The sequence below is a fragment of the Salmo trutta genome, chromosome 12 (genome assembly GCF_901001165.1).
Source record: "Salmo trutta chromosome 12, fSalTru1.1, whole genome shotgun sequence".
In the NCBI taxonomy this organism is placed as follows: Eukaryota; Metazoa; Chordata; class Actinopteri; order Salmoniformes; family Salmonidae; genus Salmo; species Salmo trutta.
In genome coordinates, this window is record NC_042968.1 from 24508266 (window position 1) to 24796623 (window position 288358).

The following is a 288358-nucleotide window of genomic DNA, read 5'->3' on the forward strand; positions in this document are numbered from 1 at the left end:
TTTTTAAATCTTTGTTTCCATGTTCAGTATATTTTGAACAGTGCACATTCATGGGTAAGTAATTTGATCGTAATGAGTATAGGCTATAACCTCTCAGACACCAAGCGCATCCACAAGGGTTCCCAACCTTTGTCACAGTTGTTAATGCATCGGATGCAGCTGAGAAGAAGTTGGTGAATTTAGTGGAAACCTGCCCATTTGTAATGAGCATGGTAACAAGAATTTGTTGTTACACTGCTGTAATTACAGACTGCAATTACTACCATTTGCATGTTGTTATTATACTGTAACTATGAGTTGTTACCGTTAACTACAATACTTGTTACAGTGTAATTACACATGTAATTACACTGTAACAAGGACCCCTTAAACAGAAGTGTTACCAGATATCTTTATGATTCGTTTTATGAGAAGCCGTGATAATAAATATTGATTTAGTATGGCTGTATATGTTCACTTTAGTATCTCAAGGGCCCACTCAAATGGTGAAAGTGTGATTCAGCAGTAGCTGTTCAGGTGCGTCAAACGATAAACCAGTCTGTCATCAGAATGTCTTTCCAGCGGTACAGTAGGTTTCAGTGTAGTGTACCTTGACAATAGGTAGTGAAAGGGGTAATAAGTAGCGCCAGCATGCGGTATCCAAGGCTGAGTTCTGGGTTCCACCTTGGTGCCAGCTGCTGCGGCTGTAATAATAAAGCAGTGCAATACGTCCTGCCCGCTGCCCGCATGGGGAATCAGTAGCAGTGATTTGAAATAAAACTTAACAACCAATCAGAAATAGCAAACTCCCCAGGACAAGCTTTGCTGCGCTCCACTCACTGTCTTTGTTCATAGCTAATGAGCTATGAATGTTTAGAAACACAGGTTTTTTCCATAAGATTTAATGATTTCCTAATATAGTGACTTGCAGCATACTAGAGCATAACACAGTAGTTATATTCCTATAATGATGGCCATTATAGAGGACCTTTCTCTGGATATTGTATGATGTTGGCAAAGTCTAACACCAGGCTTGGTATGGCACAGACTCCCGTAATGAGGACACGGCAGCCATGTTGTAGTCCTGGTCCATCGACTACTGTTGCCTTGAAAATGTTGCAAGTTTATTTGGTAGATTTGCTACGGTTTGCTATGGTTTACAATGTGGACAGTCATCAGTCAGTACTCTTGCGTGTTAGACCATAAAGCACATATCTGATTAGTGAGATATCAGCCCAAAAGGTTCAACTTTACACACAATTTAAGGTGAATTACTAAATCGACAAGTTTGGATGAAGATAAACGCTTGGATGGAAGTTAATGTAATCTAATATTGGTCCGGAATTCCTCTCAGGGCCTCTGGGGTATGAAATATGATTATTGAAACACACCAAGATGTGAAAACGTTGGACATGTGAGAAGAGAATCCTAAAAATGAAAGCAAGAGAGGGGCTAAGTTGATTAGACGATTGGACAGGGGGTGTGTGGTGCGAGCGCTGGCAGTGCCCCGGTCCAGAAGGGCTGCTGGCCACGTGCCGATCAGGACTTGTGACTGAGGGGACTATCAAAGGTAAGGACCTCCGGCCAGGTCGGGATACAAAGAGGCCACTGAACAGTTGGCCTTTTCATTTCAAGTCTTACATCCATGCCCTTCTGCTGCTGATTCAATTACAACTAATTACTCAATTAAAATCACATGCAGGGGCAAGTAACCTTTTTTTTAAAGAGCCTCAGCTCCAAAATAACTATTTCTACATCCCCCAGAATGTCTGGTGAAGAGAATTCCTACATGACATGGCAGAACAGGCCCATTATTCAATTTTTAGCACTTTTATACAACCAGCCATTAAATTGGCCACTCATTAGTGAAAGACATTAATCTGAGGACATATTGTATATTTATTTATTTTATTTAACCTTTATTTAACTAGGCAAGTCAGTTAAGAACTAATTCTTAATTACAATGACCGCCTGCCCCGGCCAAACCAGGATGACGCTGTCCCTATTGTGCGCCGCCTTTCCTATGGGACTACCAATCACGGCCGGATGTGATGCGGCCTGGATTCAAACCAGGGTCTGCAGTGATGCTGAGATGCAGTGCCTTAGACCGCAGCCCCACTCGGGAGGTTCAGAGGTTCAGAGGTTCATTTAGGACAGTTTTTCTTTACAGCGGTTACAATTTTTGTAGTTTTCTCCATGCTACAATATATGGACACCAATATTAAAGTTATATAAATTCTTCTTAAAGTGATCCAATTATCATTCCCCTAAATGACATGTTTTAATGTCTACTTCTCTTTTGCATTCCTTAGGTTTATTTCCCAGGCTTTCTTAGAGCCAGGGATTCTCCCTCTCCGCTCTGCTCCCTACAGCACTAGCTGCACAGCTTTGGTGAGGCCTATAGCGCACAGAGAAGGGAGAGATTGCTTGTCGAGGAAGATGTGAGGAAGAGGAAATGGGGTCTGGCATGTTGACTCAGGAGTAGGCCCCTCTGGACCCCTCAACGGACAGCTATTAAAGTTTAATTGCTAGGCTCACCTATCATGGAAGTCCTCAGAGCTCTGTAGGGGTAAATTGCTGAGCTACTGGGGAAGGAAGGTCATTTGTTGAATAAGGCCCAGTCATGGTTTAGGTAGGAGATGTCTTCCCAGCTAACAACAAACATTCTCACAACTTTAGAGAACATTCCCTTAAGAGTGTCATTAGGCCATTACCTAACATTTTCATAAGAACGTTCCAGTGATGTGCAAGGACTGTTTTCAAGACCATTCTGTCACGTCCTGCCATAGTAAAGTGTGATTTTCTATGGTAGAGTTGGTCAGGGCGTGACAGGGGGGGTTTTGTGTTTTTCTATGTTTTCTATTTCTATGTTTAAGTTCTAGTTGTTCTATTTCTATGTTGGGGTTTTTGGGGTTGATCTCCAATTGGAGGCAGCTGGTCCTTGTTGCCTCTAATTGGAGATCATATTTAAGTAGGGGTTTTTCTTCCTGGGTTTTGTAGGTGATTATATTTTGAGTAGTGTTTGTTTCTCTCTGCGTCACGGTTTGTTGTTTTTGTCAATTCAGTTATTATTCTTTTACAAAGTTTCACGGATTTAATAAAATGTGGAACTACAACCACGCTGCACTTTGGTCCGCTCCTTTCGACAGCCGTGACACATTCACTTAACGTCAAACGGAACTTACCCAGAACGGGGTCACCATGTTTTCAGAATATTCAATATTAATATTAAGTTTCATCAGAACATTGCAAGAATAATACAATGTCCAGTTTTCTAAGGGTTTGGAGAATTTTCCATCCATGTCGAGCCAAACATTCAAAGAACATGGTTGCCATGTTTTCAGAACATAAGATAATGTTCTCTCTCCCTGTAATTGTTAGCTGGGTGGGTGTTCAGAGGATGCTGCTCACCTGACACTTGCGAGCCTGAGAACTCAGTGCTGCATCACTACTACATCTACAACATACCATGATGTTACTGTAGGTTACAGTGTATGGTAAAGTCACAAAAAACACAATGGATGTTAGGGAAAATTTGTGTCCAGCCCAATTTCCTCTTTCCCTCCCAGGAAAAATAAGGAGTATCTGAGCTTTGTTTCTGGGTTATTTGCATAATTCACTTTGATGGGTGAATACTTGTCTCCAACCCTTCGGTCTCTTTTGTATCTGAAGATTACAAAGGGACTGTTTCCAGCGCCACGCAGGCTACCAGGAGAAGACTATCAAAGGGAAGGACTGGGCTTTTAAGTCAGGACCCTTCGATTGTATTACAGATTGGTTCCAGGTGAGGCAGCTTTGGTAAGCTCAGCCAGAGGAAAATTGCCCTCCATGGAGTGCCGGCGAGAGGCAGGGAGGCTTCACGGTTGGCATGGCATTCCAAAACTACTCACGTTCAGCAGGATTTCGAAGGGATGAACACCGGACCTCAAAAATCTTGTTGTGGTTGATCGCAGTTACGTTAAAAGCTAAGCCAGAGAAAGGGGTACACAGGGTGTCTGTCTATTTCAAAAGATTATGTTGGAATAGCTGGATAGTACGGTCATGCACAGACTTCAACTGTCGCATAATGGTCAAATTATCCCTTTTATTCCCTCAGAAAATAAGTCCAGGATTTATCTTTCAAACTGAGATATTCTCCAGCTCCTCTTTGGTGTTAACATGATTTTGTAAATTAGAGGTTCATCTTCATTTCAATCTCATTCACACGTCATGACAGGAATCTCTATCTGCAGCACTCCTGACTGCTGAGAATCTTGCAGCTTTTACTAAAGAGAATACTAATCCTATTGACTAAGACTGACTTCCGGTTCTATCTTGGTTAATCTGATAACAGCTATTTTTGAGGATTGATATGAATGACACTGACAAATCACAAATGTGGCTATTGTTCTTGTTTTTCTTTATGCAGATTGAATTCATTGTGTTTTAACAGTGACAGAGAGGAAATTCCTTGGTACGTGGAATGGAAGCAGAAAAGGAAGGTTTGGTGCAGAACAGGTGCATACGGAACGTCGATCCTGTTGATAATAGAGCAGATCCTCACCTTGAGGGTAACCCAGCTAGCCTTAACTCCCTCCCTCACTGGTGTTGCTGTAACTCTGCTGTCTGTCATCTTCTTTCAATAGACCCATTCCCATTGCCCATGACGCCAGGTCTCAGAGCCAAGCCTGTCTGTTCAGTTAAACGCATCATAAACCAGTCCTCAGGGAAACACTAAACAGATCTTGGATTGTTGTACATGTATGTAGAGCTGGTTGTCCTGGACTCCCGCTGCACGCAGCAATGTCAGCTCTGATCTAAAGCTGGCTGCGTGTGGAAAGGCCAATTAGGCAGAGACTGTTCTGAGGACGACGTATGCGTGCCAGGCCTTGCCATTCTACATCACTCACCTGCCCCGACAGATTGTCCCAGACACTGCAACCTCCGCTCATGTTTTTGAACTGGGGGGATTTTAAAAAAAATCATCCTTAATTGGGTGTTCTGCTTTGTTGTCAAGGTTTTTTTGAAGCAGAGCACAAAAGAGTAATATATTTTGGTTTTGCAATACGCTGTACAACAAAGGTAAAAATCAAATGTCCCCTGCCAGCATCCTTCAAAGTGCCCCAGTCTGGATTTCCTCTGTGTTACTTCTGTCAGATCTTAATTAATCTAATTTTCCCTCTTTCGAAAAAACATACTGTATGTCCTAGCTGTGTCAATCATCAACGCTCTACTTCCAAATAGCATCAGATAGCAGAGTTAGTTAGGCAGTGGACCAGCTTGAGTGAAGAGGCCAGGTTATTGTCGTGGGAAAAATGTAATCTTGTAATGGTTCACCAATTCCCCACTGATTAAGTTTACACTGAGAGGAAAGATTGTTTCCACCTTTGCAGAGGGCCGAGCTCAACAACAAAGAGTCTTCGGTGGACCTCAGTGCATACTACAATCACTCCACCCTCCTCCTAGGCCACACAGAGCAAATAAGCTGTTATTCCACTGTTGTTTGGAAGGATTGCAGAGGGATTGGTCCTGTAATGAAAAGAAAATAGAGCCGATGTTCCCATGACGGATATGGTAAACCGAATCGAGACGGGGTGCACCGTTGGCTCTGAGTTCACACCTCTGGTCCCGGAGCACCCTCCCTTAACCCCCATCCCCCAACCCTCACTGACTCACCCTTTCCAAAGAACCTGATCCGGCCTGGAGGCCCATGAGGTCACGTCCTGGTGAGGATTTGTTTGATTTCTCTAATCACTGCTGAGGCTCTTCTTGTCTTTGTTTGCTTTGTAGAACAAGCAGTAAACACACATGCTTAAGATGGTTGTATGGCACACAGACAGAGAGAGCAGAGGACAACTGCTGGAGGACGCCGAGCTCTTGATTACATTGAAGGTCATGGTAATTACTTTGTCATGTGCTTGTCCTGAACTACTCTGACTGTGCCGATGGTTTGTCAAAATATGACGAGGGCATTGCAATTTATTCAAAACAAATTGACAAGAAAATATACTGGTCATATGTCATACGTCATACTGGTCATACGACATTCCTAAGTGAACAGCAGTGATTGCGTCGTCAAACAGAGTGCCACTCCATATGTTAACTTAGAGATCAGCTCAGCTAGGTGGATATCCAGATTCCTCTTGTAAACAGAGCTTTGTTTCTATTGGACCCTAACCCCCTCTCTGGTGGTAGGGGATCAGAGGGGTCACCTGTGATTGGACTAAACGCCAGGACCACTTGCCAAGCTGAAAGGCAATGTGGGAGCTTCAAGACCAAGTGGAACACTCTGGCCATGTCTCACAGGGGGAAGAGGTGGGTGGGTGGGGCTAGCTGGACCCCTGAGGAGAGAGACCCACAGGGTGGGAGGATGCTGCTGTGAATGAAAACCAGGAGAGGGAGGAAGTGCAGTGTTTATGCTGCTCATGGTCTCCTCTCTTCACTGTCAGGGGGAAACAAGCCCTGCTGGCGGTAGGTAGAGCCTGCCTGGCCTGGCCTTACTCCACTAACAGGAGAGCCTGCAGGACCAGAACCCTGCTGCCTGTTACTATGTTTAGGCTTTGCTCTCCCCCTCTCGTCAGGACCCCAGCTGTCTACCCTCAGAACTCCCTGCTGCTCCATGATTTGGTGGGAAAAGGAGATGATATGGGATTGATATGGACTTGTTTCTGACGACAGGGTCGTCCTGATTCATACGTCTAAAATTTAGCAGAGACATGTTGATTCTTCAATAAGAAAAAGTGACTGAGTATAGGATTTAGTGCCAAAAGGCGTTTTCTGCCTCGGCTGATCTGTAAACTAAGTGGTTGGAATTAGCACAACCAAATGTAATGCAACTCTCTGCAGAGGACACGCCATCATAACTTTGTCATAATAATCCACTGTCCAAAAATCTCTCCTGTAGAGTTCGGAGGCCGAGTTATAGTTGTTTATTGTTTGGTACTGTGTGTTGTCATGGTTAGATCATGACGTGAGCAGTAATTGTCTTTTCTTAAATCTCATTCGCTCCGTTTCCAGATAACCATCAGTTTTACCATATTTGAAAAACACATTTGTTTGTGTGGAGTAATAGTACTCTGGTCATTTCTTGAGTCTTTGGCTCTTAAAGGGAAATCTAATTTATGTTACAATGACACACTGTCCACTGTTGGTATTTTTTGTTTTGACTGGTTTAGGTCAGGTGATAATTACAGTGTTAAATTACATTATATTAGAGGGAAAAACAAGATACTGAATAAACTATGTGATTCATATAATATCACATAACATACCTATGCATACTGGTGGTCTGCAGTCACTGTCTTTTGGCATAAAAAATGTAGACTGGTCTTAGTCTAAAAACGATATGATCAATTTGAGCATTTCTGTGCAAGATAAACCAACAGGATTCAAAAGCTGCGGATGTGACCCTTGTGGGTGAAGTCAATTGAGAGGTACACAATTTACCTAACATGAGGCCATTCTCCCACAATGAATGCACAGTCACACCACCACCACCAGGTCTGGAACTGAACTATAACTACATAATGAACCATCTGGTCTCTGATGTTGGACTACAACATTGCACACAAACACAGACACACACGCAGCACACCGCAAGGGCCTGCACACTGTCTCCAATCACACATTTACACGCATATACAGGTACACACACTCTCTTACACTCCCTGACACGCAAACACACACATTCGCGCACACACACAGGCCTGTTGATGTGTGTGAAACACGTAGGTGGATCTCTGCAGTGCGTCTTTATGAGCTTTGAACTGCACATAGTGTGTTTTGAAGGCTCCTTTCAGGGTCTTGGATTGGACGCCACCCACCCATTGCCTGCCAGGAAGTGCATCTGATGTGGAGTCTGTATGCTCCGCAGACTTCCTGGTACTGACGCATGCCCATAGTGTAATGTCAAACCCTACCTTGTCTTAACAGCTCCTCAGCCTCAATCTAAACCCTGACCCCAGATCATCCACAGAGCCCCACCACGTCAGCCTTTCAACCCATCACCATGCCCATTCTGAGGCCTGCTGGGCCGATGGGGTCAGCCAGTGCCTCACGTCAGCCCTAAAGAAACAGGAAAGAGAGAGCGTGTTTTTCAGAATAGCAACCAAAGTTAATTAAATTAAGCCTGTCTCTGTTCCTGAAGTCTCCTTCTGAGGAAACGCTGACAGGTTCCAGAGCCCTGGTCCAGTCCAACCAGACTGCAGAGAGACACCGCAGAGGACTGGGGAGCTCTGGGACACACAGGAATCACAATAGACCCTTCTCCTCAAGGAAATACACCAGACATCAGCATGTGTGCTCAGCTGTAAGCATGCTAGTCAGAAATGGTCACACACACTGTTTGGTCCAAATCTGTGCACGCCGGCTCATGCACATGAAAGCATCCTGCCCTGCGCATTCTTTTTGGGGCGCAGTCATATAGCTAATTTTGTCTATGATCTGTAATTGCGTATCCTGTGATTCTCATAACCATTCCATTACCATAGGTTCAGTCATACTGTGTATTTCAGAGCAGGCCTTTCTCCTCCTCTGTCCCTATGATTTATGTGGAGCATATGTGTTTTATCTGTGATACAGTTCAATATAGGCTCTCTTTTTCAATCATTCTCTCCCAGTCCCTCTTTTTCTCTCTCACTTGCTATTTTTCACCTTCTGTATGCCAAGATGTTCCCTGGAGAAAGGAGTAGTTCTTGATCACATGAATATTACTTGTCTCCTCTCCTTCCTATCTTAGGCAGAGACAGTGTAAGAGTGTAATAATTTTAATGGTCTCTCATCCTAGTTAAAAATGAATGGTCAACCCTTTTCATTTTGCTGCATATTTATCCAGTGAGCTGCCCATCTACTCGAAGAGCTCTGCTACAGAGATTTCAATGAGCTCGTGGACTGATACCATCAACATGAATGAGGATACCTCCAAAAACATGTTTCTCGTTTGACTCGTTTGGATGAAATGTCCATTTCTGTTATCTGCAGATCAGTTTTGTTTTGTTTTTCTAAAGTGGATAGATTTCACCCGAGGTAACAGTGGAAGTCTAAAACCCTCCATAAAGCTAGAACACAAACACCGGCCTGAAGCGGAGGCTCTCCGGCTCCAAGTTTGGGTTTAGATTTCCATCTGAATTGATTAAAATCTGAATTTCAAGTAAACATGACAGATTCCATCTGCTTTAATGTAAAAACGAGAGCGTTTTGATGACAAGTTCAGAATATTTTAAAGAAATGCACAGCTAGGTATTTCAGGTCAACTCATCACTGTCTTTTCTCCTAACCTCCTGTTGTGATCTAGTTGAGACCCTCTTTGTGTGGCCCATGGGGGTTTTCATTGGCAGAGCACACAGAAATATCACAAAGTGCTTTGAAGCTGATTTCTAATGAGACCTAAAGTGAAGCAGACAAAACGTGTAGTCCAACATTGAGCGTGGCAGGTCACAGACTCCCATTCTACTATGTGACCCCTCCATGTGTGTCCAGGCTTGGATCTGAGATGGGAGAGCAGTGCAGTTGGATCACAGTGGTTGAGCTCAGATTTAGTAGGAGACAGAGTCACACCCCTGGATGGGGGAAAGTTTGAGATCCAGCACAGGGTGAGACCCAACCCGCCTCTCAACTCATAGGAGACGAGAGGAGGAGAGAACCAAAGATCCAGTATCAAATCAAATCAAATGTATTTATATAGCCCTTCTTACATCAGCTGATATCTCAAAGTGCTGTACAGAAACCCAGCCTAAAACCCCAAACAGCAAGAAATGCAGGTGTAGAAGCACAGTGGCTAGGAAAAACTCCCTAGAAAGGCCAAAACCTAGGAAGAAACCTAGAGAGGAACCAGGCTATGAGGGGTGGCCAGTCCTCTTCTGGCTGTGCCGGGGTGGAGATTATAACAGAACATGGCCAAGATGTTCAAATGTTCATAAATGACCAGCATGGTCAAATAATAATAATCATAGTAGTTGTCGAGGGTGCAACAAGTCAGCAACTCAAGAGTAAGTGTCAGTTGGCTTTTTCATAGCCGATCTTTGAGAGTATCTCTACCGCTCCTGCTGTCTCTAGAGAGTTGAAAACAGCAGGTCTGCGACAGGTAGCACGTCTGGTGAACAGGTCAGGGTTCCAGCAGGTCTGGGACAGCAGGTCTGGGACAGGTAGCACGTCCGGTGAACAGGTCAGGGTTCCATAGCCGCAGGCAGAACAGTTGAAACTGGAGCAGCAGCACGGCCAGGTGGACTGGGGACAGCAAGGAGTCATCATGCCAGGTAGTCCTGAGGCATGGTCCTAGGGCTCAGGTCCTCCGAGAGAGAGAAAGAAAGAAAGCGAGAAAGAGAGAATTATAGAGAGCATATTTAAATTCACACAGGACACCGGATAAGACAGGAGAAATACTCCAGACGTAACAGACTGACCCTAGCCCCCCGACACATAAACTACTGCAGCATAAATACTGGAGGCTGAGACAGGAGGGGTCAGGAGACACTGTGGCCCCATCCGATGATACCCCCGGACAGGGCCAAACAGGCAGGATATAACCCCACCCACTTTGCCAAAGCACAGCCCCCACACCACTGGAGGGATATCTCCAACCACCAACTTATCATCCTGAGACAAGGCCGAGTAAAGCCCACAAAGATCTCTGCCACGGCACAACCCAAAGGGGGGTGCCAACCCAGACAGGAAGACCACGTCAGTGACTCAACCCACTCAAGTGACGCACCCCTCCTAGGGACGGCATGGAAGAACACCAGTAAGCCAGTGACTCAGCCCCTGTAATAGGGTTAGAGGCAGAGAATCCCAATGGAGAGAGGGGAACCGGCCAGGCAGAGACAGCGAGGGCGGTTCGTTGCTCCAGCCTTTCCGTTCACCTTCACACTCCTGGGCCAGACTACACTTAATCATAGGACCTACTGAAGAGATGAGTCTTCAGTAAAAACTTAAAGGTTGAGACTGAGTCTGCGTCTCTCACATGGGTAGTCAGACCATTCCATAAAAATGGAGCTCTATAGGAGAAAGCCCTGCCTCCAGCTGTTTGCTTAGAAATTCTAGGGACAATTAGGAGGCCTGCGTCTTGTGACCATAGCGTACGTGTAGGTATGTACGGCAGGACCAAATCGGAAAGATAGGTAGGAGCAAGCCCATGTAATGCTTTGTAGGTTAGCAGTAAAACCTTGAAATCAGCCCTTGCCTTAACAGGAAGCCAGTGTAGGGAGGCTAGCACTGGAGTAATATGATAAATTTTTTTGGTTCTAGTTAGGATTCTAGCAGCTGTATTTAGCACTAACTGAAGTTTATTTAGTGCTTTATCCGGGTAGCCGGAAAGTAGAGCACTGCAGTAGTCCAACCTAGAAGTAACAAAAGCATGGATTAATTTTTCTGCATCATTTTTGGACAGAAAGTTTCTGATTTTTGCAATGTTACGTAGATGGAAAAAAGCTGTCCTTGAAACAGTCTGGATATGTTCTTCAAAAGAGAGATCAGGGTCCAGAGTAACGCCGAGGTCCTTCACAGTTTTATTTGAGACGACTGTACAACCATCCAGATTAATTGTCAGATTCAACAGAAGATCTCTTTGTTTCTTGGGACCTAGAACAAGCATCTCTGTTTTGTCCGAGTTTAAAAGTAGAAAGTTTGCAGCCATCCATTTCCTTATATCTGAAACACAGGCTTCTAGCGAGGGCAATTTAGGGGCTTCACCATGTTTCATTGAAATGTACAGCTGTGTGTCATCCGCATAGCAGTGAAATTTAACATTATGTTTTCGAATGACATCCCCAAGAGGTAAAATATATAGTGAAAACAATAGTGGTCCTAAAACGGAACCTTGAGGAACACCAAAATTTACAGTTGATTTGTCAGAGGACAAACCATTCACAGAGACAAACTGATATCTTTCCGACAGATAAGATCTAAACCAGGCCTGAACTTGTCCATGTAGACCAATTTGGGTTTCCAATCTCTCCAAAAGAATGTGGTGGAAGATGGTATCAAAAGCAGCACTAACGTCTAGGAGCACAAGGACAGATGCAGAGCCTCGGTCTGACGCCATTAAAAGGTCATTTACCACCTTCACAAGTGCAGTCTCAGTGCTATGATGGGGTCTAAAACCAGACTGAAACGTTTTGTATACATTGTTTGTCTTCAGGAAGGCAGTGAGTTGCTGCGCAACAGCTTTTTCAACATTTTTTGAGAGGAATGGAAGATTCGATATAGGCCGATAGTTTTTTATAATTTCTGGGTCAAGATTTGGCTTTTTCAAGAGAGGCTTTATTACTGCCCAGTACCCATTGGGACCCCTTTACTTTCTGCCCTGTAGGATTTAATCATTGATGATCCCTATTTTCTGCCTTGTAGTAGTAATAGGAGTATCATTTTATGTCATGTATGATTTCTTCAAGGGACACATGTTTGAAAGGCCATCTGAAAAGAACGCCCTCTCATAAAAAAGAATGGTAGGAGACAAGGGAGTGTGCCACACACCTCTTGTTTGTATTCAGGGAATGAAGAGGTTTGAGGGATTTCTTGCACAGTGACTGAACAGTACCAGAACCAGAAGTGCTCTAGTATAGAAAATATGGTGATGGTTAAATAGGAGATAGCGTTATGGCCTAAAACATAAAATACATAAACACATTACACAGACTATAATGGATTGGTGGGGAGGTGCATCATGGGATGGCTTTGTCTTTGTTGCCCAACTGTAACACAGACACACACATGTGCACACACACACAAACACAAACACACTGGTTAAATTTTGAATAACTCTAACTCTAGTTTCATGTCCACATCCCGGTTCAAACCTAACCCTATCCTCAACCACAACCCTAACCCTAGCTTCATGTCCACATCCCGGTTCAACCCTAACCCTAGCCCCAACCCCTACCCTAGTTTTATGTCCACATCCCGGTTCAACCATAATCCTAGCCTCAACTATAATCCTAACCCTAACCTTGGTTTATGATTATTTTGTTCTTCTTTGTACTCTCCTTTTGTCTTTGACCCAGGGTGCAGGAGCCCAGCTCCAGGTAGCTCCAGCTCAATTTAACCTCTGCCGCTACTGTACATACTGTACATGCACATTTGCGCTCACAGTATTGCGCTAACATACACAAACATTTCAGACCAAAACAACATCTCTATAAAAGGCTGCAGATAGCCTAGCAGTTAGAACGTTGGGCTAGTAACCGAAAGGTTGCTTGTTCAAATACCCAAGCTGACACAGTGAAAAATATGTTGATGTGCCCTTGTGCAAGGCACTTAAGCCTAATTTGCTCCAGGGGCTCTGTACTACTATGGCTGACCCTGTAAAATAACACATTTCACTGCATCTGTGTATCTGGTGTATGGAACAATAAAACCATGTTTTTTTGTGCATGTTTTACATTTCCATCCTTTAAAAGCTAATAGACAAATGTTAAAATATGACAAGAAAACGATTATGTAGTATAATTTTCAGTAGTTCTTTTGGGTATATGAGTTGTAGTATATTAAATGTTATCCCCTGGAAGTGTAACTGGACCTGGAGAGGGATTAATGATGAGTGACAGATGAGTTTCAAAGCCAGTCTCTGAGCCGGTCACATGACTGTGAACCTCAGTCAGGTTCCTGTCCTTGGGCAGGCATCCCAGTAGTTCCCATGATGCCCTCTGGGCCTGGCTCAGTTTGACGGCAGCGCCAGGCCTGCTCTGGTTTCACCTTGCCAGATAAGATCGGTGCGTGTGGATTCCTCAGCTCGCTGACCAACACAGGTTACAGTTGACCCCTTGGAGCAGTTGAAATATTGCCCCAGGTTGAGGGTTCAAGAGCCAAACTCAGTCACGCAACACTACAACAGGAAGCCAGGGAGAGAGAGAGAGAGAGAGAGAATATGGGCCCCACCAGTTCTGGGTCTCTCCTAGAGACTAGAGACTCTCTAGTCAAGAGTACACTAGGCCCCTCAGCTACTCAGCCTGGAGAGGCCTGCTGAGGAATAATGGAGTAGAAGAGGCGAGGATTAGAGGGGCATCTCACAGAGCTCTTTTCATCTTTTCATTATTCTATCAATTAGCTTGCTACTCCCTGCTGTCAGGGGAATATATGGTTCTTTACTGGGAGGGGGATTTGTGTGCGTGTGAACTACATATAAAAAACTAGGGATACCAACTCTGACACTCAGCATCAGAGAGTATTCGCATTAGGAACATGTTGAAAAGCTGTGTGCTAATTTGACCCGCAAAGAGTCATGTGCTGTGGATCAGAAAGGACCTCAGTTATCCATGTGCCTCATAATGAAACACTCTTCCTTTAATGTCACCCATCTCTCTTTTACTTTAGGGAGGGCATTCTCTGATTGTCTCTTGGGTGGCTCACTGGGTGCTGTGTTCATATCAGACATTACATTAAGCTAATTACGTAATTCCCATTCACATCTTCACAACTTTCACAACCTTAACCCAAGAGTAGCAGTTGAACTACAGTATACATGGCATGGTGAATAGAAGTTCAACATCTTATATCAACATATTTTAATCAAATGGTAAATAAATCAGCTGTGGCAGCAGAGGTTATTGAAGTCAGCGAGGCCACTCTGTGGGGTCTCCTTTAGGGTGATATTGAGGGACCCGCAATGCTGGGGAGAGAAAGTCAGCTAACCACACAAGCCAATGGTAAGCATACATACCCCCAAACTACAGAGAGGGACACCCCCTGCTTATAGGGAGTATAGGACATATCTCATATAAGGCAGCTGGTGAACAGACCCCCCCAAACCGCAGCCCCCCATTCCCCCCATCAATAGAGGAGGAGATCAGGCCTCCACTCTCACTTCCCTCCTGGGGAAAGGAATATTTATCTTTTTGTTTTCAATCTTGGCACCAAATGCTGCTCCTAGCTTCCTCCATTTGGGCAGCCAACCCTGGATCCTCATAAAGACAGACACACAGAGCGAGGGGGAGACAGAGATGAAGAGAGTGAAAGAGAGAGTTAGCTAGAGGGAGGGTCTGTGTGGAGGCTGAACACAGGCCCCTGTCCCAGCCTGCACATGGATGGATGTGTACCTTGATGGATGTCTGTGGTAATTACGAGCTGGGATTATTCTGCCCTCCCCCCCGGCAGGACGCCATGTCATCCCTGAATGGTGCACGTGGCAGAAAAGACCAGGGGACCACAGGCTCACTGAGCATCAGTCTGCTGCCTGGCTAGTAGTAAACACACTCCTATGAACTCACCATGTTGTGACTGGCCAGTGGTTTCAGCTGGCCGCTCTCTTTGGGATAAGAGGCTCTTATAGCCTCTTTGAAAACATCCAAATTACCAGAGCCTTTGCTCGTTTGGTCTTGTAACTTCTGCAATCCAGGACATGGTTGGTTTGGGTTTGAAATCTAAAGCTAGTGAATAAATTATATTCAGCTGAGATCCTAAAAACAGATTAAAGCATGGAATTGTAAGCAATTCTAAACCAGCCCCCAACCAAAACCTCACTGAATTTGCATGATGGTGCATAAAATGGGACTTGTGTAATAATGATAACGATGGGTAGTTACAACCGTGGACTTTGTTTTTCATCTCTCTCTCTCTGCCGCACATGGCTATGAATTAGTAATGTAGTTTGGCTAATTTAAGGGAGACTCTTGGTGGAGTGCACACATCCCCAAATGACTCGAGGAGTTGAAGATCCTGCCTTTACCTCCAAAGAGAGAAAGAGAGAGAGGTAGGGCAGGGGGGAAAAAGAGTGTATGAGAGAGATAAGGAATCCCTAGGTTTTAACAGTGTTTTAAATGAGCTAAAACCAAGGGATTCCTTATCTCTCTCTAACTTATGAGCCCTTACCAACAATGCAGAGTAAAAACAATTATTGTAACTCAAAAGGAATAAAATACACAAGAATTAAGCTATATACAGGGAGTACCAGTACCATATTACTGTGCAGCGGTACGAGCTATTTGAGGTAGATACAGTTGAAGTCGGAAGTTTAAATACACCTTAGCCAAATATATTTAAACTCAGTTTTTCACAATTCCTGACATTTAATCCTAGTAAAAATTCCCTGTCTTAGGTCAGTTAGGATCAACACTTTATTTTAAGAACATGAAATGTCAGAATAATATTAGAGAGAACGATTTATTTCAGTTTTTATTTCTTTCATCACATTCCCAGTGGGTTAGAAGTTTACATGCACTCAATTAGTATTTGGTAGCATTGCCTTTAAATTGTTTAACTTGGGTCAAACATTTTGAGTAGATTTCCACAAGTTTCCTACAATAAGTTGGGTGAATTTTGGCCAATTCCTCCTGACAGAGCTGGTGTAACGGAGTCAGGTTTGTAGGCCTTCTTGCTCGCACAAGCTTTTTCAGTTCTGCCCACAAATTTTCTATAGGATTGAGGTCAGGGCTTTGTGATGGCCACTCCAATACCTTGACTTTGTTGTCCTTAAGCCATTTTGCCACAACTTTGGAAGTATGCTTGGGGTCATTGTCCATTTGGAAGACCCATTTGCGACCAAGCTTCAACTTCCTGACTGATGTCTTGAGATGTTGCTTCAATATATCCACATAATGTTCCTTTCTCATGATGCCATCTATTTTGTGAAGTGCACCAGTCCCTCCTGCAGCAAAGCACCACCACAACATGATGCTGCCACCCCCGTGCTTCACGGCTGGGATGGTGTTCTTCGGCTTTCAAGCCTCCCCCTTTTTCCTCCAAACATAACGATGGTCATTATGGCCAAACAGTTCTATTTTTGTTTCATCAGACCAGAGGACATTTCTCCAAGAAGTACGATCTTTGTCCCCTTGTGCTGTTGCAAACCATAGTCGGGCTTTTTTATGGCGGTTTTGGAGCAGTGGCTTCTTCCTTGCTGAGCGGCCTTTCAGGTTATGTCGATATAGGACTCATTTTACTGTGGATATAGATACTTTTGTACCTGTTTCCTCCAGCATTTTCACAAGGTCCCATGCTGTTGTTCTGGGATTGATTTGCACTTTTCGCACCATAGTATGTTCATCTCTAGGAGACAGAACGCGTGTCCTTCCTGAGCGGTATGACGGCTGCGTGGTCCAATTGGTGTTTATACTTGCGTACTATTGTTTGTACAGGTGAACATGGTACCTTCAGGCATTTGGAAATTGCTCCCAAGGATGAACCAGACTTGTGGCGGTCTTCAATTTTTTTTCTGTGGTCTTGGCTGATTTAAAAAAAATAATTCCCATAATGTCAAGCAAAGAGGCACTGAGTTTGAAGGTAGGCCTTGAAATACATCCACAGGTACACCTCCAATTGACTCAAATGATGCCAATTAGCCTATCAGAAGCTTCTAAAGCCATGAAATCATTTTCTGGAATGTTCCAAGCTGTTTAAAGGAACAGTCAACTTAGTGTATGTGAATTTCTGACCCACTGGGATTGTGATACAGTGAATTATAAGTGAAATAATCTGTCTGTAAACAATTGTTGGAAAAATTACTTGTGTCAGGAACAAAGCAGATGTCCTAATCGACTTGCCAAAACTATAGTTTGTTAACAAGAAATTTGTGGAGTGGTTGAAAAACGAGTTTTAATGACTCCAACCTAAGTGTATGTAAACTTCCAACTTCAACTGTATGTACATAAAGGCAGGGTAAAGGTACTAGGCATCAGGATAGATAATAATACTATTAAATTAAAGAACAGAGTAGGGGCAGCATTTGGTGAGTGTGAAAGTGTGTGTGTGTGTGTGTGTGTGTGTGTGTGTGTGTGTGTGTGTGTGTGTGTGTGTGTGTGTGAGTGAGTGAGTCTATATATAGTCTTGTGAGTGTGCATAGAGTCAGTGCCAGATATGGTCAGTGCAGATAGTTCGGGTAACCATTTAAATAACTGTTTAGCAGTCTTACCGCTATTTAGCAGTCTTATGACTTGGGGGTGGAAGCTGTCTCGGTGCCTGTTGGTCGGATAGCTGATGTTTCGGTACCATTTGCCGGATGGTAGCAGATGAACAGTCTATGGCTCGGGTGGCAGAAGTCTTATGCAATTTTTCTGGCCTTCCTCTGACACCGCCTAATATAGAGGTCCTGGACAGCAGGGAGCTCGGCCCCAGTGATGTACTGGACTGTCCGCACCACCCTCTGTAGCGCTTTGCGGTCGAGGGTGGTGCATTTTCCATACCAAGCGGTGATGCAGTCAGTCAAGATGCTCTCGATGGTACAGCTGTAGAACTATGAGTGGAACCAGAGAGATTCATACGAGATGTAGGAAAGACAAAATAATATGAAGAGCTGATAATGGAGAGAACCTTGAAAAATGAAGGTGGAGAGTAAAGGAGAGGTGAGGAGAGACACAGAGACATATTGTGAAAGGGAGAGGAGAAGAGAGGAGTAACCGGCGAGGCAGCTGTTGAATTCCTGCACCCGTCTAGGCTGTACTGAGAGTGGAGCTGGGCTGAAGTGTTTGTGGGGCCCCTGTGGTTTTTCAGCTAATAAATCCTCTGCACGTATTTAATCCAGTCAGAATGTGCAGCAGGAGAGGAGCGCTCAAAGATGTACGGCCATTACTCAGCGGCCCACATCAGAGAGAGGAGCTGGGGATCCATAAACCCCCACCTCCCCTGCCCCTGTCCCCGGCAGCCCAGGAGAGGGCCAGACTCTGGGGAACACAGTTGAGGTGTGATGAGGTCTGGTGCTCTGGAGGCCTGAAAACTCCATGTATTCACAGGTCCTTCACTACAGGTCCTTTGCCATAAATATAAATAAGAATTTGTTCTTAACTGACTTGCCTAGTTAAATAAAGGTAAAATATATATATATATTTTAGTTCCCTTCATTCATTACTAAAAGTGAAAAGATTTGACAGAGAGCAATGCAAGTGCATCATAATATCCTCTAATGTGAAGAAGATGCTGTAAAGTGCATGTTGTTCTCTTCTTATAAACAAGTTCAACTCTGTCCCTATCGGTTCCTCTATTTCCCTCCTCCTGTGTCTCTCACAAACTGTGCAGTTTCACTTCTCTTCCCAATCTGTGATATTAGCGCCATCTTCTGTCTATAGGAGCTATCAACAGGCAAATCTCCAATAGGTCGGTTTGTGTCTGACTTCAGACAAACACGCTGGTCTAGTTCATCGTCTTTACCTCATTTTCCATGATGCTCATCCGTAGACTCTGTGTTCCACTCCTGTCCTGAATGGCTGCTGGATAGTGATGGAGTCGTGATGTAACAGACGTGACCTCTTAAATAAACGCTGCTCTGTGTCTCAACAGGGTTCAGTTTCTCTCAGGCTCAGCCCTCTCAGGCTCCGGGAAAGACCTGCGATTGGAACCAGACGCCCTTCATGTCGTTTATTAGAGGTTTACATTCTGTTTATACTCTGGATGCTATGATGAAAACAGAAGTCTCTTATGGCTTTCCATCTGAGACTCGATGAACTCCAGCGACAGAGGGTTTTATTTGGGGCAGACGTGTCAGGCCTGTGCACTTGTTCAATGGCCTGACTGAAGACAGGTGTCTCCAAGCACTTTCACCAGGACGGTAACACAGGGGTTCTGTGTTGCAGATTCATGGACATATCCAATCACAGCCGAGGGACTGGGTGGGTGTTGCCCCCTTAGGAGACGGCAAACTCTATGAGGGATAGGCTATATAGGCAGTCGTTATGCTCAGTAACCATTTGGTATGCTAGAATTTATAAATCAGACATGAGTTGCTCTGATGTGTATGCCAGGCCATGTACCCTCCTGGTGCATGCAGAGCCATCATCATATCTGGGCAGAGAGACAGAATTCTGGAACCGTTCATTTTGTGGATGGAGCCAGTTCACAACTCATTCTATTTTCATTCCTTCTTTCACTTCTTTCCTCCCTCATTGCACACAAAGAGGACATCATCCCTCTGTCATGTGGTCGTGATCCTTTCCCAAGCCAAACGCTAACCATTTATTTATGTCTGTTAGCGCTGTTTCTCCAACTCCCCCAATTACGACAGACTTAAACATTTTCAGAGACCTCACGTGCAAAACCGAAAACTTAGCAACAATGGATGCAATTATCTCTCTCAGCAGTGTTCCAGGAGAGCGAGAGACAGAGAGACAGAGAGAGAGACAGAGCGAGAGACAGAGAGACAGAGAGCTGTGATCGTTCACTCACTGGCTCAGAGAAAGAGAAGGATTACTAGAACTGGAGCCTGAGGAGGGGATGTCAGATGGGGGCGGGGCTCTTTAGGAGCTGTCAGTGACACAGGGGTAAGGCACTCAGATGGAGACGCTCCCATGACAGGCACAAGTAGGGGAAAGGTAATGGGGAATGATTTGAGCTTCAACTTAATTCCACATGAAAGCCTTTTTAACCACAAGACAGACTCGATTCTCTTTTCAGATGTATTCTCTTTTTTACGTTCATCCACAGCAGCCTCAATAAATAGCCTATCAAAGCATGGTGTGTCTTCAGGACTATTTTACATTTGAGTATGTTATTGCTCACTGTTCATGTGTTGTCCAAGGCATAGATCACTGCAGCACCCCGACCTGGACAGACAGGCGTCTCAGCAGCATTGCTGTGTATCAAACCATGATCCAAGATACAGAGATGGAGATAGAAAGAGACTGAAGGGAGAGATACTGAATGGCATCACAAACCACCCACTATTTCTGGCATAGGCACATCGAGAGCTGTTTAACAACATGTGGGCTGCATTATTTGACCAGAAAATGATATAAAACTGATTGAATAAGTGTTTAATAACATGCAAAGAAAATCAAAACAATCTATGAAAATGTAGCTAAGCATTTGTTACTCTATTGGAAATCAAGGGCCATCAATTTACAGTAAATCACCTCAATGTAATTTCTTTAGAATGCTAAATGTATTTCTTTATAGCCAGTGTTGAAATGGGTAAATCTAGAATTAGATCACGGTCCCAGGGCTCAATTACCAATTAGCCTGTCTGCCGTTTCAGACCTGAGCACTAGTACATCATTGTCTCACCCTGCTGTCATAATCGCTATGGTGCCAGAGCAGCCATCGGAGGGTAGGCTACAGTATGGCTGACCCATAAGGTAGACAGACGTGGCTTCTGGGGTGGCTGGTGATATTTCACAGCCTGAACCTCTCATGCTATGTAAGAGGGTTTTAAGACTACAGAAGCACACATGAAAGACTGCTGTCATCATCATGGAAACTTTTCAAAGGCATATGTACGTGTGTGTGTGTGCGTGCGTGCGTGTGTGCGTACGCTTGCAGATATAGACTATAGAGGCCTACCTCTTGTAACATGTATGCTAGGAGTCGGGAAGCAAGTACAGGGAGTGAATATTTAAAAAATAAACAAACATGGAACAAAACAAGAAACACGAGTAGTGTACAGACATTAAACACAGGAACAGAACCAATAACACCTAGGGAAAGAACCAAAGGGAGTGACAGTTATAGGGAAGGTATTCAGGAAGGTGATGGAGTCCAGGTGAGTCTGATGAGGAGCTGGTGCGTGTAACGATGGTGACAGGTGGGAGTAAAAATAAGCAGACTGGTAACCTCGAACACCGAGAGGGAGTTTACGTGATACCTCTCATATGGGTGAAGTGTGTATGGGAATGAGTGCCTGTGAGGCAATCTAGTAACATCTGTGTGCCTGTGTATTTGTGATTGTATGTGTGTGGTGGATTAGTTGCATGAGTGTGTATCACCATTGATGCTGTACTAGAAAGTACTTTGGTCATAAACATCACACTGCTTCTGACATTTAAAGAGTAATGCGGAATAATTTTCAGACAGCAGAGAACTTTTTAATTTTATTTCACCTTTATTTAACCAGGTAGGCTAGTTGAGGGCAAGTTCTCATTTACAACTGCGACCTGGCAAAGAGAAAGCAAAGCAGTGCGACACAAACAACAACACAGAGTTACACATGGAATAAAGAAACATACAGTCAATAACACAATAGAAAAGTCTATATACAGTGATATATATATATATATATATATATATGGCAACTTCCTCATGGCCCTGGGGCCCAAGCTCCCTGCCATCCAGGATGTCTATATCAGGCGGTGTCAGAAGTTGGCCCGAAAAATTGCCAAAGACCCCAGCCACCCAAGCAATAGACAGTTCACTCTGCTACCATCCCGTAAACAGGACCAGAGCATTGGCTTTCGGACCAACAGACTCCAAGACAGCTTCTACCTCCAAGCCATAAATAGTTAATTAATGGTTAACCGGACTATCTGCACTAACTCTATGCACACTCACAAGACTATTTGCTCTCAGAACAGCCTCAATTCGTCGGGGCATGGACTCTAAAAGGTGTCGAAAGCATTCCACAGAGATGCTGGCTTATGTTGACACCAATGCTTCCCACAGTTGTGTTAAGTTGGCTGGATGTCCTTTGTGTGGTGGACCATTTTGTTACGTTACAGTCTTATTCTAAAATGGATTACATTTTTCAATCTACACACAATATCCCATAATGACAAAGCGAAAACAGGTTTTTAGAAAAATAAAAAACAGAAATACCTTATTTCCATAAGTATTCAGACCCTTAGCTATGAGACTCAAAATTGAGCTCAGGTGCATCCTGTTTCCATTGATCATCCTTGAGACGTTTATACAACTTGATTGGAGTCACCTGTGGTAAATTCAATTGATTGGACATGATTTGGAAAGGCACACACCTGTCTATATAAGGTCCCATAGTTGACAGTGCATGTCAGAGCAAAAACCAAGCCATGAGGTTGAAGGAATTGTCCGTAGAGCGCCGAGACAGGATTGTGTTGAGGCACAGATCTGGGAAGGGTACCAAAAAATGTCTGTAGCATTGAAGGTCCCCAAGAACAAAGTGGGCTCCATCATTCTTAAATGGGAGAAGTTTGTAACCACCAAGACTCTTCCTAGAGCTGGCCGCCCGGACAAACTGAGCATTCGGGGGAGAAGGGCATTGGTCAGGGAGATGACCAAGAACCTGATGTTCACCCTGTCAGAGCTCCATAGTTCCTCTGTGGAGATGGGAGAACCTTCCACAAGGACAACCATTTTTGCAGCACTCCACCAATCAGGCCTGAAGGAAGCCACTCTTCAGTAAAAGGCACATGACAGCCTGCTTGGCAAACAATTTAATACATTTTAGAATCAGGCTGTCATTTAACAAAATGTGGAAAAAGTCAAGGGTTCTGAATAATTTCTGAATGCACTCTAGCTCCATTGTTGAGTAGTTACTCCTCGTGTCACCATTTCTATTTTATTTTTAAGTGCATCATTGGGAAGGACTCATAAGCAAGCACTTCACGGTTAAGTTTACCTGTTGTATTTGAAGCATGTGACAGATACAATTTGATTCGACAGGCACCTGTTGTTAATAAAATATATGTAGACTATTAGTGAACAATATTATCAAACACAGTACAGTATGAAAATAAGCTAACACTGCTTCTCAAATAGAAATCCCCGATCACATTTGTAGGCGATGTCATGGCGACGTCGGTTAGCTAAACTAATGCATATAAATACGTATCGGGTCTGTTGTATCGCACCACATTACGCATGTGCAGGCCCTCGAAAGCACTTTTTCGATATAAAGTTGTTTTTGACAAAAATGAAAACGTGTCAGTTTGTCACTTTCACGAGGATGGAGTAATAACATGTGCAACTATTTACGACATTGGCTCGAATCTAGGTTGTGCCTTTTAGATTTCGAGAAAATTAACAACTAAAGGAAGATTTTTTTTTTCACTTCAAATCATTCATTGACTTCTCAAACCCTGGCCTGGTCTGTTTGGCAAGTGTTCCCGGGAGTCTCACGAATTTGCGCCTCTGGGTTTAGAAACGTATATTATTTAGACGTAATCATTCGATAGATTTGCAAAGGATAATCTATTGTACCTTTCAATGCAGAGAAGAATGGTTTAAATAAATTTGGGATTCAGTTAATGGCTTGCAATACATTTGGGATTCAATACAAATTGACAACTTGCCTTGCATAAAAATGCTTACCTAAATCTGTCAAATACAGCTTCCATAAAAAATTAATTTGCAATTAAATTGCAATGTTGTTGAGGATAGATTCTAGTTAAATCTGTCAATCTATCAAGATGAGCTCAGGCAATTCTAGGACTACCAACGGGGCCTTGCAGCCATCCGACCCTGATCTCGTGTTTCGTTAGCATCTGTAGCCTGCCAGCAGTATAGTTCTCGGTGAGGCCGGGGAGGCGGAACACCATTGTCGATACAAAATAACATAAAAGCTACACGAAATATATAGAGCTAAAACTACAACGTCAGACGACGAACAAAGACCGATAGCCTAAAGGTAAGTGAATGTTGTCAGCATCAAATTCAGAAATAATTTTGCTAGCTATGTTAGCGAGCTAGGCTAGCCTCTGACTAAAGTCGTCTCTATCTAGCATTGTCCAGTCATCCAATTGATTAAACGGAATCCAAGTTCAGTGACCGCATTTATTCACATTAGCAAGGTACATTTCAACAAACTAGTGTGATGGCTATCGTTCATATACATGTATTTAATCGTATTTTTTTTCGAATCGCGTTAGCGGACTAGCTAGTTAATTAGTTAGCTATCTCGCATCTAAGTGAATCGCGTAGCCAGCTAGCTAACGCCGGTCTCGGTAATAATGCGAGAAGAAAAGGAAACTAGCTAAATGTAGCCAAGCTAGCCCTGTAGCCGGGTGTGGGTTGTTGTGGGATGGGGTTCAAGTTTAAGCCTAATTTGATGACCATCTGTTTTCAAATGGCATAAATGTTATACTTGTGACGATTATGTAGGTTACTGCGTAAATAATTGTTTTGTCGGAATTAGTTGTTCATTTGATGTTGATGAGTAGCGTAACGTTTATGCGGTTCAATGGACAATGCTCGGCTGACAGTCCCTCGGCTCACAAAGGACTTGCAATTTATCCCATTTTTCCCTAATGTGCCTCGTCGGCTTTAGTTTCTTAGCTGGCTAATGGGAACAAATCTGGAAATACTAACGTTAGTTAGCTAGGTACTAGCTATTGAATTATAACGCTAACGTTACTTGCCTTGAGCGTTAGCGAACGTTAGCGGTTGACAGAAATCATTCAGCAAACCGACATAATATCCAAATTGATTCATAGATCTTTCAGTTTTTCGTCAAGGAACATTAAGTAGTACCCCGTGCTTATTTTTTACAGTTATATTAAAATGTATGTCTGACCACTTGTGGTCAGCAATGTAATGCCATTGTTCAGGGCTTTGTTTACAGCACCATTGGGAAAACTGTTTTAATCAACATATTTTAACCTTTATTGTATTCAATTACAGCCTCGGTGTTATGCGGCCTTCACAAATAATGACTGCTACAAATAATTTTCTGTCTTATCAGATGCCTTCAGCAACAGTTGGCAACAATGCTGTTCAGTCCTCCAGCCCAGAGTTGGGTTCTGGGACCCAGTCTGAGGCCATGAAGCAGGTCCTGCAGGTGATAGACAAGAAGGTCCGCAACATGGAAAAGAAAAAGGTAACAATGTTTCCTGTTTTTCATCTAAGCATGCTTTCGGATACCTCCCAAAAAGCATAGGTTGTTTCATGCTTAGTCGTTGCTTGAGACCAACTGAGGAGCAATTCTGGATGTCTCGTCTGGTAAGATTGTCTGCCACGTGACCCTGCATTGACTTTGTCTCAAAGTTGGTAACTAAGATTAAGGCTGAGATTATGGCTACAGACAAATTTAGTTGGTGTAACCAATCATTAACCTATGACGTTATTTGGCATTAGAATCGCAGCACTTAATAGATGGTGTATTCCTGGGGAAACCTCAGTTGGTATATTTCTGCTGAAAGAATCTCAGCAGACCTTCTCGTAACCCTTATTAAATGTGCCATTTTTCTATAGGGCAAGCTGGATGACTACCAGGCCAAGAAGAATAAAGGAGAACGGTTGAACCAGGATCAGCTGGTACGTACAAGACACTGGTCTGGGTTGACATTAGCTCAGGGAACTTCAATTGTGAACTTGATTGTTTAACCTGTTCCATATGTACTATAATCTTTCATTCTTCAGCTTTCCATTGTTTTTATACTGTGGTGTTTGTCGTTTTGATCTATCTCACAGCTAACAAAACACTTCATGTTCATTCCCTCTTGTCTTGTCTGTAGGATGCCTTGACCAAGTTCCAGGAAGTAACCAACAACCTGGATTTTGCAAGGGAGTTGCAGAAGAGCTTCCTGTCTTTGGGGCAAGAGGTGAGTTCCGTCTCAAGGTTTCATTCTGGTCACTGTGACCACACTCACTGTATTTATTAGGTGCTATTTCTCAGTCACTGTGGCCATAGTGCAGTGACAACTTCTTCCCCATTTCCTTGCAGATCCAGAAGGCAGTGAAGAAGTCTGCCCGGAGGGAGCAGCTGCAGCGGGAGGAGATGGAGCAGAGGCGGCTGAAGACTGTTCTGGAGCTGCAGTTCTTGCTTGACCGGCTGGGGGATGAGCAGACGAGGCAGGACCTGAAACAGCCCGCTGCAGGCTCCCCCCTGCTCACCGATGCTGACCTCACCGCACTGGACAATTTCTACAAGCTGGTGGGCCCTGAACGGGACCATGACGTCAGGTACAAACCTTTGTTTTCTTTTCTTTTTTTGATGGAGGAGTGACATAATATGATGGTAGGCATGATGTAAATGTCCTTCCCTGTTCTCCAGGTTGACTGACCAGTATGAGGAGGCCTCCCTACACCTATGGGAACTGCTAGAGGGCAGAGACCAGGCTGTGGCAGGAACAACATGTATGTTTCTAACACTTTTGAAGTAGCTCTCATTTTATTTACTCTGTACATGTAGACTTTGGCTTGTTTAATTAGTTACCCACACCCCCAGCTGTATACTGAGTATCTTGGGGCTTATCTTAGATTTTGAATAAAAAGGAGCTTGAAAGGAAAGTTTGCTGAGCTGGCTCAACTGGGAGCAGTGTTATGACTAAAGCCCATCCAACCCCTTGAAGCACAAAGGGCATGCTGGACATACAGGCCATGTTAGCAGAACATGTATAAAGGGAAGCTCTTTTCTGTGGTTGGGGTGAACTGGGGTGAGGCCAGTGGGCTTTGAGGGGTAGTGCCCGCCAAGACACAGGACACCTGTCATTCCACAAACACTGAGCATCCATATTCCAGAGACAACTTTGCGGTGGATCATATGGCATTGTGGATTATAAATACTTGAGGGTTATTAAAGTGCTTCGAGCAGTGGATCTTGGCTAGGCCTAGTGCTGTGGAATGGGTCACAGCTGTGACTATACCAAGCATAGACCCAGCCTATTGATTAACTCACAAAAGTTTCTGTTACCGATTGGGACCACTAAACTGTGGTATATTTATGCGTTATCAAGACATTTCTAAAACGTTCTGAACATGATCTGCCCCTTTCCTATAGACAAGGCACTGAAGGAGACCCTGGACAAGGTGCTGCTGAGTGGCTATTTTGACAGAGCACAAATGCATCAGAACGGAGTGTGTGAAGAAGAGGAGCAAGAAGAAGAAGAAGAGGAGGAGGAGGAGGAGGAGGAGCAGCAGTCTGTGGTGCATGAGTCGTCTGGGAGCGGGGAGCAGCCTGCAGAACCAGGTAACCACCATAACCATTATTTCCCGTGGGCAGAATCTGTGTGTAGACCGAGAGAATCTTCTTGACTGAATGGGATGCATGAGATTCGAGCAGGATTAGTTCTGTTTTTTTTTTGTCACTGGCTATTTGGACGTATCAGGATTGGGCGAAGGCAATGCTTAAACTGCTTCACCTTGAGTGCTTTGGCTGAGTGTTTCCTCTTGTGAGGGTGGAGACTTTATATTGCTGTAACGCTCAATTTCTAATACGTATTAAGACGGACGTTAATCACACAGCTGAATAAATTACATGAGATTTTACTTCTGGGTTAGATTTTGATAACCTGAGGGGAACTCATGTTACGATTGGTCTGAGTGTGTGGACCTGCATGAGTGGATATTAATCAGTGTATTCCTTTTACAGAAGGAACAGTTACGGAAGAATACACAGAGGCCATTGAAGTAGAAGCCTCAGAGGTGAGTTCAATCTCTACCCTGACTCTTAACTGCTGTAAGGATCAGAATTCTCTGGTTTACCTTACCTATTGGAATCTAATCAAGTGGTCTTATGTTTATTTGTGTAGTTTGTAAACAGACAGTTCATTCCAGAAACCACATACAGCAGCACTGGCAAAGACCAGTTAGAAGAGTGGATAGCAGACGTCCAGGTATGCTGCATGTTCACCTCTCATATCATTTGTCATATCACAAAGTCACACACAGAATCTTTTAGGGTTCATTAAGTAACTCCATGGCCCAATGATGTCATCAGCTGGGTTTAAATCTGTCTCTGTGTCTTTAGGTGGTCAATTCCCTCCAGCACCAGTCTCCTCCCCAGATGACCCCTGAGCCCCACACTGTGAACCCAGTCTCCCACACGCCTGACCCCGTGGTCCGGAAGCAGGTTGTACAGGACCTCATGGCCCAGATGCAGGGGACCTATAACTTCATGCAGGTGATGATCCTTCCAACTGCCCCCTATGGTCCTGCCTTATCGGATCCTGTTTGGTCTCTTGTTCATGCTGACCCATGTGCTTCCTCCCACAGGACTCCATGTTGGAGTTTGATGGCCATGCCCTGGACCCAGCCATCGTGTTGGCCCAGCCCATGAAGTCTGCACAGAGCATGGACCTGCAGCAGATGGGTCAGTGTTAGTACATCACATTCTGTTTTAACTCCCCTCTAACCAACACCACTCCATGGCTGTCGTTCTCCTAGAGATGTTCGCTTCTACACTCACCAACAATTTATTAGGTACACCCATCTAGTACTGGATTGGATCCCCCTTGCTTCTAGAACAGCCTGAAATAATTTTGGGCGTGGATTCTACAAGGTGTCGGAGACGTTCGTTGCTCCATTGGTATCAAGGGACCTAACGTGTGCCAGGAAAACAGTCTCCACACCAGGTGGATGGGTCCATGGACTCATGCTACATACAGTTGAAGTCAGAAGTTTACATACATCTTAGCCAAATACATTTACACTCAGTTTTCATTTACACTCAATTCCTGACATTTAATCCTAGTAAAAATTCCCTGTCTTAGGTCAGTTAGGATCACCACTTTGTTTTAAGAATGTGAAATGTCAAAATAATAGTAGAGAGAAGGATTTATTTCAACTTTTGTTTCTTTCATCACATTCCCAGTGGGTCAGAAGTTTACAAACACTCATTTGGTAATATTGCCTTTAAATTGTTTAAGTTGGGTCAAATGTTTCGGGTAGCCTTCCACAAGCTTCCCACAATAAGTTGGGTGAATTTTAGCCCATTTCTCTTGACAGAGCTGGTGTAACAGAGTCAGGTTTGTAGGCCTCCTTGCTCGCACACGCCTTTTCAGTTCTGCCCACAAACGTTCTATAGGATTGAGGTCAGAGCTTTGTGATGGCCACTCCAATACCTTGACTTTGTTGTCCTTAAGCCACTATGCTTGGGGGTCATTGTCCATTTGGAAGACCCATTTGCGACCAAGCTTTAACTCTCTGACTGTTGTCTTGATGTTGCTTCAATATATCCACATAATTTTCCTTCCTCATGATGCCATCTATTTTGTGAAATGCACCAGTCCCTCCTGCAGCAAAGCACCCCCACAACATGATGCTGTCACCCCCATGCTTCACGGTTGGGATGATGTTCTTCGGCTTGCGAACGCTTTTTCCTCTAAACATAAGGATGGTCATTATTGCCAATCAGTTCTATTTTTGTTTCATCAGACTAGAGGACATTTCTCCAAAAAGTACAGTCTTTGTCCCCATGTGCAGTTGCAAACTGTAGTCTGGCTTTTTTATGGCGGTTTTCTCCAGCATCTTCACAAGTTCCTTTGCTGTTGTTCTGGGATTGATTTGCACTTTTCGCACCACGGTACGTTCATCTCTAGGACTCTCTTTCCTGAGCGGTATGACGGCTGCGTGGTCCCATGGTGTTTATACTTGCGTACTATTGTTTGTACAGATGAACGTGGTACCTTCAGGCGTTTGGAAATTGCTCCCAAGGATGAACCAGACTTGTAGAGGTCTACAATTATTTTCTTTGGTCTTGGCTGATTGCTTTTGATTTTCCCATGATGTCAAGCAAAGAGGCACTGAGTTTGAAGGTAGGCCTTGAAATACATCCACAGGTACACCTCCAATTGACTCAAATTATGTCAATTAGCCTATCAGAAGCTTCTAAAGTCATAACATCGTTTTCTGGGTTTTTCCAAGTTGTTTAAAGGCACAGTCAACTTAGTGTATGTAAACTTCTGACCCACTGGGATTGTGATACAGTGAAATAATCTGTAAACAATTGTTGGAAAAGTTACTTGTCATGCACAAAGTAGATGTCCTAACTGACTTGCCAAAACTATAGTTTGTTAACAAGAAATTTGTGGAGTTACTGAAACTAGTTTTAATGACTCCAACCTAAGTGTATGTAAACTTCCGACTTCAACTGTAAGCCAAATCATGACGCTATCATCAATATGATGCAACAAGAACCGGGATTCGTTGGACCAGGCGACGTATTTCCACTCCTTAATTGTTCAGTGTGATCGCGTGCCCACTGGACCCGCTTCTTCTTCTTTTTAGCCGATAGGAGTGGTCGTCTGCTGCAATAGCCCATCCGTGACCAGGACTGACGAGTTCATTCCGAGGTGCCGTTCTGCACAACACTGTTATACTGTAACGTTATTTTTCTGTTTGTGGTCTGCCCGCTAGCTTGTGTGATTCTTGCCATCCTCCTTTGACCTCTCATCAACGAGCTGTTTTCGCCCACAGGACTGCTGACTGACTGGATGGTTTTTGTTTGTCGCACCATTCTCGGTAAACCCTAGACACAGTCGTGCGTGAAAAGACCAGGAGGTCGGAAATTTCTGAGGTACTGGATCCGGCGCGCTTGGCATCGACGATCAAACCACGCTCAGACTCTTAGGTCACTTATTTTGGCCATTATAAAGTTAAATCGAACAGTACCTGGATGTCTGTTTGCCTGCTTTATATAGCAAGCCATGACCACGTGACACATTGTCTGTAGGAGCGATTCATTTTCGTGAACGGGGTGGTGTACCTAATAAACTGGCCAATTAGTGTAGTACTGCTTATACTCTTGAGTTTTCTGTTCATTTTAGTTGCTTTAAGCAGTTTGATCAACAAACCATTTTATATTTGTCTTGTGTACAGTTCATTCAGAATCCAGACTTTCTCAACCAAGCTCAGTTCCTGAATCTACACACGTAAGTAGTAATAATGATATTTGAACAGAATTCTGATAGTAGTGATCCCCAAGACTCTATACTGGAGCAGACTTATTTAAAGGGCAAGGGCACCATGTGAACCTTCCCTTATTCTCCCCCTTCCCTCCCCAGGTCCCCATGGTCTCCCCCACACCTGATGGCTACTCCTCCACAGCGCCCCTCTACCAGCCCTCCCACACAGCAGAGCCCCGGCCACAGACAGACGGCACCGACCACATCCAGGTAAACCCTCCCTCCCCAAGGTGCCCTCTGCTCCACTCTCCTCTACCCCCCTGGCTGTGTGGGTGGGTGGTGGAGCTTCTCTATGCTTGGCTGTTATTGGGCAGTGTGAGAGATGGTTAACACTCATCCTACCTGCCTGTCCTGAAGTGTCTGTGAAAACCATTGAAGTATGTGACGTCTCTGTCTCCCCGCCCCGCCCCCTCCCTAAACCAGGCCTCGATGTCCCTGTCGTCTGAGCAGTCCCCCGCCCCGTCCTCCTTGCCCTCTGCCTTCCCGCCCGTCTCCACCCCCCACAGCGGCGGCATCAATGTCAACGCAGCACCATTCCAGTCCATGCAAGCGGTAGGCTTTGTTAATGGAGGACTTATAACTGACATCGCTTCACTTGAACAAAACCGTCATATAACCAACCCACTTAACTCTAATCACTTACCACACGTTGATGGTACCACAAGTCTTATGACAGGGAGAATAGAAGTAGTACACACTGTTACACAACAGTAATACCACATTTACTTTGCAAGGATAATGAAAAAACTGATTGGGACATCAACTGAATTAATAAGTATAATTCCAGTGTTGGCCTACATTTCTCAAAACCAAGCTTCATCCCATACCCCCCCCCCCCCCCCCCCCCCCCCCCCGTCAGAGCAGAACAGAATGCTCTTGTCTGCCCCCATGTCTACATAAAGATTTATAATCAACTCTAAGCTGATTAACTTTATTTAGCGAACCTTGGACAGTATTTACAGTATGCTCAATAATCAGACTGGAGTCTGTTAGTGGTGATTTGCTGTTGTCTGCGAGTCCTGCGTGGGTGTCTGACACCTCTAAATGAAAGCTTTTCTCTGGTTGTATTGTGTCTCTAAGGTGTTCAACCTGAACGCCCCCGTGCCCCCCACTAACGAAGCAGACAGTCTGAAGCAGAACCAGTTCCCCGGCGGCTACGGCCAGGGCTTCAGCAGCCAGGCCGAGCACTCCGTGGAGGAGCCTGACATCCAGCAGGACACTCTACAGTCCGGTGAGAAAGGGACTGGGGTGGCTGTTGGGGCTGAGGATGTGACTTAGACAAGTGGAGTCTGAGGACCAATAGACCTTGGGTCTGAAGACTTGGGTCTAAGGGCATGATCAGAAAGGTCAAATGTTGTTAATGACTCTTATACTGTTGTCCTCAGCTGTAGGAGGCTTCCAAGACCAAGTGATGTCAGCGGCAGCGGGCCACCAGGTGCAGTCGCCCCAGGGGCCAGGCTTTGGGCGGCAAGGCCAGTCCTTCTATAACAGCAGGGGGGGCGTGCCTCGCGCAGGCCCCAGGAACCCTCGGGGCATGATCAATGGATACCGAGGATCCTCTAACGGCTTCAGAGGTATGAGATCCAGCTAATTTACTGTAAGGGACCTACTTTGATACAGGAGGATTTTTATTGTGGCATTAACCGGATAAATGGTGGTCTTCCTCAGGAGGATATGATGGCTATCGCCCTCCCTTCTCGAACGCTCCAAACAATGGTTATGGGCAACAGGCCCAGTTCAGCACGGCACCCCGGGAGTACCCCAACAGCACCCACCAGCGGGTAAGGAAGGACACAGCCAACCATTAGGTCCTAGTGACTAGAAGACACTTGACCGTTGCATTAGTTCCAATAAAAGGGATTCTATGAGTTGTCCCAGATGCTGTCATGAAGGTGCTGTATAAGTCTTTCTGAATGACCTGTTGTTTCTACAGGAGGGATATCAGCCAGGCTACAAGCGGGGCGCAGCCCAGGGACCTCGGGGTTGCTCTCGAGGTAATGCTCAAGTGATGCGATCCTAAAGCGCTTAAAGGATTGTCAACTTCCGCCACATTGAACATTCAGATATTATGAATGTGTTTGCCCCAGCTCACTTTTATAAATCTTTTTTGTTTTGTTTCTCATCTATCTTCGTGTTTCTCCTGGCCTATTTATCACAGTAAGCCTGCATTGGTTTGTCTAAGATACTTTTGTTTTAACACATGTAAAACTGAAATCCACAGCATTTAGATTTATCAGCAAGTCTGTGTTCGAAACAACAAATAGATATTCCTGTAAACTTGAAAGATTTCATTAATTTATTTTTTGTACAAAATAAATGCAAAAAAACCCTGCAACTGTCAGTCCAATCCATGAGAATCTTTTATATTTTCTGTCACTGCCCAGCCCTGTCAACCACTTTTCCCCTCTGCTTTTGGTTCTCGTTGCATTACATGTTTGTTTTTTTCCGTCTCTCACCATCTCTTTGTAAGCCGACGTTACTCCTTGGGAGACTGTTTCAATAAAGATGTGTTGTATAACCTGCTGTCTGCTGCTAGTTTGTTTTTGTTGGTCCCTGATCCCTGCTGCTCTGTGGTGCTCTCAGCCTTATCTGCCTCTGCTGACATCTCTTGGGGTTAAGAGTGGGTTGGAGGATTTTGGTTATGCTTTGCTGAAAGGACTTCACTCTGCTTCTGTCTCCCTCACCTGCTGTGCCCTGCCCTCTATTTTGTCATAGGAGCATACATATTGTTGGCTATTAACATGCTTAAACATTCATGAAACATGTCAAAGAGTTTCAAAGTAAACCTGTGGTGTTATTTGTAAATCCTAGAGCAACAGATATACCTCCCTTTTGGTTCCATCTGGCAAAATACATACTATTATTCTGTATGACCTGGATAAAAGCTTTCAAAGCTCAGATTTGCAGGGAATAATGCCACTGTGTATATAACTGAATTGACATGAAGGCAGCTTTTACCTTTTAACTTGTTTTCAGGATTCCATTTTGTAATGGGTGTATTAGCTTGCTTGTAACAGTCAATTTGTCTCCCTATTTGAGTTGATCTCTCTTCCTTGGCAGGTGCACACTAATAATTTATAGAATGTGGATGAGGGTTTTTAATTGTATTCCAAGCCTAGATTTAACCCAGAATAAGGGTGACAGGCTGGCCTCAGCTGACTGATTAATTTTGTGTCTGCTTGGCAGTTACAGGCCGGGGGGGACTGTTCAAGCCCAGCCGAGGGATTGTGACCCAAATGGCTGGACATCAAGCCAATTAGTCTTGGATACCAACAACTCTCTACCCTCCACCTAGGGCAACCTTAAACATCACCTCTACACTCCTGGACCATCCTTCCCCTGATCTGACTATTCCTCTCCATATCAACCTCTAGGTTGATTTGGTGAAGCCTGGGTCTGAAGCCATACGTACCACCCTTAGCTCTCCTACAATCATATGCTATTGCATAGCCTTAAACTGATCAAGCTGGAACGTGTGTGCCTTTGCTGTTGGACTGTTTATTTGGGTCATTGCTTAATAGGAAATCATTTACAAAACTGGCTGAAGCTAGTGACAGGCTTTGGAAGCATGACATGAAAGACCAAACAATATGTTGACTGCGGTCATACCACACAAGGAAATGTTTTGTCTCAATGTGAAGATTGTTTATACTGTACATTGTATTGCCATGGCATGTTTGGGAGTAAAGTCTGCACGTGTGTAGTCTAAGCAGGTTGTAGGTCTGACTGAATGACTGATTTACCCAAAATGAAGATTTCTTGTGCGTACATTTTGCTCTGGCCATATGGTAGCTGATAGAGTGATGCACTGAATAAATGCACTGCTCTGTAAATTTGCATTTGTTACTTCATATCTGTTCTGTCCAATAACATTATCATTGGTTTGAACTGATGTCAACACTGTAGGTGTGTAGAATGTAAGGATTGTGTCAACTTCACATTTAAAGAGGTTCACTCTCTGAATCATGAACACTAGCTGTAAAGAAAATCACTATATTGTCTACAGCAATATTGATGTTTTCCTGTGCAATTGGTCATCTGAAAATTAAACTAATCTTTTGTACAAATTAGTCACACCTCTGTATGGTGCAAGATAAAAGAGCATTTGCCCAAGCCAGCAGAATTTGGTAAAAGTAAAACAAAGGCCCAATTTAAGACAGACTCTGGGGGTGATGTGCTGAGTACAAAAGGTAGACCTCATTGCCTGGTAATGGGCCTGTTCAGTATCAATACATGTACTGGCCTTGGCCAAGACACCTACAGGTCATTAGGAACAGAAGCCTCATTCAAGCACAAACTTGAAAACAAGACGTGATTACCCATAATCCCTACAGAAATAACCAGATCATCAACTGACTCTTACATTTGCACATGAATTAAGATAATCCAAAGAGCTGGCTATAGTATAAGTACCACAAAATAAGACTGCAAACACTCAGGTTTCCCATGACTAGTGCCCATAATAGCCAACATTAGCATACATTGCTGTTATCAGACTTGTGGATATGAAATAAAGTGGTGGCCAAGCTAATGCCATGTAATACACAGGAATGAACCCATAAAAAAAGAAAGTATATTATATTCTGTTCCATGAGACAGTTGTCTTTACTGTTCATAATGCTCCCAATGCCATTTTCAGTGCTTTTTGAAATGGAGCCTTTTCAGGAATCCATACATTTCACAACATTATCATTATTCAGGTGGAGTGACCTGACAATTATTAGGCCTAATTGTCATGACATCACACAACACCAATTAAAAACGATGTTCCAAAATATATAGACATTGACACTACCAAAACCATTCCACCAAAGCTCTGCATTTTAAGTAATGATCAATTATGACCAATCCATACATCACATACCGCATATGCACTCTATAACACAAATTCCCTGACTGCAAACATATAAAACATTTCTAGGCCTTGGAGGCTCAAATTGAAATCCACAAGTTGGCAGAGATACTGTAAACACCTCCTGTGTTCTCCAGCTGGTTTTCAGTTAACTCTTTCAGGATAATGGAGTACACATGCCCATATGGAGGGACCTCTGCACACTGGACTGGAGGTATATAAGTACTGTAAAGGTCTGTGGGTGGGGGGCCATGGAGCCAGAGGTGTTGTCTTTAGAGTTTTATCTGGCAGCTGGGGTTGAGTGGGCTGGTTCTGATGGGGGACTTATGGTAAGTCATGTTGGCCCTATGGCACTGCCTGATGGCCTGGGGGCAGATCCTGGAGTCGTGGTTGGGACAAATCCTGGGTGTTGTGGGGTATTTGGTTCTGGAGGTGGTTGTCTTGCTTCATACCTGGGTGGTTTTGGGACATATCTTGGTGGCCCAGGGGCAAAGGATGGTACTCTCCTTGTGGCTCTGGGATAGCATTCCCTTCTACTGAAAAAGAGAGTAGTTCTGAATACAGTACATTTTTGTACATCTTTCTTAAAATTCTGTTTATTTTTACCCCTTTTTCATGATATCCAATTGGTAGTCACAGTCTTGTCCCATCGCTGAATTTTTCACATCTTGAGATCCATTTTCCATAGTCACCTCTACATTCTGAAAAATACATGACACACCAGTAAAGAGAAAATGGAATTGGGGTAAACTATCACTCACCATGAACCTCTGGAGGGGGCTCAACTTTCTGGGTTTTCAACCGTTCCATGTGTTCTACTGCCTGAAACACCACAGACAAACAGAGATAAGCAGATGGATGGTTGTAGGTAAGTATGTCAGCTCATGTCAAAAATAACAATACCACACAAAAGAAGTGCGTTACAGTAATAGAGAACCTATTGGTTGTGTCTGTTCTACCACTGCCCACTCTGTACCTGCTGAAGCTCTACTTTCTGTGAGTTGAGCTGTTCCTGCTGCCTCTCCAACTCATCCCTCTGTTTCTGGAGGTCTGATGCTTTCTGGTTGAGGTCCTCTTCCTGCTGGGCCAGGTGCTCCTCAAACTCCCTCATCTCCTCGTCCGTGTAGGCCTGGTTCTGCTCTAAGGTCTAACAAAGGAGGACGTGTCAGTTCATACCCTTATACCTCTCCTTATTGATTTGAAAAGCAACATAATTACAGTGTGGTTGAATGTAGGAGTGTTTAGAGATATGGTATGGTTTTTGTTACTCTTGCCGTTTCATAATAATGAGTTATAATGTTGAAGTATAAAAAGTAGGCCAGTATGAATGAGAGTTAAAATAGATATAGCTACCACACCTCCCAACTATCTGGTTCCAGGAATTCCTTTTTCTTTGTGGCAATCAGGAACTCTTCTAAGGAGACCAGTCTGTCTTTGTTGGTGTCCACCTGTAAGCAGTGAGAGATCAGTCACCATGTGAACTATTTATTTCATTATATCAACGAAACCAATCTCTAACTTTCAGTGATAGCAATCCATGGGAATATAGTATGCAAGGTTCACGGCCGGGACAACAGTATACCTCGTTCATGACGTGCTCTCTCATACGCAGGCGCTCTTCCTCCATCTCCACCATATCGTCCTCTTCATTGGTAGGATCATAGATCTTCTCCAGCTGAGCCCACAGAATATACCGTTATCTATACATGCACACGTTTCATTATCATTTCAGGTGAGACATTAAAAAAAGAGGACAAATCTTTACCTCCTTCGTAAACAATGCCTCCAATTCCTGCTCATCGAAGAAGCCATCTCCATTGGAATCTGAAAATTCAAAACGCGAGAATGTTGAGGAACTCTGAGATGGATGTCCCTGCCCCAGCCTGTGATGTCTATTGATGAGGACTCACCATGCAGCTTGAAAAAGGTCTTGGGGTCAAAATCTTCAGGGTCAAGACCATCTGCTTCCTCCCACACCTCTTTGAACTGATTCTGGCTGCCCTGCACAGCAAAAAATGTTAGTCCCCTGTTAGAAATAAATCTCTCACTTGAGCTAAATCATTAAGTATGGGGAAGGTCTAGAGCAGAAATGGGCAACTGGCGTTTGTAGGCCCGCAGATCAATTTCCGAAAACAAACAAATATATACAGTATAAGCATACTGAGTGTACAAAACATTAGGAACACCTAGGTCTTCCCTGTGGCTCAGTTGGTAGAGCATGGTGTTTGCACCGCCAGGGTTGTGGGTTCGATTCCCACGGGGGGGGGCCAGTACGGAGAAAAAAAAAAAAAAGATTTAAAAAAATGCATGAAATGCATTCACTACTGTAAGTCGCTCTGGGTAAGAGCGTCTGCTAAATGACTAAAATGTAAAATGTCTAATATGGAGTTCCACCCCCTTTTGCCCTTAGAACAGCCTCAATTTGTCAGGGCATGGACTACAAGGTGACGAAAGCGTTCCACAGGGATGCTGGCCCATGTTGACTCCAATGCTTCCCACAGTTGTGTCAAGTTGGCTGGATGTCCTTTGGTGGTGGACCATTTTTGATACACACAGGAAACTGTTGAGCGTGAAAAACCCAGCAGCGTTGCAGTTCTTGACACACTCAAACCGGTGTGCCTGGCATCTACTACCATACCTCGTTCAAAAGGCACTGAAATCTTTTTTCATGCCCATTCACCTTCTGAATGCACACATACACAATCCATGTCTCAATTGTCTCAAGGCTTAAAAATCATTCTTTAACCCGTCTCCTCCCCTTCATCTACACTGAAGTGGATTTAACAAGTGACATCAATAAGGGATCATAGCTTTCACCTGGTCAGTGTATGTCATGGAAAGAGCAGGTGTCATTAATGTTTTCTACAGTCAGTTGTTTAGGAACTCATCTGGGGTCTCAACTTACTGCTGGGAGTTAGCAATGTAGAATACACAAGATCCCATTTTGAAATGTGGTTGTGAATCAGCAGTTTTTCTCTTATGTCAGCTAAACATTTTTATATACAGACCCTCAAGCCACTGTGGCCCCTCATGAGTTCAGATTTTTTGTGGCCCCCACCACCCCCCATCAAAGTTGCCCATCCATGGTCTAGAGACTGGCTAGACCATATGTGAGCACAAACAAATTGAGCTCTGAAACACAAAGTTAACATAGCATCCAAGTGCAGTTGGACTTACTGGATGGTTGACTTTGGGATGGTCTGCATGTTTCTTCTTCATCTCCTCGTAATGTTCTTCCTCCTTCATCCTCCCTTCATCGTCTAGAGTCTTGAGGTGTTCCCTTCGCTCATGGTCTTTCGTCATCTCGTACTTCTTGAACTCCTCATGGCGCTCCTTGTCATAGTTCTCCAGATCGTTTGTGGCCTTGTGGTCAAATGACGGATGAGAGTTAAAATGTCTTGAAGGAGAAGAGGACTACAGGTACCTTATTAAGCTACTGTATGTATGTCCCATGTATTCTACATTATACTTACTGATTTGATGAGTCTGTCCAGATCCTCAACTTCAAAGGTGTGAGGATTCATGTGGTTCAGGTACTCAAACTGTTTCAGCAGAGCTTGGTGGTCTACTGCCATATCTGTGAGTGAGGTTTAACAGTCATAACACAATATGACATTTGATGACCTGACATTGGCACTATAATAGTTATCCAGTGCGGCAGGGTGTGTTGGTCAAAGCTCACCCTGTGTGCATCTATACTAGCCTGTAATCCTGCCAATTAGTGGTTTAAGTGAGACGTTACTGTTGTCTGTAATACTCTGCTATTACTATTGTGATTCGAAACAGAGATTTTCAGAAGCATGTTTCACAAGTAAGTAGGTGACTCAACACTGACGCTACAGTAACCACATCCTCTTGAGACCTTTGCCTCAAAAATGTACTTCTTGGTCATTTGTCCACACGCCCTAGTGTTTCTAGATGTTAACAGTATAGCACATGTTAACAGTATAGCACTTAAGGCATATTAATGGTCTTTCACTGGGCAGCATACCGTTCCCTCCTTCGATGTCTTGCTTGGCTTTGATCAGTGTCCGTAGCCGGCTAACCTCCTGCCTTTTTAGCTCATCCAGTTGTGTCCTTACATGGTGGCTGACAAAGTCCAGCTCTTTGGCCAGCTTCCCCATCTGTAGGGAACGTGATGTAATGATTATCATACTGCTGCTGTTTTGCATTTTTCATGACTAATGACTCAAGGAGAGAGTAAGAACAACAAGAATGATCAGGACACACTGTTAGAATACCTTGATGTCCTCCATATCTGTGTTATGGAGCTTCTCTCTGAAATGCTGGTCTTTTTCCAGAAAATCAATGACTTCCCTGAGATAACGGTCATAGTGGAGTCCAGTGTCCTGTTACATGAAACAAAGTAGTAAGTTGTAGTGCATAACATGCATACTAGCTCATGCATCATTCAGTAGACCTTCAGTTCAGTCTGTATACGTTACAATTCAATAAATTATGTTAGAGAACATAGCTGGTATAACTGGTCTGAGCTTGTACTGGTAGCACAAATGACTGCTTTTTTCATGGCTGTTAGGGCTGCTCTGCCTGTCATGTTTCTCTACTGTGCTTGCTTGGTATGTGATCCTTCACCAACTCTTACCACACTTGGTGGTGGCTCTGAGGCTTTGTCCTCCGGCTGGTTCACCTTGGTCTTGTCCAGACTGATGGGCACTGCCTCCAGATAGAGCAGATGTACCAGAAGCACAAGGCAGCTGGTGTGGAATACCTGGCTCCAAGACATCTGGAGACACAAGACGCACTTAGACACAACAACACATGACAAGCAACACTTCAATCAGAGATGATAGAAAACATCAGTCTCTGCCCCAAATAAAGTGGCTGTGCCCCAACCATAGAGAAAGACAGAGGACTCTTCATTGTATCTGTCCCATTGTGTCCTCTGAACACATGGGCTTGTCCATTTTGAAGTAGTCCATTTTCTTCTACTACTACTTCTATGAGTTGGTAAACAAACTGAAAGGGTGCATACTGCCACCTGGAGTATGTTCTTGGGAAAAAAGACAGTTCCGGTCTGCTTACTAGTTTATTTAGCAGACAAGATTTGCTTAGAATTCCATGGCATTATTTTATAGTATGAAGAATACATTTGAACAAAGCTGAATGCGCACATGCGGCTATTCTGTGTTAAGCGGTTAACAAAGAAATAGCTACTCCTGTATGCTTAATTTAGAGTTATTAATGTAACTTTAGTTGTTCTACAAACGTTGGGCTATATGTTTTTATTTTTAATACATGATGCGACTGATGATGATTTGAAAGAAGTCGCTTGAAAGGCATGAGCTCCGCTTTGTTTTTTTGCCCAGGCTTTACACACTACATCAGTCACTCATTCACAATTTGACAAGTACTTGATAATGCCTAGAATGTTATGGTGGCATCCCCTTTGCGGCCAGTGGCCGTTGTGCCCTACTACGTTGTGTGCTCCGAATCACCCCTCACTCACATGGCTCTCCATCATGTGATCAGGTCTTTCTCACAGGCTACAAGTGAAGACAGACACATCGGGGATGCAATGGTACGCGTCCTTATCCAATTCCGAGGTGCATATTGAAGATATTGGAAGAACTGTCCACATTTACTTTTCGTCAGCCAACAAGATGAGTAGGCTTAAAGAACAGCAAAAGTACTATCCCCCATAGTACAAAAGTCGACCTATTCTACTCTGTGCAAGAAATAAAAATTCCAAACATAGTCCGGGACAGTTGTGGGATGCGATAGATCCCAAATTAATACAACCAAAAACATTTTTTTTACACATTGTGGCTGACGCAACAGATCAGAACGTTTAGCTTAAAAATGGTGATAAACTATGAGGCTATTTGTTCCCGCAGCAATGTGCACATGGGTAGTAGGCTATAAACGCAAATGTTCCATTTACAGAAAACACCATTATCAAAAGTGACCGCAAATGCAATTATGCATGTAGTGCTTTTATTATAAAGGTGCATTTTTATGGTGAAAATTATCCTCCCCAAACTTGAAACTCACGTGCTGCTTATGTATGCCAGTTAAGCTCTACACCCCTTGTAAAGCAGATTGTGTTTAATTTTAAGATTTTTTTTGGACACATTAGTTGTGATACAAACCTTATAGGCCTATGGGCTAGGCTACATGAGGTGTGCAACTACGATTCGAAAAAGTCGCAAAAAAAGGCATTGTTTCCTATGCTGGGCATCATTCACAAGTGATAACATATAATTCACAAGTGATAGGCTAATATTGCCACCCAGCAGACTATCCTTGATTTAATATTGTCTTTACATATACTAAATAATATGTGTGTGAAATTTGTTTTGATTTAGAATGGACCATTATCATGCACCTGTATCAAAACAAAGCCAAGACAACGCAGGAGTGGCTTGGAGACAAGTCCCTGAATGTCCTTGAGTGGCCCAGCCAGAGCCCAGAACTGAACCTGATCAAACATCTCTGGAGAGACCTGAAAATAGCTGTGCAGCGACGCTCCCCATCCAACCTGACAGAGCTTGAGAGGATCTGCAGAGAAGAATTGGAGGAACTCCCCAAATATAGGTGTGCCAAGCTTGTAGCGTCATACCCAAGAAGACTTGAGGCTGTAATCGCTTCCAAAGGTGCTTCAACAAAGTACTGAGTAAAGGGTCTGATTACTTCTGTAAATGTGATATTTCAGTTTTTTATTTTCAATAATTTGCAATAACCTGTTTTTGCATCGTCATTATGGGGTGTCGATTGAGGGGGGGGGGCTATTTAATCAATTTTAGAATAAGGCTGTAACGTAACAAAGTGTGGAAAAAGTGAAGGGTTCTGAATACTTTCCGAATGCACTGTATTTATACTGTAGCTAAGAAAGTAATACTAAGTGTATGTTGTTTAGTAAGCTGTTAGTAGCCCATGTGCCTCGCACTAATAATTTGGTCCCTTTCCCCCTCATAACTTAGCCTACTGTTCTGACTTGGTGGTGCACATGTAGCGTATTGCCTGTTTTAGAGAAATGCAATCATAAAATATTTTACTGCTTATATGCCCATTTTATTTATCCTACAGTTCTGACTTGGTGTACAGGGAGAATACGGTAAGAACGGCCCATGTACAGTGACCGAATTCAGAACATTTACTACGTCCGTCCTAGCTCGCTAATTAATGTCTTAATCGAAATTACGGATTGCCTCTTATCCGCTCTTCGTTCCCTTATGCCATAGTTTGTACATCTCAATTGTCAGTAGAAACCACATTTGTGTAAGCAAGTCAGCTATACCAGCTATGTTTTTTTAAAGGCAGTAAATGAGGCTGAATGAACTGTTTCGCTGCCAGACAAGGCTCCGCTGATAGCCAGGTGTAGCGGTGGTAAGGATTCACTCCATGGTGCTGAAAAGAAAGCTCTGCTGTTGGGACAGCTTTATGTAGGCCCTAACAGTTAATGGGTACTGTTTGTCACCGTTATAGTGCAATTACTGTATTGTTTAGTGTTGTTGTAGTGGCTTTGCTGGCATACATCCCAAAAATGTTGGGGGAGTTTGCCCCACCAAGATTTAGATGCTAAAATCGCCACTGCTATTTCACCACCCCATTAACTCTTTTGCAGTAAAATCTCTGCAGCTGCCACCTACACTCATTAGAAACTCACTACCCCATTCCAGTACTTTAGACCCTATCTATTCCTGCACCATGCCAAGGACCTGGGAGGACAGGACACGGCCCCCTCAACACACCCTGTAACTCTTCTGAAGTCAAATCTCCTAAACCCAAATACTTCTCTGCAGCTGCCACAACAACATTTTCTGTGCTATGAACGCTAAGAAGCCAACCTTACTAAAGCATAACTCACTCCTTGCCCTATCCCTCTGTGGCACAAATCTACTACTCACTGGGACCCTCTCAGGATCCCTCAACCATCCAGCACTACACTGACCACTTCAACCTGCCTATTTCGCACCGGACACTTCCGGTCCCCGGCTACATGAGCACCCCTACAGTTGACAACTTTATCCACCGAAACTACACAGTCCTCTCTCCCATGCCCTCCTGCACACTTCCCACATCTTGGAATCTCCCTCCTACACACTGCTGCAACATGACCATAAACGTTGAACCTAAAACAGTTCAGTGGATTCTGCACAAAAGTTCTAACAGGATAAGGGATATATCGTAACATGACTTTGTCTTGTATAGGCTCTGACTCAAAATGACTTCTGTTTCCCCACAGGGTCGTCTGCTCTAGTTATCTCCATGGCCCCAACCTCATATGTTTCCTGTCCATTGCCGACGTGTCTCTCTGCCATCGATAGCTAACTAGCTACCTGCTAGCAGCTAACTAGCTACGCTATTAATAATATGTTAGCTAGGACGTGATACTTGTCATCTAACTAACTAGCGTGCTACAATTGAAATCATCAGCGGTTCAATAGCTAGTCGTCTAGCTAACGTTACACTTTACAGGCAGACTCACTGCGGCCAATACAATAGCATAGCTAGTAGTGATGATGCTGGCTGGCTAGCTAACAGTTAGCTGGTAGATGGCAAGCTAATCTAATGACAGCTAGCTTGAAGCTAATTATGAGGTTTTCATTTCCACCCCAAGCAAGCTACTTAGCTAAATAACAGTGATGCGGGGTCTTGTGTTGACCACATCGAGAAGTTGCGGTATCTGTCTTATTGGAGTCTGGTTACCTGTCTCATTAACAAAATAACAATAGCTTCAAAAGAATTCATGTCACAGCGGGACTTACTTTTGGATCGGAATCCCCGTCAAATGGTCGTTACTACACTCACAAAGTCGTAAACCCCGCCTATTTCTAAAATGTCTCTTCTTAAAATGAGATTTTAAACCTAACTTTAACCACAGGGCTAACCGTACGCCTAACCTTACATTAACACCAATTATGTTTTCATAACTTTTTACGATATAGCCAATTTTGACTTTGTGGCTGTGTTATCTAGTGGAAACCCCATCAAGCTAATTTCGCTAGCTAACTAGTCTCCTCCCGAGCTGATCATTTGTCCTCTCGTTTCTTCCTTGATGCCAGCAGGCGTTTGTTTACAGTGTCAGATAGCAAGTGAATGAAATCCTACATTGACAACATGGCATGCATGCTAAATTAGGTAGTTGCCATTGGATAAAATTTTCACTTCCTACTTTCTGAAGACGCGCATAGTTATTCTATTAGGCCGCACACACTGTCAGTCAAAATATTGGGGACATACTATGCTATCAAGATAGGTTGCACTGAATCGTACGTGGCGTTTATAATTTGGAGGCGGGGGTTCGCTGATCCTGGATCAGTGTAGCTTTCTTGCCATGATATCAAATACAGTACAGGAGGTTGGTGGCACCTTTATGGGGAGGACGGCCCATGGTAATGGCTTGAGCAGAATAATTGGAAAGGTATCAACAACATCAAACACATGGTTTCCACAAAGTCAAACACATGGTTTCCATGTGTTTGACTTTGCTCCGTTCCAGCCATTATTATGAGCCGTCCTCCCCTCAGCGGTGGATATGGTATGTGAAGATATTTAGGTAGGGAGATCTGATCCCAGGTCATTTCCTAGCTTCATTTTTGACTTTGTCATTCTTACATAGCTAGTTAATTTAAACAGACTTTATTTTCAATAGGGTGAAGGATAAAGCATACTTTTTTGTGTTGGTTTAATGTGATTGCTTGGACTATTGAGAAAATTGATGAGCAGCTTTCTGCAGGGTTATTGTATGAGTGAACATTATTGAGCTAGAAATACTGGCTATGCCAGAAAGACGTATGTGGTTTTCTAAATATACTGAACAAAAATATGAACGCAACATGCAACAATTTCAAGGACTTTACTGAGTTCATATAAGGAAATTAGTCAATTGAAATAAATAAATTAGGCCCTAATCTATGGATTTCACATGACTGGGCAGGGGTGCAGCCATGTGTGGGCATGGGAGGGAATAGGCCCAGCCACTTGGGAGCCAGGCCCACCTACGGGGGATCCAGGCCCAGACAATCAGAATGAGTTTTTCCCCACAAAAGGGCTTTATTACAGACAGAAATACTCCTCAGTTTCATCAGCTGTCCAGTTGGCTGGTCTCAGACGATCCCGCAGGTGAAGAAGCCAGATATGGAGGTCTTGGGCTGGTGTGGTTACACGTGGTCTGCGGTTGTGAGGCTGGTTGGACGTACTGCCAAATTCTCTCAAACAACATTGGAGGCGGCTTATGGTAAAGAAATTAACATTCAATTCACTGGCAACTGCTCTGGTGGACATTCCTGCAGTCAGCATGCCAATTGCACGCAGTGGTGTAAAGTACTTAAGTAAAAAATAATTTAAAGTACTGCTTAAGAAGTTTTTTTGGGTAGCTGTACTTTACTTTATTATTTATATTTTTGCCAACTTTTACTTTTACTTCACTACATTCCTAAAGAAAATAATGTAGTTTTTACTCCATACATTTTCCCTGACACCCAAAAGTACTCATTACATTTTGACAGGAAAATGGTCCAATTCACACACTTATCAAGAGAATATTCCCGGTCATCCCTACTGCCTCTGATCTGGCTGACTCACAAAACACAAATGTTTGTTTGTAAATTATGTCTGAGTATTGGAGTGTGCCCCTGGCTATCCGTCCAAAAAAAACAATTGTGCCGTCTGGTTTGCTTAATATAAGGAATTTGAAATGGTTTATACTTTTACTTTTTTAGAACATTTTAGCAATTCCATTTACTTTTGATACTTAAGTATATTTAAAACCAAATACTTTTAGACTTTTACTCAAGTAGTATTTTACTGGGTGACTTTCACCTTTACTTGAGTCGATTTCTATTAAGGTATCTTTACTTTTACTCAAGTAGGACAATTGAGTACTTTTTCCACCACTGATTGCACGTTCCTTCAAAACTTGAGACATCTGTGGCATTGTGTTGTGTGACAAAACTGCACTTTTTAGAATTGCCTTTTATTGTCCCAAGCACAAGGTGCACCTGTGTAATAATAGTGCTGTTTAATCAGCTTATTGACATGGCACACCTGTCAGGTAGATATATATCTTGGAGGAAGAAGAAATACTCACTAACAGGGATATAAAAAATATTTTAAAAATACATTTTTGAGAAATACATTTTTGGTGCCTTTGGAAAATGTCTGGGATCTTTTGTTTCAGCTAATAAAGCATGGGACCAACAATCTACATGTTGCGTTTATATATTTTTTGCATTGTACATGACTCTGGGCTATTTTGTTAATAAACTATCATCATTATGACCATATCATTTTTTATTTTACCTTTATTTAAACAAGGAGTCACAATGAGATTAAACATTTATTTTACAAGAGAGCCCTATATACATTACAATATAAACAGAATAATAATGAGCTTGGTTTTACTTGTATTTAACACTAATTTGAGATCTGTAAGTGATTTCTGAATTGAATCAAAGTCATGCTGAAGTTCACGAATGGCAAAGGAATAGAGATGGCAAAGGAATACAAAACTGTGTCATCTGCATAGAGATGAATGTTACAAGTATTAACAGTGTTTCCTATGTCATTAATATACAAGGTGAACAACAATGGACCCAAAATCAAACCCTGAGGAACACCTTTTTAAATCTCAAGAAATTCAGATTTAACCCCATCTGTTAAGAAAGCCTGAGTTCTGTCGCTAAGATAATTCTGAAACCATAAACAGGCTGTATATCCCAGGCCTATTTTTGATAACTTCTTCAGCAAAATAGAATGATCAACAGTGTCGATAAACAAGGCAGCACAGCTCTTTTTAGCATCCAAGGCATTGACAAGATCATTAACAGGGACACAGAAATAAGATTATTTGTGTAAATAGCAACAGCACCACCGTTGCCCTTCCTATCAGTCATAAACACATTGTAACCATCCATATCAACCTCAGAGTCCAGGGTTTTATCAGTTAACCAGGTTTCAGATAAAATAAAAAATATCAGGGTCTGCCTGAGAGGCCCAGATCTTGACATGATCCATTTTAGGTAATAAACTACGAATGTTAAGATGTAAAAATGTTAAACCTTTTCTGCATTTAAAATCACATGGAGTTTCAATACAAGTCAGATTATTTTGAGATTTCAGAACAACAGGAGACTTAAAGATTGGATTATACCTATTAGGAAAAGAAAACAAAGTAGAAATAGCAATTCCATTTCTCTGCTTAGCACCGTTAGGCATGTCACCACTTTCAGATACAACATGAGGAACTCTCACAGTGACCAAAGAGGAGATGGTGAAATCTGACTTACATGTAATGCTAATATTGTCCTCACCTCAAATTAGTTGACCAAGAACCTTCCCAATGTTTGATGACAACAGCCGGGAGCCATTTTCACCTAGGTGAATTCCATCTTCCACAAAGTAGCCAGGCTTTTTCCAGAAGGAGTCAAAATTGTCGACGAAGGGAGGGATTTGGAGCAATAATAACGTTTTTTGCTTGAGTGATCAATGGATTGATCTATCTATATTTAGAGAAATAAGCTTCTGTTGATGACAACAGCCGGGAGCCATTTTCACCTAGGTGAATAAACTGTCATGGATCAAAGTCCATCTCGTTCATCAATGGCCCCTCCTATAGAAGAAATGTCTTGAGTGGTTCAGGAGGTCAGCAAACTCACTGGGATCTCCATGAGCCAGATCATGGCATCCAGAACTTCCTTGGGAACGCCGCTGACTTCTGTTTCCCAACTCCTTCCCTCCGTGACATCCTTGCATTCACCAATGCCACCTCTTGCAAGAGCCGCTTGGGGCTCCAAGGAACATGATTCTAACGAGAGAAGCATTACTAGCCATTTGTCCTCACAGTATGTGGATAAGTCATGGCCTTTTGCAATCTACCCATGCTGTGAGGAACTGATCCGACAAGAAGGAATGCCTCCGCTGGAGAAGTCCCACCGTGCCAAGGAAGAGATCGAAGAGTCGGCCAATGTCTTCCCTGTTGCTGAGGTCAGGGTGCTCTGAACAGACCTTGACCAGTATCCATGAGGAAGATGAGACTAAGGTGGTTCACCTGATCAGCCAGGCCGTGCATGAGGAGTGAAAGATTAGTGGAATCTGTGTGGGTAGCTGGACAGGTAGGATGACTGACAGTGAGGGTGAACAGGTGGTCACGGGTCAGGTGACAGAGAAATGGATGAGACTGAGGCAGGAATTCCTTTAACCATAAAGTGGTATATTTACTGAGTAGTCTGTGCTGCATAACAAAGGAAACAGAATAACGTGTATCCAATCAAATCCATCATCACAAAGATCTAATCATAACAATCATTCATTGTTAACATCATTTAGGGAATTCAACAATCCAGTTAATTAATAAGTCAATAGGAATCGTCGGTGAGTAATTTAGACTCGTAACTATTTATCATAAATCATGAAAGAATAATACAAACAGTGATTGGTTATTCAATCTATAAACACCATTAGTTGGATATCAGAGCCGATCAGTTCAACAAACAATTACTTTCTTATTTCACCCTTTCAAGTGTCTTCATGTGTACACGGAATTTCATTACATATTAACCATACCAATTACATAATTGGCCTATCATTGACCATTCACATTACACAAAATGTTTGAAGCGTGCGCTCCAAGCCGCGCTCCGCGATAATAACTCCAACAACAACTGATGGCCCACACTCCCGATCGCAACAGATAGTTCAGATGAAAGGTGAACAGAGTCGGTGTACTTACGTGGATTCATGGACGCACAGAACTTCTGGATTTGACAGAGTGAAGGAAGAGAAAGCAGCGCGATCAGGCGATAGTGATTTCCTCCTTTTATGGAGTGGAGATCTGTCGGACATTTCCACCTGACCTAATTAAAGCGCCCCTGGCCCAGCTGAGTAAGTGGCAATGAATTAAAGGATTATTCCACCAACTCCATGGGCTTTTTCTACAGCCACCCCGGAAATTGGTTAATTTCCACACTCCTCAAAAAAGGCTCATTGCTCCCCGTCCTCTGTCATCTCAGGGAGAGGAATTAGTCGGGCAACTGGCCGGATATATGTCCGGTTCTTTACCTGGATCTCCACCGATCTAACACGACCATCGGTCCCAGGCATGATCTTAGTGATACGGCCCACAGGCCAGGAGGCTCGAGGCAGCTGAGGGTCCACCATCATTACGACTTGGCCAGTTTCCAGGCTGGCCATTTCTCTCCGCCATTTCCCTCTGTGGTGTAGACTTGGTAGGTAATCCCGAATGAATCGGGCCCAGAAATGGTCAGCCAAGATCTGGCTGTGTCGCCACCGGCGCCTGCCAACGAGGTTGGTATCAGCATACATGGCTTGAGGAAGTGATGCATCTCGGCGTCCCATCAAGAGCATATTCGGTGTAACCGGATCGGGGTCAGCGACGTCTGCAGAGAGATATCCCAAGGGTTTGGAGTTCAGTATCCCTTCCACCTCTATCAGGACAGTCCGCAAGACAGTTTCCGTGACAGTTTGGTCCCCCAGTACGACTCGTAAGGCCGTCTTTACAGATTTGATCTCTCGCTCCCATGTTCCTCCAAAATGAGGAGCTCCTGGAGGGTTAAATTTGAATGAGATTTGTTGCTCCATCAGCTGATCCTGGAGGCTGGGTTCCATGGCTTGGAAGGCTTCCTCCAACCTGGCTTCTCCTGCCTTGAAGTTTGTACCTCTGTCAGCCAGGATCTCGTAGGGTTTCCCCCGTCGGGAGATAAACCGCCGTAGGGCCATAAGGAACGCTTCAGTATCCAAACTCTCCAGTAGGTCCAGGTGGACACATCTAGTGGTCAAACACTTGAATAGAATGCCCCAGCGCTTTTCCACTCGACGACCTAACTTGATCGTCAAGGGGCCAAAGCAATCCACTCCTGTTGACCAGAAGGGTGGTTTGAGGAGGCGCAAGCGAGCAGGAGGTAAATCGGCCATTTTGGGCACCGTGGCTCTGGCCCGCCATCTCTGACATTCCACACAGGCGTATTGGTGCTTACGAATGGCTCCTCGTCCTCCAAGTATCCAGTACTTCCGCCTCATCTCCCCATAGACTCTCTCTGGTCCTGGGTGGAGAAGCCTCTCATCATAACTCTTGATGAGGAGCCTGGTACTAGGGTGTCTGGAGTCAAGGATAATTGGGTGGATAGCGTCGGGATCCAAAACTTCTGCTTGGCGCAGCCTCCCTCCGACTCTGATCACTCCAAGGATTCGATCATATTCTGGGGCCAGAGAGAGAAGACGGCTGTCCTTAGCCACCTCCCTACCGGCTTTCAGAGCTTTTAGCTCCTCAGGGAAGCTAACTGCTTGTGCATGCTGGAGGAGTAGTGTCTCTGCCGCGAGGGAGGTGGGTATGGAAGCCACCCCATCTGAGGTCTGGTTTGTGGTGGTGATCAGATCCGGCAGGGTTTGGGATTGTGTCATGTCATGGAGAGCTGTTGTTGGTTCCATAGAGATGCTGTAGCATTGGGTGGACTTCCTTAACTCATGAGCTTCAGTTGGTTGCGGAGGGGCTGCACGCCTGGGGGCTGTCGGCCACTCGTTCTCTGGTTGGGACAAGAATGGTGGCCCCAAACTCCAGCGATGGGGTTGAGTCAGGTCCTTAAGTGTTTTACCACGAGTAACGTCATCAGCAGGATTGTTTACGCTGTCAACATACCTCCAGTCTTGGACTTCTGTTAGGTCTTGGATTTCCGCAATGCGAGTTCCGACGAACACCTTATACCTGCAGGACTCCGACTTGAGCCAGGTCAATACAGTAGTTGAATCACTCCAGTAAATGACCCTTTGGATTGGCAAGGTGAGCTCGGCTCGCAAGGTTGATGCCAACTGGGCTCCGGAAAGGGCAGCACTGAGTTCCAGCCTAGGCATTGACAACTGCTTCTTGGGTGCGACCCTGGACCTGGCCATGACGAAGGATACATGGATGTGGCCTGCCTTATCCTCCACTCTTAGATAGGAAACCGCCCCATAAGCTCGCTCTGAAGCGTCACAGAACACATGCAGTTCCAGGCATGATCCCAGTTGGTCAGCACAGGGTGGTACATAACATCTTGGCATTTGGACTTCAGAGAGCTCCGATAACTCTGTTTCCCAACAGATCCATCGTTCCACTAGGTCAGCCGAGTGGATCGGTTCATCCCAGTCCCTCTTGGTCTGCCACAGGTCCTGGACTAAGACTTTGGCCCGGGTTGTGTATGGCAGAATATACCCAAGGGGATCGTATTGACTGGCCAGGGTCCGATAGATGGTGCGCAGAGTGGGGGTTTCGGTACTCAGGGCGGAGCGGTGCTTGTACCCCAGGGTATCCGGTATGCAGCTCCATCTCAATCCTAGAGTGGGCTCTTGTGGGTGAGCGCCAGACTGCGATAGCCATAGTTCACTGTTACTAGACCTGGCTTGTGGCGGGAGGTGCTGGATAACCTCCGCTCTGTTACTCGCCCACTGTCGGACCTCAAATCCCCCTTTGGACAGGAGATTCCGTACTTTGTCAAGGAGTGCTTTCGCTTCAGCCGTGGATGGGACGCTCTGTAAGCAGTTATCCACATAGAAGGCATTTTCCACTGAATCCCATACTTCTGGGTCACTGTCTGGGTGCTCCCGTGCGTGTCTCTGCAGAGCGTATATGGCACAGCAAGGACTGCAGGTGGTGCCAAATGGGAGTACTTGCCATTCATAGATTGTGGGCTCTGCGTCTCGTTCCATATCTCGCCATATGAACCGGAGCAGTGTAGTGTCGGAAGGCAGCAGACGAATCTGATGAAACATGGCTTTGATGTCTCCACTGATGGCTGTAGAGTGCTGCCGGAACCGGAGAAGGACACCGAGCAAGGAAGGACCTAAAATTGGTCCGGGGAGTAGACAGTCATTCAGGCTTTGACCAGCAGCTTGGAATGAACAGTTGAAGACAAGTCTGTACTTCCCACCGTGTTGCTGGATAACATGATGAGGGAGATACCAGGATTCGCCGAGTGCGTTTCCCTCTTCTTGAGTTGTCACTTTGGTGACATAGCCTGCCTTTACAAGGTTATGAATCTCTCGGTTATGAACTTCAGCAAGCTCAGGATTCTTCACCAGGCGTCGCTCCGTTCCACGCAATAGTGGGAGTACAGCCCGCGTCGTGGTTGCCAGAGGAGGATGGTTGGACACCCGTAGCAGTGGGGTTGCGTACCTCCGAACGCCATCCATTTCAGTGGTGGTGGTGCGCTTCTCCAGGAGGTCTAATGCATAGGAGTCTTGTTTAGAGCGAGTGACATCCTGTAGCTTCCGGTTGGAGAAGGTGTCCATCTTCCATAGCATCTCAACATTCCGAAGGAGGTCAGTAGCTGGACCGGGGGATGGAGCTGGATTGCTTCTGGTGAAGAGGACTTGCTGTGACTGTACAGCTTGGGTGGAGAGAAGTAAATGGGTTGGACCTTGCACAGCCCAACCCAAGGATGTATGGACAGCAACGGGCCCGCCTTCTGGTCCAGCTCGTATAGGCTCAGTCGGGGTGACAAGATGTGGGTGGTCTGACCCAATCAGGATAAGTGGAGCTACTCTGGCCAGGCTAGGAAGAGGCAATCCTCGGAGATGAGGATATTGTTTCTGTAGAACACTTACCGGGCAGGAGTGCTCTGCAAGATTCAGGCCATCCGCCGTGAAGGCATTGGTGATAGTATAGGTCACGTCCCTGTTTCCTGAAGGGGAAATGCTGAAGGTCACAGCAGAGCCTTTCATTTGGATAACATCATGTCGCACCGTTCTGAGATTAAGGGTCTCGGGGATCCCCTCCAGGTTAAGCTGTCGGGTGGCCGCCGGGAGAATGATTGTTCGTTCAGACCCATCATCTAGAACGGCGAATGTATCAATGCTTCTCCCTCCACTCCACAGAGTGACCTTGACCACCTTCAACATGACCCTTGGAGACCGGTTCTGCTGGTCGAGGTAGAGCTCCTTTACAGCTCCTACCATGAGCATACTCTGCTCTTTCTGTGCTTGGGGAATTACATTATGCAACACTGTGAGATGGATTTCCGTACAGCGATTGCAGGGTTTCCTCAATGTGCAGGTCTCCGCCTTATGGCTACGGGCACACTTGTAGCATCGCTCGCCTGAAGTGATCCAAGCCTTCAATTGAGGTTGAGTGAGCTTTTTTACCCTGGGGCATGAGCCAAGGAAGTGCCCCTTAATATTGCAATATGGACAGTAAGGCTGAAATTTGCTGTTCTTGCTCTTGAGAGGGGTCTTCTTCCCGGGTTCCTCCCCAGCTTCACTATTTAAATACATAGTAGTGGGAGTTGGCCTTTTCTGTCCCTCCTGGCGTTCAAACTCCTTCCTTCCCCCGTAGACTATGGCTGAGATTGTGGCCTGGTGAGCGATGCTCTTCGCCCTCGCTTTCACCTGCAACCATGTGGCTAGGTCTCTGAGAGCATAGGTGCTTCTCAAGCCCTCTTTCAGGATGCCTTTGTTCAAACAATGTTCAACGAAACTGTCTCTGAGGGACGCTGGAAGCTTGCTAAGAAGCCTGTCCACGTGGGAGCCACATTTCAGCTCGTTCCCGTCTTCTCCTTCAACGGATTGGAGCATCGAGGTCAGGGATTGGACAGCCAGGGAGAACTCTTGGAAGGCAGCATGGTCTCCCATTTTAATTGGAGACATGTTCAGGATGGTGTTTAGTTCATTCTGGACTAGCTGGCGTGGCTCACCATATCTCGCTTTCAGGGCCTGGAGAGAGGCAGTGTATGGTATTGCGGAGTGCATAAAGGATTGGGCCAGCTTATATGCACTGGGAAACCGCAAGTGATCCATTAGTACTTGGTACTTGTAGCGTTCTGACAGATGACTGTGAATACCCAGTAGGCTCTCCAATGCCATTTCCAAAAGGACAAATTCACTCTCCTTTCCGCTCTCAAAGTATGGCAGTTTGGGTCTGGGAATTCCATAGGCTGAGGCTACTAGCAGTTTCATAATGTTGGCTCCATCTTCTGGTTGCGTGAAGGATAAACCCGGGACTTCTGATGAGCCCACTGTGGCCTCATTGGGCCTGTCCCCTACTGTCCCAGACCCTCCATGGGTGGCAGCCGGAATTGGGTGAGAGCCCTCCCACCTGCCGTCTGAGGACTGGCCTGGTCCAGGCCCTGGGCGAGAGGAATGATTTGCCGTGGTTGGTAATTGGCGGAAAGGCGAAGGAGTGATGCTTTGTCCAGATGGAGGAATGCTAACTTCTGTCACTGGCCTAGAGGGCGTTTGTGGAGTGGTCTGTCCCCCGTGCTCCGTGTTGGCTGTTGACCTTGGAGCCTCCGGGAACTGTGTGCCATGCTGTACCAGAGGGGCAGATTGGGAAAGAAAGGCAGACAGGTCAGGTCCATCTGGAAGGGTGGTCAGGTCAGCTCCCTGTTCGTTCCTCTCCAGGAAGGATGAGACCATCCGTGCCTCCTCCAATTCCCTTCTTGCTTGACGGTGCCGTCGCTGCTGTGCCAGGTCCTTGGCAATGAATTCCCTTTCCTGTAGAGCTCTACGGGCTTGCACATCCAATAGGTGACATCGTTCGTCAGCCTGTCGTTCCTCCTCAATCTGACGCTCAATTTCCTCCAACGCTAATAGTTTCATCCTCTCTTGTAGGACAGCGGTCTGTGATTCGCTGAGGGCTAGTGAATGGCGGCTGCCATGTCCACATCCAAAGGGGTATCCACTGGTCGAACTCTCACTCCGTCTAGAGTGCCTCGACGATTTCCTTTCAGTTAAGGGGTGAGCGGAGCCTGCCTCAGGAAGCTGGTCGACCTGTGCGGTGAGAGTTACCTCCATAGGTTCTTCCTGTAGAACACTTTCCCATCCCAAAGCAGTTTCTGGTCCTTGGCCCAGAGGGGATGGCTGATGGCTGAAACGTACAGCTGATCCATCACCACTTTGAGCTCTGGTGGGCTTGCCCTTGGATGTGGGAAACTCGACCACATAATCCTTAAGATAACCAGGTGCTTGCCTGGTTCTCCTGGTACTACTGGTGGTTGAGGATGAAGCCTTTGTTACTTTAGGCTTAGCTCCTGGACCTTTTCGTTGTTCCAGGACCTTTCCCTCCGCTGCTCTCTCTTCCTTTATCCCTCCTTCCAGAGGAGACAATTCCTCCTTCTCCCCCTTCATTCCCTTTCCACCTGTCTTTGGTTCCGTCATCATCCGGCTCGAAGGACCATTGAAAGATTAGTGGAATCTGTGTGGGTAGCTGGACAGGTAGGATGACTGACAGTGAGGGTGAACAGGTGGTCACGGGTCAGGTGACAGAGAAATGGATGAGACTGAGGCAGGAATTCCTTTAACCATAAAGTGGTATATTTACTGAGTAGTCTGTGCTGCATAACAAAGTAAACAGAATAACGTGTATCCAATCAAATCCATCATCACAAAGATCTAATCATAACAATCATTCATTGTTAACATCATTTAGGGAATTCAACAATCCAGTTAATTAATAAGTCAATAGGAATCGTCGGTGAGTAATTTAGGCTCGTAACTATTTATCATAAATCATGAAAGAATAATACAAACAGTGATCGGTTATTCAATCTATAAACACCATTAGTTGGATATCAGAGCCGATCAGTTCAACAAACAATTACTTTCTTATTTCACCCTTTCAAGTGTCTTCATGTGTACACGGAATTTCATTACATATTAACCATACCAATTACATAATTGGCCTATCATTGACCATTCACATTACACAAAATGTTTGAAGCGTGCGCTCCAAGCCGCGCTCCGCGATAATAACTCCAACAACAACTGATGGCCCACACTCCCGATCGCAACAGATAGTTCAGATGAAAGGTGAACAGAGTCGGTGTACTTACGTGGATTCATGGACGCACAGAACTTCTGGATTTGACAGAGTGAAGGAAGAGAAAGCAGCGCAATCAGGCGATAGTGATTTCCTCCTTTTATGGAGTGGAGATCTGTCGGACATTTCCACCTGACCTAATTAAAGCGCCCCTGGCCCAGCTGAGTAAGTGGCAATGAATTAAAGGATTATTCCACCAACTCCATGGGCTTTTTCTACAAGGAGACTCCCATGGAAATAATGGCTGAGGTGGAAAAAGTGGCAAGTAAAGACTCCTCCAAGAAGAAGGCCTCCTTCTGGAGAAGACTGAGATGTCTTTGTTGCCTGGAGAAGAAGAAGGCTGTTACTACAAAGAAGACTAAGGTGGAGGAGCATGAGCCGGCAAAATGGTCACCCTGCACAATCAAAGTCGCAAAGGTTCAAATTTGTCTTAATTCTCTCTTGTAAATTCTATATTTTCTGTTCCCTTTACAGGAGGATTCTGAAGATGCTATTTTCCCTACTGGGATTTCCTTAAATGCTCAGGAAATTATTGATGTCCTAAAACAGAACATTTTAATAAAATCTAAATATTTTACATGTCAGCATCTGTGTCTATTTCACATGTATGACACATTTAGGGTTTTCCTTACATTATGCTCCAAATTAGTCAGAAGATTAGGTCAGATATTCAGTCCATGGTCAAGTGTCAGACTATAACTGGTTCAATGATACGGAAAGTAGCAAAAAACATAGATTACAAGCTTCACTAACTATTACAATAGTCTTCATTTTATAGGGACTACCGCTGGGGTAGTTTACTTGAAAAACAAACATGTCACATAAACAACCACAGAAGAATAAATAAACACACACACACAATTTTTATTTAATTTAATTTAACCTTTATTTAACTAGGCAAGTCAGTTAAGTGTAGCCAGGTGGTAAAAGCTCATAGCTGTATTAATTTATATTCACTAGATGGCACAGTCCCCTTAAGAGATCCATAAATAGTGTGCAAGTGGTTATATGATTGCTCATGTGCAGTGTTTAAGAGTGAGAGCAAGCAATTATACTGGAGAGCTGTTGAAATCCATTGTGGGGCCAAGGTTACTTTTGATGGATTGACATGAGGATGTTAGCTTCTTGCTAGCTGAATACCAGTGTTCTCAGAACCATGTTGTGGTTGATGATAACATTATTTGAAGCTGCTGTATGGGTGAGATGAGGATCTACTGTTCCATGTGAGGTTAGGGTATCATGTGGACAGTGTGCTAAAAGCAGAGCCACTACCGTTTATGCATTTCAATTTGTACTTATTGTACTCAGATTGTTTTTATGCACTTTACTAACATATTAATTTCACTTAATTGTGGTTTAGACTGAACTTTACTTTATGGTGACTTCACCTTGCGGTGATAGAACAAACAACCCCAAATTAGTTTGTGTCCTGTGCTGGGTTTACTTTCGCCAGGCTACATAAGAACAAATTCTTATTCACAATGACGGCCTACCAAAAGGTAAAAGGCCTACTGCGGGGACGGGGGCTGGCATTAAAAATATAGGACTAAACACACATCATGACAAGAGAGACACTACTACATAAAGAGAGACCTAAGACAATAATATAGCATGGCAGCAACACATGATAACACAGCATGGTAGCAACACAACATGGTTGCAGCACAAAACATGGTACAAACATTATTGGGCACAGACAACAGCACAAAGGCAATACGAATGAGATAACAATACATCATGTGAACCAGCCACAACTGTCAGTAAGAGTGTCCATGATTGAGTCTTTGAATGAAGTGGTGGCGATAAAACTGTCCAGTTTGAGTGTTTTTTGCAGCTTGTTCCAGTCGCTAGCTGCAGCGAACTGAAAAGAGGAGTGACCCAGGGATGTGTGTGCTTTGGGGACCTTTAACAGAATGTGACAGGCAGAACGGGTGTAGTATGTGGAGGATGATGGCAGTAGTAGGTATCTCAGAAGGGAGGAGTGAGGCCTAAGAGGGTTTTATAAATAAGCATCAATCAGAGGGTCTTGCGACAGGTATACAGAGATGACCATTTTACAGAAGAGTATAGAGTGCAGTAATGTGTCCTATAAGGAACATTGGTGGCAAATCCGATGGCCGAATGGTAAAGAACATCTAGCCGCTCGAGAGGACCCTTACCTGTCGATCTATAAATTACATCTCCGTAATCTAGCATGGGTAGGATGGTCATCTGAATCAGGGTTCGTTTGGCAGCTGTGGTGAAAGAGGAGCGATTATGATAGAGGAAACCAAGTCTAGATTTAACCTTAGCCTGCAGCTTTGATATTTGCTGAGAGAAGGACAGTGTACCGTCTAGCCATACTCCCAAGTACTTATATGAGGTGACTACCTCAAGCTCTAAACCCTCAGAAGTAGTAATCACACAAGTGGGGAGAGAGGCATTCTTCTTACCAAACCACATGACCTTTGTTTTAGAGTTGTTCAGAACAAGGTTAATTAAGGGCAGAGAAAGCTTGTTGGACGCTAAGAAAGCGTTGTTGTAGAGTGTTTAACACAACATCCGGAGAGGGGCCAGCTGAGTATAATACTGTATCATCTGCATATAAATGGATTAGAAAGCTACCTACTGCCTGAGCTATGTTGTGGATGTAAATTGAGAAGAGCGTGAGGCCTAGGATCGAGCCTTGGTGTACTCCCTTGGTGACAGGCTGCGGCTGAGACAGCAAATGTTCTGACTTTATACACTGCACTATTTGAGAGTGGTAGTTAGCAAACCAGGCCAAAGTCTCATCAGAGACACCAATACTACTTAGCCGGCCCACAAGAATGGAATGGTCTACTGTATCAAAAGCTTTGGCCAAGTCAATAAAAATCGCAACACAACATTGCTTAGAATCAAGGGCAATGGTGACATAATTTAGGACATTTAAGGTTGCAGTGACACATCCATAACCTGAGAGGAAACCAGATTGCATACCAGAGAGAATACTATAGACATCAAGAAAGTCAGTCAGTTGATTATGACAAGTTTTTCCAACACTTTTGATAAACAGGGCGAAATAAAATTGTCCTATAACATTTAGGATCAGATTGATCTCCTCCTTTAAATAAAGGATGCACCATGGCTGCCTTCCAAGCAATGGGAACCTCCCCAGAGAGAAGATACATGTTAAAAAGGTCAGTGATAGGCTTGGCAATGACAGAAAAGATCTAAACCAGGGCTTCCCAACCGTCTTCCTGGAGATCTACTGTCTTGTAGGTTTTCGTCTAACCCTACTGTAGCGTATCTGATTCAGCTAGTTAGGGTCTTGTTGAACAGTTAATTAATAGAATAAGGTGTGTTTTAGGGTAGGACTGAAAACCCACAAGATGGTAGATCTCCAGGAAGAAGGTTGGGCAGCCCTGATTTAAACCATCTGATGCTATTTTACGTTTCATAACATAAAAGTCATCCATGCCGTGGTCGATATGAAACACAATTTAAATGAACCTACCATAGACTGTAAAAAGATCACCCATACAAGAAATAATCTTTCTTCAGGACACGTCACTTCCGATTCAAAGCTTTACTTCCGAAAAGCCGCACATTTTCTCCCTCTTTCTTTTCGCTTAGAACGCCATCATGGGTCGCATGCACGCTCCTGGGTAAGCATGTGTTTCATTCGGAAATAATAAGCATATTGGTTTTTGTTATCCGTAGCAGGACCTCTTTACATTACCTCGTCAACCCCAACATATTTTTTGTGGACACATTTGGTTAAATGTCCACTATAATGATTTCCAGCTAGCTGTCTAACAACTAACGTCCTGCCGCAACCGACACAGTGACATGATGGCCGCGCACACACTCCTGCCATGTTAGCCGACGGCTTAGTCATTGAAATAATTATATGGGTTTTTAGTCGCATATGCGCGCACATTGGAATTGTAACAATGCATCCCCTCGATCAAGTTTGTATTTAGTCTTCCATGAAGTCGGCTTAAATCTGAACATTATTTGCTCATTCCAGTGCTAATGTTAGCGTAGTGTAGGCTAGTTAGCCATAGCTTCTACCTAATGCTAGGTAGGCACACTACATGACAAAGTATGTGGACACTTGCTCGTTGAACATCTCATTCCAAAATCATTGTCATTAATATGAAATTGGTCCCCCCTCTGCTATAACAGCCTCCACTCTTCTGGGAAGGCTTTCCACTAGATGTTGGTACATTGCTGCGGTGACTTGCTTTCATTCAGCCACAAGAGCATTCGTGAGGTCGGGCACTGATGTTGGGCTATTAGTCCTGGCTCGCAGTCGGCGTTACAATTCATCCCAAAGGTGTTCGATGAAGTTGCGGTCAGGTCTCTGTGCAGGCCAGCCAATCAAGTTCTTCTACACACCTCGACAAAACATTTCTGAATGGACCTCGCTTTGTTCAAGGCAGCATTGTCATGCTGAAACAGTGAAGGGCCTTCCCAAACTGTTTTAAATGTTTTAATTTATTTACCCTTTTTTTAAAACTAGGATAGTCAGTTTAGAACAAATTGTTATTTACAATGATGGCCTACACCGGCCAAACCCAGACGCTGGGCCAGTTGTGCGCTGCCCTATGGGACTCCCAAACACGTCCGGTTGTGATACAGCCACAAAGTTCAGCACAGACTGTAATTGTATGCTGTAGCATTAAGATTTCCCTTCATTGGAACTATAAGGGGCCTAGCCATAACCAGTGACCATTATTCCTCCTGCACAATGCATTCGGACAGGTAGCAGTCTCCTGGCTTCTGCCAAACCCAGATTTGTCCATCAGACTGCCAGGTGGTGAAGTGATTCATCACTGGAGAGAATGCGTTTCTACTGCTTCAGTCCAATGGAGGGGTGCTTTTTAAAAAGGCCAAATCCACTAATTTGAAGGGATGTCTACATACTTTTGTGGGTGTATATATTTACATTTAAGTCATTTAGCAGACGCTCTTATCCAGAGCGACTTACAAATTGGTGCATTCACCTTATGATATCCAGTGGAACAACCACTTTATATAGTGTAGCTAGTTACAGTACTACACTAGCTAACTAGCTAGCTAGTTGAAATGCATTATCTCAAGTTGAGGCGTGGCTATTTGTCATGATTTAACTAGCTACTGACTTACAGCTACTTTCCTTCTGTTTCAGCAAGGGCCTGTCCCAGTCTGCACTTCCCTACAGGCGCAGTGTGCCCACCGTAAGTATGTAGTTGGTCATTAAACTTTTAGATGGTCAACTGGCATCTTGCTATCTGTTTGTAAAATACGTTCATGAATCTAGTCAACCTATTAATGTGGCTACATGGTTTGCCATTATCATTGATACAACTTTCACTGGAATGCACATGTCATATTGCTGAGTCTAGCTAAATACCAAACTTAAACTACAAAGGATCACTCCTGTGAATAGAAGGCTCAGTGGACAAAGGGGACATCATTAGTCTCTCAACCTCTGAAATGTTGTTCTACAGTGGCTGAAGGTTACATCTGATGACGTCAAAGAGCAGATCTTCAAGCTCGCCAAGAAGGGTCTTTCTCCCTCTCAGATCGGTAAGGACCTTGTTCATTTGTATGCTGTCCAGCCCTTTCCATAAGATTGCCACATTATGAACTGAGAAGACAATGACTTATGCACCCTAACCCAAAGGCCATATCAAATGAATGGTATGATTTTGTCAGGTGTGCTAAAATCAACATGTACCTTGTCGCCTTTCCCTGAAGCTGCTGTGCCATTGAAAGTGAATTCAAGGTTCAACAATATCATTCCAGATTATTTACCATCTTAGTCCTATGCATATTGTTACTCACATTCTTTTCTTGCCATCTGTTTAGAACAAAAATAGAAAAAATTGTTCTGTCTATTTTTTTTTACAACCAAACCATTTCGAGTTTGGCTGACCCCCACACAAAGTACAAACCACAGAGGGGAAGCTACCAGGAGACGTAAGTTAGGAAAGGCTGATACTACTGCTCTCTTTCCAGGTGTGATCCTTAGGGACTCTCATGGTGTTGCCCAGGTGCGCTTCGTCACTGGAAACAAGATCCTGAGGATCCTCAAGTCCAAGGGCCTGGCCCCTGACCTGCCTGAGGATCTGTACCACCTCATCAAGAAGGCTGTTGCTATAAGGAAGCATCTGGAGAGGAACAGAAAGGTAACGGCCTCTAGATGTCTGTCTCCAGTTAACTTCCAGGGAGGGAAAAGACTTAACCTGTTTGGGAAAGGTGTACCGCTAGCGGGACACCTCGTCAACATCTGGTGAAATTGCAGAGCGTCAAATTAAATTACCATAAATATTTAACTTTCATGAAATCACAAGTGTAATACATCAAAATAAAGCTTAACTTGTTGTTAATCCAGCCACCTAGTCAGATTTCAAAAAGGCTTTACGGCGAAAGCAAACCATGCGATTTATCTGAGGACAGTGCCCAGCACACACAACATTAGTTACCAGCCAAGTAGATTAGTCACAAAAGTCAGAAATGGCAATAAAATGAATCACTTACCTTTGATCTTCATATGGTTGCACGCACAAGACTCCATGTTACACCAGGAATGGTCAAAGTCCCTCTTTATGTCCAAAACCTCTGTTTTGTTGCCGCGTTTTGTTCACTAATCCATTGGCTCAAATGCGGTCACAACAGGCAGACAAAATCCAAATTGTACGAGTAAAGTTGGTAGAAACATGACAAACGATGTTTATAATCAATTCTCGGGTTGTTTTTAGCCTAAATAATCGATAATATTTCAACCGGACAATAGCGTCGTCAATATAAAAGGAAAAACGTGGAAGAAGCGTGCTCTCGGTCGTGCGCAGAAAACGGCTCTGGGGACTTAATGGTCATTCTCCCTCATTTTTCAGAATAAAATCTTGAAACAATGTCTAAAGACTGTTCACAACTAGTGGAAGCCATAGGGAACGGAATCTGGGTCCTATCCCTTTAAATTGTGGATTTCATTGGAAAACACCCATTTCAAAATAATGGCACTTCCTGGATGGATTTTTCTCTGGTTTGCCTGCCATATCAGTTCTGTTATACTCAGACATTATTTTAAGTTTTGGAAACTTTAGTTTTCTATCCAAATCTACCAATTGTATGTATATCCTAGCTTCTGGGCCTGAGTAGCAGGCAGTGTACTTTGGGCACGCTTTTCATCCAAAATTCCAAATGCTGCCCCCTATCCTAAAAAAGTTAAACTACCAGCATCTCAAGCAAAACTTAATGTTTGAAAATCCAACTAAATTGTGCCTTGCTGTAAAAATGTATTGATTGATGCTCAATGTGGACAGCTGGTGAGGTTGCTCTTGCATGGTCCGTCCAAGTGGCTTATGGGAGCGTAGCACTGTACAGTGCCATGATGTACAGTCCCGTTCCACAACATTGTACAGCAAGCCTGTTCCCAGTCTTTGGGCTGGTGGGGACGGCGTCCTGCATATTCCTACGTCTTCCCAGAGCCTCTGGGCCATGACTGGGCAGGCAAACCATGTAGTGCACAAGTTAACTCAAAATTGTAATACCTGCATTTACCATTTGAGGTTTTTGAAGGGCTGTTTAACTAGCTTTTTTTTTTTTTTTGCAGGACAAGGATGCCAAGTTCCGTCTGATTCTCACTGAAAGCAGAATCCACAGATTGGCCCGTTACTACAAGACCAAGAGAGTTCTTGCTCCCAACTGGAAGTAGTACGTATTACCTCTTCACTGCTTTATTGGCTTTTGGGAGAGCAAGCCAGCATGGAGGCATAGTACATACTCAATTAATATTTTCAGTTTGTTAGTTCACTAAATGGCACACTTCATTGTCCTGTTCTTCCCTTCTAAGAGCTGAGATATTTCTTATGTGCTAGATAAACCTTGGAGGTAAATTAGCAGAGTGGCTGTTCTGTGCCAACCTGCCAGTCCCCTTCATACATCTCCCTGCCACTCAGTGGTTCTAGTTAATTCTTACCAACTGCCAGAGGCATTACCTAAACTGGATAATTAGCAGTCTCGAGCAAGCTGAGAATATATACTAACAAATGTTGACTGGTTGATCATCAACCATACGACTGCTTCTATTGTTAGTTGTTAAAATTGGTGACGTTCAACTTTTTTGTTGATTACAGTACTTTACATTACTAATCCCTTTTCCCTCTTGATCCACAGCGAATCCTCTACTGCTTCTGCTCTGGTGGCATAAGTCATTTTCACAAATAAAGATCCATTTGGAAGGATCTTGTCTGCTGTGTTTTTGTTTCAAAGAGGTGGTTGAGTTCTATAAAGGGTGGCGAAAGTACACATGATAGTTCTTATAGTGAAAAATATAAACATCTAAAGTGTTGGTTTCTTGATTCATTTCTCAATTTTGTGCGCACATTTTTTTTTAACATACCTGTTAACATTTCTCCTTTGCAAGACAATCCATCCACCTGAAAGGTGTGACCTATCAAGAAGCTGATTAAACATGATTACACAGGTGCACCTTGTGCTGGGGACGAAAGCACCCAATAAATGTGCAGTTTTGTCAATATAATGCCACAGATGTCTCAACTTGAGGGAGTGTACAACTGGCATGCTTACTGCAGGAATGTTCAATAGAGCTGGTGTGAGTGTTCATTTCTCTACAATGAGCCAACTGGTTTAGAGATTTTGGCAGTACAACTAACCGGCCTCACGTCAGGCCACATGTAAGCATGCAAGGCCAGGAATTTGCCATCTGGCTGCTTAATGTGTGGGATTGGGGCGGGTGCAGAAGAGTATCTGTACTAAAACCATCTTGTGGGAAGAAACTCATTCTGATTGACTAGATTTGGCTGTCAAGTGGGTGGGCCCATGGCCATGCCCCTGCCTGGGCATGTGAAATTCATAGATTAGGGCCTAATGAATTTCAATTGACTTATTTCCTATGTACTACCTCTGAGATCTTTTTGTTCTGTGGTTGGAAAAATCGCCAGAGAAAGTTAAATGCCTTACTGCATAAATGGCTAACCATCTGTATTGATTTAATTAAATAAACATTTCCTTAGTATATCAAAGTAATTTGAATTATATAAACACTTAAGCGTAGATTCATTGTTACCTTGTTAAATGTGTTCTATATAATTGGATGGAGAGGCTCTGGTTCCTAGGCAACCTGGTGCAGTGGTGTGCATTGCTGTGCTCTCCAGGCTTCCTTCCAGCTCTGACTCGCAGCAGGGGGAAAAAAAGGTGGAGATGTGATCTAACACTGGGCCTCCACATGCAATCAATGAGAAACCTTTGTGCTGTGGCATTTAGAGGCTAAATTAATGTATTGATGGTTTAATGATGGAGAAATGCTACTGTGTTGAAGTGTTAGGTCAATGTACAATTTTACCACAAGAGAGCAGCATTTAACTGTTAAATTACCCTGACTGAACCAAAGGTATGCCTTGAAAGGCTAAATGCCTGAACTTACTCTTTTGATGGTACATGTTTGTGAAGCAGTTGAATTCAGCAGGCATGTTTTTGCACATGAAACTGGTACGTTTATCATGGGATGGTGGTTCTGATATTAAGTAAAAGTTGCTGACGCACCACAGGCCACAAAGACTACTCTTCATCACTAGCAGTCTCGTAAACCCACAATCCTTAAGACTGCTAGGAAGCAGGAGTCTGCTTAATGGAGCCTAACCTCTCACCCAGCAGTCCTGCTCACTTGGCACATCTGGGGAGACCGAGTGCAGGACCTGGAAGCTGTACTTTTCATCCAGATGGAACCATACACCTGCCAGAAGATGATTCACTTCAACATCACCAACTTCTATTCTATGTCATGAGTCATCTTCCCCCTGAAGTATTCATATGATTAGACTAGTCTCTGCTTATGTGACTTCAAAAGATATTCATCTTTAAATTGTCATTAATCATTAAGTATTTGATAGCCTCTGGTTTAGATGTCTGTACATTTTGGCTGTCAGTAATCAAAGAAAACATTGTCTAAAATCATATTACCAATATGGTTCCTAAAGTTCCTTGAAAGCAGGAGCCTATAAATAGAAGCATTATTAAGGGGTGAGCTGTTCTGTGATCTTTTTTTCTGGAGATTTAACATGCATTACTGAGGCTAGCTTTATTCTGCTAAAAGAATAACAGGTAATGAAGGTGTCGCACGTTGTATTGATTTTGTATCAGTATATCTTGGTGTATCTGTGTTGGACAGGGGCATGGTTTTAGTGCCTGAGGAGTGAAATGCCATCTTGGTGTGGTATATCAGATTGCCTGTAAGATCTTTATTGCATTTGCTGCAGAGCCCCTTCAGCTAGCACTGATTCAGCCGGAGCTGCTGCCTCCTAGGAGAGGACGATAACATTGAGTCACCTTGCTGCATTGTGAGCCTCTGGCAGTGGAGAGGCAGGAATCAGCAGCAGCGCCTATACTGCAGAGCTGCACAGGGCTGTGCATCACTACCGTGTGTATTAGAGGGAGAAAGAGAATAGTGGAGAAAGGTTGACTGGGGACTGCAGTGTTATGTCCCCCTCTGCCCCAGGGTTCATGGTTTGGAGTTTTTCTCTGTCTGAAATGCTTTCGGTGAATGCACACCACCCCAGTGTAGACGACTTAGTGCAGTGCAGCGACTGATCCCAGTTAAAATGCTCATGTTTTTTCCTCCTCAGACTGCTACTTGCAGATACAGTTTTTCAGAGTTTGTGGTGTGTCTCCAGGACTGAGTTGCTGCAGAGGGATTCAGTGGAATGAGAAAGGCAGATTGTCAGAAGAGTTGTCCAAGGACTCTATAACTGTGGTCCCATGGGATCAGAGAGCTGTCAACCTCTCATCGCTGGCCCTCTCCCTCAGCAGCCTTGCTTTGAATGCCTAATGCAGCGTTTATGTGCTAGAGGGAAGTAGGAAACTCAGAAATATCCAACTTGCTAACTGGTTGTAGTTATACACGTTCCACATTCAAATGGCCATTTCAGAGTTTCCTAGTTCTGACTAGCGGTATAACATCACCACTCTGAGAGTTCCTGTCACTCATCAGCAACAATAAGTTATTCTTTATGTTCCATTGACATTTACAAAATATATTTTCAAATGCTTATTTGTGTTTGTTATACTGATACAATAAAAAAACAATAGCATGATATTTGGCTCACTTAACTTCACCTATTGTTTGCAGAGTCAACAATGAAGACAGATCACCACCACTACGGAAACATAACCTCAATACGCCAGCCTCCATCATTTTCTTCAACTTCTGGCTTAGTTTGTTTTCATTTAAAATTGTATTTAAAATGTACTTAACTAGGCAAGTCAGTTATGAACAAATTCTTATTTACAATAACGGCCTGGCAAATGGCCTCCTGCGGGGATGGGCTGGGATTAAAGATAAAAATATATAGGACAAAACACATCACGACAGGAGAGACACCACAACACTACATAAAGAGAGACCTAAGACAACAACATTGCATGGCAGCAACACACAACATGACAACAACATGGTAGCAGCACAACATGGTAGCAGCGCAAAACATAGCATAAACATTATCGGCCACAGACAACAGCACAAAGGCAAGAAGGTAGAGACAACAATACATCTCTCAAAGCAGTGATCATCAAGGCAGGTTTTCAAAAAGAGCTCATTTGATGTATATATTTGTAGTCAAATGGGTTTGGAGAAGAAGCGTGTTTGATTTCACACCATCATTCCAGAGGAACAGTACATCAAACCAATGGGGGACAGGCCAGCAAAGCCTCCTCCATAGGGATTCAGTGATCAAATATTTATATTGCAGTGGGGTGTTTGATGCTTTCTGCTCCCTGGGAGTGTACTCTGGGTTGTTTTAGTCCAGGAAGGAAGGAGATTGATAACCTTTACCTAACAGGAAGCCCACGAGGATATGGAGAGTTATTTCTCTTCTTTTAGTCGTTTTAAAAATGTATTGGACCAGGAGACTGTGTTCAGTAATAACATTTTTAGATAAAACAATGCATTGGTAGTACTAATTTTTATTTAACTAGGCAAGTCAGTGAAGAACAAATTCTTATTTACAATGACAGCCTGGGAACAGTGGGTTAACTGCCTTGTTCAGGGGCAGAATGACAGATTTTTACCTTGTCAGCTCAGGAATTCCATCTAGCAACCTTTCGGTTACTAGTCCAACGCTCTAACCACTAGGCTACCTGCCACCCCATATATATTGAGATGTAATCCACTCATTCTGAATCATGAGGAATACGTGTATTCAAATGGCTATAGTAAAAATAAAGGTTGTCATAAAGACATTGGAGAGAGGCCAGACATGTTGATATGTTGATGTCTTCCTTTTTTGATGTCCAGTGATACAGCTCTTCTCCCTCTTTACTTATGGAGATGTAGCCTGCTGTGTACTCTGTACTGTGACTTTGAGCATTGCTTCACACACCCCAAGTTAAATTTATGGGAAGCATCAGGAAATTGGGCAGGTCTGCTTGATGCAGTGTAAGCATTATTATAATGTGTCATGGTTGGGAAGGCTCTCTGTCCTTAAGGCCTGCAGCTGCATTGAGAGAGACGTGAAGCTGATAGATCCACAGCTAAACCAGCTTTGTGTGTACATGCCACACACACTATCACACACATTGTCACACACATTGTCACACACATTGTCACACACATTGTCACACACATTGTCACACACACACACACACACACACACACACACACACACACACACACACACACACACACACACAGAGAGAGAGTCGGATTGTAGATTCATCATGAATTCACTTACTGCCATTTAACATATTGTCAGCCATAGCACACAATAAAGCTGGCTATTTATAGCCTTTCTCTGATGACAACAATGGCCTCCTGAGCAGTTGCTTCTTTTTTTTGTGAACTTGCCCTGCTCTTAAGAGAAGTCCTGCCATGTCAGTGTATTTTTGTTATTGGGAACTCTCTCACTCAGAGAAACCTGATAGCAGCTGGACCTGGGGTGTGAGGACTATGAGGACCATGTAAGGCATGGGATAATAGTCCCATTACAGCACAGCCAGATGCATATTTTAGGACATTTCTGTCAGTATCCAATTTTGACAGTGCAGCTTCAGGCAATATTTACCATTAAAGAAATACAGATTTACATAGCCTATACTGATGTAGATGTAATTTGATTAATCTTTTGTTGTTGAGAATCTTTCTGTAACCTCTTTCAACATCTATCCAACATATTAGCCCAACACATGATACGTTTCTGAAATCCTCAAGATGTTTCCATAGCAATGGGAAGTAAGGGTGCTGAGGGTGCTGTAGCACCCCCTAATGATTCAAAATTATTACAATTTTAATTCAATTAAAAAAATGAGCGGAGAAAAATAATTTTCACTGATCTTTCCGTGTGCATCGTGAGGTGAGCTCCTGTTTGAAGCTCACCCCACAATTAAGTGATGTGATTCTGATCATGTGATTTCTCTATAGGCTTGCACATTTTGGGGAATATTCAGAGGTGAAAACCTTCCGTGGGAATTAACGGGAATTAATATTAACACCATTTAAATGTAGATGTTTTTTTTGCATTGGATATATTTACCATACCATATGGAGACATAAACCTTTTACCTTATCATAAGTAGACATAATTGTATATGATTAAATCCTTCCAATAGAAATAAAAAAAACAATTTAGTTATGAATCGAACTTTAATTAAATGAGTTAACTCTTCACATGGGATGATTTCACTGAACAACAAAAGAAAGGGAATATTGAATGATCCCCAATGATCCATCGCATCTCCCAAAAACGTTTTCAACATGCATCTGTAAAATGATAGTCGAGAAACTAAAGCTTTGGTTGTCGTCCTCTCAGGCTTCCATGTCTTCTCCCTGGACCTCCTCAATGTCCACCTCTTGAACATCAGACTCTGAGGCCTCATCTTCACTGTCACTTTCCAACCTTGTTGAGGAAAGCTCATTGTCATGCTCAAAAAGCCTCAAATTTGCCCAGAAGGCCACCAATTTTTCAACCTTTGTATTGGTCAGCGTGCTTTGGTGTGTGTGTTCCCAAACAAGGACCAATTGCGCTCCGAGGCGGCTGATGTTGGTAGGATTTGGAGGATGATGGAGGCAACAGGGGAAAGAGCCTCAGATCCACAAAGTCTCTTCCACCAGGTGGCTGATGAGATATATTGGCACGTCTGCCATATTGCATCTCCATCCCAAAGCCCTTGCTTGGAAGTGTACTTCGCCAGACTGCCAAGAAACTTGCCCTCACCCAGGCCAAGGTGGTGAGACATGGTAGTGATGACACCATAGGCCTTGTTGATCTCTGCACCAAACAGAATGCTCTTGCCAGCATACTTGGGGTCCAACATGTATGCTGCGGCGTGTATGGGCTTCAGTCTTCACGCTTTTTGATGCATTTCAGAACTGCAGTTTCCTCTGCTTGGATCAACAGTGAAGTGAGTAGGGCAGTACGGATTTCTTCTCTTACATCTGCAAGCAGAGCCTGAACATTGGAGAGGATGGCACTGTCTCGCTCAATCCGTGCAATGGCTACTGCTATAGCTTTCAGGAGTTTAGGGCTGCTTACCACTCTCTCCCAAAATACATCATCCAGGAGGATCCTCTTGATGGAGCTGTCCATTTCAGCAGACTATGATATGGCCATTTATTAGAGAGACTCCTTGCCCTCCAAGAGACTGTCAAACATGATGACAACACCACCCCAACGGGTGTTGCTGGACAGCTTCAATGTGGTGCTCTTATTCTTCTCACTTTGCTTGGTGAGGTAGATTGCTGCTATAACTTGATGACCTTTCACATACCTAACCATTTCCTTGGCTCTCTAGTAGAGTGTATCCATTGTTTTCAGTGCCATGATGTCCTTGAGGAGCAGATTCAATGCATTAGCAGCACAACCAAATACCTTCTGTGGTCCAAGGTAATTGATGACTGTCTTCAGCTCATCTGCAATGTAGAGACTGATGTGTCTGTGCTCTTGTAGAATACTGGTTGAGGAGTGGAGATTATGTAGTTAATTATTCCTTGCCCACGAACATTCGACCACCCATCAGAGATGATTGCCATACAGTCTGCTTTCCCTATGATTTGCTTGACCTTCACTTGAACTCTGTTGAACTCTGCATCAAGCAAATTAGTAGATAAAGCATGTCTGGTTGGAGGGGTGTATGCTGAGCGAAGAACATTCAGAAATCTTTTCCAATACACATTGCCTGTGAGCATCAGAGGTGAACCAGTTGCATACACAGCTCGAGCAAGACATTCATCAGCATTTCTCTGACTACGTTCCTCCATTGAGTCAAAAAAAACCTTCTGATTCCAGGAGGACCATGAGCTGTTGCTATCGATAAGGTGTCTGATTCATCATTTTCACCTAGAATAGAGGTAAAAAGACTTTTGTCAGAGGATGTTTGTTGTGAGCACTGAGGGAACTTTATGCACTTGGCCAGATGATTCTGCATCTTTGTTGCATTCTTCACATATGATTTGTCACAGTATTTGCAAATGTACACAGCTTTTCCTTCTACATTAGCTGCAGTGAAATGTCTCCGCACATCAGATAGTGCCCGTGGCATTTTCCTGTAAAGATTAGAAAGAAATGAGTAAAAAGAAAAATTCCATGTACAGATAAATAGTTAAGGAGTTAGATTAAACAACTCCTTTGTAAGATAAATGTTTTAAAATGAAACATGTATGGAAACAGGTGAACTAACACTCTTCAGTTAGCAGGCTCAAGCAAGCTAAAACCCACATGGTAGCGAAAACTAACTAGCTGAAATTGTTAACAAGTTAGAAATGATTTAAACACACTTTGCTGTAGGCTACTATTTACTAGTTAACAAAAAATCATGTATGTCGTATAAAATATATTCACCCCATCCAGTACTCTAATCAAAACTTACCAGAAAGCATGTAGTCCTAGGCTCAGACAGTATAGTAGTGTGGGCTCAATAGCATCTCAATAGTGTGCAAGATCATGAGAATCAGCTGTACATGTGATGGAAGAATGCACTGCGCATGCAGTGGGTTGCAATACTATTGAATTGGGGATAGTTTAACCAATCTATGCCACAAGACCTAGAATTGCCTTATGTGTATCCCACAAAAAAAGGTTCACTGTTATAAGTTAACTTTTTTGATGAATTTAAGCAAAATTCCCCAAATTCCAGGGCTTAACTTCCCATGGAAAATATCCAGAAAAATTCCTGAAATTTACCAGAAAGTTTCCGACCCTTTGCAACCCTATTTCTCTGCAAAGGCTTAGTAACAATAGTTTTGATTTTCTCTTCTCAGACCAAGGAATAAACGCATCAGGATTAAGCTGTCCCAGTTTATATGATGTCCCACTCATTACGAATTCACCTTATTTAAGTTTAAAATGCTTCTAAAGTTTGTCATTTCCACTTTATTTCAGACTTGATTTGTCCTAACAAAAAATTTATGAACCCCTACAAAAATGTCCATAAATTATAATCCACATAATTCACATTTCCTGCTGTATGTAGCAAACTGGCTCAAATTAAGATCCTACATCTGTACATTTAATCTGTTATATAGAGAGACTCATTTTGCCGACCAGGTTGAATAGTTTATTATGTGCTATGTATTTTGCACCACACTAGAAGGAAACACAATCTTATCATGTGTCCTGTGTTACAAATTAACAACACAAACTTTCTATAAGTTATAATGCCCTAGCTGTATTTATGGCCAATTTATACGTACATATGCCGCATTCACGTGCTGGTTGTAACTAGGAAACTCGGAAATGTACTACTTGCTAACTGGTTGAAAGCGTTACGCAGAAGCATCATACCCATCAGATTTGTCCTGTTGTTTCTCAGTAGTTGCCATCTAGCAATTTTATGAAGTTGGCTTTAGCTAGCCCAGATAGGTTCCCAATCTCCCAACCCTGTAACTAGCTACCAAGAAGCCATTTCAGGCTATCAAGTTAGAGATTGTCTAACTATCTTAGCTGGTATGTCTGCTGGCAAGGTTGGTAGACTTTAGAAAAGCAAGCAATAACTGTTCTGAATAAGACTCACATTCCTTTCAATCTTTTACCCAGATTTTAGCAGAGATGCAAAGAAGCAGGTTTCTTTATTTTTTTTCAGGATGATACAGACAGCTCAAGAGGTATGCATAGATATGCAGAAAAATATACATATTTGACAGATTTAAGTATAATGATTATGGCTCTAAATTGCAGGAAAATGCTGTTTCAGGTGTTTGAAAAATGCTAAATTCTCCAACTTATGGTAGGGGGACCTGGACCACCCCCAAGACTTCCTCACCTACTTTGTGCCTCCTTAGATTTTTGGGGTGCATGACACCCCTGGCGGCAAGTCTATAGCTACTTTGAAAAAGTTTACATAAGTATTCAGACCTTTTACTCAGTACTTTGTTGAAGCACCTTTGGCAGCGAGTACAGCCTTGAGCCTTCTTGGGTATGACGCTACAAGTTTGGCACACCTGTATTTGGGGAGTTTTTCCCATTTGTCTCTGCAGATCCTCTCCAGCTCTGTCAGGTTCTATTGGGAGCTTTGCTGCACAGCTATTTTCAGCTATCTCCAGAAATGTTCGATCGGGTTCAAGTCTGGGCTCTGGCTGGGCCACTCAAGGATTCAGAGACTTGTCCCAAGCCACTCCTGCCTTGTCTTGGCTGTGTACTTAGGGTTGTTGTCATGTTGGAAGGTGAACCGTTGCCCCAGTCGGTGGTCCTGAGCGCTCTGGAGAAGGTTTTCATCAAGCATCTCTCTGTACTTTGCTCTGTTCAACTTTCCCTCGATCCTGACTAGTCTCCCAGTCCCTGCCGCTGAAAAACATTCCCACAGCATGATGCTGCCACTACCATGCTTCACCGTAGCGATGGTGCCAGGTTTCCTCCAGATGTGAAGCTTGGCATTCAGGCAAAAGAGGTCAATCTTGGTTTCATCAGACCAGAGAATCTTGTTTTTCATGGTCTTTAGGTGCTTTTTGGCAAACTCCAAGTGGGCTGTCATGTGCCTTTTACTAAGGAGTGGCTTCCGTCTGGCGACTCTACCATAAAGGCCTGATTGGTGGAGTGCTGCAAAGATGGTTGTCCTTCTGGAAGGTTCTCCCACCTCCACAGGTCGGCCAGCTCTAGGAAGAGCCTTGGTGGTTCCAAACTTCTTCCATTTAAGAATGATGGAGGCCATTGTGTACTTGGGGACCTTCAATGCTGCAGACATTTTTTGGTACCCTTCCCCAGATCTGTCTTGACACAATCCTGTCTCGGAGCTCTACGGACAATTCCTTTTGACCTCATGGCTTGGTTTTTGCTCTGACATGCACTGTCAACTGTGGGACCTTATATAGACAGGTGTGTGCCTTTCCAAATCATGTCCAATCAATTGCATTTTGCACTGGTGGATTCCAATCAAGTTGTAAAAACATCTCAAGGTTGGTCAATGGAAACAGGATGCACCTGAGCTCAATTTCGAGTATCATAGCAAATGGTATGAACACTTATGTAAATAAGATATTTATGTTTTAAATTCTTAATAAATTAGCAAAAAAAAACGTTTTTTGCTTTGTCATTATGGAATATTGTGTGTAGATTTATGAGGGGAAAAATAATTTCATCATTTTTAGAATAAGGCTGTAACGTAACAAATTGTGGAAAAAAATCAAGTGGTGTGAATACTGTATGGGAGATTATGGACCAGGGCTTCCCCCACCATCAACAAAACACTAAATAATGGAATGTCGCATCCCTCCAATAGAGATCCAGACACATCTATGCCAAGGTGCATTGAAGCCGTTCTGGCGGTTCGTGGTGGCCCAACGCCCTATTAAGACACTATATGTTGGTGTTGTCTTTATTTTGCCAGCTACCTGTATGTTCCACAGGTCATAGGCTTAAAGTCTATCTTAGATTAATCAGGAAATGCTATATCATTTGTAGTTTAGGCTACTGTAGGTGACGTCATTATTGCAGGAAAAATCCTTCAGTTGAGTTTTGAAATTTACGTGTGATGGACTATTGTTTAGGAATGTTAATCTTCTCAAATATCAGGGCGTTAATGCTGAAATCTTTTCAACGCATTCCTTATGTGTAATTACTGTAGCTGCACCCTTGTGATGCATAACAATACTGCGCTTGATTGAACTGAATTGGAGAACCATGTTTTGATTGATTCAACCACAGCCAACCACGCACGCTTTGGTATGTCTACCCTCCTTTTCGTCGGCTAAAAGTGGCACAAAGGCGCGCTGGCTTTAGGACTTTTTACAAGTTTGGTCTTCCCCTTTAAAAGTCTACAGCCCTAGCGGTGATCATTGGACTGAAAACTCTGCGGAGGGGAGAAGAGAATGAAATAGCTTGAACAAGAAGCGGGGATCATGGCGGCACCGCTCGGGCGGGACACTCTACCTGACCACTGGTCCTATGGAGTTTATCGAGATGGCAGGGTCTTCTTCATCAAGTGAGCATGCACTGTGATGTTTTAACTTTAAGTTTTACTGATGAAACGGGTTAATTACGCAGTTATTCACGTTATCCTCGTCCAGTAACAGGTGTCTTGTTTCTTTCAGTGATAAAACTCACAGCACTACTTGGCTCCATCCTCGTACGAGTGAACCTGTCAACTCTGGACACATGATACGATCAGGTACGCGCAGGAATTAATAATACGATATTTCATGACTGCTGTGCACATTGTGCTTTAGCCTACTGCATCTAGATATGTATAGATTCACGCAGCCCATTGTATTCATGTTTTAGATTTACCACTGGGATGGGAAGAAGGATTCTCGGACGAGGGGGCCAGCTACTTCATTAAGTGAGTGCAGCTTTATGTTGTTAATGTATGGGATGTGCGTGACTCCAATAACGTCCGATTCGAGCTCGAATAGCTCATAGCTGTAGGACTATTGTTGTGTCGGTAGCACGCTTGAAGGCATGCAGTCTTTTAAATGCATCAATTGCAGCGGGTTGAGCAATGATGACGTTGCAATGCAAACCATCACTTTCTTTCTCATGGTTACACATAAAAATACCCCAGGTGTTCATGGATACAATGTTGCATCAACGCACTGGTTTGTTGATTTGATTGATAATTTCTGAATGTCACAGAGTAGCCTATTGCTCCTGACTAGCCCCATATTTATTTATTTACTAGGCAAGTCAGTTAAGAACAAAATCTTATTTTCAATGACAGCCTACCCGGGAACAGTTGTTCAGAACGACAGATTTGTACTTTGTCAGCTCGGGGATTCGATCTTGCAACCTTCCGGTTACTAGTCCAACGTTCTAACCACTAGGCTACCCACTGGACCACTATTAGGCTTCACGCTAAACGAAAGCAAATGCTGTATAGCATAGCCTACTACCTCATGCAAATGTTTACTCAGGGATTTCTGCTATGTTAGGCTATTCAGGCTTTATATGATACGGTATCTTGCAATGTCATTGTCAACAGTGGCGGTCACAGCCGTTTAAGACTTTTTTTCATGAGCATGGCCTTATTTTATTACAGCAAATTGGATGACTGTCATTCATATTCCATTCACCCAGTTCAATGTAACAGCAATAGGTTTAGGCTACTACATGATACTCACATTTTCCCTATACCCATCATGAGGTTGCTACAACCTAGCCTATGAATGAAAGTTTACAACAGGTGCACACAGGTCAAGAGACAAATTTGAGGTGACAGACAGTGACATTCAATACAGCCTTGCACACTCTTGCCTGCTGATATAGGGTGTAATCATTAGTCCAACAGTTGCAAACTAGAGTTTCTATTGGACAAATTCAGGTATATTTATCCCTGTTTTGTTCAGTTTGCTTCCGTTTAAGATTTTTGTTTTCAACAGAATAGGTGGAATGAATACACCCCTGACCATGCGTAAACACAGTTCACTTTCATAGCAGCCACATTGTAATCATTCTAGCATCTATGCGCTCTCCTCTCACCTCTTCTCTTTGCTTCTGGACTTCAATGCACAGCACATCAAGCCAAACCGCTACACACAGCAACATCGTTGTCACATATTAGCTAAAGTAATGTCATAGTCAGCATAGCTAATAGAACTAACACGTTAGTAAACCCACTACAATAATACAGTAAGCAGTTACACCGGCGGGCCCTGCTGGAATTAAATTAGTAAAACCAAAAGCTTACCTTGACTTCGAAGAGTTCCATGTGTTGGAAAGTCATAGCCAGCTAGCTAACATAGCATACCTCTGTTTGAGCAGGGTGTTCCAGTAGGCTAAACTAGCTAGCTGTATTTGCTAGCTAAGTAACGTTAAGTGAAACTGAAAGTGAAAAAATATTTCTCTCTTGCTTCTCTTTCATTTTGGAATAAGTTATTTTGTTCAAAACTGTTCAACTATTGTCTTTCTCTCTCTTTGAGTCAACTACTCACCACATTTTATGCACTGCAGTACTAGCTAGCTGTGGCCTATGCTTTCAATACTAGATTAATTATCTGATCCTTTGATTGGGTGGACAACATGTCAGATCATGCTGCAAGAGCTCTAATAGGTTGGAGGACATCCTTCGGAAGTTGTCATAATTACTGTGTAAGTCTATGGAAGGGGGTGAGAACCATGAGCCTCCTAGGTTTTGTATTGAAGTCAATGTACCCAGAGGAGGACGGAAGCTAGCTGTAGCTACAGCATGGTTCTACTGTAGACCTTCTTTGCAAAATAGTGTGTTTATTTGGTGACATGATTATATTTAGTATAACTTTTTAAATGTTTTACCATTTTTTATTTTTATGAAATTCACTGAGGAGGATGGTCCTCCCCTTTTTCCTCTGAGGAGCCTTCACCGATTGCCAACCACTAATTGTATTTTTCAGGACCATTTTATTATGATTTATAAAGTAATTTATCTATAGTTTTGTAAAATCATAGACTGCTGTCTTTACACTTTTAGCCTAACGTATGCATCAGTAGCCTATGCTTACTTTAAGTTTCAGACAGAAATTACACAGGCCTATTATAAACCAGCACCTTGAAATGCATTTCCTGTTATTTCGACAGAACTCCCCAAAGGTGAGATGAATGAAAATATGATTGTCTTTGACCAACGTAACCTAATCCTATATTGTTTGGAGTAAGGTCATGTTTGCTTATCTTCAGTATCTGTAGCTAGATAATATCCTACATTCTTTCTATTTAGAGCATCTGTGTTTGAGGAAGAGAGAGGACTGAACACACACATGATGCTGCTTTACCACACACACACACACACACACACACACACACACACACACACACACACACTGATGTGATGTAATTTCCCATCTGTCCCACGGATACGCCTGCATGGAGTGTTTGAACATGTATGGTTCAGTTTTGCATCACAATATATTGTGATTTGATTACTGACATCACAATAGATTGACAGGCTATATTGATGCTCTGTTGAAGTTCTCATGCCAATTAACTCTTGCTTTCTGCCCACATCATTTAGAAAATAAAGGGAAATGCCAAGCAGGACTGAAAGAAATCTATTGAAATTCAGCTCACACCCTCCAATACGCAAGACCTCTACTCTCTCCATTAGCTGTGTGTTTGTGTGTGTGGCTGGAGAAGGGGCAGGAGAGGGGCTAATGTGTCTGTGACCATATGGTGACAGAGATGTATAGCATGATTACAGTCTGTAGGCAGCGAGAACAGGATCCCCAAAGTCACAATTTCTCTTTCCAGAAAATGATTATGGCTCCCAAAAACCAATCCACCATATCTACCAGAGCATTCTGTCAGTCTTTGCCTTTCTTTTGGCTACTACCAGGCTGTGCTATGTTTGTAGAAGTAACATTAAACCACTCACTCTCTCTACAGAATTTTATGTGTTTACCCAGACACTCAGTAGAGAGCCATTTGCATTATCTAGCTGGGTATTTCCTTCTGCAGTGTTTCACATCAAGTTTGTTGATGGGAATCAATTCTGTAGGCTGTGGCTGCCAGTATGTAGCAGATGGGTCCCTGGAAAAGGGGGAAACACACAGAGCAGATAACAGACCACTCTGAAAACCAACTGATAAATTAAGTTAACAATGACAACTGACAAGTCTACTTTTCCTAGCCACGTGCTTATACATCTGCATTGCTTGCTGTTTGGGGTTTTAGGCTGGGCTTCTGTATTGCACTTTGTGACATCTGCTGATGTAAAAATACATTTGATTGATTGATACTGTAAAGCAAGTGTAGACATAGAGAATGCATGAGCAGTGGTCCCTCATTGTGAACCAATGGAAGGAGGACTCCTCCCACCATTGGTGCTTTCTGGTGGGTAGCAACTCATTCACAGAGTTACTAAACCCAGAGGCGCAACATCGCGGGACTTCCGGGAACACTTTTGAAACAGACCAAACAGACCAGGCCGGGGTTTGAGAAGTCAATGAGAGAAGTGAACAATTCTTCCTTAGTTGTTAATTTTCTTAAAATCTAGCAGCAAAACCTAGATTGGAGCCAATGTCATCAGTAGTTAGACAAATTGACACATCAAAGGAGTGGCTTTGATTTGACCACCTGCACATGCAGAGTTTGGCGCAAAACGACTGTTAGACCCGATTACGTTTTTCTACGCATGAGCTTAGCTAGACAATTTCTATTGGAGAAGCAGTTTTAGCCTTCATATTGTACTGTCTTTGAATCAGTGTTTTCCATTAGCACCGGCTGTCAGCTTATTAGCCAGTTACAGACTCATTTTCAGCCGGCTACATTTTCCACTTCATTTTAACTAGGCTACTTTTCATTTAACAGTTTCAATTCGCCAGTCCGTCGAGCCCTCTCCTGCTAGTATGAACGATATGCATCTTCTAGCGATCTATTGATAGGATAGGTGCCTGTCAGTCAGAAAGCAAGCAATAATGGGGAAGCGTAGCAGAGAGGAAGAGGCGAAGGGAGAGGTTTCACTGTCACCAAAATCTGTCCAAAACAAGCCCAATGCATGTCTGTGGGCTTATTTTGGACCTAAGCTTGTCGCCTGTCTTCCCACCTTTGGGACAACTATTCCCATTGTTAGGGTGGAGACATGAGCATCTCCTCATATACAGATCTCTGGTTGCGTCAAATTTCTTACAGAGAGAAGAGAGCATGATGCTTGTGAATTTGCAAGTATTCAGACCCCTTTCCCTTTTCCACATTTTGTTACGTTATAGCCTTATTCTAAAATTGATCAAATTATTTATTTCCTTCATCAATCTACACACAATACCCCATAAAGACAAATCAAAAACAGGTTTTTAGAAATGTTTGCAAATGTATAAAAACAAAAAAACAGATACCTTATTTACATAAGTATTCAGACTCTTAGCTATGAGACTCAAAATTTAGCTCAGGTGCATCCTGTTTCCATTGATCATCCTTTGATGTTTCTGCAACTTGATTGGAGTCCACCTGTGGTAAATTCAATTGATTGGACATGATTTGGAAAGGCACACACCTGTCTATATAACGTCCCACAGTTGACAGTGCATGTCAGAGCAAAAACCAAGCCATGAGGTTGAAGGAATTGTCCGTAGAGCTCCGAGACAGGATTGTGTCGAGGCACAGATCTGGGGAAGGGTTCGAAAAATTGTTTGCAGCATTGAAGGTCCCCAAGAACACAGTGGCCTCCATCATTCTTAAATGGAAGAAGTTTGGAACCACCTAGACTCTTCCTATAGTTGGCCGCCCGGCCAAACTGAGCAATCTGGGGAGAAGGGCCTTGGTCAGGGAGGTGACCAAGAACCCGATGGTCACTCTGACAGATGTCCAGAGTTCCCCTTTGGTGATGGGAGAACCTTCCAGAAGGACAACCATCTCTGCAACACTCCACCAATCAGTCCTTTATGGTAGAGCGGCCAGACAGAAGCCACACCTCAGTAAAAGGCAAATGACAGCCCGCTTGGAGTTTGCCAAAAGGCACCGTAAGGACTCTCAGACCATGATGAAACCAAGATTGAACTTCACGTCTGGAGGAAACCTGGCACCATCCCTATGGTGAAGCATGGTGGTGATAGTATCATGCTGTGGGTATGTTTTTCAGCGGCAGGGACTGGGAGACAAGTCAGGATCAAGGCAAAGATGAACAGAGCAAAGTACAGAGAGATCCTTGATGAAATCCTGCTCCTGAGCGTTCAGGACCACAGACTGGGGCGAAGGTTCACCTTCCAACAGGACAATGACCCTAAACACACAGCCAAGACAATGCAAGAGTGGCTTCGGAAAACAAATCTCTGAATGTCCTTGAGTGGCCCAGCCAGAGCCTGGACTTGAACCCGATCAAACATCTCTGGAGAGACCTGAAAATAGCCCATCCAACTTGACAGAGCTTGAGAAGATCTGCGTTATGAGAGAAACTCTCCAAATACCGGTGTGCCAAGCTTACCCCTGTGTGTGTACATTGCGTGAGTCTAGCCATTAGCGAAGATGTTAATGAAAACAGTCTTCTGGTAGATGGAAAGGCTTTCCCAAAAAACATTAAATGCTAACTACAAAGTAGCATATTCTTACCTGGCAGAATGATATCATAATTATTTTCATCGATCCAATGGGTATTTGTTTTGCAAACTCATCACGTTTGCTACAAACACAGCTAAACAACAACCTCTTACTAGGTGCACACTTTAATTAAAGGGTAATTACACCCCAAAATCTGAATGTCTCAGTTTTTTCCCAGACCTCAAAAGTGGTCTCCGGATGTGGTTTAAACATTGTTGTGGATTTTGAACTCCAATTAATTTATTTTAATAAAAAAGTGTGATTTTGAGAGCGAAAACCTAAAACTGTGAAAAACCAAAACCTGGACAAACAACTTTTAATTTATTTACTCTATTTTTGTTTGAATAAAATTTATATTTTGAAGAACATTATTATGGCATCTATTGCAGTAAAACTGTAAATAAGACTTAAATCTCAAGAGACAGGTTAAATGTTTAAAAAGGTTTAATGTTCTCTTACTTAGAAAATAGTCCTGATCATCTAGGCCTAGCCCTAGACTGTCACGTCTGCACCCGCTCCGCCTCTCCCGCTCCGCCAAGCTGCTCATCATTACGCACATCTGTCACCATCGTTACATGCACCAGCGCTTCATCGGATTCACCTGGACTGCATAATTTCATTGATTGCCTCCGCTATATCTGTCACTTCCTCAGTTTCATCCACGTGTCTGCATTGATATTTTTTTGTTTCTCTTGTCCGGACGCTGTTTTTGCTTTGTTTCATGTCTATTTATTATTAAATCCTCGTACTTGCCTCCCGTCTCCCAGCGTTTGTCGTCTCAAGACCGTTACATAGACCTAGACAATATCCAAAACAACTAACAATACACTGAATTCATACGTTTTCAGTCATTTCAATTGTAAAGTCATGTCTTTCTACACAATACCACAAATCATTTTTACAATCTGGGAGGTAAATTCAATAAAGTATTCAATAGTTTTCCTGTGTATTTCAAGTGGAATCATGTAACAGAGGCCACAAAAATAGAACTCTTTCGGCAAAAAATGTTGAGCGTCTGGCTGGCTACTTTTTCTATTTGTCTGGCTACTCTATGTACTTTTGGAGAACACTGGCAACTCTGTCCACAGTCATGCCCCTTTTAGTTTGCCTCACTTGCCCCAGTCAGAGAGCCTGCCATAAAGTGCTTTGTACTGCTATGGTTGTATTCTTGTTTGTGTGAATAGTTTGTTGAATGTAGGAAATAATTGGGAGCAAACAAAGTCTGTTCCAAGCGGCACACAGCACAAACATGAGCCTCAGTATTACACGATTGTGTTAATATTGTTAATATCTCCTGACTCAAAGCAGTTGTAATAACTAATTAATAACTCATTGATAACTAATGAAAGTGTTCTGTGGTTGCAGACAGATGCTTTCTAGTGCTTAGCAACACTGGTGTGGATGGGAGGATGCCCATTCAAGTCTGGTGTGTTCCTCAGTAGTCTCAGACAGACTCAGTCTGGTGGGACCGTGGGAGTATAGCTGATTCAGCACAACACGCACCAACCTGTGTGGAAGGCACTGATATCCATGTCCTCCCACCTGCCAACTAAACAGCCCAGTGCAAGATCATATCATAGATTGAGATTGTCTGTGCTGCTGTCTTGCTCCCTATGTTGCATTGGAATTGTGTTGCTCTGAGATGGAGGGCTCGTAACACAGACAATGTAACGCACCTTATGTAAACACTATAGAAACGACTGAGGCAGGAAGCTGGCATTCAGACATGTGAGTTTTTAAAAGGGCAAAGAAAATGATTGCAGAAATTTGTTATAGCTGACACTTTGATTGTGTGCTGCATGAAGGGAGTCATTGTGCCCGTCTCTCTGGCCTCTGAGAAAAGAGAACAACAGGCCAACCCGGAGATGTATGATGGCCCAAATGTCAGCCTGGCTGTAAAATCAATTGGTTATTTGTTGCTGAAATGACTTGATGGAAGCAAGGATCCTGTTTTGGTCTTCTTGTCTGGCTCTAGCTGGACATTGTGTCTTTGTCATTGTGCTGTTTTAACATTGGTGGGTTAGGTAACAGCAGACTTCTGAGAACCAAACAGACGACAGGGACAGGCCAAGTCACGACTGTCCTACAACCCTCTTCTCACATTAGAATTCCCATAAAGTATGGCTGTGGTTTCAACACAATTCAAACTGGACACACTCTTCCCAAGTTCAGAACAGAAAAAGTGTTCTCTTTGTTCCACTCTACTGCGACTTTACCTAAGGTTAATCAAATCCCTTAGTTGCTGCAGTGTAGTTGCATGTAATTACGCCAGGACCGGAACTGTAGATTCCAAGTAACTACATGTGCAACCAAGGACTTTTTAAATATCTTTAACCATTTTAATATGAACATGTGTTCATGTCTTGGAAGAGCCAATGAGAGATGTTGAGTTTGTCCTTGTGATGTGCTTGGCCTCTTTATTATCCCTCATTGGGGAATCATTCATTTCTGCTGATGTGGCTTCTGTTATTTTCACCTAATGGTGGGCTCTTCAATACTTCACAGTGGACCGGCCACATCAGAGCTTAATTTGATTTACTGCCATCTTGGACGGCGCCAGGTTTTTCTACATTTGTCCCATGTGTCTTTAAGGTAATCATGGGCGTTGAATGCATAGCCCACCTGCCTGCCCGGTCACCCAGCACTCAGCTAATTAAACACTGTGAGTGGAGGCATGGGCTGGTTAATTCATCAAACCTCCAGTCTCTCAGAAATATGACAGTCAACTGTGAAGTACAGCTTTATATGACTGATAGCCCCTGTCGAAAAGCAAAACTCTTCTCAAACCACAGTCATATTTACTCCATGACTGACAGATGTGGTCGAGGTTTCATCCAAACAGTAGCACTTTAGCTTGAAGTCTCCCATAATCATTGGATGGAGCTGTCTGTATAGGTTTTTGGGGTCCCCCCCTTCCCTCCTCCCCCCTGCTGTCCATGGAGCATGCTGTGACAGGCTGAGCGGAATCCAAGTCCACATGGCGCTGCCGTGACAACGGTCTGCTGGTTGTGTAGCGGGTTGCTGGTGGAAACCAGCGGAGCTAGAGTACAAAGAAGGGATTGTTGAGACAGGCAGCGCGGTCGTAGTAAAACTCACATTAATTTACATGTAGGCCAGTGGAGGAATGGAGGTCTGCCTAGTGCTCTCTAACATGCTGGGTTAGTTAGATAACCTCTCCTGTCTCAGAGTGGACCAGGGCTCTTTGGCTGTTACTTTAATCTGACACTATATTCCTGACTTGCATTTCTTTAGAATTCTTTCTGCTCAGACTGAGAGAGGTATTTATTTTGATCAAATCTACTCTGAAGATATGAATGTTGTTTCAGTTGGTTTTAAGTAGCTACACAAGAGCCTGTGAAAGGGTTTTCCCAGTGTTTCCCCCAGAAAACGTATAGCTGGAGCAGTCAATGCTTTGGGAAAAGTGCAGCTCTATAGCTCCCCCAGGGGAGAAATGATCCAATTGAGGTACAATGGTGTCCTGTTGGGACAATGTTGCTATTGTTATTTGGGGTTTGCAAACCTGCTGGACTGACAGGGGGAAGTGTACAATATCCATATAGACCCACACAGACTCCATAAACGCACACAGACTCCCTCTTCAATATCCCTCCACTTTTGTTCTTAATAAGAAATGATGGTTCCATCAATCTTTTATTATTTATCTCAGATCTCTGTGTTTATTTGCCACCTCCCTCCAGTCTTCTAATTGGTATTGTCTGTTCTGTGGTATAACGGCACTATAACGGAAGAATGAGTTAATTAGCCGTGAAGTGAAGCAAAACACTTTAAATGGAGATGAAAGGCAGCTCAGTTTCCCTACAGGGGTTTATCTCTAGGCTCCACTAATAAAGCATTCTCTTTCTGCATACAGCAAATCCACGCTTCACCGGTGCAGAGATTAGAGGTCAACCGATTATGATTTTTCAATACCGATACCAATTATTGGAGGACCAAAAAAAGCCGATACCGATTAATCGTCTGATTTGTATTTATTTATTTGTAATAATGACAATTACAACAATACTGAATGAACACTTATTTTAACTTGATATTATACATCAATGAAATCAATTTAGCCTCAAATAAATAATGAAACATGTTCAATTTGGTTTAAATAACGCAAAAACAAAGTGTTGGAGAAGAAAGTAAAAGTGCAATATGTGCCATGTAAGAAAGCTAACGTTTAAGTTCCTTGCTCAGAACATGAGAACATATGAAAGCTGGTGGTTTCTTTTAACATGAGTCTTCAATATTCCCAGATAAGAAGTTTTAGGTTGTAGTTATTATAGGAATTATAGGACTATTTCTCTCTATACGATTTGTATTTCATATACCTTTGACTATTGGATGTTCTTATAGGCACTTTAGTATTGCCAGTGTAATTGTATAGCTTCCGTCCCTCTCCTCGCTCCTACCTGGGCTCGAACCAGGAACACATCGACAACAGTCATCCTCGAAGCAGCGTTACCCATGTAGAGCAAGGGAAACAACCATTCCAAGTCTCAGAGCGAGTGACGTTTGAAACGCTATTAGCGCGAACCCGCTAACTAGCTAGCCATTTCATATCGGTTACACCAGCCTAGTCTTGGGAGTTGATAGGCTTGAAGTCATAAACAGCGCAATGCTTGAAGCACAGCGAAGAGCTGCTGGCAAAACGCACTAAAGTGCTGTTTGAATGAATGCTTACGAGCCTGCTGGTGCCTACCACCGCTCAGTCAGACTGCTCTATCAAATCATAGACTTGATTATAACATAATAACACACAGAAATACGAGCCTTAGGTCATTAATATGGTCAAATCCGGAAACTATCACGTTTATTCTTTCAGTGAAATACGGAACCGTTCCGTATTTTATCTAACGGGTGGCATCCCTAAATCTAAATGTTCCTATTACATTGCACAACCTTCAATGTTATGTCATAATTACGTAAAATTCTGGCAAATTAGTTAATAACGAGCCAGGCGGCCCAAACTGTTGCATATACTGACTCTGCGTGCAATGAACGGAAGAGAAGTGACACAATTTCAGCTGGTTAATATTGCCTGCTAACCTGGATTTCTTTTAGCTAAATATGCAGGTTTAAAAATATACACTTCTGTGTATTGATTTTAAGAAAGGCATTGATGTTTATGGTTAGGTACAGTCATGCAACGATTGTGCTTTTTTCGCAAATGCGCTTTTGTTAAATCATCCCCCTTTTGGCGAAGTTGGCTGTCTTTGTTAGGAAGAAATAGTATTCACAGTTCGCAACGAGCCAAGCGGCCCAAACTGCTGCATATAGCCTGACTCTGTTGCAGAGGTGACACATTTTCCCTAGTTAAAAGAAATTCATGTTAGCAGGCAATATTAACTAAATATGCAGGTTTAAAAATATATACTTGTGTATTGATTTTAAGAAAGACATTGATGTTTATGGTTAGGTACAAGTTGGAGCAACGAGAGACCTTTTTCGCGAATGCGCACCGCATCGATTATATGCAACGCAGGACAGGCTAGATAAACTAGTAATATCATCAACCATGTGTCGTTAACTAGTGATTATGATTGATTGATTGATTGTTTTTTATAAGATAAGTTTAATGCTAGCTAGCAACTTACCTTGGCTTCTTACTGCATTCGCTTAACAGGCAGGCTCCTCGTGGAGTGCAATGTAAAGCAGGTGGTTAGAGCGTTGGACTAGTTAACCCTAAGGTTGCAAGATTGAATCCCCAAGCTGACAAGGTAAAAATCTGTCGTTCTGCCCCTGAACAAGGCAGTTAACCCACCGTTCCTAGGCCGTCATTGAAAATAAGAATGTGTTCTTAACTGACTTGCCTGGTTAAAAAATATTTATAAAAAAAAAAAAAAAGAATCGGCAAATCGGTGGCCAAAATACCGATTACCGATTGTTATGAAAACTTGAAATCGGCCCCGATTAATCGGTCGACCTCTAGCAGAGATCCAAGTTGCCAAGTGAAGGAAGGCTACAAACTAACTTCACAATGCTTTAGTTGACCTTTGGCCTCAACATACCAAGATCCCCTTGTTCTGAAGGAACATGTGTTTGAAAGGTAATGATCATCTCCGTCAATGCAGATGACAAGGTTAATCTGCTCAGCAAACCTAGTCAAGTTTAGCAAATTCAATCGTTTTTGACGGTTACACCAGTACCCGTATTCAACTCTTGAGTGCTTTTGAAACTGCCCAGTGCTGACTTTCAAACTGCCACAGAGAGTGGAAGAACTTTAGCCGTCCTTTGTACTTCTCTTTTCACTGGGGCTGCTTGACCCTAGTGGATCGGTTTTTAAAAGAGTTTTTTTGACAGACTTCCTTTTAAAGTGTATCCCCAACTGTTCCTTTCATCCTGGTGCCACAGGAAGAAAAAAGAGTGGTGTTGAGTCTTTCTGGAAGGTAATTCTAAGGAAACACACTTCTATTTTATTCTTACAGCAACGTGTTGACGGTTGTCGTTTCTGTCTTTGTTACGACTCAGTGTTGGCAGGTGTGGTGTGCTTTCTAGGAAAGCCTACATTCACCACAGACACTGAATGCACCTTCATTACTTTAATAATTATGGCCTCATCATAACAGTTCAATTGACCACCCACAACTAAGTCCTGATTCCCTCAGGTGGATGTACTGTAGGTAAGATGGTCTGGACAGTATGGAATTTGTCCATTAATGTCATGTTGTCTCCAAGTACTATGGAATTGAATGGGAATTGATTGAAATTCAGATATTTCTGTGTCAAGTGGCAGAGGGAGAGATGACGGGGGAGTGATAAGAAGCATGCCACTGAATACCAATCAGACAGACCTCCCTGTATCAGCCGCAGCCAAGCTGCTCTCATGCAGTAGACTGGAGGTGGGTTTAACTGCTGTTATCCCATTGAAACTAATATAAAGTTGAAAACTCCACTCAAAGAGCTCTTCATCTTCTCTCATATGCAGAAAGATTGACCACAGAGTAAACATTTTCTTTCTGTGAAGGTATTTTATTCCAGGTTATATGAAGCAGTATGCCCCCCTACAGTTTTCATAGTCTTTTCTCTGGCTAGTCTGAAACTATACTGCTGCCCACTCTTACATACCGGTAGTGGTGTTTAGAGGTTTCATGCTGAGCAGTGGAATTCCACAGTTCCCACTGCTCAACCCTGCGGCTGTTTCATTCAGCCCAGGGCGTCTATGAGAGGTCAGACTGCAGGGGGCTTAAAGCTGTCATTTCTATTTGTTTCCAAGTACACAAACATCTCTGTATGCATTGGCTATGATGGCTACAACGAATCCTCACCCCCTGTCTCTCACACTTCAGCATGTTGATGAGATGTGCTGTCTGTCTGAGCCAGTGTGTAATTAACAGTCCTTGTCCTACTCCTCTCTCAGCTGTTTGTTAAGATCATGCTGTGACCTTCACCTGACATTAATGATTCTGAGAGGGTTTTGTCTCCTCTCTTTGTCTAGCCCCCCCCCCCCGTGTGTATGTCAAGCTCTCCAAACACTCTGGAATCGCTCCTTGCCATGCTGAAGGCTGTAATCAGTGAATGACTGGGCTCTTCTGCATTGTGTGTCAACCTCCATTCACCTGCATGCCACTCACCACCATGGTATCAGCAGCACTACCAGGCAGTCACTTTTCCATCCCCAAATACATACTTGGATCTGTTAGGTGATACAGTATTTAATCGCTCAGCTAAATCATAATCAAAACAAATACGTCTCTTCCGTAACTGGTCAACTTTCACGTAATGCTGTTGAAAACTCAGAAGCACTTTGACAGTCCGTGTGTGGTCTGAACTGACAGCTCTAGTGTTGTGTGTGATGTGCTGAGAGGAGAGGCAGGAGTGTCATGCCCTCCTGTGTTCTGACCCACTCTCCCTGACCCTCCCTGATGTGACCCTCTGACCCTCCCTGATGTTTGGAGAATGGGGGTGTAGTGATTATTCAGAATTTTTGGAGGCAGTAGGCAGAGGCTGTGGCAGTGCCCTTTGCCGTGACAACACTTTTTAATGATTTCCTGTTTTGACAGAACCGTCCAGAGTAGTGCTGCTGGACGGGCGGGCAGGTGGGGGCAGTGATCGGTTGAAGAGCATGCATTTAGTTTTACTTGTATTTAAGAGCAGTTGGAGGCCACGGAAGGAGAGTTGTATGGCATTGAAGCTCGTCTGGAGGGTTGTTAACACAGTGTCCAAAGAAGGGCCAGAAGTATACAGAATGGTGTCGTCTGCGTAGAGGTGGATCAGAGACTCACCAGCAGCAAGAGCAACATCATTGATGTATACAGAGAAAAGAGTTGGCCCAAGAATTGAACTCTGTGGCACACCCATAGAGACTACCAGAGGCCCGGACAACAGGCCATCCGATTTGACACATTGAACTCTATCAGAGAAGTAGTTGGTGAACCAGGCGAGGCAATCATTTGAGAAACCAAGGCTATTGAGTCTGCCGATGAGGATGTGGTGATTGACAGAGTCGAAAGCCTTGGCCAGGTCAATGAATACGGTAGCACAGTATTGTTTCTTATCGATGGCGGTTACGTTATCGTTTAGGACCTTGAGCGTGGCTGAGGTGCACCCAAGACCAGCTCTGAAGCCAGATTGCATAGCGGAGAAGGTGCGGTGGGATTCGAAATGGTCGGTAATTTGTTTGTTGATTTGGCTTTCGAAGACCTTAGAAAGGCAGGGTAGGATAGATATAGGTTTGTAGCAGTTTGGGTCAAGAGTGTCCCCTCCTTTGAAGAGGGGGATGACAGCAGCTGCTTTCCAATCTTTTGGAATTTCAGACGTCACGAAAGAGAGGTTGAACAGGCTCGTAATAGGGGTTGCAACAATTTCGGCAGATAATTTTAGAAAGAAAGGGTCCAGATTGTCTAGCCCGGCTGATTTGTAGGGTCCAGATTTTGCAGCTCTTTCAGAACATCAGCTGACTGGATTTGGGAGAAGGAGAAATGGGGAAGGCTTGGGCGTGTAGCTGTGGGGGGTGCAGTGCTGTTGACCACGGTAGGGGTAGCCAGGTGGAAAGCATGGCCAGCCGTAGAAAAATGCTTATTGAAATTCTCAATTATAGTGGATTTATCGGAGGTGACAGAGTTTCCTATCCTCAGTGCAGTGGGCAGCTGGGAGGAGGTGTTCTCATTCTCCATGGACTTTACAGTGTCACAGAACTTTTTTGAGTTTGTGTTGCAGAAAGCAAATTTCTGCTTGAAAAAGCTAGCCTTGGCTTTTCTAACTGCCTGTGTATATTGGTTTCTAACTTCCCTGAAAAGTTGCATATCACGGGGGCTGTTCGATGCTAATGCAGAAAGCCACAGGAGGTTTTTGTGTTGGTTAAGGGCAGTTAGGTCTGGAGAGAACCAAGGGCTATATCTGTTCCTGGTTCTGAATTTCTTGAATGGGGCATGCTTATTTAAGATGGTGAGGAAGGCATTTTTTAAAAATAACCAGGCATCCTCTACTGACGGGATGAGGTCAATATCCTTCCAGGATACCCGGGCCAGGTCGATTAGAAAGGCTTGCTCGCTGAAATGTTTCAGGGAGCGTTTGACAGTGATGAGTGGAGGTCGTTTGACCGCTGACCCATTACGGATGCAGGCAATGAGGCAGTGATCGCTGAGATCTTGGTTGAAAACAGCAGAGGTGTATTTGGAGGGCAGGTTGGTTAGGATGATATCTATGAGGGTGCCCGTGTTTACGCCTTTGGGGTGGTACCTGGTAGGTTCATTGATAATTTGTGTGAGATTGAGGGCATCAAGCTTAGATTGTAGGATGGCTGGGGGTGTTAAGTATGTCCCAGTTTAGGTCACCTAGCAGCACAAGCTCTGAAGATAGATGGGGGGCAATCAGTTCACATATGGTGTCCAGAGCACAGCTGGGGGCAGAGGGTGGTCTATAGCAGGCGGCAACGGTGAGAGACTTGTTTTTAGAGAGATGGATTTTTAAAAGTAGAACTTCAAATTCTTTGGGTACAGACCTGGATAGTAGGACAGAACGCGCAAGGCTATCTCTGCAGTAGATTGCAACACTGCCCCCTTTGGCCGTTCTATCTTGTCTGAAAATGTTGTAGTTAGGGATGAAGATTTCAGAGTTTTTGGTGGTCTTCCTAAGCCAGGATTCAGACACGGCTAGGACATCCAGGTTGGCAGAGTGTGCTAAAGCAGTGAATAAAAGAAACTTAGGGAGAAGGCTTCTAATGTTAACATGCATGAAACCAAGGCTATTACGGTTACAGAAGTCATCAAAAGAGAGCGCCTGGGGAATAGGAGTGGAGCTAGGCACTGCAGGGCCTGGATTCACCTCTACATCACCAGAGGAGGAGTAGAATAAGGGTATGGCTAAAAGCTATGAGAAATGGTCGTCTATGACGTCCAGAATAGAGAGTAAAAGGAGCAGGTTTCTGGGGGCGATAAAATAGCTTCAAGGTATAATGTACAGACAAAGGTATGGTAGGATGTGAATACAGTGGAGGTAAACCTAGGCATTGAGTGGTGATGAGAGATATTGTCTCTAGAAACATCATTAAAACTAGAAGATGTCATAGCATGTGTGGGTGGTGGAACTGAAAGGTTGGATAAGGTATAATGAGCAGGGCTAGAGGCTCTACAGTGAAATAAGCCAATAAACACTAACCAGAACAGCAATGGACAAGGCATATTGACATTAAGGAGAGGCATGCTTAGCCGAGTGATCATAAGGGTCCCGTGAGATTCAGACAGCTAGCAGGGCCATAGGTAGCAAGCTGGCAGAAGATGGAGAGATGTCTGTTTTTAGCCACCTTGTGCGTTTCCGTCTGTAGATTAGTGGGGTTCCGTGTGGTAGGGGGGACCAGTCCAATTGGCAAAATAGTTATAGTTATAGTGGCCCAAGAAAATTGTCCGATAGACCTATTCACATAGCAGCCGATAAGACAGCTAACGATTAGCAGGCCGCAGATGGGCGTTCAGGTTACGTCGCGACGGAGGGGCCAGTTGGATAACTCCCTCGGGCAGATAACCTCGGTAGTCCAGTCGTGAAGGCCCGATGGGGCTCCGCATCGGCAGTAAAACGGGTCCGGATAGGTGATTGTAGCCCAGGAGTGGCTGATGGAACTCTTCAGCTGGCTAGCTCCGGAATAATTGATGTTAGCTCCGGGACCGACGTTAGCCAATAGTCATTCGGGTAGCAGCTAGCTAGCTGCAAGATCCAGGTGTAAATGTCCAGAGCCTGCGGTAGAAATCCGGGGATATGGAGAGAAAATAGGTCCGGGATGCTCTGATCTGAGTCGCGCTGTACAAAACTGGCGCTAGCTTTTCGAGTTAAGGGATAGCTGATGACCGCCAACCGTGGCTAGCTGAACTCCAACTTTAGCCAGTGAACTGGCCAACCTCTGGCTAACCTCTGGCTAGCTTCTGTTGAGGATTTCAGATTTCAGATTTGAGGTAAATAATAATAATTTTTTTTAAATTGGTGAGGCGGGTTGCAGGAGAGTGTTTTGAGGTTGAGTTTTTAGAAAGAAATATATAAAAAGATATGCGAAGAAAATATGTAAATATATATATACATGGGACACGACAAGACGAAGGACAAAGACGTCTGACTGCTACGCCATCTTGGATAGGACTACTGCCAGGATGCCAGGATCCATTCTAAAAGAAATGACATATCAAATAGGGGGTGCTTATATTTGTCCTGTTTCACTGCATGTACAAGTGGAGCATTAGGGTTAAGTGTCTTGTTCAAGGGCAGATTATTAACAGGTTAAAGTTAATACTAGTAAATAATAGATGGGTTTTATGAAGTGCTTTTCAAGGAGCCATAAATGTTTTGTTTACTTATACTGTAAGGCTGTTTTGTCATTAGTCACAAATACACTGGTGTCATGTCTAAATGTCCATCCAGGTCTCCAGTTTCCACATTCGTCTTGTCCTAACCTGTGTAATGGTTTGAACAGCCACTCAAGGCCAAGGAGTTAGGAACACAGCTGTCATGTCAACACCATGTTCGTGGTGACCGATTAGGGCGATGGCAGTTTAAGGACACAAACAGGTTGGTGGTATAACACTGCACTGAATGAAAGGGAGTAGGACAAAGAGTGGATTGAGAGGTTGATACAGTGGGTGGCTATGTACTGCAGAGCTGGGAAACAGCCATTCCATCACTCACCAAACTGACATTTGATATATTTAACTCTGGAGCCTGCAATGAATACATTAACAGTTGTCAGGGCAGAGATGAGACAATCTTCTTCCTGTGGTGAGCTACATAATAGAGGATGGGCCAGTCATGGTCCAGACGATCAGAGACAGAGCAGGGTGGCCAGCAGCAGGGCAGCAGAGGAGAGGCTAGTGGGGCCAGAATGGGAACCTGCTGCAGCTGCATACCTCTTGGTCAGGAGGTTAAATGCCTGACTGAACATGAACAGGTACTGCTGGAACTGGAGGCTGCCGGACAAGACAGGGAGGAGACCATAGAACAAGACAGGGAGGAGACCATAGAACAAGAAAAAGACAGGGAGGAGACCATAGAACAAGACAGGGAGGAGACCATAGAACAAGAAAAAGACAGGGAGGAGACCATAGAACAAGAAAAAGACAGGGAGGAGACCATAGAAGAAGACCGGGAGGAAACTATAGAAGAAGAAGGTGCAAGGTAATGCCTCAGAAGATTCGGTTGGCAAAATATATTACGATAGATAACACCTTGAAAATGTATACACTTTTATTGTAGGCTGAAAGATTAAGCATTGACATACACTGCATATACAACACATTAAGGACACCTGTTCTTTCCATGACATAGACTGACCAGGTGAATCCAGGTGAGAGTCCATGCCCCGTGGAATTGAGGCTGTTCTGAGGGCGAAAATGGAATTCAATATTAGGAAGGTGTTCCTACTGTTTGGTATTCTTATTGTATTTGCATGTGCAGAATCTCTTGGGAAGGAAGTTGGCTGAGGGAAAAACAGCTGAGGTGGATAATAGTTTGTGAGTTGTAGAATGCTTGTGGTTTGTCTCATCATTTGTCTCTCTTCATGAGGCAGAGGGAGGTTCCTGTGCACCTCAGAGTTGTTTCCAATGCCCCTCTGGAGGGAAAACACTGGGTCTGTTCCTACTGATTAAATTCACATGACAGCAGCTCCTCGGCTGCCTGCCTGCCTGCCTGCCTGCCTGCCTGCCTGCCTGCCTGCCTGCCTGCCTGCCTGCCTGCCTGCCTGCCGCATTCTGTCAGAAAGACACTGGGAGTGGAGACTGCAGAAATATGCTGCAGGTTTCCCTCATTTCTCAGACAGGAAACGTTTTGATTGGCACAGAGGGAGGAATGAGCAAATGCTTATTAACACGAGGAAGTCAGTGTAAGAGAACGATGATTATGAAGCTGACCTGCAGTATTAAACAATATAGTGTTGTCATTGAGCCCCCATGTAGAATTCGGTTTGGAAGTGTGGGATTGACTGGAATGGGCTTCCAAGCTCCTCTGTTTTGAAAATGGAAATTCTGGCGCTGAGATTTTCACTCTCCCAACCGAGCTCCGTGGAACGCTGAACATCCCTTCTGCATGCTTCATGGATTTAAGTTTCATTTGGAAAATGTTCTGACGTTTGTGTGTTGTATTGTCTCTGTTCTGTGGTGTCTATTCTTTTCCTGTTGTGTCTGTTGTTGTCTTTTTAATGCCTTGATTTGATAACCGTGAAAGACATGGGCAGCATTTTCCATGAATTTGTCTTAGTTGTTAAATCCTAGACATTTGTCACACTATGGAAATAATTCTTCTATATTGCATTTATTAATGGGCAAGGTTGGGATTCCTCAAATTCTCTGTCAAGTGTAGGTGTGTGTCTCTCAGTTTGTAGTGTAAATCAACGTGTCTGATGCTATAGACCTTCTGTATGTGTGTCATCACACTGGGGACGTCATCCAACCTGAAAATATCCCTCAAATGATCCTCCAGCTAGGGCCCATAATGCCTGGTGCTTTTCCTCTGACAGGGCTTGAGAAGTTCAGTCATAGCTGGTTTTTTGATCTCACAGGGTACAGATCGTCTCCAGTATACGTGGAATCATAGAGTTTATAAGATCATGGTCTGTACCAGTTAGTGACTGTGGATTTTGTGATTGAATATTGCTGTTCACATTAACGGATTATTGAGTGTTAAAACCTCAAATGGAAAGCTCAATCTGCTGTATGCCACTGAAAGCAGATCTGGAGCAATTTCATTCACTGCAGCATTTATTGAACACATCGACCACATGGGAGTGTGAGGACTCAGCCTGGTGCAATTTAATTTGGTCCATTGTGCAAAGATGCAAAACGAATTGTTTATTCATGACCGAGTGGATTCTCCCCCCATCCATTGTAAAGTGGGTTGGCTGTGCTTTGTGCTGCATTAGCTCTACTGTATATTATCCTCTTGTTTACCCTCTATCTTGAGCAGAGAGAAATAGGCAAGTTTTTTAAAAAGTATTCTGTGGTTTCTACAGCTATTATTGTTATTTTTTACAGATGCCATATGAGTTTGTGACAGGAGCGTCCATACAGTAATCCTGTGGCTGTTGTGAGAAGTGTAGAGGGAGATTGATGCCACTGAGTAGAGATGGTAGACACGGTAGACACACATGGCTGACTAAAGTAACACTTTGGCGGACGTCCCGTCCCAGGCTGTTGTGGCACATCAAGCAGTAATGGCTCTATTGATTTCTACTATTTATGTGTCTAATTATGGCTGGGCAGTGGTTAGTTGTCATTAGCTGCCCGACCGTGGCCACCCAGTTATAACTCTGGCTCCTTAATTCACTGAGGCATGAGTGATCAGAGGACAAATAGCCCAGGGCTTTGGGCATGGCAGCCCCTCAGGACATTAAAGACTGGTGAAATATCTGTAGAGGGAGAGTAAAGTCATCTTTGTCTGAATGAATCATCCTCTGGCCACTGGAGTGTGTGTGCCTGTGTGTGCCTGTGTGTGCCTGTGTGTGCGTGTGTGTGCCTGTGTGTGTGTGTGTGTGTGTGTGTGTGTGTGTGTGTGTGTGTGTGTGTGTGTGTGTGTGTGTTCGTGGGTTCATGTGTAATGTGGAACAGGGTCAGATATGTTGAACTATGGTTGTTCTCAGATCAACCACTAGGTATTGCTGTTGAATCTTCTTCAACCACTCTTGACTTTCACCTCACCTCTCACACCACATCACAACTGAGGTCAGTCGTCCCTGGCAACCAGCCTTCACAAAGGAACTGTCATTTACATAGATCAGTATTGGAACATGTTCATTTCATAACGTATTCCTGTTCACTGCTCTTTTCTCACATTTTATCAAGGTGATATCTCTAGTCAGCCATTCCATACTCAAAAGTAAATGGGTAGTTTTGGGGTAATGTTCGTTCCCTCACTGAACATGCCCCAGGACAACGTCATGGCCTCATTAAATAGCTATTCAATTAAGAGGTTATAACTAGCCTCATCCTTACAATGTCCTGTCTCTGCTCCTTTCTCTCTGTAATGGTGTCATAACTCATGGGCTAACAGGACAGATGGCACCAGTCACCCAATAGAGGGTCTTTCATTTCAACATCAATGTGTATTTGGGTTTGATATGGGCATTGATTGGAGATGCTGGGGCCTTGTTACTGTGGAAAGGCTTATTGACAGCATTTATTAGCAAGTCAACAGTGATCTGTCTCTTACCCAGATTACAGGGGATACTGGTTCAACCCTAAGGGCTCTGTCCTATTTAACCAGTGTGCCCTAAGAGCTTAACCAAACCTACTAGCCTCATCTAGTCTTATATGTCTGTCTGTCTGTCTCGCCCCTGTCTTGAAGAAGAGACGGGCCCCAGACCGGAAGGTTCCGGTTGCATCCGGAGAGCAAGGTCATCACTTACAGCTGATTTGACGAGACACTGTCTGTCTGTGAAGACGACTGCATGGCTGCTGTAACCTGAGAGACTAATGCTCTTTAGAGCCGAGACGAACAGACTGCTTTACCTGGTGGGCTAGACGGTACCCTTCCTCTTTCCTCATCCTTTTTCTCTCCACTGAGTGGTGGGAAATTCTCTATCTCTTTATCATCTCTCTATAGTTGTGTCCCAGAGAGGAGGCGCGGCATAGGTGCTGACGGGGTTGCCCAGGGTGACAGTGGGGGCAGATCAGCGAGTGGCTGAAACAGCACAAATACCCCTGTCTGATGCTGCACTCTGCTTTCTCCCCAGTCACCCTCTCACCTAGCCCTCTGCCTCCACACTCAACGCAGGTACAGAGGAACTCACTGGGAAGGAACAGAGCTCTCTCTGTGTTACATCCTGATCTGTGATGATTGTTTTCTCCATCGGTGGACTCTGAGGACAGAACCCTCCCAGGACAGTCCAGGATATTTTTGGCCTAGTTGGAGTGTGAGGTGCTGGGAGTCCAGATTCATCCAGGCACATTCCTGAGACAAGCAGGCCAACCCTGTCTCTGTCTGTGGGGCTGCAGGCTTCTCACTGCAGACACTGCAGGCTCTCTGGTCACACCCTGGGAAAGAAGGAGTGCTGAAAGGATAGCAAAGGACAGCGGAAAACAGAGTTTCCTCCAGAGTTAGGGAAGGAAAGGGAAAGGGGGATACCTAGTCAGTTGGTTACAATACTGCTCTTCACATTCTGAACTAATGCAATGCTGTGACTTACTGAGGATTGTGGAGGGAAAGACTAGCCAAACGAACACAGACCGACAGGAGGAATTCAGAGCTTGTGGCTGGTGTGAAAGGCAAAGGTAAGATATTATTTATAGCTATGTGAAAGAGGAACCTTATACTGTATGAAAGGCTCTGTATTCATGTAGGATTAGCTCAGCCTGTGCATATACCTAATTTATACTCACTAACAGCAGCGAGGTTCAATGTGACGATGTGGTTCTATATCTTACTCAGAGTTAATTAATGACCTATGTAATATGTGGCCTATCAAAGCCGGCCAATAGTACTGTAAATTCCGGACTATAAGCCGCAACTTTTTTCCCACGCTTTGAACCTCACGGCTTAAACAATGACGCGGCTAATATATGGATTTTTCCCGCTTTTAATTTTTTTTCTTCCAAAAAAACACATTCTGTGACGTGCTCAGTTTTTTGGCGGCATGAAGCTTTCATTAGACCAATGAAATTGCCGAACGGGTTAAGGTCAAACAACTTTTCTGTTTACTGTTTAGATTAAATCGAGCGCTCTCAAACTTCCCATCATTCTGATTACGGTAGTCATTTTGTCCCCCTCATCATGGCAAAGACACGGAGAAATGCATATGATGCAGCTTTCAAATTGAAGGCGATTGATCTGACTGTTGGAAAAGGAAATAGAGCTGCTGCACGGGAGCTTGGTCTTAATGAGTCGATGATAAGACGTTGGAAACAGCAGCGTGAGGAATTGACTCAGTGCAAAAAGACAACTAAAGCTTACTGTGTAAGGGCTGTCGTGAGAGAGAGACCAAGGTGCAGCGGCGTTAGTGTTCATCTTGACATTTAATTCAAACAAAGAGAACACTGTACAAAACAAAATGAGAAAACCGACAGCCAAACAGTACTGACAGGAAACACACTGAACAGAAACAATTACCCACCAAAACCCAAAGGAAAAACATGCTCCTTATGTGTGACTCCCAATCAGCAACAACGAACTTCAGCTGTGCCTGATTGGGAGCCACACACGGCCCAAAACAAAGAAATACAAAAACATAGAAAAAGGAACATAGAACGCCCACCCAATGTAACACCCTGGCCTAACCAAAATAAAGAACAAAAACCCCTCTCTATGGCCAGGGCGTTACATACTGCAAATTTTTTTGATTGTTGTTACAAGCCGTGTTTCGTTAAAGCCTATTTATTTTTGTTACAAGCCGTGTTTCGTTAAAGCCTGTGTAAAGTTCATTTGTTTCAATGTACCGGTAGGCACCTGTGGCTTATAGACATCTGTGGCTTATTTATGTTCAAAATAATAATTTTTTAAAATTCAGTGGGTGCGGCTTATATTCAGGTGCGCTTAATAGTCCGGAAATTACGGTAGTCATATATTGGGTGTCATATTTGTGGATGTGGGCATGGTTTTGTTGATGGTGTTTTCCTGTTTGTAATGCTGTGGTTTTGTCCCCAGACAGTGGTATCACTATCAATACCCATACATGGTGCTTGTTCCTGTTTGATATTATTCCAACATCGCTCTCAAGATGCTGAGTAGAGTATTTGATATGGACACATATGGAAATGAATAATAGATAGCGTTCATAGATTTGTGGCTTACTTGATGCAAGGTTTCATTTTCCCAGTACCCAGATTCAGGGTTTCACCATTCACTTTGTTTTGTACCTCTCGCTCTGGCGTGACAACCCCACACTGTTGAATTGATTTGAAGCTCATCTTCCAGGAGGCTAGCCTGATATCAGAGAGTATCAGAGTGAAAAGTCTTCAACAGAAGTGGTTGAAGAAGTGTGTCTGTGTCTACCAGGAAGTGTGAGCTATCAGCACTCCCTGGATAAGGAATGTGTGATAATATGTGTGTAGGAGGTTTAAGAAGCCATTTAAGGAAGCCAGGGTGATTATGCTAAGTAGAAGCAGAGGGGAACTGTGGGCAGGGGGCTGAAGTAGATGCTCTGTTCTCTATTGATTGAGGCACTCATTATGAAATGCCCTTCAAACCCCCTGCATTTCAGAGCAGGTTCACCCTCGCGCTCCTACAAAATGAGGAGAGGATGAGGAGGTCTGATGATGAATGCCCACCAGCTTCAGCTCAGATAAAAGTGCATAAGTAATATGGGGCCAAATATGTGACACCATTCTGTATACTTTTGGCCCCTCTTTGGACACTGTGTTAACTAACCTCCAGACGAGCTTCAATGCCATACAACTCTCCTTCCGTGGCCTCCAACTGCTCTTAAACGCAGGTAAAACTAAATGCATGCTCTTTAACCGATCGCTGCTCGCCCGTCCAGCATCACTACTCTGGATGGCTCTGACTTAGAATACGTACACTAAGTAGCCAGTATATTAGGTACACCCATCTAGTACCGGGCCCGACCCCCCTTTGCCTCCAGAACAGCCTGCATTCTTCGGGGCATAGCACCATTTGTATCAAGGGACCTAACGTGTGCCAGGAAAACATTCCCCATACCATTACATCACCGCCAACAGCCTGTACTGTTGAGACCAGGAAGGATGGGGCCATGGACTGGTGCTGCTTACGCTGATTCCTGACTCGGCCATCAGCATGACGCAACAGGAATCGGGATTTGTCAGACCAGGTGATGTTTTTCCACTCCACTTAATTGTCCAGTGTTGGTGATCTCGCGCCGCTTCTTCTTGTTTTTATCTGATAGGAGTGGAACCCGGTGTGGTCGTCTCCTGCATTAATAGCCCATCTGTGACAAGGACCAATGAGTTGTGCGTTCCTAAGTTTAGGTCACTGATTTTGCCCATTCTGAAGTTCAATCGAACAGTGACTGTGAATGCCTCGATGCCTGTCTGCCTGCTTTATATAGCAAGCCACATGACTCACTGTCTGTAGGAGGGAACCATTTTCTTGAATGGGGTGGTGTACCTAATCAACTGGCCACTGAGTGTATAGTGAGCAATATGTTTGGAACATCAAATCGCAATAAAATTGCACTATCGAATCGCAATACATATACAATCGTGAAAATCGCAATACATATTGCATCGGCACCTAACTATCATGATAATATCGTATCGTGAGGTCCCTGGCAATTCCATTTTAGTCTCTGGTTTCTGTGTATTTGTGCTTCCTGGGAAGCAGAGCATGGTCAGGCTAATGCTGCATTTAGATGGTACGAGGTAGACGGCAAACCGGATATCATTGTTTTCAATGAGAGCATGGCTGTAAATGCCGTCAAGGCTGGCGGTGAATGCCGCCAGCCACTACGGTAGACGGGACTTGCTGCCAGAGTTCAAATATTTAAACTTTTGCCCTCTGCGTTGTTTCGTACCGGATGTTAATTTTCACTGTTTGTTTACTGAAATCACCATAGCAACTCATAACCTCGTGCTGGCTTGCTTTTGCTGTCACCACCTTTCTTGCTGTCTTGACCCGCTATGCCGAATGCGGTATTATGCATTATTCCAAATGACATAATTTGTGCGGTTAGACTGGAGAATCTGCCAGACTGGTGTAAAATCTACAATGCTAAAGAGGCCCTTGTTTGGAATGTGAGTACTAGTGACTCATGGGAGGTAGATGCTATGAGACTGGGGTACAGAGTCTGTCTGTTCGGATGGATGAGCAGGGCAGCAGTGGATGAGGCTGGGGGGGATGAGGGCAGTGCTACAGTAGATGTGGAACAGACCAGGGATCAGGGATGAGAAGGGGGCTGAGGTAGAAGGGATGAATGAGGGATAAGGATGGTGCTGGGGAAATGAGTTCTCCTCTGGAGGATCTTTTTCCCTGTGCCGGAGTCATCCTTAACCTGACCCCCCCCTCTTCATTAGCTGATAGGAGGTATTTTCAGCAGGGCTAGTAATCAGTCTCTTAGGCTGCTGGAGCATTGCCAACGCACCACTGCTATTTCTCAGGGCACAGACACTCTCTCTTTCCCTTTCCCTCTCGCTCTCTCTCTAGCTCTCCCTCCCTCACTTTTCCCATTTCCACATCTTTCCCTACTCCCTCCTTCATGTTACTACTCTCCATTCCTCTCTCTCTCTCCTTCTCTTCTCTCTCTCTCTTCTATTCCTTCTCTTCCCCGTCTCTCCCCCTCTGGTTCTCCCACTCCCTTCCCCTGCACATGCTGCCAGTGTGACCGTGGTGTATGCATGAGTGCAGGGAGAATGGAGCAGAGAGAGGGGGCGTCCAGCCCAACACAGGAAAGAGAAGGGCTCTGACGTCACTGCTCCACTGTGGAATGCACATAGCAGAGGAGAGGAGAGGGAGGGGAGCTCTGGCAGTCCCAGGCTGCTGCTCCTACTGCTCCATGGCCGAGGCTCCACACTCTGGTCTCCCTCTGGTCCCTTAGTCCTGCTGTGTTGCTGCTCTGGGGTTGACTGGGCCCCTCGGTCCTCCCATCCCACCCCAGAGCTGTGGCTGTTTTGGGGAGGGTCTCATCACGTCAGATGTGGGCGTGCTGCAGTAGCCCCACCCCCTGTATCTCCGTCTGAGTGGGACAGCCCAGGAGAAGAAGCGGGAAGCAGTGTTTAAATGCGTTCCTGAGACAACGTCAACAGTCAGCAGCATCACAGCTGAGTGGAGTACAACACAGAACAGAGAGCTGTCCTGTCCTGCAGCTAACATGTGGAGGGAGCCGGGCTACTCCTCTTCCTCACACACCCCTCAACCCAGGGCCAGGAAGCCCTTCTACCATGGGACTCATAGCAGGTCTGTATGGCTGACGTCCCCTCCTGGACGACTCCTATAGCAGAACTAGCACAGATGTACCGTAGCCTTCTTTATGGCTACCTGGCTACGCTCAGTTTCATGTGCTAGAGGTTGCTAACAGCTGCTGCAGACTCACTGCTTTGCCAACCGTAAAGCGTCTGTGTATGATCCTTGGCAGGGAAGTTTTGCCTTGTTTATCATGTGTTAGTGCGGAGCTTTTTGAACAGACATCTGGCTATTGCCTACCTACAATGTCAGGCTGAATCTAAAGGATCAGAATCCAACACTGTGGACTGGTGTACAGAGGAAACCTGCATTTAATCAAGCCTTTTAGCTCTGCAATGCCGTCTCTTGCCCCAAGGAAAACGGATAGATAGGGAAGCGAAATAACCATTATGGTGCTTTAGTGCATGCTGTCATTAATATTGACTACTGTGTTGTTGAACTGTTTCATGTTCACTTGTTTCTGTGTGGTCAGTATAGTTCTGTGTGATGAGGCAGGTTGGGGACACAGATGGTTGTTGGAAAGCTCAGTCATGTTGTCCAGAGACACTGACTAGCCTACTCCTTGTTATTGTGGTCAGGCAGACAGTGAGACACCCCTGTTTGGAATGTGTTGTTTGTGTGGGGTCACTCCTCACACCGCTCTCAGGACCCAGCTAGACAATTTATAAATCTGTCCTATATCTCAGTTGCTCAATTCAGTGATGATGGGCTATTTCTTTCACTATATGTTGAAATGGTTTTCTCCATACTTCATTGATTGAGGAAGTAATACTGTTTTCTCCACCTCCCTGTTGTGAACATATTTAAACACCGATTGAATCGTTGAGGTTTACATTCATATTTATATCAATGAAGTATTGATAGTGTTTAGCTCATGGCATATTGTACTCTGTCATTACCTTTCCCTTTCATAGGAGTCTATGACTTCCTGCTTGTTATCATTCTATCAGAGTCTCAGTGTCAAGCACAGCAGTAAGGTTGTTTGATCTATTTATCATTCCTCCCTGCTCCCCTGTCACCTCCCTGCTGAGCTCTCAGCCACAAAGTGCCCCTGCTCATAAGAAGTGTGTGACAGCTCCAGACCACATATTGTGACCCATTGGATGCAGGGGACTGGGAGTGGAACCCAGCCCAAACTAGCCCAAACCAGTTCATCCCAGCCTAGCTTGGCTCGGCCCAATCCAACCTGGCCAAAACCAGCTCAAAGCAGCCTATCTCAGTCCAACATATCTTAGCCCATCCCAGCCCAAATCAGACCAGCACCAGCACATCACAGCCTAGCTCAGCCCAACTCAGCCAGTCTGCCACTTGGCCACAGGGGGACATGGCGCAACGCTCTTCATCTGTATGCTCTGAACGTATGGAGGTCGTGTCTTTCTTAGCTGGAGGGTTTGGCTAGCGCCCGCTACCCGGTTGACTATGAAACATTTGAGAAATAACATTGAAGAAGGCCAGGACAATATATTCAACAGAGGAAAGTAGAGCCTGTTGTTACTCACATAGGTTTCCTACGCTGAACAAAAATATAAACGATTTCAAAGATTTTATGAGTTACAGTTCATATCAGGAAATCAGTCAATTGAAATAAATTCATTAGGTCCTAATCTATGGATTTCACATGACTGGGAATACAGATATGCATCTGTTGGTCACAGATACCTTAAAAAACAAGGTAGGGGCATGGATTAGTCCGTATCTGGTGTGACCACTATTTGCGTCATGCAACGCGACACATCTCCTTCACATAGAGTTGATCAGGCTGTTGATTGTGGCCTGTGGAATGTTGTCCCACTCCTCTTCAATGGTTGCGTGAAGTTGCTGGATATTGGCAGGAACTGGAATATACGCTGCCGTACATGTCAATCCAGAGCATCCCAAACATGCTCAATGGGTGACATGTATGGTGAGTATGCAGGCCATGGAAAAACTGGGACATTTTCAGCTTCCAGGAATTGTGTACAGGTCCTTGCAACATGGGTCTGTGCATTATCATGCTGAAACATGAGGTGATGGCGGCAGATGAATGGCACGACAATGGGCCTTAGGATCTTGTCACGGTATCTCTGTGCATTCAAATTGTCATCGATAAAATTGAATTGTGTTCGTTGTCCATATTTATGCCTGCCCATACCAAAACCACATTGCCACAATGGGGCACTCTGTTGACAACGTTGACATCAGCAAACCGCTCGACCCCACAACACCATACACACTGTCAACCCACTGCACGGTACAGTTAAAACTGGGAAACTTCTCTAGCTTGCCAGTGGCTATCGAAGTTAAGCATTTTCCCATTGAAGTCGGTTATGGCGCTGAACTGCAGTCAGGTCAAGACCCTGGTGAGGACGACGAACATATAGATGAGCTTCCCTGAGACAGTTTCTGACAGTTTGTGCAGAAATTCTTTGGTTGTGCAAACCCACAGTTCCATCAGCTGTCCGGGTGGCTGGAATCAGATGATCCCGCAGGTGAAGAAGCCGGATGTGGAGGTCCTGGGCTGGTGTGCTTACATGTGGTCTGCGGTTGTGAGGCCAGTTAGACGTACTGCCAAAATCTCTAAAAGACGTTGGAGGCGGCTTATGGTGGAGTAGGGCTGTCCCCGTTCTTTCGACCAATCGATTGGCCAAAGTGTTTGAACTTATTTTCCATATATAGACAGACACACCCTATGTGTTTGAATAAAACCAGCTACATACTGTATGCACTGAGCTTGTCTGATGCTTTAAGCACACTGTTTGATTAAATAATTAAGACACACAAATGACTCAAGAAAGAGCCCAATGGTCACACTGTGTTAAAAAAAAAATGCCAGTGAGTGCCTGTGTGACTGGTGCACGTTGTCTCTCTCTCCTCCTTACTGCAGCGAAAAGGAACCACAGCACAGCAAGTGTTTTTTGCGCTGTCCATGCTGAAGCTGCAACATAATTTCAGCCATTTACTTTCTTTCTGGAATGTTCTGTTACTGAAATCCCTAATTTGTTCAGGAAAAACATTCCCTATTCTCTCAACCCTTGCTCTCTTTACATGAAACATGTAAGCATCGCATGTAAGTGACCAAAAGGGCCTGACCTATAGCCTATCATAATCAGATCAATAAATTGGTTATTACAAACTTATAACAAACAGCAAAATGGATGTGGAGGATGTGAAAAAGAAACTCAAATTGGGCGAATGTTTACTGGTTGCTCAGGAGGGAAAGAGGAAGTCAGATCTGTGGAAGACATTTTACTTAGTTGTGGAAACCTCTGGAGATCAAGAAAAGGGAAGGTGTAGGAGCAAAGGTTGCGTGAGTATTATGTGTGCCAAACAGTTCCTGTTAGATTACAATATTTATACCCTGATGAAGACAGCTTGTCTGTCGAACAGGACGTACTGGATTGGGCAGGCGCACTGAAGGCCTGGTGCGTGGGGCTGGCTTTGGAGGCGCCAGAACCGTAACACGCACCACAGGGCTAGTGCGAGGAGAAGGAACTGGATACACTGGGCCATGAATACAAAACAAAACACTTACACAAAGCAAACGATGAAAACAGTCCTGTAAGGTGCTCAGACTATACACGGAAACAACCACCCACAAACACAAGAGAAAATTAACCCACTTAAATATGGCCTCCAATTAAAAGCAACGACAACCAGCTGCCTCTAATTGGAGGTTGTTCCAAAACCCCAACATAGAAATAGAAAAACCAGAACAACACATAGAAACAGAAAATATAGAACATACACCAAAAACTCCGAAACACACAAAACAAACACCCCCTGCCACGCCCTGACCAAACTACAATAACAAACAACACCTTTTACTGGTCAGGTCTGTTCGAACTGGAAGAAAATTGTAAAGCCATTATTACAGCGTAGCAAAGATTAAAAACAGTCAAATGCTTTATCTGACATTCTGCCATTTTATAAGGCTTTGTGCTCACAGAATCAGTTGGCTATTAAACAAACACTCAAACTGGCAACAGAAGCAATACAGGGCCTTCGGAAAGTTTTCAAACCCCTTGACTTTTTCCACATTTTGTTATGTTACAGCCTAGTTCTAAAATTGATTAAAAAAAAAATTCTGCATCAATCTCAACACAATACCCCATAATGACAAAGCAAAAACAGGTCATTAGATTTTTTTGCAAATGTATTACAAATAAAAAACAAAAATATCACATTTACATAAGTATTCAGACCCTTTACTCAGTACTTTGTTGAAGCACCTTTGGCAGCGATTACAGCCTTGAGTCTTCTTGGGTATGATGCTACAAGCTTGGCAAACCTGTATTTGGGGAGTTTCTACCATTCTTCTCTGCAGATCCTCTCAAGCTTTGTCAGGTTGGATGGGGAGAGTTGCTACACATCTATTTTCAGGTCTCTCCAGAGATGTTCAATCGGCTTCAAGTCTGGGCTCTGGCTGGGCCTCTCAAGGACATTCCGAGACTTGTCGCAAAGCCACTCCTGTGTTGTCTTGGCTGTATGCTTAGGGTCGTTGTCCTGTTGAAAGGTGAACCTTCGCCCCAGTCTGAGGTCCAGAGGACTCTGGAGTAGGTTTTCATCAAGGATCTCTCAGTACTTTGCTCCGCTCATCTTTCCCTCGATCCTGACTAGTCTCCCAGTCCCTGCCGCTGAAAAACATCCCCACAGCATGATGCTGCCACCACCATGCTTCACCGTAGGGGTGGTGCCAGGTTCCTTTCAGACGTGATGCTTGGCATTCAGGCCAAAGAGTTCAATCTTGGTTTCATCAGACCAGAGAATCTTGTTTCTCATGGTCTGCAAGTTTTTAGGTGCCTTTTAGCAAACTCCAATCGGGCTGTCATGTGCCTTTTACTGAGTGGCTTCCGTTTGGCCACTCTACCATGAAGGCCTGATTTGGTGGAGTGCTGCAGAAATTGTTGTCCTTCTTGAAGGTTCTCCCATCTCCACAGAGGAGCTTTGGAGCTCTGTCAGAGTGACCATGGGGTTCTTGGTCACCTCCCTGACCAAGGCCCTTCTCCCCCGATTGCTCAGTTTGGCCGGGCGGCCAACTCTAGGAAGAGTCTAGGTGGTTCCAAACTTCTTCCATTTAAGAATGATGGAGGCCACTGTGTTCTTGGGGACCTTCAATGCTGCAGACAATTTTTCGAACCCTTCCCCAGATCTGTGCCTTGACACAATCCTGTCTCAGAGCTCTACGGACAATTCCTTCAACCTCATGGCTTGGTTTTTGCTCTGACATGCACTGTCAACTGTGGGACGTTATATAGACAGCTGTGTGGCTTTCCAAATCATGTCCAATCAATTGAATTTACCACAGGTGGACTCCAATCAAGTTGCAGAAACATCAAAAGGATGATCAATGGAAACAGGATGCACCTGAGCTAAATTTTGAGTCTCATAGCTAAGAGTCTGAATACTTATGTAAATAAGGTATCTTTTTTTTTTTTATATACATTTGCAAACATTTCTAAAAACCTGTTTTTGATTTGTCTTTATGGGGTATTGTGTGTAGATTGATGAAGGAAATAAATAATTTTATCAATTTTAGAATAACGCTATATCGTAACAAAATGTGGAAAAGGGAAAGGGATCTGAATGCTTCAAAATTCACAAGCATCATGCTCTCTCCTCTCTGTAAGAAATTTGACCGCAACCAGAGATCTGTATATGAGGAGATGCTCATGTCTCCACCCTAACAATGGGAGTAGTTGTCCCAAAGGTGGGAAGACAGGCGACAAGCTTAGGTCCAAAATATAAAATGTTATAAAATAATATAAGATTTCTTAGTGTTGCACCATTACTTTTGCAGAATATAACCATATACAATTTCAGTAGAGTGATGGTCTATGCCATCCCCGTGGCCTCCGCAATGGATTAGTCCACTGAGACAGGCGCGAAACAGGTGTCTTGTGCAACATGAAAAACAATATTTATGCTGCTCGGCTAAAGAAATCTAGGTCGACCAACAGCCTATCGTCCAAATAACCGACCCTATGGTAGAGAAGTGAACATAAAATATGCTGGTAACAGCTCTGGTGGACATTCCTGCAGTCAGCATGCCATGTGCACACTCCCTCAAAACCTGAGACATCTATGGCATTGTGTGTTGTGTGACTAAACTGCACATTTTAGAGGGGCCTTTTATTGTTCCCAGCACAAAGTGCACTGGTGTAATGGTCATGCTTGATATGCCACACTTGGATTATCTTGGCAAATGAGAAATACTCATTAACAGGGATGTAACATTTGAAAGGAATAAGCTGTTTGTGTGTATGGAACATTTCTGGGATCTTTTATTTCAGCTCATGGAACATGGGACCAACATGTTGCGTTCATATTTTTGTTCAATATACATGCGATATAGAAATTCCTTGAATTTCCATAAAGAGTTAAGGATTTCCGATAATAGCCTTGGTGATATCTACCAGAAGGTTGAGGTCTTTGAAATGGGAGTGGATTCCCTGTGATATTAAGAACATGACCTTTCAACTCCCACAGAAGGAGATTTAGATCAACTCTGTGCTGCTGAGAAATACCAGGGAAGGGTTGGTTCTCCTAGTATCTGGCAGCTCACTGTTTCCTCAAGACTGTCCAGCTGGACTTCAGGCTAAATGGGCCAGATGGCTGGGTACTCCTGATGCCTGACTTCCAAAGCCTCTTAAGTCTCCACCCCCTCTACAAGAGAGGACTGAAAATAGCCCCCGGATTCAATAACTCTCTATCAGTATAACTTCTCAGAATGTATTTGTTCACTTTGTTCACCCCTTACTTGTTGGATCATTTGTAGGAATGGCTTGTGTACAGTACCCTGACTGACTTTATGTCTTTTTGCTAGTTTGGTATCAAATTTATAAAAGCATCACATGAAAATCTCTAAGGGACTGATTACATTTTCTCTGTCACACCTATTGAAGATTGATTTGTATGAGCTATGGTTCTAATACAACTGCTTTGTAAAAGGATGACCTTGGTGGACATGGTAAAGACACAGCTGGAGAAGATCTAAGGATATGTACTGAACCAATTTGTACCCACACAGTATGTGAATGCTTGGCATAATGCTGAGGGAACAGATTGAGAGAGACAGACAGGTCTTTGATACATCTGTGGTACGTTCTACAGTGCTTTGATAGCTGTTTGGACCACGTGTGTCAGAAGCAGATGTTTAGTCAGAAATCTATACTGTTAATCCTATTCTACCATATTTAATACTGTGTACAGGATTACAGTAAAGTCAGCCATTCTTACCACTGGAGAAAAGTCTATTAGTCCCTGATGCTGCTGTGGGTCCTGTGTCTGTTTGTGTCACTATGGTGGTGGGCCCTGTGTGTCAGTACCACTGAGCGGTGTGGTTCAGTAGTGGTAATGGAGCACTGTGTTGGGTTAACCGTGTGTATTAGAGCAGGGCCCTGTGTTTCTGTACCACTGAGCGGCGTGGTTCAGTAGTGGTAATGGAGCACTGTGTTGGGTTAACCGTGTGTATTAGAGCAGGGCCCTGTGTTTCAGTAACACTGAGCGGTGTGGTTCAGTAGTGGTAATGGAGCACTGTGTTGGGTTAACCGTGTGTATTAGAGCAGGGCCCTGTGTGTCAGTACCACTGAGCGGTGTTGTTCAGTAGTGGTAATGGAGCACTGTGTTGGGTTAACCGTGTGTATTAGAGCAGGGCCCTGTGTGTCAGTACCACTGAGCGGTGTGGTTCAGTAGTGGTAATGGAGCACTGTGTTGGGTTAACCGTGTGTATTAGAGCAGGGCCCTGTGTGTCAGTACCACTGAGCGGTGTGGTTCAGTAGTGGTAATGGAGCACTGTGTTGGGTTAACCGTGTGTATTAGAGCAGGGCCCTGTGTGTCAGTACCACTGAGCGGTGTGGTTCAGTAGTGGTAATGGAGCACTGTGTTGGGTTAACCGTGTGTATTAGTGCAAGGTCCTGTGTGTCAGTACCACTGAGCGGTGTGGTTCAGTAGTGGTAATGGAGCACTGTGTTGGGTTAACCGTGTGTATTAGAGCAGGGCCCTGTGTTTCAGTACCACTGAGCGGTGTGGTTCAGTAGTGGTAATGGAGCACTGTGTTGGGTTAACCGTGTGTATTAGAGCAGGGCCCTGTGTTTCAGTACCACTGAGCGGTGTGGTTCAGTAGTGGTAATGGAGCACTGTGTTGGGTTAACCGTGTGTATTAGAGCAGGGCCCTGTGTTTCAGTACCACTGAGCGGTGTGGTTCAGTAGTGGTAATGGAGCACTGTGTTGGGTTAACCGTGTGTATTAGAGCAGGGCCCTGTGCGTCAGTACCACTGAGCGGTGTGGTTCAGTAGTGGTAATGGAGCACTGTGTTGGGTTAACCGTGTGTATTAGAGCAGGGCCCTGTGCGTCAGTACCACTGAGCGGTGTGGTTCAGTAGTGGTAATGGAGCACTGTGTTGGGTTAACCGTGTGTATTAGAGCAAGGCCCTGTGGGAGCTGGGGCTGAGTGGCTCTGTGGCTCTGCTCTGTTAGCCTGTAGCCTGGGGACAGTGTAATGAGAACTGCAGGAGAGATCCCAATGAGCCGCGAGGTCCCTTCCAGTAGACTAGGGGATCACACAACACCCTAAAGAGCTGACTCAGTCTGCACAGCCACTGGGGGGAGGGGGGGGGGGGGCTAGAGGGGGGATGGAGAAATAGAAGGAGGAGGTAGGAGATTTAGAGAGAGGCAGAGAGAAGGAGATGGATAGTGGGAGTAAGATGAGGAGAAATTGCTCCTCTTGTTGTTGATGTGCAGTCATAAAAATCTGTGTACGTTTTCATTCTATGTCCTGGGGACTCTGAGGGGATGTTATACACACACAGCCAAGCTAACGTGGAGGTAAAAACAACCCTGTCTGCCGCAGTAAACATTACATCAGAGTTGTGTGAAGAAGACCTCTGCCTCGGTCACAGGCCCATACCCATCAAACTTCCTCAGGGAATCGTTCCTCTGTGGCACAATTACCGCAGACTAGTCAAGTTTCTCTCCCAGTATGTGTATTTTTGCTTCACCATGATTCATAAAGGACTTCATTCCAGAGCGACTTACAGTAGTGAGTGCATACATTTTCATTTTATTTTCTTCGTACTGGTCCCCTGTGGAAATGGAACCCACAACCCTGGTGGTGCAAGCGGCATGCTCTACCAACTGAGCCTCACAGGACCCCGTAATGCATAATGCATGGTATATCTAATGAAACTTCATGGTGAATATGGAATGAAAATAATAATAATAATAATTTATTTAATAATAATAATTTATTTAACTTGTGTAGCGCTTTTTATTACAGAAAATAATCTCAATGCGCATATAAAGCGAAACAAACAAGACATTTAAAATGAGATGGTAGAGATGGAGATTGAATCTCTATTTGACTTGGGATGAAAGGCTGGGAGTTGAGGCAGTTTGGATTGGAAAGGCAGTGTAGCTTCAGCAGGGGGGGGCATCGATGGTACAGCCAGAGAGAAACAAAGACAGTCTGCCAAACAGGCCTGGAGCTCTTCATCAGAGACCACATGTTCTTCTCCGACGGTCAGTTCCTCCAAAGGGCCCGCTCCTCTGTAGGTACTGGTCCTCCATTGCTGAACATGTAGCACCCACCTGGGTGATGCCATGGCTCCTGAAAAGCACACAAAAATCACCCACATCTCGGCAGTGGTTAAGAACAGTCCCAGAGCCTCTTCTGCCATCGCTAGACAGAATGCAGTACTTGTTGTAATTCTTCCCTACAGATGAAACTATAAAGCTGGGGATTCATTATTTGAATCCAAACAGACAGCTAGCTAGAAGATAGCCAAACAGTAGAAAATATAGACCACGAGATGTAAGTGATCAACGCCCAGAGCAGTCAAGTCCCAGAAATGCAACCAAAACAAACAAAAATGACAAAATGATGTACAATATTCTAGGTGACCTCATGGCGGCATGGCAACCATGGAACTCATGAACACATCTGTAGGTTATCTAACAGAGTATCGTTCATATCTTATGACATCTCTTATCTCTGCGCTGTGAACAACCAACATTTCCACCTGTCCTGTGCACAGTGCAATGTTAGCCTATGTTGGGCTGATGTATTATAGGGTGAGAACACTTATTTAAAGCGTGTCAATACATTCTGCAATAATTACCATGCTATAATTACTACCTAGATCCCTAATAGATTTGACACTATCATAAATGGATTGAGCGTGTGTGTGTGTGTGTGTGTGTGTGTGTGTGTCTGTGTGTGTGTGTGTGTGTGTGTGTGTGTGTGTGTGTGTGTGTGTGTGTGTGTGTGTGTGTGTGTGTGTCTGGATGCGAGTGTGTGTGTGGGATGATAAAAGCTGTGTGTGTGTGGTACTGTAAGGGGATTGGACGTGTTCCACAGCATGAGGGGAGCTGAATCCGATTGTCACATGATCCCTCTTTATGTCCCCTCCCTCAGCCCTGGGACAGGATCACTCTGTTTACATGGCAGCCATGAAATGCTATTGGAATAAGAGGGATTAGCTCAGATACAGATAACCTAATTCCCTACTCCAAGTCCTACAATAGAATAAAACCATGATCCTCTTGTCTGGTATCCTTCCACTGTATGAGCCTGAGGTATACGGGATAGAGTTAGCCTGTTAAAGTGATCCTTGCGTCGCTTTTGATATTTCAAACCCTCTCGCTATAGGCCAGGCTTGGAGATGTGGTGACAAGTGCTTTATGCCCTTGACGTTTTCTAAACGACGTGGAGAAACGACAATGACACCTTGGGCGGGCGGTGCCGCCCCTTCTTGACATGAAGGATGTGTGTGATGGTGTGGAGCAGTGTGATGGTGTTTGGAGCTCCATTCCAGAGGTGCAGTGCCCTTCATCACTGTCTCCCCCAGGCCCAGGCTCAGCCCACGGAGGGAGAACAACAGAACGACAGGAGGGGCTGCCAAGCACAGCCCACTCCGCTCCTCCCGTGCAGGGCTGTGTGTGTGCCCTCATTAAACAACGCATTTCCTGCCTTTACATCTCACTTTCTCCATGACAGGAGACTCTGAATGACTGGTGTTGTCAGTGAGACATCATAGACCTGCTCTAGCCGTACCCAGCCAAGCTCAGTAGAGTGTCTCTATTCACTCTGTGACAGAGGCAAATAACCCCAGTGATGTGATGAAGGCTATATGCTTGATGTAGCTGTAGCGTTCTGTTTTTATCTATTGTGATTGTTTTTCACTGGTGAGATTCCAACAGACCTAGACCAGAGCAGACTCCCCTCTTCCGTCTTGCTGCTGTGCTGCAGGCTGCAGTGCTGTGGCCAGTGGAATTGGATTGTGAATGGCTGTGGAGGACATCGATTATTTTCAATTTACACAGCTACCGCTTCCATATGTCTCTGAACACTTATTGACCAACCACAGAAGCTGAAAAGAAGCAGCTTCCACACAAACTAAAAATAGTTCATCTTGCTCAACAAATTGTGTTATGTGACTTCCGCTTTCATTCTTTTTGTTGTTGTTGTAAACAAACATTTTGTTTACACAACACACTGTTGGAGTCCAGTAAAGAGGTCACCAAGCCATACATGTTTAGCCGTAATGTTTAGTGTTCATCTGATGTTTGATTTATTTTTCATGTCAGAAGATGAAGAGGATCAGATCAGACAGATTGTCTAGATGTGAACATATGCAATTTAGTGTGCATGTGCGTGTGTATATGAGCGTGTGTTCGCTCGAGTGTGTGTGTTGGATTTGCCAGTCCCCATCCTGTCCTCTTGAGGCAGATTGCAGACGAGAACATTGACAGAGGAATAACAGAGTCAAGCCATTGAAAGACCATTCATTTGGTCCTAGAGACCCCTGGAGAGAAGATTATTATTTAAAAGGCACTGGTGAGAACCGAAATCAATCAAGCTCATCGTCAGTATGGAAACCCATAACTGTTCCTGTATGGGAATGCTGAAATCCTGCAGGTAGGAACCATTTGTTTTGATGCAATTATGTGTTCTACATGACACTGTTTGTCATAAGATTGATAGACACATTTGAATAATGTGAAGGTCAGCGCATGCTGCTGCGTGTCGGTTTATGGACTGTAGCTGACTGCTGGGTTGAGAAACAACAGAACAAAGTGCTGCTAGTTTCCCAGATGTAAGCTGTTCTGTTGAACGTTACTCAGATCAACTGATTCCCCTTGTCTGTTTCTAATGACCTGTCGTTCTGTCAGTCTCCTGATACTGCACTGTGGGACGTTAGACTGCGTGTTAGATCACAAGTCAACGCTGACTTCTCAATGTAGAACAGCGTTTTTCACTTCTGTTTCATCTCTTTTTCAGACGTTCAGACAGTCAAGGCCTTTTGTCATGTTCTCTCAGCAGGGGGGAGGTGACCTCTTGTTCTTTTGACTGGAAAAATCTGTCACCTCTGATTGTGGTTCTGCTCTGCTCTGTTCGGCTGTGTTAGGCTGTGTTAGGAGCCTGGGTCTCTCAGGCATGGGGAGCAGAAGCAGCCTGTCCTCCCAGCCCCTGAAGCACGGTGGGTATTTCTCACCTGGCCTCATGGAGACAGACACATTCTCACTGTGCTGTTCTGTACTGTACTACTGGGCTGTGAGACAGGACAGTGCCGTCCCCATTAGCGATGCATGGTACCTGCTGTAAATCTGCTCATGTTATGACAGCCCTAACAGTGTTCTTTGTGTAGGAATTTCAATGATGAATGCAGTTAACTGTAGAGATGAGTGAGAGCCTCCTCCATGCCCACCACTCTCTCCTCTCCCAGTCACCAGCTCCACATACAGCTGACTTTGCTTCGGTGCTCATCTCACAAGTGGAGGGAAACATATTTCATCTGATGAGATGAGCACAAAACTGCTCTGAGTGCTTGTAACAGCAGAAGTTTGCGTGTATGTTTGTGTGTGTGTGTAATAATCCTGTACTGCAGTAAACACAGATGACCAATAGCCTTCACATGAGAACATCAGTGAGCAGAGCAGTGAGTGAAATGGAGAGTGGAGCTAGGGGGAGTAGTGAGTAGTGTAAATAGTGAGGGAAATGGAGAGTGGAGCTAGGGGGAGTAGTGAGTAGTGTAAATAGTGAGTGAAATGGAGAGTGGAGCTAGGGGGAGTAGTGAGTAGTGTAAATAGTGAGGGAAATGGAGAGTGGAGCTAGGGGGAGTAGTGAGTAGTGTAAATAGTGAGTGAAATGGAGAGTGGAGCTAGGGGGAGTAGTGAGTAGTGTAAATAGTGAGGGAAATGGAGAGTGGAGCTAGGGGGAGTAGTGAGTAGTGTAAATAGTGAGTGAAATGGAGAGTGGAGCTAGGGGGAGTAGTGAGTAGTGTAAATAGTGAGGGAAATGGAGAGTGGAGCTAGGGGGAGTAGTGAGTAGTGTAAATAGTGAGGGAAATGGAGAGTGGAGCTAGGGGGAGTAGTGAGTAGTGTAAATAGTGAGTGAAATGGAGAGTGGAGCTAGGGGGAGTAGTGAATAGTGTAAATAGTGAGTGAAATGGAGAGTGGAGCTAGGGGGAGTAGTGAGTAGTGTAAATAGTGAGGGAAATGGAGAGTGGAGCTAGGGGGAGTAGTGAGTAGTGTAAATAGTGAGTGAAATGGAGAGTGGAGCTAGGGGGAGTAGTGAGTAGTGTAAATAGTGAGGGAAATGGAGAGTGGAGCTAGGGGGAGTAGTGAGTAGTGTAAATAGTGAGTGAAATGGAGAGTGGAGCTAGGGGGAGTAGTGAGTAGTGTAAATAGTGAGGGAAATGGAGAGTGGAGCTAGGGGGAGTAGTGAGTAGTGTAAATAGTGAGGGAAATGGAGAGTGGAGCTAGGGGGAGTAGTGAGTAGTGTAAATAGTGAGTGAAATGGAGAGTGGAGCTAGGGGGAGTAGTGAATAGTGTAAATAGTGAGTGAAATGGAGAGTGGAGCTAGGGGGATTAGTGAGTAGTGTAAATAGTGAGGGAAATGGAGAGTGGAGCTAGGGGGAGTAGTGAGTAGTGTAAATAGTGAGTGAAATGGAGAGTGGAGCTAGGGGGAGTAGTGAGTAGTGTAAAAAGTGAGTGAAATGGAGAGTGGAGCTAGGGGGAGTAGTGAATAGTGTAAATAGTGAGTGAAATGGAGAGTGGAGCTAGGGGGAGTAGTGAGTAGTGTAAATAGTGAGTGAAATGGAGAGTGGAGCTAGGGGGAGTAGTGAGTAGTGTAAATAGTGAGTGAAATGGAGAGTGGAGCTAGGGGGAGTAGTGAGTAGTGTAAATAGTGAGGGAAATGGAGAGTGGAGCTAGGGGGAGTAGTGAGTAGTGTAAATAGTGAGGGAAATGGAGAGTGGAGCTAGGGGGAGTAGTGAGTAGTGTAAATAGTGAGTGAAATGGAGAGTGGAGCTAGGGGGAGTAGTGAGTAGTGTAAATAGTGAGGGAAATGGAGAGTGGAGCTAGGGGGAGTAGTGAGTAGTGTAAATAGTGAGGGAAATGGAGAGTGGAGCTAGGGGGAGTAGTGAGTAGTGTAAATAGTGAGGGAAATGGAGAGTGGAGCTAGGGGGAGTAGTGAGTAGTGTAAATAGTGAGTGAAATGGAGAGTGGAGCTAGGGGGAGTAGTGAATAGTGTAAATAGTGAGTGAAATGGAGAGTGGAGCTAGGGGGAGTAGTGAGTAGTGTAAATAGTGAGGGAAATGGAGAGTGGAGCTAGGGGGAGTAGTGAATAGTGTAAATAGTGAGGGAAATGGAGAGTGGAGCTAGGGGGAGTAGTGAGTAGTGTAAATAGTGAGGGAAATGGAGAGTGGAGCTAGGGGGAGTAGTGAGTAGTGTAAATAGTGAGTGAAATGGAGAGTGGAGCTAGGGGGAGTAGTGAGTAGTGTAAATAGTGAGTGAAATGGAGAGTGGAGCTAGGGGGAGTAGTGAGTAGTGTAAATAGTGAGTGAAATGGAGAGTGGAGCTAGGGGGAGTAGTGAGTAGTGTAAATAGTGAGGGAAATGGAGAGTGGAGCTAGGGAGAGTAGTGAGTAGTGTAAATAGTGAGGGAAATGGAGAGTGGAGCTAGGGGGAGTAGTGAGTAGTGTAAATAGTGAGTGAAATGGAGAGTGGAGCTAGGGGGAGTAGTGAGTAGTGTAAATAGTGAGTGAAATGGAGAGTGGAGCTAGGGGGAGTAGTGAGTAGTGTAAATAGTGAGTGAAATGGAGAGTGGAGCTAGGGGGAGTAGTGAGTAGTGTAAATAGTGAGTGAAATGGAGAGTGGAGCTAGGGGGAGTAGTGAGTAGTGTAAATAGTGAGGGAAATGGAGAGTGGAGCTAGGGGGAGTAGTGAGTAGTGTAAATAGGATTACTAGTTCCTTTAGCCACTGGCCATTCGCTCCACACAGAGCTCCATATTCCAGAAGAGCCATGGATTGTTCTCAGGACTCAGACTTTTATTCCAGCCGCCCCCCTAAAAGGAGCCAATTGAATTGTGCTGTTCTCCCTGATCCACAGTTTGTTATTTATTGTTATTACCTCCAAGCATGAGTCCAGAGTTTTCTATAGTAAGACGACAATTTAATTACAAACCAAAATTGATTGAGCATGCCTTGATTTCAGAAAGATCTGGGTGATAAAAGCAAAATAATAGACAGGTTTATTTTGGCAAATGAGGACATAGCCCTCTCTCATCTCAGTCCAGAACATTTGTCATCTGTCAGGGAACCATCAATTAACTTGAACTTTTAGTAAATTCATCAAGGTTAATTTATTTAATTTTGTAATTTTGCTGTAACCTTCTGGCTGAGAAAGGTTATTAAATTAATCCACAGCTTAATGAGCTTTATTTGATTTATTAGGTTGACTTAACCCTTATTACCCGGACATCATGAATACAACCACAGTCTAGTTAGCTTGAAATGATCTGATTAAATCACTACTACATCACTTCGGCACATTGGCCTGTATAGAGAGATGACTCAAGATCTCCCAGCATTCCTGTTGTCGAAGGATGAGATGGATGAGGTCAGGTGGTGTTGCTGAGTACAGAGTAGTACAGGATGTCTGTGACCTGAGAGGAATGTCATTCAATGTACAGTATGTCTTCCTATGTGATCATCTTGTCCTGTGTCCTGTCTGTGCCCTTGTTCCAGCCATGACACTGTTGTCCTTTGATCCTGTGTCTGTGTTGGACAGCGACTTCCAGATCAGGCAGGAAGTGTAAACACGGAGAGAAGTGGTCTGGAACACTAGCCAGGTCTCGGACATGGGATAAAATACTTAATCCGCTCTCTTGTATTCTCCACTTCACCAGGACCCCAGCCACCTCAGTGAGATTCTGCTCATGTTCCAAACTGCTGACTATGCCTTTATCATCCATAACCCTATGTGCACATTATTCTTTATTCCTATCTGGTAGGAACTGCCAGGATCTTTGGGTGGGATGTGGAACCATTTGTATTCTAACGTTCTTTGCCTGGGGGCGAGTAAGCTCTGAGATAAGGCACCACCTGCATTACATAAATGAAATGTAAAAAATGTAAACATTGTAGAATGCCTTATCTTGGCAATGCCTTCTCTTGGCATAGCTACAGTTGAAGTCGGAAGTTTACATACACCTTAGCCAAATACATTTAAACTTAGTTTTTCACAATTCCTGACATTTAATCTGAGTAAAAATTCCCTGTTTTAGGTCAGTTAGGATCACCACTTTATTTTAAGAATGTGAAATGTCAGAATAATAGTAGAGAGAAGGATTTATTTCAGCTTTTATTTCTTTCATCACATTCTCATTGGGTCAGAAGTTTACATACACTCAATTAGTATTTGGTAGCATTGCTTTTAAATAGTTTAATTTCGGTCAAACGTTTCGGGTAGCCTTCCACAAGCTTCTCACAATAAGTTGGGTGAATTGTGGCCCATTCCTCCTGACAGAGCTGGTGTAACTGAGTCAGGTTTGTAGGCCTCCTTGCTTGCACACGCTTTTTCAGTTCTGCCCACAAATGTTCTATAGGATTGAGGTCAGGGCTTTGTGATGGCCACTCCAATACCTTGACTTTGTTGTCCTTAAGCCATTTTGCCACAGCTTTGGAAGTATGCTTGGGGTCATTGTCCATTTGGAAGACCCATTTGCGACCAAGCTTTAACTTCCTGACTGATGTCTTGAGATGTTGCTTCAATAGATCCACATAACTTTCCCTCCTCATGATGCCATCTATTTTGTGAAGTGCACCAGTCCCTCCTGCAGCAATGCACCCCCACAACATGATGCTGCCACCCCAGTGCTTCACGGTTGGGATGGTGTTCTTCAGCTTGCAAGCCTCCCCCTTTTTCCTCCAAACATAACGATGGTCATTATGGCCAAACAGTTCTATTTTTGTTTCATCAGACCAGAGGACATTTCTCCAAGAAGTACGATCTTTGTCCCCATGTGCAGTTGCAAACCATAGTCTGGCTTTGTTATGGCGGTTTTGGAGCAGTGGCTTCTTCCTTGCTGAGCGGCCTTTCAGGTCATGTCCATATAGGACTCGTTTTACTGTGGCTATAGATACTTTTGTACCAGTTTCCTCCAGCATCTTCACAAGGTCCTTTGCTGTTGTTCTGGGATTGATTTGCACTTTTCGCACCAAAGTCTCCTTCCTGAGCGGTATGACGGCTGCGTGGTCCCATGGTGTTTATACTTGCGTACTATTGTTTGTACAGATGAACATGGTACCTTCAGGCGTTTGGAAATTGCTCCCAAGGATGAGGTCTTGGCTGATTTCTTTTGATTTTCCCATGATGTCAAGCAAAGAGGCACTGAGTTTGAAGGTAGGCCTTGAAATACATCCACAGGTACACTTCCAATTGATGATGATGTCAATTAGTCTATCAGAAGCTTCTAAAGCCATTACATTTTCTGGAGTTTTCCAAGCTGTTTAAAGGCACAGTCAACTTAGTGTATGTAAACTTCTGACCCACTGGAATTGTGATACAGTGAATTATAAGTGAAATAATCTGTCTGTAAACAATTGTTGGAAAAATTACTTGTGTCATTCACAAAGTAGATGTCCTAACCGACTTGCCAAAACTATAGTTTGTTAACAAGAAATGTGTGGAGTGGTTGAAAAACAAGTTTTAATGACTCCAACCTAAGTGTATGTAAACCTCCGACTTCAATTATATGTCCGTTTTCAAACTCTTTTCTGAATCTGTGAAATCTGGAGCTGCTGAACTGTTGCTAAATAGGTAGTCTAACGGCTACAGCTTCTAGGAGATGTCAGTGTTTACTTCCATTTTCTGTCAGCGAGCACTTTTCTTAGTATGTATTTGGTCTGTAGTTGGTATTTCAGTGTAGTCTTTAAAGCCTCATGACAGCTTCATCTTGTCTGGCTGCGGATGACTGCACTCTCCTGACTCTACCAGCCCCCTCCCCTTTACTCCCCTACTTTTCCCTCTCCTCCCCTACTTTTCCCTCTCCTCCCCTACTTTTCCCTCTCCTCCCCTACTTTTCCCTCTCCTCCCCTACTTTTCCCTCTACTCCTCTACTTTTCCCTCTCCTCCCCTACTTTTCCCTCTCCTCCCCTACTTTTCCCTCTCCTCCCCTACTTTTCCCTCTCCTCCCCTACTTTTCCCTCTCCTCCCCTACTTTTCCCTCTACTCCTCTACTTTTCCCTCTCCTCCCCTACTTTTCCCTCTACTCCCCTACTTTTCCCTCTCCTCCCCTACTTTTCCCTCTCCTCCCCTACTTTTCCCTCTCCTCCCCTACTTTTCCCTCTCCTCCCCTACTTTTCCCTCTCCTCCCCTACTTTTCCCTCTCCTCCCCTACTTTTCCCTCTACTCCTCTACTTTTCCCTCTCCTCCCCTACTTTTCCCTCTCCTCCCCTACTTTTCCCTCTCCTCCCCTACTTTTCCCTCTCCTCCCCTACTTTTCCCTCTACTCCTCTACTTTTCCCTCTCCTCCCCTACTTTTCCCTCTCCTCCCCTACTTTTCCCTCTCCTCCCCTACTTTTCCCTCTCCTCCCCTACTTTTCCCTCTCCTCCCCTACTTTTCCCTCTACTCCCCTACTTTTCCTCTACTCCTTTACTTTTCCCTCTCCTCCCCTACTTTTCCCTCTCCTCCCCTACTTTTCCCTCTCCTCCCCTACTTTTCCCTCTCCTCCTCTACTTTTCCCTCTACTCCTCTACTTTTCCCTCTCCTCCCCTACTTTTCCCTCTCCTCCCCTACTTTTCCCTCTCCTCCCCTACTTTTCCCTCTACTCCCCTACTTTTCCCTCTACTCCTTTACTTTTCCCTCTCCTCCCCTACTTTTCCCTCTCCTCCCCTACTTTTCCCTCTCCTCCCCTACTTTTCCCTCTCCTCCCCTACTTTTCCCTCTACTCCTCTACTTTTCCCTCTCCTCCCCTACTTTTCCCTCTCCTCCCCTACTTTTCCCTCTCCTCCCCTACTTTTCCCTCTCCTCCCCTACTTTTCCCTCTACTCCCCTACTTTTCCCTCTACTCCTTTACTTTTCCCTCTCCTCCCCTACTTTTCCCTCTCCTCCCCTACTTTTCCCTCTCCTCCCCTACTTTTCCCTCTCCTCCCCTACTTTTCCCTCTCCTCCTCTACTTTTCCCTCTACTCCTCTACTTTTCCCTCTCCTCCCCTACTTTTCCCTCTCCTCCCCTACTTTTCCCTCTCCTCCCCTACTTTTCCCTCTCCTCCCCTACTTTTCCCTCTCCTCCCCTACTTTTCCCTCTCCTCCCCTACTTTTCCCTCTACTCCCCTACTTTTCCCTCTACTCCTTTACTTTTCCCTCTCCTCCCCTACTTTTCCCTCTCCTCCCCTACTTTTCCCTCTCCTCCCCTACTTTTCCCTCTCCTCCCCTACTTTTCCCTCTCCTCCTCTACTTTTCCCTCTACTCCTCTACTTTTCCCTCTCCTCCCCTACTTTTCCCTCTACTCCTCTACTTTTCCCTCTCCTCCCCTACTTTTCCCTCTCCTCCCCTACTTTTCCCTCTACTCCTCTACTTTTCCCTCTCCTCCCCTACTTTTCCCTCTCCTCCCCTACTTTTCCCTCTCCTCCCCTACTTTTCCCTCTCCTCCCCTACTTTTCCCTCTCCTCCCCTACTTTTCCCTCTACTCCCCTACTTTTCCCTCTCCTCCCCTACTTTTCCCTCTCCTCCCCTACTTTTCCCTCTCCTCCCCTACTTTTCCCTCTCCTCCTCTACTTTTCCCTCTCCTCCCCTACTTTTCCCTCTCCTCCCCTACTTTTCCCTCTACTCCTCTACTTTTCCCTCTCCTCCCCTAAACTCCTCTACTATTCCCTCTCCTCCCTCTCCTCCCCACCCCTCCCTAAACTCTCCTTCTCCTCCCTCCCCTCTCCTCTACTTCCCTGAACTACCCTACTCTTCTCTTCCCTCCCCTCTACTCCCCTAAACTACCTTACTCTTCCCTCTCCTCTACTCCCCTAAACTACCCTACTCTTCCCCCTCCTCCCCTACTCCTATCCCCTTGACTCGCCTAAACTCTCCTACAGATGTAGGATCTTAATTTGAGCCAGTTTGCTACAGCAGTAAAATAATTATGCAGCAACAGGAAATATGAATCAAATCAGATGTTATTGTTTGCATTTACATATTTAGCAGATATTATTGCGGGTGTAGCGAAATACTTGTGTTTGTAGCTCCAACAGTAAAGTAATGTCTAACAATACACACAAATCTAGGGGAAGGGTTAGCTAAAAGGGTTAAGGTTAGGGTTAAGAGAAGGGTTAGCTTAAAGGGTTAAGGGATGGCTAACATGCTACGTAGTTGCTAAGTAGCTAAAAAGTAGTAAGTAGTTGAAAAGTTGCTAATTAGCTACAATGCTTATGAGATTCAAACTCGCAACCTTTTGGGTCGCTAGACATTCGCGTTATACACACCGACCAACCACACTACTTTAGCTAAAATGATAAGATTTGGTTATAATTAATGGAATTTTTTTGTAGGGGTTGTTAGGCCAAGTCAAGTCTGACATTTTAAAGTGGAAATTACTAACATTAGAAGTCTTTTTAAACCTTGAATACACTATAAGTTTTCATTTCCTGCTGTGCAGGAAAATTCTCAGCAACAAATGATTGATCAAATTAAGATCTTACATCTGTACTCTTCCCTCTTCTCCCCTCTCCTCCCCTGCCTTCTACTCTCCTCTCCTCCCATCCATTCTACTCTCCTCCCCTCTCCTACCGTCTCTAACCCCTCAACTCCCCTCCACTCCCCTTTGCCCTCTCCTTCCCTCCCTCTCCACTGAGCTGAACAGGATTATTGGGAGGCCAGGCAGGGAGACAGGGAGCCCTCAGCCAGCCCAGAGTCTAGCAACCATGGGACACTCCCTAACAGGCCTGGGTCTGGGCAGACCAGAGGTTTGTGCTGATAGCAGTCCAGACAAAAAGGCTTTTAGATTATCTGTTTGCCTGTAATGTATTTTTGTGCTGATATCAGATTGAGATAAGGATGAATGAATCCAGCGCCTCAGGGTATGAGGAAACCAAGGGCTCTCTCTCTCTGTTACTCATCTGTCATCACATTTTCTGTAGTATTTTCCGCCATCCCACCACAGATGACATTTCCTCATTTTGCTGAATGTGATCATTATTCATGTTTATAGCTCTCGTAGATACAGTATGACAATATCATCAGTGTGGTGGGGACTGGTCGTGGACGGGGTACCTGCGGCCGTCTCAGGTAGTAATGTTACAGGCCCTAGGAGTCACCTCATTTCTCTGGCTAATGAAGCCCTGGCTGGAGCTCTTCTGATTGGCTGGCTGGATAAGATCAAGGCATCATGTCACATCTCCCAATTACAGTCTGCAGATAGTCTGCAATCAAGATGGAGAGGTTCATCTGAGCGAGAGAATTGAATTCTGGGCCCTGGACTGAGTTTCCTCCTGTCTGCCTGCTCTGAGCCTCTCTGAGTCTAGTGGGCCTGGCCCGCCCTACCATACCTCCTTGCCCGTCCAAATAAAATTAAAATATTAATAATTTATTTGACCGAGACGGCGCCCCTCTGCACCCCTCTGTCTCAGTATGTGTAGACCATGTATCTGATGCTGTCTGGACCGAAAGAGTATGGCATGTCATACTATTTCTGTCCAGACAGTATCAGATAGATGGGCTACATGTAGTAAGACAGAGAGGGCGCTGTTTTGCTCGCTTGGTTGCTTTCTCCGATTTCTCCGGCTGTGGATGCGCACTGGAGACACATTGCGTATCACCACATAACATGGTGTCTGAACGGTCACACGCTCCTTAAAGCGAGTGCAGGGAGTTGGCTATTTATGGGGGGGTCATAAACCTTACTCACAGGCCAACGTCATGACACCTGACTTCCCACCTTTGGGACAATGACTCCCATTGTCAGGGCAGAGACATGAACACCTCGTCATTATACAGATCTCTGGATTCAGCCACTTGGGAATTGGAAAGGAAAGTTGGCGGGTGCACAGTGAACTGTTCAGATGCCGGCTTCCTCTAAAGCAGGGGTGTCAATCTCATTCCATGGAGGGCCTAGTGTCTGTGGATTTTTTCTTCTTCTCTCAATTAAGACCTAGACAACCAGGTGGAGTTCTTTACTAATTAGTGACCTTAATTCATCAGTCAAGTACAAGGGAGGAGCGAAAGCCCACAGACACTCGGCCTTCCGCGGAATGAGTTTGACATACAGTATGTGCTCTAATGTAAATTAATGTTTTACCAAAATTATATAATTTCTCCTGTCTAAATAAAATCATTTGAAATATTTCACCAGAGGGCATGACTTAGCCACAGAGGATCATTAGCTTCTTTAAAAACATAGCTGTGTATTGTTTCAAGGTGCATAGGTCTATGCCTATTTGGGAAGCCCACAATTTGGGCAGAGCGCGTGGTAATAGGCCTAGCTGATTATTGAGTTGCGGCTGTCTGTGAAAAGGTTCTCAAATATGTATGAAGATAATGTGTCTTGAGTATACTTTAAAATGTTGAGACAAGAAGTAGAGGGTGTTGGGTGAAGATATGGTGCGTCTCTCTCCGTCCATACACTCAGTTCTCCACAGGGCCGGCCCTGGACATTCTGCCACCCCCCCCAAATTGAAGTTTCAGGGAATAATGGACAGGGAAATAGGCATTCTTACCATATTTCTGAATGTCAAACCAGAGTGTCTTGTTTGCAACACTGTTTGCAAATAATGACATCTTAGACATCCTTATGAATCTAAGCACTTTCAAAATGTACCTTTCCATCCAGACAGAGCAGAAAAATGTAAGCTTCAACTGCTGGCTGCTCGTCTGTTGTATAACCCAGCAAGAGAAGTGCTTCCCTAAAAGCTGCCTGGGTTTAAACAAACATCTTCTCGTTTCAGAAAGAGAAAAGCTCAATTAATAGGGACAGAATAGCAAAGTCCGTTTTTTTATCTCCTTGAATATTATAGGCTGCAGCTCAGCTTCAGAATGTCATAGAGAGGAATCAATCTATCTCCATATGCATCAGAGTCACGTCTTTCGCAGGCATTTTAGACCTTGTTTCTACCATAAGGCGTCACTGAGTTAAGCATTGTTATAGAACGCTTGATATAATCTGGATACGTTTCATGTATTTATTTCAAAATATAAAGCAAACAATAGATATCATTGTTGCCCTTTTCTTTAACAAAGGGTATGTGATACCCTCACTCAATTGGAGCTCTGGTTTTAACCAAACACACCAAGCCCTTCCCAGACACGGAGGTATTTAATCAGTGCATGCGATAGTATTGGAGTATTTGGCTATACCAAAATCTATGAATAGCAAAATTGTGTCTGTCAAACAGGTAGGCTTACCACTGGAATAGGAAGAAATACAGTGGCAAGAAAAATATGTGAGCCCTTTGGAATTACCTGGATTTCTGCATAAATTGGTCATTACATTTGATCTGATCTTCATCTAAGTCACAACAATAGACAAACATAGTATGCTTAAACTAATGACACACACATTATTGTATTTGTCTTGTCTATATTGAATACATCATTTAAACAATACATTATCCAAAAGCTAATTGGAGTCAGGAGTCAGCTAACCTGGAGTCCAATCAATGAGACGAGATTGGAGATGTTGGTTAGAGCTTCCTTGCCCTGTAAAAAAACAATCAAAAAATGTGAGTTTGCTATTCATAAGAAGCATTGCCTGATGTGAACCATGCCTTGAACAAAAGAGATCTCAGAAGACCTAAGATTAAGGATTGTTGACTTGCATAAAGCTGGAAAGGGTTACAAAAGTATCTCTAAAAGCCTTCATGTTCATCAGTCCACAGTAAGACAAATTGTCTATAAATGGAGAAAGTTCAGCACTGATGCTACTCTCCCTAGGGGTGGCCGTCCTGCAAAGATGACTGCAAGAGCACAGCGCAGAATGCTCAGTGAGGTTAAGAAGAATCCTAGAGTGTCAGCTAAAGACTTACAGAAATCTCTGGAACATATTAACATCTCTGTTGACGAGTCTACAATACGTAAAACACTAAACAAGAATGGTGTTCATGGGAGGACACCACGGAAGAAGTCACTGCTGTCCAAAAAAACATTGCTGCACATCTGAAGTTTGTTACAGTAGCGGATGTTCCACAGCGCTACTGGTAAAATATTCTGTGGACAGATGAAACTACAGTTGTTTGGAAGGAACACACAACACTATGTGTGGAGAGAAAAAAGGCACAGCACACCAACATCAAAACCTCATCCCAACTGTAAAGTATGGTGGAGGGAGCATCATGGTTTGGGGCTGCCTCAGGGCCTGGACAGCTTGCTATCACCGACGGAAAAATGAATTCCCAAGTTTATTAACACATTTTGCAGGAGAATGTTAGGCTGTCTGTCCGCCAATTGAAGCTCAACAGAAGTTGGGTGACCCAACAGGACAACAACCCAAAACACAGAAGTAAATCAACAATAAAATGGCTTCAACAGAAGAAAATATGCCTTCTCCCCAATTGAGATGCTGTGACATGACCTGAAGAGCGCAGTTCACACCAGACATCCCAAGAACATTGCTGAACTGAAACAGTTTTGTAAAGAGGAATGGTCCAAAATTACTCCTGACCATTGTGCAGGTCTGATCTGCAACTACAGAAAATGTTTGGTTGAGGTTATTGCTGCCAAAGGAGGGTCAACCATTTATTAAATCCAGGGGTTCACATACTTTTCCCACCCTGCACTGTGAATGTTTACATGGCGTGTTCAATAAAGACAAGAAAACTTATAATTGTTTGTGTGTTGTTAGTTTAAGCAGACTGTGTGTGTCTATTGTTGTGAGCTAGATGAAGATCAGAAAACATTTTATGACCAAGTTATGCAGAAATCCGGTTATTTTCAAAGGGTTCACATACTTTTTCTTGCCACTGTTGTCTCCAATTACATACAGTTGAAGTTTACATACACTTAGGTTGGAGTCATTAAAACTTGTTTTTCAACCACTCCACACATTTCTTGTTAACAAACTATAGTTTTGGCAGTCGGTTAGGACATCTACTTTGTGCATGACACGATACATTTTTCCAAGAATTGGTTACAGACAGATTATTTCACTTATAATTCACTGTATCACAATTCCAGTGGGTCAGAAATGTACATACACTAAGTTGACTGTGCCTTTAAACAGCTTGGAAAATTCCAGAAAATTATATCATGGATTTATAAGCTTCTGATAGGCTAATTGACATCATTTGAGTCAATTGGAAGTGTACCTGTGGATGTATTTCAAGGCCTACCTTCAAACTCAGCCAAGACCTCAGAAAAAAAATTGAAGACCTCCACAAGTCTGGTTCATTCTTGGGAGCAATTTCCAAACGCCTGAAGGTACCACATTCATCTGTACAAACAATAGTACGCAAGTGTAAACACCATGGGATCACTCAGCCGTCATACCGCTCAGGAAGGAGACACGTTCTGTCTCCTAGAGATGAACGCACTGTGGTGCGAAAAGTGCAAATCAATCCCAGAACAACAGCAAAGGACCTTGTGAAGATGCTGGAGGAAACAAGTACAAAAGTATCTATATCTACAGTAAAATGTGACCTATATCGACATAACCTGAAAGGCCGCTCAGCAAGGAAGAAGCCACTGCTCCAAAACCACCATAAAAAAGCCAGACTACGGTTTGCAACTGCACATGGGGACAAAGATTGTACTTTTTAGAGAAATGTCCTCTGGTCTGATGAAACAAAAATAGAACTGTTTGGCCATAATGACCATAGTTATGTTTGGAGGAAAAAGGGGGAGGCTTGCAAGCCGAAGAACACCATCCCAACCATGAAGCACTGGGGTGGCAGCATCATGTTGTGGTGTTGCTTTTCTGCAGGAGGGACTGGTGCACTTCACAAAATAGATGACATCATGAGGCAGGAAAAATATGTGGATATATTGAAAACTATGTGGATATATTGAAGTAACATTTCAAGACATCAGTCAGGAAGTTAAATCTTGGTCGTAAATGGGTCTTCCAAATAAACAATGACCCCAAGCATACTTCCAAAGTTGTGGCAAAATGGCTTAAGAACAGCAAAGTCAAGGTATTGGAGTGGCCATCACAAAGCCCTGACCTCAATCCTATAGAACATTTGTGGGCAGAACTGAAAAAGTGTGTGCAAGCAATGAGGCCTACAAACCTGACACAGTTGTACCAGCTCTGTCAGGAGGAATGGGCCAAAATTCACCCAACTTATTGTGGGAAGCTTGTGGAAGGCTACCCGAAATGTTTGACCCAAGTTAAACAATTTAAAGGCAATGCTACCAAATACTAATTGAGTGTATCTAAACTTCTGATCCACTGGGAATGTGATGAAAGAAATAAAAGCTGAAATAAATCATTCTCTACTATTATTCTGATATTTCACATTCTTAAAATAAAGTGGTGATCCTAACTGACCTAACAGGGACTTTTTACTAGGATTAAATGTTAGGAATTGTGAAAAACTGAGTTTAAATGTATTTGGCTAAGGTGTATCAAAACGTCCGACTTCAACTGTATGTAATTCTATGATTATGCCCATAGAAATTTTTTGAATTTTACTTCAACCCCTGCATTGGAGAGTTACAGTGTTGCTATCACAATGCAGCCACCTGCCTATAGTAGGAAACTGAGTTTCTTATTAATAATATACCACCTGTTATCACACATGGCACGATCCATTCATTGTTACAATACAAAATGCCACTTTTATATAACATATTTAACATATATTTCAATATTCCAGTAGAACTGTAAAAAAGAGTAAGGTCATTTGAGCTTCAGAAAGAAGTACTTTCATAAATGCATGGCGGACCTCATTTCGCTAGAGTAGTGTAAAATAAGCTTTATGTCAATAACCTAGCCTTAACAAATTTTGTTTATTTATATATCGAATTTGATTGTCCAACATCAGTTTCAGCATTCATTTATTTTTTCTCTGCCTAAAGTGGCTTCTTTCTTCTTCTGTGGTGCTGCATTGCAGTCAGCAATGTTTTCTCTCGGTAGCTAAAGGTCCTAAAATCCAATCTTCAGAGAGAGAGAGTGAGAGAGCAAAATTAGGATGTAGTCTTTTTAAATCTAAAAATACAAAGTTAACAGGTGATAGATAATTGAATAATCTCTCATAATTGAGTACTACTTCATGATTCCATCAAAGATACCCGGCATTTCCACAAACTTCAGAAAGTTCCCATTATTTGGCTCGTTCACCCTGTCGGTGGTCTCACGTAACGCAATGTTCTGGGTGGTCATTACGCGTATCAGAGCAATGAGCCTCTGCAGCACCTGCTGCCAGTGGAGAGTCTCTCAGTCAATAGCCCGTTTGGCTTGTGCATCGATAGTTTGCTTGGAGACCATCCTGGTTTACAGCAAAAACAGTCTACTTTTTATAGGAATAGACAAGCAATGGTCTCTCCACTCTCTCTTTGTTCGCCATCCTTCTATTGTAGTTGGCCACCGAATACTTTCGTTGCCCCTCATCTCTTTGGAAATTCCCCTCCTTATCCTGATGTGGCCCAGCCTGCACTAACATATCCCGTAAAGATCCATTCATATATTTTGGCCACTCACCGGGATCGTTTATGTTTTTTGTCTGGGAGTCAGATTTAGCAGCAGCACAACTGTCATCGGGGACGGGGAGCGATGAATCTGAGTCCGGGTCCAAGATATTAGGGTCATCAACGGCATTGTTTGGAGGTGTGGCTAGGCCTGGTGCAACCACCTGTCCTTTTCCAGCCAGAGAGCTGTCATCATCGGTGGAAGTGCATGGCTCGGACTCCTCCGGTTTGCCCTCTTCGCTGCTAAACTCAGCAAAAAAAGAAACGTCCTCTCACTGTCAACTGCGTTTATTTTCAGCAAACTTAACATATTTGTATGAACATAACAAGATTCAACAACTGAGACATAAACTGAACAAGTTCCACAGACATGTGACTAACTGAAATGGAATAATGTGTCCCTGAACAAAGGGGGGGGGGTCAAAATCAAAAGTAACAGTCAGTATCTGGTGTGGCCACCAGCTGCGTTAAGTACTGCAGTGCATCTCCTCCTCATGGACTGCACCAGATTTGCCAGTTCTTGCTGTGAGATGTTACCCCACTCTTCCACCAAGGCACCTGCAAGTTCCCAGACATTTCTGGGGGGTATGGCCCTAGCCCTCACCCTCCAACAGGTCCCAGACGTGCTCAATGGGATTGAGATCCGGGCTCTTCGCTGGCCATGGCAGAACACTGACATTCCTGTCTTGCAGAAAATCACGCACAGAATGAGCAGTATGGCTGGTGGCATTGTCATGCTGGAGGGTCATGTCAGGATGAGCCTGCTTGAGGGGTACCACATGAGGGAGGAGGATGTCTTCCCTGTAACGCACAGCATTGAGATTTCCTGCAAAGACAACAAGTTCAGTCCGATGATGCTGTGACACACCACCCCAGACCCTGACGGACCCTCCACCTCCAAATCGATCCCGCTCCAGAGTACAGGTCTCGGTGTAACGCTCATTACTTCGATGATAAACGCATCACCCCTGGTGAGACAAAACTGCGACTCGTCAGTGAAGAGCACTTTTTGCCAGTCCTGTCTGGTCCAGCGACGGTGGGTTTGTGCCCATAGGCAACGTTGTTGCCGGTGATGCCTGGTGTGGACCTGCCTTACAACAGGCCTACATGCCCTCAGTCCAGCCTCTCTCAGCCTATTGCGGACATTCTGACCACTGATGGAGGGATTGTGCGTTCCTGGTGTAACTCGGGCAGTTGTTGTTGCCATCCTGTACCTGTCCCACAGGTGTGATGTTCAGATGTACCGATCCTGTGCAGGTGTTGTTACATGTGGTCTGCCACTGCGAAGACAATCATCTGTCCGTACTGTCTCCCTGTAGCGCTGTCTTAGGCGTCTCACAGTACGGACATTGCAATGTATTGCCCTGGCCACATCTGCAGTCCCCATGCCTCCTTGCAGCATGCCTAAGGCACGTTCACGCAGATGAGCAGGGACCCTGGGCATCTTTCTTTTGCTTTTTTTCAGAGTCAGTAGAAAGGCCTCTTTAGTGTCCTAAGCTTTCATAACTGTGACCTTAATTGCCTACCGTCTGTAAGCTGTTAGTGTCTTAACAACCGTTCCACAGGTGCATGTTCATTAATTGTTTATGGTTTGTTGAACAAGCATGGGAAACAGTGTTTAAACCCTTTACAATGAAGATCTGTGAAGTTATTTGGATTTTTACAAATTATCTTTGAAAGACAGGGTCCTGAAAAAGGGACGTTTCTTTTTTTGCTGAGTTTATAATCAGCGAACGGGGCTTCGTTGTTCTCGGCGAATGAATGGCCTGTCCTTGGAGGCTTGTCATTCTCCACACCGGCTGATGGACATTGCTGTACGCTGATACATTTCAGCAGCGAATTTCTTTGGTTTAGAGATTTTGCCTCTTTTCTCATTCGTTTTTTTAAATACTCGCTTCCTGATAATAATATTCGCTTCCAGTTTTTGTCTTTTAGACATGTTAGCAAATTGTTTCAAATCTCTATAGCTTACTTTTAGCGAAATGTATATCCACTAGTAGTAGCTAGCTAACATTAACAGGCTAGGTTACGCTACTGCCTAAATCACTAATCGTCTTCGTCCCACACAAACATAAAAAACAATACAATAATTTAATTGGAAGATTCATTTTTATTAATGTTTCACAATTGGATAATCCCATTTAAACACACGCATCACCATAGGATAGTGGGAGTGAACTTCTGGAGAAGCGGGAATGGGGTGGGGATGGGAACTACAGCAACGCTATGAGCCCACCGGAGGGCAGCAGCCAATTGTCAAAATGCCGCCCCAAATTCAAGTGCCGCCATAGGCGGCTGCCTAATCTTGCCTAATGGGAGGGCTGGCCCTGGTTCTCCAGAATGCTCTCAGCTGTCTTCCCGCCAATTCTTCTGCATTCATTGTGTGAATTGTTTTCTCTTTAATTGTTTATTTTGATCAATTCCCCATTACGTCACCAGTAGCCCTAGTAAATGTACCATTAATCCCCGACATTTGGTTGAATTAATTTCTGTTAATTAATGTATTAATTACAGTAATTTATCATTCTCTGAGTGGAAACGTTTTTTGCAGAGTTCACAACCTGCTACACTAGTGAGAAACAAGTTTTGATTTATTTCATAACCATCATTTCCAAGTTTTGTCAATTTTTTTCATTGTTTTTTGTTTGGAGTGCTCCATGTGAGCAATGAGCGTGTGTCTGGTTTCTCTGTCCTGATAATGTTGAGGGAGCGTGTGTCTGGTTTCTCTGTCCTGATAACGTTGAGGGAGCGTGTGTCTGGTTTCTCTGTCCTGATAATGTTGAGGGAGCGTGTGTCTGGTTTCTCTGTCCTGATAACGTTGAGGGAACGCACGCGTGCGCATGAGAATGAGCATAGATGTAGGCCTACCTGGCCTGCTGCTCGCAAATGTAGGAAAGTGCCCATTTGAGAATGTCTGATTTCTAATTGTCTTAACTCACCACTCCATCACTAATAAGCTGAGGTTGACAGTACTTTTTTCTTCACCTCACGCAGTAAGTCAATGAAGTTTGCTTTTTTAACATCCATTGCAAATTATGTTAGTTCCTCACGATATTAGAAACTAAATTCCAACGTTCCCGGTCTCGATAATCACCAAGCCTCAGTGTGAAAGCAAAATACCATGATCTGATGATCTGATTATCCAGTTTAAAAATATCATGATCTGATGATCCCATATATCCAGTGTAAAAATATGATGATCTGATGATCCCATATATCCAGTGTAAAAATATCATGATCTGATGATCCCATATATCCAGTGTAAACTGCAGCTGTCTGGAAACTCTGAGAGCCCGGAAAAGGCTAGTTGATACAATGTTGCTAGTGCCGGATCCAGTTAATTGATTTGATACAATATTGCACTTCACTAGATAGCTCAAGTCAAGACAGATAGATAGGGAGGCAGACAGGTGGAGTAGAGAGATGAATGCGATTGAAATAACCTGAACTTTCATCAGGATATTTTCTACTGTTTTTATTTGCCAGCTTTAGGCCTGTGTATTTTAATTAGTTGACGATTGAAGTTGAGGTATAGGCCTACTGCTGCATTGGCCTATAGGCTATAAAATCTAATTTTATTGGTCACATACACGTGATTAGCAGATGTTATTGCGGTTGTAGTGAAATGCTTGTGCTTCTAATCAGATCAAGTCAAATGCTTACTTATGAGCCCCTAACCAACAATGCAGTTAAAAAAATACAGATAAGAAATAAAAGTAACAAGTAATTAAAGAGCAGCAGTAAAATAACAATAGCGAGACTATATACAGGGGGGTACCGGTACTACATGAAGGTAGAGTTATTAAAGTGACTATGCATAGATGATAACAACAGAGAGTAGCAGCGGTGTAAAATAAGGGGAGGGGTGTGGCAATGCAAATAGTCTGGTTAGCCATTTGATTAAGTGTTCAGGAGTCTTATGGCTTGGGGGTGGAAGCTGTTTAGAAGCCTCTTGGACCTAGTCTTGGCGCTCTGGTACCATTTGCCTTTCGGTAGCAGAGAGAACAGTCTATGACTAGGGTGGCTGGAGTCTTTGACAATATTCAGGGCTTTCCTCTGACACCGCCTGGTATAGAGGTCCTGGATGGCAGGAAGCTTGGCCCCAGTGATGTACTGGGCTGTTCACACTACCCTCTGTAGTGCCTTGCGGTCTGAGGCCAAGCAGTTGCAATACCAGGCAGTGATGCAACCAGTCAGGATGCTCTCGATGGTTCAGCTGTAGAACCTTTTGAGGATCTGAGGACCCATGCCAAATCTTTATTGTCTCCTGAGGGGGAATAGGTTTTGTCGTGCCCTCTTCACGACTGTCTTGGTGTGCTTGGACCATGTTAGTTTGTTGGTGATGTGGACACCAAGGAACTTGAAGCTCTCAACCTGCTCCACTGCAGTCCGTCGATGAGAATGGGGCCGTGCTTGCTCCTGTAGTCCACAATCACCTCTTTTGTCTTGATCACATTGAGGGAGAGGTTGTTGTCCTAGCATCACACGGCCAGGTCTCTGACCTCCTCCCTATAGGCAGTCTCGTCATTGTCGGTAATCAGGCCTACCACTGTTGTGTCATCGACAAACTTAATGATGGTGTTGGCGTCGCGCCTGGCCGTGCAGTCATGAGTGAACAGGGAGTATAGGAGGGGACTGAGCACGCACCCCTGAGGGGCCCCTGTGTTGAGGATCAGCGTGGCGGATGTGTTGTTATCTACCCTTACCACCTGGGAGCGGTCCGTCAGGAAGTCTAGGATCCAGTTGCACAGGGAGGTGTTTAGCTCTGACAGTGCAGTAATATCCAAGAAATTACACAACATATACTCAATACACACAAATTTAAGTAGGAATGAATTAAGACTATATACATATGGATGAGTAGTGTCAGAGTGGAACGGACTAAGGTACAGAATAATAGTATAGAATACAGTATATACATATGAGATGAGTAATGCAAGATATGTAAACAGTATTAAGTGAATGAGATACTGTAGAGTAGTATAGAAAACAATATATACAGTTGAAGTCGGAAGTTTACATACATCTTAGCCAAATACATTTAAGCTCAGTTTTTCACAATTCCTGCCATTTAATCCTAGTAAAAAATCCCTGTTTTAGGTCAGTTAGGATCACCACTTTATTTTAGGATGTGAAATGTCAGAATAATAGTAGAGAGAATGATTTATTTCAGCTTTTATTTCTTTCATCACATTCCCAGTGGGTCAGAAGTTTACATACACTCAATTAGTATTTGGTAACATTGCCTTTAAATTGTTTAACTTGGGTCAAATGTTTCGGGTAGCCTTCCACAAGCTTCCCACAATAAGTTGGGTGAATTGTGGCCCATTCCTCCAAAGTACGTTCATCTCTAGGAGACAGAACGCGTCTCCTTCCTGAGCGGTATGACGGCTGCGTGGTCCCATGGTGTTTATACTTGTGTACTATTGTTTGTACAGATGAACGTGGTACCTTCAGGCGTTTGGAAATTGCTCCCAAGGATGAACCAGACTTGTGGAGGTCTACAATTTTTTTCTAAGGTCTTGGCTGATTTCTTTTGATTTTCCCATGATGTCAAGCAAAGAGGCACTGTGTTTGAAGGTAGGCCTTGAAATACATCCACAGGTACACCTCCAATTGACTCAAATGATGTCAATTAGCCTATCAGAAGCTTCTAAAGCCATGGCATCATTTTCTGGAATTTTCCAAGCTGTTTAAAGGCACAGTCAACTTAGTGTATGTAAACTTCTGACCCACTGGAATTGTGATACAGTGAATTATAAGTGAAATAATCTGTCTGTAAACAATTGTAGGGAAAATTAATTGTGTCTTGCCCAAAGTAGATGTCCTTAACCGACTTGCCAAAGCTATAGTTTGTTAACAAGAAATTTGTGGAGTAGTTGAAAAACAAGATTTTATGAATTTAATGTAAACTTCTGACTTCAACTGTATGTACACACTGCCCACAAAATGAGGTGGAAACTGAGCTGCACTTTCTAACCTCCTGCCCAATGTATGACCATTTTAGAGACACATATTTCCCTCAGATTACACAGATCCACAAAGATTTTGAAAACAAACCCGATTTTGTTAAACTCCCATATCTACTGGGAGAAATACCACAGTGTGCAATAACAGCAGAAAGATGTGTGACCTGTTACCACAAGAAAAGGTCAACCAGTGAAGAACAAACACCATTGTAAATACAACCCATATTTTTGTTTATTTATTTAACCATTTAACCATTCATATATACATAATATGACATTTGAAATGTCTTTATTCCTTTGGGACTTCTGTGAGTGTAATGTTTACTGTTCATTTTTATTGTTTATTTCACTTTTGTTTATTATCTTCTTCACTTGCTTTGGCAATGTTAACATATGTTTCCCCTGTCAATAAAGCCAATTGAATTGAATTGAATTATCTGGCTCATCAGAGCTGCTGAGCCTAGGGGGATGCGGGGGGGGGGGGGGGAGATGCGGGGGGAGGCAGGACATCTCTGAACCCCTGGCCCTGTACTGAGCAGCGGTATCGATCTTTGGGTATGGGGTCAGCCAGATAAGAGAGGGGGGCTGTTTTCATTTAGATTTGCCTTCATAGAGTTAGTTAGCTGAACTCCTGTGTTACTGATGGAGCAGAGCGATATGCTCAGAATACTGAAAGCCAACATTTCAATTCAAGTGTGGCTCTTATTCAAAGGTTTATTATCTGTGTAAGAAACATGATAACCTATTAATTTCAAACATTTTCAATCAGCTTCTGACTCAAGATGTTTATCTTTAACATTCATGAGGTTTTTTCACTCTCTCTCTCTCTCTCTCTCTCTCTCTCTCTCTCTCTCTCTCTCTGTGGTAAAAGAGAGTAGTGTTTTTGTGTCATAGTATTCCACGTGCAAGGAGAACACAGCACGGTCAGGCTTGTCATCTAGTCATCTCCTCCAGATGAGGACTGAAGTGTGCTTCTGTCCCAGGGTTCCAGAGACAGTTTTCCAATAAATATTGAGGCAACGCTCATTAGAGGATGTCAACAAACCATATGTTGGACCTGACGTATTCAGAGGTGCGTTATACTTTTGCTGATGTTGTACTTGAGCTTGACTGCTTTACTAAATGCACCCAGTTGAAATGGATGGTGGATAAGTGTGAGTGAGTTCAGGTAGACAAAGGGGGAAATGGGCAACAGGACAGATCATTGTGTGTTGTGCTGGAAGTGTCAAGTTTTGTTTTCCAGACACCTGAAGGGTACTTGTGCCAAGCTAGTGCAAGGGTCATGGCACTCCAGCAGACTCAACTCCTCTGATCCTGGGGTAAGTGACAGAGGGGACTGCTTGTCACCAGTGTCTATGGGCCTGGTCCTACATTTACATTGTCTAGTCATTCTTTTCAGCAGGCGCTGTAGACTATCGTTGTTAGTCAGTGACTAACAAGTCGTTGACAAGATCATTTGCTGTACATACTGTCATTGGAAGAAGTTGTGGTTGAAGTAGCAAGCGATTCATCTGAACAAGGAGGTGACAGTGTTGAACATCAAGTGTGTTGTAGTCTATTGGTGGAGATAAAGAGCAGAGAAAAACAGGAGGATAGTTAGTGTCCCCTCTCCTCTTCTAGCAGCACACTGTTTGTGTATGCAGTTCACAGGGAGGTGACCCCTGATTGCTTTGGATGGCAGTCAGGTAGTGTGAGTGATTGGGATACGGCATGCAGAGGCTGGATCTATGGGCATTAAATATTTCCCCTGAAGCTGCAGGACTCCTCATTGATTCTCCCTCCGATCCTCATCCCCCCTGTTCCAGATAACTCCCAACTTTTTATTTTACCACAGCAAATCTCTGTCTCTATTGATCCCAAGATAAGTGTCTTTGAAAGTCATTTCATTGTGATGGTTGGGCAGAAAACAGCAATTTCTTTGATGAATTACATCAAATAATCCTTTAAATATTTATCAGTCGGCTAATTTTGTGCCATTGGAGTAATGGAAGTGCTGATGTGGACACACTCGAATGGCTCCCTCCTCTTCCTCCTCTTCCTCCTCTCCCCCAGGCCTTTTACTGTTCAGACTACTGTTGGCACTGTCTGGAAAAATGACAAACAGGAGTGAGAGTGTTGATGAGTGTTTATCACACCGTAACCAAGAGCAACGTTTCTACTATACAAGCTATTAACGCCTGGCCATAAAAAGGAGCAACAGAGGAGAGTTATGAGAGGAGAGCTGCTGAGATGGCCGTTCTCTAAAGGGCCTGCATGGACACCAGGAAACTTTAGTTGGATTAGATGGCTAAACACCAAGCATCTCATTTTGTTTATATGCAATTTGGCCCAGTTTTTGGTCTGTGTCTGGCATTGCATGTCTCCCCTCCCACTGCCACAGATCTTTCATTGGAATGACGTGGTTACAACGTTGATTCAACCGGTGTGTGTGCCCAGTGGGCTGACGCTACAGTCTCATCTTAGGAACAGCATCAACGTTCTCTATCAGAGGAGTGATTCCTTTTCAGAATGTCTTCTAAGCCTGGAGAACAAAGCGTGTGAGAGAGTGGCCCTCTTGTCCAGCTAAACCCCTCATTATCATCCCAGGGCCCCTCTCCTTTCAGGCCTCTCTAATTAGCTGTTGGCTAGCCTCTGCTTTGGAGCAGCGCGACCTTGTGGCTGGAGGTGTGTGGTACAACACTGCATTTTAATGTGCCGTGTCAGATGAAGCATCGTGCCTTGGCTCTTGTATGCTGCTCAGTCTCTGTGTCCTCAAGCATCTCCCCCCTGCCAGGGCGACTCAGTGCCACGGTTCAGGCCTTGTGTTTACTTCCCATGGAGCGTGTTGGGACCTGCCAGGGCCACTCTGTGCCCAGTGCCCAGCAGTGTCTAAGGGCTTTAGAGCTGGCCATCTGTGGTGTGGGCCTGGGTGAGGAGAGAAGAGGGTCCGATTGTTCCCACAGGAGCAAGCTAGGCAGAGGTGATCCACCTGTAAAAACGTCCCTGGCTGGGTGGTTGAGATATGTTTCAGTCTGGCCGTAATTACAGCCTAATGAGGTAAACTCCGCCTGTCAGACAGACAGTTACTCTGCTAAAGGAGATTGGAGAGAATGTATAAAGTACAGAGAAGAGGAGTGTCTTCTTCACTGAAGTTAGGCTTGCCAGTCAGTGATGAGATGAGATGGGAGGGCTCAGGGCTGGGTAGCCAGGCGGTACCCTGCAGGTTTTCCCATTTTCTCATTGAATGACTAGTAGCTTTTCAATGCTCCAAATGCTTTTTGTAGCTCTGCATGGATAATTTCCCACAAAATGGTTTGAATTGAAGCTGGCATGGCTGTAGTGCTTAGTTGAGGGAACTGATAAAGGCAAATGGACATGTGTAAATCCTCATGCAGAATGATTATCTTCTTAATGGACTTAACTCATTTTGCTGGGATAATAACCACCGTTAAAATAATTCACTCTGCTAGGCCTGGTCGGACTTATTAGATTCTGGATGTCCCTGACTCTGTTGACTTACTCTGTACCTTCCCTTTCACATTGGTAATGGCCTTTTCCATCACTGGAAATGATTGTGTTGAAAGGGCTCTATGACTCTCCATGCTAACTCTGTCTCATCATTTAGCCTTGTATTAGATCCACTCGTTTTTATGTAGTTGGAAAAACAAGCCTAATTTATTGTGCCACACAGCTGCCAATATGAATCTGGTGTTTGTTGCAGATAACTGAATTAGATTTCCAATAAAAGTCATTAACCCCCTGCGTCAAATGAATGCTACATGCCATGGTGCTCATTGGTGATTAGTAGAAACACAGACACTGATGAGAAATCAGTCACAGTCAGTGGTACTTGGTGTCCTGACCTGCAGAGCTCTGAGAGTCGTACCACATTAGTTCCATCACAATACATTCAGATTCAACATTCCTCTGCTGAATCTCTCACTGACTAGGCCTATCTGAGATGGCTCAGTCTACACCTCAGCTTAATCATCAACCCAATGTTTATTGTCTCTTTTGAATTAGCTAAACTGTCTATGTTCTGCAATAAATGTGTTATAAAATCAATTGCATCGTATACTAGCAAACTTTCCCTTTGAAGACGATCAACTCTTTTAATTTTAATAAAGAAAGGGCTAGCTGCTAGCAGTTTACTTCTTGTACTTAAGCGTTTCCTTTCGGCACATGAACCATGGTTGTTTATCATTTACAATATTGACCATGGGGTAGTGTCAATAGCACCTGCTCACCGGGCTCGCCTGCATACCTCTGGATCAGTTTCACTTCCTTCACCATCCCCATGAGGTCACAGCACACTATTGTCTTCAGCCAATCTGCTGGCCCACAGCAGGGGTTATAAAAGAGGTACTATACCTTCCGAAAGTATGTGTGAGAAGCAGACAAACTTATTAAAGTGTTTTACCTCAGACAGTGCTTTCTGTTAACAAGGAGAAGATAGATTCCTCTGCCTCCTGTCACAACGTGTGATACAGAGTGTGGAGTAACTGATTGACTATTGCATGTCCACATTTGGGAAAATCAACCACTGAGGAAGATGTGGTTTCAATGTTGGGAGAACTCCATGTCAATATCCCCTCCCACCCTCCCCTACCCCTTCCCCTCCCACCTACCCCTTCCCCTACCCCTTCCCCTACCCCTATCCCTATCCCAGCCCCTACCCCTTCCCCTCCCACCTACCCCTACCCCTTTACCTACCCCTTCCCCTACCCCTATCCCTATCCCATCCCCTACCCCTTCCCCTACCTCTTCCCCTTCCCCTACCCCTTCCCCTACCCCTACCCCTTCCCCTACCCCTTCACCTACCCCTCCCCTACCCCACCCCTACCCCTACCCCTTCCCCTACCCGTACCCTTACCCCTACCCCACCCCTACCCCACCCCTTCCCCTACCCCCACCCCTACCCCTTCCCCTACCCCTTCCCCTACCCGTACCCCTTCCCTACCCCTACCCCACCCCTACCCCCACCCCTACCCCTTCCCCTACCCGCTCCCCTCCCCCCCCCCTACCCCCACCCCTACCCCCACCCCCACCCCTACCCCTTCCCCTATCCCTACCCCTTCCCCCACCCCTACCCCTACCCCTTCCCCCACCCCTACCCCTTCCCCTACCCCTACCCCTTCCCCTACCCCTACCCCTTCCCCCACCCCCACCCCTACCCCTACCCCTCCCCTACCCCTACCCCCACCCCCACCCCCACCCCTTCCCCTACCCCTTCCCCCACCCCTACCCCTTCCCCCACCCCTATCCCTACCCCTTCCCCTACCCCTTCCCCTACCCCTACCCCTTACCCTGCCCCCACCCCTACCCCTACCCCTTCCCCTACCCCTTCCCCTACCCCTTCCCCTACCCCTACCCCTTCCCTACCCCTATCCCTTCCCCTACCCCTACCCCTACCCCCTCCCCTACCCCTACCCCTTCCCCTACCCCTCCCCCTACCCCTACCTCTACCCCTACCCCCACCCCCACCCCTGTCCCTACCCCTTCCCCCACCCCTACCCCTTCCCCCACCCCTATCCCTACCCCTTCCCCTACCCCTACCCCTTACCCTACCCCCACCCCTACCCCTACCCCTACCCCTCCCCCTACCCCTATCCCTACCCCTACCCCTATCCCTACCCCTACCCCTACCCCTATCCCTACCCCTATCCCTATCCCTACCCCTTCCCCTACCCCCTCCCCTACCCCTACCCCTTCCCCTACCCCTCCCCCTACCCCTACCTCTACCCCTTCCCCTACCCCTACCCCTTACCCTTCCCCTACCCCTTCCCCTCCCCTACCCCTTCCCTACCCCTATCCCTTCCCCTACCCCTTCCCCTACCCCTACCCCTTCCCCTACTCCTTCCACTACCCCTTCCCCTCCCCTACCCCTATCCCTCCCCCTACCCCTACCCCTACCCCTTCCCCTACCCCTTCCCCTTCCCCTATCCCTACCCCTTCCCCTTCCCCTACCCCCGCCCTATCCCTTCCCCTACCTCTTCCCCTACCCCTTCCCCTACCCCTTCCCCTACCCCTACCCCTTCCCCTACCCCTACCCCTGCCCCTACCCCTTCCCCTACCCCTTCCCCCACCCCTACCCCTTACCCTACCCCTTCTCCTACCCCTACCCCTCCCCTTCCCCTACCTCTTCCCCTACCCCTTCCCCTACCCCTCCCCTACCCCTTCCCCTACCCCTACCCCTTCCCCTACCCCTCCCCTACCCCCTCCCCTACCCCTACCCCTTCCCCTACCCCTCCCCCTACCCCTACCTCTACCCCTTCCCCTACCCCTACCCCTTACCCTTCCCCTACCCCTTCCCCTCCCCTACCCCTTCCCTACCCCTATCCCTTCCCCTACCCCTTCCCCTACCCCCTCCCCTACCCCTACCCCTTCCCCTACCCCTCCCCCTACCCCTACCTCTACCCCTTCCCCTACCCCTACCCCTTCCCCTTCCCCTACCCCTTCCCCTCCCCTACCCCTTCCCTACCCCTATCCCTTCCCCTACCCCTTCCCCTACCCCCTCCCCTACCCCTACCCCTTCCCCTACCCCTCCCCCTACCCCTACCCCTACCCCTTCCCCTACCCCTACCCCTTACCCTTCCCCTACCCCTTCCCCTCCCCTACCCCTTCCCTACCCCTATCCCTTCCCCTACCCCTTCCCCTACCCCTACCCCTTCCCCTACTCCTTCCACTACCCCTTCCCCTCCCCTACCCCTATCCCTCCCCCTACCCCTACCCCTACCCCTTCCCCTACCCCTTCCCCTTCCCCTATCCCTACCCCTTCCCCTTCCCCTACCCCCCGCCCTATCCCTTCCCCTACCTCTTCCCCTACCCCTTCCCCTACCCCTTCCCCTACCCCTACCCCTTCCCCTACCCCTACCCCTACCCCTTCCCCTACCCCTACCCCTACCCCTTCCCCTACCCCTTCCCCCACCCCTACCCCTTACCCTACCCCTTCTCCTACCCCTACCCCTCCCCTTCCCCTACCTCTTCCCCTACCCCTTCCCCTACCCCTCCCCTACCCCTTCCCCTACCCCTACCCCTTCCCCTACCCCTCCCCTACCCCTTCCCCTACCCCTACCCCTTCCCCTACCCCTTCCCCTACCCCTACCCCTCCCCTACCCCTTCCCCTACCCCTGGCGCCAAGGCTGCCACTCAGAGAAAAGACAAGGTTCCTTGCTGACAGTAAAAGTGCCAAATATGTGGGTCAGGATGAAGTGATTAATAGTAACAAAAGTGTGAATCTGACCTGACTGAGAAACTGAGGTTGTTTACATATTAGAAGGTGTGAATGCTGAGGACTTGCCAGGACAGAAAAGCTGGGCAGGTAAAAACCCAGTGTTTATGTTGGTCCATAGAGAGGTGGGACAGAGAGGTACTACTTCCTCTTCTGATCTCTCTGTGGCTGCTGGACATCCCCTCTCTCTCCAACACAGGGCTGGAGTTCATTAGAGCGCTCTGACAGAGAGAGCGAGAGAGAGAGCGAGCGAAAGAGACAGAGAGAAGGGAGAGATTGAGGGAGGGGGAGTGAAAGAGCAAGAGAGAGAGAGTGGCGGGAGAGAGACAGAGAGCTGTTAGGAGAGAGGAAGAAGGAGGATGTGATAAACGTTCCGAGGTGTTCCTCCTGAGCAGAGAGAGAGAGAGCACCCTTTTCCCCCCTTGCCACCACCATGAGGATCACCACCACCAGCCAGTCTAACTAGGAGGAAGTAGATAATCCACTGGGACACACCAGGTGAGACTGCTCTGCTCCTTCACTTTGTGCAGAGAGAACAAGAGAGAGAGAGAATAATAGGACAGATCCAGTAGAAGATAAAAGAACAGAGACATCTGATCGGAGGTTACACAAGGAAATGTGTTTAATAACGTTTCACTTTTGGTTAAGGAGGAGAGAGAGAATGTGTGGCAAGCAAAGTAGTGGGAGGTGAGCAAGAGAGAGTGGACTGTGGAGTTGTAATAGAATAGTGTGTTCCTGGTATTTGAAGGAGGATCTGGTGTATGTGCAACATGGCAGCATTTTGCTAGCTGGTGTGTGAGGGTTGAGGTGAAAAGCCCCCTGGGCCATGCCCATGCCCCTCTGTGCCACGCTGCTGCCAGCCTGGGTTTAGCCCCTCGATTGGAGAAGGGATTACCCTGAGCCAGTTGTTTTGCTGTGAAATTTGGTATGGCGTGCCATGCCGGGCTGAACCTTGGACTCCAAAGTTGTACGTTTGTTCAGCGCAGCAGGAGAGGGGGAGTGGGGGCAAGGGAGATTGGAGCTATGTCAACCCTGAGTGTAACTGTGTCTCAGTCTGGGCTTTGTGAGGAATGAATTCCTCAGCTGACAAAATACTCTGAAGTAAAATGTGTTGAGGAGAGAAAAAGCTCTGGACTGAAATTAAAGCCTGGGGTTGTACTCTGTTCAGCTCGCTCTCAAATCAAATCAAATCGTATTGGTCACATGCTTGGTAAACAACAGGTGTAGACTAACAGTGAAATGCGTACTTACTGGCCCTTCCCAACAATGCAGAGAGAAACATAGAAAGATAATAGAAAAAGAATAATAACATGAGGAATAAAGACACAATGAGCAATGATAACTTGGCTCTATACACGGGGCACCAGTATGGAGTCAATGATAACTTGGCTATATACACGGGGCACCAGTATGGAGTCAATGATAACTTGGCTATATACACGGGGCACCAGTATGGAGTCAATGATAACTTGGCTATATACACGGGGTACCAGTATGGAGTCAATGATAACTTGGCTATATACACAGGGTACCAGTATGGAGTCAATGATAACTTGGCTATATACACGGGGCACCAGTATGGAGTCAATGATAACTTGGCTATATACACGGGGCACCAGTATGGAGTCAATGATAACTTGGCTATATACACGGGGCACCAGTATGGAGTCAATGATAACTTGGCTCTATACACGGGGCACCAGTATGGAGTCAATGATAACTTGGCTATATACACGGGGCACCAGTATGGAGTCAATGATAACTTGGCTATATACACGGGGCACCAGTATGGAGTCAATGATAACTTGGCTATATACACGGGGTACCAGTATGGAGTCAATGATAACTTGGCTATATACACGGGGCACCAGTATGGAGTCAATGATAACTTGGCTATATACACGGGGCACCAGTATTGAGACAATGATAACTTGGCTATATACACGGGGCACCAGTATGGAGACAATGATAACTTGGCTATATACACGGGGCACCAGTATGGAGACAATGATAACTTGGCTATATACACGGGGTACCAGTATTGAGACAATGATAACGTGGCTATATACACGGGGCACCAGTATGGAGTCAATGATAACTTGGCTATATACACGGGGCACCAGTATGGAGTCAATGATAACTTGGCTATATACACGGGGCACCAGTATGGAGTCAATGATAACTTGGCTATATACACGGGGCACCAGTATGGAGTCAATGATAACTTGGCTATATACACGGGGCACCAGTATGGAGTCAATGATAACTTGGCTATATACACGGGGCACCAGTATGGAGTCAATGATAACTTGGCTATATACACGGGGCACCAGTATGGAGTCAATGATAACTTGGCTATATACACGGGGCACCAGTATTGAGTCAATGATTACTTGGCTATATACACGGGGCACCAGTATGGAGTCAATGATAACTTGGCTATATACACGGGGCACCAGTATTGAGTCAATGATAACTTGGCTATATACACGGGGTACCAGTATTGAGACAATGATAACTTGGCTATATACACAGGGTACCAGTATGGAGTCAATGATGACTTGGCTATATACACGCGGTACCAGTATTGAGTCAATGATAACTTGGCTATATACACGGGGTACCAGTATTGAGACAATGATAACTTGGCTATATACACAGGGTACCAGTATGGAGTCAATGATAACTTGGCTATATACACGGGGCACCAGTATGGAGTCAATGATAACTTGGCTATATACACGGGGCACCAGTATTGAGTCAATACAAACAGTAGCAGCAGTATACTGTAGGTAGGGGTAAAGGATAGATAATAGACAGTAACAGTAGTATACTGTAGGTAGGGGTAAAGTGACTAGACAACATGATAGATAATAGACAGTAACAGTAGTATACTGTAGGTAGGGGTAAAGGATAGATAATAGACAGTAACAGCAGTATACTGTAGGTAGGGGTAAAGGATAGATAATAGACAGTAACAGCAGTATATTGTAGGTAGGGGTAAAGTGACTAGACAACAGGATAGATAATAGACAATAACAGCAGTATACTGTAGGTAGGGGTAAAGGATAGATAATAGACAGTAACAGCAGTATACTGTAGGTAGGGGTAAAGGATAGATAATAGACAGTAACAGCAGTATACTGTAGGTAGGGGTAAAGGATAGATAATAGACAGTAACAGCAGTATATTGTAGGTAGGGGTAAAGTGACTAGACAACAGGATAGATAATAGACAGTAACAGCAGTATACTGTAGGTAGGGGTAAAGGATAGATAATAGACAGTAACAGCAGTATACTGTAGGTAGGGGTAAAGGATAGATAATAGACAGTAACAGCAGTATACTGTAGGTAGGGGTAAAGGATAGATAATAGACAGTAACAGCAGTATATTGTAGGTAGGGGTAAAGGATAGATAATAGACAGTAACAGCAGTATACTGTAGGTAGGGGTAAAGGATAGATAATAGACAGTAGCAGCAGTATACTGTATGTAGGGGTAAAGGATAGATAATAGACAGTAACAGCAGTATACTGTAGGTAGGGGTAAAGGATAGATAATAGACAGTAACAACAGTATACTGTAGGTAGGGGTAAAGGATAGATAATAGACAGTAACAGCAGTATACTGTAGGTAGGGGTAAAGGATAGATAATAGACAGTAACAGCAGTATACTGTAGGTAGGGGTAAAGGATAGATAATAGACAGTAACAGCAGTATACTGTAGGTAGGGGTAAAGGATAGATAATAGACAGTAACAGCAGTATACTGTAGGTAGGGGTAAAGGATAGATAATAGACAGTAACAGCAGTATACTGTAGGTAGGGGTAAAGGATAGATAATAGACAGTAACAGCAGTATACTGTAGGTAGGGGTAAAGGATAGATAATAGACAGTAGCAGCAGTATACTGTAGGTAGGGGTAAAGGATAGATAATAGACAGTAACAGTAGTATACTGTAGGTAGGGGTAAAGGATAGATAATAGACAGTAACAGCAGTATATTGTAGGTAGGGGTAAAGGATAGATAATAGACAGTAACAGCAGTATATTGTAGGTAGGGGTAAAGTGACTAGAAAACAGGATAGATAATAGACAGTAACAGCAGTATACTGTAGGTAGGGGTAAAGTGACTAGAAAACAGGATAGATAATAGACAGTAGCAGCAGCGTATGTAATGAGTCAAAAAAGGGTAAATGCAGCTTTTTTGTTAACTATTCATCAGTCTTATGACTTGGGGTTCAAATCATTTTTTTTTTATTGTCACATCCTCCAGCCGTTCGGTAGCAGAGAGAACAGTCTATGACTAGGGTGGCTGGAGTCTTTGACAATTGTTTGGGCTTCCTCTGACACCGCCTTGTATAGAGGTCCTGGATGGCAGGGAGATTGACCCCAGTGATGTACTGGGCCGTATGCACTACCCTCTGTAACGCCTTGTAGTCGGATGCCGAGCAGTTGCCATACCAAGCGGTGATGCAGCCAGTCAAGATGCTCTCAATGGTGCAGCTGTAGAAACTTTTGAGGATCTGAGGGCCCATGCCAACTCTTTTCAGCGTCCTGAGGGTGAAGAGGCTCTGTATAGTGTGTTTTACTGTAGCTCAAACAGTGTTTGTGTGTTGCAGAATATGTTCAATCAACTGAACTTCTTTGCCATATATTTCACCTCTTCTTGTTCAACATGAAATAGAACATTTCAAATGCTTTTCTGAGAAAATCACATTTTTAATTTAATCTGCTCTGTGGAAAATACTCCCATCCTATTAAGCAGTGTCTAAACAGACTGTAGCTGCACCTGAAATGTTTTACATGGAGGTTAGACCTTAGTGCAAACATAGCTCTGGTAGACCTGCTATTAGACCTGTCAGTCACGCTAGCTGCTCACTATCAGGACCACATGGAAACATAAACTACACATAAACTACACTTAAGTGTTTCGTTTCCAACTGACATGCGACTGACATGCTGTTGAATATAAATATTTCCTGTGAGCTGAATGTTTAGCAATTCAAGGCATGCATTTCCTATAATATTGAACATCAGTCTTGTAAAGCCAGCTGAGATACCTAGACATGTTCAATGTTTTTAAGTATAGTTCCACATTGTCAACATGACCTTTAGCCTATTTCTTAAAATATCCCTGGTTTATTACCTCTGGACATTTCAATCAGTGTGATATTATTATACTATGATATTAACAGTATAATCATCTTCATAAAGACATGGTGTAATTATAAATCCAATGTAAAAATGCACAGTAATGTTGATGTTAACATCTAACCTGTGATTTAACCACAGGTTACAGTGAGGATGTTAGGAGGGGTCTTAACTCTGAGTGGTACCCAGGCTGATAAGGCCTGAGCCATGAGAGTGCTGCATGGGGAGAAAGAGTTATGGAGGAGGAAGCACACGGAGACATGTAATCACATCACAGCCATGATGACTACTGGCTAATGAGAACGTGACCTAGGCTGCTCCTCGCAGCAGGTGGGGTCTGTCAGTGTGTAGAAGGTCATTGTTTGGAGTGTGTGTATGTCCTGTGTGGGTGGGGGGGTGGGGGGGGATTCTCAGTGTGTGGAGGGTGTGTGTGTGGGGGGGTGTCTCAGTGTGTCTCTGTGTGACCCTGATAATGGAAGACATAGTGTTTTTATAACCCCTGACCTTTTCATGTCAATCCTAGAGGTCAATGGAATTCTTTGCAAGGGTTTAGTTTTGATCTCAATGAAGTTTAGCTGTGATTCTGATCGTTTGGTTCTGTCTTTGAAAATGATGCATGATTTGGATAGGCATTGGGATGACCATTTCAGCTCCATTTCCTCCCTTGTGATAAATCTTGTTATAAAAGGTTTGTGTATGAAGTGGTTAGCCTATTTGCAGAGTAGTACTGGCCGAAAGATGGAAATGTTTCATGCAGCTCTATTCATCCCGGGTGCTGCACCAAAACTCAGACGCCAGATAAGCTGCGAGGAGCAGGCTAGGTCACGTTCTCATTAGCCAGTAGTCATCATGGCTGTGATGTGATTACATGTCTCCGTGTGCTTCCTCCTGGTAGATGAAGTGGGGCCCTAGTCAGACTCAGGTGGCATGCATACCATCCACCGCTTCCTAGTATATTACTCGCTAACGTTCAGGCCCTGTTCAATGTTGGTCTGACTAATTGGAATCTATGCTTCAAGAATGTTTTGATCACGCGGACTGGGAAATGTTCCGGGTCGCCTCTGAAAATAGTATTGACGTATACACTGACTCAGTAACTGGGCTCATCAGGAAGTGCATAGAGGATGTTGTTCCCAATGTGATGATTACAACATATCCAAACCAGAAACTGTGGATAGATGGCAGAATTCACGCAAAACTGAAAGTGCAAACCACTGCATTTAACCATTCCAAGGTGACTGGCAGTGGTGTAAAAAGTACCCTATTGTCATACTTGAGTAAAAGTAAAGATACCTTAATAGAAAATGACTCAAGTAAAAGTGAAAGTTACCCAGTAAAATACTACCTGAGTAAAAGTCTAAAAGTATTTGGTTTAAAATATACTTAAGTATCAAAAGTAAATGTAATTGCAATAATATAGTAAAAGTATAAATCATTTCAAATTACTTCTATTAGGCCATCCAAACGGCACAATTTTCTTGTTTTTTTAATTTACGGATAGTCAAGGGCACACTCCAACACTCAGACATCATTTACAAATGAAGCATTTGTGTTTAATGAGTCTGCCAGATCAGAGGCAGTAGGGATGACCAGGGATGTTCTCTTGATAAAAGTTTGTGAATTGGACCATTTCCCGGTCCAGCTATGCATGACCTCCGTAAAGGTAATCAAAGAGACAAAACGACAGTACAGGGACAAATTGGAGCCACAATTTAACAACTCAGACACAAGACGCATGTGGCAGGGACTCAAGACAGGCACGGAAAGCCAGCCACAACGTTGACACGGTGGCTTGCACCCGGACGAGATAAACACTTTCTTCGCTCACTTTGAGGAGCCAAACACAGAGCCGCCAAAGCGGGCCCCCGACACTCATGAGGACTGTGTGCTCTTGTTCTTTGTGGCCGACGTGAGCAAGTCATTTTAGCATGTTGTCCCCACTTGCTTCAAAATGTCCACCATTGTTCCTGTACCCAAGAAAATGAAAGTAACTAAACTCAATGACTATCGCCCTGTAGCACTCACTCATCATGAAGAGCTTTGAGAGGCTAGTTAAGGAACATATCACCTCCACCTTACCTGACACCCTAGACCACTACAATTCGCAAATCGTCCCAACAGATGCAATCGCAATTGCACTACATGCTGCCCTATCCCACCTGGACAAGAGAAATACCTATGTAAGAATGCTGTTCATCGACTACAGCTCAGCCTTCAACACCATAGTGCCCTCTAAGCTCATCACTAAGCTCAGGGCCCTGGGTCTGAACCCCTCCCTGTGCAACTGGGTCCTGGACTTCCTGACGGGCCGACCCCAAGTTGTGAAGGTAGGCAACAATAACTCTGCCACGCTGATCCTCAACACGGGGGCCCCACTGGGGTGCGTGCTCAGCCCCCTCCAGTACTCAATCATCAAGTTTGCTGACAACACAACAGTGGTAGGCCTGATTACCAACGATGATGAGACGTCCAACAGGAAGGAGTTGAGAGCCCTAGTGGTGCCAGGAAAATAATCTCTCCCTCAATGTCAACAAAACGAGGGAGCTTATTGTAGACTACAGGAGAGAGCAGAGAGAGCACACCCCCATCTACATTGACAGGGCCGCAGTGAAGAGGGTCAAAAGCTTCAAGTTCCTCGGCGTGCACATCACTGACAACCTAAAATGGTCCCTTCACACAGACAGTGTGGTGAAGACGGCTCAATAGCGCCTCTTTAACCTCTGGAGGCTGAAGAAATTCAACTTGGCCCCTAAGACCCTCACAAACGTCTACAGATGCACCATTGCGAGCATCCTGTCGCATCAGAATCTCCTCCTGGTATGGTAATTGCACCGTCCGCAACCCCAGGGCTCTCCAGAGGGTGGTGCGCTCAGCCCAACGCATCACTGGTGACACACTGCCTGCCCTCCAGGACATCTACAGGACCCGGTGTCACAGGAAGGCCAAGAAGATCATCAAGGACCTCAGCCACCCGAGCCACGGCATGTTCACCCCGCTGCCATCTAGAAGGCGGAGATAGTACAGGTGCATCAAAGCTGGTACTGAGCGACTGAGAACAGAGGAGGAGTATTTCTGTCTGTAATAAAGCCCTTTTGTGGGGAAAATAATTATTCTGATTGGCTCCCCGGTGGGTCGGCCTGGCTCCCAAGTGGGTGGGCCTATGCCCTCCCAGGCCCACCCGTGGCTGTGCCCCTGCCCAGTCATTTGGAATCCATAGATTAGAGCTTAATTTCCTTATATGAACTGTAACTCAGCAAAATCTTTAAAACTGTTGCGTTTATATTTTTGTTCATTAAACATAGAGACATAGAACACTGGTCACTTTAATAATGTTTCCATACTGCTTCACCCACTTCATATGTATATAATGTAATAAAACAGTTTACTCTTCATTAGTAAGCACGTATACAAACATTTTGGGATGTGCGTCAGCTCATGCGTCTTACTGAAGTGGGTCTGCAACCAGGTCTTTTCCCTGAGTACTACACTACATGGCATGGCAAAACAAACAGGGCCACTGTGCTGCCGGAACCGTTTGTTCACTAAGTAGGAATGCAGTGAATTCCATGACAAGTAGTTCAGAAGTAATGTGGCTGAAACAAACGGTCCAAAGAATGCAGGTTCCTAATTAACAGTGGAGGGTAGGGTACTACTGCATGGACCTGGTGTAGTTCAACACACTACATGCCATTACTGGAACATAGCCCAGGCCACGACCAAACCGAGTAGAGAGCTGTGTTGTTGTGTTTGTGTGTGTGTTGTTCTGTGTTTTCGTGCGTGTTGCTTTGAGTCCGTTTTTGTGTTTGGGTGTATGCAGAAATGTCTCTGCTCAACCACAGCTTCCTGCGAACTTTTGAAAAAATGTCAACCCATAAATCTCTCGAAACAACCAGATTTATTTCCTTTACTTTGCTGCATGACACCGCAGTAATACTACCAGGGTTGATATAACACTATGTGTCAGCTGGTAAAGGCTGTTGTCCTTCAGGAGGCGTATGCTATATGCTGCTGACATGGTATTACCATGCACACTGTAAACATTAGGATGCCTAGTGAGCAAGTGTGATGCTGCCACTGCTGATTGCCTCTCAGGCTGGTACAGTCCATTACAGTCCAGAGCAGGCTGCCTCTCAGGCTGGTACAGTCCATTACAGTCCAGAGCAGGCTGCCTCTCAGGCTGGTACAGTCCATTACAGTCCAGAGCAGGCTGCCTCTCAGGCTGGTACAGTCCAGTCCAGAGCATGCTGCCTCTCAGGCTAGTACAGTCCACAGCAGGCTGCCTTTCAGTCTTGTTCAGTCCAGTCTACAGCAGCCGGAGAGGGATGGCTCTGCTCTGGGAGGACCTTAGCACTTCATATCTGTCCAGTGGCCCCTCAGACAAATGGGCCTGTCTTCTCAGTGGCCACGCTTGAGTAAAGAGCCCAGAGAGGGCGGTGGTGCTGGACACCATGATGAGATAGAGGAGCACTCAACACAGGACATTCATCTCTGACATCATCTCGCTGATATTTCTGCTCTATTGAGTCAAGGTTAACAGATGGTTTTCCATAGATACACAATGAATCACTACAGTTGTGTATATATAGAACTACATTTATGGAATGCATATTGTAATGTGATTATAGATTGTATGAGGATGTTGTGTTCTTAATGTTGTTATTGAGAATGGGTTGGAAGAGAGCAGAGAGTACAGTCAGCTGTTGTCTGTTACCTCAAATCTTGGCAATTTGCATCATTGCCAGTGTTTACATTAAGAATCACAGTAGGGGGAACAATCGTTCCCAGTACTTTGATATTTCCCCTCCCCCAAAAGCATCACGATAACGTAGCTTTGCGAGAGAGATTGAAACAGTCTCAAAGCAAAAATGTCCTCATGTAAGAGCCTATTCAACTCCAACATGCTCTGATTTTACACGGAATTCAAGTGTAAGGAAGCATGAAATATTTCATTACAGGTAAAGGCTGATTAATCTCATAATTCAGTTAAGACATCAGCAGTCATCTGGATTGAATGACATATGTGACTTTTACTTATTTCTGCTAGACTGATTGGACAGTCAGTGCACCAATAAATTGGCCCACATCATTGCCCTGGTTGTGTTGTCATTCTTATTGTGATGACTGTTTCCATAGTGGCTGGATTGGTGTAGTATTTCTCATTGGCTGTTGAATGTGACAGTGAAGTGTGAGAACTGGAAGCCTAGGGTGTGTTATCCTGGTCTATCTGAGGACACACCGATAGGCTAGCTAGCACAGCTCACCTGACCCCCTCTGGGAGGCTCTGACCTGCACGGGGGGGTCTGATCTATAAAGTAGCACAGTAAGAAACACTACACTCACATACAGCATTCACACGCACACAATCGGACCCAGAAGTCTTCAGAGTGATTAACGACCAGGTCAGTCTGGGTCAGAAGTCCTCATAGTGATTAACGACCAGGTCAGTCTGGATCAGAAGTCCTCATAGTGATTAAAGACCAGGTCAGTCTGGGTCAGAAGTCCTCATAGTGATTAATGACCAGGTCAGTCTGGATCAGAAGTCCTCATAGTGATTAAAGACCAGGTCAGAAGTCCTCATAGTGATTAACGACCAGGTCAGTCTGGGTCAGAAGTCCTCATAATGATTAACGACCAGGTCAGTCTGGGTCAGAAGTCCTCATAGTGATTAAAGACCAGGTCAGTCTAGGTCAGAAGTCCTCATAGTGATTAACGACCAGGTCAGTCTGGATCAGAAGTCCTCATAGTGATTAACGACCAGGTCAGTCTGGGTCAGAAGTCCTCATAATGATTAAAGACCAGGTCAGTCTGGATCAGAAGTCCTCATAGTGATTAAAGACCAGGTCAGTCTGGGTCAGAAGTCCTCATAGTGATTAACGACCAGGTCAGTCTGGATCAGAAGTCCTCATAGTGATTAACGACCAGGTCAGTCTGGGTCAGAAGTCCTCATAGTGATTAAAGACCAGGTCAGTCTGGGTCAGAAGTCCTCATAGTGATTAAAGACCAGGTCAGTCTGGGTCAGAAGTCCTCATAGTGATTAAAGACCAGGTCAGTCTGGGTCAGAAGTCCTCATAGTGATTAACGACCAGGTCAGTCTGGATCAGAAGTCCTCATAGTGATTAACGACCAGGTCAGTCTGGGTCAGAAGTCCTCATAGTGATTAAAGACTAGGTCAGTCTGGATCAGAAGTCCTCATAGTGATTAAAGACCAGGTCAGTCTGGGTCAGAAGTCCTCATAGTGATTAACGACCAGGTCAGTCTGGATCAGAAGTCCTCATAGTGATTAAAGACCAGGTCAGTCTGGGTCAGAAGTCCTCATAGTGATTAAAGACCAGGTCAGTCTGGATCAGAAGTTTCCGCCTGTGCGTGTTCTGGACCTGGATAACTCTAAGTGGAAACGTATGGAATCCTGACTGCTCCACTGCTCCTAAAGCTAATGTTGAATGATCAGATCCCTGTTCATAGAATGACTCTCGCTTACTGTCCGATGGGCACATCTGCTACGCAACTTCCATCCAAAGTGTGTAAAAAGTAAATAATTGACAGTTTAGAGCAAATCACATCATTGTGTTATTTTTCATTCTTTCCACCACCAGCGCTGCCCCCCTGTCCATTTCCTATTTTATCCAACGATACAGGGATGCTTTAATGCCCTAGTTAAAGCGATGAATGACCCCATGTAATTGAAATCAATAAAGCCTGGCGAGCTGGTAGGTTAGAGTACTGAGCTAACATGAGCCCCTGCCTTGGCCAGTCTTCAGCACTACCGCACATTCTACACTTGGCTGTGAAAGTCATTGGAAGTCTACAAACTTGGTGTATTCCTGTAGAATGCCCAACAAGCAGCCAGTGACCAATACATCAATGCACAAAATAGTGGCGCGATCAAGCAGAAATATGATTAATGACGGAATACTAATTGTATTTTGTCCTTCGCTGTTGTTTTCACTCCTTCCCTGTCTTCCCTCCCTGTTCTCTCTCTCTCTGACGCTCTCAGCCATAACCAGAAGAGCACGTCGTTCCGACACCCTGTGACTGGACAGATCTCTCCAGAAAACACTGAATATATGCTCCACGACAAGTGAGTGCACCTCTACTATCTTTACCCGAGGAAGGTTATAATGTGGGCTTCAGTGTAACGTCTGGTTGGTCCGAGGTCATGCTGGGAGGAGATGAGAATAGAGTGTAATTGAACTCAGATTAGAGTGTGAGATTGTCTGCTGCTTGTCCCAGGGATGAGATGAGGAGGAACAGGAACTGACTGCCTGAGGAATGCTGGAAATGGAATTCATAACTGCTTGCACTTGTGCAACAGCTGCTCCCAGTCCAATTGTTTGTGTGTATTTTTAAGGTATCGTCTTAATTCAATTGATGGTAATGAGTCAGCTATGGTTCACATTATGTCTTTGACTGTGGTCCCGTGTGGCTCAGTTGGTAGAGCATGGTGTTTGCAATGCCAGGGTTGTGGGTTCGATTCCCACAGGGGACCAGTATGAAATGTATCCATTCACTACTGTAAGTCTGCTAAATGACTAAAAATGTAAATGTAATGACTGTGGCCATAGCAAGCCTGAAGCCATTCATCTGTCTGAAACGTCACAGTTGTTATGCTAATGATGGCTATTATTACCACAGGTTTTTTTTCATCAGAGAACAATATATAGAGTATTTTCTGCAGGTTATAGCTGCAGTCATGAAGTTGATTGTGTTGAATTGTGTGAGTGGTACGGCCATGGTGGAGCCCCAGGTGGTGTGATGAGGTTGAATAGCATGGGACCTAGTGTTAGCGACATATGCACAGAGTTGGTTTGACCTGGACGTACCCGGACTTATCTTTAAGTTGTAGCGTTGTAGAGCTTGCTTGTAAGTGCCTCTAAAACATGGGAGATGACATGGCATGACATTCCTGACATACAGAGGAAGGCTCTTAATTTGATCGCTCTTTTGTTGCTGAGAATTGTCCTGTTTTGTTGCAGTGAAATGCAGATGAGCTTCGCGATATACATAAATTGACTAAAAACCCACACTAACACAAGGTTATATTAACAGTATTGCACTTTTCATGTAACTTTTGGCCAGCTAATAGCCTAACCACCGATAAAGAAACATTATGGACTAAACATTAAAATCCTGTTGCTGCGGGATGATTTTGTTGTGACAGTGTAGGCCAAATTAATATCCTACATTTGTACCATGACTTTCATGTTAACTATTGATAAATGGCCCTGATGTTGCTAAACTTTCATTATGATGTATTAGAACAATAGCAGGACCACAGTGGAGTCCTTTATCTTTCTGTCATGAATGTGTATGATAGGTGTCACAACATAATTAAGGTGGTGTTATGTAGGCTTTAGGATGCATGGCTTGATGTGTTAGTAGAGGGTTGAGAGTGGTATCTGATCTCCACTGTCGCAATGTTTGAAAGGTCATTTGTAGGAGTGACATGAAGCTCATTGGGATTCCTCTCTTCTCCACCCCAACCCTCCTATATCCCTCACATGGTACTGTTGAGCCAGGGATTTGTACACCATCAGGGGGTTTAAAAGTTAAAGTGCCCTGCCTTGCATATTCCCTGCACTGTAGGGGCCACAGTAACTGAATTATTCTATTACTATCTAATACCAGATCAAAGCTCAGTAGACCAGCCATGCTTAGAATAGCATTATACTCATGCCCTTCCCACAAGAATATGTGACGAATCAAATCTATTTAAATAGCATGATTAATGTCCTCTGTCCGTTATCATAGTTTACTGTTGATACATTTCACATTATCATCAGTCCTTAAAATGCTGTCATCATCATAACCCTCCACTCCTAGTCAACCATACTGTAGACTTCTTCCCAGTACAGTGAAATCATGCAGCTATGACAGAGATCATAGATTTGAAAATGCTTGGAGCATTATGGGAATATCACAGAGGCCCATCAAGTAGGAGACAGGCAACCCAATGCTCTTGGCACGGCCTGATTGATGCCCCTCATTAGAGACTGTGTGTGGGGCCTGAGTTACAGCTGTGGCTACTTTCACTGTACACACACACACACACACACACACACACACACACACACACACACACACACACACACACACACACACACACACACACACATCGTCACAGAAAAACACTGGGAGAGGTTATTATCCCACAGAGTTCACTGCCACCCAAACGGCACACCCTTGACCTCTCACCCCATGCCACCTGTTCAGTGGTACATCCCTGCCCCCACTGTATGCTGATGGACTCTACAACTCTACCAAAGCCAGTGAGTAGGTGGTGTATGGTAGGCTATAGATTTTCTATCTCACAGCCAGTCTGTTAGGAGAAATACCACCCTCTTGGAATTCCTCTTTTTCCTCTTGTAAAGTGTATTGAATGCCTGTGGTGTGCAGGGGTAGAAGAAGCTAAAGTAGCAGGATTTATGAAGCCCCTTGACTCTCTGCTGGCTGCTATTTATACTACGGCCAACTTTTTTTTACTTCTCTCTATCCCTTCCTCCCAGTCATACTTTAGTTGTGGAAATAGAGCATCGTAACAGCTGGGGTACTTATGCACCCAGGGAGAAGCGTGTGTGTTATGCAGTGGTGATGCCTTCGCTCTGGCCTGCATAGCACAAACAGACAGCCAGGGCAGATTGTTGCAGTTAGTTGCTGTAGCAGCCAGGGTGTGGATGTCACCCATGCTGAGACCCAGATATGGATGGCAAAGTAGGTTCCCTCTCCTGTATTCCCTCTGGGGTGTAGGATGGGTACAGGATGGACAGGCAGGCACACTCAGTGCTGACAGACTCAGTGACAGGGTCATTATATATATATATATATATATATATATATATATATATATATATATAGTACCAGTCAAAAGTTTGGACACACCTACACCTTAGCCAAATACATTTAAACTCCGTTTTTCAATTCCTGACATTTAATCCTAGTAAAAATTCCCTGTCTTAGGTCAGTTAGGATCACTACTTTATTTTAAGATTGTGAAATGTCAGAATAATAGTAGAGAATGATTTATTTCGACTTTTATTTCTTTCATCACATTCTCGGTGTGATGAAAATCCTACTGGACTAGACTAGAGGTGAAATCCTATTGGACTAGACTAGAGGAGAAATCCTATTGGACTAGACTAGAGGTGAAATCCTATTAGACTAGACTAGAGGTGAAATCCTATTGGACTAACTAGAGATGAAATCCTATTGAACTAGACTAGAGGTGAAATCCTTTTGGACTAGACTAGAGGTGAAATCCTATTAGACTAGACTAGAGGTGAAATCCTATTGGACTAGACTAGAGGTGAAATCCTTTTGGACTAGACTAGAGGTGAAATCCTATTAGACTAGACTAGAGGTGAAATCCTATTAGACTAGACTAGAGGTGAAATCCTATTAGACTAGACTAGAGGTGAAATCCTTTTAGACTAGAGGTGAAATCCTTTTAGACTAGAGGTGAAATCCTTTTAGACTAGAGGTGAAATCCTTTTAGACTAGAGGTGAAATCGTATTAGACTAGAGGTGAAATCCTATTAGACTAGAGGTGAAATCCTATTAGACTAGAGGTGAAATCCTATTAGACTAGAGGTGAAATCCTATTAGACTAGACTAGAGGTGAAATCCTATTAGACTAGAGGTGAAATCGTATTAGACTAGAGGTGAAATCGTATTAGACTAGAGGTGAAATCCTATTAGACTAGAGGTGAAATTCTACTAGACTAGAGGTGAAACCCTATTGGACTAGACTAGATGTGAAATCCTATTGAACTAGACTAGAGGTGAAATCCTTTTGGACTAGACTAGAGGTGAAATCCTATTGGACTAACTAGAGGTGAAATCCTATTGAACTAGACTAGAGGTGAAATCCTTTTGGACTAGACTAGAGGTGAAATCCTTTTGGACTAGACTAGAGGTGAAATCCTATTAGACTAGACTAGAGGTGAAATCCTATTGGACTAGACTAGAGGTGAAATCCTTTTGGACTAGACTAGAGGTGAAATCCTATTAGACTAGACTAGAGGTGAAATCCTATTAGACTAGACTAGAGGTGAAATCCTATTAGACTAGACTAGAGGTGACATCCTTTTAGACTAGAGGTGAAATCCTTTTAGACTAGAGGTGAAATCCTTTTAGACTAGAGGTGAAATCGTATTAGACTAGAGGTGAAATCCTATTAGACTAGAGGTGAAATTCTACTAGACTAGAGGTGAAATCCTATTAGACTAGACTAGAGGTGAAATCCTATTAGACTAGACTAGAGGTGAAATCCTTTTAGACTAGAGGTGAAATCCTTTTAGACTAGAGGTGAAATTCTACTAAACTAGAGGTGAAACCCTATTGGACTAGACTAGATGTGAAATCCTATTGAACTAGACTAGAGGTGAAATCCTTTTGGACTAGACTAGAGATGAAATCCTATTGGACTAACTAGAGGTGAAATCCTATTGAACTAGACTAGAGGTGAAATCCTTTTGGACTAGACTAGAGGTGAAATCCTTTTGGACTAGACTAGAGGTGAAATCCTATTAGACTAGACTAGAGGTGAAATCCTATTGGACTAGACTAGAGGTGAAATCCTTTTGCACTAGACTAGAGGTGAAATCCTATTAGACTAGACTAGAGGTGAAATCCTATTAGACTAGACTAGAGGTGAAATCCTTTTAGACTAGAGGTGAAATCCTATTAGACTAGAGGTGAAACCCTATTAGGCTAGACTAGAGGTGAAACCCTATTAGACTAGAGGTGAAATCCTATTAGACTAGAGGTGAAATCCTATTAGATTAGAGGTGAAACCCTATTAGGCTAGAGGTGAAATCCTATTAGATTAGAGGTGAAATCCTACTAGACGAGAGGTGAAATCCTATTAGACTAGAGGTGAAATCCTATTAGATTAGAGGTGAAATCCTATTAGATAAGAGGTGAAATCCTATTAGATTAGAGGTGAAATTCTATTAGACGAGAGGTGAAATCCTATTAGACTAGAGGTGAAATCCTATTAGATTAGAGGTGAAATCCTATTAGATTAGAGGTGAAATCCTATTAGATTAGAGGTGAAATTCTATTAGACGAGAGGTGAAATCCTATTAGACTAGACTAGAGGTGAAATCCTATTGAACTAGACTAGAGGTGAAATCCTTTTGGACTAGACTAGAGGTGAAATCCTTTTGGACTAGACTAGAGGTGAAATCCTATTAGACTAGAGGTGAAATCCTATTAGACTAGAGGTGAAATCCTATTAGACTAGAGGTGAAATCCTATTAGACAAGAGGTGAAATCCTATTAGACTAGAGGTGAAATCCTACTAGACTATAGGTGAAATCCTATTAGACTAGACTAGATGTGAAACCCTATTAGACTAGACTAGAGGTGAAATCCTTTTAGACTAGAGGTGAAATCCTTTTAGACTAGAGGTGAAATCCTATTAGACTAGAGGTGGATCACTACTTTATTTTAAGATTGTGAAATGTCAGAATAATAGTAGAGAGAATGATTTATTTCGACTTTTATTTCTTTCATCACATTCTCCGTGTGATGAAAATCCTACTGGACTAGACTAGAGGTGAAATCCTATTGGACTAGACTAGAGGAGAAATCCTATTGGACTAACTAGAGGTGAAATCCTATTGAACTAGACTAGAGGTGAAATCCTTTTGGACTAGACTAGAGGTGAAATCCTATTAGACTAGACTAGAGGTGAAATCCTATTGGACTAGACTAGAGGTGAAATCCTTTTGGACTAGACTAGAGGTGAAATCCTATTAGACTAGACTAGAGGTGAAATCCTATTAGACTAGACTAGAGGTGAAATCCTATTAGACTAGACTAGAGGTGAAATCCTATTGAACTAGACTAGAGGTGAAATCCTTTTGGACTAGACTAGAGGTGAAATCCTATTAGACTAGACTAGAGGTGAAATCCTATTGGACTAGACTAGAGGTGAAATCCTTTTGGACTAGACTAGAGGTGTAATCCTATTAGACTAGACTAGAGGTGAAATCCTATTAGACTAGACTAGAGGTGAAATCCTATTAGACTAGACTAGAGGTGAAATCCTATTAGACTAGACTAGAGGTGAAATCCTTTTAGACTAGAGGTGAAATCCTTTTAGACTAGAGGTGAAATCCTTTTAGACTAGAGGTGAAATCCTTTTAGACTAGAGGTGAAATCGTATTAGACTAGAGGTGAAATCCTATTAGACTAGAGGTGAAATCCTATTAGACTAGAGGTGAAATCCTATTAGACTAGAGGTGAAATCCTATTAGACTAGACTAGAGGTGAAATCCTATTAGACTAGAGGTGAAATCGTATTAGACTAGAGGTGAAATCGTATTAGACTAGAGGTGAAATCCTATTAGACTAGAGGTGAAATTCTACTAGACTAGAGGTGAAACCCTATTGGACTAGACTAGATGTGAAATCCTATTGAACTAGACTAGAGGTGAAATCCTTTTGGACTAGACTAGAGGTGAAATCCTATTGGACTAACTAGAGGTGAAATCCTATTGAACTAGACTAGAGGTGAAATCCTTTTGGACTAGACTAGAGGTGAAATCCTTTTGGACTAGACTAGAGGTGAAATCCTATTAGACTAGACTAGAGGTGAAATCCTATTGGACTAGACTAGAGGTGAAATCCTTTTGGACTAGACTAGAGGTGAAATCCTATTAGACTAGACTAGAGGTGAAATCCTATTAGACTAGACTAGAGGTGACATCCTTTTAGACTAGAGGTGAAATCCTTTTAGACTAGAGGTGAAATCCTTTTAGACTAGAGGTGAAATCGTATTAGACTAGAGGTGAAATCCTATTAGACTAGAGGTGAAATTCTACTAGACTAGAGGTGAAATCCTATTAGACTAGACTAGAGGTGAAATCCTTTTAGACTAGAGGTGAAATCCTATTAGACTAGAGGTGAAACCCTATTAGGCTAGACTAGAGGTGAAACCCTATTAGACTAGAGGTGAAATCCTATTAGATTAGAGGTGAAATCCTATTAGATAAGAGGTGAAATCCTATTAGATTAGAGGTGAAATTCTATTAGACGAGAGGTGAAATCCTATTAGACTAGAGGTGAAATCCTATTAGATTAGAGGTGAAATCCTATTAGATTAGAGGTGAAATCCTATTAGATTAGAGGTGAAATTCTATTAGACGAGAGGTGAAATCCTATTAGACTAGACTAGAGGTGAAATCCTATTGAACTAGACTAGAGGTGAAATCCTTTTGGACTAGACTAGAGGTGAAATCCTATTAGACTAGAGGTGAAATCCTATTAGACTAGAGGTGAAATCCTATTAGACTAGAGGTGAAATCCTATTAGACTAGAGGTGAAATCCTATTAGACTATAGGTGAAATCCTACTAGACTATAGGTAAAATCCTATTAGACTAGACTAGATGTGAAACCCTATTAGACTAGACTAGAGGTGAAATCCTTTTAGACTAGAGGTGAAATCCTTTTAGACTAGAGGTGAAATCCTATTAGACTAGAGGTGGATCACTACTTTATTTTAAGATTGTGAAATGTCAGAATAATAGTAGAGAGAATGATTTATTTCGACTTTTATTTCTTTCATCACATTCTCGGTGTGATGAAAATCCTACTGGACTAGACTAGAGGTGAAATCCTATTGGACTAGACTAGAGGAGAAATCCTATTGGACTAGACTAGAGGTGAAATCCTATTAGACTAGACTAGAGGTGAAATCCTATTGGACTAACTAGAGGTGAAATCCTATTGAACTAGACTAGAGGTGAAATCCTTTTGGACTAGACTAGAGGTGAAATCCTATTAGACTAGACTAGAGGTGAAATCCTATTGGACTAGACTAGAGGTGAAATCCTTTTAGACTAGAGGTGAAATCCTTTTAGACTAGAGGTGAAATCCTTTTAGACTAGAGGTGAAATCGTATTAGACTAGAGGTGAAATCCTATTAGACTAGAGGTGAAATCCTATTAGACTAGACTAGAGGTGAAATCCTATTAGACTAGAGGTGAAATCGTATTAGACTAGAGGTGAAATCGTATTAGACTAGAGGTGAAATCCTATTAGACTAGAGGTGAAATTCTACTAGACTAGAGGTGAAACCCTATTGGACTAGACTAGATGTGAAATCCTATTGAACTAGACTAGAGGTGAAATCCTTTTGGACTAGACTAGAGGTGAAATCCTATTGGACTAACTAGAGGTGAAATCCTATTGAACTAGACTAGAGGTGAAATCCTTTTGGACTAGACTAGAGGTGAAATCCTTTTGGACTAGACTAGAGGTGAAATCCTATTAGACTAGACTAGAGGTGAAATCCTATTGGACTAGACTAGAGGTGAAATCCTTTTGGACTAGACTAGAGGTGAAATCCTATTAGACTAGACTAGAGGTGAAATCCTATTAGACTAGACTAGAGGTGAAATCCTATTAGACTAGACTAGAGGTGACATCCTTTTAGACTAGAGGTGAAATCCTTTTAGACTAGAGGTGAAATCCTTTTAGACTAGAGGTGAAATCGTATTAGACTAGAGATGAAATCCTATTAGACTAGAGGTGAAATTCTACTAGACTAGAGGTGAAATCCTATTAGACTAGACTAGAGGTGAAATCCTATTAGACTAGACTAGAGGTGAAATCCTATTAGACTAGAGGTGAAATCCTATTAGACTAGAGGTGAAACCCTATTACGCTAGACTAGAGGTGAAACCCTATTAGACTAGAGGTGAAATCCTATTAGACTAGAGATGAAATCCTATTAGATTAGAGGTGAAACCCTATTAGGCTAGAGGTGAAATCCTATTAGATTAGAGGTGAAATCCTACTAGACGAGAGGTGAAATCCTATTAGACTAGAGGTGAAATCCTATTAGATTAGAGGTGAAATCCTATCAGATAAGAGGTGAAATCCTATTAGATTAGAGGTGAAATTCTATTAGACGAGAGGTGAAATCCTATTAGACTAGAGGTGAAATCCTATTAGATTAGAGGTGAAATCCTATTAGATTAGAGGTGAAATCCTATTAGATTAGAGGTGAAATTCTATTAGACGAGAGGTGAAATCCTATTAGACTAGACTAGAGGTGAAATCCTATTGAACTAGACTAGAGGTGAAATCCTTTTGGACTAGACTAGAGGTGAAATCCTTTTGGACTAGACTAGAGGTGAAATCCTTTTGGTCTAGACTAGAGGTGAAATCCTATTAGACTAGAGGTGAAATCCTATTAGACTAGAGGTGAAATCCTATTAGACTAGAGGTGAAATCCTATTAGACTAGAGGTGAAATCCTACTAGACTAGAGGTGAAATCCTACTAGACTATAGGTGAAATCCTATTAGACTAGACTAGATGTGAAACCCTATTAGACTAGACTAGAGGTGAAATCCTTTTAGACTAGAGGTGAAATCCTTTTAGACTAGAGGTGAAATCCTATTAGACTAGAGGTGAAATCCTATTAGACTAGAGGTGAAATCCTATTAGACTGGAGGTGAAATCCTATTAGACTAGAGGTGAAACCCTATTAGACTAGACTAGAGGTGAAATCCTATTGAACTAGACTAGGTGAAATCCTTTTGGACTAGACTAGAGGTGAAATCCTATTAGACTAGACTAGAGGTGAAATCCTATTGGACTAGACTAGAGATGAAATCCTTTTGGACTAGACTAGAGGTGAAATCCTATTAGACTAGACTAGAGGTGAAATCCTATTAGACTAGACTAGAGGTGAAATCCTATTAGACTAGACTAGAGGTGAAATCCTTTTAGACTAGAGGTGAAATCATTTTAGACTAGAGGTGAAATCCTTTTAGACTAGAGGTGAAATCCTTTTAGACTAGAGGTGAAATCGTATTAGACTAGAGGTGAAATCCTATTAGACTAGAGGTGAAATTCTACTAGACTAGAGGTGAAATCCTATTAGACTAGAATAGAGGTGAAATCCTATTAGACTAGACTAGAGGTGAAATCCTATTAGACTAGAGGTGAAACCCTATTAGGCTAGAGGTGAAATCCTATTAGACTAGAGTTGAAATCCTATTAGATTAGAGGTGAAACCCTATTAGGCTAGAGGTGAAATCCTATTAGATTAGAGGTGAAATCCTACTAGACGAGAGGTGAAACCCTATTAGGCTAGAGGTGAAATCCTATTAGATTAGAGGTGAAATCCTATTAGATAAGAGGTGAAACCCTATTAGACGAGAGGTGAAATCCTATTAGACTATAGGTGAAATCCTATTAGATTAGAGGTGAAACCCTATTAGACGAGAGGTGAAATCCTATTAGACTAGACTAGAGGTGAAATCCTATTGAACTAGACTAGAGGTGAAATCCTATTGAACTAGACTAGAGGTGAAATCCTTTTGGACTAGACTAGAGGTGAAATCCTTTTGGACTAGACTAGAGGTGAAATCCTATTAGACTAGAGGTGAAATCCTATTAGACTAGAGGTGAAATCCTATTAGACTAGAGGTGAAATCCTATTAGACTAGAGGTGAAATCCTACTAGACTATAGGTGAAATCCTATTAGACTAGACTAGATGTGAAACCCTATTAGACTAGACTAGAGGTGAAATCCTTTTAGACTAGAGGTGAAATCCTTTTAGACTAGAGGTGAAATCCTATTAGACTAGAGGTGAAATCCTATTAGACTAGAGGTGAAATCCTATTAGACTAGAGGTGAAATCCTATTAGACTAGAGGTGAAACCCTATTAGACTAGATGTGAAACCCTATTAGACTAGACTAGATGTGAAACCCTATTAGACTAGACTAGATGTGAAACCCTATTAGACTAGACTAGATGTGAAACCCTATTAGACTAGACTAGATGTGAAACCCTATTAGACTAGAGGTGAGCGGACCTTGGGCGGAACAGATACAGTATATTGATCAGAATGTTAAAGCCTGAACAGATACAGTATATTGATCAGAATGTTAAAGCCTCCTGGGTCAGGATGAGGTGATTATTTGTCCTGAGTGCGTCTTCAAGCTCTTCATACAGTATTGTCTTCCAAACACAGCCTGACTCCAGGGAACAGCAACACACTCTGAGAGAGAGAGAGAGAGAGAGAGAGAGAGAGAGAGGGAGAGAGAGAGAGAGAGAGAGAGACAGACAGACAGACAGACAGACAGACAGACAGACAGACAGACAGACAGACAGACAGACAGACAGACAGACAGACAGACAGACAGACAGACAGACTAGAATCATTTGTCATTTGTCGAGTTATTACCCGGGCCAGTTAGAGACTTGCAAGCTGACTGTAGGTGTATTATTTATGCAGAATGTTATGAATATGATTAGTCAGCTAAAAATGACTTGTTGTCATATAATGAAAGATGCCAGAGCACAAGGTGGGTGGCACTATGAAATCTATCAAAATGAACTGATTGAGATGGAAGAATAGAATGACGATGCCTACAGTGCATTTCCTTTGTGCTGTATCACAGAGGAGAGATCTGGGTTTGTTGTGGTCTAATCCTGCACTGCTGTATTCCTGCTCTGTAGCAGAACTGTTGCTGAGGCTGGACTAAGACTGGGCTGGACTTGGGCTGCAGCCTGCAGTGTTTGCTGGGAGTAGGCTGCTGCTGAGGCCATTTCTCTCAGGTGGTAGGTAACCTATTTGGCCCCAGGCCTGGATCTCTTTCTCTCCAATGTGGAATATTGCTCCTTTACTCCACCACATCCCACAGCAAATTTCCCAGGGAACGCTTCAAAAGACAGCAGAGGTAGACAGCATGAAAGCTGCAAATGAAACAGGCGAGGGTCCCCTTGGTGAGGAGGGAAATGTGCTGTAAAAATGTTGGATGGGATCCAGAGAGTTGGAACAAAGTTTTTTAGTTCCATAGTCAGTCCCTCGCCTTTGGCTGTGCCTCTGTGTTGTTTATGTCCTGCGCCAGCCTGCCCTGGCCATAGACACATCCCAATACCTCTCCTCTTTCAAAGCTGCACAGGAACACGGCACGGCCGACAGGAAAAAACACTAGCTACAACATCTTTCATGTTCAGGCAGAACAATGCAGGGGTCCAGTGTCAGTAGTGGTGGAGTGGGCGGTCAAGCACGGTTTCCTAGTGTAAGCACACACTGAGGAAGAGGAAGAGCACACACTGAGGAAGAGGAAGAGCACACACTGAGGAAGAGCACACACTGAGGAAGAGGAAGAGCACACACTGAGGAAGAGCACACACTGAGGAAGCGCACACACTTACACTGAGGAAGAGCACACACTTACACTAAGAAAGAGCACACACTTACACTAAGAAAGAGCACACACTTACACTGAGGAAGAGCACACACTTACACTAAGAAAGAGCACACACTTACACTGAGGAAGAGCACACACTGAGGAAGAGGAAGAGCACACACTGAGGAAGAGGAAGAGCACACACTTACACTGAGGAAGAGCACACACTAAGGAAGAGGAAGAGCACACACTGAGGAAGGGGAAGAGCACACACTTACACTGAGGAAGAGCACACACTAAGGAAGAGGAAGAGCACACACTGAGGAAGGGGAAGAGCACACACTGAGGAAGGGGAAGAGCACACACTTACACTGAGGAAGAGCACACACTAAGGAAGAGGAAGAGCACACACTGAGGAAGAGGAAGAGCACACACTAAGGAAGAGGAAGAGCACACACTGAGGAAGAGGAAGAGCACACACTAAGGAAGAGGAAGAGCACACACTGAGGAAGGGGAAGAGCACACACTAAGGAAGAGGAAGAGCACACACTGAGGAAGAGGAAGAGCACACACTGCGGAAGAGGAAGAGCACACACTGAGGAAGAGCACACACTTACACTGAGGACGAGCACACACTTACACTGAGGAAGAGCACACACTTACACTGAGGAAGAGCACACACTTACACTGAGGAAGAGCACACACTTACACTGAGGAAGAGCACACACTGAGGAAGAGCACACACTGAGGAAGAGCACACACTTACACTGAGGAAGAACACACACTTACGCTGAGGAAGAACACACACTGAGGAAGAACACACACTGAGGAAGAGCACACACTAGGGAAGAGCACACACTGAGGAAGAGCACACACTGAGGAAGAGCACACACTGAGGAAGAACACACACTGAGGAAGAACACACACTGAGGAAGAACACACACTGAGGAAGAGCACACACTGAGGAAGAGCACACACTTACACTGAGGAAGAGCACACACTGAGGAAGAACACACACTGAGGAAGAGCACACACTGAGGAAGAGCACACACTGAGGAAGAGCACACACTGAGGAAGAGCACACACTGAGGAAGAGCACACACTTACACTGAGGAAGAACACACACTTACGCTGAGGAAGAACACACACTGAGGAAGAGCACACACTTACACTGAGGAAGAGCACACACTTACACTGAGGAAGAGCACACACTGAGGAAGAGCACACACTGAGGAAGAGCACACACTTACACTGAGGAAGAGCACACACTTACACTGAGGAAGAGCACACACTTACACTGAGGAAGAGCACACACTGAGGAAGAACACACACTTACACTGAGGAAGAGCACACACTGAGGAAGAGCACACACTTACACTGAGGAAGAGCACACACTTACACTGAGGAAGAGCACACACTGAGGAAGAGCACACACTTACACTGAGGAAGAGCACACACTGAGGAAGAACACACACTGAGGAAGAACACACACTAGGGAAGAGCACACACTGAGGAAGAGCACACACTGAGGAAGAGCACACACTGAGGAAGAACACACACTTACACTGAGGAAGAGCACACACTTACACTGAGGAAGAGCACACACTGAGGAAGAGCACACACTTACACTGAGGAAGAGCACACACTTACACTGAGGAAGAGCACACACTGAGGAAGAGCACACACTTACACTGAGGACGAGCACACACTTACACTGAGGAAGAGCACACACTTACACTGAGGAAGAGCACACACTGAGGAAGAGCACACACTGAGGAAGAGCACACACTGAGGAAGAGCACACACTTACACTGAGGAAGAGCACACACTTACACTGAGGAAGAGCACACACTGAGGAAGAGCACACACTGAGGAAGAGCACACACTTACACTGAGGAAGAGCACACACTTACACTGAGGAAGAGCACACACTGAGGAAGAGCACACACTGAGGAAGAGCACACACTTACACTGAGGAAGAACACACACTTACACTGAGGAAGAGCACACACTTACACTGAGGAAGAGCACACACTGAGGAAGAACACACACTGAGGAAGAGCACACACTGAGGAAGAGCACACACTTACACTGAGGAAGAGCACACACTTACACTGAGGAAGAGCACACACTGAGGAAGAGCACACACTTACACTGAGGAAGAGCACACACTGAGGAAGAACACACACTGAGGAAGAACACACACTGAGGAAGAGCACACACTTACACTGAGGAAGAGCACACACTGAGGAAGAACACACACTTACACTGAGGAAGAGCACACACTGAGGAAGAGCACACACTTACACTAAGGAAGAGCACACACTGAGGAAGAACACACACTGAGGAAGAGCACACACTTACACTGAGGAAGAACACACACTAGGGAAGAGCACACACTTACACTGAGGAAGAGCACACACTGAGGAAGAGCACACACTTACACTGAGGAAGAGCACACACTTACACTGAGGAAGAGCACACACTGAGGAAGAGCACACACTGAGGAAGAGCACACACTTACACTGAGGAAGAACACACACTTACACTGAGGAAGAGCACACACTAAGGAAGAGCACACACTGAGGAAGAGCACACACTGAGGAAGAACACACACTGAGGAAGAGCACACACTGAGGAAGAACACACACTGAGGAAGAGCACACACTGAGGAAGAGCACACACTTACACTGAGGAAGAACACACACTGAGGAAGAGCACACACTGAGGAAGAACACACACTTACACTGAGGAAGAGCACACACTTACACTGAGGAAGAGCACACACTTACACTAAGGAAGAGCACACACTATTGAAGAGCACACACTTACACTGAGGAAGAGCACACACTGAGGAAGAGCACACACTGAGGAAGAGCACACACTGAGGAAGAGCACACACTGAGGAAGAGCACACACTGAGGAAGAGCACACACTTACACTAAGGAAGAGCACTCTATTATGCCAGAGGAGGTACTTTTCAGAAATCTAATATCTGTACTATATAACAATGAGGACATTAGGCTTATTCAGTTTAGTTCAGTCTTCTTGAGTACTTGCTTTGAAGTGACCCTACAGCCACCGGCTTTCTCTAAACATCCCAGCCCATGCCTTCGTTTCCAGAGAGAGGTGAGTTCTGTTAGTGATGCCCTTTCTCTAAACATCCCAGCCCATGCCTTCGTTTCCAGAGAGAGGTGAGTTCTGTTAGTGATGCCCAGAAGGGACGGCTCTGTGTAGGTGGCACTTTCATGGCTGTCTGTGTGTCACAGAGGAGTGGACCTCTGAGTGAAGCTTCCCTCCTACACACACAAACACACCACTGAGCTGGCAGGGACACATGGTCAATGGAGAGGTTTTTTAAAAGGTTGAGCAGCGCAGACGGACTTCAGCTTGCTCCCTAAGGCTTTAAAGTCTGCTACTGACACGCTCCTAACATCATTCTATGACTGTCACTATTCTAAAAAAACTATGGTGAGGGTCATTTCAATACAACTGTGCCCTTAGCTGTGTACTGAAATGACTCAGTCAATTAATCATAGGTAATACATGTCATTTGAAAATGTCAAAGTTCATTCCTAGCCCCGTGCATGTCAGTTTGAGGGTTTGAGTTTCAGGCATATCCTCTGCATAGTGTAATTAACAGACAAGCTGGTCTGTCAGTAAGACATTTTCCATTTCAGCCCTAAGCAACTCTGATCTCACAGCCACCTCTTCTCCTGAACTCAGAATCCTCTTTACACCATCTGCTATGAATAGGAAAGAACCACTAATAACCTAACAAGTGAAAAGTGCCTGATAGAGATACACCGTTTGATCCTGAAACCTACGTAAAGAAGGGCCTCCTAGTGGAGCTACTAACATGTCTGTCTCAACGGGCTGCAGACACTGTACCATCATCACACAGACTTCTTGCTCATCAACCTACCGTAAATAGCTGACAGATGAGGATTACCTTATCAAGAATGTTGTGTGAGCAGCACGCCCATATAAACTGGCAGTAAACTGATTAGGCATAGTTACCTCTGTGATGAATGATACACTCTCACAACCACTTGTAAACACAAACAGACCCAATTGTTCTTGACTTGATCACTCCTCAGCCCCCAATGTCAGAGAGCATTTTGTCAGTTCATTTATTATTAAAGAACTATTGAACAAGGCTCTGTAGATTCTACAGCTGGTAATTGGGTTATATTGACTTCAGGAGCAGTGAACCTATACAGTAACTGAATCTGACATCAGGAGATGGGAGGAGCTGTGTTACGCCTCAGTACTTCATTTGTAATTCATGTCATTATTTGTTTACCCAGCCCCTCGGGAATGCTATGTTTTTATTGAAGGGGCACGTTAATTCATTATAGAATGGCACATTAATTGATAACTTTCCTCTGTTCTAATAAAACTTATTACAAAGAGAAAGCCTCTATGGCCTTCTTGGAACATAGATTTCCCATAATCCCCCTTCCTGCTGAAGTTTCCAGGCGGTTTGCCCATTACGCTCACTACAATCTGTGTAACAGTGTGACCTGGGCATTCCAGAACTGCCTCAGATTCCTGCTTTATCCTAAGGGATCAACCACCTAGGTGCCCTTAAACTGTAATGGAATGCTCTATGAGTAGCGGTACATGAGGCCAGATATTGGGAGAGCCTGGTTAAATTTGAGACAGTTTGCTACAGCAGGAAAATAATCTTGCAGCAACAGGAAATGTGAATTATTATGTCTGAATTATTAGTCGGCCATTTTAAAGTGGAAATTACAAACTTTAGAAGCCTTTTTAAACCTTGAATATGGTATACGTTTGCATTTCCTGCTCGGATGGAAAATGATCAGCAACAAAAGAGAGATCAAATTAAGATACTACGTCTGTAGATAAGAGAAGCTGGTTGATTTTCATGTCATGCCAGTGAACTGGAACGGATTGTATTTCTTACAAAAACAGTTCCTGGCTGTAACAATGTGATGATGTCATGAGGAAACATGAGGTGTAATTTGGAAAGCATGGGTGTTCTCTGCTGAGTGAGTGTGTTATCTAATGGATGTAAATATGATGACGTTTTTGTCTGGAGGTCAGGACACCCCGTGTGTGTGTGTGTGTGTGTGTGCGTGTGTGCATGTGTGTGTGTGTGTGTGGTGTGTGTGTGTGTGTGTGTGTGTGTGTGTGTGTGTGTGTGTGTGTGTGTGTGTGTGTGTGTGTGTGTGTGTGTGCATGTGTGTGTGTGTGGTGTGTGTGTGTGTGTGTGTGTGTGTGTGCGTGTGTGAGAGAGAGAGAGAGAAAGATAGAGAAAGAGAGAGTAGATATTTGATCATGAGAAAGCTCATCTGCGGTAGCTCTGGTATCTCTGCTCTGGGTCTTTGTGTTGGAGGTTATGTGGAGGTGGAAAAGTTATTTGTCGTATAACATGTCCTCTTATGAAACAAGACATGCCAGCCCCAGGGACAGTGTCAGACAAAGTGCTACTTGAGTGGCTGCTACAAAAAGGTCCTGCCTGTTAACATAGCTGTAATTGCATTGGCTGTGACAGGTCGTGTGGCAGGAAGTTGTCGTTTCCTCTCTGAGAACCCAGCACTTAAGTTAACCCTGGTTCCCTTTAATGCAGATCCACTACAGAGGAATGGTGGTGGTGGTGAGATACTAGCATGGCCGCTCATGTCTATGTCATTGATTTCCTTCTATGCTGCCTCCACTGCAGGACAGAGTCCCGGGGCATGTCCAAGCCACCGCCACCGGCCAGTCAGAGGCCCCCCAGCATGGTCAGCCAGACTTCCAAGGCAGTGACCTCATCAACAGTGGACGCCACCTCGGGGTCAAAGGTGAGAAAAAGTCTCTCTTTTATGAGCATGCGTTGTTTACTCAGTGTTTCATTTATTTTGATCTATCCCACAACAGTGTTGCAGCAATTAGGTCCAGTGATTGCAGTATAAAGCGTTTGAATTGATATTGTTTCTAAGGGTACTGGGAGACTGTTAATGCTCATGCTGGAGAATTGGTTTCATCTCCTCCAGAACACTCTCATTTTGATTAATGGCTGTAGACTGTAATAGGTTAGTGACTTTTTTCAAGTCCAGTGAAACTCAATTAAATCTCCACCGTGGCTGGCCATGGATTCACTATGTGCATACTGTGCATATAAAAGGCTTTACTCATGGTTTAGTAAAGGAACAGTATTAGAAGATAAAACGGCAGCTATTGGATGTTTTGAAGGCACATGTGTTGAAGTGACACTCCATAGAATGGCCTTGTCCCCTTCTTATAAGGATCATACTTCCACAGAGGGCAGATGAGGGCAGTGAGGCTGTCTTCCAGACCCTGTGGTCTCCTCTGCTCTGCCACTGACATGGCTGTGGTCTATCTTCAGGACATTGGCAGTCCAGTACTCACATGAGAAAACTGGCCATCTGTAAAGTGATTTAGTGGCTCTTCCTTAACCCTTCCCAGGCCACATACACCTGACTGCCTCCAGCTTCCAGAAAAAGCCTGCCAGCCTCCTCTCCCTTCTTCCCCCATGGCCCAGCTCTGCCAGGCTGAGAGGGGTGGCCATGCTGGGTGGCATGACAGGGCTATCTGCCAACTCACTATCGCCTCTCCAGTCTGACTGACGGGTGTTGACGTTAGTGAGTGTTGAGGCAGCACACGCCTGCCTGCCTGGCTAGCTGTAAAATCACCTCCTGGCTGTCTCAGTAATGCTTCAGGCCTGTGAGTGAGAGACAGCATCGTGTCAGCATCATATGAGCTGTCTCAAACCAATCAATCCTGCCAGTCAACCTATCAACACAATCATAGTAACACAACACTCTTCAGCTACACACAGCTCCCAAACACATGCACTGGCTTGACTGGGACTCTAAGCACTGCAGTAGGCGTAGAAGTATTCCTATAGAACAGTGCCTCTACGGTTGTGAAAGTACCTCTCCTAAGATTGTTGTACCTGTGTTAGAAGCAGCACCTCATCAGACCTCATGCCAATGTGTTGTCTGCTATCAGAGGTGCCAGTCATTTCAAGCAGAGTGGCAGACAGGGCATTATCGATGACCACTTGCTCATTCTCAACGGTAAGTAGAGTATAGATTTGCTTTAAGATTCACTGTCTATGTATACAATAAGGGGAACGTTGAGTTTCCAATCACAGTACAGTGAATATGTGACTACACAATGCTTTCTAATATCTGCTAAACTTAAATAAGGCTGTTCTCTTGATGGTTCTCCTGACAAACGCTGTGAAGATTTCCTAACGCTCTGTATGCTTGGCTGGCCGTACAGTAGTTTCAGTAATTAGTGCATGTTTTTGCCAGCTGTGGAGGAGGAAATGGCATATAATGATCCCCTGCACTGGAAACCTAACTCAACTGTTGCTAGGGTGCAATATGATTTGGCTCAGTTGAACATTCATCTGAAATCATCTGTGAGATTCAGAGGAGGGAGAAAACCAGTGGGCCTTGAAAGAATGCTTCTGTGCCTCATCAAATCTTAGTGTATGATTATAATACTGTATTCCCATTTGGGTGAAGTGTGCTTGCTTGTCATATGAGGTGCTGAAATTAGAAGGTTAAAGTTAAATCAAATGAGAAAAAGAGAGAAACACAAAGGAGAAAGTTAATAACTAAAATGACTAACTTCAAACATTTGTGGGCCCCAGTCTCAAAATCGAAATGTTGTTCTTAATCTAATCATCAAACATACAGTAACACCTAATGATCTCTATAAACATGGGACTGAATGGTCATACAGTAACACCTAATGATCTCTATAAACATGGGACTGAATGGTCATACAGTAACACCTAATGATCTCTATAAACATGGGACTGAATGGTCATACAGTAACACCTAATGATCTCTATAAACATGGGACTGAATGGTCATACAGTAACACCTAATGATCTCTATAAACATGGGACTGAATGGTCATGCAGTAACACCTAATGATCTCTATAAACATGGGACTGAATGGTCATACAGTAACACCTAATGATCTCTATAAACATGGGACTGAATGGTCATACAGTAACACCTAATGATCTCTATAAACATGGGACTGAATGGTAATACAGTAACACCTAATGATCTCTATAAACATGGGACTGAATGGTCATACAGTAACACCTAATGATCTCTATAAACATGGGACTGAATGGTCATACAGTAACACCTAATGATCTCTATAAACATGGGACTGAATGGTCATACAGTAACACCTAATGATCTCTATAAACATGGGACTGAATGGTCATACAGTAACACCTAATGATCTCTATAAACATGGGACTGAATGGTCATACAGTAACACCTAATGATCTCTATAAACATGGGACTGAATGGTCATACAGTAACACCTAATGATCTCTATAAACATGGGACTGAATGGTCATACAGTAACACCTAATGATCTCTATAAACATGGGACTGAATGGTCATACAGTAACACCTAATGATCTCTATAAACATGGGACTGAATGGTAATACAGTAACACCTAATGATCTCTATAAACATGGGACTGAATGGTCATACAGTAACACCTAATGATCTCTATAAACATGGGACTGAATGGTCATACAGTAACACCTAATGATCTCTATAAACATGGGACTGAATGGTCATACAGTAACACCTAATGATCTCTATAAACATGGGACTGAATGGTCATGCAGTAACACCTAATGATCTCTATAAACATGGGACTGAATGGTCATACAGTAACACCTAATGATCTCTATAAACATGGGACTGAATGGTCATACAGTAACACCTAATGATCTCTATAAACATGGGACTGAATGGTAATACAGTAACACCTAATGATCTCTATAAACATGGGACTGAATGGTCATACAGTAACACCTAATGATCTCTATAAACATGGGACTGAATGGTCATACAGTAACACCTAATGATCTCTATAAACATGGGACTGAATGGTCATACAGTAACACCTAATGATCTCTATAAACATGGGACTGAATGGTCATACAGTAACACCTAATGATCTCTATAAACATGGGACTGAATGGTCATACAGTAACACCTAATGATCTCTATAAACATGGGACTGAATGGTCATACAGTAACACCTAATGATCTCTATAAACATGGGACTGAATGGTCATACAGTAACACCTAATGATCTCTATAAACATGGGACTGAATGGTCATACAGTAACACCTAATGATCTCTATAAACATGGGACTGAATGGTCATACAGTAACACCTAATGATCTCTATAAACATGGGACTGAATGGTAATACAGTAACACCTAATGATCTCTATAAACATGGGACTGAATGGTCATACAGTAACACCTAATGATCTCTATAAACATGGGACTGAATGGTCATACAGTAACACCTAATGATCTCTATAAACATGGGACTGAATGGTCATACAGTAACACCTAATGATCTCTATAAACATGGGACTGAATGGTCATACAGTAACACCTAATGATCTCTATAAACATGGGACTGAATGGTCATATTGTTTTGATACATGCTGTAATACCACATTTCTTTCACACAGCTCCTTACCACTGAGCTCCCTGGGCAGCTAATAGCAGATGTTGTTTGTAAACTAGTATATAAAGGAAACCCTGTTCATAACCAATGTGTTTGTTTTTCCAGCCGCAGGGCTCTAGGAGTAGTGGCAAGGTACACAGCTTCGGCAAGAGGGACCAAGCCATCAAGAGGAACCCCAATATCCCTGTGGTGGTCAGGGGATGGCTCTACAAACAGGTGAGCCCTCCACATCACCCCACCTCAGTCAATGTAGCTACTGTATGGTTCAGAGGAATCTCCATAGTTATGGCTAAGAGTACAACTCAATCACTGTAGCTACTGTATGGTTCAGAGGAATCTCCATAGTTATGGCTAAGAGTATCTCAATGACTGTAGCTACTGTATGGTTCAGAGGAATCTCCATAGTTATGGCTAAGAGTACAACTCAATCACTGTAGCTACTGTATGGTTCAGAGGAATCTCCATAGTTATGGCTAAGAGTACAACTCAATGACTGTAGCTACTGTATGGTTCAGAGGAATCTCCATAGTTATGGCTAAGAGTACAACTCAATGACTGTAGCTACTGTATGGTTCAGAGGAATCTCCATAGTTATGGCTAAGAGTACAACTCAATCACTGTAGCTACTGTATGGTTCAGAGGAATCTCCATAGTTATGGCTAAGAGTATCTCAATGACTGTAGCTACTGTATGGTTCAGAGGAATCTCCATAGTTATGGCTAAGAGTATCTCAATGACTGTAGCTATAGCGAAGGGCAGTGTGTTGGGGTCTAATGGTAAACTCTCCTCCACTCTAATGGGAGCACACATACATCTCACGTCGATATTGCATCTCTGTCATATTATGTCATGTCATTTACAGTGGCCTTCCACTTAATGCATAATTCAGGCTAAGTAATGATGAGAGTCCAGGTCTATGAGAATGTACTACAGTATTAATGACTGTGACCTTGTGGACTCTGGCTGAGTAAACAGGGAACGACAGTCATCATTTCTCATTATTACCTAGAGGACGGAGGGAGCATGAGAGAGATGTCTCTTTAGGGGTGAGGTATAAGAGGACGACACCCAGGGTGATTGTCTCCTGTTGACTGATGCCCCCTGGTGCGACTGGCACTGGGGTGTAACACCCCTGAGGCAGGCCAGAGGGGGTGAGGTTTAAGACCCTGACTTGGTAACACTTCATCGACTCCTAAGGACTATATAGACAGACAGACAATGGATTGATGGTTGCAGAACACTAATTAATCATTCATAACAGGATTCTGATTAGAGAGAGTTAGACCTACTGGAACTCCTATCATGGCAGGACATGAACCCTGTTCTGCTCAGGGGGAACACAATTACTGGCTGTTCTAATGAAATGTATGGATTTTCTTGTGCTTTCCCTCTCCCTGTAAATGGGTACTTTAGAGTATATTCCCCAGCTATGGTTTTTAATTAAAATGTGCATCAGAATGTGATGTTGAATTGCTGAGAGGGCTTAAATTCCATGTTGTGTTTCCCCCTCCAGGACAGCTCTGGAATGAGACTATGGAAGAGGAAGTGGTTTGTGTTGTCCGACTACTGCTTGTTTTATTACAAAGGTGAGTCACACAGGCACACCGGGCCAGGGTTTAATTGAGACTAATTAAAGTAGTCGCAGGGTGAATTGATTTGGTTATGAAATCCAAGCCAGTCCTCTTAATTCCAAGTCATCTGCCTCTTAGTGGAGCTAAACCTTTCAATCAGAGAGACATGACTACAATTAGACAAGGTTCTGTTCTGCCATGGGCTATTCTCTCTCCTCTTCTGTCTATCTCTATTTCCCTCTTTCTTTCACCTCTCCGCCATTCATCACACTGAGCTAGAGATAAACCTCCAGTCCTGCTGCCTGCCACCACAGCACAGCGGCTCCTTCAATCATCCTTGAATTATGTCTCTCCAATTACATTTCCTACAGTCACGAATCACCATGCAGGAACATAATGGTGCGTTGATGAAGCAGTTATGTCATGCTATTTATAAACAGGTAGAATCATTAAAGTAGCCAAGGCAGTGGGCCAGCGGTGAGGTGTGTGTGGTGGGTTGTTGTGTGATAATGATCACCTGCTTGTGTGTGTGTGTGTGTGTGTGCCTCTAGACAGCAGAGAGGAGACGGTTTTGGGGAGCATCCCCCTGCCCAGTTATGTCATCGCCCCTGTGGAGCCTGATGATCACATCAGCCGCAAGTATGCCTTCAAGGTAAGACTAGAGGGCAAGGGTGGGAACTAGCTCGTCACCGAATGGAAAATACTGTTACCAGCTACCTCACAGTCCAACCAAGCTGCATGAATTGAGAAACAGACTGGATATATGAAGGAGGTTTTCAACTGTGAAGGAAATGCTAACTAACAGCCATTAGATAAAGTTGCTACACCTTGGTTACAGAGTCAGACAGCCAGGGGCCTGTGTGGGCAAGCCAGACCAAGTGGGCAGTGCTCCCTCTGATTAGTGTCAGACTGGTGGGCTATTACAACACTCCATTCTTACCACATCAGTCTGGATCCTTCTTTAAAAGCACAGAGATTCATCAAAAAACCTATACAATCTGGACCAAGACTGGCTCTTCCTAATGTCTGCTTTGGCCCTGCCTGGCGTGCTATGTCGCTTTGACCTGTGAGCTTTCAGTGTGGGCATTTCATGCAAACCCATTTAATTCACAAGAACACTAAGTGGGAAATGTTACTTCATACTTACCTGTACCTCTCATCTGCTATTTCATAACATACTTACCTGTACCTCTCATCTGCTATTTCATAACATACTTACCTGTACCTCTCATCTGCTATTTCATAACATACTTACCTGTACCTCTCATCTGCTATTTCATAACATACTTACCTGTACCTCTCATCTGCTATTTCATAACATACTTACCTGTACCTCTCATCTACTATTTCATAACATACTTACCTGTACCTCTCATCTGCTATTTCATAACATACTTACCTGTACCTCTCATCTGCTATTTCATAACATACTTACCTGTACCTCTCATCTGCTATTTCATAACATACTTACCTGTACCTCTCATCTGCTATTTCATAACATACTTACCTGTACCTCTCATCTGCTATTTCATAACATACTTACCTGTACCTCTCATCTGCTATTTCATAACATACTTACCTGTACCTCTCATCTGCTATTTCATAACACGCATGCACCAAACACTTGAGGCCTGTAGGTCTCAATAATGTACAGTTATTCAGGGAGTACTGTACCCTGGTCTGTATCTGTCCCTTTAAAGGTCTGTTTGGTAGTGGTGTTACAGTGCTGCTCTGCTCTCTGGCCCCTGTCCTGTCCTGTCCTGTCCGTCAGTCAGCAGGCCTGTCATCACCAGTAGAGCTTTAGGATAGCAGCACTCTGAACCCCCACCACACTCCTCCAAGCCCCTTTCCACATTCCTCCAAGCCCCTTTCCACAGTCCTCCAAGCCCCTCTCCTCTCCACACTCCTCCAAGCACTTCTCCTCTCCACACTCCTCCAAGCCCCTTTCCACACTCCTCCAAGCCCCTTTCCACACTCCTCCAAGCCCCTTTCCACATTCCTCCAAGCCCCTTTCCACAGTCCTCCAAGCCCCTCTCCTCTCCACACTCCTCTAAGCCCCTTTCCTCCAAGCCCCTTTCCACAGTCCTCCAAGCCCCTCTCCTCTCCACACTCCTCCAAGCCCCTCTCCTCTCCACACTTCTCCAAGCCCCTTTCCACATTCCTCCAAGCCCCTCTCCTCTCCACACTCCTCCAAGCCCCTCTCCTCTCCACACTCCTCCAAGCCCCTCTCCTCTCCACACTCCTCCAAGCCCCTTTCCACATTCCTCCAAGCCCCTTTCCACAGTCCTCCAAGCCCCTCTCCTCTCCACACTCCTCCAAGCCCCTTTCCTCCAAGCCCCTTTCCACAGTCCTCCAAGCCCCTCTCCTCTCCACACTCCCCCAAGCCCCTCTCCTCTCCACACTCCTCCAAGCCCCTTTCCACAGTCCTCCAAGCCCCTCTCCTCTCCACACTCCTCCAAACACTTCTCCTCCACACTCCTCCAAGCCCCTTTCCACATTCCTCCAAGCCCCTTTCCACATTCCTCCAAGCCCCTTTCCACATTCCTCCAAGCCCCTTTCTACATTCCTCCAAGCCCCTTTCCACAGTTCTCCAAGCCCCTCTCCTCTCCACACTCTTCCAAGCCCCTTTCCACATTCCTCCAAGCCCCTTTCCACATTCCTCCAAGCCCCTTTCCACATTCCTCCAAGCCCCTCTCCTCTCCACACTCCGCCAAGCCCCTCTCCTCTCCACACTCCTCCAAGCACTTCTCCTCTCCACACTCCTCCAAGCCCCTGTCCACATTCATCCAAGCCCCTTTCCACAGTCCTCCAAGCCCCTCTCCTCTCCACACTCCTCCCAGCCCCTCTCTACCATACCCTCTCCACACCCTCCAAACCCCTCTCCTCTCCACAATCCTCCCATCCCATCTCCTCACCACACCCCTCCCATCCCATCTCCTCTCCTCACCACACTCCTCCCATCTCCTCTCCTCTCCACACTCCTCCCATCCCATCTCCTCTCCTCACCACACTCCTCCCATCCCATCTCCTCTCCTCACCACACTCCTCCCATCCCATCTCCTCTCCTCTCCACACTCCTCCCATCCCATCTCCTCACCACACTCCTCCCATCCCATCTCCTCTCCTCTCCACAATCCTCCCATCCCATCTCCTCTCCTCACCACACTCCTCCCATCCAATCTCCTCTCCACACTCCTCCCATCCCATCTCCTCTCCACACTCCTCCCATCCCATCTCCTCTCCTCACCACACTCCTCCCATCCCATCTCCTCTCCACACTCCTCCCATCCCATCTCCTCTCCTCACCACACTCCTCCCATCCCATCTCCTCTCCACACTCCTCCCATCCCATCTCCTCTCCTCACCACACTCCTCCCATCCCATCTCCTCTCCTCACCACACTCCTCCCATCTCCTCTCCTCACCACACTCCTCCCATCCCATCTCCTCTCCTCACCACACTCCTCCCATCTCCTCTCCTCACCACACTCCTCCCATCCCATCTCCTCACCACACCCCTCCCATCCCATCTCCTCTCCTCACCACACTCCTCCCATCCCATCTCCTCTCCTCTCCACACTCCTCCCATCCCATCTCCTCTCCTCTCCACAATCCTCCCATCCCATCTCCTCTCCTCACCACACTCCTCCCATCCCATCTCCTCTCCTCACCACACTCCTCCCATCTCCTCTCCTCTCCACAATCCTCCCATCCCATCTCCTCTCCTCACCACACTCCTCCCATCCCATCTCCTCTCCACACTCCTCCCATCCCATCTCCTCTCCACACTCCTCCCATCCCATCTCCTCTCCTCACCACACTCCTCCCATCCCATCTCCTCTCCACACTCCTCCCATCCCATCTCCTCTCCACACTCCTCCCATCCCATCTCCTCTCCTCACCACACTCCTCCCATCCCATCTCCTCTCCACACTCCTCCCATCCCCATCTCCTCTCCTCACCACACTCCTCCCATCCCATCTCCTCTCCTCACCACACTCCTCCCATCTCCTCTCCTCTCCACACTCCTCCCATCCCATCTCCTCTCCTCACCACACTCCTCCCATCTCCTCTCCTCTCCACACTCCTCCCATCCCATCTCCTCTCCTCACCACACTCCTCCCATCCCATCTCCTCTCCTCACCACACTCCTCCCATCCCATCTCCTCTCCTCACCACACTCCTCCCATCCCATCTCCTCTCCTCTCCACAATCCTCCCATCCCATCTCCTCTCCACACTCCTCCCATCCCATCTCCTCTCCTCACCACACTCCTCCCATCCCATCTCCTCTCCTCACCACACTCCTCCCATCCCATCTCCTCTCCTCTCCACAATCCTCCCATCTCCTCTCCTCTCCACACTCCTCCCATCCCATCTCCTCTCCTCACCACACTCCTCCCATCCCATCTCCTCTCCTCTCCACACTCCTCCCATCCCATCTCCTCTCCTCACCACACTCCTCCCATCCCATCTCCTCTCCTCACCACACTCCTCCCATCCCATCTCCTCTCCTCACCACACTCCTCCCATCCCATCTCCTCTCCTCTCCACAATCCTCCCATCCCATCTCCTCTCCTCACCACACTCCTCCCATCCCATCTCCTCTCCTCACCACACTCCTCCCATCCCATCTCCTCTCCTCACCACACTCCTCCCATCCCATCTCCTCACCACACTCCTCCCATCCCATCTCCTCTCCTCACCACACTCCTCCCATCCCATCTCCTCTCCTCACCACACTCCTCCCATCCCATCTCCTCTCCACACTCCTCCCATCCCATCTCCTCTCCTCACCACACTCCTCCCATCTCCTCTCCTCTCCACACTCCTCCCATCCCATCTCCTCTCCACACTCCTCCCATCCCATCTCCTCTCCACACTCCTCCCATCTCCTCTCCTCACCACACTCCTCCCATCCCATCTCCTCTCCTCACCACACTCCTCCCATCCCATCTCCTCACCACACTCCTCCCATCCCATCTCCTCTCCACACTCCTCCCATCCCATCTCCTCTCCTCACCACACTCCTCCCATCCCATCTCCTCTCCTCACCACACTCCTCCCATCCCATCTCCTCTCCTCTCCACACTCCCATCCCCTCTCCTCCCATCCCATCTCCTCACCACACTCCTCCCATCCCCTTTCCTCTCCACACTCCTCCATCTCCTCTCCTCTCCACACTCCTCCTATCCCCTCTCCTCCTATCCCCTCTCCTCCCATCCCATCCCCTCTCCTCCCATCCCATCTCCTCACCACACTCCTCCATCTCCTCTCCTCTCCTCTCCACACTCCTCCTATCCCCTCTCCTCCCATCCCATCTCCTCCCATCCCATCTCCTCCCATCCCATCTCCTCACCACACTCTGTTCCTCTTTCTCTGTGCCTACATTAGAACATCATTATCTCTCTGCTCAGTAGGGCTGTGGGGGAATAAACACAAACACTCTGAATTCCTCTGCTGTTTGATTGTATCTGGCCCAGGGATGTTTCCTATTACAGACATACAGTAGAACATAGGAAACCAGTTTGTTTATGCCTTATTAACTAGTAAACACCTGGTTTTCTGAGCAATCTTTTGAATGATTAGGACGTGTAAACACTTAATTGGCGTTCCAGCAGTGTATTTGATCGGCGCGGGTCAGAACCAGCACCAGCCGAGCGAGCCTCCCTCTTTAGCTCGAGTGAAGTCAGTTTACAACTGATTTTAGGAGTCTTAGAAGTGGTTTACAAACTGTATATGTCCCAACTCAGAATCAAATAGGCTTACCAAAAATAACATGGTTTATTTTCATTGGTGGTTTTCTGCATTTATCAGAGTGCCATCAGGTAGCCTGATTTCAGATGTGTCCATAGAAACAGGATTATTAGGGAAATCCTTCTTCTTGCGTTGGCAGCAGGGAAAAGTTGGCAGCAGGGAAAAGGATAGTGGGGGGTAATAGACCATTTCTTCACATTTCAGTCAGTGTGTGTGACAGACAGACAGAGTAGACAGTAAGAATGGGTTTCTCTGCTGGGTCAGAGTGTTTACAATATCCATCTCCATATCTTTCTCAGTGAGAGCAGAGGACCCTTTATGAAGAACAATTCAGGGTGAATGTTTGATGTGCTGGTTTGACGGCGTTCAATTGCAGTCCTTTCATACTGTATCCGTTGTGCTTGTCTTTCTGTTCCTCCTGGGTGTGTGTACTGTGAGTGTGCATGTGTGTATGTGTGTGTGTTTGTGGTGCAGGCCTGGGTATTACTCCTGCAGCTCACATTACATACAATGGAATTTGTATGACAACTGTTGCCGGGGGGGAAATTAATTATACATTGAAGGTATTTTCTAGTGTCTTCTCTCTCTCTCTCTCTCTCTTTCTCTCTCTCTCTGTCTCTCTCTCTCTCTCTCTGTCTCTCTCTCTCTGTCTCTCTCTCTCTCCTCTCTCCCTGCCTCTCTCTCTCTCTCCCTGCCTCTCTCTCTCTCTCTCTCTCTCTCTCTCTCTGCCTCTCTCTCTGCCCGGGGAGGGAACGTATTTCACGGTTAGGTGAGAGGTTGCTGCTCTCAATACTGTTCTGCTAATTATCCAGTGCATGTATTTAAGAGGTCTCTGTTCCTCTCAGCTCTCTCTCTCGCTCTGGGTAATCACATATTCCAGACCAGGATCTTTCATTAGACAGGACCCAAGCTGTTCAGTTAACTGTTAACTGTCTCAACAGAACACTTCAACTGCCTATTGGATGAAGGTTCATTCCAGTCTGCTGTTGTTGTCTTGTTGTTTGTCCACTGTCTTGTGTAAGCTGTTTGTTGTTGTGATTTGAGAGATCTGTGGTATCTCAGTGTTTTATGAGACTGCAGTTGGGAAGTCATTAGAGTTAATACAGACAACTACCAGTTAATAACCTATCAAAAACGCACGAGGCGCTAAAGACCAGAGTTTCCCATCCTATCCTAGCCTAACTCCCAGTTCTAGCAGCCTATGGCCAACTATGTTCTCTTCAGCCATTTTCCCTCTCCAGAGTGTGGTGTTGTGGTGTATTGCTGTAGTGTTGTGTTTGCTAGTGTGGGTCTGTATTTTAGTCCGCTTTCTGCTTCTGCTGGTTCTAGCAACAGCATCAATGTTGATCTACACTGAACAAAAATATAAATGCAATATGTAAAGTGTTGGGCCCACGTTTCATGAGCTGAAATAAAAGATCCCCGAAAATGTCCATATTCACAAGAAGTTTATTTCTCTAAAATGTTTTGCACAAATTTGTTTACATCCCTGTCAGTGAGCATTTCTCCTTTGCGAAGATAATCCATCCACCTGACAGCTGTGGCATATCAATAAACTGATTAAACAGCTTGATATTACACAGGTGCTCCTTGTGCTGGGGACAATAAAAGGCCACTCTATAATGTGAAGTTTCAAATTATGAGGGAATGTGCGATTTGCATGCTGACTGCAGGAATGTCAGAGAATTTCATGTTTATTTCTCTACCATAAGCCGCCTTCAATGTCGTTTTAGAGAATTTGGCAGTACGTCCAACCGGCTTCACAACCGCAGACCATGTGTATGGCGTCGTGTGGGTGAGCGGTTTGCTAATGCCAACGTTGTGAACAGAGTGCCCCATGGTGGTGGTGGGCTTATGGTATGGACAGGCATAATCTATGGATAATGAACACAATTGCATTTTATTGATGGCAATGTGAATGCACAGAGGTATCGTGACGAGATCCTGAGGCCCATTGTCGTGCCATTCATCCCTGCCATCACCTCATGTTTCAGCTTGATAATGCACAGCCCATGTCGCAAGGATCTGTACACAATTCCTGGAAGCTGAAAATATCCCAGTTATTCCATGGCCTGCATACTCACCAAATATTTCACCCATTGAGCACATTTGGTATGCTCTGGATCAATGTGTATGAAAGCGTGCTCCAACTTCGCACAGCCATGGAAGAGGAGTGGGACAACATTCCACAGGCCACAATCAACAGCCTGATCAACACTATGCGAAGGAGATGTGTCGCGTTGCATGAGCCAAGTGGTGGTCACACCAGATACTGACTGATTTTTTGATCCACGCCCTACTTTATTTTTAAGGTATCTGTGACCAACAGATGGATATCTGTACTCCAAGTCATGTGAAATCCATAGATTAGGGCCTAATGAATTTATTTCAATTCACTGATTTCCTGATATGAACTGTAACTCAGTAAAATCTTTGGAATTGTTGCATGTTGTGTTATATTTTTATTCAGTATAATTCACTCTCTCTGAGTTGATGACTAGCCAGCCGAGAACAGCAGAGAGACACTTCTGTTTTCTGGAGCCAGTCAATGACCTTTACCCTCCTGTTCTGTTTGCTCTTCTCACTGTGTTTATCTCTCGTGTGTTCCTATTGGTTGAATGGCCTCCTGTTGTGACTGTGCACTGATGGAGCGAGTGCCAGTCCTCCCGGACAGCCGTCCTGAAACACGCTGGCGGGCCCCTCTTGCATGAATAGGTATTTTATTTTCCTTCATCCCTCTCAGAGGACCGTCATCTAGCTTCTTCATCCGTGCTCATAGTCTACTTTTCATTTACCAAACCAATAAGAATGCACATTTAGATTAGATTAGGATTTTTCTGCATCAATTACGGATGGATGGACAATGCCAGCGCTTCTCCAAATATTCAGGTAGGCTAATTTCACTGAACGTTTGCCTTTTGAAGCCAACTTTGGTTCTTGATGTAACTGTGTGTCAAATCTGTTGGACGACATAAAGTTCACATGGAACCACCCATCAGTCAAAGCCTGATACACATTGGTTGTTGTGAGGGTTTAGACCCTGTAGCACTGGTATTTGGGCCCCGCCTCCTCCATATCAGTCATCAGGACACTGTCATCACCATGTGAACCGTGGGATAGCTGGGTCTCACACTGGGCTGGGCCATCCTCCTCTCATCCTCCTCCCATCCATCCCCTTTCCACACTCCTCTCCGGTTTCACTTGCCTTTCTTTCTGTTGGCCTCATCACCATCGCATTCAACAAACGTTCAGTCTATCTAGCCACATCTAGCTATAGCAGACTGTATTTCAATGTTTCTGTTGTATTGTACAACCAGGCCAGATCATTTAGTGCCATGTGGAACTGGCTCATTGATGAATATGCTTTGTAATGTATTTGTTTTGTAATGTATAGGACATTTACAGTATTAGGCAAGACTGCCTTCTCATCTTGTGTACCAGAGGCATGGAATAGTCTACAATTTATGCCTCATCTAGACATGTTAGTGCCACTGAATGAATGAAACATTTTGATGGGAGACTCTGTTACAGAGGAGTCTAAATGCTTTTGTTTTTAGGCTGGATCATGTTGTTGAATTGTATTATATTGTTGTATATTTTAATTCTGTAATGTATTGATTGTTGCTGCCTTCTTGGTCAGGTCTCCCTTGACTCTGGTTCACAATGGGCTTTTTCTGGTTAAATCAAAATGAATAAACATTTCGGATGTAATTATTTTTTGATTGTTTTTTTATTCGACTCATTGGCATGGTTTCTATTAGTGGAATAGGTCCTGGAAGTTAAAGTGTGATATCTGTCTATCTGTTGATACCCCGCTCCAAAAGCTCACTAGTTCTTAAAGTCAAGATCAGCCTGTAGGAAAATCACCCAGGTTCATTACCCAATGAAAGCTTAAGACCAGACCCCCCTAATGTTATGTCAAGGGAGCCTTAAAATAGAGCCTTCAAGTCTTCCATGCTAAAGAGGGGAGAGAGCTGGGTAATAGCAGAGGTTCCTCCATTTATACTCTCCTTAAAATTACACTCTTTTTGTGAAAGAGGAACTGTGGAAAGTAAGTAGCTGTTCCTACACGAAACATCCCCACATTGCTGATGTGTGTGTAGACTGCAGAGCTGGTGAGTATGGATGTGGACCCTATGTCATGGGTCTGGGTCTGGCCTGTCCATTCAGCACTTTTCTCTGGGGGATTCAGTTGGGATCACGCTGGCACTATGCTGCTGGATAATACAGGACTCTGCAATCAAAACAGGCTTTGTTAACCCCACAGCCAAGTAAGATCACTACAGCTGATCACAAGTCACAGTACAATACTAAACAGAAACACGACATGGTGGATGCACTTGTTGTACGCTAAAGATACGTTTTCAGTGATTTAGAATGGATTGCTGTTTGTTGGTAAATGGAGGATGGATTCCTGGTAGACATAGGGTGATTTCCAAATGGCATCCTAGTTCCTATATGGTGCACTACTTTTGAGAAGGGCCCATAGGGATCTGGTGAAAAGCAGTGCACTATATAAGGAATAGGGTGCCATTTGGGATGCATTCTGAGACTGCAAGGCTGTACCCAGACTCAGAGTTATTATACATCAGGATAGATGGAAGGATATTGTAACAGATAGTACAGGAATGTGCTACTTTGAAGAGTTGTGTAATAAGTACAGGCAAAATGATGGTCTGGAACTATGCATGGACTAGCATGCTGGGCAGTACTGGATGATACAGGTTGTATTGTAATGGGAAAGGCAGTAGAATGGTTTGGAGAGCAGAAATCTGTATAAAGGTTTTAGTTGTGCTGGAGGACTGGGCAGTGTAGTAGTTTGGGGTGGAACTGTGTTGGGAAAAGGCTGATCTGTGTTGTAATTGGACAGTAGGTTGTCAGTGGCAGCGTTGGCCCCCTATCAGGTCCGGATGGGGGAGATTAGCCACGTGGTGGGGCGTTGGGGTGAGGTGGGCAGATTTACAGTAGGGGCCAGACAGGAGGGCAAGCCCATTACACTATACTGTAGAGACGGATCTACTCTAGCCTGTAGCAGCCAGGGACCAGGGTAAGGCTAATTATGAGGTTTCTCATTGTGTTGTGCTTGTCTCACTGTGTGTTTTTGTACTGTGTATTTCTCTTGTGTGCATATGGGTGAGAGGTTGTGCTTTGTAACAATGCTATAGCTAGTCAAACTGGGTACGCTATGTTGAGTTACTTTAAGTTTGTGTGAAATTAGTTTGTGCCCAAGGGTATTAATGAGGAATTTGCTGTGCATTAGGACTTGTGAAACATTTCAAATATACAGACAAAACTGACTGCTTGTCTAACTTTAAAACCAATGCTTCTTCATGCGTGGCGTGTTGCATGAACAGCTTTAGTGTAGAGACAATGGTGCTTTTGTTATTATTTTTGTAAGTTCTGGTGATGGCTCTGTAAGTTCTGGTGAGTCCCATTGTGAGCTAATATGCTAACTTGCTCTCTCTGATTCTTCATTTGCAGAACGTACGCTTTGACCCCTCAACCCCTCCATCCCCTCTTTCCCGTCCTTTTTTTTGTTCTGATGTGTCTCTTCTCTTCTCTCTCCACAGGCGAGCCACACAGGAATGCGCTCCTACATTTACAATAAGAACTCTGTGATTGGCTCGCAGGCAGAGCACGGTGGGATGAGGACGTACTTCTTCAGTGCCGACACACAGGAGGACATGAATGGTTGGATCCGAGCCATGAACCAGGCTGCTCTCATGCAGAGTCAAGGCATCAAGAGGTTAGTCCCTCCCTCCCACCCTGCAGGCCATTCCTAGTTGTCCCCAATAGTTCCCTCTGTAGTGTCCCCAATTGTCCCCTCTGTAGTTATCCCCAATAGGCTCCTCTGTAGTTTCCCAAATAGTCTCCTCTGTAGTTATCCCCAATAGTCTCCTCAAGTTATCCCCAATAGTCTCCTCTGTAGTTATCCCCAATAGTCTCCTCTAGTTATCCCCAATAGTCTCCTCTGTAGTTATCCCCAATAGTCTCCTCTAGTTATCCCCAATAGTCTCCTCTGTAGTTATCCCCAATAGTCTCCTCTGTAGTTATCCCCAATATTCCCCTCTAGTTATCCCCAATAGTCTCCTCTGCAGTTATCCCCAATTGTCCCCTCTGTAGTTATCCCCAATTGTCCCCTCTGAAGTTATCCCCAATAGTCTCCTCTGTAGTTATCCCCAATATTCCCCTCTAGTTATCCCCAATAGTCTCCTCTGTAGTTATCCCCAATAGTCTCCTCTGTAGTTATCCCCAATATTCCCCTCTAGTTATCCCCAATATTCTCCTCTGTAGTTATCCCCAATAGTCTCCTCTAGTTATCCCCAATAGTCTCCTCTGTAGTTATCCCCAATAGTCTCCTCTGTAGTTATCCCCAATTGTCCCCTCTGAAGTTATCCCCAATAGTCTCCTCTGTAGTTATCCCCAATATTCCCCTCTAGTTATCCCCAATAGTCTCCTCTGTAGTTATCCCCAATAGTCTCCTCTGTAGTTATCCCCAATATTCCCCTCTAGTTATCCCCAATATTCTCCTCTGTAGTTATCCCCAATAGTCTCCTCTAGTTATCCCCAATAGTCTCCTCTGTAGTTATCCCCAATAGTCTCCTCTGTAGTTATCCCCAATAGTCTCCTCTGTAGTTATCCCCAATAGTCCCCTCTAGTTATCCCCAATAGTCTCCTCTGTAGTTATCCCCAATTGTCCCCTCTGTAGTTATCCCCAATAGTCTCCTCTGAAGTTATCCCCAATAGTCTCCTCTGTAGTTATCCCCAATAGTATCCTCTGTAGTTATCCCCAATAGTCTCCTCTGTAGTTATCCCCAATAGTCTCCTCTGTAGTTATCCCCAATAGTCCCCTCAAGTTATCCCCAATAGTCCCCTCAAGTTATCCCCAATAGTCTCCTCTGTAGTTATCCCCAATAGTCCCCTCAAGTTATCCCCAATAGTCTCCTCTGTAGTAATCCCCAATAGTCTCCTCTGTAGTTATCCCCAATAGTCCCCTCAAGTTATCCCCAATAGTCTCCTCTGTAGTTATCCTCAATATTCCCCTCAAGTTATCCCCAATAGTCCCCTCAAGTTATCCCCAATAGTCTCCTCAAGTTATCCCCAATAGTCTCCTCTGTAGTAATCCCCAATAGTCTCCTCTGTAGTAATCCCCAATTGTCCCCTCTGTAGTTATCCCCAATAGTCTCCTCTGTAGTTATCCCCAATAGTCTCCTCTGTAGTTATCCCCAATAGTCCCCTCAAGTTATCCCCAATAGTCTCCTCTGTAGTTATCGCCAATAGTCCCCTCAAGTTATCCCCAATAGTCCCCTCAAGTTATCCCCAATAGTCTCCTCTGTAGTAATCCCCAATAGTCTCCTCTGTAGTAATCCCCAATAGTCTCCTCTGTAGTAATCCCCAATAGTCCCCTCAAGTTATCCCCAATAGTCTCCTCTGTAGTTATCCCCAATAGTCTCCTCTGTAGTAATCCCCAATAGTCTCCTCTGTAGTTATCCCCAATAGTCTCCTCTGTAGTTATCCCCAATAGTCTCCTCTGTAGTTATCCCCAATAGTCTCCTCTGTAGTAATCCCCAATAGTCCCCTCAAGTTATCCCCAATAGTCTCCTCTGTAGTTATCCCCAATAGTCTCCTCTGTAGTAATCCCCAATAGTCTCCTCTGTAGTAATCCCCAATAGTCTCCTCTGTAGTTATCCCCAATAGTCTCCTCTGTAGTTATCCCCAATAGTCTCCTCTGTAGTTATCCCCAATAGTCTCCTCTGTAGTTATCCCCAATAGTCCCCTCAAGTTATCCCCAATAGTCTCCTCTGTAGTTATCCCCAATAGTCTCCTCAAGTTATCCCCAATAGTCTCCTCTGTAGTAATCCCCAATAGTCTCCTCTGTAGTAATCCCCAATAGTCTCCTCTGTAGTTATCCCCAATAGTCTCCTCTGTAGTTATCCCCAATAGTCCCCTCAAGTTATCCCCAATAGTCTCCTCTGTAGTTATCCCCAATAGTCCCCTCAAGTTATCCCCAATAGTCTCCTCTGTAGTTATCCCCAATAGTCTCCTCTGTAGTTATCCCCAATAGTCTCCTCAAGTTATCCCCAATAGTCTCCTCTGTAGTAATCCCCAATAGTCTCCTCTGTAGTAATCCCCAATAGTCTCCTCTGTAGTTATCCCCAATAGTCTCCTCTGTAGTTATCCCCAATAGTCCCCTCAAGTTATCCCCAATAGTCTCCTCTGTAGTAATCCCCAATAGTCTCCTCTGTAGTTATCCCCAATAGTCTCCTCTGTAGTTATCCCCAATAGTCCCCTCAAGTTATCCCCAATAGTCTCCTCTGTAGTTGCCCCAATAGTCCCCTCAAGTTATCCCCAATAGTCTCCTCTGTAGTTATCCCCAATAGTCCCCTCAAGTTATCCCCAATAGGCTCCTCTGTGGTAATCCCCAATAGTCTCCTCTGTAGTTATCCCCAATAGTCTCCTCTGTAGTTATCCCCAATAGTCTCCTCTGTAGTTATCCCCAATAGTCCCCTCAAGTTATCCCCAATAGTCTCCTCTGTAGTTATCCCCAATAGTCCCCTCAAGTTATCCCCAATAGTCTCCCCTGTAGTTATCCCCAATAGTCCCCTCAAGTTATTCCCAATAGTCTCCTCTGTAGTTATCCCCAATAGTCCCCTCAAGTTATCCCCAATAGTCTCCTCTGTAGTAATCCCCAATATTCCCCAGTAAACCCAATGCCTCCTTGTCCAAACAGGGATCCACCAGTAGCTCTCCCAGTAGACCTCTGCCTCCCTCTCTCTTCCTATCAATTCTCAGCACCAAAGCAAAGCACATTTTCCCCAGTCTGATCTTGATCATGTGCCTGTAGAAACATTAGCAAAGTGCTTAACTGTTGGGGTTGTAGGTGGGAGTGTACCTGGCCTGGCCTGGCTTGGCGTGGTTTTGGCATGGCATGGTTTAGCTTGGCCTGCTTGACTGGGACTCAGTGAGCAGTCATCCATGGCAGGACAGGTGTAACACTGCTCTGATAGTGTCTACTCTCCTGTGCTGTGGGATGGATGGGGTGTTGAGTTCTGCAGCTGGCTGCTGTATGGATGAGAGCTCCATCCTGCTCCTGCTGCCAGCTGAGCATGGGCCAGTCACAGGGCACAAACAAGGTTCCTCCCTCTACTCCATCACAGGGCACAAACACATATGCGTCCCAAATGGCACCCTGTTCCCTATATAGTGCACCACTGATTAGATCCCCATGAGCCCTGGTCAAAAGTAGTGCAGTATATAGGGAAAAAAGAATAGCTGTTTCAATTAAAAGGAGAAAAAGATATGGTTTGGCCAAACTGGTTCCGGTTTGGTTAGATGAATGACACAGCGTGTGGTGTAGGAGAAATGAAGTGTACAGTGCACATACATTATGTGGCTGATCTGGAATGGCATTCTACAGCTGAGAGGAAGGTTGGATCTGATGTTTTGGGAAACAGTACCATCTGGTGGCCAACGCTGCTCAGTGCTCATTAGCAGCTCCAAGGGAAGCTATTTCTCCTGAAAATCATTGTCTGAATCTACTGCTAGTGCTACATTATAATGTTATCAAGATGTCAGCATTATCATGTAGACAGATTAGACAGCAAGCTAGAACTTGGTATTTCAGTAGAGCATTAGCTAACACTCGTTTACAGTACCAGTCAAAAGTTTGTACACACCTACTTATTCAAGGGTTGTTCTTTACATCAAAACTATGAAATAACCCATAAGGAATCATGTGGTAACCAAAAAAGTTTTAAACAGTTTCTTCTAAGTAGCCACCCTTTGACTTGATGACAGCTTTACATACTCTTGGCATTCTCTCAACCAGCTTCACCTGAAATGCTTTTCCAACAGTCTTGAAGGAGTTCCTACATATGCTGATCTGCTTTTCCTTCACTCTGCGGTCCAACTCATCCCAAACCATCTCAATTGGGTTGAGGTCGGTCATCTGATGCAGCACTCCATCACTCTCCTTCTTGGTCAAATAGCCCTTACACAGCCTGAATGTGTGTTGGGTCATTGTCCTGTTGAAAAACAAATTATAGTCTCACTAAGCCCAAACCAGATGGGATGGTATATCACTGCAGAATGCTGTGGTAGCCATGCTGGTTAAGTGTGCCTTGAATTCTAAATAAATCACAGACAGTGTCACCAGCAAAGCACCCCCACACCATCACACCTCCATGCTTCACGGTTGGAACCACACATGTGGAGACCATTCGTTCACCTACTCTGCGTCTCACAAAGACCCGGCGGTTGGAACCAAAAATCTAAAATTTGGACTCATCAGACCAAAGGACAGATTTTCACTGGTCTAATGTCCATTGCTCGTGTTTCTTGGCCCAAGCAAGTCTCTTCTTCTTATTGGTGTCCTTTAGTAGTGGTATCTTTGCAGTAATTCAACCATGAAGGCCTGATTCACACAGTCTCCTCTGAACAGTTGATGTTGAGATGTGACTGTTACTTGAACTCTGTGAAGCATTTATTTGGGCTGCAATTTCAGAATTTCTGACATTTTCCAGATTGTTTAACCTTCATGTCTTAAAGTAATGATGGACTGTCGTTTCTCTTTGCTTTTTTGAGCTGTTCTTCCCATAATATGGACTTGGTCTTTTACCAATAGGGCTATCTTCTGTATACCACCCCTACCTTGTCACAACACAACTGATTGGCTCAAACGCATTAAGAAGGAAAGAAATTCCACAAATTAACTTTTAAGAAGGCACACCTGTTAATTGAAATGCATTCCAGGTGACTACCTTAGGAAGCTGGTTGAGAGAATGCGGGTGGCTACTTTGAAGAATCTCAAATTTGATTTGTTTAATACTTTTTTGGTTACTTCATGGTTCCATATGTGTTATTTCATAGTTTGATGTCTTAACTATTATTCTACAATGTAGAAAATAGTCAAAATAAAGAAAATGCCTTGAATGAGTAGGTGTGTCCAAACTTTTGACTGGTACTGTATGTCTGATATGCTCTGAACTTTGAAACTGAGTTAACTGTCCATCGAGGACCTGCCCTGTCAATATTTGTATTGTAAAAAATGTGTGATTTGTTAGACGTGTATAGTGTTGGTCTGGGAATCAGATAAATGATATCTCAGATGAATGACTCCCTGCAGAGGGAGAGAGTCTCATACATTCATCTGTGGGACAAATGAATGATCACTAGAGCTATTACACAGAGTCATTGATGAAGAGGCTACCCCAAGCTATTAGTTTAAAGACAAAATGGCTGTCATTTCGACTCTCAAGGGGAACCCAGCCTGCCTCCTATCCAAAGAGCCTCACTTAGTTACACTCCCCTCTCCATGAAAATATGTGGGTGTTAAAAACATATTGAAAACCCCTCCCTGTAGTCTCCCTTCCCTCTTCGGAGGAACTCAGTAATGAATAAAGGACATTTGAATGCTTTCACTAGTATCACTCAAGTGGGAAATAGCATTGAGAGTCAGAGTCAACTCAGGTTAATGGAGGTGTCCATGTACTTTACCATAATGTAGTCTACTGTATTAATATCTGAGGGAAAGGAGGAATGAATAGCATTAATATTTTGTTTTAAGACACAGAACTTAAGTATTTTATGTATTACTATAGGTCACTAAGTCCTTGACTAGCATTCAGGGAATATATACTGAACAAAAATATAAATGCAACATGTAAAGTGTTGGTCTCATGTTTCATGAGCTGAAGTAAAATATCCCAGAAATGTTCCATACACACAAAAAGCTTATTTCTCTCAAATTTTGTGCACAAATTTCTTTACATCCCTGTTAGTGAGCATTTCTGTTTTGCCAAGCTAATCCATCCACCTGACAGGTGTGGCATATCAAGAAGCTGATTAAACAGCATGATCATTACACAGGTGCAACTTGAGCTGGGGACAATAGAAGGCCACTCTAAAATGTGCACATGTGTTTTGTCACACAACACAATGAGACATGTCTCAAGTTTTGAGGGAGTGTGCAATTGGCATGCTGACTGCAGGAATGTCCACCAGAGCTGTTGCCAGAGAATTTTATGTTCATTTCTCTACCATTAACTGCCTTTAGGCCCACCCACGGCCGCGCTCCTTCCCTGTGATGTGAAATCCATAGAAAATTCATTCATTCATTTCAATTGTCTGATTTCCTTATATAAACTGTAACTCAGTAAAATCGTTGAAATTGTTGCATGTTGCGTTTATATTTTTGTTCAGTATATTAGCTTGTCACTAACCATATCACACTGAGCTGATTAATCATGTCAGTTGTTTCTAATGTCCAGGGGTTGGTGTGATAGAAACGCCAGGTTTGGTCATTGTCTTTAGCCTAGGTAACTGTAAAGTGCCTCTGTTATAGTCCAGTATCCCTGTTGACCTCTAATGCCTCTCACCCCTCACAGAGAGGCAGTCACAGAGAGACCAGACATGTCAGTGCAGCAGGCAGTACCACAGACCAACCACGTTAACAACAACAACACCAGTAAGAGCCCCTCCCAGTCGCGTTCAGGGAGCCTCCAGCGGCCCGAGAGAGAGGAGCCTCCAGAGGGGGAGATCCGACTGAGCCAGGGGGACGAGGAGAGGTACGTGTTAGAGGCTCCTAGAAAGCTCAGCCATCCAGCCACGGAGGTAGAGGTGGACAGGCTCTCCCCAGACACTCTCCCTGGCCCCTCACACCCCAGGAATGGCCAGGCCCACACAGTCCTCGCCACGCTGCCCCCTGAGCAGAATGGGAACATCGTGTATAAGAGGGGCTTTGTCCCACGGACAGCCACAGAGAAGCAGGTGCAGAGGAAGACAGCTCTGGCTCAGGTGGAGCACTGGGTCAAAGTACAGAAGGGAGATCCCAAGAGGTCAGTCAGAAGACCTACATTACTCAACTAATGTAATCTTTACTCTTATCCTGAGCATAATCTTAACCTTATCCTTAGCTTCAGTGATGATAACCCTAACCATCACAGGAGGTTGGTGGCACCTTAATTATGGAGAAAGGGTTCGCTGTAACGGTGGGAGCGGAATAGGTGGAATGGTATCAAATAAATCAAGCACATTGTTTCCATGTTTTTGATGCCATTCCCTTTTTACTTTTCCGGACATTATTATGAGCCGTTCTCCCCTTAGCAGCCTGCTGTGCTAACTATAGCCTCAGCCCATGCTCCTATATCAACCATTCAATTGACATACTGTATTATAACAAACTTTTTATAAATGTCTCCCCCTGGTGGCGATTGTGAATGTCTCAGCTCTGAACTGCTTTTTCACTGTAACGTTTGTTGGAATAAAGTGGTCATGCCTGAATGGCTGTTGATACTTTACTTAAATGCACTTTCGTTTCAACTCAGTATTGATGCTCATTTATGTACCTGGTGAAGTAAGTAGACTGCACAGTTTATAAAAGGCTCTATTCCTCTTTCCTAACCTTAGCAACACACCCACTACTGAGTACGCCCTCCCCCTCCCTCGGCGGACCCCTCCCCTGCAGCCTAAGGCCGTGGTAGTAGAGGCCTACCAGACATTGCCAAAGACCCCCAGACTCCCGTCTGGCGGGAGCTCCCCTTCGGCGCCCCGCAACCTGCCCAGCGACTACAAATACGCCCACGACCGGCTCAGCCACTTCCGCATGTCCACCGATGAGCGCATGGCCACCAAGGAGGGCATGGTATGGCAGCTGTATGAGTGGCAGCAGCGCCAGCAGTTCCGCCACGGCAGCCCCACGGCGCCCATCTACACCGGGCCAGACTTCCTGGACACGGCCTCCTTCAGGGTCACTGTGGAGATGCCTCGCTCCATCTCTGTGCCCCCTTCCCCCTGTGAAGTCCCCCCATCTGTCCCCACCTTCAAACCACTGTCGCCCCACAGGCCACACACCCCCTCAGACAGGGTGACGGTCAAGCCGCTGGATGAGGTGCCACCTGGGGAGTCCCCCACCGGCTCCAGTTCTCCTAGACGGGTGTTTTCTCAGCTTTCTAAGGTAGGACTCTGACCCACTGGGGTTTAAAGGGTTAAAGAGGCTGGTTTACCAGCCTGGGACTGGCACAAGACTACATGTTTCACAGCTAAGGAACGTTCATCTTTCATAAAAGGGTTTAATTCTCACAGTTACTGAGGTCATTTTGTTTGTAGTGAATTTCCATTTAATCTCTGTCTTAGAGGAATAATAACTTTCACACGTTAACCGTTAGAGAAAGGGCCGACCATGGGAAGATGAGCATGAGAAGTAGCCCTGCTGTAATTTCCCGGCATCTTCACTTTGATGCCGGTCACAAGCTCCGAAGGATTCACACAGTCCACACCCAGGCCCTCTACACAGGTGGTAGGGTGTGTGTGTGAGTGGGAGCCTCCCCATCACCCATTCCTCCCAGCCCGGCCCGGCTCAGTCTCCAGGCTCAGACACACACCAGCCTGTGTGGCCGTGTGTGTGTGAGTGTGTGACCTGTGACACGGCACTGTCCTGCGTCATCCTCATCCTGTGCTGTCTCCCTGCCGGCTGCCACACCCCCCACATGTGAGGCTGTCTTTACAAGGCTGCACCACACCAGCCTCCACGCAGCCCTCATCGCAAGCCCACTGTCCTCACACCAAGTAAACAGAATGTCCCAGCCTCTGTTTCCTCATCATTCACCCATAACGCCAAGTCACTAATTATGTCTCTCAAATAGAACCCTGCCGCTCCGCTCGCTCACAGAATAATCATAAACACTCAAAGAGGAAAAGTCTTTTTTTAATGAGCCACAGTGTATGTGTGAGATCATCCAAGAAAGCAATGGTTTATGGGTACTACATTTAGTCTGCAGATGAACTTTGTTTTGGTGGATCCAGCATCTTTTACACTGGTGATGTCTTTTTGGCTTGAGTGTGTATATCAGGGCTGTGTTCCATGTACCTCTATGGAATATCACACGAGTGTCTGTGTGTGTGTGTGTGTGTGTGTGTGTGTGTGTGTGTGTGTGTGTGTGTGTGTGTGTGTGCGTGTGTGCGTGTGTGCGTGTGTGCGCGTGTGCGTGCGTGCGCGTGTGCGTGTGTGTGTGTGTGTTATTAGCGGCTAATTCAATTTGCCCAGGGCCTCTCAGCACCCTGTAAACATCTCCACTGCATCTCAACCATCAGCAACGGTCTCTTTCTACTGATCTTACGTTTAAATTAAAAACCTATTATACAGCAAAAAAAGATTGGCTTGGGAATCTCTGAGGGAATGGCTCACAGTGCTTCTCTCGCTGGTAGCAAACAAATGTTATTTTAAGAAGGCAGGTTGGGGATAATTTATGTGTAGTTAATTCAATCTCTTGTTGTTTGTGTCCTTTTAAGGTTCTGTGATGGTCTAGCCAAGGAATTCTGTGTGTTAAGCAGAAATGTCAAACCTTCCAAACCCTGTAGCAACTTAAACTGGGGGCACACTTGATTTCAAATAAGAGGAGGAAGGATGGAAATAAATTCATGGATAGAAGAAAAAATATGCTGTGTGCACAAATGAGTTTGTAAAGTTCCCTTTAAGTTTGGGGTGCTACATATCAGAATGCCCAGTAGCGGGGACAGAAAGCCAGGAACAATCTGAAACACATTGCAGGCATATTCATCCTTGTAAATGTTCATTTATGATTTGCCATTCTGTTTGATCTGTGAAATGGGATATGTAGCCTAATAACTTGTTAATGTCTTTGTTTTCCCACAGACTAGTCAGCTGGAGAGACGGTCAATGCCAGCCATGGGCTACATCACACACACAGTCAGCGCACCAAGCTTGCATGGGAAAACGGTACAGCTTCTGTCTTGTTCGTTTATCTTCATCACACACCCAGTTTAAACTATTCTCTGCTTTATATTAGGACTATTAAAGATTAATGCTGAAGGGAACTTCGATGTAATACATTTCAGACAGAAAGCGGCACCATTTTCAGCTGGTGGATTCAGTGGTGTTCTGCTCTGAAGGGCCTTGTGTGGGTAGCGGGGAGAGAGGAGCAGGTATTGTGGTAGGATGCTTAGGCCCACAGCTCTCTGGGGCCTGAAGAGCTGAGCCCTCACTGCTGCCGCCCTGGTGGCCAGGTGTTGAAGTGCTCTCTCTCTGTCCCTCCCTCTCTTCCTCTCCCTGGCCTGGGCCTGACCCTACTGCAGCCGGAGGAGCTGACCCTGCTGCTCATTCAGCTCAGGAGTCACCAGGCCAAGATGGCTGGTGTCCACGGCGACGCCCTCCACCACCTACATCACAACGGCCTCCTAGGCCCCAGCCTGCAGGTCAGGCCCCCTCGTATCCTCCCCCCTGCAGCCGCCCTGCCCTGCAGCCCCACTCCAGTGATTCGTGGATCCCCAGCCCCCAGCCAAATCCCCATCACCCGCAGTCTGTCTCTGCTAGTGTTTTGGTCCCAGCTCCATCATTCATTGGACTGTGTGGTGTGTTGGTCGTGTCTTGTTGTGCTAGTGGCTTAGGTGCCCCCCTGGTAGCATGGACTGTCTGCAGCTATAGATACACCACCCTGTTAGCATGGACTGTCTGCAGCTATAGATACACCACCCTGTTAGCATGGACTGTCTGCAGCTATAGATACACCACCCTGTTAGCATGGACTGTCTGCAGCTATAGATACACCAGCCTGTTAGCATGGACTGTCTGCAGCTATAGATACACCAGCCTGTTAGCATGGACTGTCTGCAGCTATAGATACACCACCCTGTTAGCATGGACTGTCTGCAGCTATAGATACACCACCCTGTTAGCATGGACTGTCTGCAGCTATAGATACACCAGCCTGTTAGCATGGACTGTCTGCAGCTATAGATACACCAGCCTGTTAGCATGGACTGTCTGCAGCTATAGATACACCAGCCTGTTAGCATGGACTGTCTGCAGCTATAGATATACCACCCTGTTAGCATGGACTGTCTGCAGCTATAGATACACCACCCTGTTAGCATGGACTGTCTGCAGCTATAGATACACCACCCTGTTAGCATGGACTGTCTGCAGCTATAGATACACCAGCCTGTGGCCTCACTCATCTGTCGGCATAATGTAGCACTCCGTTGAGCCTTATAGAGACGTGTTTCATTTGATTTGTTAAAAAACAAACATGATGTTGCTCCCAAGCTTCATATCAAGCATGTTGCCTGTTGACTATGCACCATGCCTGCCTTCACGTACATATACTGTAGCCTTATCTTCTGTTGTTTGAGGTCTTTGCAAACCTGGATAACTACAATGAGAAATGTATTTTCTTACACATTTCCCCTCTAAGTCCTGGTTGTACAGAACTGTGTGTATCTGAGAGGTCATTCTTATTAGTGTAAAGTGATCCTGGGCATACAGGCTGGTTCAGTAGTGTGTCTCTCTAGAGCAGGGGTAGGCAACTAGATTCAGCCGCGGGATGATTTTTGTTGGAGCGAATGGTCAGGGGGGCTGGAACGTCTCTTTTTTTAATTTGTGGGAATACTTGGGAACATATTTCCTAAATTAAACTGAATTCCTGGTGATTTTACAGTCTTTTTGGACCAAAAAATGAAATACAATAAAAAAAGAAGATGCCTGTTGCTGACCCCTGCCCTAGAAGAGCCAGTCCAAACACACTGCTCTGTTCTCAGACCTGCACACCACAGTGAAGCTGTAAACATGCTCAATGACAACCATGCTCAGTCTCTCTCCATCAACGCTTATGTTCTCTTCATCATCATGTAGCCGTCATTTACCCATGCCAGAGATCTGGTGGCGAACTGAATTATAAGCAGTATACTGCCCTATGAAATGCTTAAGCTATTTTTGTAAGCATCCCTAAACTATACTGCTCAAAAAAATAAAGGGAACACTTAAACAACACATCCTAGATCTGAATGAAAGAAATAATCTTATTAAATACGTTTTTCTTTACATAGTTGAATGTGCTGACAACAAAATCACACAAAAATAATCAATGGAAATCCAATTTATCAACCCATGGAGGTCTGGATTTGGAGTTACACTCAAAATTAAAGTGTAAAACCACACTACAGGCTGATCCAACTTTGATGTAATGTCCTTAAAACAAGTCAAAATGAGGCTCAGTAGTGTGTGTGGCCTCCACGTGCCTGTATGACCTCCCTACAACGCCTGGGCATGCTCCTGATGAGGTGGCGGATGGTCTCCTGAGGGATATCGTCCCAGATCTGGACTAAAGCATCCGCCAACTCCTGGACAGTCTGTGGTGCAACGTGGCGTTGGTGGATGGAGCGAGACATGATGTCCCAGATGTGCTCAATTGGATTCAGGTCTGGGGAACGGGCGGGCCAGTCCATAGCATCAATGCCTTCCTCTTGCAGGAACTGCTGACACACTCCAGTCACATGTCTAGCATTGTCTTGCATTAGGAGGAACCCAGGGCCAACCGCACCAGCATATGGTCTCACAAGGGGTCTGAGGATCTCATCTCGGTACCTAATGGCAGTCAGGCTACCTCTGGCGAGCACATGGAGGGCTGTGCGGCCCCCCAAAGAAATGCCACCCCACACCATGACTGACCCACCGCCAAACCGGTCATGCTGGAGGATGTTGCAGGCAGCAGAACGTTCTCCACGGCATCTCCAGACTCTGTCACGTCTGTCACATGCTCAGTGCGAACCTGCTTTCATCTGTGAAGAGCACAGGGTGCCAGTGGCGAATTTGCCAATCTTGGTGTTCTCTGGCAAATGCCAAACGTCCTGCACGGTGTTGGGCTGTAAGCACAACCCCCACCTGTGGACGTCGGGCCCTCATACCACCCTCATGGAGTCTGTTTCTGACCGTTTGAGCAGACACATGCACATTTGTGGCCTGCTGGGGGTCATTTTGCAGGGCTCTGGCAGTGCTCCTCCTGCTCCTCCTTGCACAAAGGCGGAGGTAGCGGTCCTGCTGCTGGGTTGTTGCCCTCCTACGACCTCCTCCACGTCTCCTGATGTACTGGCCTGTCTCCTGGTAGCGCCTCCATGCTCTGGACACTACGCTGACAGACACAGCAAACCTTCTTGCCACAGCTCGCCATCCTGGATGAGCTGCACTACCTGAGCCACTTGTGTGGGTTGTAGACTCCGTCTCATGCTACCACTAGAGTGAAAGCACCGCCAGCATTCAAAAGTGACCAAAACATCAGCCAGGAAGCATAGGAACTGAGAAGTGGTCTGTGGTCCCCACCTGCCGAACCATTCCTTTATTGGGGGTGTCTTGCTAATTGCCTATAATTTCCACCTGTTGTCTATTCCATTTGCACAACTGCATGCGAAATTTATTGTCAATCAGTGTTGCTTCCTAAGTGGACAGTTTGATTTCACTGAAGTGTGATTGACTTGGAGTTACATTGTGTTGTTTAAGTGTTCCCTTTATTTTTTTGAGCAGTGTATTTAGATAGCAGCCCTACACTACAATCTAGTTTGGTGTAAATTCTCATAATATAACTGAATCAATCTGCCTGATTTTTCTGTCCTATTTTGCCTCACTAATATTCATTTGACTGTGGTGATATGATCTCTCCAATGAGAATGAATTAGAGATATAGAGTTGTGCTGTAACAGCGCCTGACTAGTCTTCCTATACTATAGTCTCCTAGCATCCTTTGCAGCTTTCCGTCTTGTGATCTGTCTCTCCACTCCTCATTGTCTGTCAGGCAGATGATACTTACATGCAACTGAAGAAGGACCTGGATTATCTAGATCTGAAGGTGGGCCCCAAGAAAAAAGATCATGTAAATGATAATTCATCTCTCTTCCTCCTCTCTCCTCTGTAGCCTGCATCCTGCTCTTCCTTCCACTGTCTACAGTATCAGTCTCTTCCTCATTCACACACCTCCTTCTGCTGCTCTCTCCTCTTCTTTCTGACCTCGTTCCTCAGGGCTGTGTGGTTTAGGTTGATGTTGGAATTTAAACTGTCTTCTGTGTGTTTTAGCCACTGTTGTTTTTGTTACTAATGCTCTGTATACTGAGAATAATGCTATGCTGCATTCATCTGTGTGTCTTTACTATCAATTCAGCAAAGAAAACATCTTGAGTGCAATATGACCTCATACATAAAATTATATGATTATTGGCTACAGTATAAATTATACCATTTTCTATATTGTGTCAAAGCTAGCTATTCTTGCAATTGGATACAAGTACATTGGGAATAGTACATGTTCTCCCTGAAAACATGGGGTCAAAATAACATACCTCCACTGATGGGAACTGAAGTTTCAAGCAGCACAGTACTACATGTCAAAAACTACATTTTGCATCATGTAAATTTCACTTCCCATCAGGCAGTGCTGCTAAAAGAGACCTACAATGGGCGCGTTCGACATTGCAGCCGACATTAACGGCGAGTCGAGACTGACTGATCTACAAATCACCTTGCATCCTACAGTAAATAACTACACAATATTATTTGTAGATCAGTCAGTCAGTCACAATTTACCCATGATACATCACGGATTTGATGCACTCGAACCCGGAAAATATTGCTGCTGTGCGGCTTCATATACACTACCAGTCAAACATTTTAGAACACCTACTCATTCAATGGTTTTTCTTTATTTTTACTATTTTCTACATTGTGGAATAATAGTGAAGACATCAAAACTATGAAATAACACATATGGAACCATGTAGTAACCAAAAAAGTATTAAACAAATCAAAATGTATTTTATATTTGAGATTCTTCCAATAGCCATCATTTGCCTTGATGACAGCCTTGCACACGCTTGGCATTCTCTCAACCAGCTTCATGAGGTAGTCACCTGGAATGTATTTCAATTAACAGGTGTGCCTTCTTAAAAGTCCATTTGTGGAATTTATTTATGCGTTAGAGCCAATCAGTTGTGTTGTGACAAGGTAGGGGGGACAAACAGAAGATAGCCCTATTTAGTAATATACCAAGTCCATATTATGGCAAGAACAGCTCAAATAAGCAAAGAGAAACGACAGTACATCATTACTTTAAGACATGAAGGTTAGTCAACCTGACAATTTCAAGAACTTTGAAGGTTTCTTGAAGTGCAGTCGCAAAAACCATCAAGCACTATGATGAAACTGGCTCTCATGAGGACCGCCACAGGAATGGAAGACCCAGAGTTACCTCGGCTGCAGAGGATAAGTTCATTAGAGTTACCAGCCTCAGAAATTCCAGCCCAAATAAATGCTTCACAGAGTTCAAGTAACAGACACATCTCAACATCAACTGTTCAGAGGAGACTGTGTGAATCAGGCCTTCATGGTCAAATTGCTACAAAGAAACCACTACTAAAAGACACCAATAAGAGAAGAGACTTGCTTGGGCCAAGAAACACTAGCAATGGACATTAGACCGGTGGAAATTTGTCCTTTGGTCTGGAGTCCAGTGTCTAGATTTTTGGTTCAAACCGCTGTGTCTTTGTGAGACACGGTGTGGGTGAATGGATGATCTCCGCATGTATATTTCCCACCGTAAAGCGTGTTATGTTAGGAGGTGTTATGGTGTGGGGGTACTTTGCTGGTGACACTGTCTGTGATTTATTTAGAATTCAAGGCACATTTAACCAGCATGGCTACCACAGCATTCTGCAGTGATATACCATCCCATCTGGTTTGGGCTTAGTGGGACTATCATTTGTTTTTTCAACAGGACAATGACCTCCAGGCTGTGTAAGGGTTATTTTAATAAGAAGGAGAGTGATGGAGTGCTGCATCAGATGACCTGGCCTCCACAATCACCCGAGCTCAACCAAATTGAGATGGTTTGGGATGAGTCAGACCGCAGAGTAAAGGAAAAGCAGCCAACAAGTGCTCAGCGTATGTGGGGACTCCTTCAAGACTGTTGGAAAAGCATTCCAGGTGAAGCTGGTTGAGAGAATGCCAAGAATGTGCAAAGCTGTCATCAAGGCAAAGGGTGGCTATTTGAATAATCTCAAACAAATCAAAACATATTTTATATTTAACACTTTTGGTTACCACATGATTCCATATGTGTTATTAGTTTAGTTTGATGTCTTCACTATTATTCTACAATGTAGAAAATAGTAAAAATTAAGAAAAACCCTTGAATGTGTAGGTGTTCTAAAACTTTTTACTGGTAGTGTAAGTCTAATTCCAGCTTCAGCAGAATGACCTCGTGTGTTGTAATGATTCTACATTCTGCTATCAGAAATTCTCATCCATTAACAACAGTACAAAGCATCTGATCCTCCTGAAGTGATTTGTATGTTTAACACCACAAACCTTAACTAACCTTCTGTTTCTTGGAGTGGGGAGTTCTATTATCGATGTAACACCTCTCTATTTCCTGTTTTAAAACAGATCAAAAGTATTGACCCGTTGATCGTTATGGTACACAATGTGTTAGAAAACACACCTCCGGGTTTTGGGTCCAGTTGGAATGTAAGGATGGTGTGCATACAAAGAGTGAGACCATTCCACTGCTTCTCCTAATAGAATGTGTATACTGCACTCCTCACCTGCCCGTGTTTAATGTGATGAGGGGCCATGTTAGAAGAGAGACCCACCTGTGACTGTAGTGCATAGCTTGGCCTGCTGGGTACTGTAGTCCATCATGGTGATGCGGTGTCAGTGTGTGCTGCCTGACTGATGTGGACTCTGTCTCTGCTCTCTGTGAGAGGGAGTCCCATTGCATGCAGTTAAACCCTGGATTGCACTTTGTTTCACAGCCTTTCTTTTCCTTTTGTTTGGCTTTTAAGCACTAAAGAGACGACCCAAGGGTGCTCTTTGAGAAACGTCCGTACTGATAATCATTTAACAGAATCAGAGCTATAAGGTCAGATACGTAACCTGTGCTTTGGTTATAATTGTAAACACACCTACATCTCTATGCTCTTTGAAGTGGATTAGCAGAAATCATTAGCTCTGTTTGGGTATTAAGTCAATTGAAATCTCTTAGCGAAAGAAACTGAAGACACTTAGCGAAAGACACTGAAATATATCTCATATTTCTATCAATTCTAACTGGGCCAGTTCACTGACGTCTCTGAGATATGTATTTGGCAAGTCTGATTTATCGCTGTAACAGAGAGGATCTGAAGGAGGTGCCATATTTCCTGATAGTTCCTCCCTTTCTCTTGGTTCAAAAAGAGGACACGGTCGTTAACTAAACCCACTGACACACTGCCAGGAAAGAGCAGCTTTGTGGTTCTTCGTCGTGGCCTCTCTCTTAAATGCACAGATGCTGTTTTTGACCATAAATATATTTGCACAGCTTTTAAAGCAGTCATATTGCATTTACTTGTGCATACTACTACCCAAGTCTTTTTTTGTTGAATCATTTTTGCATAACTGTTCTACATTGTGGTTTCTGCAATCCCAATGTCCTTAGCAAGGTCTCATGCTGTTGCTTGATAATTGCTGTAATGTTGTTGTTCAGTGTTATCTATTGAATGTTGGTTTTAATATTTAAGCTAGTTGAACTTTTTTTTGCAACTATTACTGGGAGAAGTAAGGTTGTATTTGTGCCTTTGGGGCATTGCAGGTTACAGGGCGTGAAAGTCTAAAAGACAGACCATCGAGACCTGTTAAGATAGCAGAGAGCGATGTTGATGTAAGTATATTGTCCCTTAACCCCCCCTAACCAAACCTTGTCTGATAAACACCCAGTTTATCCATCTCTCTCCTTTTCTTCAACATCTATGGTTTTTCACATCTTTACAAGCCTCTACAGAGACAGTGAACTGAGGATTTGAGAAGTTGGTATTCTGTAGTTGTAAACAGAGGGTGTGTAGGGAGGGAGGGAACGGAGCAGAGTGAAGATGCAGCACTGTGGGGACAGACAGCTTCACTGTTAAAGCCTGAGAGTATCCACGAGGGTTTTTATTTCCAGCTCTCAATTTAAAAGGAAAAATACAATTAATGGGATTTTAGACATAGAGCTCTTACATTTTTCAGTTTGATTTCTGTCATCCGGCCTTTTTAGTTCTTTGTTTGCTCAGAATGGAGGTAAATAAACTGGATGTCTTGGCTTTTCATCATTAGCATTGTTCCAGTTTAACAATTGGCGAATTTGTTTGAACAATGAATATTTCATGCAATTAAAACAACAATATACGGCTGTGAAATAAAAAACAACTTAATTATTAATTGAACAGAATGATAAATAGAGCTGAAGAATAAACACTCAGTGTGTGAGAAAGATTGTAAACTAGGCAGTCTTATTTTGTTTTCAGAAACATATAACCCATTTCTGCGGGGAAACAAATATGCCAGTCTCAATAAGCACTGTTCTCTTGAAAAGTGAATTTCAAAATATGGATTTTTGATTATGATTACTTATAATGGGCATTACCATTCCCCACAAGCAGACAGTATAAAGCTGTATTTCTTTATTTTCACACAGAGAAGATGAAAAGAGGTCCTCAGGGCATTTCAAAGAGATGGGTCTTATTGACATATTTCCAGACAGAGCAGACTACAGTAGACTATCAATTCATTCTGCTGGGCACTGTGGTTTGAATAATGTTTACCAGAAGCTGCTGGGCTGGGCAGAGGGTCCCTGTTCTAGCCATAGACCTAGTCTTCTTAATAGACCTTATCAATCTCTGTTCTCTGTGCTGCCTGCTGCTGTTCCCTGTGCAGGTGAAGTTAAGTCGACTGTGTGAACAAGACAAGATCCTTCAGGAGCTGGAAACAACGATACGCACGCTCAAGGAAGACAAGGTAGTGTGTTTGTGTGTGTGTGTGTGTGCCTGGGTATGTATACGTGTGTATTAGCTCCCCCATATGGTCCGGTCGTGAATACCCCATGCCCCCGTGGTGTCCTGTCCTACAGGACAAGTTGGAGTCCGTGCTGGACGTGTCCCACCAGCAGATGGAGCAGTACCGGGACCAGCCGGCCCACCAGGAGAAGATATCCTACCAGCAGAGACTACTGCAGGAGGACGTGGTGCACATCAGAGCTGAGATCTCTCAGGTGTCCACGGTAAGGCCTGCTCAGTCTGACCTAACACAGCCTGGCTCACTGGTGTGACTGACCACAGTCAGCCCCATTGACTGACCACACAACCTCCCTCTCTGTCTTTCTCACTCTCTATCTCGCGCCCTCTCTTTCTCTCTCTCGCTCTCTCTCTATTACTCTCTCTTTCTCTACATCTCTCTTGCTCCATGCAGGAGATGGAGAATGTGTGGAACGAGTACAGCAGCCTGGAGAGAGATGTAGACTGGTTGAGGACAGCTCTGGAGGGCCAGATGAACCGCAGTGGTCTCTCTCAGGTCAGGATCACACCACAACCACACCACAACCACACCACTGCAAACACATACTCTCGTACAGATTCCCAGAGGGATGGGAACAACGTCTGTAGTGTTTGTGTTCATGGTTGTGTGTGTGTTTGTCTATGAGCAGAAGGAGATGTCCCAGATCAAGAGGGAGTTGTGGAGGATTGAAGACGTAATAGCAGGTCTCAGCTCCAGCAAAGCCAACTACCAAGTCACCATCTCCTCTGTGACTAACCCAGGTGAGAGGAGGGCTGTGGCTCTGCCTCCGCTTGCCTCTACTAACACACACTGGAGCTCAGGACGAGGTAGAGAGAGAAATGGACGCTACTTGTCATGTGCTTATATATTTACAGGGGACAAAATGGATGAGTTGATTATGGTCTGTATGTGTATTTGGCTTTTGTGGGTGGAGTGTTGTTATCTTGTGTAATTTTAACGTGTATGTTGTGTGTGTTGGGGGGTGTTTTACGTTTGTGTTTTTGTGCCTCCAGAGAGAAAACTTGTGCCTTCCGTGTCACCGTCGTCAGTGCCTTCTCTGTCTGCCAGTCCCTCCCTGGGAGAGATGAGACTGGCCCAGCAGCACAGCCCCCACCTCAGCCCCACAACCCCCACCCCCACCTCCACCCAGCACACCACCGCAGCCCTCGCCATGTCTGTGCCAAAATGTGTGAGTGGCCCCCGCTCCTCTCCCACTCGGAGGACATAGTGTTGAATGTTATCCTATCTGATAGTAAATGTGATTGAATATGATGGTAAAGGCTATGCTGGTTGGTTGTTTTCTCTGCAGGCAGATGAGGGCGCCCCTCCCCGACCACCACTACCTCAGCTATACAGTCCTGAGGACCACGCCCCGGCCGTGCCTCCACTGCCCAGGGAGACCAGTGTCATCAGACACACGTCTGTACGAGGCCTCAAACGACAGTCTGACGAACGCAAGCGGGACAGGGAGATCGGCCAATACACCAACGGAGACAACAAGGTGTGTGTTTGGAGAGGGCTATGGAGCCGTGTGTCTGTGTGATACTGATCTCTGTCTCTGTGGGCGTCAGGTGGAGCTGCGCACCTTCCTGAGTGAACCTGAGCTTCTGGGAGTGGGAGGGTCTGGTCACATGAGGATGGGGGCCTTGGGGCATGATGGTGGCTACCAGACCCTACCAAGCAGAGGTAAGTAGCTCTAGGTCCAGCACATGTAATGCACCTTGATGTAATGTAGAATAACATATTTGTTTCTTTGAAGAAGTCTTCCTCTTCAGAATAAGCAAACAGCTTGGAAGGCTAAACAGCTTGTTTTTCTATAGTGTTCACACCAGCAGCAAATATGTGCTTTGCAATGTACCCACTGAACATGCTTTGGCTCTTGTGCTCACTTGGGGGTTGTGTTTTCATATTAGCTGTCTTTCTCTCAGGGCCGGCTGGCTCCTCATCCAGGCTAAATCAGTCCACAAACATCTCCTCATATGTTACCCTCAGAAGAGGAGCTTCAGCTGCCTCAGGCCTGAAGGTAAGACTCCAACTATTTCTGACTGACTAGGAGTCAAGAGAGAAGGTGGAGAGGCAGCACAAATATTGTTCATAAATCCTGTCATGGCTTTTACTTTTGTGGAGCTGACACAAGCTGACTTGATTAGATGCAGCATCTAGTACAAAACGCTGAGTACATAGAAAAAACTAGGTCATTTTCCATGAAGAAAACTTTTGAATTATTTCAGCTGGCCAACATTATTGTTATAATAATCGAACAAGTTTAGAAATGTAAATTGCTATTGTTGAGAAATGTAGGCTAGTGTAGTAGTGTAAGTCGATACTGTATTACAGTAGTGGGATAATAGCCGCTAGTGGTATAGTAACAGTAGAATTATTGACTGTTGTAGTAGTAGTAGTATGGTGTTGCTGAAGCAAGGAACACAAATAACTCTAAGTCAGAAGTAGGTTAAATATTTAGAGTGGTCTTGTGAAGCAGGTCACACTGGTAAGTCAGAAGTATGTATATCAAATAACTAGAGTGTTCTTGCAGAAGCAAGTCGCACTAAATAGTGATTTTCATTCATAGAATGTGCTCCCCTACTTCTATAATTTGACATTTCTGAAAGTTCCACGGCAGTTAATTCAACAGTGTGAAGTTAGCTTAATTAAGGTAGGTGATGCGGTTACTAAAACAGCTGTAGCTCTTGATTGGTATAAGTTATTCCTGTTTTGATTTCCGATTTGAATAGCCGAGAAGTAGACTAAGATTTCGTACGCTCTAAATTGTTGTCCAAGTCAAAACAGCAGCTGTTTCAAAACATTGAGAGAAAAAGCAGTTGATGCGGTTACTAAAGCAGCTGTATCGTTTGATTGGTCGAATATATTTCTGTTCTGGTTTCAGATTTAAATAGCAGAGACGCAGACTAAGATGTCCTTCTCTAAGTTTTTGTCTAAATTGTTTGGAAAGTCACATTGTTTACAGTGAATAGAATGTTGGAAGTCTGGGAGTTTTTAATTTTTAACAATGAGAGCTTTATAATGTTGAAGAAATCCCATTGAAGTGGATGACTTTTTGGGGGGAAGGACAAAAAGCTTAATAGTTTAAAAAGTATACATTTTATCAAAAAGCTGTATACAAGAACACTATTCCAGACCGGTATGCATGTTTTAAATTTTGAATGGGGTTTCTAGCTTAATCTCGGCCTGCACTCCCAGACACTGAGTTCTCGGTCCATGATGCGACATTAAAGAGGTTCTCCTGTACTTGTGTACACTTTTTAGCCAGTAGATCTGAAAGCTGCGCTCACAAGTCAAAAGTGGTCCCCGAAAATTGCGTACTACGTCACATACACTATATATACAAAAGTATGTGGACATCCCTTCAAATTAGTGGATCTGGTTATTTCAGCCACACCCGTTGCTGACAGGTGTATAAAATCGAGCACACAGCCATGCATTCTCCATAGACAAACATTGGCAGTAGAATGGCCTTACTGAAGAGCTCAGTGACTTTCAACATGAGACCGTCATAGGATGCCACCTTTCCAACAAGTCAGTTCGTCAAAGTTCTGACCTGCTAGAGCTGCCCCGTTCAACTGTAAGTGATCTTATTGTGAAAGTTTGAATGCTGCATGAAACATTGTGTTCCAAAGACTTCTAAGCAAGTCACATTAAAGAGCAACTGCCCCTAAAAAGCAACTTTTCATTTAGAAAAAAGCCTATGTGGCCTAAATATTAGTCAGAAGCATTTATTCTACTGTAAAAATGTATTACAAAGTGTAAATATAATACTTTTGGTCATAAAGTGAGTCTCGCCCAAAACTGAGTTTTGCACCTGAGTATGTCACAACGTAAATGAAGGTTGGTTTTATTTAAGTCCTGTCCACATGCTCAGTTCCGAGTGCAGCTGCACACGACCCGATCGTAATGCCCTTGGTAAATGGGGTTTGACTTTGCAGATCGCTATGGGACAGTATGTAAACATTCCAATAGCTCAATGACTTAAAAATCTCAAAACACTATAAATTGGAGAAATTCATATACAACTATTAAAAGCTAACATAAAAATATTGTCTAATTTACGTTGTAGTTTATTGACGGTACCTAACTAGACGGGAGATGGGCTATCCAAAGTCAAACCAACTTTGTCACAGTCGCACACCAGCCAGATAAAGCTAATTGGCGAAAGAATTTGACTCTTCCCACCTGCGAACACACACACACAAAACACCCACATCAAACTACACCCCGAAATCAACTCACGTTTGAATTCAGTCATGGCCGCTAGCTTTTCTTAATGAACCAAATCTAAAACGAGGCCAAATCAGGAATTTCAGCCACCTTTTAAATAACCTATCATCTACAACTTGAGGGGGTGCAAGACAGCCTATGCAATGCTAATGAACTACTGGTTTAATGACATGCTACGGAACTTTGGCGACTACTAAGTATTTTTAAACCTCCCGCTTTGGGCTTGATGTGTCAATATGTAGGTCATAAACGCATAATATGAGCAGAATTACTGTCTTAGTTCAATTAGCCACGAAATCCCGAGTTTGAAAGCAAAAGAAATTCTGGAAGCTGCGCTGCTACATTTTACCTACATTGTTCCCCACAGGCACATATCTACATGACCAAAAGTATGTGGACACTCGTCAAACATCTCATTCCAAAATCATGGGCATTAATATGGAGTTTGTCCCATTTTTGCTGCTGTAACAGCCACACAACTTCTGGGAAGACCTTCCACAAGATGTTGGAACATTGCTGTGGAGACTTGCTTCCATTCAGCCACAAGAGCATTAGTGAGGTCGGGCACTGATGTTGGGCGGTGTTCGATGGGGTTGAGGTCAGGGCTCTGTGCAGGCCAGTCAAGTTCTTCCACACCGATCTCAACAAACCATTTCTGTATGACCTAATTTTGTGCACGGGGGCATTGTCATGCTGAAACAGGAAAGGGCCTTCCCCAAACTGTTGCCTCAAAGTTGGAAGCACAGAATCGTCTAGAATTTCATTGTATGCTGTTGCGTTAAATTTCCCTAAACTGGAACTAAGGGACCTAGCCAGAACCATGAAAAACAGCCCCAGACCATTATTTATCCTCCACCAAACTTTACAGTTGGCACTATGCATTCGGGCAGGTAGCGTTCTACTGGCAACCCAGATTCGTCCGTTGGACTGCCAGATGGTGAAGCGTGATTCATCACTTCAGAAAACGCGTTTTTACACTGCTCCAGAGTCCAATGGCGGCGAGCTTTACACCCCTCCAGCTGACGCTTGGTATTGCACATGGTGAACTTAGGCTTGTGTGCAGTTGCTCGTCCATGGAAACCGATTTCATGAAGCTCCTGACAAACAGTTCTTATGCTGATGTTGCTTCCAGAGGCAGTTTGGAACTCAAAAGTGAGTGTTGGAACCAAGGACAGCACTCGGCGGTCCCGTTCTGTGAGCTTGTGTGGCCTACCACTTTGCGGCTGAGACGTTGTTGCTCCTAGATGCTTACATTTCACAATACCATCACTTACAGTTGAACGGGGCAGCTCTAGCAGGTCAGAACTTTGACGAACTGACTTGTTGGAAAGGTGGCATCCTATGACGGTCTCATGTTGAAAGTCACTGAGCTCTTCAGTAAGGCCATTCTACTGCCAATGTTTGTCTATGGAGAATGCATGGCTGTGTGCTCGATTTTATACACCTGTCAGCAACGGGTGTGGCTGAAATAACCAGATCCACTAATTTGAAGGGATGTCCACATACTTTTGTATATATAGTGTATGTGACGTAGTACGCAATTTTCGGGGACCACTTTTGACTTGTGAGCGCAGCTTTCAGATCTACTGGCTAAAAAGTGTACACAAGTACAGGAGAACCTCTTTAATGTCGCATCATGGACCGAGAACTCAGTGTCTGGGAGTGCAGGCCGAGATTAAGCTAGAAACCCCATTCAAAATTTAAAACATGCATACCGGTCTGGAATAGTGTTCTTGTATACAGCTTTTTGATAAAATGTATACTTTTTAAACTATTAAGCTTTTTGTCCTTCCCCCCAAAAAGTCATCCACTTCAATGGGATTTCTTCAACATTCTAAAGCTCTCATTGTTAAAAACTCCCAGACTTTTTTGCATCTTGATCTAATGTAAAATGATGGTGGCACCTAAACTCTCTCCCTTCGGCCTTCTCTAACCCATTCCTCGTCTTTCGTTTAAGCTGTCCTTTCTTTCCCTCCTGCTCTCTTTCTCCCTCGCCCTCTCTGTCTCCCCCTCTTCCTTTGCAATCCTCTCCCCTGCTCCCTCCCTCCCGCTCTCTCTTGCTGGTGTCGTGAGCTGTGTTAATTTATACCCTCCCTCCCTCCTCTCAGGAGAGACCAAAGAGTGCCTTGGAGCGTCTGTACTCTGGGGATGTGCTGCAGCAGCAGAGCAGGGGGAGGATGAGTGCTGAGGAGCAGCTGCAGAGGATGAAGAGGCACCAGAAAGCTCTGGTCCGCCAGCGCAAGAGGACCCTGAGTCAAGGAGAACGCCAGACCTCTTCATCACGAGCCTCCTCCTCCTCATCATCACAGCAACGCCCCCTTTCCGCAGACCTGGGTTCAGTACGTTAGAGCTAATCCTCACGCCTAAAGCATGACCATTAGAGCTACAGCTACAATGCATGCAGAAGTAACAATGCATGCAACCACTAATACATTTCAGTTGCGTAGGGTTTTCATAGTGCCGTTGATGTGAGTTTGAGTGTGTGAGTTGGTCTGAACTAGCTGGTGCAGCAGGTAAGTGGGTGTGAGAATTGACTGCTGTGATTGTGTGAGAGGTGAGAGGTGAGAGATGCTGTGGTGTGACATGCAGGTGGAACTACTGCTGTTCTCACCTAGGAAGTGAAGGACTATGAATATGCAATAACAGAAAGGACAGAATAGGTGGGGCCCCTGATTTCAAATGTCCTTGACTCCATCGCAAGAAAATGATTGAAAGGATTGAGAGATATTCACATACTGCATTTTAGACTACAGTCGGTCTCTAATGAAGTAGACTCTGCTATGATACTGATCATGGTAATGATTAACCTCACTTCCTCAACTCTATTAAAGGCCCTGGGAGATATGGAAACGGCATTCTTATATGTCGGCCATCTTTAACTGTGTCAAAGGGCTTTTTGTTGGTTAGCTTGTGAGAATCTTTATGTGAATTATTAGTACTGAACACTGATGCATTAATGCAGCTTCAGTAAATCAGCTTTGTGGGGGTTGATTGTAGTTGATTGATTGTGCTACACTGAATCATATCCCTACTGCTGCATTAACGACCCATAGCCATTACCTCTCTCCTCTCTACACCCACCCCTGGCTAAACAACAAGTGTTCTCTCAGCATTTCTCTAATGTTACCTCAATACTGGAGATACACACAGCAGCTAATAACTCTCTCAATCTCTCCCACCCTGACTAAACTGCAGTTTGACCTACTCTCAGGCTCCATGACAGTGTTTCAGTCTGTGTTCCTATCACTCCACTAGTGTAGCCCACTGCTAAGATACTAACCACATACCCTTCTTCTAGAACGGTCTGTCATTCTCTAACCAGGTCTCATTGTGCTGCTCAGACAAAACATACATAATCCTGCAGATTAAAAAAAATATACTTTTTACATGATTTATTTTCACTGCCATTTTAAAGAGCTCTCTAATCATTATAAGTGTGGATATAGACTGCTGGATTAAACATTTCTAACATCATCTACTGACTCATCAGCATATATATTTAAATTCCCTGGTAGTTTGACACGATGCAACATCCGTCTAATACTGTTCTTTTTAGTCGATTAGTCTTTGTATATAAGTAAAAGCTTCTAAGGAGTGACTTTAGCAATGTGAATGCAGTTCTGATTGTGGTGACTTGTAGATCTTACCACCACTTATCCCTCCTTGTTAACTGACTCTACATACAGCAATGCCTAATGTAAAGTACATGTATCCGTGTGCCACTACCTTTATCCATTGTGCCAATCATTTACAGTCGTATCAGAACTCAAGTCAGCATATTATTTCTCTGTTTATCTGCAAATGGAGGATCATCTACTAAGCTCCCTCCCTCTTCTCCACATATTTCATGTAGAGGTTTGCAAATAAGAAATAAACACACATTTTCCTAATAAATGCATGCTTGCCATGTGTTTTTTCTTCATTGCATGTCTATTAAATATGTATTTGTGGTATTTACTGCACTGGATATTTTTATTTTTGTCTAGTAAGCACGAGGCCTGGGACCAATATGTACATGTAAATGAATGTAGCTAGATGGATCCCTCTCTTGTCATCTTCTCCCCAATCACTGACTGCACAAGTAGAGTGATGCATGCTGTGGTCTGAGAGCTTAGCACTCGTACTGCACTCCCATCAACAGTCCTGTACACGCTGGTGGTTTTGCCTGTGGAGAATAGTGTTGCATTTGTCATATTGTATGCCATTGTATGTATGTTTGAATGGAAAACACACATAAATGTCATTTTTTTAAGGGAACATGCACAATATACAGTATAGCTACAGAGAAGAACACATCAATGTCTGTAGAGTCTCACACTGGATGTTGCCATGAAATTGTAGCAACAAATCCTGAGTCAACAGTTGGAAAGGGGACTAATAATGTGGTTGTTTTGGTGTGTAACTGTTGTGTCTGTGAAGCAGCAGTATGGTAATGTTGGTGTTTAACTGTTGTGTCTGTGAAGCAGTAGTATGGTTGTGTTGGTGTATCACTGTTGTGTCTGTGAAGCAGCAGTATGGTAATGTTGGTGTTTAACTGTTGTGTCTGTGAAGCAGCAGTATAGTTGTGTTGGTGTATCACTGTTGTGTCTGTGAAGCAGTAGTATGGTAATGTTGGTGTTTAACTGTTGTGTCTGTGAAGCAGCAGTATAGTTGTGTTGGTGTATCACTGTTGTGTCTGTGAAGCAGCAGTATGGTAATGTTGGTGTTTAACTGTTGTGTCTGTGAAGCAGCAGTATAGTTGTGTTGGTGTGTAACTGTTGTGTCTATGAAGCAGCAGTATGGTTGTGTTGGTGTGTAACTGTTGTGTCTGTGAAGCAGCAGTATAGTTGTGTTGGTGTATCACTGTTGTGTCTGTGAAGCAGCAGTATGGTAATGTTGGTGTTTAACTGTTGTGTCTGTGAAGCAGCAGTATAGTTGTGTTGTTGTGTAACTGTTGTGTCTATGAAGCAGCAGTATGGTTGTGTTGGTGTGTAACTGTTGTGTCTGTGAAGCAGCAGTATGGTAATGTTGGTGTTTAACTGTTGTGTCTGTGAAGCAGTACTATGGTTGTGTTGGTGTTTAACTGTTGTGTCTGTGAAGCAGTAGCATGGTTGTGTTGGTGTTTAACTGTTGTGTCTGTGAAGCAGCAGTATGGTTGTTTCGGTGTATAACTGTTGTGTCTGTGAAACAGCAGTATGGTTGTGTTGGTGTGTAACTGTTGTGTCTGTGAAGCAGCACTATAGTTGTGTTGGTGTGTAACTGTTGAGTCTGTGAAGCAGCAGTATGGTAGTTTGGGGGGGAACTGTTGTGTCTGTGAAGCAGTAGAATGGTTGTGTTGGTGTGTAACTGTTGTGTCTGTGAAGCAGTAGTATGGTTGTGTTGGTGTGTAACTGTTGTGTCTGTGAAGCAGTAGTATGGTTGTGTTGGTGTGTAACTGTTGTGTCTGTGAAGCAGCAGTATGGTCATGTTTGTGTTTAACTGTTGTGTCTGTGAAGCAGTAGTGTTTGTGTGTAACTGTCATGTCTGTCTACCCCTCCTCCTCCAGTGGAGGCGAGAGCAGGAGTTTGACCTGCAGTTGCTGGAGCGGGCGGTGCAGGGGGAGGAGGCGCGGGGAGTGGTCCAGGGCGAGGAGTGTCCAGCGGAGCACAGTGATAGACCTCGGTCCCAGTCAGACGAGTGGCTGACCCTCCACTCTACAGCCACGTCCACACTTACCCGGGAGGCGGACCTGGAGACGCTGGACTATGACCTGGACCTCAGCCGAGAGGTACAACCTGACCCTCACCACCTCCTCCATCAAACCTCACCAAGTCAGAGCTGTTCACTTTAACATTTCATTAAGGACTTAGTACTTTCACGATGTTGTTTAAACAATTGAATAGGCTTGTTTTCAGCTTCAATGGTTATATTCCCTAATCCCTACAGTAATGGTACTAGAGTTGAATAGCTGTTAGTAGAAACGTCTACTGTGTGTGTTTCTCTGTGTGTAGCTGGCCAAACCTCAGAAGGTGTTAATCCCTGAGCGCTACGTAGACACAGAGCCTGAGGAACCTCTCAGCCCTCAGGAGGTGGAGGCTCGCCATCGCAACATGGAGCGCATCAAGAACATTCTGGCCAAGTCCAGGTATATTACAGCAACACCACTACTCACTGGGCCAATATGGAAGATCAGTTTGACAGGCCATTCAATTCATTGTGTAATGGTGTGTGGTGTGTGTGTCTGTGTGATTAGTGTTCAGATCCTAGCGGGGCCCTCTGTGGCGGTGGACAAGACAGAGGTGGTGGGTCTGGACTCAGCCATGCTGAAGCAGGAGAGAATCATCACTATGTCTTACGCCCTGGCTTCAGAGGCCTCCCTGAAGAGCAAGCAGGTCGCAGGTAATACCAACACACACAACTGGACACACTCTGTAGTAATACCAACACACACAACTGGACACACTCTGTAGTAATACCAACACACACAACTGGACACACTCTGCAGTAATACCAACACACACAACTGGACACACTCTGTAGTAATACCAACACACACAACTGGACACACTCTCTGTAGTAATACCAACACACACAACTGGACACACTCTGTACTAATACCAACACACACAACTGGACACACTCTCTGTAGTAATACCAACACACACAACTGGACACACTCTGTACTAATACCAACACACACAACTGGACACACTCTCTGTAGTAATACCAACACACACAACTGGACACACTCTCTGTAGTAATACCAACACACACAACTGGACACACTCTGCAGTAATACCAACACACACAACTGGACACACTCTGCAGTAATATCAACACACACAACTGGACACACTCTCTGTAGTAATACCAACACACACAACTGGACACACTCTGTAGTAATACCAACACACACAACTGGACACACTCTGTAGTAATACCAACACACACAACTGGACACACTCTGTAGTAATACCAACACACACAACTGGACACACTCTGTAGTAATACCAACACACACAACTGGACACACACTCTGTAGTAATACCAACACACACAACTGGACACACTCTGTAGTAATACCAACACACACAACTGGACACACTCTCTGTAGTAATACCAACACACACAACTGGACACACACTCTGTAGTAATACCAACACACACAACTGGACACACTCTGCAGTAATATCAACACACACAACTGGACACACACTCTGTAGTAATACCAACACACACAACTGGACACACTCTGCAGTAATATCAACACACACAACTGGACACACACTCTGCAGTAATACCAACACACACAACTGGACACACTCTGCAGTAATATCAACACACACAACTGGACACACACTCTGTAGTAATACCAACACACACAACTGGACACACTCTCTGTAGTAATACCAACACACACAACTGGACACACTCTGCAGTAATATCAACACACACAACTGGACACACACTCTGTAGTAATACCAACACACACAACTGGACACACTCTGCAGTAATATCAACACACACAACTGGACACACACTCTGCAGTAATACCAACACACACAACTGGACACACTCTGTAGTAATACCAACACACACAACTGGACACACTCTGTAGTAATACCAACACACACAACTGGACACACTCTGCAGTAATACCAACACACACAACTGGACACACTCTGTAGTAATACCAACACACACAACTGGACACACTCTCTGTAGTAATACCAACACACACAACTGGACACACTCTGTACTAATACCAACACACACAACTGGACACACTCTGTAGTAATACCAACACACACAACTGGACACACTCTCTGTAGTAATACCAACACACACAACTGGACACACTCTGTAGTAATACCAACACACACAACTGGACACAATCTGTAGTAATACCAACACACACAACTGGACACACTCTGCAGTAATACCAACACACACAACTGGACACACTCTGTAGTAATACCAACACACACAACTGGACACACTCTGTAGTAATACCAACACACACAACTGGACACACTCTGTAGTAATACCAACACACACAACTGGACACACTCTGTACTAATACCAACACACACAACTGGACACACTCTGTAGTAATACCAACACACACAACTGGACACACTCTGTAGTAATACCAACACACACAACTGGACACACTCTGTAGTAATACCAACACACACAACTGGACACACTCTGCAGTAATACCAACACACACAACTGGACACACACTCTGCAGTAATACCAACACACACAACTGGACACACTCTGCAGTAATACCAACACACACAACTGGACACACACTCTGCAGTAATACCAACACACACAACTGGACACACTCTGTACTAATACCAACACACACAACTGGACACACTCTGTAGTAATACCAACACACACAACTGGACACACACTCTGTAGTAATACCAACACACACAACTGGACACACTCTGCAGTAATACCAACACACACAACTGGACACACTCTGTAGTAATACCAACACACACAACTGGACACACTCTGTAGTAATACCAACACACACAACTGGACACACTCTGTAGTAATACCAACACACACAACTGGACACACTCTGTACTAATACCAACACACACAACTGGACACACTCTGTAGTAATACCAACACACACAACTGGACACACACTCTGTAGTAATACCAACACACACAACTGGACACACTCTGTAGTAATACCAACACACAACTGGACACACTCTGTAGTAATACCAACACACACAACTGGACACACTCTGTAGTAATACCAACACACACAACTGGACACACTCTGCAGTAATACCAACACACACAACTGGACACACTCTGTAGTAATACCAACACACACAACTGGACACACTCTCTGTAGTAATACCAACACACACAACTGGACACACTCTGTAGTAATACCAACACACACAACTGGACACACTCTCTGTAGTAATACCAACACACACAACTGGACACACTCTCTGCAGTAATACCAACACACACAACTGGACACACTCTGTAGTAATACCAACACACACAACTGGACACACTCTGTACTAATACCAACACACACAACTGGACACACTCTCTGCAGTAATACCAACACACACAACTGGACACACTCTGTAGTAATACCAACACACACAACTGGACACACTCTCTGTAGTAATACCAACACACACAACTGGACACACTATGTAGTAATACCAACACACACAACTGGACACACTCTCTGTAGTAATACCAACACACACAACTGGACACACTCTGTAGTAATACCAACACACACAACTGGACACACTCTCTGTAGTAATACCAACACACACAACTGGACACACTCTCTGTAGTAATACCAACACACACAACTGGACACACTCTGTAGTAATACCAACACACACAACTGGACACACTCTGTAGTAATACCAACACACACAACTGGACACACTCTGCAGTAATACCAACACACACAACTGGACACACACTCTGTAGTAATACCAACACACACAACTGGACACACTCTGTACTAATACCAACACACACAACTGGACACACTCTGCAGTAATACCAACACACACAACTGGACACACTCTGTAGTAATACCAACACACACAACTGGACACACACTCTGTAGTAATACCAACACACACAACTGGACACACTCTGCAGTAATATCAACACACACAACTGGACACACTCTCTGTAGTAATACCAACACACACAACTGGACACACTCTGTACTAATACCAACACACACAACTGGACACAATCTCTGTAGTAATACCAACACACACAACTGGACACACTCTGTAGTAATACCAACACACACAACTGGACACACTCTCTGTAGTAATACCAACACACACAACTGGACACACTCTGTAGTAATACCAACACACACAACTGGACACACTCTGCAGTAATATCAACACACACAACTGGACACACTCTGCAGTAATACCAACACACACAACTGGACACACTCTGTAGTAATACCAACACACACAACTGGACACACTCTGTAGTAATACCAACACACACAACTGGACACACTCTGTAGTAATACCAACACACACAACTGGACACACTCTGTAGTAATACCAACACACACAACTGGACACACTCTGCAGTAATACCAACACACACAACTGGACACACTCTGTAGTAATACCAACACACACAACTGGACACACTCTGTAGTAATACCAACACACACAACTGGACACACTCTGTAGTAATACCAACACACACAACTGGACACACTCTGTAGTAATACCAACACACACAACTGGACACACTCTGTAGTAAAACCAACACACACAACTGGACACACTCTGTAGTAATACCAACACACACAACTGGACACACTCTGTAGTAATACCAACACACACAACTGGACACACTCTGCAGTAATACCAACACACACAACTGGACACACTCTGTAGTAATACCAACACACACAACTGGACACACTCTGCAGTAATACCAACACACACAACTGGACACACTCTGTAGTAATACCAACACACACAACTGGACACACTCTGTAGTAATACCAACACACACAACTGGACACACTCTGCAGTAATACCAACACACACAACTGGACACACTCTGCAGTAATACCAACACACACAACTGGACACACTCTGCAGTAATACCAACACACACAACTGGACACACTCTGCAGTAATACCAACACACACAACTGGACACACTCTGCAGTAATACCAACACACTCTGCACCAGGTCTGCAGAAATCATAACACTAATGTGTCTCAGAGGCTGGGAGAAACTCATGACTACATGGGATAAAAGAAAAGGACTGTTTGATGCTCTCAGTGACTTCTTTGAATTTGTATTCATAAAAGGTTTCCAACGTTTGGAAACATTCATAAAAGGTTTCCAAACGTCAAATGATATTTTGTCGAAGGTTGATAGACATACCTGAATGTTCTGAATAACTGGTCATCTTCTCACTACAAACTTCCACAATACGTTTTAGTCTTCACTTTTCCAACCTGAACGGAACTGAACTTGGTGGTAGAACTTCTGCCAATCATGTGTCATTTCCAATAACTATACTTATGATTAAGTACCTAGTCCTCCCCTTTTTGGTTCTTGGACAGATTCTAAGAGACTGACGCTCTTGTGTGGATGTTCGTCATGGCAGGGCCAAACACTTTCAGAAATGATTATCTTTCAAGTATGTGTCTGACAATATCAGTCAAATCTACCTTGCATCACATTGACATCCTCTGGATAGCTGAAGACGGGATAAAGAGAGGGTAGCTCGCTTTCAAGAGTGCTCTGCGGATGATGGAGGAGGGGAGGGAAGAGGTGCAAAGCCGGGCTATCAGGCCGTTCATCTCCTAATAACTCAATATTATTTCTTCTAAGTGTGGGCCTTATGAGTAAAGACAGAGATAATTGCGATCCGTGTCTAATCTTTCAGACGGGGAGGATTCTCTTGATGAGGCTATTTTGTGAGGCTGATCAATGACCCAGTAAGACTGTGCTCAGGCTCTCAACGGCATCCTCCCGTAGCTGGCTCTTTGAACACGGTTCTAAACCCTCATAAAAGACACCCAGATCACTTTTCATCTTTACCTTGCAGCAGGCAGGTTCACTCTTCCAGTAGCATCATCAGTAGCAGCCCTTTAGACGAGTTGCGTCTCTCTCTCTCTCCTCTCTCGTTCTCTATCTGTCTCTCGCTCTTCTCTTTCTTTCTCTTCTCTCTCTCTCTGTCACACAGACTTACACTCAAGTGTCAGGATGTGATGGAGCTGAATATGCACAGAAGAGCAGAGTCAACAATTCTAACAATCTTTCCAGCGTAGAGAAATGTCAGAATACATCACACGAGGCATCTTGTCAGTAGAGACCAAATCAATGTTTTTTTTCAACTCTTTGGTATAAAAGGAAGGTGTGTGGGTGCACTTTTCAAATCCCTGAATTGAAAGAAACTTCTTTCAATGGGATTATGTATAATTCAGAAATAAACATTGGCATTTTATTGACATTACATTTACATTTTAATCATTTAGCAGACGCTCTTATCCAGAGTGACTTACAGTAGTGAATGCATACATTTCATACATTTTTTCTCCGTACTGGTCCCCCGTGGGAATCGAACCCACAACCATGGCGTTGCAAACACCATGCTCTACCAACTGAGCCACACGGAACATGCAGCTACATGATAATTGATTGAAGTGACATCTTATATTTTATTGTTTTGCTGTACAGTGTGTTTAATGTTCAAGTTGGATTGGTGTCTTGTGTGTTATTGGGCATGGTGGGAGTGGCCCCAGCCAGCCCCTGTCCCTGTGTTGTGGTATTTGAGACCAGTCTCAATACCACATGTCGGGTGTCTCAGTCTTGTCCCTGTGTTGTGGTATTTGAGACCAGTCTCGAGACCACATGTCGGGTGTCTCAGTCTTGTCCCTGTGTTGTAGTATTTGAGACCAGTCTCGAGACCACATGTTGGGTCTCTCAGTCTTGTCCCTGTGTTGTGGTATTTGAGACCAGTCTCGAGACCACATGTCGGGTGTCTCAGTCTTGTCCCTGTGTTGTGGTATTTGAGACCAGTCTCGAGACCACATGTCGGGTGTCTCAGTCTTGTCCCTGTGTTGTGGTATTTGAGACCAGTCTCGAGACCACATGTCGGGTGTCTCAGTCTTGTCCCTGTGTTGTGGTATTTGAGACCAGTCTCGAGACCACATGTCGGGTGTCTCAGTCTTGTCCCTGTGTTGTGGTATTTGAGACCAGTCTCGAGACCACATGTCGGGTGTCTCAGTCTTGTCCCTGTGTTGTGGTATTTGAGACCAGTCTCGAGACCACATGTCGGGTGTCTCAGTCTTGTCCCTGTGTTGTGGTATTTGAGACCAGTCTCGAGACCACATGTCGGGTGTCTCAGTCTTGTCCCTGTGTTGTGGTATTTGAGACCAGTCTTCGAGACCACATGTCGGGTCTCTCAGTCTTGTCCCTGTGTTGTGGTATTTGAGACCAGTCTCGAGACCACATGTCGGGTCTCTCAGTCTTGTCCCTGTGTTGTGGTATTTGAGACCAGTCTCGAGACCACATGTCGGGTCTCTCAGTCTTGTCCCTGTGTTGTGGTATTTGAGACAAGTCTCGAGACCACATGTCGGGTCTCTCAGTCTTGTCCCTGTGTTGTGGTATTTGAGACCAGTCTCGAGACCACATGTCGGGTGTCTCAGTCTTGTCCCTGTGTTGTGGTATTTGAGACCAGTCTCGAGACCACATGTCGGGTGTCTCAGTCTTGTCCCTGTGTTGTGGTATTTGAGACCAGTCTCGAGACCACATGTCGGGTCTCTCAGTCTTGTCCCTGTGTTGTGGTATTTGAGACCAGTCTCGAGACCACATGTTGGGTGTCTCAGTCTTGTCCCTGTGTTGTGGTATTTGAGACCAGTCTCGATACCACATGTAGGGTCTCTCAGTCTTGTCCCTGTGTTGTGGTATTTGAGACCAGTCTCGAGACCACATGTCGGGTCGCTCAGTCTTGTCCCTGTATTGTGGTATTTGAGACCAGTCTCGAGACCACATGTCGGGTGTCTCAGTCTTGTCCCTGTGTTGTGGTATTTGAGACCAGTCTCGAGACCACATGTCGGGTCTCTCAGTCTTGTCCCTGTGTTGTGGTATTTGAGACCAGTCTCGAGACCACATGTCGGGTGTCTCAGTCTTGTCCCTGTGTTGTGGTATTTGAGACCAGTCTCGAGACCACATGTCGGGTCTCTCAGTCTTGTCCCTGTGTTGTGGTATTTGAGACCAGTCTCGAGACCACATGTAGGGTCTCTCAGTCTTGTCCCTGTGTTGTGGTATTTGAGACCAGTCTCGAGACCACATGTCGGGTCGCTCAGTCTTGTCCCTGTGTTGTGGTATTTGAGACCAGTCTCGAGACCACATGTTGGGTCTCTCAGTCTTGTCCCTGTGTTGTGGTATTTGAGACCAGTCTCGAGACCACATGTCGGGTGTCTCAGTCTTGTCCCTGTGTTGTAGTATTTGAGACCAGTCTCGAGACCACATGTCGGGTGTCTCAGTCTTGTCCCTGTGTTGTGGTATTTGAGACCAGTCTCGAGACCACATGTCGGGTCTCTCAGTCTTGTCCCTGTGTTGTGGTATTTGAGACCAGTCTCGAGACCACATGTCGGGTCTCTCAGTCTTGTCCCTGTGTTGTGGTATTTGAGACCAGTCTCGAGACCACATGTCGGGTCTCTCAGTCTTGTCCCTGTGTTGTAGTATTTGAGACCAGTCTCGAGACCACATGTCGGGTCTCTCAGTCTTGTCCCTGTGTTGTGGTATTTGAGACCAGTCTCGAGACCACATGTTGGGTCTCTCAGTCTTGTCCCTGTGTTGTGGTATTTGAGACCAGTCTCGAGACCACATGTCGGGTGTCTCAGTCTTGTCCCTGTGTTGTGGTATTTGAGACCAGTCTCGAGACCACATGTCGGGTCTCTCAGTCTTGTCCCTGTGTTGTGGTATTTGAGACCAGTCTCGAGACCACATGTCGGGTGTCTCAGTCTTGTCCCTGTGTTGTAGTATTTGAGACCAGTCTCGAGACCACATGTTGGGTCTCTCAGTCTTGTCCCTGTGTTGTGGTATTTGAGACCAGTCTCGAGACCACATGTCGGGTGTCTCAGTCTTGTCCCTGTGTTGTGGTATTTGAGACCAGTCTCGAGACCACATGTCGGGTGTCTCAGTCTTGTCCCTGTGTTGTGGTATTTGAGACCAGTCTCGAGACCACATGTCGGGTGTCTCAGTCTTGTCCCTGTGTTGTGGTATTTGAGACCAGTCTCGAGACCACATGTCGGGTGTCTCAGTCTTGTCCCTGTGTTGTGGTATTTGAGACCAGTCTCGAGACCACATGTCGGGTCTCTCAGTCTTGTCCCTGTGTTGTGGTATTTGAGACCAGTCTCGAGACCACATGTCGGGTCTCTCAGTCTTGTCCCTGTGTTGTGGTATTTGAGACCAGTCTCGAGACCACATGTCGGGTCTCTCAGTCTTGTCCCTGTGTTGTAGTATTTGAGACCAGTCTCGAGACCACATGTTGGGTCTCTCAGTCTTGTCCCTGTGTTGTGGTATTTGAGACCAGTCTCGAGACCACATGTTGGGTCTCTCAGTCTTGTCCCTGTGTTGTGGTATTTGAGACCAGTCTCGAGACCACATGTCGGGTGTCTCAGTCTTTTCCCTGTGTTGTGGTATTTGAGACCAGTCTCGAGACCACATGTTGGGTGTCTCAGTCTTGTCCCTGTGTTGTGGTATTTGAGACCAGTCTCGAGACCACATGTTGGGTGTCTCAGTCTTGTCCCAGTGTCGGAAATGTTTTTATTCGGTCTTGACTTTGTCTCGGACAATGAGGACTTGTAACTTCTGGCCGACACCAATCAGCTTCCATTCAGTCAGCCCATAAAACCACTTTGCCAGGCCAAATATATACACTCCTTTCATTACACATAAAAATGTTATGAAACCTGGGCTTACTACTTTACTCGTAACATTACTGTCCTTTACTTTTGTTGAAACATATCCTCAAACTTTGTCACGCTCGTCAGAATATCCTTGATTTGCTGGTAGGGAGGAGTGGGAGACATTGTTTGAAAGTTGCGCTCTCACTATTAGTAAGGGGAGACTTGGGGAAGATATAATACTGTATGTTTTGTCTTTGTATCTATTATAGACCTGTTTGGGTAAGTGATCCTTAGTGGAGTGTCTCTCTGTTTTCCTGAGCAGCATATTGTCACCATTCTGAATGTCTACACCATCCATATGTTGTTCTGAAATATCAACACAGAAATACTGGACAATTATGGTTGCGATTTGACACAATTACAACAATGGTCTTGAATTGGAATCACATTTTTCTGGTCGCCCCCCTCCAAAGTCTTGGTTTTGAATCGGTCTCGCTTTAGGTGGTCTCAAACACAACACTGCCTTTGGATTTGCCAGTGCTGCTCCTAATGTGACTAATATCCTGTTCTCCTCTTCCTCTCTGTCTTCCTCTTCTTCTTCTCCCTGTATCTACTTCTCAGTAGTACCACTGCACCCTAACATCCCCATCGTGCCTCCTCCTCCACTTCCTCCTCCTCTTCCTCCTGTCTCTCAGGCACCTCCCCCTCCTCCTCTAAGCAACGGATTTCACTTCTCGTTTGTCTAATCAGAGAAAACAAAGTAAGGACTAACAGCATGCTAATGGCATTGAGGCTTCACTAATTCTCCCTAACATGGGTGCTGCTTCACACCTCTCTGTCTGCATGATCACCGCACTGTTGTAATTCTGAAGGTAGTAGATCACCCCTCTCATTATCGTCAGCATACCTACACATCTGCAGGCAGCCAGCTAATCTCAATGTGCTAATCGTCTGTAAATTGTTTTTGTAACTTTATCTAAAATGTGTGTTGGGCAGGGTAAGGGGGCAAAACAAATGCCACTAGCTACGTGAGCATTGTGTGCAATTAACAAAGAAGTGAGACACCTTTTGCTTCAGCACCTTGACAGTGGAACAAGTGTTCACAGCTGCATTCCACAACACCAATTATCCCACCATCTGTAGACTGCTAACAGTATTCACCAAAACATGTAGAACAGGGAGAAAAATAAAAGTGACACTATTTTGAATGTGCAAACACATTGGGACTGATCATGATACTGTGTAAGTGTGTCCAGTTAACTGGCACTCTCAGGCTCTCTACTGTACTGGCTCAATCATGCACCATCCGTTGGCTATCCTTGACTACTAACCCCATCCCCTTCCTTATCCATGGGACTCTGCAATATATGTGGGACTGTGTGCATGTCTTTGTGTGTATTTGGTGTTTTCCACCTTGTTGGTGTCTGTCACCAACCCTGTCCTGTTTCCTTCCTCATCCATGTGTGCTGCTCAGCTGAAAGGGTCAGGGTCAGAGGTTATGATGTGTGGACATTTGGAAATGCCCAAATGACACCTTATTCCCTATATAGTGCACTACTTTTGACCAGGACCCATAGGGCCCATGTAGTGAATAGGATGCTATTTGGGACGCAGAAAATGTGTTTGCAGATGGTTCAGTATGCACAGCCTAGAATCTGCACTTACATATTTGGAAAGGAAATTGTTAGACAGTAAACGACAGCTATGTTTGTTTCCAAAGGATACCTAAAGATACAGCTCCTATATGTGTTCTAAAAGAAACAAGCTGTGTCCACTGAATCAGTCTCACACACAGTAGGATGTTGTTGTATGACTTTGTTGTTTCCACCGCTTGGTTTAACAGTACACTGTAGCATTTCATTCAGTTGCTTCAAGTTTGTTGTGATGTGAGTTGAGTTTATGAGGGAAATAAATGACTCAACATTCTTCCACTATGTGACATGCTGTACAGAAAGACAGAGAGCAGAGAATGTTTACCAGTTCACCATGTAGTAAGGTACAATGATCCATTAATTCCATATGTGGTGTATGGTGGCTTGGGTATTTTGGGTTTTGTCTTTCTTGCTTTCAAAAAAGGTGGTTTTCTCATGGTTTCCTATGAGACTAATATTCCCTTTTAAAGATCTGGTGTGTTGTATGATGCACTTTATGTTGTGGTGAGTTCTGCTGCATCATCTACATTATGGCTGGGATGTGTTTAGGTTAATAACCTTTACCCATGTACAGTACTGTACTTTGGTATTCAGTAAGACCATGGTATTTGATTAATATATATATATATATATATATAATATATATATTTATATTTTACTAGCCTAAAATCCTGCTAATACTGTTTGATTGAATCCCAGCTAAGAATGTATTCTTCATTTCCTCCCATTCTTCCATTCTGCTTGGTGTTCTAGAATTTCTCATATTCTTCCTAAACTAACTTTATGTGTTTTGTTGATTTTCCCTCAGCCAAAGCGCTTTCTGGACACTGAGGTGCTGTTCCATGATGACAATACAACCTGGATTCTTGAAGAAAGAAAGACTTGTTTGGTTGTGACAGTTCCACTGTTCTACAGTAGATGGGCGTTAGTGAACATTTAACCTGCCCTCAGTAGCACGCAGCAGGACTTACTCGCTGATGCATTTTTACTAGCTAAAATGAAGTAACTATTTTCTTAAGAAAATGTATGTCTGCCGTGGAAGCTGCTGTGCATATTAACTTTGGAAGTGTCTAACAGATGTTAATCCCATAATAGAACATGTTTTATACACGTTATTGCACTTTTAGCATTATACTGTATCATAGTAAAGAACTGAAAGAGATATTTTCAAGGTGAGAATGTTTTGTCTTGCAGTGTGATGTGAATTTGGAGGGAACTTGTATTTTTTCAAAAAGGTTAATGAGAGTATTCACCAACTGGAAGGTCGATATGAACATGTGTCATGTTGATTGTATTTTTGTCAAAACTCAGATGATATTCTTACACCAAATCACTTGAAATGTAATTTGTGTTTGTATCTAGCACTGCCAGTCTCTAATTGGCTTGCCAAATGGATTTTATTTTTGCTTACAACATTGGGAGGAGAATAACATTGAACATAATATTTTCTGGATGGCTTGGGCAGGTTGCACAATGATAATTATTAAAAATGTAAATATTAAAGATATTAACAATGCTTTTTGCCTCATCAAATGTTTTGTCTTCAGACAACAGACTCATGCAGTAGTCATAATAACCGGTTTAAAATGATTACGGTATACTGAGGTATTCAGAGAATGTGAACCCCCAAAACTCTTAGGTTTTATAGCCTATTGTACAGCATTGAATTTAAATCATATGTTATTGCGTCAGTTTAATAATTGTACTACTCTGTGGATGACAGTTGAATAATATGGTTGACTGTGTTGGAATCTTCAAAACCCTTTATCTTGTGCCAGTTCTGATAACCTTCTCTTCATGCTGACCAAAAAGTACAAAATGTAGCCTCATCACAGCTCCAATGATTCTCTTTGAACATTCCTATTGATTGCTTTGACCTGTTACATTTCATTCTATTATCTGAGAAGGGAATACAACTTTACAGGCTCAAACCAAATGAGGTAAACTTTCAATACAAAAACCTTGAAATGTTTCTTTAGTTCAAAGCTTCTCTTTCTAAAAGGGCATTTTTTATTCTGTCTACATTCTCAACTGGGAAGGTGGGTAGTAATAACATTGGTGTATCTGAAGCATAGAATTTATATATTTAAATGAAAGATCTTTTCCTTTGTAAAAGAAACCTCTTGAGACGAACATGGCATTGAACTTATGAATCAAAGCTGATGGAATTATGAATCTAAGCCTTTTGCAAGTTACTTTTTCACATGTTCTGTAAATGGAAGGTCAGCTATATAAAAGTCATGACTAGAACCAATTGCAATTGTTCTGTCAGTCTTATACATAATTCTACAGTTCTAACATATTTGTATAGCATGTTCTGCTATCTTGCTTATAGGCTAGGCTTCTTTGTCTGGTGGACCAGTAAACTGCTCTCACCTCCCTTGTGAGATCTTTATCTTTAATTGGAGAGTAACTACATACCCTTGTCTGCATCGTGGTACTCTTTGAAAACACCTGTGAGAGGGGATGCACCTCCCAGAGCTCCACAGTGGGAGCTGCCACATCTCCTCTCTCTCCATGCCATCTCGAGGAGTGGGAGTGTAGGCCCCAGAGTGCCTGCTAGCCTGGTGGGTATAAGACCCATCACATCCGCTATTCTGCTTATTTTGCAATAAATGGCCTGTTTTTTTTCCTCCTCCTGCAGAAATTCAACCAAGACCATCCACTGAGGATTGTGGCATTTCCATTTATTGACGTTTGGCTGCTGGTTCATATACATTTGTTATGCTATGCTCTGGACTTCAAAGAGAATGAAATAGAGCCTATTATGCTAATTCTGTCTTGTTCTGTTCAACGTAATCAAGGCCTCACACATTAATCCTTTACAAAATGTTCCTCACTGACTCTAGGAAGAGGTTTTCAAACGTACATGAATAGAAAAACGAATTCCTGACTTTCCCAGATGACTCCAAAAACCCGTAGCTGAGCAATTGGGGGGGAGACAACCTTTTGTTATTTTGAAACTATAAATGATTTGAGAACTTGATATGAAATCCAGAGTAAACAACTGTGAAAAACAGTGAAGGTTTCTCTTCCCACATGATTGTTACAGGGTGGAACTGTTTGTTGGTAACATGCCCCATGTTAACCTTTGCCGGTCCCAGGAATAGCTCATTTCAATAAAGGGCATGGCCCTGGGTATTTAAGCTTGAATATTTGTCATTCACAATATTCCATGACCACTAGAAGGCTGGCATGTGCAGGGAGGATGGTCTAGTAGTGAAAGCCCAGTCAGTGTCTTTATTAGATACCATAAGAATCCTGACTGGACTCTGATTGTACATGAGCTGAACCAAAGGATCCAACACAAAAGGTACTTTGATTCTAAAATTGTATTTTATGCTCTTTTATCATCTCAAGATCAATATACATGCTTTAATGAGGGATGGGCTGGTGTTCAATTATTGAACAGTTAAAAATGATTGAATATTCTCTCCCAACAGACTGTACATGCCTACATTCTATGAAAATAATAAAATAGACCAGTAACTTTTTAAGACTGATATTTATTAGTATGTACGTTGTCTCATTCTCGCTCAGTTTATTGCAATACAACTTATTCAATGGTTAAAACAATGTACTTGTACTTCAACACAGCCTTTCAGAGTAGACATATACACTTTCTTCAGAAAGTATAAACACCCCTAGACTTTTTCCACATTTTGTTGTGTTACAGCCTGAATTTAAAATGGATTACATTGAGATTTGTTGTCACTGGCCTATAAACAATACCCCATAATGTCAACGTGGAATTATGTTTTTAGACAAAAATGAAAATCTGAAATGTCTTGAGTCAATAAGTATTCAACCCCTTTGTTATGGCAAGCCTAAATAAGTTCAGGAGTAAAAATGTGCTTAACAAGTCACATAATAAGTTGCATGGACTCACTCTGTGTGCCATAATAGTGTTTAACATGATTGTTGAATGACTACCTCATCTCTGTACCCCACACATACAATTATCTGTAAGGTCCCTCAGTCAAGCAGTGAATTTCAAACACAGATTCAACCACAAAGACCAGGGAGGTCTTCCAATGCCTCACAAAAGAAGGGCACCTATTTGTAGATGGGAGAGAGCGAAAAATGACATTGATTATCCCTTTGAGGATGGTGAAGTTATGAATTACATTTTGGATAGTGTTTCAGTACACACAGTTACTTCAAAGATACAGAATGGCGCTAAGCACAGGCAAAATCCTATTGGAAAACCTGATTCAGTCTGCTTTCCACCAGACACTGGGAGATGGATTCACCTTCCAGCAGGATAATAATCTAAAACACAAGGACAAATCTACACTGGAGTTTCTTACCAAGAAGACAGTGAATGTTCCTGAGTTGCCGAGTTACAGTTTTGACTGAAATCTACTTGAAAATCTATGGCAAGAACTGAAAATGTTCTTCAAGCAATCATCAACCACCAATTTGTCAGAGCTTGAAGAATTTGAAAAGAATAATGGGTAAATGTTGTACAGTCTATGTGTGGAAAGACCTTAGAGACTTACCCAGAAAGACTGCTTCTACAAAGTATTAACTCAGGGGTGTGAACACTTATGTAAATGAGATATATATGTATTTCATTTTCAATAAATGTGCGAACATTTATTTCAAAAAAATTCACATTGTCATTATGGGGTATGGTGTGTAGATGGGTGAGATTTATGTTAATCCATTTTGAATTCAGGCTGTAACCAAACAAAATGTGAAATAAGTCAAGGGGTACGAATACTTTCTGAAGGCGCTGTAAATACTGCATATGATAACAGGTTTATGTAAACACAGTTGTTCTACCCTATAAATGATTGATTATGAATGTTTTAAAAATGCTGTGTTAAAGAAAACAATGAAATGCTCTCATGTTCCTTAAACGGCTTGCATTTACAATACCTACAATGAATTAGGCTTTTTGTGTACATGAATGAAGCAGATGCCCTTGGGCTTCCTCTTTGATCCAGCAGCAGCTCAAACTTTGTCTGCCTCTTAGCAACACATTTCACTTCAAATTAAGGCACAACTCTGTCTGCAAGCACAAAAGAAAAAACCTGCACCGTGCTGAAATGTATTGCAGTGTTGGTTATTGGTACAAATGAACATTAGATGAGTAGTTTTAATAAGGCTCACTTTCACTCTCTCACTTTGGGTTGTATAGAGGATGTGTTGTGCAGATGTGTGCCATCTTCAGGCCCTTTTAATCCTCTACGAAGCAAGCATTATGAAGATGATGATGATGATGATGACGAGAACACACCCTCACCATAAAGACTGAACATTTCCCAATGGTTTAATAATTGAATGTTTTAAGGTTTTGGTTACTGCTTGTGTGTAAAGGGCTCTGTTTTCCAACTTTTCATATCATGCCATAGTTGATCTTATTCCACCATTTCATCTACAGCAGTTAATTGTTCAGTCATCGAGTGTTTGTGTGTTTGTTCAGGTATTGTAAGCCTTTGACTTTTAGTGAACCTTTTATGTGAGGGGCAACAACCCACATTTTCACTCTGCTGATCACTGACGGAAGACACACTGCTAACATGGTAAGAATCTCACACATTTTTCAACCCTCTTCAAGCCCCACCCCTGAGCTAGCAATATGCATTAGTGGAGTTTGTGCAGATAGTAATGAATTGGTAATTAAGTAGTTCAATACAGAAATATGATGTCCTTATCATTATGTAATTAGACAAAACATGTAAATTCCCTTATTTAAAAATTATGAATTAGTCGTTCCCTGTTAACCTAAAAGGAAACATTTGATTTTATTTGGATCTCTTTTAGTCCCCATTTGGACTAATCTTCCAAGAGTCCTTAAATATTAAAATACAATTTATATACGAACACATTTTCACATATAACACACTATTACAAACATACATAATATACTAACGTAATAAAAATAAATAATCAATCTAAAAAATATGAATTCTTCATCTACTGTAATCCCACAACATTTCTGTGTATTATATTTAAATTGTTTTAAAATAATGTTTAAATGTATATATTGAAAGGTTTCTGGTTTGCTCAGTTAATTTATTCAATTTCTTTATTGCTCTAAATCGAAATGTTCTTTTGCCTATTTCTCTTTTCTGTCTGGATAACGCATAGATGGTGGACAATCTATTCCTAGTATTTACGGAATGTCTGTCTCTTACCAACTGATTGCCGTTGTGAATTGTACTTGGCCGTTTTAAATGATGTATATTATGAAATAAAATAAGCATGTTTTTTTCAATTATCTTGTCGATTGATGACCAACCAAGAACATTGCGTATGACTGCAACAGAAAAACCATATCTCCACCGTAAAACAATCCTTGCTGCTTTGTTCTGTGCAATCTGCAGCCTCCTAACTTCACTTGATGATGCATTTCCCCAGACCACAGAACAGTAGTTCACTTGACTCTCAATTAAAGCTTGTGTTATTTGCTTAAGAATTTTTCCTGGTAAATATTTAGCTATCCTTCTGATTATGCATGCTGTTTTAATATTTTTTTTACATAGATTAGTTATTTGAGATGACCATGATAAGCAGTTGTCTAGCTGCACTCCTAATAGTTTGGTTTCTGCCACTTCTTCAATTTGTACTCCTCCCATACTTAATTGTATCCCATGCTGTTTTGGCCTTTTCCTAGTGGAACAGACCAACATAACTTTGGTTTTCTTGGTGTTTAAAACAAGTTTATTCTGGCAAACCCACTCCCTAATATTCTCCAAATCTCCTTGTAAAGCTTGCTGTACCTGTTGAACCGATTGTCCTGCTGCATAAATTGTAGTATCATCTGCAAATACAGTAGCTTGAGTTTCAGCTAGGGCATAGGAAAGGTCGTTGGTATATATTAAATAAAGAAGTGGCCCAAGGCAGCTGCCCTGCGGTATTCCACAGTTTAAAGCATGAGGGGAAGAAAATGAACCATTGATATAGGTGGACTGTTTCCTGTCAGTTAGATATGACTGTACCCAATTCAATGCTTCAACATTAGATCCTGACTAAACTTTGAGGAAATTTGGAGTTACAAGTAAGAGATTTGGGTCAGCTAATGAGAACAGAGTGTCCCACTTTACAGGTCCAATTGAGAGAAGGAGGATTTGCATGTATGCAATTTTTGTTTGAGTTAATTACATAACTTGGCATTCATTAATAATGAAGTGTGGTGGATGTCGGCCTTTATGCCTGGTTCATGTCCAGATTGTGGAGCGTTCATTGAGTGTGTCAGTTTGTGAAAGCAATAGAGCACCCACCCACCCACCCTCCATCAATAATGCCAGTTTACAGACTGGTCATCATACATGCTGCTCTGGAAATATGGTAAGTGATTTAATCTTTCTGACCTTTCTCTTTTGGCATCTGGAGTCAAATAAATTAGCAATAACCTATTTAGTATGTGCCAAGTCAAATAACATTGATACATGTATCAATGTATCTTATTTTTGCTACATAGCTATGGTATGGTATTACCTTAAGAGCTAACTGTATGTAGGCCTATGAAACATTATTGAACATTATAAACCAAGTAGTTTCGGTCCTGGATTCTGATTGTCTGAAAGAGCATTTCAGCCGTGTGTATACAGTATCAGACAATATACCACGGATATGAGGCAAAAATACTTGTTTACTGTTCTATTTGTGTTGGAAACCAGTTTATAATAGCAATAAGGCATCTCGGGGGTTTGTGGTATATGGCCAATATATGGCCTTATTGCTTAATTATGAACCTTGAGAATACATTTGAACCATGGAAAGTAACTGTGCCTGTTAGCACTGTATATAAAGGAAGGTTTGTGAACACTCAACTTACGCAGGAAAGTGTTTACCTAAATGAATCATTATTGGAAAATAACCCCTATTTACACATTCCAGGTGAGTGCATTTAACTCTTTTTAACACTGTTGAAGTTTCCTACATTTTTTTAAATATATTTTTTACAAACATTCTGCTGGCAAGTTGTAGCAATGTTTTTTTGATTTTTGTGTATTTTATAGAATCATTTATTTGCCAATCATTTGCCAATTATCTGAAGACTAACACAGTTGAGTGCAGTCAGTAGCCAGGATGTTAAATACTACATACCTTAAACTTGCAATTAACTTTGACCAAGAATTACAAGGAATACTTTGGCACACTTTAAAATGAATGTCCTCAGTCATGTTTACCATTGTCAACTTCAACCTGTTAGGGTTTTATCTCAATAAAGGAATGGCTAACTTTATGACAGCTCCCAAAGCATCAACACCTCAACTTGAAAAGGGCCTATGTTCAGTGCAGAGCATTATAGTCAAATATGTTGCACACATGTCCCTCCCATAAAGCTATTATCTATAATTAAAATGTTTCTAAAGTCTTGCCACCAACACAAAACGTCATAATGAATTGGTTTTCCGACCACCAACAGTTAATTCATCCCTTCTTGTTTCCTGCCACATAATATGTTGCAGTTTGTTATGTTATGTTCTTTATGGTTCCTCTGCAATGCACACCATCCTTTGCTTTGTCATTTTATTGAGCTCACATATTTTTGAAGGTAGTGAGGCGGTGTTTATTGTTCAAAAGGTTACAGTTTAGACCTTATGATCTGGGTTTCCTTTTCGTCTATTGCTTTACTACAAAGGGACATGCCATTTTGACTCTGACAGTATGTGCAAATCATATCCATTGTCTGTGCACATTTCTTTCAATAAATTATTCTATCACTAATCTGAATTGAAACCCTTTTTTCTCAACTTCCGTTGCAGTGTCACTTGTTTCCTGGATGCCTCTGTAATCATGTATGATTTAAAATGAAACTGCCATGAAGCTAAACTCCGACATGAAGCTAAACTCCGACATGAAGCTAAACTCCGACATGAGGCTAAACTCCGACATGAAGCTAAACTCCGACATGAAGCTAAACTCCGACATGAAGCTAAACTCCGACATGAAGCTGAATTCCGACATGAAGCTAAACTCCGACATGAAGCTAAACTCCGACATGAAGCTAAACTCCGACATGAAGCTAAACTCTGCCATGAAGCTGAACTCCGACATGAAGCTAAACTCCGACATGAAGCTAAACTCTGCCATGAAGCTAAACTCCGACATGAAGCTAAACTCCGACATGAAGCTAAACTCCGACATGAAGCTAAACTCCGACATGAAGCTAAACTCCGACATGAAGCTAAACTCCGACATGAAGAACTCCGACATGAAGCTAAACTCCGACATGAAGCTAAACTCCGACATGAAGCTAAACTCCGACATGAAGAACTCCGACATGAAGCTAAACTCCGACATGAAGCTAAACTCCGACATGAAGCTGCCGTATATGTAACGTGTTGTTGAATGGCTCTGGTGCTAACCCAACAAATCACATGGCAACCCCCTCATATCCTCTGACAGAATTGTGTTCTCTAATTAACCATGCAGAACAGGAGAAGAACACGTGTTAATTTAATGTAACAAAAATGTTGATTTTCATGCACTCTCCTTTTCAAATATTAATAGGCTAGACTTGCATTTCAAGATGCATCAAGTAGCTCAGGATATGCAAATGTGATGTATGCTGCTGCCTTACCCCAACCAGTTGGACTGTCACAATCTCTCTTTATGCAGGCAGTTGCCTGCTTAAGAGCACCGGAACACCAAGAGCCAATAATCTGCACTTCCTTCAGTTGACCACACACACAAAAAAATGATGTATCCATGTAATCAACAGTTAATCAATTATAAATTAATTGATGTATTCAAGAGTTGTAAATTATCAAATTAGTTGCATCTTATTATTGTAGTTATCTCCATAGCCATATCTGGCCACATTTAGAACACTAATTAGCACAGTGAACCAGAAAACATGTTAAGCCACATTCAATGAGACCAGATGAGTCATGGTGTAAGTTTTCATCATGTTACAGTAAGATATTTTGAAGCTTTTTAAGCTGACAAATTGTAACTATTATTTATTTAGTCTATTGAATTGCGTTGTTTTAGTCGCTTGGAGTTTAATTCAAAACGGCATCAACTAATTTGTCTACCTCAAACCATGTCTTGCCTCTCTCTGTGTTACAAATTAACCCTATTTACAGTGTTTCATGAGCGAGGCGCAAGAGGAAACTCCCAAAGTCACCGAAAGGTGGCGTATGAGTCACGTCTAACAAGTACGCTTAACTGCTCTTTGAAAGGCTCTAGTTTACCTTTCTACTGTTAAATAAATGAAACACGAAAATATAAAAGGTTACATGAAATATATGTCTGTAAGAACTTTAGTTAATTAATTAATCATTAAAACACATTGCTCTCAGCAATATGCATCGCACACATACATTTTTCATAATCAAAAATACAATAGGCCTCTTGATTTCAACACAGTGTAGGCCTATGTACAATATGACTACGAATAGTTACACAGCTAAGATAAGATGTTTTAATTGTCTTTAACATTAACCACACTGAAATTCTAACTAATTGAAATAACACATTTGAGTCTTGTACCTCTGAGGGAAATCCAAAATGTGGCAACATCCTTGTTTTTAAAATCATGAGGAACTCTTGCCTGCATCGTCATTAAAGAGCAATGCGTTTCTTCGTTCTCATTTAAGATCCAGTAGAAAATTCACGCAAAGTCTCCTTGGACCATTTTATAATAAAACAAGTGTTCTCCATCATTACTAGGACTTACACTCCTTTGTTTCTGTAGAACTTATCAATATTAAAAATATATGAAATGAAACAATACCTGAGTATTATGCTCCAGGTGTTTTGGGGAGCTTGGTGAGCATTCGTTTTTTCCTTAGCAGATGAACTGGTTTGAAGATGAACTGGTTTGACTTATACATTTCTATTTCAGAACAAAAGGAGAAAACGCACTTATTGTGAGGAAAGGTTTGCAGTGCGTTTGGTTTGCTGAGTTGAACGTAATGCTCCAAATTAATAATAAAAAGATGTGACGTGTGGATATGAGTTTCTCTTGAACAAAAGGAATGTGAAAATGTGAAAATGAAATTCAGAGAAGAGCCAGAGCAGATGCGATGAGATTTGTGAAGGGGCTGTATTCTCTCTCTCTCTCTCTCTCTCTCTCTCTCTCTCTCTCTCTCTAGTTCCCACGTCTTCTCCTCCCCTCCTCTTTTTATCCCTATGTGACTCTTCAGTTAACAAACAGTATTTTCTACTGCTTCCGTCCCTGTCATTGTAAGTACAACACTGTCTTATTTACCTATTGAATGAATGAAACCATTGTCCTGCTATTCTTGAAGGCGAGTGTTAAAGGTTTTGTCGTACTTTCTTTTGTCCACCTATATTACAAACTTTTTCCTTTACATTTTTAATAAGCTATCGCATTGTTCCTTATGTCATATTGTTGTTGAAGGGATTCATTTTAACTGATGATGGTGCGTGATAGTGATTGTTGAATCTGTTGAGTGTAGATGAAGACAGCGCGTAACTCTCAGTGCGCTGCAAGCTTACCTCTTACCTGTAGCCTACATATCGCCCCGCGGTGGACCGTTACTTTTCTTCACTTTAGCCTACCTACCTTTACAGCTGACAAAGGTGTTAAACTATTATTCCTCAGAACAGTTGTCCATCTAATATCGAGCTATATAGCCTACCGTTGAAAAATGTTTGTTCTATATGTCGTTAATTATGTCCGCTAGAGTTTGGTCTATACAGCCCATTGATAAAGGCTATGTATTTTTTTCTTGTCTTTTACGATTTTGAGGATACATAGCAGGCTACTGTAGAACTCTTGAGAAGTGATTTTACTCCTCTAATTTCAATGGAATTGTAGCCTATAATAAATGCCATGCATTCTATTTAAGCCTTTGAAATATTGTATATTGAATGTTCAAAGGGGCGGAAAACATTTGCTTGGTAGGCCTAGTGACCCAAATATTATTTAGATATAAAAAATGGCACTTAATTTTCATTTGACAATGTAGCCTATTATATGTAAAGTAATAAGTAAGTGTTCTGGTGGGCTACCAATATATTTTTGACATTTATGCTTCTCGATTGAAATACTTTTCTGAAACACGTTGACATAGCACTAGTTGTTTTAATCATTAATACCATGTTTTTTTGTTTGCATAAACATTGAAGTCTTTGTCAACCAAAACAAAACTTCAAAGTCTATAATCTATTGTGTGTATTGAAAAGACAATAGCACATCGATCTGTAATGTTATGTGTATGCATCATAGGATGATTTCTTATGAATAGGAAACCATGGGATAATCAATAACTTGCAGTACATTATTGGTTTATTTTATAAAAGTGATATATTGGGTTGTCAATAATTGAGTTATAACTAACACCATAAACCCTGCTGATATTGATATTATTTTATACAGATCAGACGAATAGAAACAGACTGGCTCCCTATTTGAGAGAGATTATCATCTTATATTTGAAATTGTGGCTAATTTTTTGGGGGGAAATACTTTATTAATTGCCTTATGCTTTCCTGTATTAACTTATACTTCGTCTATATAATGCTTAAATTAACAATATAGGCTATAGGCTACAATGTATCAATGTATTCCTACTACATGGCTGTTATCGCCTATGCCAAATATCGTTTGTCATAAAGTGACACTCGAGTTCTTTACACGTCACTTCAAATCAAAGCTTCAGTGGATCTGTTAGTAAGGCCAGCAGTGTTATATTATAGGTACAGTATAGCTAACCCCTAACCGAGTCGTTTTCTGTCTTCAACTCTGAAGAGCGTTTCTGGCATGTGCTGTTGATAAAATTGTTCCATTCATTTAGAGTAAGGCAAAATACAAAAAAGAATTCCTTAAATAGTCCACTTTACAGGTAAATAGGACAATAACTCTTATTGGAGTTTGTTCAAGTGCAAATGATGTTGTCTCGACTTTCAGTTGTGCTGCTGTGTAATAATCGGATAATTTTTGTATTTAATCAAATCAAGAGCAAAATCTCCCTGTCTAATCACTCACTAAACTCTCTCTCCCTCTCGCTCTCTCTCTCTCTCTCTCTTTCGCATCTCTTGTCTGGGCTGGGAGGGGGAGTCCTGCCTCTTTGCCTTCCTCAGATCAATGCCCTGGCCACTCACTTTCTGATGTTGCACGACGGGAAATGCTTTGAATACTTGCGACATGGCCGCTCGCATTGATTGCCAAGATTGACAGCTCTGCATCGTCTTTTCTTGTTTCGGAGAGAGAGGGAGATAAAGAGGATAGATAACAACAAAAGCTCCTTGCAGTTTTGACAATTAAACTTCATAGAAAGAACGGGATCCCCTCATATAGCCAGTGGGAACCACAGCAGACTTTAGTTGTCTTTCCGTTTCTCTACAGATAGTAATCGTTATGTTTTAACGTAATATAACGCGAAACACACGACTCGGGATACGATACCGTCAGGACCTGCATCTCTCTTTTCTCGACTGATCTCAAGGTAAAAACGTGCTTAGTTTTAACATGTTGTATCGTGTTTTCATGTAAACTGCGTTATTTAGCCTGTTTTTGTTGGTACGTAACCGAGTTCTCCTCATTCGGTGTCAATAGGGGTGTTAAAACTGTTTTGTCTCTCGTTTTTCTGTAAGGGGAATATGATAACATTATTATTTATTGCTTCTCAATCGCGAGATTCGTGGTAAACGCAATAACGAAAGCAGAGTACATGAAAAGACAAGCGCAAGCGTTCTCTGGAAAGGTTTGGATAGCTACTGTAACAATGATGCCCTGTTTTATTTACCTACACACGATACTTGTGTAACTTATAAGTTACATTCAATCGTGCGTCTCGAGGTATTGATATCAACAGCTCTATATTTCACTTGGATGAGCAGTTAGTTACTGATTTAAGCAACATACAGCGACAGTAGACTGTATGAATTGCGCGCAACCCTTTTTATTTCATTGTTGGTTACGCATCCGCAAAGTCTTGTCGCGAAATTCAACTCTTAAAAATAATCTTCAAGTTATATGTGTTTTGTTATGGTGTTGCTAACTTCCTCCTGTGGGACTGGGAGGCAATTGCACTTTTGTCCACAGAGCGGTACTATTCATTGACAATGACGTGCGCATTGCTCTAGGTCCCCTTCCATACCCTTCCTTTCTCCCTGATCTTTCTGGATGCGAGATTTACAAGTTTCTTCGAACTTGAGCATATGGTTTATTTACTTGTCTTTCTTCCAAACTCTAAGTAGTCTATATTCATCGTTCGACCTGAATTATAATTCAGTGTAAAACATTTATATTCGTAATTGTTTCCTATGTTGTAGGAGGTTGGGAATTCACTCTGCCTTAACTTTAGCTGGAGGTCAGGCAAATTGACCTTAAAAGAATGCATAAACCATAAATGAAATCCAACTACTCCTCGAAAGGCTATCCCATTTAGAGACGATATACCTGGACAAGGCTTCCCCTACAAGCCTACAAAGCGCTGCTCTCGGACGGTTTTAGGGACTAACGTAAGTTATCTGGTGTAATTATTTTTGTCTCTTTTGCACTCTTGTCTATCCCTTTCATGGACAGGTGTGAATCTGGCTATAGATACATTGCAGATAATTGGATGCACAGGTTTAATTGTATGCTAAATATTCTAAATAATGACATTTTATTTGTTTCTAAGTGTGTTATAGATTGGATATAGTTTTTTGTTTCTAAGTGTTATAGATTGGATATAGTTTCCCTCGTTTTTTTTTTAACAATAACTTTTAACGCATATTAGGCTATAATCAGATATTTTGCTATTTTAATATCACATATGGCTTTTGAAGGTACTTAAGATTTTGACAAAAACACGATTGTATACCAAGGTAGTGGGAGGACAAATGCAACGCAGTTCGTGTGAACTTGTCTGTTGTGTGAAGATAGCCCATCATTTACAAGGTGTTTCCCAAAATGAGACACTCGCAGTCTCAGATAAAGCTTTTTTTTAATTTATGCACAAGCAGTGATAACAATTGAATAGAAACAGAGAAAGCAGACAATGGATAGCTTAGTTCTTAAAGTATGAGAGGAGGAATACAGAGGATATCTCTGTCACTGCAAATCTGGACTCTATAGCCTAATGTAGCCTAGACCTATCGCTACCGGGGAATATTCCTATGCTCCTTGTTTTTCTTAACATTTGAAATAAATACAATAGGATTGCTGTGCCCACCCAGTAGACGGAATCTGAAACCTTCATTAAAGAAAGCTTCACTTTTCTCCTATTTTACTTCCAAATAGTGTCCAGTCTGTCAGAATAACCCGGTGTCTAATAATAAAATCATATTTTAAGTGAGAGGCTGCATGGGTGAAGAACAATCGTCCGGCTTGTTCCTCTGTTCGGGTGAAGTTGATCTCGTAATGGTATTTTCTTTTGAACAGTTGCTGTTAGTTGAGAGTGCAAGTTCCCTCATAAGGTAAGGTGGCACCGGAGCCCAATGGAAGTCTAAATGGCACATTTATAATTAGACTGCCGATTCAGCACATTGTCCTGATTGCTATACAGGGACATTCGGCACTGTCTGGCTGCTCAATATGAGATAGTTTTTCCTCTGACGGACAGTTTAACACTGCCTGTAACAAATTAGTGAGGAGCAAAGGATTTCTGTTGATGGTTCACTGCACGGTTGTTTCAACTCATATTTTATCAGGGAAATAAAAAATGACTCCGCGATTGCCAGGTCCCTTTTCTCTCCGTTTCTGCACATCTTTGTTTATTTTTTACGCACTCTAAATACTCTAAAAGAAACGTAGGCTACAGTCACCCCACACTGCAATAAAATGGATGAACATTACAATATAATATGAATAATATGGTAGATGTAATCGATTTTTATAATTGAAACGTACCAACGTTTTTATACACATGCATTGACTACAGATAATATTTTTAATTGACCTCTTGCTCTATGTGTTGCGCATTGATTGTCAAGTACTCAATGCTGTTATTGAAATTAAAGGTTATATTGATTAGGTCTATATTATCCAGAATGTTGGATTATTTGTTTCACTTTTAATACGATGATGAAGGTTGATTTAAATGTTTTATTAACCATTTTGGTGCATATTTTGCATTTTGATTAAGATTTATGGTTGTACATCTCACCTATTGTAACATTTCATGTATTTCCTACTGTTTGATTTTTCAGGACTGTCTGCACGTGGACTTCAGAGGAACTTGTGGTTTTGCGAGAGAGAAAAACATTTCCGAACTGGATCCGGCATAAAGATATCGACTCCCTGACGCATATGGTGCCAGTAAGTTCAGAGATTTCGAAGTGCATTTTGACATACCGAAACCGCATGCTTCACAGCCTGTGCTCGGCGCTCTTTCACGGTGGCTCTCTTGTTTAAATAGATCCCCATTCAATCCCAGATCAATAGAGTTGCATGTTGCGAGACGAACTTGGGAATTGGAAACTCATTTTCTGTCATTAAACGACCGCGAATGATGAGCAAAACAATAACAATATTTTTTATTATTAGAACAAATGTTATCCTATTTAGTAGCCTAATACTGTTACATACGTTAAATGTATTGCTTTTGATTAGACAGTGCAGAAATATTGTCATTATTGACAGCGCAATCTAGACCTGCAATGTGAGTTTATAATACACTTGACCACAATAGTTATCATATTTTGAAAAATATGTGTGAGCACAAAGCATATGCAATGCTTGATTTTAGTTAGTGAGTCTATGGAAATTATGTGGTTTTAGATCTCAGTAAGACAGCATGCAGAAGGGGATGTTATTTATTCCATACCAGGCTATTGCTAGTTTAAAGAGTATGTTGTATATATATTTTGTCAATTATTTTGTGCTTTGTATATCATGCACAGCAATTAGCTTCATGAAGCTGGGTAAATAGGTGTAGTGTCAGTAGCCTACCATGTGTGTTTAATTGAATGTTGATGTGCTCTCTAAGGAGGCAGGGTGTAGACCGGTGTAGGGTCAGTAGCCTACCATGTGTGTTTAATTGAATGTTGATGTGCTCTCTAAGGAGGCAGGGTGTAGACCGGTGTAGGGTCAGTAGCCTACCATGTGTGTTTAATTGAATGTTGATGTGCTCTCTAAGGAGGCAGGGTGTAGACCGGTGTAGGGTCAGGAGCCTACCATGTGTGTTTAATTGAATGTTGATGTACTCTCTAAGGAGGCAGGGTGTAGACCGGTGTAGGGTCAGGAGCCTACCATGTGTGTTTAATTGAATGTTGATGTACTCTCTAAGGAGGCAGGGTGTAGACCGGTGTAGGGTCAGTAGCCTACCGTGTGTGTTTAATTGAATGTTGATGTACTCTCTAAGGAGGCAGGGTGTAGACCGGTGTAGGGTCAGGAGCCTACCGTGTGTGTTTAATTGAATGTTGATGTACTCTCTAAGGAGGCAGGGTGTAGACCGGTGTAGGGTCAGTAGCCTACCGTGTGTGTTTAATTGAATGTTGATGTACTCTCTAAGGAGGCAGGGTGTAGACCGGTGTAGGGTCAGTAGCCTACCATGTGTGTTTAATTGAATGTTGATGTGCTCTCTAAGGAGGCAGGGTGTAGACCGGTGTAGGGTCAGTAGCCTACCATGTGTGTTTAATTGAATGTTGATGTACTCTCTAAGGAGGCAGGGTGTAGACCGGTGTAGGGTCAGTAGCCTACCATGTGTGTTTAATTGAATGTTGATGTGCTCTCTAAGGAGGCAGGGTGTAGACCGGTGTAGGGTCAGTAGCCTACCATGTGTGTTTAATTGAATGTTGATGTACTCTCTAAGGAGGCAGGGTGTAGACCGGTGTAGGGTCAGGAGCCTACCATGTGTGTTTAATTGAATGTTGATGTACTCTCTAAGGAGGCAGGGTGTAGACCGGTGTAGGGTCAGGAGCCTACCATGTGTGTTTAATTGAATGTTGATGTACTCTCTAAGGAGGCAGGGTGAAGACCAGGCATTACAGTCCTCCGTCAATTTAAAACTGGAGCATTAAATTAACTTTGAATGGTTCCCTTTCAATTACATGATGTGAGCTGGTCCTTGGACTGTTGTCTCAAAGGGGTATCTTATCTACTGTGGAATACATTACTACTCTTATCACATAATGCTTTAGTTCATCACTCTATTTACTATGTGTGTGTGTGTGTGTTTATTTATGTGTGTAATCTATATATGTGTGTGTCTCTCTCTCTGTGTGTGTGTGTGTGTGCACACATGTATGCATGTACCGTACGTACAGAATGTTGAATGTATGTAGGCCTATGTATGTGTACACAGTATTTGACATTGATGACTAATGGGTTTGGTCATTTGAAAATATTTTAGAATGATTTGAAAACATTTACACATGTCTTTCTTGTATGTTTTTGGTATGTGCATTTTGCATCAATGGTTACTTTTATTAAGTCTGATCTGTTAACTGCTACATCAGTGCCACTCCATAATAGCCTCAGAGACAATTATTATAGGACACAATGGATATGAATGGGATATATCTGTGTTTCAGTAGTTTGAAATATTAATTGACAATGAAGACTGAAATAAGAAAATAAGAATAAGAAACATGTATTGAAAGTGTACTGTTGTTCTGTCTGTGGATTATTTTAGCCCTTGCAGTAAAGGCTTCATCTGGTTTCATTAGTGATTATGCTTAAGACAGAGTTCTGCATCCTAGAACCATGAGGTAAAGTTAATGGAATTGGTTTAATTGTATGGCCTTTGTTTATCCATAGCTAATTCCCTTGCCAAACTGAATTCTTTGCCCTCAAGATGATATTATGACCTGCATATTGCTATTGCTCTAATAGCATGAGAAATAACAACATTCCAAGATCAATAACATTTGATGTAACAACTTGCCTTTATAAATAGCCTACATTATGTAGTACTTAACAGCAACTTTATGAATTTGATAAGTTGAGCTATATTAGATATTTAAGTTGGGCCAAATGATTATGGGTTAATGAGGTAAAATGATACGAGTGAATTTGCGCGTGTGTGTGTGTGTGTGTACGGTGCACGTCTGTTCCTTCTTGTTGTACCCCAGACACTGTGCTGTGCTTGGCTTGTGATAGTCTGTCTGGGGGGTCATCCATGACAGATGCAATCTTCACTTAAGTCTCTCCTTTTTGAACTTTTTGTTTTTCCAATTGAGATTTTGAATCAGTCAGTGCGATAGTAATAGTTGCCGCAGTTACAGTATGAATAATGAGAGAGATGTTGCTCCTTGGATGCAGGCTGGCAGGGAAAGAGCACAGGGGCTAGTTGAGTTGAGGCTTGCTCAGGTACTAGTCCTCCTCTCCTCTCCTCTCCTCTCCTCTCCTCTCCTCTCCTCTCCTCTCCTCTCCTCTCCTCTCCTCTCCTCTCCTCTCCTCTCCTCTCCTCTCCTCTCCTCTCCATGTCTGAGGGGAGTGGAGTGGCAGCCGAGGCCTAATGATAAACAAGATGAGAGAAGCAGGTAAACAACAGCAGGCCTGGTAAAGGTAGGGCGTGTGGCAGCAGAAGGGAGAGGATTTCTGGGGATAATAAATGTGGCAGCGCATGTTGTGACATCTGTCTTTATAAGTGTTAGCTAATTTGCAGCAGAATATTTCAACAATGATCAAAACCGATGGCAACATGTTCGTTACAGGAGTCTTTCTTTTGTAGTCCTCTGATTTTTCTGCTTCAAGTTCTCAACGTGCGTTATTGAAGTGTTGTGGCACCTTCAGATCTGGCACCATTATGATCTTCTTGTATGACACAATTCAAAAAATACTAATGCACAATGATTTTAATTCTCATTATACAAACAAACTGTGAATGCAGTTTTAATAAATGAAGTGAAGACTTGCAATGTAAATGAAACTAAAATGACTTTCAAAGAATCCTCCCATCTTTTTATGCCCTTTCTGGCTTGAGCTGAACACATCTCAAGGACCTTTTCATTTCCAACGTTGACAGTCTGGAGAGGGTCCAGGCTCCATCTCTGAATGTAATGGTTTTGTTCCCAGAGAAAATGTACTCCTCTCAGTACAAACCATTCTCACCACTCATGGGTGATGGGTGAGTCTTGAAATATTGATGAAATCAATGGTTCCAGTGAGACATCAGCATCAAACAATGGGGGCATCCAGAGGCTAGCTATCTAACTGTACAGACACAGATGATTTTCAAGTCTTGAAGATGGATACTGTAGATTAATGATTAGACACATGGTCTTGGTGAGATGCGTAAGTCCTCATACATAGTTATCATCATTCTTAAGATTTTTTTCCCGAATTTTAAGTGAAAATTAGCTAGGCTACAGTATACTTATCTGGGGTTTAACTACACTCCCAAATTGCAGTCTTGCTTTAGATTAGAATAAGGATTCTGAATGTACTGCACATCGGGACATGTCACTGCAGTTGTTTGTATTTTAGCTGCAGTCCAAGCTAAATAGTTTGTTTCTTTATAAAGGCTTTCACTGTTTTCTTAGTAACCTTGGGTCCAGATGACTTCTGCTGTGAGATTACATGAACTACATGCAATTACATTAAATTAAATAGGTTGAGTGCATCCTTTTCTTCAAACTGAAAACCATCAGCACCTGTATCCCATTACATGTTGAAGACCAAGGTACAGTACCACAGAGAGATAGAGATTTCCCTATAGATCCAACCAGACCTCTAGTATCACATTAGCTATAAGTGTTTGGTAGGGAACTGGGTTTGAACATTCTGATTTAAAAATGAGCATTAGTATTTTACACGGGTATAAATAAAGCTAAACCAATGTACATTTTGAGCAATTGTATCACTTCACATGGACAATATCATTTCATAACTCACCAAAGGGGTACAATTTGAACTGTTTCATTCACTCACCCACTGAATATGTTTCACGTTTGGACTGCAAAATAATTGGACAATTTCTTTTAATCCAAAGCATATTTGTGCATAATTAAGATAGACTTCAAAATGGAACAGCCTCTCTTTTTAAAAATCACACATTAATATGTAGAATGAATTGGAGGGGCCTTGGTGGCCGTGTGTTTTTGACACAGGGCTGTTTCTGTAGGGGACGGTAATCAGTAGCACTGTCAGCTGGAGGAATTAGTACAGCTCATTGTTTCTATGAGTCACATGAAGATTTGCACAGTCCATGTGTGAAGACGGCTGGCTCTATTTCCATATCGAAGAGGCCCACAGTGCTGCCTGTAATTAAAATGCAGTGGTTTTGGAGCCCTTGCTCGGCACGCAGTTAGCACAGTACACTGAAGCAGCTGAGTGTTGTCGTCTTTCCCGAGCAGTGTGCAAGCGGTCGACTCCTGCATGCTTCTCTCAATACACCTATCATTTTGTACAAATGTGAATGTCAGTCCACGCTCCTGTTGTGGAGAGTTTAGTTTTCTTTATCTAGCCTCTCAGTGTGGCTGCCTGTTTTATTTTAGCCCTCAGAATAGACATGATTTAGTGTACGTTATTGTCATGTCAACCGTTGACATTGCCAGTGACATTTCATATTCTATATGCACTGTATTCATTGGCAGTATTTATTCATAACCTTTATTGTGGAAAGGCCATGAAACCCCACTCTTGAGTTCCATGATTTACATGACTTGTTATTAGTTAGTGACCTTGTTGCAGATTTCTCCAAACGGGGCCGGGGTCAACAGTTCCTTGTTGGTTTGTTCGACAGTGTACTGTGGTCCCTGTCCTTCCTGAATTGGAGAAGATCTGAGGTTGGGTCTTGTGAGAGAACGAGGGAAGAGAGATTACTGCGATGTGGGCCTCTATGCTGCTCGAACACAAAGGCCTCAGAACAACCCTTTCCTTGTGATCCCCCCATTGTGTTTGGATCAGGCCTTCCCTTGGGCTGGCCGCTGCCAAGGACTTAGCACAAAAGGACACTATGGAAATATCAAACTGGAAACCAACATGGGCAGCTCTCTGGGTGAGAGTGAGGTACCAGGAAGAAAACTTTGTTTACCCGTCACCCTGTTCTAATTAGAATGTATCACATTCAGGATGCATTTTGTCCATTGATATTAGCATTTACAAGGAGGATTGGTGACACTAGTAATTAGGAAAACCCGACTGGATAAACTTACTGGGAATGATGTAAGCCCCATGAATAGTCTTACTTGGAAATGTGAAATAGGAAATTCCCTTTCCTCTTGAAATATTTTATGCATAGGTTCGTAATGAGCTGAAATTGAAATGAAATGAGCCTTTACTACTTAAAGGGATACTTCAGGATTTTGGCATTTTTATGTCTCTGTGTCCAGTATGAAGGAAGTTAGAGGTAGCATGCTAGCTGACACCCATAGACTTCTAGTCATTGCACTAACACTAGTTAGCATTGGCTCAACAAACTACCTCTAACTTCCCTCATACTGGACAGAGACATAAAAAAGGTGTCCACAAGTTAATCTGACTCTGGGGAAGTAGATAAAGGGCCTCATTGCCAAAATCCCGAAGTATCCCTTTAACATTAGAGCATATACAGTAAGGCAACCATGTTTTATGGAAAACCACACGTGTTGTATTTAATCTTTGATAATTCAGCTTCTTTGGGTCTGAAAAATAATTGATCTTCTTCTTGCATCTGCCTGTGGGTATTCCACAGTGAAGCTGGGGTTAGCATGGTACTCTTCTGTTTTCGCAGGTCCCTGTTCACTGCAAATGCACAGAGGTTAGACATTAGCCAGTTCCTGGAGGCTGACAGCTAGCCTGATATCTGCCAGCTCCATCAGATATGAGATGTAAAATATGCTCCACGATTGTGTCTGTGCTGCGCTGCTCCCTGCTCTCTGCTCCGGAGTAAAGCATGCTGGGAGCAGTTTAGTTGACACATGACGCTCAGCACCACTGATGCTGTACAATACTGGGGCTCTATTTGTTTTTAGGGGTCTCCACTGCCATCCACATCTTTATACATTGCAAAACTGTCACCAAATGATAGATCACAAAGTTTACTGTGCAGAGTAATGACACGAGGTCACTAATTGATCAGATATGATTTGGCACCTTGATTTACAAGGCAACACCCGAGCTTTGACTTCACCACACAGCAGCTTGATGGGGAAGACTGTGTGGAGTATCAGCCCATATTAAACAGCTTGCCCCTCCACGTGTCACTGAAGAATTACGTAAATGCAAAATAAAGTCCTTGGGCCTCATTTATCAATCATGCATAGGCACAAATCTGTGCCTAAACCATGCGTAGGATCATTTCCACGTAAAGTGTGGGATTTATCAATAGGAACTTTTGATTGAGAGTGTGTGTAAATGTAGAAACCGTCATGATCATGCGTATGCACAGCGCATAGTGGTGGAATAAGGGAACTGCTTACCAAGCGTAGAATGGGAGAAATATATGTTGAACATTTTTTAAATTGTGAGAGTAATTTTTATTTTTTTGGATTTAATTGTATTTCCATTGTGAATTCCTCAATCAGCCAGACTAACCGGTGTCTGTATGTACTTTTATAGCCTCGCTACTGTATATAGCCTGTCTTTTTACTGTTGTTTTATTTCTTTACCTACCTATTGTTCACCTAACACCTTTTTTGCACTATTGGTTAGAGCCTGTAAGTAAGCATTTCACTGTAAGGTCTACACCTGTTGTATTCAGCGCACGTGACAAATAAACTTTGATTTGATTTGCAACATATCTTGACAGGCTATATATCATTTGAACACATCAGTCCATGTGTTACGCTAATAATCCATATAAAGTACAATCATTTGTTAAATTAGAGGCACGTGTGAAAGTAAAACCATTGTTGAAATACTATTAAAGACTGAAATAATGGGAAATAAAATTAGAGATGGCTGATCTTGCTCTGTTGGAAGATTCAGTACACTCTTCATTTTCCCTAGAGCATGTTTTTAGAGACAGGTAGGACTGTTCTGCAGAAAGTATAGATATCTTTTCCAAAAACCAATCTCTAGGATCTTTGCAAGGATTTAAGGCCTACTTTAGAAAGGCAAACGCATACCATTCCAGTGCACATCAAAGTGCTATCAACCCTCTGGTTTTTAGCAATGGGCACCTTTCAGCGAGAGTTTGACGATCGTCATCTCACATCCCTCGATGAGCCAATGTTTTGGATGCAATCATCAGCAAAACAAACTGTAACATACAATTTCCATACACCATCGCACAACAAGTTGAAGTCAAGAGGGGTTTCTTTGCCATCAATGGGTTCACAAATACGAACGGAGCAATAGACGGCACCCACAACGCCATAAAAACACCATCCCAAAACGAGTTCATCTATGTGAACAGAAAATGTTTCCACTACTAATGTGCAGGTGACAGGTTATGAAATGCGCAAAAAAATGCTGCTGAATGTAGTGGCCAGGCGGAACGCACGACTCGTTCATTCTGCAGAACAGCAGTGTTGGTCTACATGCCTACAGGAACGCACGACTCGTTCATTCTGCAGAACAGCAGTGTTGGTCTACATGCCTACAGGAACGCACGACTCGTTCATTCTGCAGAACAGCAGTGTTGGTCTACATGCCTACAGGAACGCACGACTCGTTCATTCTGCAGAACAGCAGTGTTGGTCTACATGCCTACAGGAACGCACGACTCGTTCATTCTGCAGAACAGCAGTGTTGGTCTACATGCCTACAGGAACGCACGACTCGTTCATTCTGCAGAACAGCAGTGTTGGTCTACATGCCTACAGGAACGCACTGTTGAGGATGGATTGATTTTTAGTGAGTTGCCAACTCATTTGAAGTATATTTGCCATCGCTAAAGCAACTTGAATTTTCCTAATGGTCCTCTCTTTGTAGCTATGTTTTTATTTTTACTAGTCAAGCCACAACTGAGCGAGCCAAATAAAATATTTTGGCACCTCTATTTAAGTCTCTGAAAAAGTATTTTTTAAATTGCGCCTTTGTCTTCAATTGTACGGCCTTATATATTCTCCACATGTTTTACATTTTGAGGATTTTGACCATATATGGTTAATTAGGAGCGTTTCGCAATGCAAATAGCCAAGGTCGTACACGAGCACTGAGGCTGAAAACAATTGGTATTTATCAATGGTTATCTCCGACCGGTGTGCGTATCATGCTTCTAGGATAGTTTGACAAATCACTCTTTTTCTATGGGTACGAACATTCTAAATTCCATTCGTAAGTAGTATTTTAGAATAGTTTCTATGCGATATTAATAAGTCCCCAGAAATCTGAGACATCAGCGCATGCATTATCTCCATTCTCCATCTTTTAGATAATACATTGGAAAAAGCTTACTGAGAATGGTTCGTACAATCGCTCAGGTCTTTTACAGTATCTCTTTTTCTATGGATAGATGCTAACATTTTCCTAGACCCAGAGATCTGGACCTAGTGGCAAGGTCTAGTACTTATTAGTTGCTCACATATGGAATAGGCAATGTGGCTAACAATTTCCTGGGAAATTATTTGGAAAAGCTGGGATGTATTGAGCCAAAGTCAAGATTCCCTACACTTTTTGTGTGGAAACCGGGAATGCATAATACCAAAAATAAATGAAAGTGACAAAGGGGGGGGGGGGGGGGGGGGCTCTTGTGGCTCTTGTGGATGACGTTCTGATGAACCAAAATGTCTGCCCTGGTACAAACCCAGGTCTTTTGTTTCCTTCTTCCATGATTATTTACACCGACTTGGATTTTTTACAGGGCTTTGCCCTCGATGTGCGTCATGAGAAAATGGCTTCAGCAGACTCAACCACAAGCTCTCTCTCTCTCTTTCGCCTTCTCTGAGAAAATTAGAATGTAGTTATTGCATCATATATAATTTACTCATACCTATGTTCAGAAAGAAAGAGGGGGAGAGGGAGCAAGAGAGAGAGAGGCAGATAGAGAAGAGAGGGACAGAGAAAGAGAGGCCCTCGTAGTGTGGAGTGGTGAGGAGACGAGAGACGGAGGCTGAGAGCAGCTTGTCTGAACATTCCTCATTGTGAGGACTCAGCAGATAATGATGTTAGTGTTCGTCTAAGGTAATGTACTCTGTGTCGCCCCAGACCTCTCTGATACTGTGGAAGTGGACTGAACTGAGTGTACTGCTACTGGAGCAGATTGAACTGGAGTTGTTTTGAGGACAATGCTGGTCAACCCTCCTTCAACAGTAGGCTGTATTAAAAACTGTATTTGGCTACTTGAGTGAGTACTCACAGTTTAAACTGAGTGCTAGAAATGTTTTTGTGTTGCTCATCAGTATAGGGAGCTGTGATTGGTTGAGCCCTCTACTGAGTCCATCTCTCTCAGAGCTACAGCTTATCTACTTGGGGCCTCTCTAGAATGGAGAGTTTGTGTCAATACAGTATATAAATAAATATCCTAGAAATGTGTTTCACATGACAAAGTCCTACTGCCTCACCAGTCATTTGGCATAGCAGGGGCAGGAGCTGTCATATTATTCTCTCTCTCTCTCTGTCTCTGCCAGCACATATTAACCACAGCACAGTATAAACACTATGTCGGAAAATATGAACATTTTGCTTCGACCCAAGTGGAAAACAAATCGAAATTGAATTAAAACTCATCCACTCTCTCATTAGTGAGTCAGGGGAAAAAAAACTTTCTTTAGAAACAAAACTATTTTAAGTGGGGGAAAAAACTTTTGCTTTCAGAGCAGTCAGTTTGTTTAGGACATGCTCAAAGAGGCAATTTTTACTCCAAACTACCAATGTAAAAACAGAATGGAGTTGGGCAGTGAAACAGAGTGAAGTGACTAATGTGTCTGTTAGCTTTCACTGCACTTGTCCATACACACAGATATAGTGCTCACTCTGAGGAAAACCCAGACTGCTGGAGGGATGGGGAGGGTGGCTGACGAGAAGGTTGCACAAGGGGAAGGGAAGGCGAGGAGGGGAAACGAGGGGACGGGGTGTCCTGGCTGAGGATTAGTCACACTAGACTGTATGGGCTGCGGAGGGCCACCGCCAGCTTACTGATGTTAAGGACAAACACATGCATGACTTTACTGAGACACAAACTGAAAGTATGACAGGGTTGAACTTATTCAACCCCAGTGGCCGGAGGGTTTCTCCTGTAAATAACCAATCATTTACATCTCTCCTCACAGTGAAAGCAAGTTTATAGTGTTCAATTGAATTGCGGCTACCTAATAAACACCATTATTACACTGGAACAAACCTGCTATCATTAAGCCCTTCTCATATGGAAGCAGGAGTGGTCGCTCTATACCAGTTTAGAGAGAGAGACGGGGAGAGAGTTTTGTGCCTGAATGTGAATAGCGTTGGTGGAACACACAGACACACACACACACCACGCCAGACCCTGGGTTGTGGTTTAATATCACAGTAGAGGAATGCTTTATGTCCTTGGTTAGGGGTGGGGCTGATGGTAAGCAGGGGAGGGATGTTCCTCCTCTTCCTCGGTGAAGCTACATTTATTGGTCACCATCTGCAAGGTGGAGGAGTTTGGGCTGCGGCCAGCCTAGAGTAGAGGCTTCTAATTAAACCATCATCATGATCAACTTGTGGTCAGTGATCGTCCCCAATGCTGGCTCTCCGAGATGAACATGGAATCACTGAGGCTTTCCTTGAAGCCTGTGTTGGACTGAATTAGAAAGAGAGAAACGAAACAGAGGATAAAAGTGCTACAGAGCACTTTTTCTCTTGGCAGGCAGAGAAAGTCCTTCTGCCATATCCACTCAGGTTTAAACAATTACCGACATCATAAGAAACCAGAAGAACCTTAGTCTGGAATAGTCATCGCTTTTGCCTGGCCTAGCTCGGTTTCAGGCATGGCGTAGCCAGCGTCACATGTTGGAGCTCTCAATAATTTAAATGAGTGTAAGAGGGTGTACCTCAAGTCTCTGTATCTATGCAGCCCGAGGAGCTTTCCTTTGAGGTTGACAGCCTTTAATATAGTATTTCATGGTTTGATATGTGAGTGACACAAAGCTGCTCCAAGAGGACGGCAAAATGGTTTATTAGGGCCTAATTAGAGCCCTGTGATTAAAGGGGAAGTGACTGTGATTAGGATAGTTGAGGACTATGTGGAAAATGGATGAATATTCAGAGCGGAGACGAGCAATAACGGCTGTGTGTGTGTGTGTGTGTGGGGGGGGGGGGGGGGGGGGGCTGGCTGGTGCAGAAACCTGACTGCCTGGCTGGCTGACTGACTGCTGTGTAACCACATGCTATGATATCATCTTTACGGCAGAGCTCATCTGGGGGCTTTTCAGCTTTAGCTATTGGGCAGAAAATGCATGCACAGATATGTGGTGCCCTGGTAATGGTAACCTTCCAGGTTCTGGTTCCTACTGCCTGGCTCTCTTTTGGAAAGTATATAAAAGGAGCGCTAACTTTCCCTACGTGGAAGAATCCGTAAAGCTGATGTAGTGCTCTTACAGGCCTTGTGGAAGAATCCGTAAAGCTGATGTAGTGCTCTTACAGGCCTTGTGCGTTGCCCTGTGATTACAAAAAAAGGAAAGGAGGTACTAGGTTTGAAGCTTGTTTTGGTATGCTATCAGCCCGGCATGCAGGAGTAATGCAGTGGACTTTCACAGCCAATTGAACATGAAACCGTCAGGAATGTGCAGCAAAGCCAGGTCTGCTCCGAGCTGCTAGGGGAACTAGCTAAGAATCACACATTCTTGTGAACTTCAAAGTATGCACTGTTTAAGCAAAGAGATAAGTGGCCTTATTATTAGCAGTTTTATTCAATGGGGAGATTAGTATTGGTTTCTCTTTTCTTTTCAACCTGCATACTTCGAACACTTTCAGATGTGATAACGGCAATTTATAAATTATTTCTGGGAGTGCTCTGAGGCTATCATATGGACAGCAAAACCTTGCGATTTTACAATTTCACAACTGACTTCATCCTTAAAATGACGGTTGGCTAACCTGCCTATTACTCTCTTTGATTTCAACATTACATGCTTTTGCGCTCTGAGAGGTATTCATAATAAGCTTACACTTCTCTGACTTTATTGCTAACGGCTCCTTATCTCCCAGCTATTCAAGAAAGAGAAGTCATTTTTCCAATTTCCAACATTTTACTGTTAGGTCACAGCCTGCTCAAACCACCTTGAGGGGATTGTTGTGGCAAACAACACACACACACACACACACACACACACACACACACACACACACACACACACACACACACACACACACACACACACACACACACACACACAAAGGCACACACTCACACACAAAGGCACACACTCACACACAAAGGCACACACTCACACACATTCATGCACACGTGCTCCCAGGAAAAATATATAAATCTTAAATAAATATGGAATGTTACAGATGTGGAATTCCCTTAGCCTAAACAGATACTGCCCTAGGTGCATACTTGCCAACTGGGAGCTTTCAGAAGTCACATCATGTCCACATTATTTATATGTCAGGGCTATTATATGTTTTATCTGGAGAACTAATGTTTATTCTTCATTTTCCTCTGATGAGATGGAATCAACAGTATGATGAGATGGAATCAACAGTATGATCAGATGGAATCAACAGTATGATCAGATGGAATCAACAGTATGATGAGATGGAATCAACAGTATGATCAGATGGAATCAACAGTATGATGAGATGGAATCAACAGTATGATGAGATGGAATCAACAGTATGATGAGATGGAATCAACAGTATGATGAGATGGAATCAACAGTATGATCAGATGGAATCAACAGTATGATCAGATGGAATCAACAGTATGATGAGATGGAATCAACAGTATGATCAGATGGAATCAACAGTATGATCAGATGGAATCAACAGTATGATGAGATGGAATCAACAGTATGATGAGATATAATCAACAGTATGATGAGATGGAATCAACAGTATGATCAGATGGAATCAACAGTATGATCAGATGGAATCAACAGTATGATGAGATGGGATCAACAGTATGATGAGATGGAATCAACAGTATGATGAGATGGAATCAACAGTATGATGAGATGGAATCAACAGTATGATGAGATGGAATCAACAGTATGATCAGATGGAATCAACAGTATGATCAGATGGGATCAACAGTATGATCAGATGGAATCAACAGTATGATGAGATGGAATCAACAGTATGATCAGATGGGATCAACAGTATGATCAGATGGGATCAACAGTATGATCAGATGGAATCAACAGTATGATGAGATGGAATCAACAGTATGATGAGATGGAATCAACAGTATGATGAGATGGAATCAACAGTATGATCAGATGAAATCAACAGTATGATCAGATGGAATCAACAGTATGATGAGATGGAATCAACAGTATGATGAGATGGAATCAACAGTATGATCAGATGGAATCAACAGTATGATGAGATGGAATCAACAGTATGATGAGATGGAATCAACAGTATGATCAGATGGAATCAACAGTATGATGAGATGGAATCAACAGTATGATGAGATGGAATCAACAGTATGATGAGATGGAATCAACAGTATGATGAGATGGAATCAACAGTATGATGAGATGGAATCAACAGTATGATGAGATGGAATCAACAGTATGATGAGATAGAATCAACAGTATGATCAGATGGAATCAACAGCATGATGAGATGGAATCAACAGTATGATCAGATGGGATCAACAGTATGATGAGAGTGTGTTGCTCTTATTATAACTCTGGGTATAGTCTTGCTAATGGATCAGTGTTTACTTTACATCCACAGAAAATATATCCCCAAAAGTTTTTTTCTTGCATCACGTCGATCATGTTCCCCACACTGAAAAGCACAATTTTGCATGTCCAGGCGTTCACTTACATTTTTTTTACATCTCTGTTTCCTCTGAATGTACTCCTCAAAGCACGCTCCGCTTGGAAATGTCTATTCATATAAAATGTAAGATATATTTTTTTACAAATAGTGAGCGGCGAACAGTAGTGGTCACAGAGGTCTCTTTATATTTAGTTTGGAGCATTGTCAGTTTTCCTAGGATGAAAGTAATGGGAACCATGTGTTTGGCCGGCTAAAGAAAATTAGCGACCTTTCATGTGACCCACCTGTCGTGCTTTCAGCACCTTTAATGCTAACCTCATGTTACTATCATAAGGAGAGCCAATCTGTGTCAGGCACTGGGGACATGAGGAGAGCCTCCTCACACAGGGCCCCTGGTAACAGCTCCTGATACACTCTACTAACCCACCAGCACAGCAGGCCTACTGCCTAACCTAGCACAGAGACTGTGTCTACACTTGAAACTTACAGTTGAAGTTGGAAGTTTAAAAAAACTTAGGTTGGAGTCATTAAAACTAGTTTTTAAACCACTCCACAAATTTCTTGTTAATAAACTATAGTTTTGGCAAGTCATTTAGGACATCTACGATGTGCATGACACAAGTAATTTTTACAACAATTGTTTACAGACAGATTATTTCACTTATAATTCACTGTATCACAATTCCAGTGGGTCAGAAGTTTACATACACTAAGTTGACTGTGCCTTTAAACAGCTTGGAAAATTCCAGAAAATGATGTCATGGCTTTAGAAGTTTCTGATAGGATAATTGACATCATTTCAGTCAATTGGAAGTGTACCTGTGGATGTATTTCAAGGCCTACCTTCAAACTCAGTGCCTCTTTGCTTGACATCATGGGAAAATCAAAAGAAATCAGCCAAGACCTCAGAAAATAAATTGTAGACCTCCACAAGTCTGGTTCATCCTTGGGAGCAATTTCCAAACGCCTGAAGGTACCACGTTCATCTGTACAAACAATAGTACGCAACTATAAACACCATGGGACCACGCAGCCGTCATACCGCTCAGGAAGGAGACGCGTTCTGTCTCCTAGAGATTAACGTACTTTGGTGCGAAAAGTGCAAATCAATCCCAGATACTGGAGGAAACAGGTACAGAAGTATCTATATCCACAGTAAAACAAGGCCTATATCGACATAACCTGAAAGGCCGCTCAGCAAGGACGAAGCCACTGCTCCAAAACCGCCATAAAAAAGCCACACTACGGTTTGCAACTGCACATGGGGACAAAGATCATACTTTTTGGAGAAATATCCTCTAGTCTGATGAAACAAAAATAGAACTGATTGGCCATAATGACCATCGTGCAAGCCGAAGAACACCATCCCAACCGTGAAGCAAGGGGGTGGCAGCATCATGTTGTGGGGGTGCTTTGCTGCAGGAGGGACTGGTGCACTTCACAAAATAGATGGCATCATGAGAAAGGAAAACTATGTGGATATATTGAAGCAACATCTCAAGACATCAGTCAGGAAGTTAAAGCTTGGTCACAAATGAGTCTTCCAAATGGACAATGACCCCAAGCATACTTCTAAAGTTGTGTCAAAATGGCTGAAGGACAACAAAGTCAAGGTATTGGAGTGGCCATCACAAAGCCCTGACCTCAATCCTATTGAAAATTTGTGGGCAGAACTGTAAAAGCGGGTGCGAGCAAGGAGGCCTACAAACCTGACTCAGTTACACCAGCTCTGTCAGGAGGAATGGGCCAAAATGTACCCAACTTATTGTGGGAAGCTTGTCGAAGGCTACCCAAAACGTTTGACCCAAGTTAAACAATTTAAAGGCAATGCTACCAAATACCATTTGAGTGTATGTAAACTTCTGACCCACTGGGAATGGGATGAAAGAAATAAAAGCTGAAATAAATCATTCTCTCTACTATTATTCTGACATTTCACATTCTTAAAATGAAGTGGTGATTATAATTGACCTAAGACAGGGAATCTTTACATGGATTAAATGTCAGAAATTTTGAAAAGCTGAGTTTAAATGTATTTGGCTAAGATGTATGTAAACTTCCGACTTCAACTGTACATGTGACTTGTGCTATCAGAATATGAAGGTCGATTTGAAAAGACAGGTCATATTGTGGTCGGATTGTGTTCAGATCTGGCTAACCATTTCAGGAAGTGGTCAGGGACACATTTTGTGCAGATTTCTCCTCAATCTGGATGCAATCAGGCTACCGAAAGCGCATACAGTGGGCAACGTCATCAGCACTCTGCCAACAAGTCTCCAGAAAAGTTGTTTTCGGAACGAGAGGCACCTTTTTTCATTAATGTTGGAGGAAATACTTTCCTAGCCTGTGCGGAATATGTTTGCTGGCTTCATAAATGCTAGCCAGCTGTCTTATTTAAAAATATATATAATTTGTGTGGGAGAGTTATGCTAACCTGTGTGCAATCCCTTTAGCTTTGCTAGCTAGATTTCTGGCTAGTTACAGAGGTTAGCTGGCTAGTTAGCTACAGTAGTTGGCTACTGCCATCTAGTTGTTGTTGTTGTGTTATCATCAGATTTTGCCTGTTCCACCGTTTGCAGAATGCATACTGGCATTTGGATATTTCCTGTGGGAAAAGGTAATCCGGACACGGTAGACACATTTAAATGTAGGTGAAGAGGCATGACACGTTCAGAATTCCATCATCACAACTCCATGATCAGAATAAAAAAGCTGCATGAACTGTCAAGTCTATACACGATCAGAGCAGCTACCTAACAAACAAAGAAACAAAAACAATCACCAAACAAATATGAAGATCTCCACAATAAGACGAGGCAGAAATGTGCTGGTGGAGCCTCTAAGCCTCTATCTTAGACTTGGTTCCCACCAGCATCAATCTCAGCATTTGTCAGTGTGCTGTAGTTATTTGCTACAGACTGGCAGGCAGGCAGCACAGAGAGTCTGGCAGTATAGTACAGGCTCCTAGCCCTGAGCCTGGAGCCCTCCCTCCCTCCGGGGGGAGCTGGGCTGCACAGCTCCTAAGCTTTAACATGGTCTGTGCCATGTTGTAATGGGCTCCCAGGGCATGATTGGAATATAATAACTGTTTCACTTTGTTTTTCTTACCCCCCTCACTCTCCACAAATGTAAAATGTGCCCGGCTACATGGGATATATAGTAGGAGCTGTGATGTAAAATGTTATTGCTGGATATGCAGACTAGGAACATTTGGATTATTTTCCAAAATCTGCCGGGCAGAAAGCATTATGATGTCACAAAGACCACATTGTAGCCAGTTTGAGTGTACAGAGCTGTGTTTCCTTCTCTTTCTCTCTTGTTCTGTACATTATCCGGCCACCTTCTGTGCTCCCTGCCCAGGCTACAGGCTTACTTCATGCCCGTTTCCTTTTCTTGTGCTGTGAATCAATGCACAATGGCCCTATAGGACCACTTACATAATGGAAAAAGTACATATATCTTTGCACAGACAAAGTACAGTTTGAAAGGTTTAGTAAGCTTCAATTACACTATGACATTATTATGAATTATGGTTTTCACCCTGTTATGTGAATAGTGATTGTATTACAACATGGTTACACATGTTATAATAACAATGTCAACATATTTGATTACAGAGTTTATTACAATATCCAAGTATTTGTGTGTAGTAGAGTATAATGTGAACACACACACTCATGGTCTTTGGCTGAACCAAGTGATCTTGTGTTATCGCTCAATGACTTCAATTACAGTATGACCAGGAGGCCAATATGTTTCCAGCCATCCTCTGTCTGAGGCCTGTAGCTGTCTGACAGGGACCATCTGATTGGCTGTGTACAATGGCAGCATCATGGGAATGGAAATGCATCCAGTAGTTAAGTGAACAACCATGCATCTTCTGTTTTCACACTAATTGAATGTGGCACTAAAATATGCTGGCAAGAGGCCCTTACCTTGTTTGACTTATTTATTGCCTGACTGGAGAGGTAATTCAACCTCCTCATTTCAAAGGCTCTTTTTGGTCCAGAAAAAGAGTGTAAAACTCAATTAGGCTAGTGATCAGTGACTGAAACACTACATTTGTTTTCCTGTGAGGGGGAAGCAGAGCTGGGGAGTGGAGGAGAGCAACTAGAGCCCTGATCTCTTAGCTACTGTACCCCCCCCCCCACCGCTGCCACGCAAAGCTACAGGGTGAGGGGAGAGGGGAGAGAGAGCCCATGCAGTCCCTGCCATGTCACACGAGATTTGTGTCCTCCTTTTAAATCATTTCCCTCTTTAGAAGATTAAGAATGCAGAAATATTCTCAAAGCGATCATTTTCCCTACTCCCAAATGGACTAGTGCATTTGCAAACGCCACTATTAATTGCTGGTTTTAAAGAAGACAAATGATCCCTGCAACCGTAAATAAAAACAAAAATCAGAGGTTATCATTTTAATTGTTCAACTGGCTGTACAGGGGCCAGTGGAGCCAGCACAGAGCATATGCACCAATCATCATCAGATTTACAGCCTAACCTACTTGGAAGGCAATATCAGTCTTACATGCTAATTGTTGTACCGTTGTTTATTCTTCATCTAGATATTGCTCTGGTATCTCAGAACACAATGTACCATTCCCAATGTACTCTATGGACACCGTGGGAATCCTGTTTATTTCCCTTCCAACCTTTTCATCTCAGAGAATACTGTTGTTCAACAGAGCCTTGCTTTGTGACCTGCTTCTTCTGTATCAGTCTTGGTCAAGAAGTTCACCACTAGACACATTTATCAGGATGCATGGACTTGAATTGTAGATCTAAACATTTATGACTACATTGCAAATGCATGACTGAAATGGCAACACAGACTGTGCCTGTGTGCTTCTGTTTGAAGAGGGACAAAACAACAAGAATCATTTGCGGCCACCGATGTGCCTTGTTCTAACCTGATCTTTTCTGGATCAATTGTTTCCTTTCTGGTTTAATTCACCATGTGATTGACTTTCAGTGCTTTACTGTTGGAAAATATCCACACTGAGCCGTGCTGCCTGAAATAGGGAAGTCATTTGAATACAGATGCTCACAGCTTAGGCCTGGTCACAGGATGCCGCTCCGAGTCAGGAGACAATTGCAGGTTGATTATGTTGCTACTGACAGAAGTTGCAACTCCTTTGTGCGGCTGAGATATTTGCATTTAAATGCTTATTGTAGGCATCTAAAAAGCATAAAGACTGATTGTAGCTTTGGCTGCTGGGTACTAGCAAAAAAGAGAGAATTGCAATAAGGGAGATTGACATGGAAATTAGGAAATTATTTTCGAACCGAAGGTTGAAATAAATAAGTAGGTCTGTGTTGTTGTTTTGTGGTGGTGGTTTTCATTCTTGATTTGTATTGAGTGGGTCCGTTGTCAGATTGCATGTTTGTAGTAAGACTGCGTTTCAAATTGTTTGTATCTAATACACAGTAGAATGATTCTTTCTGATTGAGGTGTTTTCTTGGATATCTTTGTATATACCACAACATTTTGTCAATGTATTTTTCCCTGCGTTTGCTTCATACTGCATGTTTGTGTGTGACAAGCTCTGTGTATTCCACACTGTGTCAGTCATCTGTCCATGTGATTGTGTGTGAATGTGTTTGGTGCCATTTTTATGGTTTTGAGAGCTGTCTGTGTGGATGTTGAATGTGTGTTTTTATTAGCTTTCACAAAAGCTGTATGTTTGTGTGAGTGACTCTTTCTATGGTATCCGTGTGTATATGTGTTTGACAGGCTCTGATATGATGACAGAGTGTGTCTGTGCCGGGTGCCCATAGCCGAGTGATGCCCCTGCTGATTCTGTGCCTCTGGCCCTTTGTCCTGCAGCACTCAGCGTGTCTGCTTCCTCAGGAGACTGACAGGCCTCTCCAGTGTGACCACACAAAGGACCAGCCTTCTTTGAGGTGTTAAAAACTTCCATTTATGCATCTCCCTGGACAAAAAGCACCAAGCCCATTTGAGTCCGGTGGCGACACAGGCAGACATTGTGGCCACGCTTCCCCAGCACTCATTTCACAGATTCTGAAACCAGTATGTGGTGAACAGGATTTGAGGGGCTAAAGTGCCCCACGAGGGCCAGGCGATAAGAGGGAGAAACACCACCACTCAGTAAACTAGAAGATGGGGCTGTGGAAAATAAGTACATTACCTGAGAGAGAACTATGCTTGTTTTCAGAACCCCCCACTCAATAGGAGAGAGAGAGAGGGAGAGAGAGAGGGAGAGAGAGAGAGAGAGAGAGGGAGAGAGAGGGAGAGAGAGAGGGAGAGAGGGAGAGAGAGAGAGAGAGAGAGAGAGAGAGAGAGAGAGAGAGAGAGAGAGAGAGAGAGAGAGAGAGAGAGAGAGAGAGAGAGAGAGAGAGAGAGAGAGAGAGAGAGAGAGAGAGAGAGAGAGAGAGAGAGAGAGAGAGAGAGAGAGAGAGAGAGAGAGAGAGAGAGGAGAGAGAGAGAGAGAGAGAGAGAGAGAGAGAGAGAGAGAGAGAGAGAGAGAGAGAGAGAGAGATTGAGAACGGGGAGAGAGAGAGAGAGAGAGAGAGAGAGAGATTGAGAAACGGGGAGAGAGAGAAACGGGGAGAGAGAGAGATTGAGAAACGGGGAGAGAGAGAAACGGGGAGAGGGAGAGAGAGAGAAACGGGGAGAGAGAGAAACGGGGAGAGAGAGAGAGAGAGAGAAACGGGGAGAGAGAGAAACGGGGAGAGAGGGAGAGAGAGAGAGAGAGAAACGGAGAGAGAGAGGGAGAGGGAGAGAGAGAGAAACGGAGAGAGAGAGGGAGAGGGAGAGAGGGAGAAACAGAGAGAGAGAGAGAGAGAAAGGGGGGGAGAGAATATCCTCTCTTAGAGAAGGAAGAAAAGAAAAGCCTTCTGCTACTGTGGGGGAATACATCCCAGAAGCTGAGAATAGTAGACAAATCAACAACCAAAAGACACGGCTATCCTCTAAGTTTACACTATTCTTGTCTTTGAGTGGACAATATGTGAGTGTGAGTCAAAGAGAATTGACAGGCTGCACACCCGGCTGTTACTAACACAGGGGACATGAATACCTCCTGCGGTGGATTTAACCAGGTAGGCTAGTTGAGAACAAGTTCTCATTTACAACTGCGACCTGGCCAAGATAAAGCAAAGCAGTGTGACACAAACAACAACACAGAGTTACACATGGAATAAACAAACGTACAGTCAATAACACAATAGAAAAAGTCTATATACAAGGTGTGCAAATGAGGTAGGATAAGGGAGGTAAAGGCAATAAATAGGCCATAGTGGTGAAATAATTACGATATAGCAATTAAACACTGGAGTGATAGATGTGCAGAAGATGAGTGTGCAAGTAGAGATACTGGGGTGCAAAGGAGCAAAATAAATTAAATAAATAACTGTATGGGGATGAGGTAGTTGGATGGGCTATTTACAGATGAGTTATGTACAGGTGCAGTGATCTGTGGGCTGCTCTGACAGCTGGTGCTTAAAGCTAGTGAGGGAGATAAGAGTCTCCAGCTTCAGTGATTTTTGCTGTTCGTTCCAGTCATTGGCAGCAGAGAACTGGAAGGAGAGGCGGCCGAAGGAGGAATTGGCTTTGGGGGTGACCAGTGAAATATACCTGCTGGAGCGCATGCTACGGGTGGGTGCTGCTATGGTGACCAGTGAGCTGAGATAAGGCGGGGCTTTACCTAGAAAAGACTTATAGATGACCTGGGGCCAGTGGGTTTGGTAACGAATATGAAGCGATTGCCAGCCAACGAGAGCATACAATTGAAGCCTTGGATTGAAGCCTTCTAGTGGCTGGTCATTTCTCTATCCAACCACCTCTGTAAATTGACTTTTATTCTTGTTATTTGAGGCAGAGTAAATCACATGTAATGTATTTGCGGTGCGGCAGGCATATGAAATAACGGTTTGATCACAGAGCTGTCTGCCTCTCTTCACAAACACAGGGAAGAATGTTTGATTCTCCCTTTACCGCACCACTGTTATTCACAGAGTAATAGTGAAACACTCAATAAGACAGAGTCAAAAGCCCTGTCAGTGTTTCAGCCCTCCACAATAAAGACATTATTGTGTGGTGTCACTTTCTCAGCCTCTCCTGACCTGAGTGTGATTGACAATGGTGAGTGTTTCAGGCAGGTCTACTTTGATCGTTGTGACAGGAGGCCTGGTGCAGCTCCATCTTTAATCTGTGCCTGTCGTGTTCACATGAGAGAGAGGCAGAGAGGAGAGAGAAAGAGAGAGAGGGGGGACAAAGACAGAGACAAAGAGCAAATAGAGAGAGAGACACAGTGATGGAGACAGACAGACTGAAATAAAGAGGGAGTGAGGGAGAAAGAGAGAGAGAAAGAAAGAGAGAGCAAGGCAGAAAGAGAAAGAAGGGGAGAGCGGGGAGGCTGTGACAGGTAATAGTGTGCTGAAGCAGCTGTGTCTGGCTGTGATTGGACCGTTTCCAGCACCAAATAACTTAATGATATGGTGGATTTTTTTGCGTGGAAATAAAGCTTGTCTTTGTGAACTCATATTCTTTGGCATGCCTGTGCAGTGTGCACTGTGCCAGAGGGAATGTATAGCTTTCTGTTAATCAAGTTATCATAGGGACATCAGAGCTCTGTCTCCTCAACTGCTCTTCTCTCTCTCCTCCCCCTGTTGTAGCCTGCCAACAGCCAGGTAACTGCAGCCCTGCTAACCTCCCTGCTGACCTGGGCATCAGCTTCTATTAGCCCAGACATGGCTTTGCCCTCCCCTTTTTGTAATGACGGCCATTCATTCACTGCATACTACAGCTATGCTTTTTCTCATTCGCGGTGGGCGATGTGGGGAAAGTGGGTTGATTTTGAGGACTTGGATATTGAATCTGACAATGGCTTGAGCCGAGTGCACTAATAGACATTTCTGCAGCAGAATTCTCACCCCCCTTCTCTCCCCTCCACCCCCATTTCCCCAAGGCTCCCTGCTGTTTAGCCTGGACTGCTGTTATGGGCCCACCTCATTGCCTTATCCCCCCACCCACCCAGCCCTCCCATAGTCCCCAGCCCTGGCTGGGCCACTGCTGCCTCTCTCTGTCTGTAGAGATAACCAGGTCTCAGCCAGGTGGGGACCAACACGCTGATGGCAAAAAGATTGCCTCCATTGTCAAAATAACTACCTCTGCAAAATCCCTACTTTAACATGTTTGGACTAGAAAGAGTGAGGGCTGGAATAGTGCACTGGGGATATTTAGAAAATGTTGCAGATCTGGATACAGCTGTGTTGTGCAGGGGATTGGTTTGTCCTGTACATATTTGCATATGCACCCACGCGCGCGCGCGCACACACACACACACACACACACACACACACACACACACACACACACACACACACACACACACACACACACACACACACACACACACACACACACACACACACACACACACACACACACAGCTGAACAATGTCAATGGCAGTCTCATATGTGTATTCATGTGTGTCTTTGCTTTGTTTGTCCTGTCTGGACATTGACAGAGAAAAATACACTTGTGTAATACCGTTCTACCAACCCTGACCTGAACGCTCATGGCAACTGTATAGTTGTTCTGAAGGTTGGCCATTGATTCTCAGCCACGTGCATATGATGGTCAGCGAGAGAGACATTACCCCGTCATGTGCTGGGTAATCAAGCCGAGCCCCCTGTAGATGACCACATGTCTGGAATCTGAAGGTTCATTTGATTGGATCCTCTCTCTTCGGTGATGTCTGTGGAACAGCCTTCACTTACATATGAAAGGAAGGATTTCAGGCCAAATGGTAGCTCCAGAGGGCATACGTTCAATCTGTAACATACGGATAAATGAAAAGTAACCAAGCGAGAAAGAGAGAGAGAGGTTTTTGTATTAGTGTATAAATTTACTATAAATCCTTCTTTAACACGACAGTCATGTGCGTTTTGGATTATGGCCCTAGAGGCCTGCTTTCACTCGTTAGCCCTGACACACACAGGGCTGTGGTCTGGTGTTGGAGGAGGGTCCTGACACAGGGTTGTGGTGTTGGAGGAGGGTCCTGACACAGGGTTGTGGTGTTGGAGGAGGGTCCTGACACAGGGTTGTGGTGTTGGAGGAGGGTCCTGACACAGGGTTGTGGTGTTGGAGGAGGGTCCTGACACAGGGTTGTGGTGTTGGAGGAGGGTCCTGACACAGGGTTGTGGTGTTGGAGGAGGGTCCTGACACAGGGTTGTGGTGTTGGAGGAGGGTCCTGACACAGGGTTGTGGTGTTGGAGGAGTGTCCTGACACAGGGTTGTGGTGTTGGAGGAGGGTCTTGACACAGACTGTGGTGTTGGAGGAGGGTCCTGACACAGGGTTGTGGTGTTGGAGGAGGGTCTTGACACAGGCTGTGGTGTTGGAGGAGGGTTCTGACAAAGGGCTGTGGTGTTGGAGGAGTGTCCTGACACAGGGCTGGGGTGTTGGAGGAGGGTCCTGACACAGGCTGTGGTGTTGGAGGAGGGTCCTGACACAGGGTTGTGGTGTTGGAGGAGGGTCCTGACACAGGCTGTGGTGTTGGAGGAGGGTCCTGACACAGGGTTGTGGTGTTGGAGGAGGGTCCTGACACAGGCTGTGGTGTTGGAGGAGGGTCCTGACACAGGGCTGTGGTGTTGGAGGAGGGTCCTGACACAGGCTGTGGTGTTGGAGGAGGGTCCTGACACAGGGTTGTGGTGTTGGAGGAGGGTCTTGACACAGGCTGTGGTGTTGGAGGAGGGTCCTGACACAGGGTTGTGGTGTTGGAGGAGGGTTCTGACACAGGGTTGTGGTGTTGGAGGAGGGTCCTGACACAGGCTGTGGTGTTGGAGGAGGGTCCCGACACAGGCTGTGGTGTTGGAGGAGGGTCCTGACACAGGGTTGTGGTGTTGGAGGAGGGTCCTGACACAGGCTGTGGTGTTGGAGGAGGGTCCTGACACAGGGTTGTGGTGTTGGAGGAGGGTCCTGACACAGGGTTGTGGTGTTGGAGGAGGGTCTTGACACAGGCTGTGGTGTTGGAGGAGGGTCCTGACACAGGGTTGTGGTGTTGGAGGAGGGTTCTGACACAGGGCTGGGGTGTTGGAGGAGGGTCCTGACACAGGGCTGTGGTGTTGGAGAAGTGTCCTGACACAGGGTTGTGGTGTTGGAGAAGTGTCCTGACACATGCTGTGGTGTTGGAGAAGTGTCCTGACACAGGCTGTGGTGTTGGAGAAGTGTCCTGACACAGGCTGTGGTGTTGGAGAAGTGTCCTGACACAGGGTTGTGGTGTTGGAGGAGGGTCCTGACACAGGCTGTGGTGTTGGAGAAGTGTCCTGACACAGGGTTGTGGTGTTGGAGAAGTGTCCTGACACAGGGTTGTGGTGTTGGAGAAGTGTCCTGACACAGGGCTGTGGTGTTGGAGAAGTGTCCTGACACAGGGCTGTGGTGTTGGAGAGTGTCCTGACACAGGGTTGTGGTGTTGGAGGAGGGTCCTGACACAGGCTGTGGTGTTGGAGGAGGGTCCTGACACAGGCTGTGGTGTTGGAGGAGGGTCCTGACACAGGGTTGTGGTGTTGGAGGAGGGTCCTGACAAAGGGCTGTTGTGTTGGAGGAGTGTCCTGACACAGGGCTGGGGTGTTGGAGAAGTGTCCTGACACAGGGTTGTGGTGTTGGAGGAGGGTCCTGACACAGGGCTGTGGTGTTGGAGAGGTGTCCTGACACAGGGCTGTGGTGTTGGAGGAGGGTCCTGACACAGGGCTGTGGTGTTGGAGAGGTGTCCTGACACAGGGCTGTGGTGTTGGAGAGGTGTCCTGACACAGGGCTGGGGTGTTGGAGAAGTGTCCTGACACAGGGCTGGGGTGTTGGAGAAGTGTCCTGACACAGGGTTGTGGTCTGGTGTTGGAGGAGGGTCCTGACACAGGGTTGTTGTCTGGTGTTGGAGGAGGGTCCTGACACAGGGTTGTGGTGTTGGAGAAGTGTCCTGACACAGGGTTGTGGTGTTGGAGAGTGTCCTGACACAGGGCTGTGGTGTTGGAGAAGTGTCCTGACACAGGGCTGTGGTGTTGGAGAGTGTCCTGACACAGGGCTGTAATGTTGGAGAAGTGTCCTGACACAGGGCTGTGGTGTTGGAGAGTGTCCTGACACAGGGCTGTGGTGTTGGAGAAGTGTCCTGACACAGGGCTGTGGTGTTGGAGAGTGTCCTGACACAGGGCTGTGGTGTTGGAGAAGTGTCCTGACACAGGGCTGTGGTGTTGGAGAGTGTCCTGACACAGGGCTGTGGTGTTGGAGAAGTGTCCTGACACAGGGCTGTGGTGTTGGAGAAGTGTCCTGACACAGGGCTGGGGTGTTGGAGAGTGTCCTGACACAGGGCTGTGGTGTTGGAGAAGTGTCCTGACACAGGGCTGTGGTGTTGGAGAAGTGTCCTGACACAGGGCTGGGGTGTTGGAGAGTGTCCTGACACAGGGCTGTGGTGTTGGAGAAGTGTCCTGACACAGGGCTGGGGTGTTGGAGAGTGTCCTGACACAGGGCTGTGGTGTTGGAGAAGTGTCCTGACACAGGGCTGAAGTGTTGGAGAGTGTCCTGACACAGGGATGTGGTGTTGGAGAAGTGTCCTGACACAGGGCTGTGGTGTTGGAGAGTGTCCTGACACAGGGATGTGGTGTTGGAGAAGTGTCCTGACACAGGGCTGTGGTGTTGGAGAGTGTCCTGACACAGGGATGTGGTGTTGGAGAAGTGTCCTGACACAGGGCTGTGGTGTTGGAGAGTGTCCTGACACAGGGCTGTGGTGTTGGAGAGTGTCCTGACACAGGGATGTGGTGTTGGAGAAGTGTCCTGACACAGGGCTGTGGTGTTGGAGAGTGTCCTGACACAGGGCTGTGGTGTTGGAGAGTGTCCTGACACAGGGCTGTGGTGTTGGAGAGTGTCCTGACACAGGGATGTGGTGGGGTTTTAGTGGAGGGTCCCTGTAATATAGTCTAGCGGTTTGGCCAAAGACAAAGGAAAGGAAAGGCCACCCTTTGACAGAACTACCTCAGGTGTCCTTGAGCTCTCTGGCCCGGGGCCTTTGAAGTGAGCACTGTTAGTCTGTCTGTTGGGCTTGTTTAAAGGGCTTTCTGTTTGACAGATCAATCCCTCTGCATCTCTAGTGTGGGACATAGATAAATGTTGATTTTTCTTTAAAAGCGGTGCTGTCTGTAATGTGTGGCAACCCCCTGACTGACTGTCCACCTGTGGTTTAATGAGAATGATCTATTTGGCTTATAGCTCACCACCCCCGATGTCTCAGGTACTCCAGTAGTGCAGACAGCTGGTGGTTCTCTATGTGCCGTGTGTGTGTGTGTGTGTGTGTGTGTGTGTGTGTGTGTGTGTGAGAAAGTGTGTGAAAGTGTATGTTTGTGTGTTAGAGCAAAAGATACTGTCCATTCAGTGTGTGTATGTGTTAACTTTGTGTTAGTTTCTGTTTATGTGTGTTGTGTTTCAGTGCGGTTTGTTGTCACCACCCTCTCTGTAACAGCTGAGTAAAAAAATCAGCCAGTTAAAAGGCTCTATGGTTATTGTGGACACAATGATTGGGTGATAAAAGTGTTGGGGGAAACTAATAAACTGAATTTGGAGTTGATTGGGATTCTGTTTTAATGAATCCATGATCGTTTAATTAGGGAAAGGAAGGGTTCCCATCTCTGTGTTATTTCCCCAGCAGCCCGTAGGCTGTGTTCTCAGCAGGAGAAGAGCTGCTGTACTGCATCACACTACAATAGTCTCTGTCTGAGACACTCACAGAGGGATTACAACATTTGTTTCATTATTTGTAATATCACTCTGGTTTTTCTTATTTTTTATAATCATAATGTTTTTTTCTCCAGACAAATGTTTAGTTTAAATAAGACATTACATATTGTCTTATTAATTACAGAATTACATATTGTCTATTTGTCTGTTACTTTCCTCATTGTTTCAATTAACATCACATTAATAATTCAAAGGCTTGTACATTTCTTCCCCCTGCAATTAAAAGAGCTCTCATTTATTAACGGGAATGAGTCAGATGTTATACACTGAGTGTACAAAACATTATGAACACCTGCTCTTCCATGACATAGACTGACCAGGTAAATCCAGGTGAAAGCTATGATCCCTTATTGATGTCACTTGTTAAATCCACTTCAATCAGTGTAGATGAAGGGGAGGAGACAGATTAAAGAAGGATTTTTAAGCCTTAAGAAAATTGAGACATGGATATGTGCAATTCAATATTAGGAAGATGTTCTTAATGTTTTGTAAACTCAGTTTATGTTTCATAAAGAAACACTTGTTTGTTGAATTACTACCCTGGTTATGTCTTTAATACAGTGGGCTATGATAGTCTGGGTGGAGAGCGCTCTTAGTGGGTTTTGAAAGTAAAAATGTGTGTGTGTGTGTAGATGTCTGTCCGTCTTTCTGTCTTTGTTTGTTTCTCTATTTGTCCATCTGCCTGTCTCTCTCTGTGTGTGTGTGTGTGTGTGTGTGTGTGTGTGTGTGTGTGTGTGTGTGTGTGTGTGTGTGTGTGTGTGTGTGTGTGTGTGTGTGTGTGTGTGTGTGTGTGTGTGTGTGTGTGTGTGTGTGTGTGTGTGTGTGTGTGTGTGTGTGTGTGTGCAGTACAGTGCAGAGAGGTGAGACAGTGTGGTGTGGACACTGGCAGACTGCTGGCTAGGACGGCTGGGTCCTTTGAGAGGTTGGACTGTCAGCTCAGAGGTGCTATAAAGATGACAGCAGATTACCATTCAGTCAGGGCCAGTCTGTGGGCCTTCTCTCTCCTATTGTTACTTTCAGTCTCAAGGCTGCACATTCAGATCCATTCTCCCTGGCCTACTCTATTAACCCTCCATCCTCTCTGACTGAGATCTCTTTTCTGTACTTTGACACCAATTGCAAATGTGTTGGTATATTTCTCTGGTCTGCTGTTGGTATCTTTTATTCCCTGCCTAGCCGCAGGAGACCAAGGTACAGTAGCACAAATTACTGGCAGATCAATTAAGTGTGACCTTAAAAACCTCTGTCCTGGTTTAATTGGCGGTGCTGAAGCAGGGTAATTGTATAAATCAGCTGTTAATGAGATCGCAGCTTGTTGTGAAAAACAAGATAATATGAGGAAATGAACATCAATGAGCTTTGTGCCGTTTCAGGCCCGCGTTGTGGCTGTGCACAATGATCACTCCACTTCTCTCTCACTTTGGATGTTGTTGTGGTTCCTGTTTTGGTGTGTTATTTTTCCACTTCCTGGAGGTAGAAATATTGATGTTAAATTCCGGGTTAGATAATGGCTTAAAGTGGTATGTCCATATTGCAGAGGCTTCGGGTTGTTTGTGTTTTCCCTAACAGAACAGAGCTCTGGCGGCTGGGCTCAGAGAGAGACATGCCGTCACTAGCAGAGCATGCTGCTAAATAAATCATTAGCCTGTCGCGCTCGAGGAAAGAAAGTCCAAATTAAATACAATAACCACTTTATATGAAAGCCATGTAATAGTGGAATCTACTGGCTGTAGGACAGATTAATGAGGTATTAGAGAAGTGTATTTTAAACATTGTCTAGGACGTAGTCCCGATCTCTTTCATTAATAAAGCTGTTTTACCTCAGCTGTAGACGTTCTGACCATGGGCCAGCAGTCACCTTCTCCTCCTTACCCCCCTCCCTCCTATCTCCCTCTCTCTCCTTTCCTCTCCAAGTTTGTTTTGATATTTGCAAATAAAGTTATGTTACTGATCGTATCGATTTTCTTTTAATAACGTATCCATAAAATATGTTGTTTTGAATTGAATGTCCTGGGATGGATTGTTTAACTGTTTGGATAAAGAATTAATATACATATTTTTTAAAGATGGACAAAGAGACATTTATATATTTTGTCTGTTTTTCTTATCATTTCAGGTCACTTTCATGAGTTCAAAATCAACTAACCAGTGATCGCTGGGTGCTGGGGATTTAATCTTTCTGTTCATGTAAGTACTCTTTTTCCTCCATTTTGATTTCTTTCTAAAGGCTATCCAGTTAGATTTGTCTTTTACCCCTGGAGTCTTCCATCCACATTGAATACCTGCATTGAATGAAATGCACAAATACATTCTAATATAATGGACGCTACAGAATAAGCTTATATTGTTGCTTCACATGGTCACTTTTACAATTTAGACCTACACTACATGACCAAAAGTATGTGGACACCTGCTCGTCAAACATCTCATTCCAAAATCATGGGCATTAATATGGAGTTGGTCCCCCCTTTACCGCTATAACAGCCTCCACTCTTCTGGGAAGGCTTTCCACTAGATGTTGGAACATTGCTGCGGTGACTTGCTTTCATTCAGCCATAAGAGCATTAATGAGGTAGGGCACTGATGTTGGGTGATTAGGCCTGGCTCACAGTCGGAGTTCCAATTCATCCCAAAGGTGTTCAGTGGGGTTGAGGTCAGGGCTCTGTGCAGGCCAGACAAGTTCTTCCACACCGATCTCAACAAAACATTTCTGAATGGACCTCAATTTGTGCACGGGGAATTGTCATGCTGAGATAGGAAAAGGCCTTCCCCAAACTGTTGCCACAAAGTTGGAAGCACAGAATAGTCTAGAATGTTATTGTATGCTGTAGCATTAAGATTTCCCTCCACTGGAACTAAGGGGCATACATCAAACCATGAAAGATAGTCCCAGACCATTATTCCTCATCCACCAAACTTTACAGTTGGCATGATGCATTGGGGCAGGTAGCGTTCTCCTGGCATCCACCAAACCCAGGTTAGTCCGTCGGACTGCCAGATGGTGAAGCATGATTCATCACTCCAGAGAACGCGTTTCCACTGCTCCAGAGTCCAATGGCGACGAGCTTTATACCACTCCAGCCGACGCTTGGCATTGTGCATGGTGATCTTAGGCTTGTGTGCAACTGCTCGGCTATGAAAAGTAATTTCATGTTGCATCCACAGGCAGTTTGGAACTCGGTAGTGTTGCAATCGAGGACAGACAATTTTTACGCATTACGTGCTTTAACACTCGGCGTTCTCATTCTGTGAGCTTGTGTGGCCTACCACTTCGCGGCTGAGCCATTGTTGCTCCTAGACGTTTCCACAATAACAACACTTACTGTTGACCGGGGCAGCTCTAGCAGGGCAGAAATTTGACGAACTGACTTGTTGGGAAGGTGGCATCCTATGATGGTGCCACTTTTAAAGTCACTGAGCTATTCAGTAAGGCCATTCTACTGCCAATGTTTGTCTATGGAGATTGCATGGCTGTGTGCTCGATTTTATACACCTGTCAGCAATGGGTGTAGCTGAAATAGCCTAATCCACTAATTTGAAGAGGTGTCCACATACTGTCGTATATATAGTGTATTTTGGAGTTGTTTATTCAGGTACTGAATCTGTATTTCTTCAGATTCTGCTTTTATTTCCAGTAAAAAGAAAAATACTGCACACAATCTGAGGTTAAAGTACATTTTGACACCTACGTTCATGTATTCTAGCTTTAGTTGTATATAGAGGTTGAATACAGAAGACCATGGAACTGTGACACGTACATGCATGGTCAGGCTAGCTAATGACGTCAAGGCCTTGTGAGGCTTGTGAACCCTCTGTGAGTTTACCTCAACCTCTGAGGCCCTTAGAAAACTAAACCCAGGTGTCTTGGTTTTTGTCCTCACTTTCCATTTCTACCTCCATTGTAGCATGTATAGTGCTTTTGATTCTATTCTCTACGCTAATGTCGGCTGCTGTTATTGGTAGTTTATGGCTGCGTGTCGTCTCAATAAGAACATTCACAAGAGGGAAGAAAGAGTCCATTTCAGGAAACGCAGGCAGCGCCTCCGAAAACAGCCAGTATATGGCTGCACTATATTGCTACAATATGCCTTTAATGGGAGCTCTCTCTGCTGCTGCCGCTGTTGTAATAAAATTGTATCTGAGAAAATGTTTCTTGAGCAAATAAAGCCGAGAAAGTTTAGTTGATTTTAATCTTTTTTCAAATGTCAGTTGGAGATGGTTTCCGGAGAGGCAGGACTGAATGATATTAATGTGGCTGAGGAGTCCTTGTTGGTCCTGCATAATCAACTGTGGCACTGATAAGAGTCAATCCCATCTCAAAGTTCACGGCCATTTACTAATACCAACGGTTTATCTCTGCCATTTCTCCTCAAACACAATTGTCTTCAGTGCAGATCAATGCTCCCATCTAAAGCAAACTGGCTTATGGTTTTCTGATTTGTTTTGAAGGGAGTGTGGGCTTGTCTTTAGCTCCAGTGAGCAGATAGAATGGTTGAATAACAAAGTCTTAGCAGTGATTACTCCTTTTGTCTGCCTAGCCTGTCAGTCAAGCCATTATCACATCCTGTCTCTCTTTGTTACTATAATGATAGGGTTCACATCGGTCAGCTGCTCAGGTAACAAAAAAAAGAGCCAGATATCATTTCGCTATTTATTTAGTTTAACATCCATCTGGCTGTGAGCTGTCTAGTCCTTTTTTGATTCTATCGTTTTAGAACATATTATAAAATGTCACTTGTTTAGTTCTAATTTATCACCAATTAATACTGCTCAGTGAAAAAAGTTGATAAAGAATGGAAAGAGCATTCATTAGCCAGACTGTATCGCGTGCTAACACTGTGTAACACTGGTGAGCTCCTGATACTAGGAGCTCAGATGCAAAAATTTAATATCCAACGTTTCAACAGCCAAACTGTCTTCATCAGGGTATGATCACAAACACTGCGAGATGACTCGTTTATATAGTGTCAGAAGACACACAGGTGTCTGTAATCATGGCCAAGTGTGGCCTAATATCATTGGTTAATTCTCAAATATACAAATGGCATACAAAGAACAGCATACAAAAAACAAATGGATAGCATACGATCATAGATTCATTTTAGACTACACAAGCTTACAAACTTTTTGGAAGCAAACCACTCGATTTCGTCTCTGCGTTATATTGGCATCGAACATGTCACCCTCCCGAGGAGAGGGGATGACCTTAATAATTTATTGTTAAAACGAGAGGCTGCCTGGATCTTTAGTTTAAAGACCCTTGCACCCTTCGGTCTCAACATAGACTTTGATCTGAAGCCATTCTTGTGATTATTGTGACTTTGCCATTGTAATTGTTTGTAAGCTTGTGTAGTCTAAAATGAATCTATGATCGTATGCTATCCATTTTTTTTTGTATGCTGTTCTTTGTATGCCATTTGTATATTTGAGAATTAACCAATGATATTAGGCCACACTTGGCCATGATTACAGACACCTGTGTGTCTTCTGACACTATATAAACGAGTCATCTCGCAGTGTTTGTGATCATACCCTGATGAAGACAGCTTGGCTGTCGAAACGTTGGATATTACATTTTTGCATCTGAGCTCCTAGGGTGTGCGGCTCTCCCTTATTTTCAAGTTTTCTACTCCGTTAGCCAGCACCTCGCCTTAATAGGTGTGCGTTTCTTTTCCTTCTAGAGAGCTCCTGATACTACCACAGCTTTACACTTTGTAGTATTAGTAGTAAATAAACCAAAACAACAGTGGTCCCCACTGCTTCCTCTGGAGAGAAAGACCTGGAACCAAGACATTAACATTGCTATTGACAAGTTATAGGTTACCTGTCTCTATTTTGGGAATAAAACGGTTGGTTATTGTTGGACCAAAGGGAAAAAGATAACTACAGTAGCTACTGACTAAAAACAGAAAACATCAGCCATATGGTTGGCATAGGTACAGCTGGTTGAGTAACAGGGTAGGCCTTGTTGTCCACTGGTTAAGTGCATGTGTGTGTGTTTGTTTTTGTTGGAACAGCAAATGCTCCCAAGGATGTGTGTGTTGAATAAAGGACTTGGTACAATGTGTGTATAGACCTGAGATAGACTTTAGAGGTCTCCTACGTTACTTGAGATGCTCCCACTCATGAGGACCTTGATAGTGAATAGCCAATGGAATGAACACCTGAGCTTTTCTCTTCGAAGCAGAAAATAAGGTGCATTGTGGGAAAGATGCTTCTAGAATAACGTAATATAATTGTAAATGTTTTATTAAATTGTTATTCAGTGATTGTACGTGGTTGTCGTTGAACACAGCACCCAAATATTCCCATTTGAAGAGAAACTAGTGGACAGTTAGTACTTTGCTCGCACTGTTATTTAAGAAGTGTCAGTGTGCGTTAGAATAGATTATACCACACTCACTGTGTCTCCCTGTCTTACTGGTTTTAGATGGCCTGTGTGTGATGTTCCTAAGACCTGCTCCACTCCCCTGTGCTCTTCTACCAGCCAGACCTGACACACTCATTCATCTAAATCCTATGCAACTTGAATCTACATGTTTAATTAATCCTAAAACGAGGCGGTGAGTCATTTTGACGGTGTGTGGCTTGTTTTGCGGGACGACGTATTTAGTCACTTCTGTGTGAACTCATTTGGAAACACCCAGGTGTGGAGGGCCGGATACGCTCTTTGTCAGCGTGTGTCATCATGTAATAAGTGATGGACACACAGCAGTCACTCTGGGCTATGCTCAGTCCAGCACTGATGCCCCTCATGGGGAAGATCTGCTGGAGACGTTTTCTGAGAAATGAAATAAACAGCACTTCACCACAAAATGAAAATGAATAACCGTTGGTTGGTTATCTTCTCATCTATTATTTATCAAAAGAGCCTGTTGGTTCAGCCGACTGACCCTGCCTGCGCTGATTATGACCCGTGGTGTAGATGAACAGAGACTGTTTGACAAAGTGATTTTAATTTCATCAGCCTTGGTTTCAATTGCTCCAGAGGAACACTGGGAATATTCAAATTGATTGTTGGCAGATTTATTTACAGTTGAAGTCGGAAGTTTACATACACTTAGGTTGGAGTCATTAAAACTCGTTTTTCAACCACTCCACAAATTTCTTGTTAATAAACTAGAGTTTTGGCAAGTCGGTTAGGACATCTACTTTGTGCATGACACAAGTCATTTTTCCAACAATTGTTTACAGACAGATTATTTCACTTATAATTCACTGTATCACAATTCCAGTGGGTCAGAAGTTTACATGCACTAAGTTGACTGTGCCTTTAAACAGCTAGGAAAATTCCAGAAATTATGTTATGTATCTAGAAGCTTCTATTAGGCTAATTGACATAATTTGAGTCAATTGAAGGTGTACCTGTGGATGTATTTCAAGGCCTACCTTCAAACTCAGTGCCTCTTTGCTTGACATCATGGGAAAAAGAAAATAAATCTGCCAAGACCTCAAAAAAATTGTAGGCCTCCACAAGTCTGGTTCATCCTTGGGAGCAATTTCGAAATGCCTGAAGGTACCACTTTCATCTGTACAAACAATAGTACGCAAGTATAAACTCCATGGGACCACACAGCCGTCATACCGCTCAGGAAGGAGACGCGTTCTGTCTCCTAGAGATGAATGTACTTTGGTGCGAAAAGTGCAAATCAATCCCAGAACAACAGCAAAGGACCTTGTGAAGATGCTGGAGGAAACAGGTACAAAAGTATCTATATCCACAGTAAAACAAGTCCTATATCAACATAACCTGAAAGGCCGCTCAGCAAGGAAGAGGCCACTGCTCCAAAACCACCATAAAAAAGCCAGACTACGGTTTGCAACTGCACATGGGGTCAAATATCATACTTTTTGGAGCAATTTCCTCTGGTCTGATGAAAGAAAAATAAAACTGATTGGCCATAATGACCATCGTTATGTTTGGAGGAAAAAGGGGGAGGCTTGCAAGCCGAAGAACACCATCCCAACCGTGAAGCACGGGGGTGGCAGCATCATGTTGTGGGGGTGCTTTGCTCCAGGAGGGACTTGTGCACTTCACAAAATAGATGGCATCATGAGGGAGTAAAATTATGTGGATATATTGAAGCAACATCTGAAGACATCAGTCAGGAAGTTAAAGCTTGGTCGCAAATGGGTCTTCCGAATGGACAACAACCCCAAGCATACTTCCAAAGTTGGACAACAAAGTCAAATATTGGAGTGGCCGTCACAAAGCCCTGACCTCAGTCCTATAGAAAATGTATGGGAAGAACTGTAAAAGCGTGTGAAAGGAAGGAGGCCTACAAACCTGACTCAGTTACACCAGCTCTGTCAGGAGGAATGGGCCAAAATTCATCCAACTTATGTTGGGAAGCTTGTCGAAGGCTACCCGAAACGTTTGACCCAAGTTAAACAATTTAAAGGCAATGCTACCAAATACTAATTAAGTGTATGTAAACTTCTGACCCACTGGGAATGTGATGAAAGAAATAAAACCTGAAATAAATCATTCTCTCCACTATTATTCTGAGATTTCACATTCTTAAAATAAAGTGGTGATCCTAACTGACCTAAGACAGGGAATTTTTACTTCGATTAAATGTCAGGAATTGTGAAAAACTGAGTTTAAATGTATTTGGCTAAGGTGTATGTAAACTTCCGACTTCAACTGTATCCGTCAGGAAAGATTTTTCGTACAGGTATGTAGATACAGTATGCCTCCATTCACTAACGCCATATAACCCTGATAGATACTGTTAGTTGTAAGGTTTGGTGACATTGTGTTTAACCCCTTTAGATATGACCATTTTTCAATCCCCTCTCTATGAGCTGCCATCCCAGCAACATGCTGTTGTTATCGGGGTTATACCCTCCTATCAGCTTTATTAGATATGAGGCCTGATTTTGATGGGTTGATGTGCTTTATTTGATTCTCTGTAGAATGAAACCTAGTATAGACTTGGCTGCTTTCCTTCCTCACAAGTTGTAGCCCTTGTAGGACAGAGAGAAGTTTCACCTATTAGCTATATAGTGCAGAAAACGGACCTGAGAACATGCCATTAATCTTCTCGCTTCCCCAGCTGTGGAAAGTAATGCATAACTAAAAGTCTGGTAAAATGAATTAATGATTTCAACCATGAACTTTTCTCCCAAAACACCATGAATCGTTTCCGGCTGATAATGCGTTCCGACCCTGGAGTGTGAAATGCCCGTTGCGTTGAGAGTATCCAGTTAATTGATTCGCAAATTATTTTGAAGTTTGTGGTGCCCAGGGGAGTGCTGGACTCTAATGACAGCCATTTCGGGAGAGTTTAAAAACTCTTTCTTTCCAAGCCTGGGTTGGATTGGATTAAGCTAACAACCCCCAAGTCCTGTCTGGAGGGGATGCTGGGGCACGGGTCCCATGTATCCACTTTCTCCCCACCCCGTAACCCCCAAGTCCTGTCTGGAGGGGATGCTGAGGCACGGGTCCCATGTATCCACTTTCTCCCCACCCCGCAACCCCCAAGTCCTGTCTGGAGGGGATGCTGGGGCACGGGTCCCATGTATCCACTTTCTCCCCACCCCGCAACCCCCAAGTCCTTTCTGGTGGGGATGCTGGGGCACGGGTCTCTAAAGTCTGTTCTGTGAAAATGACATGGTTTTAGCAACCTGCATCAATGTTGTCTGTTTGGTCATGAAGATACAGTCATGTTGCTGGATGAGATGCTGAGAAAGTATCCGTTGAGTGTAACATAAGTGGTCTCATCATCGGGGTGAAATCAGAAACGACCACATCAATTCATGACCTCCCTCTTGAGAGACAGACATATTTCGACTGTGGTTTTATGTCAAAGTGGTGGGATTATTGTGCCTATAATGATAATAGGAAGTGTTGAGGTCATCTCTATTGAGTAACCATCTCTGTAAGTACAGTATGCTTTTAGCTGGCGTCTGGTCGCATATTTGATAAACAACACATTGTGAAACATTGGTCATAAGCAATGTGAAAAGCATTGGAATCAAAGTTTGGATTCCATTCACAAAATGTCTTCCATTCCAATGAAGTTGGGCAGATTGGACTGATAGGAGAGATAGCATTTTGATGGATAGAGTGGGTACTTGAAAATGAGCCACATTTCCCCCATGGTTAAGATGTTTATTGTTTGAGTTATGTAAAAGGTGCTACTTCATTTAATGTACTTTTGTTTAGGCTATCTTTGTCAATACAGTACAGAAAAATACAGAAAAAATACTAAGCCATTTTGATGGAGTATAAGTATTCTCTCCTCATGGTGTAATTCTGCCAGGGTTGTTGTCTTTCTTCCAGGGGTCATTAACTTGTAAGTATCAACATACATTTTTTTCTGTAAACTTACATTTACATTTCTGAAGAAGTTAGACACCAACACGAATGGGGAATGATTGACTTGGACATAGTATAATGTCATTACTCTTTAAGTTAATTACATGGCTTCACTGTGACTGGCTTTAAGATGAGAAGAATGAAGGTTGAGAACAGCTCACAGTGAGAAAGCATTGTCAGTTGATCTTTCTGAGAAATCAGCTGCCACTGTCTGAAATAACCACCCTGCCTAATTGATCTCAACATGAAAGTACTGTAAGCTCGGTGAAGTTGTTTCCTTGTTTGTCCTGGAGGGTGGCGCAGGGGTGGCCTGTGGTAATGTCTGCATTATGCTCAGATGGTCTTGCTGTAGTGTAGCCCGACCCAGTACCTAGCGTCCGTTACTCCCCCACTAAGTGGCTGGGTCTCTGCTAATACCAAGGAGCCTGTAATCTGGGCCCATTAGCAGGCGCTGTCATTCAGACACACTGTGTCGGCCTGATTTAAATAAAATGAAATGAAGATGGTTGTTTCTGGTCCCTTGGCTTCAGTCATTGCCATAAACATATGCTCCGTGCCCTGCTTCTCTCCATCTTATTTCTCATTTTAATTTGTTGTGTGGGCTGTGCTAGAAATCACATTTAATACAATCCTCCCAGGGACTCTGTCATATAATAACATGGTAATTTCTGTGTATCCTTTTGAAAAATGAGGAAATTAATTCTTCCTGACATGTTGTAATTATTCCAGTGTGAACGGTGGATAGGCTCCCTCCCCAGCCCCCTATGTGTCGGAGGCAAGCGGCTGCTGGCGGGTGCCGAGGTGCTAATGCTGACCAGCAGCCCGTTTAATTTGAAACATGAGCAGACACCTTTCAACACACCTTCTTAATGTTGGAGTGCCTCACAAATTAATTCACTACTCATCTGGCAGCTCTACCTCAGGGGGATGGAGAGATGGGACACTATCACTATTAGTCAAGGTGTAGTTGTAGCCTAGGTTTGTGTGTGTGTGTGTGTGTGTGTGTGTGTGTGTGTGTGTGTGTGTGTGTGTGTGTGTGTGTGTGTGTGTGTGTGGAGATGGGAGAACCCTGGGGATCCTCTCCCAGTGCTGTCAGTAGGCCACCCTTTCACACATCTCCTCTGGCAACTGAGAGGTCTGAAATGCTCCCACACACATCACTGCCACATGTATGAGGCTGGAGCCTTATCTTAAACATCAACCCCTGTCCCTGCAAACATGCAAGGCTCCTTTCCGCTGTGTTAGTTTCCTCACAGGTAGTCTTGTAGTGTCTTCCCCAGCACAGGTTGAACTTAGTGTCTCTCTCTCCAAGCCAGCAGCAGCAACTCTATCCTGTGCCTGTCAGACAGATCCCTCCTTACCCCTCTCTCACCCCTCCCACCCCCTTCCTACCCACTCCCTTCCTCCTCTTACCACCAGGATCCCACTTTAAATATAACACCCCATGGGATCATGGATTAATTCATTGCCTGAAATTAAGACACCACAGTTGTTCCTATATGAAATATCTTCTGAATGACAAGGCAATTACACCCAGAGCTTGGTTTATGTTCAAAAAGAAATGTAATCGCTGCTCAACAAGGGAATCTTAATATCATCACTGGTCAAGAGCAGAGATACTTAATATAAGCAGCACTCTTCATCCAGAACGCTGCAGAATTTATATGATTAAGCAGAACTAAGAGTGGCACATCCAAGTGTGTGTGTATGTGTGTGTGTTTGTGTTATACTGTGCAAGTGTAATTCTGTGTGAATTTCTCAAAAGTGTGTGGGTATGACACATGCACTCTCACACGCACGTAGACAAAAAGCTGACACCAGACAAATAGACCTTAACTGACCATAGCATTCTCAATTAAACCATCTCATTGACATTCACCTCATCACGAAGTCCTCATTGAATGGTCAGCCACTGGATAGTCAGCAGCCAAATGTTTCCTAATTACCTGGGATTTGTCATTTGTACTTTTTCTCCCTCCATTCTCCTGTTTAAGCCTGACTTGAGGTCACAAAAGAGGGTCACAGAGGACGTTATGATTATGGAGTACAATACTGAGTCATGGAGATGACTATATTTCCTAAGAAAGGAAGACTACGTGCTCTAAGAAAGTAATATACTGC

General features: G+C 43.9%; 5 protein-coding genes and 3 non-coding genes across 25 annotated transcripts in view; 7 read left to right on the plus strand and 1 right to left on the minus strand.

Moving 5' to 3' along the window:
• The first annotated feature begins 23657 nt into the window (after positions 1-23657).
• Positions 23658-35014, plus strand: LOC115203230 (caprin-1). 3 transcript variants are annotated; one of them, XM_029767704.1, is made up of 19 exons: positions 23663-24187; positions 25241-25375; positions 25750-25812; positions 26013-26099; positions 26222-26460; positions 26552-26634; positions 27278-27466; positions 27869-27921; positions 28029-28112; positions 28247-28399; positions 28492-28594; positions 31096-31148; positions 31281-31391; positions 31605-31733; positions 32262-32412; positions 32567-32755; positions 32850-32962; positions 33115-33175; positions 34368-35014. In XM_029767704.1, the coding sequence occupies exons 2-19, from the start codon at positions 25241-25243 to the stop codon at positions 34439-34441; spliced, it is 2070 nt and encodes a 689-aa protein (XP_029623564.1). In that variant the 5' UTR covers positions 23663-24187; the 3' UTR covers positions 34442-35014. The 3 variants fall into 3 exon arrangements, with proteins under 3 accessions (XP_029623567.1, XP_029623564.1, XP_029623566.1); XM_029767706.1 differs by having other exon boundaries at positions 23664-24187; positions 28492-28588; XM_029767707.1 differs by lacking the exon at positions 31605-31733 and having other exon boundaries at positions 23658-24187.
• Positions 35015-35757: 743 nt separating this feature from the next.
• Positions 35758-45079, minus strand: LOC115203231 (nucleobindin-2). Of its 2 annotated transcripts, none has more exons than XM_029767709.1 (13): positions 44763-45079; positions 40637-40777; positions 40275-40382; positions 40025-40157; positions 39507-39610; positions 39211-39396; positions 37944-38034; positions 37799-37857; positions 37616-37708; positions 37392-37481; positions 37010-37180; positions 36795-36855; positions 35758-36566 (listed from the first exon to the last, which is right to left on the minus strand). In XM_029767709.1, the coding sequence occupies exons 2-13, from the start codon at positions 40775-40777 to the stop codon at positions 36379-36381; spliced, it is 1425 nt and encodes a 474-aa protein (XP_029623569.1). In that variant the 5' UTR covers positions 44763-45079; the 3' UTR covers positions 35758-36378. The 2 variants fall into 2 exon arrangements, with proteins under 2 accessions (XP_029623569.1, XP_029623568.1); XM_029767708.1 differs by having other exon boundaries at positions 35758-36569.
• A 15247-nt stretch (positions 45080-60326) lies between these two features.
• LOC115203232 (40S ribosomal protein S13) lies at positions 60327-65102 on the plus strand. Its single transcript, XM_029767710.1, has 6 exons — positions 60327-60426; positions 61935-61983; positions 62257-62335; positions 62768-62937; positions 64365-64465; positions 64928-65102. The coding sequence occupies exons 1-6, from the start codon at positions 60404-60406 to the stop codon at positions 64959-64961; spliced, it is 456 nt and encodes a 151-aa protein (XP_029623570.1). The 5' UTR covers positions 60327-60403; the 3' UTR covers positions 64962-65102.
• On the plus strand, positions 62414-62545 carry LOC115204809 (small nucleolar RNA SNORA68). Its single transcript, XR_003880477.1, has one exon. It is a non-coding gene; the product is annotated as a small nucleolar RNA SNORA68 (small nucleolar RNA).
• On the plus strand, positions 64062-64283 carry LOC115204787 (small nucleolar RNA SNORA73 family). The gene has a single exon (XR_003880458.1). It is a non-coding gene; the product is annotated as a small nucleolar RNA SNORA73 family (small nucleolar RNA).
• On the plus strand, positions 64570-64697 carry LOC115204823 (small nucleolar RNA SNORA19). The gene has a single exon (XR_003880491.1). It is a non-coding gene; the product is annotated as a small nucleolar RNA SNORA19 (small nucleolar RNA).
• A 10948-nt stretch (positions 65103-76050) lies between the features above and the next one.
• On the plus strand, positions 76051-233091 carry plekha7b (pleckstrin homology domain containing, family A member 7b). Of its 11 annotated transcripts, none has more exons than XM_029767711.1 (29): positions 76051-76174; positions 76284-76360; positions 76474-76531; positions 156666-156749; positions 174526-174646; positions 178450-178560; positions 179858-179930; positions 180467-180567; positions 191241-191416; positions 198057-198506; positions 199078-199624; positions 201323-201406; positions 201763-201882; positions 205251-205328; positions 207893-207973; positions 209076-209144; positions 210176-210256; positions 210369-210518; positions 210707-210808; positions 210942-211119; positions 211306-211481; positions 211602-211793; positions 211864-211978; positions 212221-212315; positions 216637-216867; positions 220053-220274; positions 220498-220631; positions 220740-220885; positions 232384-233091. In XM_029767711.1, the coding sequence occupies exons 1-29, from the start codon at positions 76092-76094 to the stop codon at positions 232404-232406; spliced, it is 4158 nt and encodes a 1385-aa protein (XP_029623571.1). In that variant the 5' UTR covers positions 76051-76091; the 3' UTR covers positions 232407-233091. The 11 variants fall into 11 exon arrangements, with proteins under 11 accessions (XP_029623571.1, XP_029623572.1, XP_029623574.1 ...); XM_029767712.1 differs by having other exon boundaries at positions 76052-76174; positions 205251-205304; XM_029767713.1 differs by having other exon boundaries at positions 76054-76174; positions 210942-211053.
• A 9607-nt stretch (positions 233092-242698) lies between these two features.
• LOC115203234 (transcription factor SOX-6) overlaps positions 242699-288358 on the plus strand; it is a 193700-nt gene continuing 148040 nt past the window's right edge. The window contains exons 1-4 of one of the 5 annotated variants that reach the window (XM_029767734.1): positions 244542-244954; positions 245784-245972; positions 247644-247752; positions 278030-278100. The gene's annotated coding sequence lies outside the window, so the exon portion shown is untranslated. Of the gene's footprint in view, positions 242727-244540; positions 244955-245013; positions 245973-247643; positions 247753-278029; positions 278101-288358 lie in introns of those variants that run through there. The other 4 variants (XM_029767735.1, XM_029767739.1, XM_029767732.1 and 1 more) reach the window with 4 other exon arrangements.

Excerpts from the sequence above, each read along its gene's own strand:
- LOC115203230 (XM_029767704.1), top strand. The coding sequence starts at position 25,241 with ATGCCTTCAGCAACAGTTGGCAACAATGCTGTTCAGTCCTCCAGCCCA. Across the intron at positions 25,376-25,749 it reads GCAACATGGAAAAGAAAAAG|GGCAAGCTGGATGACTACCA; the intron begins GTAACAATGTTT and ends ATTTTTCTATAG. Across the intron at positions 28,113-28,246 it reads AGTGGATAGCAGACGTCCAG|GTGGTCAATTCCCTCCAGCA; the intron begins GTATGCTGCATG and ends CTGTGTCTTTAG.
- LOC115203231 (XM_029767708.1), bottom strand. The coding sequence starts at position 40,777 with ATGTCTTGGAGCCAGGTATTCCACACCAGCTGCCTTGTGCTTCTGGTA. Across the intron at positions 40,383-40,636 it reads CAGAGCCACCACCAAGTGTG|GACACTGGACTCCACTATGA; the intron begins GTAAGAGTTGGT and ends TTCATGTAACAG. Across the intron at positions 40,158-40,274 it reads CAGATATGGAGGACATCAAG|ATGGGGAAGCTGGCCAAAGA; the intron begins GTATTCTAACAG and ends CGTTCCCTACAG.
- LOC115203232 (XM_029767710.1), top strand. The coding sequence starts at position 60,404 with ATGGGTCGCATGCACGCTCCTGG. Across the intron at positions 61,984-62,256 it reads ACAGGCGCAGTGTGCCCACC|TGGCTGAAGGTTACATCTGA; the intron begins GTAAGTATGTAG and ends GTTGTTCTACAG. Across the intron at positions 64,466-64,927 it reads CTTGCTCCCAACTGGAAGTA|CGAATCCTCTACTGCTTCTG; the intron begins GTACGTATTACC and ends CTTGATCCACAG.
- plekha7b (XM_029767711.1), top strand. The coding sequence starts at position 76,092 with ATGGCGGCACCGCTCGGGCGGGACACTCTACCTGACCACTGGTCCTAT. Across the intron at positions 198,507-199,077 it reads CAGAAGGGAGATCCCAAGAG|CAACACACCCACTACTGAGT; the intron begins GTCAGTCAGAAG and ends TCCTAACCTTAG. Across the intron at positions 211,979-212,220 it reads CCAGACCCTACCAAGCAGAG|GGCCGGCTGGCTCCTCATCC; the intron begins GTAAGTAGCTCT and ends TCTTTCTCTCAG.